Source organism: Budorcas taxicolor, chromosome 18 (genome assembly GCF_023091745.1).
Source record: "Budorcas taxicolor isolate Tak-1 chromosome 18, Takin1.1, whole genome shotgun sequence".
NCBI lineage: Eukaryota > Metazoa > Chordata > Mammalia > Artiodactyla > Bovidae > Budorcas > Budorcas taxicolor.
In genome coordinates, this window is record NC_068927.1 from 48670325 (window position 1) to 48925570 (window position 255246).

At 39.0% G+C, this 255246-nt stretch overlaps 1 protein-coding gene, 2 non-coding genes and 1 pseudogene across 3 annotated transcripts; 3 read left to right on the forward strand and 1 right to left on the reverse strand.

Annotated features, from left to right (window-relative positions):
* Positions 1–5552: 5552 nt before the first annotated feature.
* LOC128063941 (uncharacterized) lies at positions 5553–216803 on the reverse strand. Its single transcript, XM_052656771.1, is given in 15 exon segments — positions 5553–5775; positions 6028–7506; positions 13694–13789; positions 14097–14223; positions 26347–26404; positions 31066–31377; positions 39604–39782; positions 80042–81688; positions 127248–127252; positions 127821–129393; positions 153194–154321; positions 204206–205554; positions 212980–213078; positions 214794–214920; positions 216750–216803. Coding segments are annotated over 15 exon segments (8322 nt in total). The 3' UTR covers positions 5553–5686.
* Positions 25861–25932, forward strand: TRNAE-UUC (transfer RNA glutamic acid (anticodon UUC)). Its single transcript has one exon. It is a non-coding gene; the product is annotated as a tRNA-Glu (tRNA).
* Positions 33135–33207, forward strand: TRNAG-CCC (transfer RNA glycine (anticodon CCC)). The gene has a single exon. It is a non-coding gene; the product is annotated as a tRNA-Gly (tRNA).
* LOC128063476 (zinc finger protein 790-like) lies at positions 183659–190453 on the forward strand (annotated as a pseudogene).
* Positions 216804–255246: the final 38443 nt, after the last annotated feature.

A 255246-nucleotide genomic window follows, 5' to 3' on the forward strand; every position in this document is an offset into this window, starting at 1 on the left:
TCTCTTACCTTGGATGTGGGTTATCTCTTCACGGCTGCTCCAGCAAAGCACAGCTGCTGCTCCTTACCTTGGACGAGGGGTTTCTCCTCACCGCTGCCCCTCCTGACCTTGAACGTGGAATAGCTCCTCTAGGCCCTCCTGCGCCCATGCAGCCACCGCTCCTTGGACGTGGGGTAGCTCCTCTCAGCTGCTCCTGCGCCGTCGCAGCCTGGCACTCTCAGCCGCTGCCCTTGACCTCGGACGTGGGGTAACTCCTCTTGGCCACCGCCCCTCGAGCATGGGGTCTTCCCGGCTTCTGCCCCTGACCTCGGACTTGGGGTAGCTCCTCTCGGCCGCGCTATGTGTGCTGGTCGCAGCCGCCCTCACTATTCCCATGCTGGGCCCATCACTTCATGGCAAATAGATGGGGAAACAGTGACAGACTTTATTTTCTTGGGCTCCAAAATCACTGCAGATGGTGGCTGCAGCCATGAAATTTAAAGATGCTTGCTCCTTGGAAGAAAAGCTATGACCAACCTAGACAGCATATTAAAAAGCAGAAACATCACTTTGCCAACAAAGGTCCATATAGTCAAAGTTATGGTTTTCCCAGTAGTCATGTATGGATGTGAGAGTTGGACCATAGAGAAGGCTGAGTGCAGAAGAATCAATGCTTTTGAACTGTGGTGTTGGAGAAGACTCTTGAGAGTCCCTTGGACTGCAAGGAAATCAAACCAGTTAATCTTGAATATTCACTGGAAGGACTGATGCTGACGCTGAAGCTCCAATACTTTGGCCACCTGATGCAAAGAGCCAACTCTTTAGAAAAGACCCTGGTGCTGGGAAAGACTAAAGGCAGGAGGAGAAGGGGACAACAGGACGAGATGGTTGAATGGCATCACAGACTCAATGGACATGAGTTTGAGCAAGCTCCGGGAGATGGTGAAGTACAGGAAGCCTGGCATGCTGCAGTCCACGGGGTCACAATGAGTCAGACACAACTGAGCAACCGAATACCATACTTCCTCCTGACAAATATATCTCATAAAAGCAAGTATTTTTGCCTGTTGTCAATATTAGTAGACTAGTCAACCTGAATTGTGTATCACAGTGACTCTTTAATCCTAAGAGCTGCACCTCAGTATCCTCTATTTCATCAATTTGTCTAGTTATGGTGTTAGCTAAAAGAAGAACATGTGCCACCTTTTGAACTGCAGCATTTAAGTTACCCGACAAATTTAAAACAGCATAGAAATGTTTCAGTGAACAAATTGTGAACACACTTTAAAGAGATGGAAAAAAAGTAGGAAATCTTAGCAAAGAAAGGGAGAGTGTAAAGAACAAAATGAAATATTTTAACTGAAAAATACAGTAGCAGAAATAAAAGACTTAGTGGATATCCTCAAGAACACAGTGGAGAGGACAGAGGAAACCATCAGGGAACTTAAAGATGGAACAAGAGAAATTACCCAATATGAGCAAAAGAGAGGAGAAATATGCCAAGTCCTAAAAGGAAAAGAGAGAGTGTGAGTCTGAAGAGGAATACAAAGAAATAATGGCAGAAAACTCCTCAAATTTGGCAATAAATGTAAGCCTCCATATTCAAGAAACTGAGCAAATCCCAAATAGGATAAACCCAAAGAAATCTATAAGACACATGATAATCCAACTTCACAAAACTAAAAACAAAACAAAATTGAAAGCAGTGTTAGAAATGATCTATACCTATAGAGAAACAGTGACTTAAATAGCATATTTTTCATCAGAACACAGGACATCTAGAAGTAGCACATTTTTTAAGTGCTGAAGAAACTGTCAACCCAGAACTCTGTACTGGCAAAAAATATTCATGAATGAAGTGAAGGAAGACATGCTCAGACAATGGAAAACTGAGAATTTGTCAGGAGGTCTAAGAAGTTCTTCAATATCAGGAGTGAGGAAAGGACAGAAAGTATACATATGGGTACATATAATGTTGAGTTCCCAATTATGTTAGATGGTTTAATTAAAAAATGGCTACACTATCTTATGTAGTTCTTAAGGTATATAGAGGAAATATTTATGATAACTATACAACCAAAGGGGAGAAATAAGGTTTTGAATTGGTTCAGTGTTAATGAAAGTAGACTGTGATAAGTCATGTATGTATAAAGTAATACCTAGAAATTCTAAACTACTAAAAAGTTAATACAAAGAAATGTACTTAAGAACTCTGTAGATCAAAGTAGAACAAACTATTGTACTTGCAACAAGTGGAATTGATCTAAAAAGAATTATGTTGAGTGAAAAAAAGCCAACCTTAAAAGGTTACATAGTAATTAGGTAGGTAAATGTAAATATTAAAGGTAATACAGTGATTTCACTTATAGAACACTCCTGGTATAGTGAAATTAAGAATAGTGTTTGGCAGGGATTAGGAGTGGGGTTCAAGGGAAGGAAAGAAGGTATGATTACAAAGGGATAGAATAAGTGATACTTGCGGTGTTTCAAGTTCTATATTTTGATTGTAGTGGTCATTACAAAAATTTACACTAGATAAAATTGTAACAAGAGACACACAAATGCACGCAAAATCAGTGAAATCTGGCATGGCCTATAAATCTATCTAGTGTCAAATTTGATATGTAACTATAGTCATGTAAAATGTTAACATTAGGGGAATGCAGATATAGGGTACACAAACTAAACGTCCTCTAGAGCACTGGCCCCCAACCTTTTTGGCATCAGAGACTAGTTTCACAGAAGACAATTTTTCCATGGGCCAGAGGTGGGGTGGGTGGTGGGAAAAGATGGTTTGGGGATGATTCAAACACATTACACTTATCATGCACTTTATTCCTATTATTATTATTGTATTCTCTCCACCTCAGATCATCAGGTATTAGATCCCAAAGGTTGGGGACCCCTGCTTTAGGGTATTATATCTTCAACTTATAAAAATCTGTAATAATTTCTAAATAAAAGTATTTTTGGAAGTTCCAGTAGAAAAAGATAAAATATATGGACTATTCAGAGAAATTATTTTGGGCTCCAAAGTCACTGCAGGTGGTGACTGGAGTCATGAAATTAAAAGCCATGAAATTTCTTCTCTTTGGAAGAAAAGCTATAACCAACCTAGATGGCATATTAAAAAGCAGATACATTACTCTGACAACAAAGGCCCGTCTAGTCAAAGCTGTGGTTTTTCCAGTAGTCATGTATGAATGTGAGTTGGACTATAAAGAAAGCTGAGAACCGAAGAACTGATGCTTTTGAACTGTGGTGTTGGAGAAGATTCTTGAGAGCCCCTTGGACTGCAAGATCAAACCAGTCAATCCTAAAGGAAATCAGTCCTGAGTATTCATTCAAAGGACTGATGCTGAAGCTCCCAATACTTTGGCCACCTGATGCAAAGAACTGACTCATTGGAAAAGACCCTGATGCTGGGAAAGATTGAAGGCAGGAGAAGTTGGATGGCATCACAGACTCAATGGACATGAGTTTGAGCAAGCTCCGGGAGTTGGTGATGGACAGGGAAGCCTGGTGTGCTGCAGTCCATGGGGTCTCAAAGAGTTGGACATGACTGAGTGGACTGAACTGATTCAGAGGAAAGAAGTTTCAGTACTGTAAATATTTGAGTTCATTTGTGGCAGAAGCCAGCACAATGTTGTAAAGCAATTATCCTCCAATAAAAAAAAATAGAAAAAAAATTGAAAGGCATTAATATAAAACAGCTGTGGTATAGGAAGAAGTGAACTTTCACATTCACTGAGCTCTTACCTGACACATAAAAATAACCACTATCTGAATCCCCATTTAAAAATTCAGAAGCCAAAGAAAGATTTGTTGATATACTTTGAAACTTCTTCTGTCCCAATATGAGTAACTATCCTTGTCTTGATATGTTACAACATTAACATTTTACATTATGCATGAGTGGTCTTTTCCCCTTAGTTTGAAACAACCCAAAAGCAGGTGATATTTTTTTCCCAAATGTATCCCAATAACTGAATATTTGTTTCTTCACTGGTTTCAAATAGGGAGGAACTCATGTTTAAAATAAAAAATTAAAAAATTTAAAGCTCTCTTCAAACAGATGCTGTATACTTTTGATTTGTATATGGTAATTAACATGAGGTGGTAAGCAAAATATCTTAATTCAGGTTTGGTTTATGTATCATTATTAATAACTTTCTATAAATGTTATATCTGATCAAAAATAAGAATCCATATAGGTCCAGGTTTTCTCTATCCACTTATTTTAGAGAAACAGGGAAATACAGACAAGAAATAATTTTTAAAAACTACAACATAATTTTGACAACCAGATTCATTGCTACTGTCATACTTTGTCTTTTATTAAAGAAACATTACAGATAAATATAACTGCCTTCACTTCCTAAAAGGCAATGTCATATATGTATCCATGATCAACACACAGTACTGTTCTTTGCATTGTTTTATTAAATTTATAGAAATGTTTTATTTCATTGTACATTTTGCTTTTTCTGTCAATATTATATAGTCTATCCATGTAATTGTGTCATATTTGTATCTTTAAATATTATGTTCTATCATAGAAATAACCATATTGTATCACTCTATCCCTCCATTAATGGAAATATATATATTCTATTTAGAGGAATACAAACCATGATCCAGTTAATACAAAGATATATGTATCTCTGTGACATATGTGGGTGCCTCTGAAGCAATGCACCAAAATAGAACTGAATGTTCCACGTTTATGTATGTTAAAGAAATCTTGTTACTCTGAAGTAGTAAATATAGTCTATTTTATTTTCATCATATAGAATTTTGCTTTCTATGTTCTAGTCTTCAGTCTGTTTGGATTTTTTTGTACATGATAAAAAGTAGAGAGCTAACATTTTTTGTTAATATGAATCTTCCATTTATTGAATAGGTCATTTTCTCTCCAGTGATTTCAATAGCACTATAATACACAAAATTCCCATATTGCCTTCCTCCAATCTTCAATTTGTTTCCACTGATATACTCATTAAGAACATTGTGTAAAAAAAAATGATACCAGCTTTAAATAAATGTGATATCTAATGGTGTATCTTCTCTCTTGTATTTTTTACATATTTCACCAATTTGTGGCCCTTTACATTCCTATATAAAATTTCAATCAGTTTGTGAAATTTTTAAAAACTGGTTTTAAAAAAACAACTTTGAGTGGAAGTACTTTAGAGATTTGTGAGAAATTTTATATATATATATGTCTTTTTAGACAATGTTATTTTCCCCAAAATTTCAGGTGTTTTGTGACCTTCAAAATGTTTAACTACATACATATGTCTTGTAATTCATTATGTTTATTCATAAATATTTTATATCAACATATTTTCTAATTAGCTATTCTAGTATTAAAAGGTTATTTTAAGAGTATTTATTTTTTCTGCAATGGCTAGGAGCTCAAGTATCATGTTGATAAGCTGATAGCAAATATCTTGTTTCAGATTTTAGTGAGAATGCTGGATAAATATCATTAGGTAAGATGTCTACTGAAGGTTTTTGATGAACAGCTTTCTCATACATTTTGTCCCCTTGGTAAGAATTATGTTTCACAAATGTGTGGCTTCTTAAAAAGGCTTTCCCACATTCACAGTTTTCTGTTCTAGATCACATTATGTAATGTGCAAGGAAATGCAAATTCCTTTTGAAGTCTTTTTCCATATTCACAAGATTCAGAAAGTTTCTATTTCTAATAAGTATGAATTCTCTGGTGTCTAACAAGGTGTGACTTTTGGCTGAAGGCCTTACCACACTCATTACAATGATAAGGCTTCTCACCTGTATGTTTTCTCATATGAAGTGTAAGAGATGAGATCTGGGAAAAGGCTTTTCCACATTTACTACAGTCAAAGGGTTTCTCACCTGTATGACCTCGTATATGTATTGTAAGGGAGGAACTTTGGGAGAAGGCTTTTCCACATTTGTTACATTCATAAGGTTTCTCACCTGTATGACCTCTCATGTGTACAATAAGGGAAGTTCTTTGAGAGAAAGCTTTTCCACATTCATTACATACATAGGGTTTCTCACCTGTATGACTTCTCATATGTAAATTAAGCAGTGAGCACTGAGAGAAGGCTTTCCCACATTTATCACATTCATAAGGCTTTTCCCCTGTGTGACTTCTCAGATGAAGAGTAAGGGAAGCAATTTGAGAGAAGGCTTTACCACATTCATTACAATCATAAGGTTTCTCTCCAGTGTGAACTTTTTGATGTGTAATAAAGTTTTGCTTTTGGCTGAAGGCTTTCCCACATTCACTACATTCATAGGGTTTCTCTCCTGAATGAATTTTTTCATGAGCAATGAGATTTGATTTCTGGCTAAAGGCTTTGCCACATTCCTTACATATATAGGGTTTTTCTCCAGTGTGAATTCTCTGGTGTCTAACAAGATTTGACATCTGAATGAAAGCTTTCCCACATTCATTACATTCGTAAGGTTTCTCTCTAGTATGAATCTTTTGGTGTGTAATGAAGTTCTTCTTGTGGCTGAAGGCTTTTCTACATTCCTTACATTCGTAAGGTTTCTCACCAGTATGACTTCTCATATGTACAGTAAGGGCTGAGCTTTGAGAGAAAGATTTTCCACATTCATTACATTCATAGGGTTTCTCACCTGTATGAATTCTCACGTGTATAATAAGCATGGAAAACTGAGAGAAGGCTTTCCCACATTTATCACATTTATAAGGTTTCTCTCCTGTATGACTTCTCATATGAAGAGCAAGAGATGCTATTCGTGGGAAGGCTTTACCACATTCATTACATGCATAAGGTTTCTCCCCAGTATGAACTTTCTGATGTGCAATGAGACTTTGCTTTTGGCTGAATGCTTTTCCACACTCATGACATTCATAAGGTTTCTCTCCAGTATGAATTTTTTCATGATCAATTAGATTTGATTTCTGGCTGAAGGATTTCCCACACTCCTTACATGCATAGGGTTTCTCACCAGTATGGATTCGTTGATGTCTAATGAGATTTGACATTTTAATGAAAGCTTTCCCACATTCATTACATTCATAAGACTGCTCCCTACTGTGAATTTTATGATGTTTAATCAGTTTTTCCTTGTGACCAAAAGCTTTTCTACATTTTTTACATTCATAGGGTTTCTCTCCGGTATGAATTCTCAAGTGTCTGATGAGGTCCAAAGTTTGATCAAAACCTTTTCCACAATGATTACACTTAAAGGGGGTTACTACAAGATGGGATAAGCTATTGCCAAATGATTTCATAGGCTCCTTATATTCACAGTCTTCTCTTCCTATAAAGATTCTCTCATAATAGTTGAAATTATTATGTTCTAAACACTTTCCAAATAAGTCATATTCATAGACACTGTGACTAGAAGGAAAAAAGTCTGAGTTCAGAGGAAATGCATTTGCAAATTTCTTATGACATTCACTGACTTTTTCTTCAGTCAATGTTTTTGTGAATTTATCTTCAAGTTGTGTCAAAAGTCTGTCCTGAATTTTCAGCTGCTCATCCATCCCCCATATTTCTCCTAAAAGAAATTGCAAATAAATGTTACTTGTAAAATTTTCCAAAATTATACATAATTAAAACCAAAAAAATACATGTATGGGATTCTTAGCTTATAGCCTCATTTCCTATTAAGCAAATTCTAGGTTTATATATAGCTCCTATTTCCTATGGAAATAAACTTTCATAAATGGCTTGATAGAAATAATTTCTGGAAAATATAACTTACCTAAACTGACTCTATAAGATGTAGAAAAAAAGGACCAATTACCACAAATAAAATTATGAAAAGAAATCCCCCCAAACAAAATAAATAGACAAGGCCCATAGATATTTACATGGGAATTTAAACAACTATCTAAAGGACAGCTGTTAAGCATGTGCTATCCAAAATATTATGAAAGAAAAAGAATCCTTTTTCGTATATGAGACAAACATAATACCAATACCAGATAAAGATGACAACCCAAAAAGCAAACTATACATCAACTTCATTTTTGAATATCAGTGCAAAAACCCTATATTCAAAATGACCTAGAAGGAAAAGAAAGTGACTCAGAAGCATATTAAATATAAGACATACATATGTTGTTTTTGTCCATGAATAGAAGTATGTTTCAATATTAGAGAAATCTATAAGTAAATAGTAGTAATAGTAAATAGGTCAAAAGTGAAAAGTCAAGTAATCATTTCCAAAGATATTCCCATTTTTCCATAAAAATAACTTTATAAAATGGAAACATATTTAACTAGAGAAAAATCACAGTACAACTTAAACCTTGGTACCATTCCTAATGGGAAAAATCCCAAAGCAGTTACATTAAAGTCAGGAAAAAGAAAAAGATGAGTACTATAACAACTATTATTATAGTACAGGGTAGAGCATTAAATAAGAGAAAGAAATGAGATATATAAACTTGGAAAGGGTGACTTTCCTAGCAGTTCAGTGGTTGAGACTGCTCTCCCAATGAAGGGGTATGGGTTTGATCCCTGATTGGGGAACTAGGGACCCATGTGCTGCACAGCATGGGTCACCCTCCCACACACACACAAACAACATAGAAAGGAAAACTTCACATTATTTGTCAATATTAAAACTCTTTCTTTGCAAAATCAAGAGTTACCTGAAAAATTATAGAAAGTTCATTAAATTCACTATAGCAAATTAATACTCAGTTTTAGTAACCTTCATATATACAAATAGCTATTTAGAAAAGATAACAAAAGACTACATTTATAATAAAAATACAAAAAATTGGGGAATATATTTAATTAGAACGCTCCACAAATTATAAAACTTTACATGCACACACAGATTTGAACACATGAAACAGTGTTATGGGTTGAATTGTGTGTCCCACCTTTAAAATATGTTTAAGTCCTAATGCCCACTACCTCAGAACACAAAGTTATTTGAAAATAAGGTCATTGCAGATGTTATTAGTTAAGATGAGGTCACACTGGAGTAGGGTAAGCCCCTAATCTGACTGGTGTTCTTAAAAGAAGATTGCCACATGAAGAGGCAGAAACACAGGGAAACACTACGTGACGTTAAAGACACAGATTGGAGTTATGCTGTCACAAGCCAAGGAACATCTGGGGATAAAAGAAGCTGAAAGATGCAAGGAATCTTCTGTAGGTTTCAGTAGGAACATGAGCCCTACTTACACCCTGATTTTGTATTTCTAGCCTCTACTTTGTTACAGCAGCCCTAGGAAACTAAGACAAAAGGCATATCACATTCTTGGAAAAGAACATTCAACAGCAGAGATGATAGTTATTCACAAATTAACCTATCAACTTAAAGCGGTTTCAATAAAAATGCTTGAAAATACAAATAAGTAATAGCTCAAAGGAAAATGATACTACAGTTTGCCAGCATAGAGGAAGACATGGGTAAGAGAAGAAAAATTAGTTTTCAATATGTATCTTTTTGTACTTTAAAAATCTGTACTGTAAGCATGTACTACATATTTTTTAAAAATTCACCTGAACACTACAGTAATTAATAAAACGAGAGCAAACAACAAGGTAAAAACAACAAGGTAAAAATAGTATAAAAGAATCAGAATATAAAAGCAGAAAAGCCTACCTAGCATGACTGAAAAGGGAGTAAGTACTGAGCAAAAGGGGGCTTTCCCAGGTGGCTGAGTGGTAAAGAATCTGCCTGCCAGTGCAAGAGACACAGGTTAGATCCCTGGGTCACGAAGATCCCCTGGAGAAGGAAATGGCAACCCACTCCAGCATTCTTGCCTGGGAAATCCCATGGACAGAGTAGCCTGGCAGGCTATAGTACATGGGGTTGCAACAGAGTCAGACATGACTTAGCGACTAAACAACAACTGAGCAAAAGGGAAAACAAAGAATGAGAAATTAAATATGGCCCAATTGACATATGAATTTATCTCTGATCCTACCCAAAACCACATGAAAATGAGGCAAAGTATTAAAAAGGTATTAACTAATGAAGACAAAGACTACTCTTTCATCCTAGAGAATATGTGAGGTTACTCTCTTGAGAAAGATAAGCAGAATAGCTCTACAACAAGGACACCAGGCAGAGGAATTCAGAGATAAGGAACTGGCTCAAACAGAATAAATGAAAATCTACCTACCAAAGGGTAAGACTTCCAGTCCCCAGTGGCTGCTTAGCTCAAAAATAGGGAGGAAAAAATAATCTCCATTTTCCTCTCTGCCAGACTGAGAATAAAGGAAATGAAAGATTCTTGTGAAAGCTGGTAGTTAGAGACTTGGTAGAAACCAGTATACTGAGCTTAAGTTTTTGAGTCACCTCAGTTTAGGGAAACAGAAAAGCTCAATTAAACAAGAGGTTGAGGGAGAAGGCAAGATCAGGTCTTTAAGGTACTGTCCAAGTAGAAGTGACAAATTCCAGGAGCAAGATCAAAATACCAAATGTGACAGAAAAGACTCCATGTTTTAAGATGGTAGAATGAAAAACTATCTAATCTCTTTTTCTGTATACAAATAAGAATTGAAATGTCGATGCTTCAGTGATCCTAGGTGGTGGCTATAACCCCAATTATAATGAGTTAATGTTGACAAATACAGTAAAGGGTGACACAGGGGAAAAAGGATTCTAAGAGGAGACAATTGTTCATGCCGATTGTGGGCAGAGCAAACAGCTGACACTGTAAAAATGGACATCACACCTTGAAGGGAAGAATTAATTAACCCATGTTTACAACATGGAAATTTGGGAGTGTAGACTGACTACAGGAGACTTGACATCCCTAACTATGTCAAGGAAACCAGGACTGAGCAAGGAAACACTGTGAAATACTATCTTTTTAGGAAGACATCTTCGGGTGAGAGTATAAGATCAGAGTTATGAGACTTGTAGCCACAGTTCCTTTTTGGATGAGAAGAAATAAAGCCTAAACATACTTATATTCACACAACCATGAAGAATAAAAGGCTTTAGTATGAAGCACAGATGTATTCCTATACATCAAGAGTTGGCAAACTTTTTCTTAAATAAGGTCAGATTGCAAATATTTTAGGCTTCATGGGTCATATGGGCTTCCCTGGTGGCTCAGATGGTAAAGAGTTTGCCTGCAGTGTGGGAGACTGGGGTTTGATCCCTAGGTCAGGAAGATCCCCTGCAGAAGGAAATGGCAACCCACTTCAGTATTCTTGCCTGGAAAATCCCACAGATGGAGGAGCCTGGCAGCCTACAGTCCATGGGGTTGCAAAGAGTCAGACATGACTAAGTGACTTCACTTTCTTTCTTTCTTTCACTTTCATGGGTCATATATAGTCTTTGACATGACTATTCAACCTTGCCTCTGTAATAGTAACAGTCAAGATGTAAATGACTTGGTATGAATGTATTCCAATAAAACTTTATTTCCAAGAACAAGTGGCTGGCCAACAGGTTTGTGCTCTAAATCTGAGAACTTTCTTCCTCAGAAAAGAAAGTTTTGCAGTTTTGTTAGCAGTTTAGTTTGTAGATTTGTGCTCTAGATCTGAGAACTGTCTTTCCTTCCCTAACATTATACTTCTTTAAAAATCAGGTTAAGAGGGAACTATCCTCACTCAAAAATGAGAAGGTATTGAAATCATATCTCTTAAAAAATGTAAGAGAAAAGAAAAAAAGAAACATGATATAAAGAAAGCAGACAAAAATTCAAGCTAAAGCAAATTATGACATACAGAATGAAAATCTTGACTGAGTATTGCCATGAATGATAAAACTTAGTGAAAATACCAGGTATAAATCAAGAGCTAAAAATATAGAAAGATATTTATAGAAATACAAATGCATGAGGAAGAAACAATGAGAAAACAAAAAGGGCTAAAAAAAGATTAACCAGCAGAACCAAGAAAGAAATAAAGAGCAAAATAAAACCACCCAAAACAAAAAACACCATGCAAGTCAGGGGAATAAAAGAGACAGACTACATAAGGATTTTTAACATTGAAATTAAAATAGGGTAGCCTCATTTGCAAAATTAGACAGTGGATAAAGCTGAAATTTTGAAGCACTACTGGGCTTATAGGAAGTAGCCTAAATCTCCAAGAACACTGCAGTATTCTCCAACAACCTGAGCACTATACACACACAAAAAGTGAACAAAACAAAACAAAGTACTAGCCAAAACCATGACTAAGAGAGCAGAACTGAAAGCAGCCTGAATATGGATCTGACTTGAGTACCTATGCAAAGCGTTATTAAGTAAAATGTAAGGCTCTTGGGCTATCAATAAAGAAGAAAAGTTCAATTGAGGTTCCTACCAAAAGCCAGGACCTTCAAAGAACTGATCCTTACTTGGAAACACCTCTTGGTGCCCACCAGAAACACATGTAAATCATCTTCAGAAGAAAGCAACTCAATTTAGGACAAGAAGATTATCATAAATTAAGATTTTAAAAAACTCAAATTGGAATCAGCTATCATCGAGCACATGAAGAACCAAAACACACTGAGTCCTCAAAAACAGGACATTTAAACCTGAAGACAATACAAAAGAGTTATGTACAGTATTTTTAAAGAAGGAAAAAATTAAAACACAAATCTGAAGAAGCCACAGAAATTATTAGGAAGAATCAGAAAGATGTGAGAATTTTTGCAAAAACAAAAGGAATTTCTAAAAATACAAAATACTTATACTAAAAGTTTTTTCCAAAGGTGGATGAGTTAAGCTTCTCTGGTGGCTCAGTGGTAAAGAATCCACCTGCCAGTGTGGGAGACATGGGTTAAATCCCTGGCCCAGGAAGATCCCACATGCTGCAGAGCAAATAAAGCTGTGTGGCACAATACTAATAAGCCCAAGCTCTAGAGCCCCAGAGCCACAACTACTGAGTCCACATGCCTCAACGACTTAAACCTGTGCGCTTAGAATCTGTTCTCTGCAACAAGAGAAGCCACTGCAATAAGAAACCTGTGCACCACAACTAGAGTAGCCCCTGCTGCTGCTGCTGCTGCTGCTGCTGCTGCTAAGTGGCTTCAGTCGTGTCCGACTCTGTGCGATCCCACAGACTGAAGCCCCCCAGGCTCCCCTGTCCCTGGGATTCTCCAGGCAAGAACACTGGAGTGGGTTGCCCTGCTTGCTACAAATAGAGAAAGCCCATCATAGCAACAAAGAACCAGCAAAGCCAAAAATAAATAATTTTTTTAAAAAGGTAGATGAGTTAAAAATAAAATAAACACAATTGAAGAGAGAATTAGTAAACTGGAAGATATATTTAAAGTAATTACTGAGAAGGCAACAGAGAGCTACAAAGGAAGAAAACAGAAGATTTAAAAATATGGAGGAAAAAATAAAAAGGTGTAGGATCTATCTGAGTTTCAGTGGTAGAGTGTTAAGACAATGAATGAGAGCTAATATTTAATGATGCTGAGAATGCTGTAGAATTAATGGAAGACATAAATAACACAATGAGTAATTTTATACAGATTGTGAAGAATGTGAAGGAAAGTTTCTAAATCTTATGAAACCAGTGTATCACTGACTTCAAAGCTTGACAGAGTTAGGATATTTAAATTCACAACAAAAATGTGAATTTTCAAAAAAAAGTTTCAAAAATGACATCTTACATATATAAAAAATTCACACCAATTACCAGTACGGAATTCTATGGCCTTAAAAAAATATACCTTTGGAATATTTCAGAGGGATCAAGAACTTACATATTAGCTATTAAAGGGCCTTGGCCCTTCCTCACCTGTATGGTTCCCTCTCACTAACCTGGACAATGTTTCTTTAACACTTCTTCCTCCATGACCCATGGTTCTTCTTCTTGCTCCAACTTGAAAATCACATCAGGTTTGGTGAATGGACATCCTATGAAGGGGAAGGGATGTAAGATTTGGGCATAAATAGTAGGAAAAAAGAATCATTCAAGAATTGAGGCTAGCCCAAGGCCTTCTGAAGGATAAGAAAAGCATCGTTTCTAGGGATGCTGCCCCCTGAAACATAACCATAGATGACATTTTGCTTTGAAAGCTGCAGCATGGATGTGCATGTGAGCAAAGGCATCTAAAGACCAAACTCAGTCTAACATTTGAAGGTTGCACACATTTCAGAAACACTGGGGGAAAAAAGGGAACTTTACTCCCAGAATTTGAGTTATATAGGAAACTACCCTTACCCACTGTGATTAAGTTGTTATAGTTTTCTAGCATCACATTCCGGTACAGGTTCCTTTGAGCTGGATCCAACTGCTGCCACTCTTCCTGAGTGAAGTCAATAGCCACATCTTTGAATGTCACCGTGTCCTGTAACAACATACTCCCACTCAATCTGAAGTCATCCACCTTATATGTTGTGGACAAAACATATTGAGGCTTGTTCAGGTAATACACAAAGGTAAGAGATTATAAAATAAATTTTATGTTTTTGTTACTGTCTGAAAGAAAAATCATTTTAGCAATATCCTGTCAGTTTGTGTTCATTCATTGATTTAGCAAGCACATATCTTTAATAACTACTGTGGGTTAAAGCGGAGAAGGCAATGGCAACCCACTCCAGTACTCTTGCCTGGAAACTCCCATGGATGGAGGAGCCTGGTAGGCTGCAGTCCATGGGGTCGCGAAGAGTCAGACACGACTGAGAGACTTCACTTTCACTTTTCACTTTCCTGCATTGGAGAAGGAAATGGCAACCCACTCCAGCGATCTTGCCTGGAGAATCCCAAGAATGGAGGAGCCTGGTAGGCTGCTGTCTACAGGGTCGCACAGAGTCAGACACGACAAAGCGACTTAGCAGTAGCAGTAGCAGCAGTGGGTTAAAGAGATCTTGGGTACTGATTTATACTGACTGTAAAAACTGGGGAAATATAAAACTTCACTCAAAGTTAACTGGTTTGGGAACTCACTAGATCCCTGTGATTCACTAACACATGAAAATAGGAATTGGATAGAAGCATAAAAGGGGAGAGAATGGTATACAAACTTTGAAGCATAGTAGGACATCCAACTGGAGATATTCATTGATTTAGCAATTGCATATATTGTTCATTAGGTCAGAAGAAACCTAAATTGAAAATGAAGATTTATTGTTCATAAGCCTATAATATGTGTCTGCAGCCATGAAAACTGCAGAGTTCACATATACTGAAAAAAGAGTGCCACAAACAGAATCCTACAAATACCAAAAGATATAGAAAAAAAGATTTGTTAATGAAGTTTTTTAAAATGGATTTAAATTTTAGAATTTTAAAATTCTAAATCTGAATTACAACCAGAACTATGAGAAAATAGTACTAAGAAAGATTTAAAGTGTCAGAAATGAGGAATGGTGACAAATTTCTTCAAAACAGTGTGATTTAGACATAGAAATCAAATGCACGTTTCCTAGTTAAAAACCAAAATATCCCAAAAATATAAACATAAGAAAAACAGCACTAGAACAAAGGGAGCTGTCCATATTTCCTATACTTTCAGGAATTTCTGTGACAGATGGGGTAAGATAAAACGAAATCACCAGGAGCAAACTCACAAAAAAAATGTTTCTGATTATTTATTTCTAGGTCCTAAAAGGACCCTATGAACATGAACATTCACTAAGGTTCAGAGTATGCTGTGAGAATAATGGAAACTCCTTTTCTGCAGCCCTTCCTACTGAAGAGCAAGGACTTGTAAATAATCAGGCTTAAGAAACCAAAGGCAATCATGGCTAAATAAGACATCCCTCATTCAGTCCCCACTGCAAAAACAATAATTTGGCATCCATCCATGGACAAAAGTGCCCTTTTGGGAACTGTGGGATCCAGCACCATATGCAAGGGACTCAGAAGGAGTCTTGCCTACCCAAATGTTGCAAAATAAGCATAAAGACCTCAGTTCTTGCTGTAGACCCCTGAGAGGCATGTGAACGGACTCTAGCCTCTTTTGGCCACTGTTCAGGAGCCCCCAGAAAATGACTGTCTGAGACAAGCACCCAACAAAAGACAGATTTGTGAAAGTGCAAGTCTCCAGCAAAGAATTTCCAGTGCACCAATGGAGCAAAAAATACAAGTCTGGACTCATCAGAAAGGGTAAGAGGAACAGTTTGACTTTTACCTACATCACTCCTCAATCAAGGCAACATAGCTTAGGGCCAAGAGAAATCCTGGCCTGTGATTTCATTCGCAAAGGAAAGTAAAAATGTGTGAGTACCCTGTTTTCTCAGCTAAATGGGACAGTGCCAAAGAGGCTGATTTTTCTCTCATCATATCCAGCATACTGAATTTTGAGCTTCATGACTGAAAAGTCTGAGAGAGCAGCGGATAACACTCTCAGAGGACATTACAGAGAAGCAGGTCGTACTAACTGTGCTAAGGACACTGTCAAGAAAAAGAGGAGTCTAATAAATAAAATGAAAGAGGGGGCATGTGATATCTGAAATATACCACAGATACAATGACCATGAGAGACTATCATGAACAGTTATATGGTAACAAAGTGGATAACCTAGAACAAATGGATAAATTCCTAGAAACATACAACCTACCAAGATTGAACCATGGAATAGATCAGAACAGATATAATGAGTAAGGAGCTGAATCAGTAATTAAAATCTTCCAATAAAGAAAATCCTCCTCTCCCTCCAAAAGAGAAAAGCCAAAAACTAGATGGCTTCCCTGATGAGTTTTACCAATCATTTATAGATGAATAGATGCCAATCTTTCTCAAACTTTCACACAAAAAAAATAAGCTGAACTGAAGGGAACACTCTCAAGCTCATTTTACAAGACCAACATTACCCTGATACTAAAGGGAGATAGGACACTGCAAAGAAAACTACAGGCCAGTGTCTCTAATGAATATAGATGCAGAAATTTTCAATAAACTATAGGCAAACTAAATTCAACAGCATGTTAAAACACCATGATCAAGAAGGATTTAATCCTGGGATGCAAGAAGAGTTCAACACATGCAAATCTATACATGTGATGTATTAATAGAAAGACAGAAATTAAGTGATCATCTCAACAGAGGCAGAAAAAGCATTTGACAAAATACAATATCCTTTTGTGATAAAAACTCTCAACAAATTGAGTATAGAAGGAATGTAGCTCAACATAAATCAGGCAATATATGATAAGCTCATAACTAACATCATACACAATGGTAAAAGGTTGAAAACTTTTCCTTTAAGATCAGAACAAGACCAAGGTACTCTCATCAATCCTATTCAATATAGTGTGAGTAATCCTAACCAGAGCAGTCAGGCAAGGGAAAAAAAATCCAAATAGGAAAGAAAGGAGAAAAGTCTTTTTAAGATGATATGATCTTATATACAGAAAATCCTAAAATCACCACCAAAAAACTGTTAGAACAAATCAAAAGATTCAGTAAAGTTTCAGGATATAAAATCAATAGACAGAAATCAGCTCTGTTTGTATACACTAACAACAAAATATCTGAATAAGAAATAAAACAATCCAATTCACAATAGTGAACAGGAGACATAAGAGATGCGAGTTTGATCCCTGGGTCAGGAAGATCCCCTGGAGAAGGAAATGCCAACCCACTCCAGTATTCTTGTCTGGAGAATCCCATGGACAGAGGAGCCTGATAGGCTACAGTCCATGGGGTCGGAAAGAGTCAAACATGATTTGACACGCACATATGCACGCATTCACAAAAGCATCAGAAACAACAAAAATACTTAGCAATAAATTTAACCAAGGAGATGAAAGAAACTGAAGAGAATACAAATAAGTGAAAAGATATTCCATGTTCGTGGATCAAAAGAATTAATATTGTTGGGGCTCCCCTGGTGGCTCCGTCGTAAAGAATCTGCCTGCCAATACAGGAGACATGGGTTCTGTCCCTGATCCAGGAAGACCCCACATGCTGTGCCTCACAGTAACTAAACCCATGTGCCACAACTATTAAGCCTGTGCTCTAGAGCCCAGGAACTGCAACTATTAAGCCCATGTGCCACAACTAATGAAGCCTGCACACTCTAGAGCCTGTGTTCTGCAACAAGAGAAACCACCACAATGAGAAGCCCACACACTGCAACTAGAGAGTAGCCACCACTTGTCATAACTAGAGAAAAGTTCATGCAGCAATGCAGACCCAGCATAGCCAAAAATTAATTTCAGAAATTATTTAAAAAAAAAATAAAAGAACGAATACTGACCACCTTACCTGCCTCCTGTATGCAGGTCAAAATGCAAGAGTTAGAATCAGACATGGAACAATGAACTGGTTCAAAACTGGGGAAGGAGTATGTCAAGGCTGTATATTGTCACCCTGCTTATTTAACTTATATGAAGAGTACAACACGTGAAATGCTGGGGTGGATGAAGCTCAAGCTGGAATCAAGATTGCTGGAAGAAATATCAGTAACCTCAGATATGCAAATGACACCACCTTTATGGTAGAAAGTGAAGATAGTGACTGCAGCCATGAAATTAAAAGACGCTTACTCCTTGGAAGAAAAGTTATGACCAACCTAGATAGCATATTCAAAAGCAGAGACATTCATTACTTTGCCGACTAAGGTCCGTCTAGTCAAGGCTATGGTTTTTCCTGTGGTCATGTATGGATGTGAGAGTTGGACTGTGAAGCAGGCTGAGCGCTGAAGAATTGATGCTTTTGAACTGTGGTGTTGGAGAAGACTCTTGTGAGTCCCTTGGACTGCAAGGAGATCCAACCAGTCCATTCTGAAGATCAACCCTGGGATTTCTTTGGAAGGAATGATGCTAAAGCTGAAACTCCAGTACTTTGGCTACCTCATGCGAAGAGTTGACTCATTGGAAAAGACTCTGATGCTGGGAAGGATTGAGGGCAGGAGGAGAAGGGGACGATAGAGGATGAGATGGCTGGATGGCATCACGGACTCGATGAACGTGAGTCTGAGTGAACTCCGGGAGATGGTGATGAACAGGGAGGCCTGGCGTGCTGCAAGTCATGGGGTCGCAAAGAGTCGGACACGACTGAGCGACTGAACTGAACTGAACTGAAGAGGCACTAAAGAGCCTCTTGATGAAAGTGAAAGAGGAGAGTGAAAAAGCTGGCTTAAAACTCAACATTCATAAAACGAAGCTCATGGCATCTGATCCCATCACTACATGCCAAACAGATGGAAAAACAGTGGAAACAGTGACAGACTTTATTTTCTTGGGCTCCAAAATCATTGCAGACAGTAACTGCAGCCATGAAATTAAGACACTTGCTACTTGGAAGAAAAGCTATTGACCAGCCTAGAGAGTGTATTAAAATGCAGAGACCAAAAAGCAGATGAATGCATACAGAAGAGGTAATACATACATAAATAATGGAATATTACTCTGCCGTGAGAAAGATGGGATCCTGCAATTGGCAACCCCATGGAGAGGCATGTCAGGGCATGTCAGATGAAGAAAGAAAACACTATGATATCCCTTATATGTAGAATCTTAAAAAGTCAAAATTATAGAAATAGAGAATAGAATGGTGGTTGCCAGGGGCTGAGAGGTGGGGGTAATGGGAAGATGCTGGTCAACACATAGAAAATGAAATAGAGGAATCCTGGTTCCCTGTGCCTTAGAGATACAGGACAAGTGTTTTCGTCTTTTGTTTTGTTTAAGGTACCTAATTCCTACAAAGACAAAATTCTGTCCTGTTTAAGCAACTGTTATGTAAGATTTCTGTCACAGACAGTCAATAATACTAGGTAAATCTATTAAAACAGATAAATGCTCATGCCAGAAAGAGAACTTTTCAAAGTGCTATTTTTCTGGCAGCCATGAAAATACGCTCCTAGATCCCCTTCAGGAGAACCAGCTATGAGAAGCATCATCGATGAACTATCTCCAGCTTCTCTATCTTTAGTTCTACTACTGCATTCATGCTGAGACCATCCTATTTTCAAGCCACTACTGGCTATTTTTCTAGCTTAAGATTAAGTATGGTTAGGCTATTAGGGCCTGAACCATAATCATAAATTCTGCTTTCTTGATCCTAAGTTCCTTATGCTAGTTTTAAAATTTCCATGTGGAAATGTTTTCTTTCTGAAGTTTTATCATTAACTTCCTATGTAATTGCACTGTGGAATATATACAGTTTGTATTTTGAAATTTATTGAATTTGGGCCTAATATATGGTCAGTCTTTTAGTTTTTCCATATCTAAATAAGGGATATTAATTGTTTCCAGGCTATAAGCTTTGACAATCAATTAGCTCTATCAAATTATTATTGGTAGTTATGTTCATTTTGTTGTCTATGTGTCTATCATGAGCTAAGACTAAAAGTTTCCTACTAATATGTTTCTTATTTTTCACAGTATTCCTTATAATAAATTTTCCACAGTTTGATGCAGAAGTAGTCCTAACCATTTATCTTTATTATCTAATGCACTAATTGGCATTTTAAAGTAACATTCTTTTTGTTTGTTTAAAGCTTACTGTCTTGGATGAATGGGTAGAAGATATGGTACACAGTCAATGGAATACTACTCATCCATAAAAAAGAATAAAATAATGCCACTTGCATGCAACACCATGGATGCAACTAGAGATTATCATACTAAGTCAGAAAGAGAAAGGCAAATACTATATGATGTCACTTACACATGGAATCTAAAATATGGCACAAATGAACTTATCTACAAAACAAACAGACACACTGATAGAGAACAGACCTGTGGTTGTCAAGGGGTAGCAGAGGAGGAAGAGAGATGGACAAAGAGTTTGGGGATAGCAGATGCAAACTATTACACTTAGAATGGATAAACAGCAAGATCCTACTATATACAGCACAGGAAACTATATCCAATCTCCTGCGATAAACCATAATGGAAAAGAATATTTAAAAAATAATGTATATGAAGAAGGAAATGGCAACCCAATCCAGTATTCTTGCCTGGAAAATTCCGTGGACAGAGGAGTCCAGAGGGCTATAGTGTCCATGGAGTCGCAGAGTCAGACACAACTGAGCATGCACACACAGTGTCTCACATATGGAGTTTTCATCCAAAGAAAATGATGAGATTCTTTCACGAATACTGGATTTTATGACAGACTGTAAAAATAATCTTTCTAACAGAAAATTTTGCTTTTCTCATTATCATGTTTATTTACTACTTAGAATCCAGTTAGTAGTTTGCCATCAATAGTTCACTATTTCAGGTAACATATACCTATTCCGTTCAGCATTACTGGTTGGGGCATAGACTTGGATAACTGTGATATTGAATGGTTTGCCTTGGAGACGAACAGAGATCATTTTGTCGTTTTTGAGATTGCATCCAAGAAGAGAGGCGAAAAGCAAAGGAGAAAAGGAAAGATATAAGCATCTGAATGCAGACTTCCAAAGAATAGCAAGAAGAGATAAGAAAGCCTTCTTCAGCGATCAATGCAAAGAAATAGAGGAAAACAACAGAATGGGAAAGACTAGAGATCTCCTCAAGAAAATTAGAGATACCAAGGGAATATTTCATGCAAAGATGGGCTCGATAAAGGACAGAAATGGTATGGACCTAACAGAAGCAGAAGATATTAAGAAGAGGTGGCAAGAATACATGGAAGAACTGTACAAAAAAGATCTTCACGACCCAGATAATCATGATGATGTGATCACTAATCTAGAGCCAGACATCTTGGAATGTGAAGTCAAGTGGGCCTTAGAAAGCATCACTACGAACAAAGCTAATGGAGGTGATGGAATTCCAGTTGAGCTGTTTCAAATCCTGAAAGATGATGCTGTGAAAGTGCTGCATTCAATATGCCAGCAAATTTGGAACACTCAGCAGTGGCCACAGGACTGGAAAAGGTCAGTTTTCATTCCAATCCCAAAGAAAGGAAATGCAAAAGAATGCTCAAACTACCGCACCATTGCACTCATCTCACATGCTAGCAAAGTAATGCTCAAAATTCTCCAAGCCAGGCTTCAGCAATACATGAACCGTGAACGCCCTGATGTTCAACCTGGTTTTCAAAAAGGCAGAGGAACCACAGATCAAATTGCCAACATCCGCTGGATCATGGCAAAAGCAAGAGAGTTCCAGAAAAACATCTATTTCTGCTTTATTGACTATGCCAAAGCCTTTGACTGTGTGGATCACAATACACTGTGGAAAATTCTGAAAGAGATGGGAATACCAGACCACCTAACCTGCCTCTTGAGAAATCTGTATGCAGGTCAGGAAGCACAGTTAGAACTGGACATGGAACAACAGACTGGTTCCAAATAGGAAAAGGAATACGTCAAGGCTGTATATTGTCACTCTGCTTATTTAACTTATATGCAGAGTACATCATGAGAAACCCTGGACTGGAAGAAACACAAGCTGGAATCAAGATTGCCAGGAGAAATATCAATAACCTCAGATATGCAGATGATACCACCCTTATGGCAGAAAGTGAAGAGGAGCTAAAATGCCTCTTGATGAAAGTGAAAGAAGAGAGCGAAAAAGTTGGCTTAAAGCTCAACATTCAGAAAACGAAGATCATGGCATCTGGTCCCATCACTTCATGGGAAATAGATGGGGAAACAGTTGAAACAGTGTCAGACTTTATTTGGGGGGGCTCCAAAATCACTGCAGATGGTGACTGCAGCCATGAAATTAAAAGATGCTTACTCCTGGGAAGAAAAGTTATGACCAACCTAGATAGTATATTCAAAAGCAGAGACATTACTTTGCCGACTAAGGTCCGTCTAGTCAAGGCTATGGTTTTTCCTGTGGTCATGTATGGATGTGAGAGTTGGACTGTGAAGAAGGCTGAGCGCCAAAGAACTGATGCTTTTGAACTGTGGTGTTGGAGAAGACTCTTGTGAGTCCCTTGGACTGCGAGGAGATCCAACCAGTCCATTCTGAAGGAGATCAACCCTGGGATTTCTTTGGAAGGAATGATGCTAAAGCTGAAACTCTAGTACTTTGGCCACCTCATGCGAAGAGTTGACTCATTGGAAAAGACTCTGATGCTGGGAGGGACTGGGGGCAGGAGGAGAAGGGGACGACAGAGGATGAGATGGCTGGATGGCATCACGGACTCGATGGACGTGAGTCTGAGTGAACTCTGGGAGATGGTGATGAACAGGGAGGCCGGGCGTGCTGCGAGTCATGGGGTCGCAAAGAGTCGGACACGACTGAGTGACTGAACTGAACTGATACCTATTCTGTATTAGGTTTGTAAGAAGTAATATAATACTCAGCAGTTGTTGCCATTAACTTTCTTACCTTTCTTAATAACAACACTAACCCCCTTTTTCCAAAAATGGAACTGTAGCATATATTTTGATTCATAACTCTTCTACAACACCTAGGTACAATGTATCAATAAGTTCATTTGATTCAGTCTCTGTAATACCACTGAAATCTCAGCTCTTCTATTTCTTCTATATGTTAAAGTAGTAGAACCGGATAATTAAACAACTGAACCTTTTTTTTGTTTGTTTTTTGATAGCTCAGAGACTATTTGAGGGTCTCATAGTAGTTGAGGTTTTCATTATGAATATTAACTGCCACTAAAGAGAATGAGAAAATAATTCATATTTGAGCCCTAGAGATATAGTTTTTTATTCAGTAAGTTACTGAGTTACTAGATATGCCCAGCACTGGTTTAGAGTCCAAGGTTATAGCTGGAAGATAGACATAAGTTCTTGTCCTCCTGGAACTTACATACTAGTTGAGGGAAATAAATGAAAACATAAACAAATAGGAAAGAGAGACTCTTTATGAAGACTATATACGGTAATCTATGTAAAACTTTGATTAACAATAGATATTATTATTTACAGTTTTTACTGGGCATTTGTTCTGTTTTATTTTTTCAATTGTGGATTTTTTTTCATGTATTATATGCAGTTTTCTATTGGATTTTAATTAGTTTGTAAATATTTAAATACCAGATTTGGTCTGCCATATGTATTACTAAAATTGTTGTTAGGTTTTGCAAATTTACTTTATTTATGGTGATTGTATTAACAGGAGAATGTAATTTTTATGTACTCAAATTTAGTTGAGCTTCTGTTTTACTACCTATGAGTTTCATATTATACCAAAAAACAAGCTAGTAACCATAGAGAATACACTCAAGATGTTGTCTTGGAATAACTGAGAACTCTCATGTACTGTTAAGAGTATAATCTTGGACAACCACTTTGGAAAACTGTTTGGCAGTATCAATAAAAGGTAATCTTACACATAACTTATGACTCAGCAATTCTGCTTTGGTAGAAAGAGATATGCACATATATGCAACAAAAATCTAATAGAAAGTTCACAGGAACAATATTTTTATTATTCCCAAATAAAAATTACCTAAATGCCAATCAATAATAGAATGGATATATAAAATTATGGTTTATTCATATAATTGAATAATATATAATTATTCAATAATAAAGTTGAGTGAACTACAGCTTACATGCAGCAATTCAACATAGATCTGACAAAATATTAAACAAAAGAAGTCAGACACCAAGTACATAAAGTTACATAAAGTTTAAAAATATGCAGAAATAATCTATAGTGATATACACTGAACAGTGGTTACCCCTGGAGTAGGGGTAATAACTTGGAAAGGTGCAGAAGGAGTCCAGTGGGTGTTAGGGTAATATTCTATTTCTCGATCCAGTGCTTATGCTGGCTACACACGTGTGTTCACTTTGAAAATTAACTGAGGGAAAAACTAGACATACAGAGAAGCTATGAGATAGGGGCACTTGGTCAAAGAAAGGTATGTTTCAGTAAAGCAAATCTTTGAGCTGAGAGTGAAAAGGCAGTAAATTGAAATATGTTTAGTAGCTAAGAGTACAGGATAAAATCTGAAAGAGAAAGATTCCAAAGGAAGTTTGGAGAAAAAGGATGAAGTTCTGAGGAAATTTCCTTGAAGAGGAAACAGACATTACTTTAAGGGTAAAACGAAGAAATAAGGAACCATGGATTCATTACAACCACATTCACAAAAACCAGGTATACCAAGCATTGTTCTAGGGGCTGTAGATACAGCTGCTGCTGCTGCTAAGTCACTTCAGTCGTGTCTGACTCTGTGTGACCCCACAGACATCAACCCACCAGGCTCCCCCATCCTTGGGATTCTCCAGGCAAGAACACCGGAGTGGGGTGCCATGTCCTTCTCCAATGCGTGAAAGAGAAAAGTGAAAATGAAGTCACTCAGTCGTGTCCGACCCTCAGCGACCCCACAGACTGCAGCCTTCCAGGCTCCTTCGTCCATGGGATTTTCCAGGCAGGAGTACTGGAGTGGGGTGCCATTGCCTTCTCCGGTGGATAGAGCAGTAAACCAAATAAAACTGTTACTCTGTTCACATTCTAGTAGATTGAAAGTATAAGAATTCACCATAAATGATTAGATTGTGGCCAAAATGCAGCAAACATACATGGAAAAAGATAATTATATAGGGTCATTTGAAAGGCATATCCCATCTATTTCTTCAGATAGTCCGTTTTTTTATTTTTAAATGAGGTATGACATACATAGAATAATGTGGTAAAATGCACTAATCTTAAAAGTACAAACTGAGACATTTTTATACATTTACATATTTGTGTACCCATCACTCAGATCAAAATATAGAACATTTTCAGCATACTAAAAGATTCCCTCATATCCCGGCCCAGTAAATACCTGCTCAGTAACCACTATTCTCTAACACTGAGACTAGTTTTCTCAGTTTTCAAACTTCATATAAAAGGTACCACACAGAATGTACTCTTATCTGGCTTCTTTCATGTCACATGTTTGTGAGATTATCCGTATTGTAAGTTGCAGTACTCTGTTTTGGTGTGTGTGTGTGTGTACACTATCCCACTGCATGAAGAGAGAGAGAGAGAGAATGTGTGTGTGTGTGTGTGTATACTATCCCACTGCAAGAAATACTGTCTCTTTTTCTGTTGATGTTGATTTGTGTTATTTCCAATGCTGGGATATTTTAACATATAATCTTTGCTTTATCCCTGATCAAAACAGACCACCTCCCTGGTGGTCTAGTGTTTAGGATTCAGCACTTTCACTGCTGTGGCCTGGGTTCAAACCCTGGTCAGGGAACTGAGATCCTGCAAGCCATGCAGCACAGCCAAAAATTTTTTTTAATTATAAAGAAAACCCCAGACTATCAGAAAAGCTGTTTTACCAACTACAGAAAGTCTCCCTATATATATTATAATATATTCATTGACCTAGGTGCCAATGAAAAACTTACTTAAATATATAATGAATTTCTGCTCTTGTTTACCTATAGTAATGAAATTCAAAACTGAAGCCCAACTTTAATCTCTCTAAGTGAATACATTTCTGCATAGTCATATTTTAACTTTCCTGGTCTTAATCTTCCAACTCTGTTTCCTCTGAAAATATGTTTTATCTGTATAGGATTTTCCAGTTTAGTGTATGGATTACTACAATTCCCTTAAACTGCTCTTTAAAATCAGGCAGGGAACAAATATGCTATTTAAAATTTACCTGGAATTCATTCATTTCCTCTTCTTTCTGGGAATGGACTGGGCCTGAGAAGGCAGAGCTAAAAAAGAGAATAAAAACCTTAGACAAGGTTTGCTTTGTGGTTTGAGAAACCTGTACCCACAAGGCAGATTAAAGGTCACTCTGTAGCAAAATGATACTTGGAGCCATCAGAAAGGCCAAGAATATACATTCCCCAAAGATGCTGATAGCTATAAAGATGACCACTACATTATGGAGAGTTTAAGCACATTTGGTGAACAAGAATAGGAGTGCATACGTAGGAGATGCCCCATGAACTTATCAATAGCTCTGTATCAGAGAAGGGGCTTCCCAGGTGGCACTAGTGGTGAAGAACCTGCCTTCCAATCCAAGAGATGTAAGAGACTCAGGTTCGATCCCTGGATCAGGATAGTCCCCTGGAGGAGGGCATGGCAACGTACTCCAATGTTCTTGCCTGGAGAATCTCATGGACAGAGGAGGCTGGCGGCCTATGGGTCGCAAAGAGTTGGACATGACTGAAGCAACTTAGCAGGCATGCATGCATAGATACACAAGCATACTTTACATCAGCTACTACAATTATTGACTTAAATATTTACACAAAAAAACAACAAATTCTTATAAATGCAAACTGTATCTTAAAGTAATCAGAATTGATGACAGACATTTTTTCCTTAGGAAAATATTCCAGCTAGTAAATGAAAAAAGAATGATAGGATTTGAATATCACCATTTTGTAATCCCTACTGAAATATAGCTAACAATATTCCACATTTTCTAAAACAAATATGGTGATTAAAAGGGGGATTATCCTATTTTGAACATTTGGCAACTAAAGGGAAAAATATCCTTGTCTTTCCACCTTACTTCCTCTCGCATTTCAACTCAACCACTTTTCACCACCATCAGGAACTTCCATTTCTTCATTCTACAGTTTTTCATTTTCCCTCACCCTCTTCCCACCACTTTTCTACTTACCTGGCCTTGAACCCACGGTCAATTAGTATAATTAATTCTTGCTAACTTAGACTCCCTTGCCCCTTTCTCTCATATCATTCTTTCTTACTTCATGAAACCAACAACTCTGGTTAAATTTTACTCTCCCCTCCCCTATCTGTGGTGACAACCACACATATGAACAGTGCAGGAGGAAAAAAATCAACCACGTGGAATAGGCTCAATTTAAATTCATGAAAACTAACAGCAAGTGGGTCTTCAATGCTGTCTGGAGATCATATTATATTTCTCTATTCTTTGTCCCAGTCTCCTAAGTGATTACTTTATTCTTTTCCTTTATCCTCAGACCCTAACATTTGTTCTTCCATTTAAGGACATGTCTATAGCATTTCTCCCCTTTCCTCCTTTATCAAGTTTCTCTCTCTGTTGAACCATTTCACTCAGTATATGAACAGGGTTATTATTTACCTCTTAACTCCACCTACCACTCCATTTCACTCCTTCCATTAAGGGAAAAAACTTAAAGTGTGGTTTATACTTGTTATCACCGATTTTTCTTGTCCAGTTTTCTCTATAGGTCCTTATTCCACTGAAACTGCTTTGCAGGGTGACCAACAATTTTCATGTTGCTAAATTCAACATTACTTTCTCAGTCCTCTTTTGCTTGGGCTATCAGCAGCATCTGACACAATTTTCATTAAAACACATTCTTCCCTCAGTTTCCAGGATATCACAGAGTTCTCTCTCAATCATTCTAGCTGGTCCCTTTCAGTCTCTTTTGCTGATTCCTCATTTCCCAGACTTTGTCATGTTGAAGTGACCCAAAGATTAGTCCTTTACCTCTGTCATTTTCCATCTACCCTACAACGTGATCTCATCCAGTCTGGTTGTAAATATCACCTAAAAGGGGCTTCCCAGGTGGTGTAGTGCCTGGGAATCTGCCTGCCAATGCAGGAGCAGCAGGAGTTCAATCCCTGGGTCAGGAATAGCCCCAAAAGTAGGAAATTGCAACCCACTCCAGTATTCTTGCCTGGAAAATCCTATGGACAAAGGAGCCTGGTGGGTTATAGTCCATGGGGTCACAAAGATTTGGAGATGACTGAGCACACGTGCGTGCGTGCACACACGTGTGCATCATCTACATGCTAATAACTGCCAAGTGTATGTCTCCAATCTGAGACCTTTCTTTAGAACTGTACACTTGTATATCCCACTGCCAACTTAATATTTCCACCTAAATACCCAATGGGCACCTCATACTTCACATATAATATTCCAAACTGAAATCTCACTATTTCCCTATGCCCCAGGTTTTTCCTACCCTCTTTCCCTTCTCAGGTAATAACTCCAATCTTCAAATTGCTCAGATTAAAAAATACTGTGTCATCCTGTCATACACCACATCAGTTCTATCAGCAAATTGCCATACATGACTACTTCTCACCATTTTTACTACTCTCGTCTAGGTCACCAACATCTTTTCCCTAGATTAATGCAATAGTTTCCTAATTAGTCTCTCCACTTCTTCCCTTGTCCTTGTCTTCTTCCCCTAATCCTCTCATCAGACCAACCAAAGCAATCCTCTTAAATCATAAGCAGATAAAATCACATGTTCAAAACTCTCCCACAACTTCCCACCTCATTCTGAGTAAAAGTCAAGATCATTAACATGGCCCACAAGGACCAACCTGATCTGGCCTCTGGCCCTTCAATTACCTTTCTTCTCTCATCTCTCACTACTCTCCCTCTTATTTGCTCTATTTCAGCCACCCAAGCCTCTTGGTCAGAGAAGGCAATGGCACCCCACTCCAGTACTCTTGCATGGCAAATACCATGGACGGAGGAGCCTGGTAGGCTGCAGTCCATGGGGTCACTAGGAGTCAGACACGACTGAGCGACTTTCACTTTCATGCACTGGAGAAGGAAATGGCAACCCACTCTAGTGTTCTTGCCTGGAGAATCCCAGGGACGGGGGAGCTTAGTGGGCTGCCATCTCTGGGGTTGCACAGAGTCGGACACAACTGAAGCGACTTAGCAGCAGCAGCAGCCTCTTGGTAACAGGCATATTTCCACCTGGGCTCTTCTAACTGGTGTTCCCTCTTCCCTTAATTATATGCATGTGCTGTGCATAATTAGCTCCTAATTTCCTTCATATCTTTATTATTACATTTTCAGGATGCATTTCTAGCTACCCCACCTAAAAGTCCTATCCCTGATTCTATATATTCTCCTTCTTTACTTCTTAGAATTTTTCACTATGTAATGTATATTAAATTTACTTACCTCACTTATTATCTGACCCACAACAATTTAAGTACCATGATAGCAGAGTCTGTCTACTTTGTTCAATGCTATATCCCAAGCATCTTTTAACTCCTGTCACATGCAGCATTCAATACATGGTGAGTAGATGAATGAATAAATCCATAATACCTGAAGAACCTGGAAAAGAAATTTGAAAATAGAACACTGCTTTAGAAAAATAACTTAAAAAACACATAATTCACAAAAAATTATTTTTAAAATGGTTGACTGCAATAGTAATCAAATAACTGCAAATTAAAGGAATAATTTTACATCTATGAGGTTAACAAAGATTACTAATATTAATGATAACCATTGTTATCAAGGGTGTATAAATATAGGCAATCTAATACTGTGCCAATAATACTGTAGATTAGATGGAACTTTACCAGAGAATAATTGGATAGAATTAGGGAGTCTTTGCACTTCCCAGGTGTTGCTAGTGGTGAAGAATCCACCAGCCAATGCAGGTAGAGCTAAGAGACACAGGTTCGATCCCCAGGTTGGGAAGACCCACTGGAGGAGGGCATGGTAACCCACTCCAGTATTCTTGCCTGGAGAATCCATGGACAGAAGAGCCTGGCAGGCTGCAGTCCAAAGGATTGCACAGAGTCAGGAAATGACTGAAGCGACTTAGCACAAATGCAGGTAGTCTTTAATAAGCACATACACTTCAACTGTTCAGTTCCACTTCTAACAGCCTGCCCCCGAAAATTAATAAAGTGCATCATAACGTGCCAAACAGTTGCTAATAAACACGTTCTTTACAATGGCAAGAAGTTGAAAAGAACCAAATTACGCATCAACAAGAGTAAATGCATTAACATGTATACCATAAAAAACCTGTTAAATGATCACATTGATGTGTAATTGTTCAAATGTAAAAATATTAATTGCACATTGTTAAATACCATAGGTAGACTACACAATTGTATGTACAGTGTGTTTCCAACTTTCAAGCTACTGTGCATATATATATATAATATATTCACGGGGAATGAAAAGATGGGAAATAAAATTTGATAGTGGCTGGCAGAAGTATGAATGATTCTTGTTTTCTTGGAGCTTTTCTTTATTTTGAATTGGGGCTGGGAGTGGGGGGCAAGGAGCATGAAGTTACTAAGCACACAAAATATGGCGAATACACGACAATACAACTTGAAACAAATACTAAAACAACGTGTTGGGGCTACTGATGTCTAATAGAAAAACATATTTACTATGACCAGAACCAAAGAAACGAAGCACTGGTACAGTCTCACAAATCACACACAGGCTTTGTAGTTCGAAGCCACATTCATATGGAAATAGAAAAGGGAAAAAACACATCCACAAAACCCGCCTACACACACGACTCCACGGCCACATGAGTCACGGACAAATGTCTGAAAAATAAAGTCCTATCGAGTCACACACTCAGTTTTTCACCCTCCACTCCCTCGGCCTCAGGGAACCCGCCGCCCCTGCCCGGCGTCCTCCTCCAGCAACATAGGCACCCAGTGGGCCGCAGGCCCCTGCTCCACCCAGCACAAAGAGTCCCGGATTCTGAGCTCGAGGCTTCCCGAAGACTCACCGGCGAACCCGCAGACACAGGCCACAGTTCCACACCTCAACACCGCCCGAGTGGCACAGCCGGTGCGGCCCGAGTGAGGGGTGCCACTCAGGTCAGCGCCGACTGTGGCGGTAGGCAGCACCAGCCCAGGTCCGTTAGATGCAGCTAACTCTTCCCAGAGGCCCCCGCGGCTCGCCGAGGAGGGACTGGCCCTCCCGCTGTCAGGGTAACCGGAATGACCCACCGCGCCGTGGAGGGGCTCTCAGATCTGCCGAGGGACCTCAGCTGAGTTTTGCAGCAGCTGCCTCCCATGAGTCTAGCACTCGGAGCCTGGGAGTGCTACTTGGTGCTGAGGAGAATCTGAAAAGGTCCGCGGTTTTGCTGCCCAGAACTACATTTCCCAGAGGCCTCCTCGGTCCAAATCTATTTTCTGCAAAAAGTCGCTTGCTCCGCGCAGTTGGCTATATCTTCGGGTTCTCGGCATTATGGTATCTGGTCCGTGAAGGAAGCAGAGGCGGTTTAGTTCCGTTTGATTCCGGCCCCACCTGGGACTGGACTTCAGTGGGGTGAAGATGGGAAAAGATCTGGGCACCGTGACGAGGAAATGGGCCAGCCTGAGCCTCAAGCTCCGGGCAGCAGTCAGAGAAGGGAGGAGTGCCCTTGGGTGATCCAGTGTGAAAGATTTCTGCGGTGGGATTTGGGGTAGGGTGCCTAGCGGGTCGAGAGACTCTTGAGGTCCACTGATTCTGGAGTCGTGCGAATTTGATTCGTGTGACCATGGTCGCGTCGTCTGTTCTAGGGACCTCTTGATTCTGACCCTGCAGTTTTTGAGAGAAAGTGTGGTTGTGTTCATTGTGTTTCTGTTTTTCTGACGGGCACCTGGTAAAATATTGAAACTTACATGATTAAGTCAACACCCCACAGTCACCAAAATATTAAATGGAAAAAAAATCGTAGTTTTGTGAATGTGTATTGCTGGAAACACCCTTACTTCTTTTACACTGTGTTATTCCACATCCATGTGTGTTTTATGGACAAAGATAATACAGGTAATTTAGAAAGATGTTGTTGAAGAAGGCAAAGACCTTGAGCCATCAAATGAAAGGGTATGTCAATAATTCAAAGTAGCCTCGACATCAGGAGTGAAAAGTGTAGGTGGAAAAGCAGAGAAGTAACTAGGTGCAAAAACCTAAGAATCTAGCAAACCAGACTTTAATGTCACTCCTGCCATAAAGACCTGATTTTTTTCAACATTTCATTTGAGTTTCACTCTGATTTAAGAATTTAAAAAGTTTTCAATGAAAGTTGAAGACTCACTACAGTAATTTTGCAGTAGAGATTAAAATGGAGAAAATCTCTATGAAAACACGATGCTTTTATGTAATAGTATGTTGGCAAAGAGAACAGAATACTGCAGACTACAGCATGCTAAATATCAGGAACTTGAAGTTGTTGAAGGTATCAGAGAGGCTTCTTGCTCATAAGCTTACTGTAAAGCTATACAAAGCCACAAAACTAAAGAACTATGCTATCTCTAGGAAGCAGAAAAAAATAGTCTTCCTTTCACAGGCTTCCTTTCACTAGATGATAACCAGCACTGTTTCAGAATAGTGTGAATCTCTTTCTGAAAAGGGTAAAGAGACTCCTAAACACTGCATAGAGAGAACATGTCCTCTAAATAAGTCTTAATTATTTGTCTCATGTGTGTTTACCAGCAGTATATTTCTTCTGTCACCTGTAAGAGTTAGTTTTTGCTAATTATTTTGTTAAAAGATGAGAAGAGAACAGAGCTCGTTCTATGTCCATCTAGCTTCCTGATTTCATTTTTTATACTTGTAGATTTGTCTCTTTCTCCTTTTATTTCTGTAAAGCTTTGCTTTATCTATTTTAAAGCTCTCTTGTTGATGATACATATTTAGAGTTGTACTAGCTTCCTGTTAAATTGATCCAATAAGAAATTATGTAATTTGTGACTTCCCTGGTGGTCCAGTGGGTAGGACACTGTGCTCCCAATGCAGGGGACCTGGGTTCGATCCCTGGTCAGAGAAGTAGATCCTACATGCCGCAACAAAGATCCAGCACAGCCAAATAAATATAAATACTTTTTTTAAAGAAATTATGCAGTTTACCCTTTATTTATAATATTGGTTTTGTCTTAGTCTGTTTTGATATTACTATAGCTTCACCATGCTTCTTTTGGCTAGTGCATTATCTTTTTCTATACTTTTTCTTTTAACTGTTTTATTTTTGTAGTATGTCTCATTAAATAATATTTATTTTTAAAATAAATGAGTCTTACTTGTTGACATATTTAGTAAATTTACATTTATAAAGCAGTTGGGTTTTGTTCTACCACCTTAGAATTTGTTTTCTTTTGGCCAGCTTTCTTAAATTTTAACTTTTTGTTTGGAAGTAATTCTGGATTCTCGTGTGTGTGTGTGTGTGTGTGTGTGTGTGTGTGTGTGTGCACGCATGCTCAGTTGTATCCAACTCTTTTGTGACCCCATGGACTATAGCCCACCAGGCTCCTCTCTCCATAGGATTCTTCAGGCAAGAATATTTCCCAGGTGGTGCAGTGGTAAAGAAACCACCTGCCAATGCAAGAGATTGTTAGAATTAGATCCCTGGGTCAGGAAGATCCCCTGGAGGAGGAAATGGCAACTCACTCCAGTATTCTGGATTCTCATGTAGTTTTAAGAAATAATTCAGGGAGATCCCATATACCTTTTATCCAATTTCCCCCAGTGGTAACATCTTGCAATACTATACATAGAATCAGAACATTGACATTGATACTCTCAACATACTTCCATCATCATAAGAATCTTTCATGTTGTCCTTCTATAGCCACACCCACTTCTCTCTTTCCCGAAACCCTCTCCTTAAGACCTGGCAACCCTAATGTGTTCTCCATTTCTGTAATTTTACCTTTCAAGAATGTTACATAAGTGAAATTATAAAGTATGTAATTGGAGTACTGACTTTTTCACTCAGCATGATTCCCTGGAGATTCATACATGTTGTTATATGTGTAATTCATTCCTTTTTATTGCTGAGTAGAATTCCATGTGAACATACTACAGTTTGTTTAGCCATTCCCTCATGGAAGGACATATGGGCTTTTCCAACTTTTGTCTGTTACAACTAAAGCTGCTATATACATTCATATACAATTTTTTTTTTCATTTCAAACACCAAGAAGAGTTTTAGAAGGAATTTGTTCATTCACTAAAAAATCTATCCGGCATTTTCACTGAGATTATATTCAGTATATAGATAAATTGGGGCGAACTGACATCTTTATAATGGTGAATCTCATAACTATGCAACATAATATGAACATAATATATCTCTTCTTAAATTCCTCTCAGTAATGTTTTGTATTTTTAGTGTACAGGTAACAAAATCTTTTGTCAGGTCTACCCCTAAGTATTTCAGAGTTTTTGATGCATTTTAATTGGTATTTTTTAAAATTTCAATTTCCAACTGTATATAAGAAATACAATTGATTTTTGTAACTTGTAGCTTGATACCTTGCTAAACTCACTTAGTATTTCTACTAGAGTATTTAGAGGTTCCATTGCATTTTCTACAGAGATGATTATGTCACCTGTGAAAAAAGACATTGGTGTCTATTCCTATTAAAATCGGCAAATACATGATAGACCCCAACCCCAAATTTGGTTAGGATATTGAGATGGATGAGGCCGCACACACACACCAAGAAGAAATGAACATTTTCTCACTCACACAATGAAGCTTTCTAGGAAAAGCAAAGCAGGCATCCCAAGAAAGTCTGCAAATGGTTTGTGAAAGCAAGGAAAGGGAACTGGCTTGGAGTGTTTATGGCAGAGGCTTGTGTGGTTTAAATCTCCTGCTAGTGTCAAAGGAGAGAGCACCCGAGTTTGCCCAGCTTGGGGATATAAGAAAAAGAAGAAGGAGTGAAGCTCAAAGCTACGAGCAGCTTCTGCTGCTGCTCCTGTTGCCGCTTGTGTGTGTGTGTTTGGTGTGGATCCAGTGAAGCAGCAGCTGAGGAGACTAGTTCTCGCCATGGCTGACAAAAAGGCCAAGTGGGGAGTCAAGGTTGAGAACAATGATCATATTAATTTGAAGGTGGCAGGTGGTGCATTTTAAGAAGCATAGGGACTTCTCTGGTGGTCCAGTGGTTAAGAATCCGCCTTACAATGGAAAGGATGAAGGTTTGATCCCTGGTTAGGGAACTAAGATCCCACATACTGTGGAGCAACTAAGCCCACCAGCCACAACTAAAAAGTCCATTTGCCCACAACTAAATCTTGATGCAGCCAAATAAACAGATAAGTATTTTTAAAAAGGATTAAGAGGCATACAACAACTTAGTAAACTAATAAAAGTCTATAGTGAATGACTGAGTTTGTCAGTAAGGCAGATCAGAATACAATTTGATGGGCAGCCAATCAATGAGACATACTCACCTACACAGCTGGAAATGAAGGATGAAGATACAATTGGTATGTTCCAGCAACAGAGAGGTGTCTACTAAAACAGAATCCTGCTACTTTACTCCAAAATTCTGTTCCTACCTACCAAGAGGACATTCTCAATTAGAAAAATGCAATTTGGTTCTACTATATCCTAACTACTGCAGGACAGTTTTCTCTAGTCTTTCACTTTCCTCTTCCCCATTCCTTTATTGTGTATACAGTAACTGGTGTATACATAAATATATCACTTTTTTAAAAACTAAATCATGGCCAATGGTATGTCTTGATTGACACCAAATGGAAATTGCATGGGGGATATTACATTACTCCCCATAGAATACTGGAACCTTTACAATAGTTTATTTCTATTTACTTCTCTTCTCCTGGCCTTTGTGCTATTGTTGTCATACAATTTGCTTCTATATCTGTTAATTTATGTATTAAGAATATATAAAACCGTGACTACATTGTTTTATTATTTTTGTTTAAATAGTAATTTGTATTTTGGCAAGAATTAAATAATAAAATACTGGGACTTCTCTGGTAGTCCAGTGGCTAAGACTCTGATATCCCAATGCAGGGGCAAGGGTTCAATTCCCAGTCAGGGAACTAGATCCCACATGCCACAACAAAAACATGGGGCAGCCTGAATAAATAAATAAATATTAAAAAAAGACAATAGTATTATGTGTTAACCCTGTAGTTTCCATCTTTGGTGCTCTTCACCGTTTTGTGTTGATCCAGATATCTGTTTGTTATCCAAATACACATACAATAGGTCTCTTGAAATTGCCCTTCTACTCTGATTTTTGATTTTCCATTTTTAAAGCTAATTTTTTTCTAGGTCTACTGTGGCATGACAAACAGCAACAGCATCTGGCACACAGTAGGTGCTTTCTAATCACATACCACTAAGCAGAATTCCTTGCACAAACCCACATCCATTAGCCCAGTCCTCACCATTTCTCATGCACTATCATACCACACACTGCCTCCACTTTCCACCAGTCACTTTCTATTATAGCACATTCTCACAGCATCACAAATGTCACACACAATAACACAATCACACACATGGTCACAGAAATGCACCATGTTCACCCCCCCAACACACATAGTTTTGCATCTTTGTCAAAAAAGGTCTGTCTAGTCAAGGCTATGGTTTTTCCAGTAGTCATGTATAGATGTGAGAGTTGGACTATAAAGAAAGCTGAGCACCAAAGAATTGATGCTGTTGAACTGTGGTGTTGGAGAAGGCTCTTGAGAGTCCCTTGGACTCCAAGGAGATCCAACCAGTCCATCTTAAAGGAGATCAGTCCTGAGTGTTCTTTGGAAGGACTGATGTTGAAGCTGAAACTCCAATACTTTGGCCACCTGATGCGAAGAGCTGACTCATTTGAAAATACCCTGATGCTGGGAAAGATTGAGGGCAGGAGGAGAAGAAGACGACAAAGGATAAGATGGTTGGATGGCATTACCAACTCAATGGACCTGGGTTTGGGTAGACTCCGGCAGTTGGTGATGGACAGGGAGGCCTGGCATGCTGTGGTTCATGGGGTCGCAAAGAGTTGGACACGACTGAGCGACTGAACTGACTGACTCTCACTATAAAACACACAGTGACAGAATCAAAGGGTAGTGCACCCACAAAGTCACAGTCAGTTGACAGAAACTTAAACAAAAACTTAAAATATAGGGACTTCCCTGGTGGGCCAGTGGTAAAGAATCCACCTTCCAATGAAGGGGCCGCAGGTTAGGTCATCGAAAAAGCAAGAGAGTTCCAGAAAAATATCTACTTTTGCTTTATTGACTACGCCAAAGCCTTTGACTTTGTGGATCACAACAAAATGTGGAAAATTCTTAAAGAGATGGGAATACCAGACCACCTGACCTACCTCCTAAGAAATCTGTATGAAGGTCATCAGTTAGAACTGGACATGGAACAACAGACTGGTTCCAAATCAGGAAAGGGGTATGTCAAGGCTGTATATTCTCACCCTGCTTATTTAATTTATACGCAGAGTACATCATGCGAAATGCCAGGCTGGATGAAGCACCAGCTGGAATCAAGATTGCCGGGAGAAATATCAATAACCTCAGATACACAGATGACACCACCCTTATGGCAGAAAGCGAAGAACTAAAGAGCCTCTTGATGAAAGTGGAAGAGGAGAGTGAAAAAGTTGGCCTAAAACTCAACATTCAGAAAACTAAGATCATGGCATCCGGTCCCATCACTTCATGGCAATTAGATGGGGAAACAGTGGAAACAATGACAGACTTTATTTTGGGGGGCTCCAAAATCACTGCAGATGGTGACTGTAGCCATGAAATTAAAAGACGCTTGCTCCTTGGAAGAAACGCTTTGACCAACCTAGACAGCATATTAAAAAGCAGAGACATTACTTTACCAACAAAGGTCTGTCTAGTCAAAGCTATGGTTTTTCCAGTAGTCGTGTATGCACGTGAGAGTTGGACTATAAAGAAAGATGAGCACTGAAGAATTGATGCTTTTGAACTGTGCTGTTGGAAAAGACTCTTGGGAGTCCCTTGGATTGCAAGGAGATCCAACCAGTCCATCCTAAAGGAGATCAGTCCTGAATATTCATTGGAAGGACTGATGCTGAAGGTGAAACTCCAGTACTTTGGCCACCTGATGGGAAGAACCCACTCATTGGAAAAGACCCTGATGCTGGGAAAGATTGAAGGTGGGAGGAGAAGGGGACCACAGAAGATGAGATAGGTGGATGGCATCACCGACACAATAGACATGAGTTTGAGTAGGCTCTGGGAGTTGGTGATGGACAGGGAGGCCTGCCTTGCTGCAGTCTGTGGGGTCAAAAAGAGTAGGACACGACTGAGCAACTGAACTGAACTGAGGGGAACTGGGATCCCACATCCGTGGGGCAATGGGGCCCCTGCACTGCAGCTGCTGAGCCCTTGCCGCAGCAAAGACCTAGCAGGGCCAAAAAAAGTAAAAACCTTAAAATACAAACACTGTTGTTTTAAGCAGGTATAGAGGCAGATTAAGGAGCCCTGGTGGCTCTGACTGCAATTCTGTAAAGAGTCTGCCTGCAATGCAGGAGACCCAGGTTCAATCCCTGGGTTGGGAAGTTCCCCTGGAGAAGGGAATGGCAACCCACTCCAGTATTCTTGCCTCGAGAATTCCATGGATAGAGGAACTTGGCAGGCTACAGTCCATTGGGTCTCAAAGACTGGGACACGACTGAGCGACTGACACAACAACAACAACAACAACAACAAAGGAGCCATGAAGTGTCGGGGGGAGGAGTGTAATCAGGTTAAGTCCTCATGAGTTAACATTTGTATCTGAACGTAGGGAGTAAAGAAACTTTGAAGATACCCGACAGAGGAGCCGTTTTAGGAAGAGGGGACACATTCACATCCACCATCACTAAATCACAAACTCAGGAATCATATGCAAAAGATAACACTCTCTACCCTGACCTCTCCCCTCCTGTCTTCAGGGCAAACCATTCCCTGAGAAAGAACGCCCTGGGGAAGGAGCGACTGGATGAAGCACAACGTACCTGCGCATTCCATTTCCAACTGCCCCATACACACTTTCTTCAGGTCCCCCAGCTCAAACAGAGGAACTCACTTCTCCCTCATTTTGTGCAGACGCGCGTGCACTAGAGCGCGCCCACTTCGCTCCCTTCTTCTCCGCCCCGGCCCCTGAGGCTAACAAGCGGTTTGTAATTCTTCGACGCGTAGCCAAGGAAGGTGGATCGACCCCTTATGTCTGCGCCCTTCAATCTCGACCGTTTAGGGTGACGCTCGACGCAGTCTCTGTGGTGGACCCAACCTCAGAGCTGAGAGGCATCGATCGAGACGTGCAGGCTCCTCCCGCAAGTCCAGGGAGAGGTCCGCTTGGCAAAAGCTGGGGCAGAGGAGCTGGTGGTACAAACTCCCAGGGCAGTTGAACTCCAGAGCGCTGAGGCTTCTTCTGGTCAGGACTACATTTCCCAGTGGCCCCCGCGAGCACTGGGCCCGTTGCCCCTTTGTGTCCTCCGGAGGCCGAGTCGCCTCTTTCCGGGCTCGCGGGGGCTGGGTTCCATCAGATTCAGGCCAGGAGGTGGGCCCGAGGGGAGGTTACGCGAGCCTTCCGGGCTGGGACCTGGTCTTCCGGCAGTTCGGTTCTGCAGGTAGGAAGGAAGTGGGTCACCCGGACGTTGGCCCCCAGGCTTTCTGTGAGACTCTTCGTGTGAGACGGTGGTTGTTACCTTACGGTGTGTGAGCCTGTCACCCGCGGTGCCTGTACACATCATATCTATGTGACTCTGTGTGTGCGAGTGAGCGATGGTTGGTGCCACAGAGAGTGAGACTGAGTTGAGGCAGAAGGATAGTTTCTGCCTCTCTTGTTCCTCTGTCCTCGGCCTCTTTGTGACTGGAGTGTGTGAGTGAGACCATCACAGTATTTGCGACTAGGGGCTATGGGTGAGGGTGACGGTGAAACTGCCGGTACCCATGGCTGCTGTGATCTGTGCAAGATGGTGGTTGGCGCTGTAGTTTATCTGTGAGTGTGTGTGTGTGTGTGTGTGTGTGTGTGTGTGTGTGTGTGTGTGTGTGCTTAGGAGCAGGGGGACCGAATGAGACTCTTCTGCCACCAGTATCTATTAAAGCTGGCCAGGTGATGCCAGTGTGCCACCAGATTTTAGAACCCGCTGACCTAGGAATTCCCTGTCGGTCCTGTGGTTAGGACTAGGTGCTCTCACTGCCCTGGCCAGGGTTCAATCCCTGGTCAGGGAATTAAGATCTCCCAAACCGCGCAGTGGTGGGGAGACAGAATCACTTACCACTGGAGAGAAGAAAAGTAGAGTCAGAAAGACCTTTATTTGATCTTAATGCTGTTATTTATTAGCTGTGTCTTTATGCAAATGGTTGCATCACTTGGAGTTTTTAACTGTAAAATCTGAAACATTTCTTGTTTAAATAATGAATTAGGAAGTGATTTGGGCACAGGTTAAATTGTTTGCATGCAGATTCCTAGGTCTCCATTATGCTTTCTAGTGGAGGGAAGGGTGCAACAGAGGACTGAAAACCAGAAAAATTCTCAGCTGATGATTGTGGATGCCGCAAGGAAAGCCTAGTTTCTCATGTTCTCTTCCCCATCTCACTCATCTAAGGACATTGCCATTCCCCAGGAAAGAGTCAAGGGAAGTAAAGAATGGCTGTTGGACTTCTTAAAGCCATGTGCCAGGTGAGTTGGTGTTTTTCTTTTTTTTTTCCTGAAATATTTTCCTCCTTTTTGAAAACAGGCGGACATTAATTTTCCTTCTGCTGAAACTTCTGGGTGACCAATCATGTCACTTTTTAAAACTCTCCAGTGGATTCCCACCTCATTCTGGACAAATGATAAAGTCTTTGCCTTGACCTGCAAGGCCCTACATAATCTGGTCCCTGGCTATCCCTGTGACCTCATCTAATTTTTCTCACTCTGTATTTCACTCACTCAGTTGCAGCCACAGTAACTTCTTTGCAGTGCACTGAGTACATTCTGGACTCATGGCCTTGCACTTACTGTTCCCTCTGCCTAAAACGCTGTTCCCCTAGAAACAGAATAACTTCTTCATTCTAGTCTCCATCCAGATGTTCATTCATTCCACAAACTTTTTACTAAGTACCTGTTAACTAAGAGGGCTTAGTCCTTCTTTGCTGCTCTATCTACACTCACTCCTTTGTTGATTGCACCCTGTCTTATGGCTTTACATACCATCTATATGCCAACAACTACCAAACTGTATACAGCCCAGAACTCTCTCCAGAAATCCAGACTCATGTATCCAGCTATCCACTCAGCATCTTCATTTGATTGTGGAATGGATACCTCAAATTCAGATTTCTCAAACTGAGTGAAATGAGCCATTGGAAGTTCTGGAGCATAGGAATGGCATAATCTGATTCCCATTTAATAGGATCACTCTGGCTGCTATTGAAAAGAAACTGAATGGGACAAGGATAGAAACAGGAAAACCAATTAGAAACTTCTTACATACTTCCCATCTAAGATGTTCAAGCTAAAAGTCTTCCATCAGGAAGTTGTTTGTCCTACCTTCAAAATATATCTAGAACCTGACCTCTTTTTACTACCACCAGTTTCTATTCTGATGTAAACTATCATTCCTCACCTGGATTGTTGCTATGCTCTCTTAACTTGTCCCTCTACTTCCACTCTTACTGTCTTTAGTCTATTTTCAACAGAGCAGCCACAGTGTTCCTGTTACACATCACATTATGTCATTCCTCTTCAGGACGGGGAGAGAAATGATAAAAAGTAGAGACCACTCTTTCATATAGTTTAGCTGTAAGGAAAGAAGAGAAATAGGTGGTAGGAATATAGGAGGAAAAACTATAGTCAGAAAGGTTTTTTAAGGACAGGTATGTGTCTGTGGGCTGATTTAAAGATGCAGCAGAAAGGGAAATTGAAGATGAAGAGGAGAGAGGAGGGAATTGCTGGAAGACTGTGCTTGAGTAGCTGAGAGGATTTGAGGTCTAGGATCAAATGGAAGGGTTGACCTTTGCTAGGTAAGTGGGCTGTTCATTTACAGTAATAGGATCAAGTTAGAGTATATGGGCCAGGAACTTCCCTGGTGGTCCAGTGGTTAAGACTTTGCCTTCCAATGCAGGGGGTATGGATTCCATCCCTGATTGGGGAGCTAAGATCCCACATGCCTTGCAGCCAAAAAACCAACACATAAAACAGAAGTAGTAACAAATTCAATAAACATATTAGAGAGATTTAAAAACAGAGTGTATGGCCCACATGCAAGTAAATGTGTAGATGTTGTGGGAATTTGTGGAGATCCTCTTAAAATGGCTTTTTTTTTTTTTTTCTTCAGTGAAACAAAGCAAGATTTTTAGCTGAGAGTAAGGATGGAGGGATTGAAGATGTGAGGAGAGGGAAGAAAATATCAAATGGTCATTTGGGAGGGTAGGGGAAATGAACTAGAGAATTGTATCATGTAGGTAGATAGAAATGTATTATTGTGGTTCACTTGAAGTTAGTGATCATGAATTTTAAATGAGACCAATTAGAATTATTTCTCTAAAAAAAATTAAGGTGTGCAGGGTTCAGAAACCAAGTATGCTCAGTGATAGCTGTGGCCCAGATGAGTATAGTTAAGTGAAAAGGGGGCAGAGAAGTTGAGAGGATATGCCTGGGTGTGATTATAACAAATGGTTGTTCTCGGATGTGAGGGTATGTGGGAATGAAGAGCAGTGAAAATGTAAGATTAACGATTTGTAGGTTCTAGTGGGGTCAAAGGATGATCCTAATTAGGGTATGCATACTAAGTCACTTCAGTCCTGTCCTACTCTTTGCGACCCGATAGACTATAGCCCACCAGGCTCCTCTGTCCATGGGATTCTCCTGGCAAGAATACTGGAGTGGATTACCATGCCTTCCTCCAGGGAATCTTCCCAACCGAGGGCTTGAACCCATGTCTCTTCTGTCTCCTGCATTGGCAGGTGGGTTCTTTACCACTAGTGCCACTGGGAAGCCCATCCTAATTAGGGTACCGGGGGGGACAGTTGCAATATAGGAGGTAAAAGTGAGAGTAGGAGAATTGAGATTAGGGGGGGTTTGGTACTAACTGATAATGACAAGGTCTAGGGCATGATCATGAAAGTGACCGTAGAAGTGTGGAGGACAAGCTTATTGGAGAAGGTGGGGTGAGAGAACTGAGAGGCCAGGTTGTTGGAAGGGTTATTTATATGAATATTGAAGTGACCAAAGACTATGTATAATGGGAGCAGCATTGGAGAAAGTGACAGTGAGACAAGATACTAAAGTGTTCAAGGAATGACAGAGAATTCGTATCTACCAGAAACTGATAGATAATTAAAAGAAGGGATCGTACACAGCTACAGCCTGATTTCAGGAGCTGGAAAGCTAGGTATATTTTAGGGAAGAGGGTGGGACAGTGGTCTGAAAGCAAGTATAAGGAGCTAAGAGGTCACTTACCTCAGCTCCATGTGCTATAGTACAAGGGATGTGAGAAATAAGTCAGTCAGTACATGACAAGGCCTCAGGGGAAGTTGTCTTCTCTGCTGAGAGTGATGTGTCTGTAAGGCAAAAAGTCAAGGGAACTGTTTCTTCAGATGGGTTTGATTATAATTATGAATGGATTTTGAAACCAAGTATTTGGTTAGAGGTCAAATATTTTCAGAGGTTCTTTGTTAGAGGTCAGATATTTGAAGGTTAGAATTTAAGCTCCTTGTATTGACACTAATTATTTTCATTGACTGTATAAATGAAGGACTCAGTGAAGAATGTGTATATCATATATAAAAAATTTATGTGTTTATTATACATAACTATGTAAGCTAAGGAAAACATTTTTGGAAGCATGTATATGACCAAACCAAACAGGAACATTTCTGCAGTATATTAGGGATGTTATTGCAAAGAGTCAGACATGACTGAACTACTGAACTGAACTGAACTGAACTGATTGCTAGGTCAAAGAGGGAGAGATTCACAAACTACTTCATTAATTAAGAAAAAAAGTTACTGAGTGTTGAAAAACACTTTAAGAATACTTAATTTTCTTGCTCAGTCACTAAGTTGTGTCCAACTCTTTGTGACCCCATGGGCTGCAGCGCACCAGGCTTCTCTGTCCTTCACTACCTCCCAGAGTTTGCTCAAACTTTATTTTGCAGAGAGAATTTTTTAAACAATGACAAAATTGAATAAAATGTCCAATAAAATAATCTTTGGTTTGACAGATTCACCTCTTCTAATTTTGTAAAAAAAAAACAAAATAATTTACATGTGTGTATGTATCCCCACACACAAACACATTATGTTATATTAGTTTTCATTAGATGGTCACATTATGGAAACCTGGAATCCGGATGAATCATAGCATAACTCCAAGTTTTTAAGAGCTTTGCTTAGCCACTGTAGGCCAAAATACTATTATGAATGGAAGACTCATTTCTTCACACAAAATTTTAAGTATTCTGGATTAAAGTATTTGCATTTTAATGGAATTGATTTGTTTTGCTTGGTATAATACAATTCTGGGAGATACAGTAAGCACTTTATGGTCTCATTTTACATCCTCTTATAGCTTCCTGACTTTTGCAAAACATTCATTCATTAATTCAGTTTATTCAGCAAATATTTAAATAAGCCTCATGTATGTCAGATACTGTTCTGTAACTGGGATATAGCAGTGACCAAAACAAAAACATACTCTGCCCTCATGGACTTTATATTTTAGTGGAGGTGGGGAGCAGACAATAAATAACAGAATAATTAAGTACCATGGAGAAAAATAAGCAGGGTTAGGGGAATAGGGAACTAGGATAAGAACACTGCTGTTTTTATACAGAATGATCTGAGAAGTACAAAAGCCCTAGGGGGAACATTCTCTACATCTGAAGGTGTATCTGGGAGCCCCGTGTACCTGGGGCAGAATGAATGAGGTGAGTATGGGAAGAGAAAAGGTTATTTTATTTCATTTCAGGAGTTGGTGACCTTCAGAGATGTGGCTGTAGACTTCTCCCAAGAGGAGTGGGATTACCTAAATCCTTCTCAAAGGCATCTGTACAGTAATGTGATGCTGGAGAACTACAGGATCTTGGTATCACTGGGTAAGACTGTCTTCTTGTAAAACTGAGCTTCTACTCATAAGGGTATCATTGTGATTTTGGGGGTTAGCATCTGTAGTGTTTGGCTGAATGTCTGCTGCCTGTGCCAAAGTAACAGGTTAATATTTGTGAGTTGGCAGTGAATGGGTCTGTTATTAATCTGTGTTGGAAGTTTCAGTTTCTCTGTCCGTTGTATGCATGTCCTCATCACATTTTTCTCTGGCTTACTGTAAGCCCCCTCTTCCCCAATGATCAAATAATTGGATGTGAGTTCCCAGATATCTACAGCATGACCAAATTTGGTTTCTTTTCATATACGCAGGACTTTGCTTTTCTAAACCAAGTGTGATATTATTGTTGGAACAAGGGAAGGAGCCCTGGATGGCGAAGAGAGAGATGACAAAAGACTTGTGCTCAGGTGAGTGAAGAGGAAATAGGCACGCAAAAACCTTTGCAGGGTACAGCCCAGCTTGACTCAAAGGTAGCACCTCTTCACTCTGCTGTTGGCATGTTCCTCTCAAATGTTCTAGGTCTTAGTAGACACTTGAGTCCTTTGAGGTTGTTCTCTGAAAGCTGATATTCTGAACTGTCTCTCCTTGCCCACTTTACCCCATCTTCTCTGAGTGTACTTCCTTTTCTAGTTTCATAAGCATCTTTCAGCCTTTCTGTTCTGTTTTGTTTCAGTTTTGGCTGAGCTGGGTCTTTGTTGCAGCACACATGCTTTCTCTAGTTTCGGCTCAAGAGCTTCTCTTGTTGCAGTGCAAAGGCTTCTCATTGCGGTATACAGGTTTCTCTTGTTTCAGAGCATGGGCCCTAGAGCTTGGGGGCCCAGTAGCTGTGGTGCTTAGTTGCTCCTCAGCCTATGGGATCTTTGCATCCACTGAATTGGAATGCAGATTCTTAACCACTGGACCACAAGGGAAGTCCCTCTTCCAGTCTTTACCAAGCTCAGGTGCACAAGCCTCCCTCAGCCCTGTGTCTGGCCCTCCATCTTCTGTCTGCGTGAAATTTCAAAATAAAGCTTTCAACATCCAAAGGAAAAAAAAAAGAATCTTTTCCTAATCTGATGACCTTTTGAGCTCTATGCACAGCTGTAACACCAAAGTAAAGTTCAAACCCTGACACCTACATGAAGTGAAAATTTGAGCAACTGACTTAATCTCTCTGTGCCTTTGTTTTCTCATCTGTAAACTAGGATAATATTTTTAAAGTGCTTTCAACAGTTCCTATCTCATATTATGAGCTCAAAAGCTGTTAGCTACTAGTATTAAATATTGGTAATTTATCTCTGAATGTCTCATTTTTCTCTTAATGGTCAGTTCATTCATATTCTTTTAATCAAGGATTGAATTTGTACTTTTAACAGAGTACTTGCAAGATGCTAAGGTGTTATACAAAAATGTAAAAAATCAAATAACTGATAAGCTTGTAGAAGAAATACAATATAGCTGTAAACAGCATACATAAAAAGAAAGCTGACATAAAGGAAGCTCAGAGAGAGGTGAGAGAGGAATCTGGTTAATTGAGAAGATAGTCTTTAACAAAAACACAGGTTAGAAGCTAGAAAACATCTAAGAGAGAAGAGGTTAAGAGTTCAGCTTTGTGGTATGGGAATGATTTTCATACAGACATAGGATGCATTCAGGTAAAATGGAAGACTAAAATTCAGAAGAAAATTAGGGTCTCTGTAAATGTCTCTGTCAACACTACTCCCCATCTCATTCCACCCCCATCTCGACTACCTCTCCTCAAATTTTATGTTCTTGTTCAGATTTCTAAGAAAAAATTTTGATGTGGAACTGTAGTGTCAAAGAAGACATGGCTAAATTTTATCAATTATTATTATTAAATAAATTATACACATAAATATATATTGGCCTAAATATGTAGTTTAATAATATAACAAAAAAATGTACCTACTTCTTAACTTAAGAAATAGAAGATTATCAGTGCCATTTTAGGCCTCTGAGGGTCCCTTCTTAGTGATGTATCACTCCCTACTTTTAGCCCATCCCTACCCCTCATTAGAGTAACCATTATCCTACAACTTTGCTTATCATTTCTTGACTTTTCTTTGTAGTTTTGCGACATATATCCCTAAGCAAAATATTTATATTTGCATATTTTCAATTTTCTGATGAAAATGGAAATACATTGTGCTGGTAATTCTGACTTTTTCAACTCAAAATTATATTCCTCAGATTCACCTATATTGATTTTAGTCACTATTTTTCATTGAATTTTTTTTCCTGGTGAAATGTAATATATTCCACTGTGAAAATCTTAATTTATCCACTGAAGGGCATTTGAATTGTTTCAGTCTTCTGTTATTATAAATGTTACTGCTATGAACCTTATTACGTGTGACTGATGGTGCACATATGCTGGAGTTCATGTAGAGAATATAGCCAGGAATTTATTGCATAATGCTATTTTACTTTCCAGATTACTTGTACTAACTTACATTGGTAATAGCTGTGTGTGAGAGTATTCATTGCTCCAGACTGAGAATTAACAAATTTAAATTTTTTTGCAAATTTGACATATGTGAAATATTTACTTATACTTGTCATCTGAATTTCCTTGATTACTAAAAAATATTTGGGATCTTTTTATATTTATAAAAGGCTATTTTGACTTCCTCTTCTGTTAAGTGCCAGCTCAGTCCTTTGTTCAGTTTTAGAGATATATATTTTTTTATGAGGTATTGTTGATGTACATATATTTCAGGTATACAACATAGTGATTCAGTATTTTTATAGATTATACTTCATTTAAAGTTATTATAAAATATTGACTATCCTCCCTGTGCTATACAATACATCCTTGTTGCTTTTATTTATTTATTTGGCCACACTGTGCAACTAGTAGGATCTTAGTTCCCCAATCAGGGTTCAAACCTGGGCCTATGGCAGTGAAAGCACTAAGTCTTACATTCCCAGTATGTCATATCTTTAACCATTCATATGTTAGTGAACAGATAGGCTGTTGTAAACAATGCTGCTATGAACACTGAGGTGCTTGTATCTTTTTGAATTGATGTTTCCATTTTCTTTGGATATATACCCAGGAATGGAATTGCTAGATCATACGGTAGTTTTCTGATGATATTTAGTTTTCTGAGGAACCTCTGTACTGTTTTCCACAGTGGCTGTACCAATTTACATCCCTACCAACAGTGTAAGAGGGTTCCATTTTCTTCACATTCTCACCATCATTTGTTATTTCTGGTCTTGTTAATGATGACCATTCTGACAGGTATGAGATGATATCTCATTGTAGTTTTGATTTGTGTAGCCTATGATTGTTGATATTTTAAGAACCCTTTCTGCATTCTGAAGTCATACGGGTATTCTCAAACTGTCCTCTAAAGATTCTTGTTTACATTTAGTGCCATAGTCTAAAAATTGAGATTGAAGTATTTAATTTCTACTCCTTATGGAAAACCAAATGTCCTAGACATTTACTGAGGAAGTGAGCTTTCTTTGCTTATTGTCCTGAATGTTTACCTCTTAATATATCAGGTTATATTGGGTTGGCCAAAATCTTCGTTTGGATTTTTAGTAAGATGCCACAGAAAACCCAAATGAACTTTTTGGCCAACATAATAGTATATTTATGAATCTGATTTTGATATCTGTTCCATTCCATTGATTCTGTTTCCTTTCACCAGTACCACACTATCTTTTTTAAAATTTTATTTATTTTTAATTGGAGGATAGTTGCTTCATAGTATTGTGTTGGTTTCTGCCATATATCAGTGTGAATCAGCCATAGGTATACGTATGTCCCCTCTCTCTTAAAAGTACCACACTATCTTAAAAAAATATTTTAATGTAAAAACTGAACATTTGTTAGAGTAAGTGCCTATACCTTCTTTATATTCTTCAGAATTTGCCCTTTGGACATCTCACTGAAGTTTAGGTCAGCGTGTTAGTTTCCACCAGAAAACAACAAAAAGCTATTGGCTTTTGGTTTAAATTTTATTTATTCTACATACTGATTTTGGATTTTTTTTTTCTATTTGTAAACATAGTTTATCTTTCTGTTTACTAAGATTTTTTAATTCTTTCAATGTGTTTTATAATTTTCTCTATAAAGGCCACACACATCTTCTATTAGATTAATTTCTAGACATTTAAATTTTGTTCCTGTGTTAAATGTTCTCTGTGTTTTCAGTTTGTTGCTCATACACAGAAATAAAATTAACTTTTATACTTTAACCTTATATCTAGCAACATTGGAAAACTTGTATTACTATTAGTAATTTTTAGATTTCCTTTACTTTTTCTGTGGGTGGGTATGTCTGTAAATAATGGCAGTTTCTTCACTTTAAATTCTTAATCCTTAATTTCTTTTTTCTATTATCCTTAGATCGCCAATACAGTATGAATCAAAGTAGTGATGGCAGGTATTTTTATCAATTTCTGGTCTCAATTGAAGTGCTTTGTATATGCTTCAAAGCATATACACGGAAGTGTAAGTCACTTCAGTCATGTCTGACTCTTTTCAACCTTATGAACTGTAAGCCCACGAGGCTTCTCTGTCCATGGGGATTCTCCAGGCAAGAATACTGGAGTAGGTTGCCATGCCGTCCTCCAGGGGATCTTCCCAACCCAGGGATTGAACTCACGTCTGCTGCATTGGCAGGCGGGTTCTTTACCACTGTGCCACCTAGGCTGTAATATTTTGTTATTAATAATTCTGATGTTTAAAGGTTTCTGGTGGATACCCTTTCATTACCATTTGTTAAGAGTTTTGATTTTAGAAAGCTTTTGAATTTCAATAAATGTTTTTCTATATCTGTAGGTGATTAGATGATGTTTTCTTTTTTATGTAGTGAATTATATTTTTAATGTTGAACCAGTCTTGTATTCCTGAGACAGACCTATCTTTATCTTTTCCATTCATAGCTAGTTGCTATGTGCCAATATTTTCTTTAGGTTTTTTGCATCTGTGTTTGTCAGTGAGATTGCCCTTCAATTTTCCTTTTGTGTATTCCTCGTCAGATCTTAGAATCAAAGTTGTCCTAATCTCATAAAAATCTTTTTCTTCCTTAGAAGATTTTGGGTAAAATAAAAAATGTTTGTTTTTGGATGTCTGTTCATCTTGGCCTGGGATTTTTTATGTACGAAAAGAATTTAATAATTCAATTTCTGTTATAAGAAGCTATTTTTTATTTCTCCTATAGTTGTGGAGTTACAGTATTTTTCTAAAGATTTATACTTCTCATGTAAGTTTTCAAATTTATTAAAGTTATTATTTTCTCTTATCTAAAGTTGGTAGTATATGTAATCATCCGAGAAGACAATGGCACCCCACTCTAGTACTCTTGCCTGGAAAATCCCATGGACAGAGGAGCCTGGTAGGCTGCAGTCCGTGGGGTCGCTGAGCTGGACACGACTGAGTGACTTCACTTTCGCTTTTCACTTTCATGCGTTGGAGAAGGAAATGGCAACCCATTCCAGTGCTATCTATGGGGTTGCACAGAGTTGGACACGACTGAAGCGACTTAGTAGCAGCAGCAGCAGTATATGTAATCATGACCTATTTTTCCTTCTAAAAAGAGAGAAACAAATCTTTCAACTTATTAATGTTTTCAGGCATTTTTTACCTTACTGATTATCTCTAATTTATCTTTAAATTTTTGTCAGCTAGTTCTCCTCTATTTTATTCCTCCTACATTTTTATGCTATTTTCTCTCTTTTAAAATATTTATTAAAATTTTGTTTCTTTTGGTTGTGCTCGGCCTTTGTTGTTGCATGCAGCCTTTTTCTAATTGGGGTGAGTGGGGGCTACTCTTCATCTTTGTGCCTATAGGCTCCTTGTTGTGGTGGCTTCTCTTGTTGTGGAGCACAGGCTTTAGGCACACAGTAGTCGGAGTATGTGGGCTCAGTGTTCGGGCTTGTGGGCCTTAGAACGCACTGGCTTCAGTCGTGGTGTGTGGGCTCGGTAGTTGCAGCTCACAGTCTCTAGAGCACTGGCTCAGTAGTTGTGGCACACAGGCTTAGTTGCTCCGAGGCATGTGGAATCCTTCCAGACCAGGGATCAAACCCATGTCCTCTGTATTGGTAGGCAGATTCAAATCCACTATACTACCAGGGTTGTCTTTTTTTGCTTTTAAATTTAGATAATTCAGTGTTTTTGAGGCTTTCTCTTTTCTAAGCATTTAAGACTATGTTAGGAATATAGTCCACGTTTTGATATGTAGTCTTTTTGTTATCATGTATATCTTAGCATTTTCTAATTTCCACTGATTTTTTTTTTCTAGACCATGAATTATTTGGAAGCTTTAAGTTCCAAATTTAAGTTTTTGTTTTAACTACATTACAGGTGGAGGATACGGTCTGTTTAATATGCATGCTTTAAAGTACTTTGAAGCCTATTTTATGTCTGCTGCTACTGCTAAGTCACTTCAGTCGTGTCTGACTCTGTGTGACTCCATAGATGGCAGCCACCAGGCTCCCCCGTACCTGGGATTCTCCAGGCAAGAACAGGAGTGGGTTGCCATTTCCTTCTCCAAAGCATGAAAGTGAAAAGTGAAAGTGAAGTTGCTCAGTCGTGTCCGACTCTTAGCGACCCCATGGACTGCAGCCCACCAGGCTCCTCCATCCATGGGATTTTCCAGGCAAGAGTACTGGAGTGGGGTGCCACTGCCTTCTCTCTAGGGAGTAAATTTTGATAAACTGTGTGTTCTGGAAAATGTCTGCTGCTTGTGTAGTACAGCACTTGATATATGTTCATTGGATTAAGCTCATTAACTGTGCTGGGCAATTCTTCTGAGTCTACTGATTTTATAAAAAAATCTCCTTGAGCAGTATTATGAAAGTGTTTTATAATATGTTTTGGGGATTATCTTTCTGGTAATCCCAGAAAGATTATCTTTTGGTGAACTGTTCTATTATTACTCTTTAGTGATGATTCTTCCCTTAACTATTTAGCTTGATAGAACTTTATAAAGGCCTTCTTTTGTTACTATTTCTTTAGTGTAGTTTTCTTCACTCCTTTACTCACTTACTTTCTATGTGTTTCTTTTGTGAACAGTATATAGCTAAACATTTTTTTGTCCAGTCTCATAATCTAATTGTGTTATTGTTGAGTTTTAGCAGTTCTTTATGTATTCTGAATATTAACCTCTTTTCAGATACATAATTGGCAAATATTTTCTCCCACAGTGTCTGTGGGTTGCCTTTCACTCTGTTGATTGTGTCCTTTATGCACAGCAAGTCTTTAATATTCATGAAGTTCAATTTGTCTACTTTGTTCTTTTATTACCTATACTTTTGGTATCATAACCAATAAATCATTGCTAAATATAATGTCATGAAGATTTTTCCCTATGTTTCCTTCTAAGAGTATTTTAGTTTTAAGTTTTAGGTTAAGTCTTTTATCCATTTTGGGTTAATTTTTATGTGTGGTGTAACAACTTCTTTGTTTTGCATGTGGATATTTAATTTTTCTAGCATCATTTATTGAAAAGCCTGTCCTTTTCCCCATGGAAAGGTCTTGGCACACTCATCAAAAATCATTTGACAATATATATAAGGATTTATTTCTGAGCTATCTGCTACACACACACACACACACACACACACACACACACACACACACACATATATCTTTATGTCACATCACAATGTTTTGTGTACTGTAGCTTTGTAATATGTTTTAAAATCAGGAAGTGTGATACCTCCAACTACCTTCTTCCTTCTCAAGATTCTTTTGACTATTCAAGAGTCCTTGAAGATTACATATGAATTTTCGGATGATTTTTCTATTTCTGGAGAAATCACTGGGATTTTGATAGGTATTGCATTGAATCTGTAGATAGCTTTGGATAGTATGGACATCTTAACAGTATTAACTTCTAATGCATGAACACAGGATGTCTCCATTTATTTACAGTTATCTTTTCATTTCTTTCACCAATGTTTTATAGTTTTCATTGTATAAGTCTTTCACCTTGATTAATTCTGAAGTATTTTATTCTTTCTGTTGCTGTGGTAAATGGAGTTGTTTCCTTAAGTTTCTTATCAGATTGTTCATTGTTAATGTATAGAAATGTAATTGATTGGTATGTGTTGATTTTGTATTCTGACTCTGTGCTGAGTTTGTTGTAACAAGTGTTTGTTTTTCTTTTGTGGAGTGTTAAGAATGTCTGTGTGTAAGATCATGTTGTCTACAAACAGAAATAATTTTATTTCCTCTTTTCTAATTTCAGTGCTTTTTATTTGCTTTTCTTGCCTAATTGCTCTGACTGGAGTCATTTCTGACTTCAGTTGAATTTCTCTTTTTTATTAGTCAGTCTAAAGGTTCATCAGTTTTTGTTGATCTTACTGAAAAACAAACTCTTGGTTTAATTGATTCTTTCTATTGCTTTTTAACTTTTCTGTTTGGTTTATCTCTGCTTGAATCTTTATTATTTTTTCTTCTTTCTTCTACATTTGTTTAATTTGCTCTTTTTCTAGTTTGTTAATATTTATTTGATATTTTTCTTCTTTTGTGATGTAAACCTTCATAGCTATAACTATTTCTGATGCATCCTGTAAATTTTGGTATGTTGCACTTTTATTTTCATTTGTTGTAAGATATTTTTAAATTCCTCTTTGATTTCTTCTTTGACCCATTGATTGTGTAAATGTGTGCTGTTTAATTTCCATGTATTTATGGATTTTCCAGTTTTTATGTTGCTATTGATTTATAGTTTCAGTCCATTATGATTAAAAAAGATACTTGGTATGATTTCAATCTTTGAAAATTTAAAGTCACAATATTTTTGTTTTGGCCATACAGTTTGGCTCACAGGATCTTAGTTCCCCAACCAGGGATTGAACCTAGACCCATGGCAGTGAAAGTGTTGAGTGCTAACCTCTGGACCACCAGGGAATTTCCTCAAAAAAAGAAAAAAAATCTTGCAAAGAGTTTGCCAAACTGTAAAATCTGAGAGGACAGCATTCTACAAGGTTGTGCTTATTTCAGACACCAGCTGCAAGTTGGGGCATCCTTGGGGCCACCCTCATTTCTGACCAGCTGGCTGCACATTTGAGAATGCCTACAGTCACCCTCAGGTTTGATAATTGACTAGAATGACTCACAGAACTCAAGCATATTATTATGATTACACTTTTACTGTAGCAAAGACTGAAAATCAGAATTAGCCAAAAGGAGAGGCACCAAAGGTGGAAGGCTGGGAGAGTTGCAGATGTAAGGTTTCCATTGTCATAAGAGCCCATCGGGTATCTCAGTATTCGAAAGAATATTACCAGCCAGGGAAGCTCTCTTGAGCTTCAGTGTCCAGAGTTTTTTGTATTTTGGCGGGGAGGGGGGTGGGCAGGGCGGCAGGGGGAGGTTAGTTTTGTTTTGTTTCAGTATGTAGACATGACTGAGTGAATCATTACCCAATGTGACTCAATCTCCAAGCCTTTCTTCCTTTCCCAAAAGTCAGACTGATATGGTGGCTCAAAGCTCCAACCCTCTGATCATATGGTTGGTCTTTCCAACATGGTTTGCCTCCAGCCTGAGTCATCTCCTTAGCAAAAACTACCTAAGGAGTCATCATGCTGCTGCTGCTGCTGCTAAGTCGCTTCAGTCGTGTCCGACTCTGCGACTCCATACACGGCAGCCCACCAAGCTCCCCCGTCCCTGGGATTCACCAGGTAAGAACACTGGAGTGGGTTGCCATTTCCTTCTCTAGCGCATGAAAGTGAAAAGTGAAAGTGAAGTTGCTCAGTCGTGTCCGACTCTGTGCAGCCCCATGGACTGCAGCCCACCAGGCTCCTCTGTCCATGGGATTTTCCAGGCAAGAGTACTGGAGTGGGATGCCATTGCCTTCTCCAAGGAGTCATCATGAGTCACCTTATTAGTGTTAACTATCAGGTGTAGTCCAAGAGGCTCACCATGAATAACCAAAGACCTCCTTCCAGGAGTTCAGATGACTTAGAGGTTACCTCTTAGGAAACAGGGACAAAGGCCTGCCACATTCTTTATTGCATAGTTCTTTTAAGAAATCACAGTAGGCTCTGACTGTAATTGAATGAACATAATAGGTAAATTTGATGAGACTTTGTGGCTTTACCATGTTGGTTCCTCATATATAAAAAGCAAGGTGTGCATCTTCTCCATTTATTCAGTTTTTAGGGGGCAGTCCCTTATTAGAATTGTAAAGTTTTTTTCCTTATGCTTTTTTCTATTGCTTTTTAAAATTGATTCTAAAATTGCAAGATAATATTATTTGAAAAAAGAAGCATAAATAGTATAGTACTTTCCCACATAGCTTCTATGTTCTATTATGTGCCTTTTATTTATCTGTGTGGTGTTTTGCAAGTCCCAATGTATCAGTTCAGTTCAGTTCAGTCGCTTAGTCGTGTCCAACTCTTTGCGACCCTATGAATCACAGCATGCCAGGCCTCCCTGTCCATCACCAACTCCCGGAGTTTACTCAGACTCACGTCTGTCGAGTCACTGATGCCATCCAGCCATCCCATTCTCTGTCGTTCCCTTCTCCTCCTGCCCCCAATCCCTCCCAGCATCAGAGTCTTTTCCAATGAGTCAACTCTTCCCAATGTATACTTTATATATAAAGAAAGATAATTCTTATTAATGGTTACTGTTATTAGCTATTGTTTTATTAATTATTTTCATGACATTTCTTTCTTTTTATCTGCTGTATTTGGTTTCCAAGATTGTAGTTCCCTGACCAGGGATTGAACCCGACCCTCCACAGTGAAAGCATGGACTCCTAACCCCTGGACAGCTAGAGAATTCCCTTTGTGTCATTTCTTAATAATATATTCCAAACTGTGCATGTTATTTTAAAAGTGTATTTTATTCTTTTTTGGTATAAATCATTGAACAAGTTGATTTTTATTATAACCTTTAATATCATGTGGTATTAATGTTCTCACCTCTGTTTTTTTCTTGCTTACATTTGCCCTTCTTAATATCTTTTGGTTTTTCCTCTTATCCTGAATATCTTTATGTTGGAGTGCTCTGGGGTTTATTCCTTTGCTCCTTTCTCTTATATATATGCTCATTCTCTTGATAATATAGTCTTGTGAAATACCATCTATTTGCTGGCAACTCCCAATTTAAAAATCTCAAGTCTAGACTTCTTTTTATTTTGAGGTACAGTTGATTTAGTGTGGGCTTCCCTGGTGATTCCAGGATAAAGAACCTGCCTGCCAATGCAAGACATGGTTTTGATCCCTGGGTTGGGAAGATCCCCTGGAAGAGGAAATGGCAACCCACTCCAGTATTCTTGCCTGGGAAATCCCATGGACACAGGAGCCTAGCAGGCTATAGTTCATAGAGTTGCAAAAAGTTGGACACAACTTAGCAACTGAGCATGCACTCATAGTTGATGATTTAGTGTATTATGTTAGTTTAAGGTATACAACATAGTGATTCAAAAGTTTTATAAATTATACTCCATTTGTAGTAATTATAAAACACTGTCTATATTCTCTGCTCTGTACAATATATTCTTGTAGCTTATTTTATGCATAGCAGTTTGTACCTCTAAATCCTCTGCCCCTATCTTGCATCCCCCTGTGTCCCTCTCCTTACTAGTTTGTTCTCTGTCAACAGTGTGGGAGGGTTCACTGGCCAATGTTGATAACTGTTCCATCCTTCCATTGTTCAAACCATAAACTTGGAAGGCATGTTTATCTTATCTCTTTCTGTTACATTCTATATCCAATCTGTAAGGATATCTTTTTGGCCTTTCCAAGAGGAAAAATTAAATAGAATCTGACCACCTCTTTATATCTTCATTGATATCTCTCTGGTCTAAATAATTATTATTTCTCACATTGATTGCTACAGTAGTAGGTCCCTTTTCTTCCCTTCTTGCTCTCTACCTTCCAGTAATTTCATTAAACTGTAACTAGATGTCACTTCTGTACTCATACCACTACATTGGCTCATACCACTCATACTACTCATACCACTTCAGTGGCTCTCCATCTCACTCAGAGTAAAAGCCAAGTTCCTTAAGAAGCCTATAAAACTTAAATAATCTTAATTATCCTTTACCTCTGACTTCATCTCAGCCCTCTCTAGCCACATTGACTTTCTTGTTATTCCTAAGACAAACTAAACATGCCTTTGCTTTTAGGCTGTTTCTTCTGTCCAGAATGTTCTTTCTCTGAATATCTAAGTGACTAACTTTTTCACTTTCTTCAATTCTTTGCTTCAGTGTTAACTTATTAATGATTCCCTCCTTTGACTTCACCATCACTCCTGATCTCTCTTACCCTGTTTTTCTTTTTCATAGCACTTAGTACCTTCTAACATACAATAAAATTTACTTATTTAGCATTTATTTCTGGTCTCCCCAAGAGTGTAAGATCCATGAAGGTAAGGATCTTCATTTCTTTCTGAAATGAAACTGCAAGCATATAGAATAGTACCTGGCACAAGGTTCAGTGAATGTTCTTAAAAGAAGTAACTGTAAGAATGGGATTATTTCAGTTCCTGTATTATTCATACATGTATAAAATTATAACCAGGTCCAACCACCTACACAAATCCTTATTGACCTATGATTTACTGTATTGATTTCCTTATAATTCTAATCATTCCTCCTCGAGTTTGTCGTTGTGGTTCAGCCACTCGGTCGTGACACCATGGACAACAGCACGTCAGACCTCCCTGTCCATCATCATCTCCTGGAATTTGCTCAAACTCACGTCCATTGAGTCAGTGATGCCATCCAACCATCTCATCCTCTGTTGCCCCCTTCTCCTCATGCCCTCAATCTTTCCCAGTATCAGGGTCTTTTCCAGTGAGTCGGCTCTTACGTCAGATGGCCAAAGTGTTGGACCTTCTAGTATCAGTCTTTCCAATGAACATTCAGGGTTGATTTCCTTTAGGACTGACTGGTTTGACCACCTTGCAGTCGAAGGGACTTTCAAAAGTCTTTTCCACTCTTCTCCTCCAGTTACTCCATGACTTATTTTCAGTTATTGTTTTTGCACTCTTCAGAACTATAAAAACCAGTGTTCTTATGGGTCTTATTTGCTGTTAAATTCATATCCTTTATAGATGCACTTTTATAAATGTACCTTCTGGTACTTAATAGAGGAGAATTCTTTTATTATTATTTTTCAGACTGGGAATCTATGTGTGAGACTGAAGAATTAACCCCAAAGCAGGACATTTATGAACCACAATCATCTCAGAAGGTAATAGAAAAACTTACAAGCTATGGCCTTGAGTACTCCAGTTTGAAAGAAGAATGGAAATATGAGGGTCATCTTGAAGGGCAACCAATGAATCAGAAAGCATGTTTCAAGGAAGAGACAATCACTCATGAAGAAGCCCCTGTTGATGAAAGAGGACAAGAATATAACAAAACTTGGAGAAGTTTCCATCCCAACACACTACTTCATACACAACAGATAATCCCCAAAGAGGAGAAAGTATATAAACATAACACACATAAAAGCTTTAAAAAAAAATTAATTGCCATTAAGCCCAAGAGTATCTATACAGAGAAGAAACTTTTGAAATGTAATGACTGTGAAAAAGTCTTCAGCCAGAGCTCATCCCTTACTCTTCATCAAAGAATTCATACTGGAGAGAAACCCTATAAATGTGTAGAATGTGGGAAAGCATTCAGCCAGAGATCAAATCTTGTTCAACATCAGAGGATTCATACTGGAGAAAAACCTTATGAGTGTAAGGAATGTAGGAAAGCCTTCAGTCAGAATGCACACCTTGTTCAACACCTGAGAGTTCATACTGGAGAAAAACCTTATGAATGCAAGGTGTGTAGGAAAGCCTTCAGCCAATTTGCTTACCTTGCTCAACATCAGAGAGTCCATACTGGAGAGAAACCCTATGAATGTATTGAATGTGGGAAAGCATTTAGCAATAGATCATCTATTGCTCAACACCAGAGAGTTCATACTGGTGAGAAACCTTATGAATGTAATGTCTGCGGGAAAGCATTTAGCCTTCGTGCATACCTTACTGTACATCAGAGAATACATACTGGAGAGAGACCCTATGAATGTAAGGAATGTGGGAAGGCTTTCAGCCAGAACTCACACCTTGCTCAACATCAGAGAATTCATACTGGAGAAAAACCTTATAAATGTCAGCAATGTAGGAAAGCATTCAGCCAGATCGCCTACCTTGCTCAACATCAGAGAGTTCATACTGGAGAGAAACCCTATGAATGTATTAAATGTGGGAAGGCTTTTAGCAATGATTCATCCCTTACTCAACATCAGAGAGTTCATACTGGAGAGAAGCCTTATGAATGTAATGTTTGTGGAAAGGCTTTTAGTTACTGTGGATCCCTTGCCCAACACCAGAGAATTCATACTGGAGAGAGACCCTATGAATGTAAGGAATGCAAGAAAACTTTCAGGCAGCATGCACACCTTGCTCATCATCAGAGAATCCATCTTGGGGAGTCACTCTCACCACCCAATCCAGTCAATCACCAAGTCCTGTAGGCTATTTCATTAATACTTTTGGAATTTATACTCTTTTCTCTATGTCTAATATTGCCATCCCAGTTTAAGACTCATCTCACATGGATCACTCTATAGCTCTCTTTTTTTTTTTTTAATTTTTAAATTATCAAAGTATGATAACACATTTACAGGAGACTTGGAAAATACAAAACAAAGTTATATAGTTCCACTATATATTACAATTATTTTTTAAAATAGATAAATTAAGACTTTTAGTTGGAGTTTCAATATCAAACTCTCAAAAATTAATAGAGTGAATAGGCAGAAAAGTAGAAGGATATAGTAGAATAGAAAAGCACTATTTATGAACCAGTTCAACATAATTAAGATTTATATAATTTTCACACAACAGTAGGATATAAGTTCTATTGAAGTTCCCATAGACTATAAACCAAGAGACTCTGTAACATATCCAGGGATGTAAAATGAGGTGCAAATGTTTCATGGTCTAAAAGTAATGAAATCATACAGAGTCTGTTCTTTTTTATCACTGTGGAATTATGTTAGGAATCAATATGAAAAGATATTTGAAAATAACCTACACATTTTCAAGTGCAATGTGACATTTACCAAGAGAGATCTTTGACGTAGCCATCAAAAGCCTCAATGAAGTTAAAAGACTGGAAAAACACAGAGGGTGATTGCAGAGAAGAAAGCATGTAAATGAGAAATTAATATCAAAATTAGAAATTAATATCAAGGATACTTTAAAAAAAAACCATGTATTTGGAAATTAAACGTCCACTTTTAAATGATGGATGTATCTAAGAAACCATAACAATGAAAATTAGAAAATATTTGTAACAGAATAAAAATGAAAAGAGAATTTATCAGAATTTGTTTCATGCCCAATGCAACTAAATACAGTGTGGAATCTTGAGTAAGATGAAGATATAATGGACTCTAGCATAAAATTTTGTGAAATTTGAACCAAATCTATAGTTAGTGTATCACGTTAATTTCTTGTTTGTTTTTTTAACAACAGTATTTCTTTATATTCTCGGAATTGAAGTTTCAAGCATCAATCAAAAAAAAATTTTTTTAATCACTAAAATAATAAGCTTTCTAGACTTTTAGCAGTAATACTAGATGCCAGAATAAGTGGGACTATATCAAAGTTTTGAGTGAATACAAATTAGAAATCTAGTATTCTATTCATACTTAGTCAAACAAGTGGAGCCAAAATGTCATAAATTTTTTAGCTAAGCAAAAATTCATATTTTTAAAATATATATTATAATATTATATATGTATGTATGTATACAAAAGCTTTTCTACTACACTTGATAAAGGCTTGAGAAAGAACAACAAAAAATGAGACAGAGATTGGAAAACCAAGTAAATGAAATGGGAGAACTGAATATGAAATAGAAAAAGTGAAACTAGATAAAAGTAAAAGATCATCATATAGTCCAGTTGTTTTTAAACATGGCTGCTCATTAGAATCACATCTGGAGTTTTTTGGGGAAAAGTAATACCTGGGCATTTGTGTTTTTAAAAAATTTCCAAGATATTTCTAATGTGCATCTGGATTTTCAAGTGATTACTAAATGGTAGTTTCAGCTATAGAATTCTGTTAGTTTCTGTTGACCAATTATGAGGATCACTCTATAGCTTTCTAACAGATCTTCCTGTATCAACTTTTGGTCCCCTTAAATTCCTTTCCCACCATCCACCCAAAATGATCATTTTCAAGTATAATAATACATCACTGCCTTGCTGTTGTTCTTTAACATCTACAGTCTTTAAAACTGTCTATGAGGAACTTCATTATCTAGTTCTTATATACCTTTCAGCCTTATTTTATTTGTTTCTCTCTCAGATCTAGGCACTAGATCTAGGCACTTACAGGACTAAGAGCTTAGATTCCGGAAAATCATAGCTCTCCTACTATTCTGGCATTGTGTGAATTTGAGTAATTTGCTTGACTTAACTGAAACTCAGGGTTTTCTTTAATTCTTAAAATAGGGATAATAAAGGATACTGTAGTATAGAAATGTGAGTATTAAATGAAATAGTGTCTGTTGTAGATTGGTGCATATTAAGTAAGAAATTTGCATGCTAAGTACTTCACCTAGTGCATCAAATATAGCAGATCTTCAACTAAATAATAATAGCTAACATGTATTGAGTGCCTACTATGCACCAGGCACTATTCTACATACTCAACATATATTAACTCATTTAATCCTTACAGCCCAGACAAGATTCCTTAGTAGACAAAGGATATCCATGGAAAGCAGCAGGTCACAACTGGGACAACCTAAAAACTTTAAAATATATGTAGCAGTGTTTTTACTATAGGCAAGTAAGAGAAGTAGAACTATATAACACAGCTGATTTTAGGAGTTTTCTAGAGAGAAAGAATTAGATAAAGTAATTAAAGAAAATGAAGGTTCACTGAGAAAAATACAGAACTTCTATTTAGATCAAGCACAGAGAGTATTGCAGTTAACTCCAAAACCTCAAGAAATTCATACTGCAGCATAAAACGACATCAGTCCCAAGTAATAGTATGGGTTAATCTAGGTGATTTCATCTAAACTGTTTCATACTACAGAAAAAAAATACCAAGTTTATAAATTTTTATCAGGTGATTATAAAACTGAAATCAGAAGGGGATTGAGAGAAGAAAATTACAAACTACACACACACACACACACACACACACACATATATATACACAGTTTCATTCATTCAGTGAATATTGAGTAGCTGCTGTTTGCCACACCCCGATTTAGACATGAGGAGACAACATGTTTGATACAAAGACCAGATCCTCAAGGAGTTAAAACAATAGATTTTCTAGGTCCAGAAAACTTAAGAATAATAAAATAAATCAAAGGGTATTATGTAGCCTAGGCTGAAGAGACTCAAGATAATAAAGTTATCCATTATTTCTGATTAACAAATTCACTGCAATTCCAACAAAATTCCTCAATAGGCCTTTTTGCCCTTTAATTTCACATCAAATCTTAAAACTTAAAATTAATCTATGAAGTGTGAATTTTAAAGAACAGCAATAAAATTGTTGAATCAAATCTATTTGTAGAAAATTTGCATATGATAAAGATGGTTTAAATACCAGTAGAGAAAGAATGGATTTGGGAGTAGTAAAAGAATTGACAATATACATCATGGCAGTGAGGGAAACAAAATCACAATGAACTATTTCAAAAGCATCACAGTACTAATTACTGGAAAGATGTGGAGCAATAGAAATAATCATACAATGCAGTTGAAAATACAGTAAGTCTGCTACATACAAACCTTCAAGTTGCAAGCTTTCAAAGATGTGTATGTGCATTCACATGTTCAGTCATGTAAGTTAGTTTACATGTCTGGCGTACCTTGTGACATGCTTCCATCCTCTACAAGTAGCTGTGCTTTTGTGTACTTCACAGTACAGAGCACAGTAGTACAGTATCTTTATTTCAAGTCCAGAATGTCCAGAAGCAAGCGTAAAAGCAAGCAGTGATGTAGCTGATATCTTCTATTGCTGACAATCCTTCAGTTCTACCATATCCTACTTCCCTTCTTCAGTCAGTAATTCTTGCCTTTTCCCTTGATGTCAGCCCCTGTATGCCGGCTGTTTTACTGTGCTACTGTACTTTTCAAGGTACTGTACTGTAAGATTGAAAATGTGTTCCTTATTTTTTGCTTTTTATGTATTATTTGTGTGAAAAGTCCACAGAATTCTCGAGGCAAGAATACTGGAGTGGGTTGCCATTCATTCCCTTCTCTGACAGTAGAGTTCTATATAGCCAATTGTGTCACTTGGGTACCCAGGCAACAGTTAGACATGGAAAAATTGGACTTAAAAACATTCTCTTGGAACAGAACTCATTCCTGTGTAGGGGACTTACTGTAGTTTTTAAAAAAGAATTTGTCAATATCTAGTAAAGTTGAAGATATGGATACTCTTTGACCCAGAAATTCAACTTAAACCTCTACAGGGCCTCTCGGGTTCAGGGAGATGTACATGAAGACCCATTTCAGTGTTTGTAGAAATGAAAAGTTTTAGGCAATCAAAAAAATCATTGGGGTTTAAATGTTAGACTTGAAGTTGAAATGAAGGAACTAGAGATATTTCTATCAACATGGATACATCTGAGAAACAATACTGAAATTTAACTAGGGGGTATTTTGTATGATATGGTTCTACTTATTTATATAAAGTTTGAAAACATGCAAATCAAAATTACATATTTTTTCATGGCTGAATACCATATGAAAATAGTGTAATAACATTATGGAAATAATCATCAAATTGTGATGACCTCTGGAGAGGGAGAAAAATGAGAAATCATTTGTTGAAAAAAATAAGCAATCATGGCCAATTCTTCTAAAATAATAAAGCTGGTTGTGGGGTTTTATTCTCTGTATCTTTCTGTATATTTAAACTATTTCATAATAAAAAAACATTTAATGTTTGCTTTTGTCAGTTATTTCTTCACTGTACCTCAGACATGCCATATTTACCATTCATTCAACCCATAGTCACCATTTTCTTCAGAAAGAAATTTGTATACAGTCGACTTCCAAATGCAATCTCTGTTAATCTGGTGACTTTTCCTCTAGGGATCAGTGTTTTGAGCATGACTGTTTTTATGCTGAGAGTTTTATAGCCTACTTACCACACATTTTTTTCCCCATCATTCTTTTTTCCCCCAGCTTTACTGAGGTATGACTGACAAATTAAAATTATATATATTTAAAATGTACAATGTAATGTTTTGGTATATTTAGAAAGAAAAAGAAAAGAAACAGAAGTCGCTCAGTCATGTTGAATTCTTCGCGACCCCATGGACTGTAGCCTACCAGGCTTCTCCATCCATGGGATTTTCCAGGCAAGGGTACTGGAGTGGGTTGCTATTTCCTTCTCCAGGGGATCTTCCCGACCCAGGAATCGGCCCTGGGTCTCCCACATTGCAGGCAGACACTTTACCCTCTGAGCCACCAGAGAAGCCCACTTGATATATTTATACACTATGAAATGATTACCTCCCAAAGGCTGCACCTTCCAGTTGTGGGTTGGGATTTCAACATATGCATACTCAGTCCCTAACAATGGGGTTCTTTTTATTGTTGAACTATCAGAGTGTTCCATGTACTCTACATACAAATTCTGCTATGGTCTGAATATTTGTGTCCCCCCACCCCCACAAATAAAAATCCATGTGTCAAGCCCTAATGACAAATGTAAAGGTATTTGGAGGCGGGGCATTCAGAGGACAATTATGTCATAAAAGCAGAGCCCTCACAAATGGGAGCAGTGCCCTTATAAAAGAGCCCAAAGAGCTCACTTGCTCCTTTTGCCATGTTAGCACAGTGAAAAGATATCCAACTATGAAACAGAAAGTAGACCCTCACCAGACATGGAATATGCCAGCAACTTCATCTTGAACTTTCCAGCCTCAAGAACTGTGACACATTTCTGTTGTGGATAAGCCATTCAGCTATGGTATTCTTTACAGCAAAAGGACTCAGACAAGTCACTTATCAGATATGTTATTTATAAACATTATCCCATTTTTGTAGGTTCTCTCTTTACTTTCTTGGCAGTGCCCTTTGAAGCAAAACAGTTTTTAATTTTGATAAATTCCAATTTGCCTATTTCTTTCCTTTGGAATCATATCTAAGAAACCATTAATCCAAGGTCACAAAGATTTACACCTATATTTTGTCCTAAGAGTTTTATAGTTTTAATTCAGACTTATTTCTGCATCAGTTGATATTATTATTTAAATTTTTCCTCTTTATAAATGTAGCACATTACATTGGTTTCCTATTTTGAAACACCCTCACAGGACCTGGATAAATTCCACTTGGCCACAATGTTAATCCTTTCAGTAGCTCGCTGAATTCACTAGCATATTATTATTGCCAGTACTGTTTTGAGGATATTTGCATCCTATTCATTAGGGTTACTGGCTTTCAGGTTTTTGTTTTTTTTTTTCCCAGTAGATTTTTCGGGTTTGTTTTTTTGTTGTTTTGTTTTGGCTTTGAAATCAAGGTAATGTTGACCTCTTAGGATGAGTTTGTTAGTTTTCTGTTTAATTCAATTTGTGGGAAGAGTTTAAGTATTGGTGGTGGTCTAAAATTCACCAGTTAAGCCATCTTGTCCTGAGCTTTTCTTTGTTGGGAGGTTTGTGATTACTGATTTAATTGCTTTTTGTTGTTGTTGTTACAGGCCTATTTGTTGTTGTTTTTCAGTTGCTCAGTCATGTCCGACTTTTTGTGACCCTATGGATTGCAGCACACCAGGTTTCCCTGTTCTTCACTATCTCCTGGAGTTCACTCAAACTCATGTCCATTGAGTCAACAATGCCATCCAACCATCTTATCCTTGGAAGGGAGCCCTCAGGAGAAGGGCTCTCTTCTCCTGCCCTCAATCTTTCCCAGCATCAAGATCTATTTCTTCTTGAACTGTTTTTTGTAGTTCATGTGTTTCTAGAAGATTGCCTATTTCATCAAGATTATCAGTATGTTGGTCTACAACTGTTTATAGTATTCCTTTCACTTCTGATTTTAGTGATTTAAGTCTTCTATCTGTCTATATGTATAGTCATAGAGAAAGATTTGCTGATTTTGCAGTTATTTTCAAAAAAACAGCTTCTGGGTTTATTGATTATTTTTATATAGAATTCTCAGTTTCAGTTCAGTCACTCAGTCATGTCTGACTCTTTGCAACCCCATGGAGTACAGCACACCATGCTTCTCTGTCCATCACCAACTCCTGGAGCTTGCTCAAACTCATGTGCATCAAGTCGGTGATGCCATGCAACCACCTTATCCTCTGTCATCCCCTTCTCCTGCCTTCAATCTTTCCCAGCATCAGGGTCTTTTCCAATGAGTCAGTTCTTCACATCAGGTAGCCAAAGTATTGGAACTTCAGCTTCAGCATCAGTTCTTCCAGTGAATATTCAGAACTGATTTTTTTAGGATTGACTGGTTTGATCTTGCACTCCAAGGGACTCTCAAGAGTCTTCTCCAACACCACAGTTCAAAAGCATCCATGTTTCGGTCCTCAGCTTTCTTTATGGTCCAACTCTCACATCCATACATGACTACTGGAAAAACCATAGCTTTGATTAGGGGACCTCTGTTGGCAAAGTACTGTCTCAACTTTTTAATATGCTATGTAGGTTGGTCATAACTTTTCTTCCAAGGAGCATGCATCTTTTAATTTCATGGCTGCAGTCACCATCTGCAGTGATTTTGGAGCCCCGCCAAATATAGTCTACCACTGTTTCCCCATCTATTTGCCATGAAGTAATGGGACTGGATGCCATGATTTAGTTTTCTGAATGTTGAGCTTTAAGCCAGCTTTTTCACTCATTCACTTTCATCAAGAGGTTCTTTCATTCCTTTTCACTTTATGCCATAAGGGTGGTGTCATCTGCATATCTGAGGTTATGATTATTTCTCCCAGCAATCTTGATTCTACCTCCTGCTTCATCCAGCCAGGCATTTTGCATGATGTACTCTGCATATAAGTTAAATAAGCAAGGTGACAATATACGGCCTTGATGTACGCCTTTCCCAATTTGGAACCGGTCGATTGTTCCATGTCCAGTTCTACACATGGCTTCTTGACCTGCATACAGATTTCTCAAGAGGCAGGTCAGGTGGTCTGATATTCCCGTCGTTGGAAGAATTTCCCAGTTTGTTGTGATCCACACAGTCAAAGGGCTGTGGCATAGTCAATAAAGCAGATGTTTTTTTCTGGAACTCTCTTACTTTTTCTGTGATCCAACAGATGTTGGCAATTTGATCTCTGGTTCCTCTGCCTTTTCTAAATCCAGCTTGAACATCTGGAAGTTCATGGTTCACATACTGTTGAAGCCTCACTTGGAGAATTTTGAGCATTACTTTGCTAGCATGTGAAATGAATCCAATTGTGTGGTAGTTTGAACATTCTTTGGCATTGCCTTTCTTTGGGATTGGAATGAAAACTGACCTTTTCCAGTCCTGTGGCCACTGCTGAGTTTTCCAAATTTGCTAGCATATGGAGTGAGCACTTTAAAAGCATAATCTTTTAGGATTTCAAATAGCTCAGCTGGAATTCCATCACCTCCACTAGCTTTGTTCGTAATAATGCTTCCTAAGATGGCTGGATGGCATCACTGACTTGATGGATGTGAGTCTGAGTGAACTCCGGGAGTTGGTGATGGACAGGGAGGCCTGGCGTGCTGCGATTCATGAGGTCGCAAAGAGTCAGACACGACTGAGCGACTGAACTGAACTGAAGGCCCACTTGACTTCACACTCCAGGATGTCTAGCTCTAGGTGAGTCACCACACCATCGTGGTTATCTGGGTCATTAAGACCTTTTTTTTAAAACAGTTGTTCTATGTGTTCTTACCACCTCTTCTTAATATCTTCTGCTTCTGTTAGGTCCATACCATTTCTGTCCTTTATTGTGCTCATCTTTGCATGAAATGTTCCCTTGGTTATCTCTAATTTTCTTGAAGAGATCTCTAGCCTTTCCCATTCTATTGTTTTTCTCTATTTCTCTGCATTGATCACTTAAGAAGGCTTTCTTATCTCTCCTTGCTAATCTTTGGAACTCTGCATTCAGATGGGTATCTTTCCTTTTCTCCTTTGCCTGTAGCTTCTCTTCTTTTCTCAGCTATTTGTAAGGCCTCGTCAGCAACCATTTTGCCTTTTTGCATTTCTTTTTCTTGGGACTGGTCTTGATCACTGCCTCCTGTACAATGTCACGAACCTCTGTCCATAGTTCTTCAGGCACTCTGTCTTATCAAATCTAATCCCATGAATCTATTTGTTGGTTTATATCTGCTCTAATCTTTACTATTTCTATTCTGATAGCTTTGGGTTTAGCTTGTTCTTTTTTTAGTTCCACATGTTGTAAAGTTAGGTTATTGGTTTGAGCTCTTTTTTAATGTAAATGTTATAGCTATAAATTCCCCTCTGATTTGGATGCATCCCATAAGTCTTTGTGTCTTGTGTTTTTATTTCCATTTGTCTCAAGATATTTTCTAATTTCCCTTGTGATTTCTTATCTGATATATTGGTTAAGAGTACGTTCAATTTCCACATTTTTTGTGGATTTCCCTCTTTCCTACTGCTATTGTTATTTCTAATAGTTTCATTCCATTGTGATTGGCAACTCTACAGCCCAACCAAAGCCAACAAACTTCCTTCCTGATGTACATAATGTGAACTGTAGTCCTTGGGCTACAGCAGCTTTAGGTGCCCACACATGAGATGTCAGTCACTTATGCCCTGGCAATTTCCCATGTCCCTTTCAATGCAGACAGTTTTCTAAACCGTGTACCTGCACCTCAACTCTACCAGCTGCAATTCAATTGTGTCCCAAAGGTTTGTCTCCTGCTTGCTCAGTGACTATAGATCAGCTCTGGCCCTGGAAACCCACCAAAATTCTCCACCATCCAGTGGGGCTGAAACCACACCTTCTGTGAAATTTGAACTGAACCCCAGAGTTAAAAGATGGGACTCGCCTTCAAAATTTATCTTTCCTTTGATATTCTCCCTCGGCCTCTAGGTACTCCTCAGAGTTCTTTTGGGCTTCCCTTGCCTCAGTGGTAAAGTATCTGCCTGGTAATACAAGAGATGCTAGAGACATGGGTTCAATTCCTGGGTCAGGAAGATACCCTGGAGAAGGAAATGACATTCTAGTATTCTTGCCTGGGAAATCTCATGGACAGAGAAGCCTGGTGGGCTACAGTCCATGGGGTTGCAAAAGAGTTGGACACAACTTAGCAACTAAAACAACAGAGTGTTTTTATATCTTATAGTTACTTTTCTACCATAGTTTAACAATTCTTTATACTCCATCTTGGTCCAGAACCAGAATTAAAATGTATCCTTTAATAGCCACATTAAATATTTATCTTAACTGGAATTAATGATGCATTCAGATTTATTTCTATATTCATGGAAATTACTCTTTGAGCAAATGAGAGGGGAACTGTGTATCACTTCTGATGACATTTCACTTAGTCACAGGACCATAACTGGTAGGGGAGAATGGGAAATTTGGTACAGGGCTTGGTAGCCAGGTTCCCAGGAAGAAAATGAGAATTTTGGAATTCTGCCAAAGTGCATCAACAAAATAATAATATACAGCTATAATAATAATATATCACCATAAACACAAAGAAACTCTTCATAACTGAGAGAATCTCCTGGACAAAATATATTTTCCAAGAATGCTACTAAAATATATCCCATCTTATATGCTTTCTTAAAACATGACACCATCCCATTAAGACGTATCTGCCTGGTACAATCTCTGACACTGTTCTTAGCAATACTTTTTCTGATTTGTCTCCTCATGAAAGGGAAATAAAGGGCAAAATAAAACAGATGCTACTACATTCAACTCAAAAGCTTTTGCACAGTGAAAGTAAAAACTACCAACAAAACAAAAAAGCAGACTACTGATGTAAGAAAATATTTGCAAATGATATCTCCAATAAGGGGTAAAAATCCAAAATATACAGGGAACCCATACAACTCAACATCAAAAAAAAAAAATCAACCTAATTAAAAAATGGACAGAGGACCCAAAGAGACATTCTTCCAAAGAAGACATACAGATGGCCAACAGACATATGAAAAGATGCTCAACATCACTAATAAGGGAAATGCAAATTAATACTGCAGTTAGATATCACCTCACACCTGTCAGAATAGCTGTCATCAAAAAGATAAAAAATGGCAAGTTTTAGCAAAAATGTGGAGAAAAGGGGACACTTGCACATTGTTGAAGGGATTGTAAATTGATGCAGCTACTGTGGAAAATATTATGGAAGGTCCTCCAAACTTAAAAATAGAACTGCCATATGACCCAGAAATTTCACTTCTGGGTATTTACCCAAAGAAAAAACCACTAATTCAAAAAGATATATCCTCCCCAGTGTTCACTGCAGCATTATTTACAAGCCAAGATGTGGAACCAACCTAAGTGTCTAGTAATAGATGAATGGATAAAGAATATGTGGTATATATATATATATATATATATATATATATATATATATATATTCAATTCAGTATATATACTCAATGGAATTACTCATTTCATAAAAATGAAATCTTGCCATTTTAATAATGTATGCATCTAGAGGGTATTATGCTAAGTAAAATAAAGACAAATACCATATGATTTCACTTATATGTAGAGTCTAAAAAACAAACAAAATGAAAACACTCATAGAGAACAAATTGGTGGCTGCCAAAGGGAAGAATGGGTATTTGGGGCAGGGGATAGGTGAAGGGGATAAAGAGATACAAATCTCCAGTTATAAAATAAATAAGCCATGGGAATATAATACACATCATAAGGAATACTGTCAATAATACTGTAATAACATTGTATGGGGACAGATGTTACTAGATTTATCATGGTGATCATTTGCTGCTGCTGCTGCTGCTGCTAAGTCACTTCAGTCGTGTCTGACTCTGTGCGACCCCAGAGATGGCAGCCCACCAGGCTCCCCCATCCCTGGGATTCTCCAGGCAAGAACACTGGAGTGGGTTGTTTAGCAAATACAAAATCATTATGTAATATACCTGAAACTTAATAACAGTATATCAATTATATTTCAATAATAAAAAATGAGTGCTTCAGAAATTTTTTTGAGGGACTTCCCTTGGTGGTTCATTGGGTAAGATTCCAAGCTCCCAATGCAGGGGGCCTGGGTTTGATCCCCGGTCAGGGAACTAGATCCCACATACCGCAACTAAAGATCTCATGTGCCACAACTAAGACCTGGTGCAGGCAATTTTTTTTTAAGAAATTAAAAAAAAAAATAAAGATGCAACTGCTTAAAGCAATGGAGAATGGCAGAAGTGAGATTATGTGACTTCCAAAGTTACGAATAGAAGCATCTTTGCGGCATATTGTATTTTCCAAATATAGCACAATATATCTCATCCTACAAGCTCTTTTTACTTTATGATACTTCATTGAGTTAAAACTGCCTCAACCAAAGGAATATGATACAATGATGTTATGTGATTTCTGAGGCTAGATAATAATAATTGTATGCACTTCCACCTTCTTTGGGATACACTCTTGGAACTCAAGTCACAGGTTAGGCAGCCACATAGAGACATCACATGTAGGTACTGTGGCCAACGATTCTGCGGTCCAGATGACAGCCAGAATCAAATGCCAGGCATGTAAGTGAGTGAGTCTTTTGGTGATTCTAGCCTTTAGCCATCAGATGACTCCTAGCTTTCAAGTTACTCCACTTGAGATGTCACTGCTAAGTCTTGACAAATTTTTGTAGATGTGTGAGTTAAATAAATGATTGTTGTTTTCTAAGCCAAGTTTGGGGCAGTTGTTAATGCAGCAACAGAAAATTTGAACAATTGCCAAAATAAATGAAAAAGCAAAGCACATTTAAAAAAATATATGTAATAGTTTATATATTTTAAAAAGCAAATGAAGAAAGACCACATGAGGTATAGATGTATATATTTTTTTCTTACATAGTTTCCTATGGACAAATTTACATAAATGGATAATTTCCTGATGGGTTTGTATGATAGTCTGAGGACTGTTTGAGGGGTTTGAGTCAGACTGTGGCAGATGACTGGGTTTAATTAGCAGAACAATTTCCTCAAAAACAGTAAGCTTTCAAACTATTTGCTACTGTTTAATGGCAATTCCAAAGGTCTTGTGTTAACATAGTTTTAAGCTTTATGATTCTTTTTACTAGCCCCTTTGCCTTTTAGTGTTCCTAAGTATACAGTCCCCTGGAGAAGGAAATGGCAATCCACTCCAGCACTCTTGCCTGGAAAATTCCATGGACGGAAGAGCCTGATAAGCTACAGTCCATGGGGTCGCAAAGAGTCGGACACGACTGAGCGACTTCACATCAATTATACAGTACATTAAGTATCTCATTTTAGTGACTATTTCATATCTCTCTTCTTTTAAACCCCAAACTTATCTCTCATACTTCCAGCTAACCTTGCTTACCACTTCGTGAATGCACTGAAGAGAGCAGAAGAACACTTCTGAAGGCTTCTACATTTACTCACTTCCCAGCATCTGCACTCCATATTCTGCCATTTTATTGCCAGGAATTAGTCTCCCATGGTATCACCTAAATTAATCCTCTCATCCTCTAATCTTATTCCTTCTCACCTACACAAGGTCTTTGCTCCAGTAAGTCTTTCTTCTTTGTCTTAAATCATCCACCCTTGTCCCTTACTGGATTATTCCAATCAGCATACAGAATTGCTATTACTTCTCCCATCCTGAAAACAAAACACTCCGATTCCTACTGCTACACTAATTATTAACTAATTATTATTTGTTTTCTTTTGCAGCACAACACCTCCAAACAGTTATCTCTGTACTCACTGTCTGCAATTTCTATTCTCTTATCAGGCTTTCATTTCACTCCAAAACAGAGAAATCAGAAATAACCCTGCTCTTTTCAAGGTCAACAGTAACATCAATATTGCTAAATCAAATAGTCAATTCTCAAGCCTTACACAATTATGTAACTTGCCAAAGGTATCTGTATCTCTGATTATTCTTTCTTTGACTCACTTTCATTTGGCTTCTGTAATGTCAGTCTCGGTTTTCCTTCCATCTCACTGGTCTTCCTTAGCATCTTTTACTGGTCTGTGCTTTTACCCATGAACTCTTTAATGTTGGAACACACTGTGATCAGTCTTTGGTATTCTTTCATTTACATGTAGGTCCTTAATAATCTTAGCCTGCCTCCTTAATTTAAATAAACATAGGCAGTTCAGTCAGTTCAGTTCAGTCACTCAATTGTGTCCGACTCTTTGCGACCCCATGAATCACAGCACGCCAGGCCTCCCTGTCCATCACCATCTCCCGGAGTTCACTCAGACTCACGTCCATCGAGTCTGTGATGCCATCCAGCCATCTCATAGGCAATGACGACTAAATTAATATAATCTCTAGACTAGTACAAGCTAGAATATCCAAGTGGTTACTCAATAAAACTGATGGAACAGTAGCTTTCCGCATCACAGCAGATGGGATCATATCTTGCCAGTTGGCTTGGAACCAAAACTTTTGAGATAATGTCACCTTGGGCTTTTCTCTTCCTCTCACAACTGACATCCTTTCCCTAAACAGATTTTGCCTGCTCCATCATATTTAACATGTATCGATAATCCAATCACTTCTCACCATTGTTATCACCCTGGTCTGAGCCACCATCATTTATCTGAATTAATACCATAGTCTCGTACCTAGGTTTTGTTGTTTTGTTTTGTTTTTTAACACAAAAGCAGCATGTCAAATTAATTTGTCCATTCAAAACTCTCCAAGGACTGCCCATTTCCCTCAGAATAAAATCCAAAATGCTTACAATGACTTATAAGATATGGCCCTGTTACCTGACCTCCTCTATCAATCATCCCTTTACACACACCTCTACTATAGCTTCCCCCATATTCCTCAAATACACCAGCAGAGTTCCACTCTGAGGCCTTTGCTCTAACTTTTTCTGTCTAGTATGCTCTTCCCTTAGATAACCACAGACTTACTCCCTCACACCTTCAAATCTTGACTCAGATCTTTCCTTCTCCATGGTCTACTCTCGTCATTCTATTTCAGTTCAGTTCAGTCGCTCAGTCGTGTCTGACTCTGCAACCCCATGAATTGCAGCACGCCAGGCCTCCCTGTCCATCACCAACTCCCGGAGTTCACTCAGACTCACGTCCATCGAGTCCGTGATGCGATCCAGCCATCTCATCCTCTGTCGTCTCCTTCTCTTCCTGCCCCCAATCCCTCCCAGTATCAGAGTCTTTTCCAATGAGTCAACTCTTTGCATGAGGTGGCCAAAGTACTGGAGTTTCAGCTTTAGCATCATTCCTTCCAAAGAAATCCCAGGGTTGATCTCCTTCAGAATGGACTGGTTGGATCTCCTTGCAGTCCAAGGGACTCTCAAGAGTCTTCTCCAACACCACAGTTCAAAAGCATCAATTCTTCGGTGCTCAGCTTTCTTCAGTCCAACTCTCACATCCATACATGACTACTGGAAAAACCATAGCCTTGACTAGACGGACTTTGGTGGCAAAGTAATGTCTCTGCTTTTCAATATGCTATCTAGGTTGGTCATAACTTTTCTTCCAAGGAGTAACCATCTTTTAATTTCATGGCTGCAGTCACCATCTGCAGTGATTTTGGAGCCCCCCAAAATAAAGTCAGCCACTGTTTCCACTGTTTCCCCATCTATTTCCCATGAAGTGATGGGACCAGATGCCATGATCTTCGTTTTCTGAATGTTGAGCTTTAAGCCAACTTTTTCACTCTCCTCTTTCACTTTCATCAAGAGGCTTTTTAGTTCCTCTTCACTTTCTGCCATAAGGGTGGTGTCATCTGCATATCTGAGGTTATTGATATTTCTCCCGGCAATCTTGATTCCAGCTTGTGCTTCTTCCAGCCCAGCGTTTCTCATGATGTACTCTGCATATAAGTTAAATAAGGAGGATGACAATATACAGCCTTGACGTATTCCTTTTCCTATTTGGAACCAGTCTGTTGTTCCATGTCCAGTTCTAACTGTTGCTTCCTGACCTGCATATAGGTTTCTTAAGAGGCAGGTCAGGTAGTCTGGTATTCCCATCTCTTTCAGAATTGTCCACAGTGTGTGGTGATTCACGCAGTCAAAGGCTTTGGCATAGTCAATAAAGCAGAAATAGATGTTTTTCTGTAACTCTCTTGCTTTTTTGATGATCCAGAGGATGTTGGCAATTTGGTCTCTAGTTCCTCTGCCTTTTCTAAAACCAGCTTGAACATCTGGAACTTCACAGTTCATGTACTGCTGAAGCCTATCTTGGAGAATTTTGAGCATTATTTACTAGCGTGTGAGATGAGTACAATTGTGTGGTAGTTTGAGCATTCTTTTGCATTTCCTTTCTTTGGGATTGGAATGAAAACTGACCTTTTCCAGTCCTGTGGCCACTGCTCAGTTTTCCAAATTTGCTGGCATATTGAGTGCAGCACTTTCACAGCATCATCTTTGAAGATTTCAAATAGCTCAACTGGAATTCCATCACCTCCACTACCTTTGTTCATAGTGATGCTTTCTAAGGCCCACTTGACTTCACATTCCAAGATGTCTGGCTCTAGGTGAGTGATCATACCATCGTGATTATCTTGGTCGTGAAGATCTTTTCTGTACAATTCTTTTGTGTATTCTTGTCACCTCTTCTTAATATCTTCTGCTTCTGTTAGGTCCAGATAATTTCTGTCCTTTATCGAGCCCATCTTTGCATCAAATGTTCCCTTGGTATCTCTAATTTTCTTGAAGAGATCTCTAGTCTTTCCCATTCTGTTGTTTTCCTCTATTTCTTTGCACTGATCGCTGAGGAAGGCTTTCTTATCTCTTCTTGCTATTCTTGGGAACTCTGCATTCAGATGCTTGTATCTTTCCTTTTCTTCTTTGCTTTTCACTTCTCTTCTTTTCACAGCTATTTGTAAGGCCTCCTCAGACAGCCATTTTGCTTTTTTGCATTTCTTTTCCATGGGGATGGTCTTGATCCCTGTCTCCTGTACGTCACGAACCTCTGTCCATAGTTCATCAGGCACTCTACCTATCAGATCTAGGCCCTTAAATCTATTTCTCACTTCCACTGTATAATCATAAGGGATTTTATTTAGGTCATACCTGAATGGTCTAGTGATTTTCCCTACTTTCTTCAATTTCAGTCTAAATTTGGCAATAAGGAGTTCATGATCTGAGCCACAGTCAGCTCCTGGTCTTGTTTTTGTTGACTGTATAGAGCTTCTCCATCTTTGGCTGCAAAGAATATAATCAATCTGATTTCAGTGTTTACAATCTGGTGATGTCGACGTGTAGAGTCTTCTCTTGTGTTGTTGGAAGAGGGTGTTTGCTATGACCAGAGCATTTTCTTGGCGAAACTCTGTTAGTCTTTACCCTGCTTCATTCCGCATTCCAAGGCCAAACTTGCCTGTTACTCAAGGTGTTTCTTGACTTCCTACTTTTGCATTCCAGTCCCCTATAATGAAAAGGACATCCTTTTTGATTGTTAGTTCTAAAAGGTCTTGTAGGTCTTCATAGAACCGTTCAACTTCAGCTTCTTCAGCGTTACTGGTTGGGGCATAAACTTGGATTACTGTGATATTGAATGGAAACGAACAGAGATCATTTTGTCGTTTTTGAGATTGCATCCAAGTACTGCATTTCGGACTCTTGTTGACCATGATGGTTACCCCATTTCTTCTGAGGGATTCCTGCCCGCAGTAGATATAATGGTCATCTGAGTTAAATTCACCCATTCCAGTCCATTTTAGTTCACTGATTCCTAGAATATCGACGTTCACTCTTGCCATCTCCTGTTTGACCACTTCCCATTTGCCTTGATTCATGGACCTAACATGCCAGGTTCCTATGCAGTATTGCTCTTTACAGCATTGGACCTTTCTTTTACCACCAGTCACATCCACAACTGGGTATTGTTTTTGCTTTGGCTCCATCCCTTCATTCTTTCTGGAGTTATTTCTCCACTGATCTCCAGTAGCATATGGGCACCTACTGACCTGGGGAGTTCCTCTTTCAGTATCTTATCATTTTGCCTTTTCATACTGTTCATGGGATTCTCAAAGCAAGAATACTGAAGTGGTTTGCCATTCCCTTCTCCAGTGGACCACATTGTCAGACCTCTCCACCATGGGCATGGCTTAGTTTCATTGAATTAGACAAGGCTGTGGTCCTAGTGTGATTAGATTGACTAGCTTTCTGTGAGTATGGTTTCAGTGTGTCTGCCCTCTGATGCCCTCTTGCAACACCTACCGTCTTACTTGGGTTTCTCTTACCTTGGACATGTGGTATCTCTTCACAGCTACTCCAGCAAAGTGTAGCCACTGCTCCTTACCTTGGACAAGGGGTATCTCCTCACTGCCGCCCCTCCTGACCTTGAATGTGGAATAGCTCCTCTAGGCCCTCCTGCGCCCGCGCAGCCACTGCTCCTTGGACGTGGAGTTGCTCCTTTTGGCTGCTCCTGTGCTATTGCAGCCTGGCACTCTCGGCCACTGCTTCTGACCTCGGACGCAGGGTAGCTCCTCTCGGCTGCTGCCACTGACCTTGGATGTGGGGTAGCTCCTCCTGGCCGCCGCCTCTGACCTCGGTTGTGGGGTAGCTCCTCTCGGCCATTCCTGTGCCATCGCAGCCTGGCACTTTCGGCTGCTGCCCCAGACCTCGGACGTGGAGTAGCTCCTCTTGCCCGCGCTTTCACTTTCATTCTTTCATATAGCAACAAATATTATCATATTCCTCCCAACTCCTTTTGAATGACCCCATCCAATACCATTTATTCTAACATACTCTACAATTTATTATTCCATCTCCTTCTGCTAGAATTCTCATTAATATATCCTAAACAGCTATGGCAGTAGCTGGAATGTTATAAATATGACTAATTTTAAAATGACAGGCTTGAGTGGGGAAATATTTTAAAGTCTTTGAAGGAGACTCAGTGTGTTTCCATGGATGGGGCAATGGTTTCATTTTTTTGTTCAGACTGCTATTGAAGACCACTCTAAAGTGGCTTCAGTCAGGAGTAGAGAATCAATTTTGTTATTTTGAATCCCACAAGTTCCAAAATTAAGAAGTTACCATTAACCTGGATTGAGCACCTGCAGGCCTGAGACAGCATCTCTTAATAAAGCAATATTGCTTTCAATCTCTGCTAGCAGTCTCTCTCTAGCTAATTCTACACTAAGCTTATGTCTTTCACAGGATATTACTGAAAGAAAGCAGCAAAAAATATCCAACACACACACACTCTGAGTCACTTCTACCATTCATTTCCTCTAACATTAAAGCCTTAATTGGTACAAGACCTTTCTTGTAAGATGACTGGTCATTTCAGTTCTCTAGCAGAATTGAGCATATATCCTCATTCCCCATCACCTAAGTTAATGCCATATTTGAGATTTCTTTTACCCACAGTATTCCACTTTCAGGTACAAACTTTTATATCCATTATAATTTTTAGTGTCAATAACAAAATGACAACAGCATCAACAAACAAGTTTAATTTTATATAAAGAAATACAGAAGGCAGGCAGACCCAAAATGGTGTGGCTGTTCCATAAAATCAACGTAAGTGCAGACATGTTCTGTAATCCTGCTCCATCATCCTTAATACTCAATACCATTCTCAAAGTTCCTACAAAATTGCCAGAGCTGCAGATTTAAATATCCACATTGTAGGTAGTGAAACAAAAAAGTGCAAAAAAGGAAATTATTTCTTAAATGTCCTATTCAGACAAACACTTCTTCCAGCTTATAGATCTGCAAGGGAGGCTGAGAATGTTTTTCAGCCAAGAATTCTATTACTGAAGAAAAAAGAATGAATTTCAGATAGAGAAATAGTCTCTGATACAGATTCACATCATTTTTAATTGCAAAATAGCCTATAATATCAGTTTTTTTAGTTTAACTCAAAAGCTGTGCATTCAAATTTTTGAAAATTTCTTAGTAGAAAGGTTTATTTTGGCTATCCTTTTTTTTTTCCTTTCTAAGTAACACTCGTACTTAGTGGTCAGAGATGGCAGAAAATAAGAGCTTTTGGACTTTTGTTACAATTCCAATCTCTTCAACGATTCACTGATTAAATCTACAGGGTTCTTTTTTACATTATGAATTTCCTCTTACAGCATAGGGGACAAAATGTGAATGAAAGCATTCTCATATTCATTACAGCATACAGTGCCCTCCTCTCAAATTATCAAGGTTCAGTGCTAATGAAAGATTTCTCAATATTCATTATATTCATAAATGTCTTCTCGTGCAAATTCTCTAAAATAACACCAGTAATAATGATAGCTAATATCTGTAATATGCTGTGTTGAAGGCACTGGTCTAAGAACCTTGCATTTAATAACATATAATACTTCTGAGAATCTTATAAGGAAGGCATTCTTCTTAGGTCTATCTGATAATTGTGTAAACCAAAGCAGCAGTTAATTATCATGTTAAACATCACAAAGGAAAGCAACTGAAAGAGTCAAGATAATTTTGAAAAAGACATATGTCTATGGCTAAAAGTCTTCCTATATTTACATGAACAGAATTATTGTCTATTATAATTTGTTAAAGTTGAGGTTTCCAGTAATGACAGGTTTTTCTACATGGATTACATTAGCACTATCTTTCCCCCATACAAATTCACTGATTCTGAACTTTATGAAGCAAATGTGTTTACATGTTCACATTTTAAGAATTCTTTGATGATAATGAATGACCAGAGAAGGCTCTCTATATTAATTACAAGCATCAGGTAATTCATATATAAACTTGTGAGCCATGACTGAAGTCTATCCCACATTCCTTATATTCAAAAGATTTCTCACTGATATGAATTCTTTGATGTTGAGTTAGTTGTGAACCACGAGTAAAGGCCTTCCCACATTCCCGACACTGATACGGTTTCTCACCAGTATGAACCCTCTGATGTCGAGAAAGATGTGAGCTTTGAGTAAAGGCTTTTCTACACTCTTTGCATTCATAGGGTTTCTCACCAGTATGGATTCTCTGATGTAGAGTAAGTTGAGAACCGTGACTAAAGGCCTTCCCACATTCCTTGCATCCATAGGGTTTTTCTCCAGTGTGAATTCGCTGATGTTGAGTAAGTTGTGAACCACGAATGAAGGCCTTCCCACATTCCTTGCACTGATATGGTTTCTCACCTGTATGAATTCTCTGGTGCTGTATAAGTAGTAAGCCACGAGCAAAGGCCTTCCCACATTCATTACATACATAGGGTTTCTCACCAGTATGAAGTCTCTGATGCTGAGAAAGATGTGAACTCTGTGTAAAGGCCATTCTACATTCTTTACATTCATAGGGCTTCTCGCCAGTATGAATTCTCTGATGTTGCGTAAGCTGTGAGCCACGAATAAAAGACTTCCCACATTCCTTACACTCATAGGGTTTCTCACCAGTGTGAATTCTCTCATGCTGAGTAAGTTCTGAGCCACGACTAAAGGTCTTTCCACATTCCTTACACTCATAGGGTTTTTCACCAGTGTGAATCCTTTGATGTCGGGTAAGGAGGGAGCCACGATTAAAGGCCTTTCCACATTCCTTACACTGATAGGGTTTCTCACCAGTATGAATTCTCTGATGTTGAGTAAGTTGTGAGCCATGACTAAAGGTCTTTCCACATTCCTTACATTCATAGGGCTTCTCATTGGTATGAATTCTCTGGTGTTGAGTAAGTTGTGAGCCACGGATAAAGGCCTTCCCACATTCTTCACATTTATAGGGTTTTTCACCAGTATGAATCCTCTGATGTTGCATAAGTAATGAGCCACGAATAAAGGCCTTTCCACACTCCTGACATTCATATGGCTTTTCCCCATTATGTATTTTCTGATGTTGAGAAAGTTGTGAGCCACAAATAAAAGCTTTGCCACATTCCTTACATTCATAGGGTTTTTCACCAGTATGAATTCTCTTATGAAGAATAAGTTGTGAGAGTTGTGTAAAGACCTTCCTACATTCTTTACATTCATAGAGTTTCTCACCAGTATGAAGTCTCTGGTGCAGAGTAAGTTGTGAGTTCTGAGTAAAGGCCTTCCCACATTCTTTACATTCATAAGGTTTCTCCCCAGTATGGACTTTTTGATGTCGGGTGAGTTGTGAGCTTCGAATAAAGGCTTTCCCACATTCTTCACATTTATATGGTTTTTCACCAGTATGAATTCTATGATGTAAAATAAGTTGGGAGCTCTGAGTAAAGGCCTTTCCACATTCCTTGCATGCATAGGGTTTCTCACCAGTATGAAGTCTCTGATGAAGACTGAGCTGTGAATCACGACTAAAGGCCTTCCCACATTGCTTACATTCATAGGGTTTTTCACCAGTATGAATACTCTGATGTTGAGTTAGGTGTGAGGCTCGTCTAAAGGCCTTCCCACATTCCTTACATTTATAAGGTTTCTCAGTAGAATGACACCTGGGATGTTGAGATAAATAAGCATGCTGGTTGAAAATAGACATTTTATCATATATGATCATTCCTTGACTGAAATATTCCTGATTTTCTTGTTGCTTTTCCAATGTGCCTTTGACTTCCAAATAATCTCTGGAACTGGAGTTCTCAAGATCACAGTTTTCAAGTCCGGCACTCATTTCCCATTGGGATAATTCTGTTTCATAAATGTCTTTTTTTGGAGATAAGAGCTTGTTTGCCCCCCTCGAGGGCAAGTCTGAAAGGTAAGAGAAAATTTTCTGCTGTCATTTCAAAAGAACTTCCATAGTAGAAAAGACTGTATATGAAAAAATATATATGAAAATAATATCCATAGGAAATAACCTCAGTGTTTTTCAAATATTGTGTACTACTTACCTTTCCCATAAGAACCTGATATATATTTAGTTTCATAAAACAATGCCTATTCTGTTTTCTATTCTCTTCTACACTACACTATTTTAGTCATCTTTTTCCTCTCCACTCCACCTTCTCTCACACACAGAGTCAAAAACCACTAAACTGATTTCATGCCACAGTAACGTGTTGCTGGGGCTTCCCTAATGGCCCATCTGCCAATGCAGGAGATGTGGGTTCTATCCCTGGGTCAGGAAGATCCCCTGGAAGTTGAATTAATTACAAATGGCCAATGAGTTCATCAATCATGCCTATGTAATGAAGCCTTCATGAAAAACCCTAACAGAAGGGAAGGGATTCAGAGAGCTTCTGAGTCAGTGAATACACTGAAGTGCTAAAAGGGTGGTATACCTGGAGAGGGTATGGAAGCTCTGCAACTCTTCTCCATACCTTCCTATGGTATAAGCCTTACAGTTGGCATGTGTTTTGTTTTGTTTTTTCCTTTTCTGTAATGCAAGAGTATGAGTTAAACTTTGATTGTCAAGGCATTCATTTCAAGCATGTCTGGACCAATAAACATGCTGCCAGCCACACAACTAGGTAAAGAGGCAGGGTGAGTCAGGCTGCATCCCCACAGTAAGCTCCTTTGTTTTAGAGATCTTAGTTGATTTCAATAACTGACCATCTGGGCCACTTGTTTTTTTATCTTCCTACGCTTTACACTCCCAATTCCACCTTTTAAATTCACTAATGAGTGGGCCTATGAAACCTTTAATCCCAGTTAAAGCAGAACCCCAGGCTCACACACATGCCTGTGGACTGGCTCTCTTTTTCTCTCCTGCATTCTCTCTTCCCTAACAACCTCGCTGTATGGCCTCAGATGAGCTGTGTAATTTCCAGGTCCTGTAAGTAAATAAACTTCTTTTTTCTCAGTTTTCCTGATACATACTACTGAAACATACTTGCAATCATTGTAAGAACTACAAGGGCTAATCTGGCCACAGTATTGATTACTGATAGGCTGATTCCAGCATAAACAGTAAAAACTATGCATTTCTTTCATTTAGCTGCTACTGAGTTGTATCCTTTATAATAAGCTGCTAAGTGTCAATGTTTCTCTAAGATCTGTGAACCATTCTAGCAAATTATTGAACCTGAGATTTATAGCCACTGAGAAACCCTGATTTACAGCCAGTCAGTCAGAAGTACCTGTGACAACTTGGAACTTGGAATTGTCATCTGAAGTGGTGGTCAATCTCATTGGACTGAGCCCTTAACTTGTGGTGTCTGTACTACTCTGGGGAGTCAGTGTCAGAACTGAGTTAAACTGCAGAATACCCAGTTGGTATCCACCAAGAACTAGAGAATTGCTTGGTATGGGAAAATCCACACATCTAGGATCAAAAGTGTTGTGTAAGTAGAAGGGAACAGTATCTTTCCCCCTTTTAGGACCTAATATAAACAGACAAGAAATAAAGGCAGAGAAGACTGGAACATAAGATGGGTAGATGGGTAAAACTGATGACATGTTAACACATTACAATAAAATTAGAAATTACAAAAGCATGCAAAAAATATTTACTGTAACTAAGATACTTCCATATAATGATTATCATAAAAGGAAAATGAAAGAAAAGTAAAACCCACAATTTAAAACTACCAAGAGCAACCTTGTGTGAAATCCCATGAGATTCAGCTAATGTACCACAGAAAACTTATAGCCTTAAATCCATTTAATAGAAGATAAGAAATAGTTAAAAACAAGAGAATTAAAGTTCAACTCAAGGAGAGAGAGAAATAAAACAATTAGCTATCTAAAAATCAATAAACAAGTAAACTAGAATGCAGAAAGAATAGAAGTGGCTAGCAAAACTACAAGTTAATTATTTGCAAATACCAATACATGATATAGAACTTTGACATGTAGGAAAAAAATCAGATTGGGCACAAATCCAAAAAACTGGAAAAGAAAAGACCTTAAGTCCCCCAAATCCAAAGGAATTAAAAAGTGCTTATGACAAAAAAACTATATACAACTCAATAGTAAATTATAAAAATGATGAAATGGATGAAAATAATTTTTAAATGACTCATGAAGATAGAAAATATGAATATACATCAATAACCACATTAGAATTTAAAATTTGAGTTCAATGTCTATCCTCCTAAAAGGCAATAGATACTGATGACTGACAGTATTATTGACAAGATCACATATAACTGTTCTTGAACATATAAAAATATAGAAATCCACCCAAGTCATTTTACAAAGTTAAATGAACTCAGGTAAGAAAACTGGACAAAGAAAACTCAGGAAAACCAATCCAATTTCACAAATAAACATAGGTAAATTTTTTAAAGTAAACTATTAGCGGACAGATAATCTAGCTGTGTATTTAAGGACTAATACATCATTATCAAATAAAGTTTATCCTACAAACGCAGAAATAGTTCAACATCAGAAAATGTATTTTAAGACTGTATTTAAACCTCTAAGACCAAATGGCTCTTCCTTAACCTAATTAAGGGTATTTACCAGAAACCTACATAAACATATTTAATAGAAAATTTTTAAATTAAACATTAGAAGCACCCTCAATTAGTTTGAAAAACAAAAATAACTTTTAAAAATGTAATATACTCAAATACTCAGCTCCTTCTACTGATTAGTTTTCTTTTAATGATACATATAGAAAAGAAAAGGATCATACATTATAGGTGGAGAGCAAATTATCAACCTAGAAATCCAAAATGATCCACTGAAAAACTATTAGATATTTCTGTAAGGTTACTATCAATTTACAGACATGAATATTTCACTCTATCTATGTATGTGTATTTATATCTACGAATTTTTTCACAGAACAAAATATTTCTATTTATAATATGAACAAAATTTATGAAGTACTAAGGAAATTACTTATCAAGAAATGTGCAAGATCTTTTAAAAAGGCAATGAAACTTTACAGAGGACATAAAAAGAAAGTAGATATAGTATGTTCAAAGGTAGAAGGATTCAATACTGCAAGTATATGAACAGTGGTCAGATTTCCCCAAAACACCAAGAAATGCTAGGTAATATACCACAAAATATTACAAGTATTCCTTTTACAAGTATTCCACAGTTTAAAAAAAAGTAAAGTGAAAGTGAAGTCACTCAGTCATGTCCGACTCTTTGCGACCCCATGGACTGTAGCCTACCAGGCTCCTCTGTCCATGGGATTTTCCAAGCAGTAGTACTGGAGTAGATTGCCATTTCCTTCTCCAGGGGATCTTCCCGACCCAGGGATCGAACCTGGGTCTCCTGCATTATAGACAGAGGCTTTACTGTCTGAGCCACCAGGGAAGTCCTCAAAAAAAAAAAAAAAGGTAAAGCAGATCCAAAGGGGGCAAAATGAAGAGATCATCAGAAGCCAGAGGTTAGCATGCTCTGCAGTCACAGCTACCCTCGGGACATTTGCTGACTTCACTTGCCTAAATGTCTGTATCTTAACGGTACAGAAAAAACCCAAGAGACAAAAAGGTCAAGGATTGGCACTGCTTCTCTTCACAAAATCAAAACTGTCCAAGGCCTACAGAGAAAGGAAAGGAAAAAGATCCATCTGACCTCAAAGGAAAATGACAAGGAACATTTTTATCTTGCCCTAGAATCTCTAACAAATGAAGAAAAAATACTATGGATAATTCATTACACAAGAGCCCCCATGCTTGCAAGAAACTGAAGAATTAGACTGGTTTCCCAGGAACTGTAATTATTGAATGATACATGTAACATAAATGCTTGAAATATATAAAAATACAAAATCAAAATGAGAGGAAGAGAATATATAGAAGAAACAAAAACATCTAAAGGAGAGGGAAAATAACAAAGTTCTAGAAATAAAGAAAACAATATAATCAATTATATTAAGATCTTAAGAAAATATCTTAAAACAGAGAGAAAATACAGGTTACTTACAAAAGGAACAACAATGAGACAGATGGCAGACTTCTCAAGAGCAACAACAGAAGCCAGAAGACAGTGGAATAATATCTTCAGAGTGCTGAGAAAAAAATAATTGTCAGCATATAATTCTATACCCACTTAAATCATCAGGTAAAAATAAAGGTGAAGCAAAAAATATAAAATGAAGAGTATTTACTAATAATTGGTCTTGCCTAATGTATTTAATGATAAATAAAACAATCCCAGTAGGAAGGTATGATGGAAAAGGAACAGTGTGCAAATAAAAGAATAATCATGTAAATAAATCTACAACCAAATACTACCACTACAAAACAAAATTAATGCCCACTGTGGGGGGTTAAAGGAAACAATTAAAATGTTAGTCAACAATAACATATCAGATAGGAAAGATTAATCAAAATGAAAGTATTCTAACATTCTTTATATTGTCCTGGGAGAAGGAAGATATTGTCACTTTTCTTAAGGATGTATTCGTTAAGTGACACAAACAATAATGGTAATGACTAAATGACCAAAACAGACAGAAATACTCCCAAAATATTTAAACTCATGTCATTCAATTTTTTATCTACAAATTGACATGTATTTTTATGTAATGATTATCCAGTGTTCATCAAAGTGTAGAAAAAGAGTACAGTCACACACTGCTGGTACAATCCCAATAAGAATTTTGTGAAAATGAAATGTGTATTTGACATAAACATGTCAATTTCACCTTTTTATAAATCTCTACTCACTGCCACAGCAGCCACCAATTCATTTCAAGGTAAATAACAAACACCCTCTTCCAACAACACAAGAGAAGACTCTACACATGGACACCACCAGATGGTAAACACGGGAATCAGACTGATTATATTCTTTGCAGCCAAAGATGGAGAAGCTCTATACAGTCAGCAAAAACAAGACCAGGAGCTGACTGTGACTCAGATCATGAACTCCTTATTGCCAAACTCAGATTAAAATTGAAGAAAGTGGGGAAAACCACTAAACCATTCAGGTATGACCTAAATCAAATCCCTTATGATTATACAGTAGAAGTGAGAAATAGATTTAAGGAACTAGATCTGATAGAGAGTGCCTAATGAACTATGGACAGAGGTTCGTGACATTGTACAGGAGACAGGGATCAAGACCATCCCCATGGGAAAAAAATGCAAAAAAAAGCAAAATGGCTGTCTGAGGAGGCGTTACAAATAGCTGTGAAAAGAAGAGAAGTGAAAAGCAAAAGAGAAAAGGAAAGGTATACCCATTTGAATGCAGAGTTCCAAAGAATAGAAAGGAGAGATAAGAAAGCCTTTCTCAGCAATCAATGCAAAGAAATAGAGGAAAACAATAGAATGGGAAAGACTAGAGATCTCAAGAAAATTAGAGATACCAAGGGAACATTTCATGCAAAGATGGGCTCAATAAAGGACAGAAATGGTATGGACCTAACAGAAGCAGAAGATATAAGGAAGAGGTGGCAAGACTACACGGAAGAACTATACAAAAAAGATCTTCATGAGCGAAATAATCACGATGGTATGATCACTCACCTAGAGCCAGACATCCTGGGATGTGAAGTCAAGTGGGCCTTAGGAAGTATCACTACAAACAAAGCTAGTGGAGGAGATGGAATTCCAGCTGAGCTATTAAAAATCCTAAAAGATGATGCTTTTAAACTGCTGCACTCAATATGCCAGCAAATTTGGAAAACTGAGCAGTGGCCACGGGACTGGAAAAGGTCAGTTTTCATTCCAATCCCAAAGAAAGGGATTGCACTCATCTCACACGCTACTAAAGTAATACTCAAAATTCTCCAAGCCAGGCTTCAACAATACGTGAACCATGAACTTCCACATGTTCAAGCTGGTTTTAGAAAAGGCAGAGGAACCAGAGATCAAATTACCAACATTCACTGGATCATCGAAAAAGCAAGAGTTACAGAAGAACATCTATCTGCTTTATTGACTATGCCAAAGCCTTTGACTGTGTGAATCACCACAAACTGTGGACAATTCTGAAAGAGATGGGAATACCAGACCACCTGGCCTGCCTCTTGAGAAACCTATATGCAGGTCAGGAAGCAACAGTTAGAACTGGACATGGAACAACAGACTGGTTCCAAATAGGAAAAGGAGTACGTCAAGGCTGTATATTGTCACCCTCCTTATTTAACTTATATGCAGAGTACATCATGAGAAACGCTGGGCTAGCTGAAGCACAAGCTGGAATCAAGACTGCCGGGAGAAATATGAATAATCTCAGATATGCAGATGACACCATCCTTATGGCAGAAAGTGAAGAAGAACTAAAGAGCCTTTTGATAAACGTGAAAGAGGACAGTGAAAAAGTTGGCTTAAAGCTCAACATTCAGAAAATGAAGATCATGGCATCTGGTCACATCACTTCATGGCAATTAGATGGGGAAACAGTGGCTGACTTTATTTTGGGGGGCTCCAAAATCACTGCAGATGGTGACTGCAGTCATGAAATTAAAAGACGCTTATTTTTTGGAAGAAAAGTTATGACCATCCTAGACAGCATATTTAAAAGCAGAGACATTACTTTGTCAACAAAGGTCGGTCTAGTCAATGCTATGGTTTTTCCAGTAGTCATGTATGGATGTGAGAGTTGGACTGTAAAGAAAGCTGAGTACCGAAGAACTGATGCTTTTGAACTGAGGAAGACTCTTTGAAAGTCCCTTGGACTGCAAGGAGATCCAACCAGTCCGTTCTAAAGGAAATCAGTCCTGGGTGTTCACTGGAAGGACTGATGTTGAAGCTGAAACTCAATATTTTGGCCACCTGATGTGAAGAGCTGACTCATTTGAAAGAGCCTGATGCTGGGAAAGATTGAAGGTGTGAGGAGAAGGGGACAACAGAGGATGAGATGCTTGCATAGCATCACCGACTCGACGGACATGAGTTTTGGTAAACTCCAGGAATTGGTGATGGACAGGGAGGCCTGGCGTGCTGTGGTTCATGGGGTCACAAAGAGTCGGACACGACTGAGTGACTGAACTGAACTGAACAATCCTTTATATCTGTGGTTTTGGCCTCGGTATGAGAGTGAGGCATATAGTTTATCACAAGACCTCTGCAAAGCAGTATGCAAACCAAATATTGTATGTGGAAAGAATAACTATGTTTTATTATTAATTAAAAGTTAATATGTAGTAAAATATTTAACTTCCTTTAAAATGTAAAATTTTTCAAATATTACAATTACTGAAAACTACAAAACTGCATCTGCATTAAAATGAATAAAGTGCATGTGATAAAAAATTAAAGATAACCAGTAAGAGCATATAAATGGTATATGTCTTCCAAACTAAAGAAGGGAGGAAATGGACCTAAAAAAATAACTCTACCCATCCCAATTAAGGAAAGATTTTAAAAGGAATCAAAGAAGATCAAGAGATTAAGCCAAGGGAATTCCCTGCTAGTCCAGTGGTTAAAACTCTGTGCTCTCACTGTAGAGGGCACAGGTTTAATCCCTGCTGGAAACCTAAGACCTTGCATGCCACACACTCAAAAAAAAAAAAAAGTAAACCTAAAGCATTAAAACAGGAGAGAAATAAACCCAAACATATTCATATTGACAGTAACAGTTAAATTTAAAAGATAAATTCTCAGATAATATCATATTAATTACCAAACATGTCAGAACATTTACTTGAACAACCTAAGGAACCTTCAAAAAAATAATATCGGTGTCCTGTATTCATTGATTTAATTGGTCTGGGGTGTGGCTTTGGACCTGAAATTTTAAAAGGAACCCTGCTATTTCCAAAGTATATGTAAGTTTGGAAATAATTTCTATATAGTTTTCCAAAGTGGTTATGCCAACTGATACCAATGTCAGTAAGGTATAGAACTCTTAAAAGAAACAGATCTACTCATGTATAATTCATATACCTACAGTTCATTCATTTAGGATACATGCAACTCAACAGTTTTTACTATATTCAGAGTTGTGTGTGCAACAATCATCACAATCAAATTTTATAACATTTTTATCACTTCAATAAGAAACCCCATATCAATTAGCAGCCATTTTCAACTTCCCCATTTTCATTTTTCTATCCACCCTCACCTCCCAGCCCCCACCCCAGGGCTGGGCAACCACTAATACACTTTCTCTCTCTATGGATTTGTCTACTGTGGACATTTCATTTAACTGCAATCATATAAATAGTCTTTGTGTCTGGCTTCTTTCATTTAGCATATTTTCAAGGTTCATCCATGTTGTATGTATCACAACTTTATTCTTTTTTAATTGCTGACTAATACTCCATTATAAGGATATATCAGTTTTACTCATCCATTCAGCTGACAGACATTTGGGTCATTTCCATTTTTTTTTCCTATTGTGAATAATGAGGTATATAATACTTCTGCCTTAAATAGTTGTAAACACTTGATACTGTCATACTTCTTAATTTCTGCCAATCTAGTGTGTGTGAAACAATTATCTCACTGGTTTTAATCTGCATTTCTGGACTGCTAATGAGGTTAAAGTTTTTTATGATTATTGGCTATTTGCATTCCCTTTTCCTTGAACTGTCTATAAATGTCTTTTACCTTTTTCTTAACCATCTATACAAGATTTTTATATTCCACATACTAATTTAATTCTTCTGAATATGCATTGCAAGTATCTTCACCAAATTCAAGGCTTATCTTTTATGTCTTTTTATAACGAGAATAATTTCCATGCAAATTATCAATCTTAGAATGATTATATTTTTTAAAAGAACTAAACAGAACATTTAGAAATATTCAATTTGGTTCTCCTCCAAATCTGTTCCTTTATAAAAACCTTTTATTGCTTGTCATTTTTGTGATTCAGTTTATTTCTTCGAATATTTCACCACTAGTTTATACTTACATTTAAAAATTCCAATATGTGAAATCATTTGCCACATAATCTGTTGTTTCCTTAGATTATCTATCACTCACCTGTGACCTGTTTCCTTGTGAGTTTGATGATATTTGTGAGCTCATCTTTTGTTGATCTTAATTTGTGAGAATTTTAAAGCCCTCTTACTTTGCCTCAGAGACAATATGCATTTGCTTCGGCCAGGATTCAGAGGGCATCAACTTAGAGAATAAAATGTCAACTCTTTTTTTTCTATTCTTTAACTATATTTCTTATTACTCTGTCGTTCACTTTTCTTGAGATAAATGTTTTCCTATTCTTCCTACAAATTTAATGCCCACCCCAAGCCCTTTATACTTACTATTAATACTCCATCTACTTGGAATACTGTTCTCCCTGACTCACAGCCTTATTTAGGTAAAGTCTTTCTTCAAGTATTACTTTCTTAGAGAGGTTTTTCCAAAATCTACCTAAAATAATGCACCCCTCCAATTGCCATTTAGTTATTTGTCTATTCTACTTTACCTTTATTCATACTCTTTATTGGTACCTGCAATTGCTATATTAAATAAATATATGTACACATACATGCACACACATACACACATATTTTTATTTCCTTATTGTTTTGTATTTCTCCCACAAGAATGTATGTTTCAGCAGAATAGGTCCTTGTTTAGATCATTATTTCTCCAGTGCCTACTACAATCATTGGCAGAGAACAGACTTCCCAATAAATAAATATATTTTGAATAAACAAACATATTTTTTGAAATGGAGACAATAAATCTAAATACAGAAAAGTCTGGAAAGTAACTGACCCTCAAATTTATATAAAAGGGTTGTTATGGGGCGGGAGAAGGGGAGGGAAGAGGCAAGAGACAATTATATGCTAGTGACTTGAAGAGTCCAAGGACTAAAGTCATTATTTAGGTAGGAAAATCAGTTATCAAAGTTCTCATTGATATAGGCTCTGTTCCTTATTTTGCTATAGGAAAAAAAATCAACTTTCTTCGACAATCACAGGTTCTTCCTGAGCTAACTTCCAATAAAAGGCAGTTCTAGTATATTCATTCTTTGTAAAATACACAATTCTTAAAATATGATATTCAACTACAGAACACAAATAAGACAATTTTTTTGTAATGAACTGTGTTTACTTGAATAGTTAGTAAAATGCATTGATCCTCTGACTCACTATATTAATTATAAGCTCTTATATTGTCAGAAAAACCATACATTCCTGCACCTATTTAAAAAACATTTAGAGTTGCTTTGGTAGATCTAAATTGTAACAATGAATCATAGCTTGCTTTTTCAGGCAATACTGCAAGTGTCCCAGAATTCATTTCTCTCCCCTGATCATCAGGGAAGACAGGAAGGAAGACAGAAGGAAGATAAGCAATTATATTTAAGGATTGAGGAGATAAATGTGCCCAATTAAACTATGGATGGAGGTTCATGACACTGTACAGGAGACAGCAATCAAGACTATCCCCAAGAAAAAGAAATGCAAAAAAGCAAAATTGCTGTCTAAGGAGGCCTTACAAATAGCTGTGAAAAGAAAAGCAAAAAGCAAAGGAGAAAAGGAAAGATATACTCACTTGAATGCAGAGTTCCAACTCACCTGAATGCAGAGTTTCAAAGAATAACAAGGAGAGATAAGAAAGCCTTCCTCAGTAATCAGTGCAAAGAAATAGAGGAAAACAATACAATAGGAAAGACTAGAGATCTCTTCAAGAAAATTAGATACCAAAGGAACAATTCATGCAAAGATGGGCTCGATAAAGGACAGAAATGGTATGGACCTAACAGAAGCAGAAGATATTAAGAAGAGGTGGCAAGAATACACAGAAGAACTATACAAAAAAGATCTTCATGACCCAGATAATCATGATGGTGTGACTACTCACCTAGAGCCAGACATCCTGGAATGTGAAGTCAAGTGGGCCTTAGGAAGTATCACTACAAACAAAGCTAGTGGAGGTGATGGAATTCCAGTTGAGCTATTTAAAATCCTAAAAGATGATGCTGTGAAAGTGCTGCACTCAATATGTCAGCAAATTTGGAAAACTGAGCAGTGGCCACAGGACTGGAAAAGGTCAGTTTTCATTCCAATCCCAAAGAAAAGAAATGCCAAAGAATGCTCAAACTACTTACAATTGCACTCATCTCACACACTAGTAAAGTAATGCTCAAAATTCTCCAAGCCAGGCTTCAACAATACATGAACCATGAACTTCCACATGTTCAAGATGGATTTAGAAAAGGCAGAGGAACCAGAGATCAAATTGCCAACATCTGCTGGATCATGGAAAAAGCAAGAGAGTTCCAGAAAAACATCTATTTCTGCTTTACTGACTATGCCAAAACCTTTGACTGTGTGGATCACCACAAACGGTGGAAAATTCTAAAAGAGACAGGAATACCAGACCACCTGACCTTCCTCTTCAGAAACCTATATGCAGGTCAGGAAGCAACAGTTAGAACTGGACATGGAACAACAGACTGGTTCCAAATAGGAAAAGGAGTACATCAAGGATGTATATTGTCACCCTGCTTATTTAACTTATATGCAGAGTACATCACGAGAAATGCTGGGCTAGCTGAAGCACAAGCTGGAATCAATATTGCCGGGAGAAATATGAATAATCTCATATATGCAGATAACACCACCCTTATGGTAGAAAGTGAAGAAGAAGTAAAGAGCCTCTTGATGAATGTGAAAGAGGAGAGTGAAAAAGTTGGCTTAAAGCTCAACATTCAGAAAACGAAGATCATGGCATCTGGTCCCATCACTTCATGGCAATTAGATGGGGAAACAGTGGAAACAGTGGCTGACTTTATTTTGGGGGGCTCCAAAATCACTGCAGATGGTGACTGTAGCCATAAAATGAAAAGACCACAGTCCTTGGAAGAAAAGTTATGACCAACCTAGACAGCATATTAAAAAGAAGAGACATTACTTTGCCAACAAAGGTCAGTCTAGTCAAGGCAATGGTTTTTCCAGTAGTCATATATGGATGTGAGAGTTGGACGATAAAGAAAGCTGAGGGCCGAAGAATAGATGCTTTTGAACTGTGGTGTTGGAGAAGGCTCTTGAGAGACCCTTGGACTGCAAGGAGATCCAACCAGTCCATCCTAAAGGAAATCAGTCCTGAATATTCCTTGGAAAGACTGATGCTGAAGCTGAAACTCCAATACTTTGGCCACCTGATGTGGTGAGCTGACTCATTGGAAAAGACCCTGATGCTGGGAATGATTGAAGGTGGGAGGAGAAGGGGACGACAGAAGATGAGATGGTTGGATGGCATCACTAACATGATGGACATGAGTTTGAGTAAACTCCAGGAGTTGGTGATGAACAGAGAGGCCTGGCATGCTGCAGTCCATGGGGTCACAAAGAGTTGGACATGACTGAGCAACTGAACTGAACTGAATGAAACTATCCATTCTACTTCTAGCAATTTAAAACTATTCCTTTGAGAATAATACAAAATGCAGTTAATTACTTAAAAACAACCCTGAAATAATGGAAACGACAACAGCCATTCCAAAGATAGATCCTGAAATACTAGGAGTAGATGTTCTTACCTAGTGACACCAAGTTACTATAGTTCTCCAACATCACATCTCTATACAAATCCCTTTGAGCTGAGTCCAGGCAATCCCACTCTTCCTGAGAGAAGTCAATGGCAACATCTCTGAACATCACTGATCTCTGAAACAGAAACATAATAGTAGTTGTGAAAATAAAGAAAATACTTTTTCAATGGAAGGGGAGATGATGGAGAGAGCTCTCTACAAAGAAGGGAACAGAGCAATTTGGCTGGGCAGTCTTTTACATGGATGAGACACTAAACAAATTGGTGCTTCTCAAGTTTCTTTTTCCGCTTATTGCTATAGATAGATTATCCATCTATGTTGCTGCATATAGAATATCTCATTATGCACATAAATCTGGAAATTCATGAAGTAAATGCAACATCCCAATTAAAAGAAATAGCACACAAAGTCCCCTGTACAATATATATCTTATATACCATACATGCTCAATAAATTGCGAGTTTCTCTTTCTTCTCCATTTAAGAAGGAAAAAATTTGGTAAATTTTTCTGTAGAATCTTATAAAATCTCTATAAGATTTATAAAAAATGAAAGAATTTACTGAAACCTCAGGTTCATTATATTAATATCAGAACATTACATCAAAAAAAAGAACATTACATCATAGGCATTTTCCTATTACCAACAATTTAATAAATACTTAAAATAGGCTGTACAATAGCTCCATATAATGAATATATCTGACTTAGTAAGTGTCCATCATTAAACACTTTAGGTTATATAAAAACCTCATAAGCATTTCTTACTTTTGGGAGTTTATAATTCTCAACAGCATCATCATATGAATCATGATCTTTCTTGTTACTATTCATCACTTAAAAAACTCACCTTGTTCCTTATTCCAAGCAACAGAAAGGTGGTATGGATAATCTAAACTTACACATTTAAGATTAGCCCAACATGCTGAATCTCAAAATGATCCATGTTATTGGTACTGGTCAATCATGGATTCCCAGGGTAGATCCCTGATCCCTCTGTATTTAATCCCTAACTAATCATGCTGATAATCTTAAAAGCTCACAAAGCATGAGGTCTTGCTATGTATGGACACTAAGCCCAGTCAAGAGCAAATCCTACCTTGTCTAACGAGGAAACTAAGATCTAAAGAGAATTTCAAAGTTTTCTCCTGTGTGGTGTATAAACATCTCTGTGTCTCTGCTTTTGTTATATCAGTGCTCCCAGTCAAAGATGCTCACTGGATTTTTGCCTAAGCATGTGAGTATAAACTAGATTAGAAAGGCATACTTAGGGAAAACACTATCACTTATAACAATGGAACAAACCAGAAAGCACATTCCTGAGTGGGGTGAGTCAGGAAGGAAGTTTTCAGAATAAGCAATGCAAACATACACATACTCTATAAAAAAGTGATTATTTAAAGAAGGTACTGGTTTACCTGAGCCATGGTTTTTAGAGCTGTGAGACATGATTGATCATCTTCTAGATTCCTATTTTAGAGAAGCACAGTCTGGAAAACGTAGTGCTGGGGAGGAAAAAACAAAACCATGAGCCCATGCTTTGTACAAAGCTCCATATGGATAAATCAGAGTTATCTTTGTTGTTTTCCTCTTCCTGTCTCTTTCTACTATCCACAAAATACACACTAAGCAGGGGAGATACAGGTAGGTGATAGCTGTTACCCTGGTCAAACTCAATGCTCTCTCAATATACAAAAGAAAATATTTACAACTTCTCTGTTTATAAAATGAAACGTGTAGGCAATAAGACACATTTATATACAGTATAGGAAATGGCAACCCACTCCAGTACTCTTGCCTGGAAAATCCCATGGACAGAGGAGCCTGGTAGGTTACAGTCCATGGGGTCGCAAAGACTCGGACACGAGTGAGCGACTTCACTCACTCATACCAAAAATAAGAGAGAATGTCCACCTGTTACATTTTAATATGTTAATGATCATACACAACAACACAGAAGGTACAGTTAAATACTTATGCTTACAACCACAAAAAACATGTTGTTGACATCATTTAATTATAGTTGACATTTTAAAATAAAGGCCATATGTGTGTGTGTATGTGTGTCTGTGTCTGTAGAATCAAGGAAACGCATTAACTACAAATAGAGACTTCTACAAGTATGTGATAACTGGCAAGTCAAATATCACAAGCAGCGTTGCCACCAGTGCTGTAACTTTTTTAAATGGTTTTTAAAAACTTGGTAAATTTCTGAATAAAACAAAGTACAATCTTTTATCAAACTATGATAGCATTCCTGGAAGATTTAGCTAATAGCAAAACTATGCAATTAATAGTAAAAGAGAAAAGTTGAACAATTTGAAAAGTATGTAAGAGATTCTAGACCCAAATAATAAAAAACACATTTCACCCTGCCCCCAGCTGTGGTCCTCATTTTGTAGGCCACTGAACAACTTTTTCTGTTGTGCACTGCAGGACATCTAGATCAGGAGTTGGGCGAACTATTGCCCACCAACTATTTTTTAAAATAAAACTTAACTGAAATACATCTATACTCTATACTCATTCATTTATATACTGTCTTTGGTGACTTCCACACTATAATGGCAGAGTTGAGAGCTGCAAGAGACCATATGGCCCATAAAGACTAAAATATGTACCGTCTAGCCCTATACAGAAAAGCTGTCAAACCTATGATCTAGATTCATGGTTTGCTTCAGTCTTTCAAAAGCCAGAAGCCTTCACCCTCAGTTCAGTTATCTTAACATTGACAAGCACCCAGTTATATTTCTAAAACATCCCTGCAGAAAGTCACTGCCTCTACAGAAAATCACTGATACAGGTGCTCAACAAATAATTAGAAACTCCACTTCTTCCAGCTGCAATAGGTAACTATGCCCATCATAACAATAAAAGAGAATTCAGGTGAAATGAAAATCACAATTAAAAATTCACCACAGAGCTAAAGATACAAATTTAAGTGAACTAATTAAATTCCAAACAGTGCCAAGTTTTTCTTAAAAAAACGTATGTGGATGCTCCCATTCCTGGCAGGTTTAAACTAAATTTTACTTACCTTAAAGGTAAATAATCCAATTATTTCAATAAAAGGATAATATCAAAACAAGACAAAAAGCAAATTCCAACTATATGCTGTCTATAAGAAACACTTTAAATACAAACACAGATAAGTTAAAAGTTAAATGGAGAAATATATATCATACAAACGCTAAGTATAAGAAAGCTTGTGTACTCATATTAATATAAGGTAAAATAGACAAAGAGTAATATTGGAACTAAATGATAAATTTATCAAGAAAATATAGCCATCCTAAATGTATAGAGACTTAAGAAAAAAAAATCAAATACTGAAAGCAAAACTTGACAGAACTAAAAGAAGAAACAGACAAATCTACAATCAGATTTGGAAATTTTAACATCTTTCTTTCAATAACTGATACAACAAAGATTTTTAAAAATTAGTAACAATATAGAGGATTTATTCAAAACCATCAAGCACTGTGATATAATTGCTATCATACCCAAATGTCAAGAACATCACACTCAACTGTCAAAAGCTGAGATATGCTGAGCTGCCAGTTGTTAGAAAAGCTGATGAAGACAACAGCCAAAATAAAGTACCAGTCAAGCCCTTAATCTTTAATCACTTACTGATCAGCTAATATAAGCAAGAGGCTAGCCAAGAGAAAATGCTGACTCCCCTACTGTTCCATTTTCCCCCATGAAACAGCACCTAAAGAGGGTCAGAAGGATAAATACAGACGCATGGAATCATCTCACTGCCAAAGGAGTACTCAAAAAAGAGGCCCCTCCCATTTCATGGAGAGGGAGATGGGGGAAGGGCTAGGAGTATTAGAGTATTGAGTACCAAGTCACAATGGAGACAAAGTATCAAGGTTTGCCTCCCTATCCATGATAAGGAACTCTTGGCAGAGGTGTCTGATAAAGAGGTATTGAAGGACTTCCCTGGTGGTACAGTGGATAAAAATCTGCCTGCCCGTGCACAGGACAAAGGTTCAATCCCTGGTCTGGGAAGATTCCCACATGCCACAGAGCAACTAAGCACAGCGCCACAACTAAAGCTCTCTGCAACTAGAGAAAACCTGTGTACAGCAACAACCAAATAAGTAAATAACTTAAATGTATTCTTTAAAAAGAGAGATTATAATGGAGGCACTTGGGTTAGAAAGGCAGATGTGCGTTAAGAGCGTGACTGGCGAGGGGGCCTGAGTCCTGGACTGCAACTCCCTTAGGATAACCATGACCAAAGTACTAAAAATATTTTAAGTTTGAGTCATTCAGAGTATATTTTCTGGTCTTGGTTCACACACAATTAAATTAGAAATAAAAATAAGTTTTAGTAGAAACTCCAAATATCTGCAAATTAAACATATTTCTAAGTAACCCATAAGAAATCACAGGAGATTAGAAAATAGATTGAACTGAATGACTATGAAAACACAATTTATTGGAACTTCCCTGGAAGTCCAATGGTTAGGACTCCACGGTTCTCTTGCAGGGTGCATGGGTTCAATCTCAGGTCAGGGAATTAAGATTCCACAAGCTGCAACTGACCAAATTTTGTGGGCTGTAGCAAAACCAGTATTTAAAGGAAAATTTATAGCTTTAAATGATAGGTAAAAAGAGAGCTATACCATCAGTGATTTAGGTTCCCATGTTCAAGAGCTGGCCAAAGAACAAATGAAGCTCAAAATAAGAGGAAAAGAAATAAAGAAATAAACACAAAATCCACAATGGATTCAAAATGGATCCATTAAAATCCAAAATGGATTAACAGGGAATCAACAAAGTAAAAAATGTGTTCTTTCAAAAGATTAATACAATTGATAAGTTTCTAGCAAGTCTATGGAGAAAAAGAAATTACCAATAGGAGAATACACTACAGAGTTCATAGGCATTAAAAGGATGATGCAACTCTATGCCAATAAACTTGACAACATGAATGATATGGACAAATACCTTAAAAGACAAATTATTAAAAATCACAGAAGAAGAAACAAAAAATAAACTGCCCCACAGATATTTCAGAAATTGACTTTTCAGTAAAAAACAAAACACCTTGTCCACAGAGAGGACCCAGATGACTTCACCAGTAAATTCTACCAACATTTAAGGCTGATATAGTACTATTCTTCCATAAACTTTTTCAGAAAGTAGGAAAAAGAGTAAACATTCTTTTTTACATTTTGAGGCAAAAAACCCATAATACCAAACTTGACAAAAATATTACAAGAAAAAATTATAGTTCAATATCTCTCATTAACACAGACACACAAAAAATTGTAAGGTAATATCAAACAGACTCCATTTGACTTTGGAACTGTGTTTCATATAAGACAAAATTAAATCAAACTGGGAAAAAAAATCCCAAAGAACCATAAGCAAATTGAAACAAACTTATCTGTTCATAATTCTAGCAGGGTAAACACAGAAAGGAAGTGTTTATTTCAAGGAACTTTAAAATATATACATTAAAAAATAAATAAAATAAAATATATACATTTGACATTAGATTCCTAGTGCAATATAACCTACAGCCAAAATAACTATAAACTGTTTTTCAGCAGCTATACTGTTATTAATGATTTTGGCATTGTTATTCTAAAACATTCACATTCTAAAATATTTATATCAGGTACACATATATCAATGAAAATGAAGCAAATATGTAATATCTTAATGTTATTAAGAATAAAGATTTTCAGAGCACAAAAAGAGATACAAATGTAAAAATTAAGAAAAACTGTAACCTTTAAATTCATTGGAAATATCAGTATAAACTCAGGATCTATTTTTCTCCTTCTAAAAAATACATATGTAACCAGCTCTATAAAAACCTACAAGCAATAACAACCAGAAGCAATGAAAACTATCATCCTAATTGTGGCTTTTTAAAACAGTTTACCACTAAAAGGAACCACAGCTCCATATAGAAGTGGCTGATTTCATATTTAACACAGGAAAATGTATTAGATGGGCTTAGAACATCCTGTCACACCAGAAAGTTTGGAATCTACCAGACTCTAAAAGCCATCATAAGGAATTCAAAAGGAGCCAAATCAGAAGTAGTAAAGTAGTAAAGAGGATCCCACTGGTAAAAGATAATTTAAGTTTTAATAAGAATAACTGCTACAGACTGAACATACCAAACATATTTGAATCGACAAGTTCTTAATGGTAATTTAAAAGAAAAACATAGGATAAATTCTGAAAGATAATGAAAAATAATGAGATGTAAAAGCAAGCTTTCATCCTACTTTTTTTTTTTTTTTGGCCATATTTTAGTTCTCCCACCAGGGACTAACCCTGGGCCTGGGCAGTGAGATCACCAAGTGCTAACACCGGACCACCAGGGAATTCCCTATTCTACTTTTTTCGCATAAGCTATATTTCAGGGTAACTAAGACACTGATGAGAGGATGGTTCCCTTTGTAGAAGTATCCCAGCTAATAAATGCAGAAGAAATTATAGAATTAAGCAATATTCTGTAACTTCTGATGAAATAATGGATTCTAAAGGAAAGATTATCAATGGCTGCTAACATCATATAAAGGAAAACAACCAAATGTTATTCACTACTTCAGATACATACAAACACATACACTTACACATATATATCACTTGAAAGAAAAGTAGAAGAATAAAGGTAAGTACTGGGAGTTATCTACAGAGGGAAGAAACAAGGTGAAAGGGACAGGAATGGATGCTAGACTTCTCTAAATTCACCTTGTTCTATAGTTTTGATTTTAGAAATATGTAAATATTTTATGTGATTTTAAAACAAAATTAAATCAAAGTGGTGGGAAGACAATCCCTAAAACTAGAAAGCAAGGTGAAACAAAGGAGCCTGTGTCTCTCAAGTTGATGGTTTACCTATAAGAAAGGTTATTACAGGTGACTTTAAAAACACAGAATTTGATTACAGATCCTTTAGTGGGTTATGTCCTATTGAACTACATGAAGTCTGGGCTGTTTTCTATATTTATAAGATTGGTAAAAATGTTGGCCTTGTTACTTTGAAACTCTTCCTCTCAATCCAAAAGGAAGCAGAAAAAAAAATGGAAAAAGAAAGAACAGATAGAACAAATATAAATGGCAAGATGATAGATTTGACCCAACTATACCAATACCCACACTAAATACAAATAGTAAAAACACTCCAATTAAAAAATGGATATTGTTAAACTGGATAAAAACACAGGATCCAACGAACTGCTGCCTACAATAAATGTACTTTATCAGGACACAAATAGGTTAAAAGTATAGAAAAAGACTGGACCTTAAAGAAAGCTGAGGGCCAAAGAATTGATGCCGTTCTGGAGAAGACTCTTGAGAGTCCCTTGGACTGCAAGGAGATCAAACTAGTCAATCCTAAGGAAATCAACCATGAATGTTCACTGGAAGGACTGACACTGAAGCTCCAATACTTTGGCCACCTGATGTGAAGAGCCGACTCACTGGAAAAGACCCTAATGCTGGGAAAGACTGAAGGCAAAAGGAGAAGCGGGCGGCAGAGGACGAGATGGCTAGATAGCATCACCGATTCAATGGACATGAATCTGAGCAAACTCCAGGAGATAGTGAAGGACAGGGAGGCCTAGCATGCTGCAGTCCATGGGGTCTCAAAGACTGAGACACAACTTAGCACCTGAATAATAACAACATAGAAAAAGATATACCATGCTAACATTAATGAAAAAAAGCTGAAGTGGCTATATTAAATATCAGATAAATGTTCAGAGCAAAGAATATTACAAGAGGAAACCACTTCAGAATGATAAAGGGGTCAATTCAACATCTGAGTCTGAAATATTTATGTAACTAATAATACAGCTTCCAAATAAATGAAACAGAAACTGATAGAAATTACAGAGAAAGAGGTAAATCCAACTCACTCAGTAAGAGTACAGAAGATTTAAGGGGGCTTCCCTGGTGACTCTGGAGAGGGCAATGGCACCCCACTCCAGTACTCTTGCCTTGGAGACTCCCATGGACGGAGGAGCCTGGTGGGCTGCAGTCTGTGGGGTCGCACAGAGTCAGACACGACTGAGCGACTTAGCAGCAGCAGCAGCAGCAGCAGCCCTGATGGCTCAGGGGTAAAGAGTCTACCTGCAATGCAGGAGATGTGAGTTCAATCCCCGGGTTGGGAAGATCCCCTGGAGGAGGGCATGGCAACCCACTCCAGTATTCTTGCCTAGAGAATCCCATGGACAGAGAAGCCTGACAGGCCCCAGTCCATAGGGTTGCAAAGAGTTGGACACAACTGAAGCGACTGAGTACAGCACACGGAAGATTTAAATACTACCAATCTATCTGTCTTAGCAAGTATTCACAGAACATTCTGCCCAACAGTGGCAGAATACAGTCTTTTCAGTGCACACCAAACATTTATAGGAGAGCCCACATGTTCTGGGTCATAAAATAAATGTTCATAAATTTAAAACGATTCAAGTCATATGAAGTATATTCTCTGAACATAATGGAATGAAATTAGAAATCAGTGGCAGAAAAACATCTGGAAGATCCTTAAAATGTTTGAAAACTAAATAAAGTGTTGCTAAATAACCCCATACAACAAACAAGAAATCAAAAGGCAAATTAGGAGGGATTGTGAACTGAAGGCAGAATAACTGAAATACGATTACCAAGTGATAACTTTTAAGGTGGGCATGTGATAGTTCATTACACTTTTGTGTATCTCTGAAAAATAACAACAAAAAAGTTAAAACAGAATGCTGCTATGTCAGAAATAACACAACAGAGCTCTTCCTTTTTAAATTTATGGATCTCAAGGTCCTTCTTCCTCAATCTAACCACTACTAGGAAGCATCCTGGAGAAGGCAATGGCACCCCACTCCAGTACTCTTGCCTGGAAAATCCCATGGACGGAGGAGGCTGGTAGGCTGCAGTTCATGGGGTCGCTGAGAATTGGACACGACTCAGTGACTTCACTTTCACTTTTCACTTTCATGCATTGGAGAAGGAAATGGCAATCCACTCCAGTGTTCTTGCCTGGAGAATCCCAGGGACGGCGGAGCCTGGTGGGCTGCCGTCTATGGTGTCGCACAGAGTCGGACACGACTGAAGCGACTGAGCAGCAGCAGCAGCAGGAAGCATCCATCACAATTAACTGCACATATATTCCTTGCTCCCAGTCTACAGAAAATTGCCTGGCCCCTCCATCATTTGAGAAGGTTTAGGTGGGACATTTCAAAAAGAAAAGATTCTTACGTCCGGAAAAAACAAAATCATTTCATGAAACAAAGAGGAAACATATACACACCTTGAAGCTTGCTTCTGACTGTACGACAGTCCTTCTTCCTTCCTCTGGGTGCTACTCTCAGAGGGGAAAAAAAAAGAACCATGAAACACTGGCCCTTTCTGCGGGTATACTCTAAATTAGAACCCCCACCCCATTAATCTACCCCTCATTTAATATAGAAGAAAATCAGAAGGAGACTAGAACAGTTCTGCACTTTCTGTATTAGAAAGAAGGGCCAAGATCACAGCCATCTTGGGCTAGAATCTGTTTCTGAATTCAAAGCTGTCTGTTGGAGACAAACTGCAGTGGAGTATACAGTTTCCCAAGCCTCTGACTGACTCTTCTAGCACACTCTCTGGAAGTATTCCCACTCCTGGAATTCCATTACATTTCCCAGTGACCTGTCTTGAAGGTGCCATCAGTTCTAAAATTCTCATCTCAAGAATCTGTGCTTTAGAAATAACTAATATTCTTGAATCAGGAGTTCAAATTTCTGACATTCCTTCCTGTCACTTTTCTGCATTCAAAAACCCTGAAGGTTATAAGGTGAGAGGGCACCAGCAAGCAGTAGGGAAGTTACATCTTAAATCCCACAGCAAACTAAGGATAAATATGAAAAATGAAGCACCACAGCCAATGTGTGAAAAGAGGGGAAATGAATCACTGTGATCAAAAGAGAAAGAAGTCATCCTCAGAGGACCACATGGGATTCTTTTTTTTTTTTTAATATTTATTTATTTGGGTGTTCCAGGTCTTAGTTGTAGCAGGAAGGATCTTTAGTTGCAGCATGTGGGATCTAATTCCTGAACCAGGGATGGAACCCAGGCCCCCTGGATCCGAAGCAGGGCGTCTTAGCTACTGGATCACCGGGGAGGTACCCACATGGGATTCTTGATTCATAGGCAGACTCAGCCCCAGAATGAATCCAGAAATACCAATATGCAATTTTACCTCTGTATCCAGCTAAACTTCCGTAAGGTCACAGGCTATGAAACATACAAATGACTTACAGAGGCACACATAATCACATTTCCACAGTCTCACAGCCAGTCACAATCACCAAGTTAACACTACACTGTCTGACCATCTAGTCTGAAAATCCAATCCTATACCGAACATACACATCACTCAAGCACATACAAGCACCCTGCTGGGGACACACACAGCCCAAAATAACCTTTCACAACACTTTTACTCTTTTCACAGTCATTCAATCAGATAGTCAGAAAAACACAACCAAGTACCACTTCAAGGAAACAATCACAAACATCGTGTTACAGAAACATGATCATAACACCTCAAAGTAACAGGCAAACCCCAGTAACACACACACAACCTCAAAGTAACACAAGCACTTCCAAACAGCCTGTCACAACAACACTGTCGCACATCGCAGGCTTGAACAAACGGTCCACACACAATTATACTGTCACATAAGCACATTTCCACTCAGGGAAGCACGCGGTCAGGTACACAGTCAAAGCAGAACTACCACATCCTCAGAGTCAAAAACAACTCACACTCACACAAATGCTTACATACAAAACCACAGTAGTACACGCCCATTCGCCGATACGGTAACCAATACCAGGTTGCCTGACACACAGACACACACCCCGACGCTTCCTCGGAGCGTTTCCGCCCTGGCGTTCCGGACCTACCTCGACAGAGGGTGCATGCAGTTCAGGGCCCAGGATCTGGTGCCCGGAGTCCCTGCCGGGTTTCGGGTTCGCCCGCCCTGCGGGAGCCAGGCCAAACTCCACCAGGGACGCAGCCCTCTCCCCACGCGACGTCCCCAAATCACGCGAAAAAACGGAAATGGAGCCGCGTTCGGGACGCGGTGGCTCTGGGAAATGTAGTCCAACTCCGGGCAGGCTGTGGCTGGCCGGCCAGGACGCTAGGAGACCTAGTTCACTAACTCCCGGCGGGCTTCGTGGACCCCACTGCTGCTAGAACCCGTTAGCTCCAACTGCCGCGCCCCGCGGATTTCTGGGAGAGCCCGCCTGCTTTCATTGCGCAGGCGTGGGACGCGCTTGGCTCTAGCCTTTGGGGCAGACTGCGGCCGCTGTTGAGTGGTCTCGCGGGTCATGGCCGATCAGGAGAAAGTGGGACAGGCAGATAGGGAAGGTGCAGGGAATCAGCTTGAGCGTCAGATTGACACGAGACCCTGTGTGTCCCTTTGTAGCAGGTGAATATGTGCGAGACATTGCGAGATGTTTTCGGGTGGACTAGGAGTCCCTCAGTGACCGGGTATAGGACTGTGTTTCTGCCTGTGTGTGATTCTGTGTTTCTGCCTGTGTGTGATTCTATGTGCTGCTGGGTGTCAGGTGATTCGTAGGAGAAGCTGCATAGTAATAGCATTTTACAACTGTGTGGGATTGTCTGAGAGATTAAGGGAACTCTGCCTTTGTAGTTTGTTTTGTGTCCATAATTGAGAGTGGTTGTGTGACTGGTGATGATTTGTCTTATATAAATGTACTTTTATTATGCCTACATCTGAACATCTGTAGGAGTGTGACTAGCAAAAGAACATATGCGATTGTGAAAAAACGATGGATGGTCAAATTATTTCTTCCTTGAACACCAATTTGATAGTCTGGAAAAGGTCATCAGTTCATTTGGCAAATAATTTAGGCCTGATTTTTCTACTGGATCAAATACATGTAATTATGGGGAAGAATGCAAAATCAACTTAGTCAGCTGTTGTTTTTTTAAGAAACATATTTTCAAAGGCAACCTTAGGGTAACCGCTTTTTCCTTCACCACAGCCCTTCAAAGTAGGCATTCATTCTTTTCTACTATTAAAGGGACTTTGTTGGGTAAGGTTGAGAGGCCATCCAGTTAATAAAACAATAAAATAATTATACATAAGAAGAGTAAATTTCAGTAGAGTCCAGCATTAGTCAGATTTCCTGAATTCTAGGTCAAACCCTGTTCCCCTTTTCTATGAGCATGTGTGTGTTAGTTACTTAGTCATGTCCAGCTCTTTGCAACCCCATAGACCACAGCCCACCAGGCCCCTCAGTCCATGGGATTCTCTAGGCAAAAACACCGGAGTGGGTCACCATTTACTTCTCCAAAAGAAACTATAGAAAGAAAGAAAGTGAAGTCGTTTAGCTGTGTCCGACTCTTTGTGACCCCATGGACTGTAGCCTACTAGGCTCCTCCATCCATGGAATTTTTCAGGCAAGAGTACTGGAGTGGGTTGCCATTTCCTTCTCCATTCTATGAGCATACCTTGACTCAAAGAGAGAAAAGAACTTAATGTAGGTCTGTTGATAAGCCTCAGCTTGTCTTCACTTACCTCATGACCTCCTGTTCTTCAAAAAAAAATCACAAACTTGTGAACGTCCAGCCCAAAAGAGATGGAGCTGTCGTTTCATCACTCCTTGGGGCACGGAAGAGCAAGAACTAATAAAGCTTATCCGATTTTTAGGACCATTTACCAAATACTTTGATTTCTTCCCAATTTTGTGGAGTAGCAAGCTTGGTGACCAAGATTGTTGAGTGAATGAACCTGTGTGCTTGATCCAATATAGCTATGTGAAATAGAGATGGTCAAATCGCTCTGACTTAGAGTGGGTCAGAATGTCAGAGTGGACCAAAATTTTGTCAAGAGGATACATAGGAAATGTAGTTTTTTGGTTTTTTAAGAGGTGACACATTCTGGTTTCAAATTGGACAGACATGCATAGGTCTCAAGCCACATCTTGATTGTCTGTTGTTGTCTCTTTTGGCTTTTGAATAGTTGTGATGATTGCTTGCAAGAGAAAAGAAGTTACTGTTTAAAAAACAGGAATTAGTAACCTGAGATGAATAGATTCTATGTAGTTGGGTTTCTTATTGTATATTAAACTTATGACATTTTGTATGTGTATAAACGTGATTTTTCTTTTCCAGAGAAAGTAGAGGCACCTTTATCAGATTCACAGAGGTACTTTGACCCTCCCCCAGAACTAAAGACCTTTAGAAATAAAGGTCACAGGAGCTGAGGAGGACCTTTTTTCAGCATACTATATGATATATTTAATATTAAAAATAGTATATATTTTTGGAAGGATATGCCCCTCTGTCAGTAGTAATCTTTGAGGCAAGAAGCGAGGACTTATGGTAAAGGGAGAGAGTGTCAAAGAGGACTTTAGGTATTAATGATAATATCTCTTTTTTCCTTACAATGAAAACATATTACTCGTGTATGTAAATTTTAATCTTAAAAGTCAAAAGGAAATGGAGATGTTGAAGATTTTGGAGCAAGAAATGAGTCAAGGAACCTAAATTCTGTGGAAGAAGATAAAATCCAGAAAAACCATGGAGAAAACTGCAAAGGGGAAAGAATGCACAGGCAATAATTTTTCATAAGCCCCAGGTGCCCTGTTTATTAGCTGGCAGTTTTAGATTTACATTATGGCCCAGACCCTCAAGGATTAGTTATTGCTTGAGCCCAGCAACTAGAGCCCTGTGGTAGTGAATGTCCCATGAACATTCAGTTCAGTTCAGTTCACTCACTCAGTCATGTCCCATGAACATTACTGGTAAGTATATTCTTTTTCCTGGCATTGGGTCATTTTCTTTAAGACTCTTTATCAGTGCTGGCAATAGTTGAGGTTTATACATATGAGTACATATGAGTCATATGCCTGACTCAGTACATATGAGTCAGGCATTTATTCGGTGATCTCAGGTTCTCAAGTATTTTTATAATTATTTTTCATAAGTGCAATATTGTGAGTATTCAACACCATGAATATACATAAGAAATTTAACATTGATTCATAATATCATCTGATATATAACCTGCTTTTACATTGTTCCAGTTGTTCCCCGATACCCTATATGTGCATTTTAAAAACTGATACATACTCCAAGTCAAAATCTCACGTTGCAGTGGACCGGCTTTTATGTCTCACAGTTCTGGAGGCTGGGAAGTCCAAGATCAAGATACAGGCAGATTTTGTTCCTTCTGAGAGCCCTTCCTGGTTTACAGATGGCCACCATCTTGCTGTTTTCTCACATGGTGAAAAAAGCGCCTATCTTTTTAATGTAGAGCAGTATTCCCTTCCAGAGAAGGCAGTGGCAACCCACTCCAGTACTCTTGCCTGGAGAATCCCAGGGACGGCGGAGCCTGGTGGGCTGCCATCTATGGGGTCGCACAGAGTCAAACACGACTGAAGCAACTTAGAGCAGCAGCAGCAGCAGCATTCCCTTCACTTGTTTTGTGTTTTACAATGACATTTTAAAGAATTGAAGAGGCTAGAATGGTGAGCCTAACATTCTGAATTTCCTTGTTCTGTCATGATTAGGTTACATTTAAATATATTTGACAAGAATACTAGAGGCAGTGCTGTATGCATCCTATTATATCACATCAGTTCAATTCAGTTGCTCAGTTGTGTCCTACTCTGTGACCCCATGGACTGCAGCACATCAGGCTTCCCTGTCCATTGCCAATCCTGGAGTTTACTCAAACTCATGTTCATTGAGTTGGGGATGCCATCCAACCATCTCATCTTCTGTCGTCCCTTTCTTCTCTGGCCTTCAATCTTGCCCAGCATCAGAGTCTTTTCCAATGAGTCAGTTCTTTGCATCAGATGGACAAAGTATTGAGAGTTTCAGCTTCAGTGTCAGTCCTTCCAATGAATATTCAGGACTGATTTCCTTTAGGATTGACTGGTTTGATCTTCTTGCAGTTCAAGGGACTCTCAAGAGTCTTCTCCAACACCACAGTTCAAAAGCATCAATTCTTCAGCGCTCAGCTTTCTTTATAATCCAACTCTCACATCTCTACATGACTACTGGAAAAACCATAGCTTTGACTAAATGGACTTTTGTTGGCAAAGTAATGTCTCTGCTTTTTAATATGCTGTCTACGTTGGTCGTAGCTTTTCTTCCAAGAAGCAAGCATCTTTTAATTTCATGGCTGCAGTCATCATCTGCAGTGATTTTGGAGCCCAAAACAATAAAGTCTGTCACAGTTTCCACTGTTTCCCCATCTATTTGCCATGAAGTGATGGGACCAGATGCCGTGATCTTAGTTTTCTGAGTGTTGAGTTTTAAACCAACTTTTTCACTCTCCTCTTTCACTTTCATCAAGAGGCTCTTTAGTTCTTCTTCACATTCTGCCATAAGGGTGGTGTCATCTGCATATCTGAGGTTATTGATATTTCTCCTGGCAATCTTGATTCCATCCTGTGCTTCATCCAGCCCAGCATTGTGCATGATGTACTCTGCATATAAGTTAAATAAGCAGGGTGACAATATACATCCTTGACGTACTCCTTTCCTGATTTGGAAACAGTCTGTTGTTCCATGTCCAGTTCTAACTGTTGTTTCCTGACCTGCATACAGATTTCTCAAGAGGCAGGTCAGGTGGTCTGGTATTCCCATCTCTTTCAGAATTTTCCAGTTTGTTGTGATCCACACAGTCAAAGGCTTTGGCATAGTCAATAAAGCAGAAATAGATGTTTTTCTGGAACTCTTGCTTTTTCGATCATCCAGCAGATGTTGGCAATTTGATCTCTCTCTGGTTCCTCTGCCTTTTCTAAATCCAGCTTGAACATCTGGAAGTTCTCTGTTCACGTACTGTTGAATCCTAGCTTGGAGAACTTTGAGCATTACTTTAACTAGCATGTGAGATGAGTGCAATTGTGTGGTAGACTCCAACGCAAATTTGGCCTTGGGGTAAAGAATGAAGCAGGGCAAAGGCTAATAGCGTTTTGCCAAGAGAATGCACTGGTCATACCAAACACCCTCTTCCAACAACACAAGAAAAGACTCTACACATGGACATCACCAGATGGTCAATACCGAAATCAGATTGATTATATTCTTTGCAGCCAAAGATGGAGAAGTTCTATACAGTCAGCAAAAGCAAGACTGAGAGCTGACTGTGGCACAGATCATGAACTCCTTATTGCCAAATTCAGACTTAAATTGAAGAAAGTAGGGAAAACCACTAGACCATTCAGGTATGACCTAAATCAAATCCCTTACAATTATACAGTGGAAGTGACAAATAGATTCAAGGGATTAGATCTGATAGACAGAGTGCCTGAGAACTAAGGACGGAGCTTTGTGACATTGTACAGGAGGCAGGGATCAAGACCATCCCCAAGAAAAAGAAATGCAAAAAAGACAAAATGGTTGTCTGAGGAGGCCTTACAAATAGCTGAGAAAAGAAGAGAAGTGAAAAGCAAAGGAGAAAAGGAAAGATACACCCAGTTGAATGCAGAGTTCCAAAGAATAGCAAGGAGAGATAAGTAAGGCTACCTCAGTGATCAGTGCAAAGAAATAGAGGAAAACAATAGAATGGGAAAGACTAGAGATCTCTTTAAGAAAATTAGAGATACCAAGGGAACATTTCAGGCAAAGATGAGCACAAAAAAGGACAACTACTGAGCCCATGTGCAGCAGCTAATGAAACCTGTGCACCCTAGAGCCTGTGCTCCACAAGAGAAGCAACTTCATTAGAAGCCTGTGCACCACAGCTAGAGAGCAGCCGCTGCTCACCCCAACTAGAGAAAAGCCTGCACAGCAGTGAAGACCCAGCACATCCAAAAATAAATAAAAATTATATGTATAAAAATGAATGAGTGTAACTGTGTTCCAATAAAACTTTATTTACAGAAACAGGCAGTGGCAGGATTTAGCTGGGGAGGGGGGTGACTATTGTTTGCCAGCCTTTGTTCTAGGATGTATATTATGAATGTTGTATCACTGAACATAGGGTATTTGGAACATGCAAATATTGTCACCTTTACTAGACAATGCAGTATTTTTCAAAGGAGATTTTTCAACTTTTATTCCTTACTAACATTTGAAATTGTCAGAATTTTAAGTTTAGGTCAATCTGGTAGATGGATATGAGAGGAAATCTCATTTTGGTTTTACTTTGCATTTCTCTAATTAAGGTTAAGGTTTTATCTGGAAATATTTACTGGCCATTTGTCTAGTAGGAAATGCATATTAAAGTTATGTGCTCATTTTTTCCTTAAATTGTCTTATAGAATTTTATTTAAAATATTCTGGATGTTTATCTTGTGTTAGTCATATGTATTGAAAGCTTGTCTTTTCATTCTCTAGGGAACCTTTCAATAAGCAGAAGTTCTCTAATGTCAGATTTATTTTAAAAGTTTTAAAGACTTGTTCTTTTTTTGTGTTTTAAGAAATCATTATCTTATACCAAGCTCTTAGTCTCCTACATTATCTTCTTAAAGTTTATAGTTTTGCCTTCCACATTTTTGGTTGTTATAAAATCTTTTGGAATCAATCTGTTTCTGAAAGATAAAAGAGTATAATTTATGTGTGTGTACACCAATTGTTCCAGAACATGAAAAGGCCATCATTTCCCTTCTTATTGACAGTCATAAATTAGATTAACATATATGTATGGGACTGATGGGGGAGGGTCTTTATTCAATCTGTTGATTACTTTATTATTTCCTGTAATATGTACATGATCTTGATTGTTGTTGTTCAGTCACTCAGTCGTGTCCAGCTCTTTGTGACCCCATGGACTGCAATATGCCAGGCTTCCCTGTCCTTCAGCATCTCCTGGAGTTTGCTGAAATTCATGTCCATTGAGTCAGTGATGCCATCCAACCATCTCATCCTCTGTCATCCCCTTCTCCTGCCTTCAATCTTTCCTAGCATCAGGGTCTTTTCTAATGAGTCAGCTCTTTACATCAGGTGGCCAAAGTATTGGAGCTTCAGCTTCAGCATCAGTCCTTCTAATCAATATTTAGGATTGATTTCTTGATTAACATAGTTTTTGGTATATGATAACACAAAGACCTACTTGGGACCTTGTTAATCTTCTCCAGTATATAGGTTTATTTTTTATTCTTATCTTTTTATTCCCTTGTTTGTACTTTCTTTTGGTTTATTGCCATTTTCCCCCCACATTTTAAGTTGGATAATTAGGCAATTAATTTTTATGCTTTTTTAAAAAAGTTTTAAGTATACTTGATTTAAAATATTGTGTTGATTTCTGCTGTACAATAGTGATTCAGTTATATGTATCTTCTTTCTTTCTTGTTACTTGCTCAGTCATGCCCAACTCTGTGTGATCCCATGGACTATAGCCTGCTGCTGCTGCTAAATCACTTCAGTCGTGTCCGACTCTGTGTGACCCCATAGATGGCAGCCCACCAGGCCCCCCCATCCCTGGGATTCTCCAAGCAAGAACACCAGTGGGTTGCCATTTCCTTCTCCAACGTGTGAAAGTGAAAAGTGAAAGTGAAGCCACTCAGTCGTGTCCAACCCTCAGCGACCCCATGGACTGCAGCCTTCCAGGCTCCTCCGTCCATGGGATTTTCCAGGCAAGAGTACTGGAGTGGGGTGCCATTGCCTTCTCCAATAGCCTGCTAGGATCCTCTATCCATGGGATTTCCCAGACAAGAATACTGGAGTGAGTAGCCATTCCCTTCTCCAGAGGATACTCCTGACCCAGGGATCAAACCCGGGTCTCTTGCATCACAGGCATATTCTTTACCATCTGAACCACCAGGGAAACCCTAATTATATGTCTACATATATTTTCTCATATTCTTTTCCATTATGGCTTATTACTGGATATTGTTATTTTTTTGACTGCACCATGCAGCTTGCCATATATTAGTTCCACGACCAGGACTCAAACCTGTGCCCCTGCAGCAGAAGCATGGAATCCTAACCACTGGAGTGCCAGATAATTCCCTTTTACAGGATATTGACTATAGTTCTCTTTGCTATACAGAAGGACCATTTTGTTTATCCACTCTATATATAATAGTTTGCATATGCTAATCCCAAACTCCCACTCCATCCTCCTCTATCCCTCTGCCCCTTGGTAACCACAAATCTGTTCTCTCTGAGTCTGTTTGGTTTGTATATCATTTGTATCATATTTTAGATTCCACATATAAGAGATATCACATAGTATTTGTCTTTCTCTTTCTGACCTACTTACTATGATAATTTTGGGGTCCATCAATGTTGCTGCAAATGGCATTGTCATCCCTCTTTATGGCTGAGTTGTATTCCATTGTATACATGTACCACCTCTTCTTTATGTATTCATCTGTCAGTGAACATTTAGGTTGCTTCCATGTCTCGGTTATTGTAAACATTTTGGCTATGAACATTGAGGTGCATGTATTTTTTGAATTAGAGCTTTCTTGGGATATATGCCCAGGAATGGGATTGCTGGATCTTATGGTAGCTCTGTTTTTAGTTTTTTTTAAGAAACCACCATACTGTTCTCTCTAGTGGCTGCACCAATTTACATCCCACCAAAAGTATAGAAGGGTTCCCTTTTCCCACAATTTCTCCATCTAGTGATATATGTTAACTAGACTTATTTTGGTGATCATTTTGAAATATATGCAAGTATTGAATAAACATGTTATACACCTGAAACTAAAATAGCACTTATATCAATTATATCTAAAAAGAAAATAAAGAGTTCCTACCTCAAGGAAAAACCCCTCAAATTTCATGATGAAAAAAACTTTGAAATCATTTAACAAAATCTATCAAAAAAAGAAAAAATTTCTCAGATTTTTTTATACCAGAATTGTTTTTAATTGTGTGCATTTGTCTTAAGCCAAGTATTAAGCATTCAGTCAAATCTGGTTTTAATGAACTTCTCCAAGAAACAGTATTTTTTGAAATATTAATTAAAATTTTTTTTGTACTGCAAATAACATATAAAATGTATTTCTTTATTTGGGTCACCCTCAAAGAAGCTTGAAAAACTTGTCATAATCCAAAACCACACATTAAGGTAATGAAAATGACTTGAAGCTGTGTCAAGTCAATTTTCCATCATAAACATTTCTTGGAAAGATAATTCCTAAACTCTGGAATTAATCTAGAAAAGTTTAATCTTAAGATATTCTGGAAAGTGGTATTCCTTTGTATTCTTTTAATTGTATGTTAGATGTTATTTATATTTTAACCTAGAGTATTTATTATCATTTACAGCAAAAATCTATTATTATCTGCTCCTGTTTGACTTTGAAACTTGGGGTATGCTACCAGCCTCACAGAATGAACTTCAAAAATTTTATTAGGGGAGTGGTGTTGAAAATTTTCAAGTGTAGAACTAATTGTACTAAATTTCTCAGAACACACAAACTACTAAGGAAGAGGTCTACTGGCTAGCATTTGGTGCTTTCACTGCCATGGCCTAGATTCAATTGCTGGCTAGGAAACAGATCCTGCAAACCCCGTGGCAGGGAAAAAAATAAAACAAAAAAACCCAAAAACTCCCCAAAACAAAGACAAACGCCCACAGGCTACTAAATCTCAACTAAATTGAAAGTTATCCCAAATAACCATGTAAAAAATTGAATTTGTATTGTAAAGCTCCCCCAAAAGAAATCCTTGGGCCCAGGTGTCTCCACTGGAAGTTTTTCAAAAACATTTGAAGAATGAACACAAATTTTACACAACTTCTTCCAGAAAATATAAGGAACACTTCCCAACTCATTTTATGAGGCCATTATTACACTGATTCCCAAATGAGACAAAGACTAGGGGAAAAACTCATAATTTTTGACACAAAAACCATCAACAAAATGTTAGCAAATCAAATACAGCAAGGAAGTTATACAACATGACTGAGTGCGATTTATTATAGGTATACAAGACAGGTTTGGCATTTTAAAAAATAAATATAATCTACTATATTAACAGGTTGAAAAGGAAAATACTATGATTAACTGCCTCAGAAAAAGTTCAATTGCTGCAGAAAAAGCATTTGATAATATCCAACATCTCTCAGGAAGTTAGGAACAGAAGGGAATTCCTTCTATTTAAAAAAGAGCACTTACACAAAACCTGTAGCTAACATAATGGTGAAAGACAGTGTTTCCTCCTATGCTTGCACCACTTCTTACTCAACATAGCACGGGAAGTAATAGCCACCAAAAGAAGACAAGAAAAGAAAAAAGGCATATAGACTAGAAGAAAAAAAACTGTCCCCACTTCAGCCGACATGATTTGTCTATGTAGAAAATTCCAAGGAATGTACTAAAAAACCAAGCTTTTAAGAACTAATTAATGAGTTCTGCAGCAAGATCATAGATTACAAGATCAATATACAAATTATTTGTAGTCCATATACAAATTATATTAATATTATAATCTATGATTTTGCTGTAGAACTAATTATATTAATAATTTGTATATTGATTTGTATATATGTATATGTACACACACAATTTGTATGTACTAGCAATGAGTAGGTAAAAACAAAAACACCATTTATAACTTTTCCAAAGAAAATGAAACACTTATACACTGATAAATCATATATGAGATGTGTATGCCCAAAATTGCAAATCCTAATAAGAAAAATCAATGACTATGTTAGTTTTCTAGGGCTCCATAACAAATTACCACAAATTTAGTTTAAAACAACTGAACTTTATTTTTGCACAGTCTAAAATCAAGGTATTGCCGGGCCATGCTTTCTCTAAAAACCCTGGGGGATGATTCTTTCTTGCCCCTTCCAGCTTCTGATGGGTATTAGTAATCCAAGGTGTTCCTTGGCTAATTGATGCATCATTCCAACCTTGCCTTTCATTCCACTTGGCTTTCCCTATGTGTTTGTGGTCACACTGCCCTTTTATAAGAATACTGGTTATTAGAGTTGTGCCTACTCTAATCCAATACAATCACACCTTAATTTGATTGTATCTGCAAAGTCTCTATTTCCAAATAAGATTGCATTCACTGGTACTGAGAGTTAAGATTTGAATATTTGGGGGAACACAAACCCACAATAAAGACCTATAAATGGAGAGACATATTCATGATTATTAGACTCAGATAGTAATGACATCAATTATCCCCAAATTGAAATTCTATTAAAACTCAGCAAGCTTTTTTTTTTTTTTGATAGATATAGGTTAGTTTATTCTAGAATTTATATGAAAAGACCTAGAGTAGTTAAGTCACTTTTAAAAAGGTGAAGTGGGATGAGGATGAGTCACTCTACCCAATATTGACATCCTATAGAACAATAAATAAGACAGGTATTGGCAGAGGAATTGGCACATAGATCAAGAGAAAGGAATAGACAATCCAGAAGCAGACATAAAACAGATATAAAGGCACAGAATCAATTCAATAAAGATAGCCTTTATATAACAAATAGTACTAGAACAACTGTGTAGTCCTAATGGTCCTGGAGCAAGCGATGAGAATGAAGGCAGAACACGAAATCTGGTGCAATGGGTCAGGGGACCTGCAGCCTCTAATAGACTGAGGTGCAGAGTCCATTCTGAGTCCAGCTTTTATTCCTAATCACAGACTACAGATCTTACCTTTCTCAAGACACATGATGTGTTAATCACATACTCCTAAATGTCATGGACTACACTGACATAGTCCAGATCTCCTTGTGTTTTACCCCAGGCAGTTCCCTTCTGGGCTAGTCTTAGGAACAATTAGCAAGTCCATAGGCAGCGTTCATGCCTGGCCCCAAGCTGGTGTTCCAAGATCCATGCTTTCATGAACCCAGTCATACTCCCTTCTGGGTCTGGCCTTGGGGTTTATAGCAAGGTGATTATTCTTAAAGCATGAAAGATAATTATTAACACAGTTTCTAACACACTGTGTTTCCAGGTGCTGTTTCTGTGAAATTTATCAAGGTTGTGAAAGTACATTATTAGGAATTCCCACTACATCTTCCCCTTTTTGTTTCTGCAGAAGTAGATATGCCATCCAAGCAACTTCTTTCTTCATCAATTCTCGGATGGTTTCTCTCATGCATCTGAGGACTAGACACAAATCAGTTAAAAATATACAACCTGATATTATAGTACCAAGCAATCCTCCTCCTAAAGTTTTAATCCACATCATGGGGTTACGTTTATGTAAGCTTTCCTCAATTTCTTCAAGTAAGTCAGTTTCTGGGAGTAATTATAAGTGAGCGTTCTGCATATTAGAAATAGTAGCCTGTAACTGGGAAATATATAAGGTTAGATTATTACGAACGGGTCCTGTCAAATGTTTAGATAATTGATCCAAGTATATGCACTTTGATTATACTTATGAGGTGTGACACAAAATGAAGAGATATTCCAATCACACTTAAGGTAAATTTGTAATTTTAAATTTTGTACTTCATCCTCTAGTAGGAGAACTGCGTTTTCTAAATCAATCAATTGTTCATTAATTTCTTGGTCTATGTGGGTTTGATTTCCCCAGGCAGAACTTGCATTTTGGTGCCACTGCTGTACAAATGTAGTCGGTTGTATAGTTTCATCAGTGCCATCCCAGCTACTGCTGTGGTTGTGGCTATAGCAATAATTCCCACAACAGCTGCTATAAAGAGTTCAATAAACCTTTTGGAACATTGTAGTACTTTCTTTGTAACCTTTAAAAGAGCGTATGTTTCAGGGGAGTCTTCCCAAGGTCTGGTTTGATTTACTGGAAGCCATATTCCCAATCTCCTTCTTAATATAACAAATGCGTGATTAGAATTATAAAGTGAAGAATTTAAGCAAGTATATAATTTGCAATCCTGGCAAGAAAGTCCTTGTACACTTTCACTGATAGAAATTGTTTCTTTCAAGAGTACATAAGGATCTTTCATGCAAATCTGAATATAAAATGTCCAGTTTGTACTGATATTAAATGTCAATGAATAGTTTTATTGGAATAATACCCATCCCAAATTTGGAATTTTTAAGACTTAAAGCCAATTTCCAAATCTCTCCTTGCCTTCTTCCTTGATCCAATTGTGGGAAGGGAGGTGATGTTCCATTACCATGCCATATAATTGGATGATCTGAATCAGTGGTAATATTAGCATAGTCAAAGACTATGCACCTGCCAATGCAGCCTTTTGTGAAGATTGCAGAACTGATTTTGATGAGAGCAATTAGAGACTGCATACCTCTTAGGGGTATTAAAAAGCAGAGACATTATTTTGCCAACAAAGGTCTGTCTAGTCAAGGCTATGGTTTTTCCAGTGGTCATGTATGGATGTGAGAGTTGGACTATAAAGAAAGCTGAGCACTGAAGAATTGATGCTTCTAAACTGTGCTGTTGGAGAAGACTCTTGAGAGTCCCTTGGACTGCAAGGAGATCCAACCAGTCCATCCTAAAGATCAGTCCTGAGTGTTCATTGGAAGGACTGATGTTGAAGCTGAAACTCCAATACTTTGGCCACCTGATGTGAAGAACTGACTCATTTAAAAAGACCCTGATGCTGGGAAAGACTTAAGGCAGGAGGAGAAGGGGACGACAGAGGATGAGATGATTGGATGGCATCACTGACTCAACGGACATAAGTTTGGGTAAACTCTGGGATTGGTGATGGACAGGGAGGCCTGGCATCTGCGGTCTATGGGGTCACAAAGAGTCGAACACGACTGAGCGACTGAACCAACTGACTCACTGACTTCTTAGAGGACCAGTCCCATATAATTCCATAGGAACTCTTAATCAAAATTACTCCCTCAGTCCTGTGGCAATTATCCCACTTAATACAATCTTGTTTTTCAGTCCACAGCTTGTGATGCTTGCATAAAGGTCTGTCTGATTTGGTGTCATTACTGGGTTCTGAGTTGTTATAAGCAAAACTCAGACCAGAGAGAAGATGTAACTGAACCTTAGTATAGTTGCTATTTAAAGAATTAGTGGACAGCCAGGCTTGCATAGATAATTTACGACATCCTGTAGCTGGTCCTACACAAATTGGCCAGGATTCATACCTATAAGTAACACTGAAGGGAGTCCCTTCCTCTTGTTTAAAAAGAGGAAGGTGTGTATCTTCAGGTCCTGGTATCCAGGAAGAATCATTAATACAAATGGGGATCACAGAATCCCCCAAAACAGTGGGTTTTAGTAATGGGGGGTTAGGTGTGTATGCCCAATAAGTATAATTTTTAGATTCAGCTGTTGCTAAGGATATACTCACTGTGGTGGTGGTAAGAGGAAACATGGCAACAGCCAGACTGTTAGGAGTGACAGCTTTCCCTTTATTTTCTAAGATCTCCTCTGATTTCTGTGTTAATCTTTTAATTTGTCCCCAAGTGGGGATCTTGTTCCAATTTGTCAATGGGAGGGAAATTGTTATGTTTGTTTCAGACTCAGATCCTTGAAACTCATTACTGGGGGGCTCTACGTCCTATGCAAAGCATCTCTTCTGTGGGAGTTCACTCATGATATGGTTTCAGATGATATGAGGGAATCTAAACAGGTGTTTCTGAATCACCTGGTGAAACACAAGTGAAACCCCTTCCCCAGGTTATCAGATTCCCCTATGCCATGTGTGCCTTACTGGATCATACCACCAAACAGGTGGTTTGGGGCAAATTTCTTTTTGTTCCTTTGTAAAATGTCATTCTGCTGCAGTGAAATCATTATCTTGAAGCAAAAAATTTAGAGTGAATAATGCTTTATATGACTTTTGCTGTGGGGGAAGCGACATTCCATCTCCCCTTTTTGTTTTTGTAACATTTCTGTACAAGATATAGCTCATTCTACAATAGCTTGTCCTTGGGGATTATAAGGGATTCCTGTATATTTTATAGACCAAGCCTTTAAAAAATCCCTAAAAGCAGAACTAGTTTAAGCCAGGCCATTGTTTGTTTTTATATTTTGTGAGAGGCCCATAGTAGCAAAGTAGCTACACAAATGTGAAATAACGTCTTGTAGATTCTCCAGAGCAAGCAGTTCCCCAGATAAATTTCGAGTTAGTATCAACCATGATATACACATAAGCAAGCTTTCCAGAGGCTGGAATGTGAGTTACGTTCATCTGCTAGATCTGATGTGGCTTCAGGCCACAGGGATTAACCCCCCGGGCTTCTGTTGGAGAGGTGGTTATCCCAACCATCTGACACTTAGAACAAGTCTGCACAATGTTAAGCTTGAGCCAAAGTGATATGAAACTTGGTTTTTAAACATTTTGAATTACAATGTGTCAGGTCATAAAAGGCTGATGCCTCTGTAAAGACTGGAAGTAAAAGGGCATCAGCTTGAGCATTTCTTTCTGTTAAAGGCCCTGGTAAATTAGTACTAACCCAAATATGAGTAATGTAGAATGGAAACTGTCAAGTGTCTAATCACCTGTTGTAAATTTGTAAAAAGTGTATACAATGTGGATGGGATAGTATCCTTAATAGTTGCTGTTTCTATGTTTAGTGACATGTACAGAATATTGAGAATCAGATAAGATATTAACTGCTAGGAGAATATTTTGTAATGCATGCGTTAACAGTCAGAATTTCTGCTTGTTGTGCAGAATATTCAGGTGTTTCAATAACTAGCATAAATGCGCCTGTATATCCTGCTTTTCCTCGGCTAGTGCCATCTGCAAAAATGAAGAGTGGATGGAACAGGGTTGACACTAGTAATTCTAGGCAAAATCCATCGTTTGTTTTAAAAACTGCAAGATAGGCAAATCAGGATAGTGGTTGTCAATTTGTCCAACATAGTCAGCTAAAGCTAGTAGCCAAGATAATGAATTTTGAAGAGAATGTTTTAATTCTTTGGAGGTTAGTGTAGTGCAAATAAGGCAAGGATCCTGTCCAGTAAGCTGTTGAACACACTCTCTTCCTTTTAGAATTATAGTGGCTATCATATCTAAATAAGGGGTAAGATTTTGTTTGTGAATTAGCTAAGAATACCCATTCAAGTATTAAAGGAGTTTGCATAATCAACCCAGTAGGGGAATGAGGGGTAGGAAAGACAATCAACTGGAAAGGCTCTAAAAGGTCTATTCTATTTGGTAGTTTTGTACAGCTTGTTCTATAATTGTTAGCTCTTTCTCAGCCTCAGGAGTTAGCTGTCAGGAGCTATTAAGCTCTGGATTTCCTCTTAATAAAGAGAATAAATGGGATAAAAATAGGTTGGAATCCCTAAGTTAGGTCAAATCCAGTTAATATCTCCTAGTAATTTTTGTTAAGAGTCTCTGTATACTGTTAGGGACCAAACGACGGGCTCTAGGACCTGAGTCATGTTTACCAGAAAGAGACAGGATATGTGCTCATCCTGCCTGGCCAATCATGTAACGCCAGCTACTCCTGTAACTGAGACAAAAAACTGCCTGTATATAAGCCGCCATACTCCTTTGTTCGGGGCTCTTGTCGGATTCCCTTGTGTGGGATGAGACTTGGGCCCTAGCGCGCTAGAGATAAACTCCCTTCTTGCCCTTGCATTACCGTGGTGGACTTGCTGTCTCTCTCGGTCGGTTCGGAGATACGGGCTCGGAGCATAACATATACTTGCACATTCTGTGGTTTGATTATAGTGCAGGTGACTATATTTCCTAAGTACTGAAAAGGTTCAGTGTATTGAAATTTATCAGGAGCTATATACAAGCCAGCACATTCCAAGCATTCCTTTAGCTTTAAAAACAATTCCTGCAGGTTATCAATTTCAGGTAAGGCACATCGTATATCATCCATAAAATGAATGATATATGCATGAGGGAATTGCTGTGGCACTGGGTGTAAAGCCTTGGCTACAAAATTTTGACAAATAGTGGGACTGTTAAGCATACCTTGAGGTAATACACTCCATTGAAATCTTTTATGTGGCTCTTTTAAATTAATGGAAGGAACTAAAAAGGCAAATCTAGATTGATCATCAGGGTATAAAGCAATAGTGAAAAAACAATCTTTGAGGTCAATAACAAATAAATGCCAATACTAGGATTAGGTAAGCCAGGCTGTAAAGCACCCATTGGAACAGTAACAGCATTAACAGTGCTCAGATCAGTAAGTGTTCTCCATTTACCAGGTTTCTTTTGTATAATGAACACTGGAGAATTCCAAAGGATAGAGGATTCAATATGTCCCTTGTTAAGTTGTTCATTAACTAATTCATGTAAAGCCTCCAATTTTTCTTGTTTTAGGGGCCACTGCTCTATCCACACAGGTTGATCAGTTTTCCAATTAAGAGGTGTGGGTATAGGTGGAGGAAGACTAATATGACCAGTGGCCACTAGTGAAAAGGGGGCAGCTTAAAATCTTGAGCAGCCAAAGGGTAAATTCTTCCTTGTTGATTTTTGCCCAGTCCCAATCCTGGTATATAACCTTGATTGAACATAATTTGGCGGTTGACCTCGCTATATTGATTTGGAGGAATATATATCTCAGCATGCTATTGTTCCAAAAGATCACAACCCCATAGCGTGATAGGTATATTAGCAATATAAGGTTAGATAGTAGCTGGTGGTTTATCAGGCCCTGAACAAGACAATACCATAGCGCTTAGTCCTTGTGCCTGTCCCAGACCTACAATAGATATTGGAACAGGCCCAGTTGGCCATGCTTTAGCCCAATGTTGAGAGCAGATGATAGAAACATCATCTCCAGTATCTATTAAACCTTGAAAGTTTTTGTCACTTACATTGACTTGATAAGTGGGTCTGGATTCCAAAATATTTTCAGTGAGAAAAATAACAGCCTGGCCTGTGCTTCCAAATCCCCCAGAGCCCCGCTTTTTGTTTGAATGTCCTATACCCACATAAGGTAGAATTAAAAGCTGAGCAATCCTATCCCCTTTAGAAACCTTCCAAGGAAGAGTGATAGAGACCATAACCTTCAATTCTCCTTCATAATCATTGTCTATAACTCCGGTATGAATTTGAACTCCCTGGGAAGTCACTCCCGATCTTCCTAACAATAATCCAACTGTCCCCTGTGGAAGTGGTCCAAATATTCCTGTTGAAATAATAGTTGGTGTCTCTCTAGGAGTAACAATAAAATCCTGACTACTACTTATATCAAGGGCTGTTTCCTAGGGTTGCTGGGGATAATTCCATGACATGGCATGGTAATCCTGATTGTTGCTGGCGGGAGTAGTTGGGAGACATTTGAAGAGTCTGAACAGAATAGGCTCCCTTGTTTGTCAGGGCTGGGAGCTTGCCCCAGAAGCCATTTCCCAAAGGTGGGGAGCCATCCATATGAAATTTAGAATGCCATTGATTTGCCCAATGATTTCCTTTTTTACATTCTGGGAAAGGCCAGGGACATTCCCCTTTTGTGAATTGCCTTTTTGAACTTACATTCAACTCTTGTATGTCCAGGTTTCCCACAATTAAAACAAGTGCTGGGGGAATTTAGAGTCATAATCCAGTGATAGCCTGAACTAATAAATCAGCTTTAAAGGATTCAGTTCCCACTCCCTGGCAGAGCTTAACATAATCATTCAAACTAGCTATTCCTTTAAAAGGGTTCATTACTTTCTTGCAATCAGTGTTAGTATTATCATAAGCCATAATATGACATCTGCCACCTCGCATTTGTAACTTGCCATTGGACTGCCTCGTGTAATCAGGCAATAAATTCAGTATAGGGCTTCTTAGGCCCCTGGAGAATTTTTTGAAAGGAAACAGAAGTCTGGCTTTTTGATTCTATTTTTTCCAAGGCCCTCAAGCAACACCTTCACAATTGTTCTATGGCTTGATCATTCATAAGTATTTGATCTTGCACTCTCCCCTGTGAACCTATCCCCGTAAGCTGTTACAATGAAATAGGCATACTATGAGTCTGATTATGTGTAGCCAGAGTCTCAGCAGGATCCTGCCACCAAGTTCTAAATGGAAGAAATTCCCCTGGGGCTAAGTGTTTTTGCTAATGTAATGAGGCGATTGCCCTCTGCCACACCCTTAACTATTCCCACTGTGAATGGAGAATTCACACCATAATTTTGTAGTGCTTGTTAATTCCTTTAGGATTTTAAAAGGAAAAGGTTCATAAATAACCTCGTAGACTCCATTAGGGTTGTTAGGATCGACACCAGGAGCTCCCATGAATAGTCACGGGAAAGGCAGTACGAAAAGCCTTCAAATCTCCTTCCCGTTGTGCTGGCAAAATTCCTTTCTGTATGGATGAAAGATGAGGACAGGGCAGAGACTCTGGACTGAAGATGTTCCCTGCAAAAGCAGGTGGGTGGTGGAGGACAAGGGGAAGGAGGCAGAGGGAAAAAAAATCCCTCATCATCCTCCTCGGGAGCTGAGGGAGCAAGGTTTTGCAGATGACTTGCCATTTCCCTCAGACTCCACATATTCTGGACTTTGAGGTTTTTCAAGAGTCATCATCACCTTCATCAAAAGAATCAGAAGTCTGCAAAGGTTCCAGTACTGACTTAATTAACACCCACATACTCCAAATAGAAACAGGGAGCAGAGTTCTTTTTGCATGTTCTTTAACTTGACTCCAGCCTTTTCCCAGACTTTCAAATCTAAGGTCCTTATTGATGGGAACCAGCAGCAATATTTATCCACTTACAACTATTCTAACAATCACCCTTCACTAACAGAAGCTCCTCCTGCCTTCAAGAGCTGTCTTAATAAACAAGTATACGGGTGACAGTGTTCTGCACTCTCAACAGTTCCCATTTTAACCCTGATTAAATGCCTGAAGGACTTATCATCGGGAATTTTCAGAGGCCTCTCAACTGTCCCAGGTTCTGCATCACTGTAGTTTCTTTCTTTGGTAGCAGTCTTTCACTCCGCCCCGTGTAAGGGTGCCAATTGTTGTCCTAATGGTCTGGGAGTGAGTGATGAGAATGAAGACAGAACACGAAATCTGGTGCAATGGGTCAGGGGACCTGCAGCCTTTATTGGACTGAGGTGCAGAGTCCACTCTGAGTGCAGCTTTTATTCCTAATTGCAGACTACAAGACTTTCTCAGATCTTATCTTTCTCAAGACAAACACTGTGTTAATCAAATACCCCTAAATGTCATAGACTACACTGACATAGTCCAGATCTCCTTGTTTTTATCCCAGGCCATTCCCTTCTGGGCTAGTCTTGGGAACAACTGGCAAGTGCTTAGGCAGCAATCATGCCTGGTGCCAACCCAGTGTTCCAAGATCCATGCTTTCATGATCCCAGTCATACTCCCTTCTGGGTCTGACCTTGGGGTTTGTAACAAGGTGATTATTCTTAAGAAAAACATGAAAGATAATCATTAACACAGTTTCTTAATAAATGCTGTGTTTCCAGGTGCTGTTCCTGTGATTTCTCAAATTTCTCAAGGCTGTGAAAGTACATTATTAGGAACTCCCACTACACAACCGGACACCCATAAGCCAAAACAAACAAGAACATGAAGCTAAAGCTTATAATATATGCAAATATTAAGTCAAAATGGATCACTTAACTGCAAAACATAAAACCATGAAAACTTTAGGAAAACATAAAAGAAGATCTCTGAGATCTGGAGCTAGACAAGGAGTCCTTAGATTTGACACCAAAACCAAGATCCCTAAAAGTAAAAAGTAATAAGCCAGACCTTATCAAAATTAGAAACTTTTGCTCTTCAAAAGACCTTGCTAAAAGGATGAAAAGATAAGGTATGTACTGGGAAATTTTTTTGCAAACTACATATCTAACAAAGGACTAGTATCATCTAGAATAAAGAATGCACGCTCACAATCCCAACAGTTTTTTAAAAAAAATATTCAACTAAAAAATGAAGGCGTAAAAGACAAAGTCATATCACCACATTGGGTAGAGATGGCAAAAAAGCACATCATCATGAGCCACTAGGGAAATGGAAATTACAACCACAAAGAGATTATCACTATACACCAGCAGAATGACTAAGATAAAAAGTGAAAAAGTCAAATGCTGGGAGAGCTACTGAGAAAAACTGGGTCACTCATGTTCCTGATGGAAATATAAAATGGAAAAGCCACTTTGGAAAATGATTTGTCCATTTCTTGTAAGAGAAGCATTCATTTAAACCTACTCTCTTAAATGTTTATACCAGAGAAATGGAAATTTATGTTCATGCAAAAACTTGTAAAAAATGTTCAAAAGCAGCTTTATTTCTAAGAGCAAAATATTTTTCTCCCCTTAGGGTTCCCTTTTAGTAAGAATTTTGATTCAGAACAAAGTATAATTGCACATTAATTATACTAGAATGTTTTGTTCTAAAATGATTTATCTGACACTTAGTAAAAGTGATGAAAGATTTACCTTGTGTACTGTATTTGTCTCTGGTGGCCCTGATGGTAAAGAATCTGCCTGCAGTGTAGGAGATTTGGGTTTGATCCCTGGGTTGGGAAGATCCCCCAGAGAAGGGAATGGCAACCCACTCCAGTATTCATGCCTGGAGAATTCCATGGACTGAGGAGCCTGGAAAGCTATTGTCCATGGGGTTGCAAAGAGTCAGACACGACTGAATAACTAATACTTCACTCTCACTGTATTTGTAAAGTCTCCTTCTCTTTTGAATTCTGTAATATGATTAAAACACAAAATAAAAGTAATCTTTACAATAAAAGGTAACATTTACTAAGCATTAACTATGTAGTACACATTTCTATAAGGCTTTATATGTATTTACTCCTTTAAACTGCAGACAACAATGATGAAATTTGTGATATCAATGTATTAGTAAGGAAGAAACTAAAACAAACAGGGGTTAAGTAACTTTCCCAAAGAAACACCCAGACAGTAAATGGTGGACCTGAAATGATGCTGAACAAAAGAATGATGCTGAACGAGAGAACCTTACCTTTTAGGGTTGAGCTCTCATATGAATCACTGTTTAGCAAAGATTGAAATATGATGGAAAGTAATTCTGCACTTATATTAATCTAGTCTTTTTAAACTATAAATTCTCTGAAGGTAAGTTACTCATGAGTTTATATAAAAAAGGATACTCATATTCATAATTTGAATTTTCTGATATTTCAAAGTCAAATGTTATGGATAAACATGGAAAGGATTTACTAATTTTTCACACAGTCTTTCTCCATTATGAGGTTTCTGATGTTGAGTAAGGTGTGAATGACACCTAAAGTCCTTACCATATGCATTACATTTATAAGGCTTCCACCAGTATGAATTCTCTGATGTTAAGTTGTGATTGACAATTAAAGGCCTTCCCACATTAGTTACATTTGTATGTTTCTCACCAGTATGAACTCTCTGATAGTAAGTTAGCTGTGAGCTATAAATAAAAGTCTTACCACATTCCTTACATTCATATGGTTCCCAGTATGAAATATCTGATGTAGCTTAAGTTGTGAGGCACAAAATAAAGATCTTCCCACACAGCTTACATTCCTAGGGATTCTCACCTGTATGAATTTTCTGATGTCGAGACAGTTGTGAGCCATAAGCAAAGGCCTTTCCACATTCTTTACATTCACAGGGTTTTTCACCAGTATGAATTCTCTGATGCCGAGTAAGATATGAGCTACAAATAAAGGCTTTCCCACATTCCTTACATTCAAAGGGTTTTTCACCAGTATGAATTCTCCGATGCCGAGTAAGATATGAGCTACGAAAAAAGGCTTTCCCACATTCCTTACATTCAAAGGGTTTTTCACCAGTGTGAGTTCTTTGATGTTCAGCAAGGTGTGAACCACAAATAAATGATTTCCCACATTCTTCACATTCATACGGTCTCTCACCAGTATGAATTCTCTGATGTTCAGTAAGTTGAAAGCGACGAATAAAGGACTTTCCACATTCATTACATATGTAGGGTTTCTCACCAGTATGAAGTCTCTGATGTTGAAAAAGTTGTGAACTCTGTGTAAAGGCCATTCTACATTCTTTACATACATACGGCTTTTCACCAGTATGAATTCTCTGATGCTGAGTAAGATATGAACCACGAATAAAGGCTTTCCCACATTCCTTACATTCAAAGGGTTTTTCACCAGTGTGAATTCTTTGATGTTCAGTAAGGTGTGAACCAGAAACATATAATTTCCCACATTCTTCACATTCATATGGTTTCTCACCGGTATGAGTCCTCTGATGTCGAATAAGCTGTGAGCCATAGTTAAAGGCTTTTCCACACTGCTTACATTCATGTGGCTTCTTACCTGTATGGATCCTCTGATGTTCAGTAAGTTGTGAGCCAAGGATAAAGGATATCTCACAATCTTTACATTTATAAGGCTTTTCACCAGTATGAAATCTATAATGTGGAGAAAGCTGTGAACTATAACGAAAGGCTTTCCCACATTCATTACATACATAGGGTTTCTCACCAGTATGAATTCTCTGATGTCTGGTAAGGTGAAAGCCACGAATAAAGGACTTTCCACATTCATTACATATGTAGGGTTTCTCACCAGTGTGACGTCTCTGATGTTGCAAAAGATATGAACTCTGTGTAAAGGCCATTCTACATTCTTTACACACATATGGCTTTTCACCAGTATGATTTCTCTGATGGTGAGTAAGCTGTGAACCATGAATAAAGGACTTTCCACATTCCTTACACTCATAGGGTTTCTTACCAGTGTGAATTCTCTCATGCTGAGTAAGTTCTGAGTCACAAATAAAAGTCTTTCCACATTTTTTACATTCAAAGGGTTTTTCACTAATGTGAATCTTTTGATGTTGAGTAAGGAGGGAGCCACGATTAACGGCTTTTCCACATTTCTTACACTGATAGGGTTTCTCACCAGCATGAACTCTTTGATGGTAGGTAAGTTGCGAGCCACAAAAGAAGGCCTTCCCACATTCATTACATTCATAGGGTCTTTCACTAGTATGAATTCTTTGATGATAAATAAGTTGTGAGGCACAAATAAAGGCTTTTCCACACTCTTTACATTCATAAAGTTTCTCTCCAGTATGAATTCTTTGATGATAAATAAGTTGCAAAGCACAAATGAAGGCTTTTCCACATTCCTTATCACAGAGTTTCCTAGGAACATGAACTCTCTGATGGTAAGTAAGCTGTGAGTCCTTAATAAAGGCCATTCCACATTCTTTACATTCATAGAATTTTTCATCAGAATGATTTTTCTGATGCTCAGTTTGTTGAAAGCCAAGGATAAAATACTTTCTGCATGCTTTACATTCATCAAATTTTTCAGATGAATGAATTCTCTGTTGTAAAGTAAGGGATATAGTCTGACTAAAATTAGGCATTTCTTCATAGATTACTAGTTGTCTAGAAACCTCTTTATTTCCTAGTTGGCTTTCAAAATGGTCTCCGCATCCCCTATCATTTTGAAAACTTTTGTACTCATACTTATGGCTTGTAAGTTGTTCTATTATTTCCCACTGAGATGCTTCTAGTTCATAAATTTCTCTTGTTGATGGCATCTTCTTGGTTTCACACCTGGATTCCCAGTCTATAAGATAACAAGTAAACAAATGTTAATTTCAGATTCTTGGAAAAATGAAATTTCTATGGTTATAAACAGCCAACTCAAACTCAGTATCATAAAATGTCAATGGAACCAATGGAACAGAAAAGAAAAACCCAGAAATAGACACAATTATAAGTGTAAATTTAGCCCACAATAAAGGTAGCAGCCAAAATCAGTTGGGAAGAGATGGACTCTTTCTTAATAAATGAAAGCAATAAACATAAGGATAAACACAGGCGACACTGATCTGAGAAAGATCCCCAGGGTTCTCCTTGTGCATGCTCAATCATTTCTGACTATTTACAGCCCCACAGACTGTAGCCCACCAAGCTCCTCTGTCCATGGAATTTTCCAGGCAAGAACACTGGAGTGGGCTGCCATTTCCTACTCCAAAGAATCTTCCCAGCCCAGGCATTGAACCCTGTGTCTCTTGCACTGGCAGGCAGATTCCTGACCACTGTGCTACCTGGGAAGCCCAGGGTTCTTACTTGCTGCAAAGAATTAAACTTTCCTTTTCCCTTAAAATAAAAACAACAAAAAAAGCCCACCACACAGCATAAGGATAAACATTAAAAAATAAGAAAAAAAAAGTTGAAATTGCATCAGTACCTTAGACATTATGTAGGATATATTCCAAATGGAACAGATGTCCTTACAAAAATGAAAACATACAAATAACTAGAATAAAACTTAGGAGACTTTTCTATAACCAAGGAATGGGGAAATTTTTCCAAACCATAACTTGATTAAAAAAAAAACAAAAGAATCACATTAGAGTTAAAAAAAAAAGGCTAGCATATCAAAAATACATTAAGAAAGTAAAATGACAAGCTGGGAAAAAAACAGAAAACTAAAGATATCTATACTTATGTTAAATCTATCTCAAAATTGTACTAGCAGGACATCCTTGGCAGTCCAGTGATTATGACTGCACTTTCACTTCAGGGGGCACAGGTTCAAATGCTTGTGAGGTGACCAAGATCCTGCATGCTGCAGAGCAAGGTCAAAAAACAAAAAAATAATTAAAAAAAAAAATTCTTAATTGCACTAACAAAAGAACTCTAATGCATAAAGTCTTTATTGAAGCATAATGTGTTACAGAAAAAGAGTAAAATAGCCCAAATGTCCATCACTAGGTGGCTGGTTGGAAATAATTCATGGCATAGCCACATCATGGAATACTATGAAGCCTTTAAAAAGGAATATCTCTTCATATTAATATGGAGTGCCAATTGAAATACACTGTTAATTGTAAAAGAAATGTCAACAAAAGTATGTACAGTTATGCTTTGTTTTATTTTTTAGCTATGGTCTTTTTATCTTAGGAAGGAGAGAAAGTGGAAGAAGTATAAATGTAAAATACACATTTGCTTATTTTTAAAAAGGGGGGAGGAGTAAACCCCATAGTTACAGGGTGGGAAATGTGAAGAAGCCAGGGATAGAAGTCAGATTTCTTTGAATATAATCTGTTTTGGACATTTGACTTTGGTAGTACATAATTATATTGCATAATTGTAAAACAAAATTAAATTACAAGAAAGCATAGCTTAAAAATTCGAAACAGCAACAAAAAATAAAACCCATATTTACAATTGGTAGCATAACCATAGAAGGAAACTACTTCACATAACTTTAAAACATAGCAATTTGTGAGATATACCCTATGAAGGGAATTGAAAACAGGCAAAACAATTATCTCAAATTGTTTTGAGTAATCATATTATTACTGGTAGTGTAGATCTTATTTTAGAGGCTTCCTGTAATAATGTGGAATAGAGTAGGTAATCATATGATATTCTAATCCCACTATTCTTAGTGTCCATGATAACTGGGACTCTTGGCATGAAAGAAAATAGATGCAGCTGTTAAGTTTTTAAAAAGGGTTAAATAAAAAGCCTGTAATTTAGATTAGAATTGAATTGGTATGAACTCATGTTATAGTTTATCATTTGTTTTTAAATAAAGACTTTATTTCTTAGTTTTAGGCTTACAGAAAAACTGAACAAAGTCCGGAGAGTTCCCACATACCCCCTTTCTTTGTCCCTCCAGGTTCCCTTATTAGTTACAACTTAATATTTTGTATTGGTTCAGTACATTAGTTAAAACTGAAGAATCTATATTGATACATTACTTTATTTCTGTTCTTCCTAACTCACCTTAGCCACAAGATCCTCAAAAGCATCAAACTCATTCCTACCTCTGACTTCCTCTACTATTACTAGTCTCTCTGCCTTAAACAAGTCTTCTTGGGAATTTCATGGCAGTCCTTAGGACTCTGCACTTTCACTGCCAGGGGCCTGTGTTCAGACCCTGGGGAACCAAGATCCCACAAGTCTCAAGGTATGGCCAGAAAACAAACAAAACCCAGAAAACTGAACAAAATAAAAAACTGTTATTTTTATTTGCATGGCTTACTAGAATTTGCATGGCTTACTTTACTCATCAGTTCAGTTCAGTTCAGTCACTCAGTCATGTCCAACTCTTTGCAACCCCATGAATCGCAGCACGTCAGGCCTCCCTGTCCATCAACAACTCCCAGAGTTCACTGAGACTCAAGTCCATCGAGTCAGTGATGCCATCCAGCCATCTCATCCTAGGTCGTCCCCTTCTCCTCCTGCCCCCAATCCTTCCCAGCATCAGAGTCTTTTCCAATAAGTCAACTCTTTCCATGAGGTGGCCAAAGTACTGGAGTTTCAGCTTTAGCATCATTCCTTCCAAAGAAACCCCAGGGCTGATCTCCTTCAGAATGGACTGGTTAGATCTCCCTGCAGTCCAAGGGACTCTCAAGAGTCTTCTCCAACACCACAGTTCAAAAGCATCAATTCTTCGGAGCTCAGCTTTCTTCACAGTCCAACTCTCACATCCATACATGACCACAGGAAAAACCATAGCCTTGACTAGACAGACCTTTGTTGGCAAAGTAATGTCTCTGCTTTTCAATATGCTATCTAGGTTGGTCATAACTTTTCTTCCAAGGAGTAAGTGTCTTTTAATTACATGGCTGCAGTCACCATCTGTAGTGATTTTGGAGCCCCCGCAAAATAAAGTCTGACACTGTTTCCACTGTTTCCCCATCTATTTCCCATGAAGTGATGGGACCAGATGCCATGGTCTTCGTTTTCTGAATGTACTTTACTCATGTCTCCCCTCAAGTGTGAGCATCTCAGAGAGTCATCCTTAACCACTCTCTCTAAAAGAACACCCACCCCATTCTTTGTGATTTTCTCTGCCTTTTGTTTTGCTTCATTAAAATCATCATTGTTTGTATGTTTTTATTTGCTACTATATTTCTTCTGCTATATCAATGGGGATAGAGAATTTTTCTTGTTTACTGCTATATTCTCAATACTTAGAATACAGAGGGTATTTTAAAATGTTTGCTGGATAGACTCTCATACAGGTGTCACTGGATCAGAAATATAAAATAGTAAAATGAATACCATTGGAAAAGGAAGGCAATCTCCTGTTTGAAAATACAGGAGAAATGAAAGAAAATCAGGAAAGTGGTAAATGGAACAAAACTGGAAAGGGGGCATGTAGGAACTCTCTGGGCTTTATTCAGTTTTTCTGTAAGCCTAAAATTATCTTAGGGTATTCCTTAGGTAAACAGTTTTGTCCTCCAGGGCTCAGGATTTTTACTTCACAGGTCTAGGAGGAAAAGGCATTAGTTGGGTCTCTGAGAACTTCCAAGCTAATAACTCAAAGATGTGGCCAATTAAGCAACTGGCCAAAAAAAGTTAAAATTCAGCAATTTTAACAATGGCCTCCCTTTGCCTGATCATCAACTACTTACCTGGGCTCAGATCTCTTGTCACCTCCTGTACAACTTTCCAAGGTTCTTTCCCTTGCTCCAATAAGGAGAGCACATCTAGCTTAGAAATGGAAACTCCTGTTTATAAGTGGAAATGGATATGGTTACACTCTGTTTAAAATGGAGCACGTTGTTCAGCAAGTAACAAGGTCAATTGTGGAAAGATTAAGATGAAGGATCTATGAAGAATACAGAAGATACAGATGCCCAATGGAGCTGTCCATTTCTAAGTCTATAAAGCACAAAAAATTTATTTGGGACTAGAGGTCTGAAATTCAGCTAGACACTTGGAAACTTTTCTAAATTTCACAAAGACAGGTTGAATTATTAGGAGCAGACAAGCTTACCCACTGAGACCAGATTACTGTAGTTCTCCAGCATCACATCTCTGTACAGATCCTTCTGTTCCAAGTCCAGGTATGCCCATTCCTCCTGTGAGAAGTCTATGGCCACATCCTTGAACAATACTAACCTCTGAGATGACAAACCCAGTGTTAATGGTAAAACAAAAACAAAATATTTTCTAGAAGTAATGAGAGAAGAAGAATGTTACATAAAGTGGCCCAAAGAGAAAAAAGTTTGCAATAAGGTTAAGTAATGGAAAGGAAATTATGTGATAAATGTAGAGCACCTACTTAGTTTCTAAACATTCCTATTACTCTGTTATAGCTTCTCATGAACAGTTACAGGAATGAACAAAAGCCAGGTGAGTAGAGTTCTCTGATTAAACGAAATACTCTGTGCAAGCCCATGCATGAATGTCAGTCACTTCAGTCATATCTGATTCACTACAACCCTATGTACTATAGCCCACTGGGCTCCTCTGTCCATGGGATTCTCCAGGCAAGAATACTGGAGTGGGTTGCCATGCTCTCCTCCGGGGGTTTTCCCAACCCAGGGCTCAAACCCACATCTCTTACATCTCCTGCATTTGTGAGGCGGGTTCTTTACCACAAGCACTACCTGAAAAGCCTGTGTAAGCATATAACACATGCAAATTCCCAAATAAGTTGCAAGTTCTTTCCTCCCCTCTTCCCTTTAAAGAACTGAAAATAAGTAAGAGAAAGGATGGAAGGGAGGGAAGAAGGAGAGGATGGAAGAAAGAAGGAAGGGAGAAAAAAGAAAAACAAACCTGATGGCCCATCCAAATATCTTTTAAAATATTTATCTTAGAAAATAAGATTTTTATATAATTTAAGGGTTTATTTCCAACTTAAGTCTCAGAATACTTAGCAATAATTTTCTCCCTTGTCCTGGCAAATCCTTTCATAGTCATCATTTTTACAAAGTATATGATATAATATATCATATTATGATTGTAATCATTTTCTTTCCTTTTTAAAAAAACATTTTATTTATTTTTGGCTACACTGGACTTTTGTTGCTGCACTCGGGCTTTCTCTAGTTGTGGAGAATGGGAGCTACTCTCCCTTGTGGTATGTGGACTTCTCATTGTGGTGGCTTCTCCTGTTGCAGAGTACAGGCTCTAGTCAGGTGGGCTTCAGTAGTTCCCAAACACAGGCTCAGTAGCTGCGGCTCGCGGGTTTCAGAGCTCAGGCTCAGAAGTTGTGGTGCATGGGCTTAATTGCCCCGTGGTATGTGGGATCTTCCCAGACCAGGGCTTGAACCAGTGTTCCCTGTATTGCAAGGTGGCTTCCCAACCACTGGGCCACAGAAGCCCTGTAATCATTTTCTATTCCTTTCTTTCCCTCCTCCCATCCCATGCAATGTAAAGCTAATGGGATCTTAGTGCCCTACCAGAGACTGAACCCCAGCCCTCGGCAGTGAAGGTGCAGAGTTCTAACCACTGGACCACCAGGGAATTCCCTGCAATCATTTTCTTATTTTTTGGTATTTAGTTTGTATTCCTTCTCTAATGTCAGTTCTGTTTCTAAAATTCTCAAATACCTAATTCTCTGGCTCTGTTACCAGTCATCATTGCTCACTGTACACATCGCTTATTCTGAGCAACAGAAAGCCAATGAAAGATGACCTAAACTCACACAGACATGGTCCTTGACTTACACATGTTATTCAGATTCAAAATGGACGTTGTCACTGGTATTCACCTCTGAGATATTCACTGACATGATACTCTCTTTGTTCTCAGTCCTGCATTTGATCACATTTCAATCTTAAAAGCCTCACAGACCAAAGATCTCACCACATTCTGAGATAAACAGCAATTCCTATCCTAATCATCCAGAAAATAAAGTCAATGACAAAGACTGAATTTTGCATATGCAGTCCCATCTCATCAAACCACAATGACAGGAGAGGTTCTACTCTTTTCTTAATACGTTTCCTGATTTGCAGAATGGATCCCAAATATGGCTAGAGAAGAGAGAGCTGGGGCTTAGTAAGGCAGAAAATCTGGAGGTAAGAATATTGAGCATTCATATCCTAGAAAACAAGACTATTTGATGAAGGGAAGAAAAAACATCAACTCACATGGGGCATGGCTTAGAATGGCAAATTATTAGTCCTCCTCTGGCTTCTTCTTGTGAAAAAGTGCAGAGTCCTGAGAAGAGAGAGTCAGGAAGTAAAAGGAACCATGAGAACAGGCTTGCTTCTAAATCCCTTTTCATGGCACCTGGTCCCTTCCATGCCCCAATACACATACTGAGATTTGCAGAAATCTAAAAAATCAAATGCCTTCCTCAATATCAAAAAACACAGATACAGAATTAATTTTTGCTAAAGCAGTACCCAATTCCTACGATGTTTTTAGGGTTCTCTGACCTGAGTGGTTCACCTTTTCAGACTAGGGGACCCTGATCCAAAATGTACCCAAGTCATGCCTGCTTCAAGGATATTGATGGGGCCCTCAGGCCTAGAAGTACACTATATCCATGTAGGCCAAATCCTGGAACAAAGACTTCATACAACTAAGATCTGTGTTTTTTCCCCAGTTCCAACACACTACATAGTAGAGCGTGCCTCCCTGACTTGTTCTCATGTTCCAGGTGAAAGAAGTATTTTGAGTTCAAAGTTTCATTCAGGCCACATGAAGTCACACTAGACTCATCCACTAACCAAGGAACAAACCCAAAGCATCCTTTTCTGTTTGTTTGTTTTTTTTAATTGGAGGATAATTGCTTTACAGTGCTGTGTTGGTTTCTGCCGTATAACAATGTGAGTCAACCATAGTGTACATATATTCCCTCCATCTTGACCTTTATTTTTAATTGTATTTATTTATTTTGGTCATGCAGCTTGTAGGATCTTAGGTCCCCAACCAGGGACTGAAACCTGGGCCCTCGGGCGTGGAAGTGGGGAACATTCTTTAACAGAAAACTGCCTGGGGACTTCCCTAGTGATACAGTGGTTAAGACTTTGTGCTTCCACCATAGGAGGAACAGATTCAGTCCCTGGTAGGGGAGCCAAGATCAGGCATGCCGCATGACTCGGCCAAAGGAAGAAAAACTGGATATTTGTCTTTTTATTGTTGAGTTGTAATAATTCCTCACACACTCTAAAAAATCTAATTCCTTCTTGAACATGTAATTTTCAAATTTTGGATCCTGCTTTGTAGGCTATACACCTGGAGCTTCCCAGGTGACACTAATATTAAAGAACCTGCCTGCCAATGCAAGAGACATAAGAGACGTGGGTTGGATCCCTGGGTCAGGAAGATCTCCTGGAGAAGGGAATAGCAACCCACTCTAGTATTCTTGCATGGAAAATCCCACGAACAGAGCAGCCTGGCAGGGTTGCAAAGAGTTGGATACAACTGTAGTGACCTAGTGTACATGCATTGTGGGCTATATTTTCACTTTCTTTCTTTTGAAGCTGGTAAGTTTTTAATTTTGAGAAAGTCCAATTTATGTATTTTTTTTCCCCCTTTGGCTGCTTATACTCTTACATTTAGATTGATGGTGCATTTTTGTGTGTGGCATGAGGTACCATGAGCCTGTGATAAATATTTCACAAGTGCTATCTTGACTCAACACTGATGTTATGGCTAAAAACTCTCAATTCCTCTTCACAGGAAGTTGGTTAAACACCCTCCTTATATACTTCTCTTATCAAGGTCTAACACAATATAGCTTTGCTGGGCTACCCATGGATACCTCAGTAGCCTTGCCATTGTAATTTTCACTACATCTACCTTCTTCCACAAGCACAGGTATGACATTATATGGATGACCTCCTCCTCCATAAATGGAGATTCATTTAACATGCTCATTAAGGACGTAAAAATACTCACAAAAGAGCTTACAAAAAGAGTCATAGGCCATTGCCTCATGCGTAATGTAAAGCCCTTACACTGTGGTAAAATTCTTGGAAAGTATTGGTAAAACTGGACAGCTCTATCCCAGACACTGTCCATAAACTGCTGTGAAATCTCTCAGGGACCATAAAGTCAAGTCTTATTCAGGTCTGGAAGCAACATATCTCCTTACTGACAAATTTTAATCTCACTGATGCTGTTACTTACAAACCATCCCACTGTGAAAAGGAACTCATCCAACAAAAGGCTCCACAATCTCTTCAAATTAAAATCAGCAGTCACTTCCTGTTAGTGGCCTCAGAGACTACCTCTTTGTAGAGGCCACAGCAATCTCTCATGCCTCTGGACCAACTATGGCGTCCACCAACAGGCTAATGATGCAAGAAACTGCCCCCTTTGGCCCTATGCTGTACATCATTAGAGTGACAGCTGCTGGCTAGATGCTAAGGTCTCTTGGAAATAAAGGCTTTCAAAGACCCTAAGCCTGGGAATCTCTGAACCAAGATGCCTATTATGCCTTGGATCATGGAATCAGCACTCTCACAAGCTAAGCGCAAGTACTGAGGCCTCCTTGATACATCCTGTAGGTGTAGCCAAATTCTAGGCCTCTAGAATATTTCATTTACAGGAGGGACTGGTCTTCCCTATCCCTAGTCCCTTGCTGGATGTGATGGTGCTAGAGGTAGTCACCCCTCCCCCAGAGTCCTTGACTAGGAATCCGCCTGGGATTAACTGAGTAGACAACAATGGCAGTTCACAGACTTTCTGGACAGCACCACCACCATCATGAGTGATGGAAGTCAGTGGAATGTTGCTGCTTTCCATCCCTTAACTAGCATGTTCCCCATAAAGGACAGGACCCAAGGGGCAGAACAAGTGGTCAAACTTTAGGAAGTCATCTTTGCACAAATGTCCTGACCAACAAGTGGTTCTATCTGCATATTTTTACAAACTCTTGGGCCACTGCTTAAGAGTTTCCCCTTTAAGTGTAAAGAAATCTGGGAATCTCTTATCTTACAGATACTGAAACATAAATCAAAGTCACACATCTCTGCATATATAAGGCCCTTCCAGGACAATCCTGATTCCCTTCTCAGTTCGACATTACTGACAGTGACCAAGGCACACCTTTAACTTCTCATAATACACAATGCTGGGCCCCTGGGAAAGGCATTCAATAGAACTTTCATTTCCCAATAGGTCCCAGGTAGCGGGTTTACTTAAGAGACATAATGGTCTCTTTCAACAGCTCCCTTTTAAATGGCAGTGTATAAACGGACCCCCTACATGTGTCTCTCTCTTACCCCAAGCCTTAATCTCTCCTAATTTAAGGCCCATTGGGTGACTCACATCTCAAAGAAACTTTAGGGAACTTCCTTATCACTATTTTCTGTCTGGAGCCACGTTAGGCATTACTGACAAAATGGAGGCATGGCCCCAACCCCCTCTCCTCATCTCGCAGGCATGGCCCCGGGATGAAGGAGTTAGGCCTTGTGATTCTGACTTGTTCTTTCCTTTCTTCAGTTGAGTTGGCTGGAAAGAATGTTAAGGTGCTTGAGAGAAGCATGAGAAAGCACAAAGCCTTCTACAGTTGTGCCCAGAAAATAATCTATAAAATAACCATTGACATTTGTTCAAGGATCTTTACAAAGAATGTTCCAGGATGAGCACATAGGCCACAGCTTGAGGCCAGGGGAAGGATTATTATCTAAGACCTGTTTGTGAGGGGAATGTTTATGGCAAAAGAAGTTTGCCAGTTTAGGGTTTAGGAATAATTAAGAATAGCTAGAAGCCTTTTTAGGAGATAGTGATCTTAAGATGCTAGGGGCAAACAGGATTTAGAAAGATAAGAAATAAACTGAGGAATGTGACATGAGTTACAATGTAATCACAAGTTAAGTATAGGACACATAAGAGAAAGTAGATAATAGATAGTAAAGCCGATTCTGAATCACTGAAGCAGGAACTCTGTAGGACAACAACGATTTCTGGAGACAATAAATCTGGGTGGGGAAAACTAAAAATGTCAAACCTCTGACCTAATGCTTTTGTCAAAGTATAAAAGAAAACCTGAAGCTTGAAATAAACATGTAGTTCCATACTATAAGTCAGAGGCTACATCATCATCTGCCGACCCCACTCACCCCTTCAGGCGGATTCCCTGGCTGCTGGAGCTGAACTCTGGCAATTTTCTATATTTAGAAGGGAATATGTCTCACCCTCCACACACATGAAGACATCACATATGAACTCTTTTAATAATAAAGTCTCCCTCTATCTTTATGGATTTTTCAATACTGCTGTCATTTCATCAGGGCTGGAAGTCAGATAGAGGGCACATACTCTCTTCAGACGTGTTAACTGTCCCATGGGAGAAGCATCCGTCCACCTAGTATGTGATCCATTTGAGCCTAACTTTCCCTCCCCAGGAAACCTTGCCCAATATTTGGATTATAAAGGTTTGGAAATAAATCTGAGCTCTCTTTCTGATCCGTTCCAGCAAATTCAAATTAGTGCTCCTAGGTTAAGCCTCTTAATCTATAGGAAATACAGAAAAACATGTTAATGATACAGTGGGAAACTATATGGAACAAATCACCCAGTTTCTTACAAATACATTGCAAGTAGAGAGAGACAAAGGAGAATAAGAAATCATGGTTTCCAAAAAAGACTTTACTAGGACAGTTATAAATGAACCACAAAACATGGGTCTTATCTGAATCCAGATTCAAAGAAACCTCAAAAAATTTTAAAGTTATTTGCACCGTTCAGTTCAGTTCAGTTGCTCAGTCATGTCCGACTCTGCGACCCCACGGACTGCAGCATGCCAGGCCTCCTTGTCCATCACCAACTCCCAGAGTCCACCCAAACCCATGTCCATTTAGTTGGTGATGCCATCCAACCATCTCATCCTCTGTCGTCCCCTTCTCCTGCCCTTAATCTTTCCCAGCATCAGGGTCTTTGCAAATGAGTCAGCTCTTCACATAAGGTGGCCAAAGTATTGGAGTTTCAACTTCAACATCAGTCCCTCCAATGAATATTTGAGACTGATTTTCTTTAGGATGGACTGGTTGGATCTCCTTGCAGTCTAAGAGAATCTCAAGAGTCTTCTCCAACACCACAGTTCAAAAGCATCCATTCTTTGGCACTCAGCTTTCTATATAGTCCAACTCTCACATCCATACATGACTACTGGAAAAACCACAGCCTTGACTAGACAGACCTTTGTTGGCAAAGTAATGTCTCTACTTTTTTATACACTATCTAGGTTGGTCATAACTTTCCTCCCAAGAAGTAAGCGTCTTTTAATTTCATGGCTGCAGTCACCACCTGCAGTTATTTTGGAGCCCCCAAAAATAAAGTCTGACACTGTTTCCACTGTTTCCCCATCTATTTGCCATGAAGTGATGGGACCGGATGCCATGATCTTCGTTTTCTGAATGTTGAGCTTTAAACCAACTTTTTCACTCTCCTCTTTCACTTTCATCAAGAAGCTTTTTAGTTCCTCTTCACTTTCTGCCATAAGGCTGGTGTCATCTGCATATCTGAGGTTGTTGCTATTTCTCCTGGCAATCTTGATTCCAACCTGTGCTTCATCCAGCCCGACATTTTGCATGATGCACTCTGCATGTTAAATAAGCAGGGTGACAACATACAGCCTTGGTGTACTCCTTTTCCTATTTGGAACCAGTCTGTTGTTCCATGTCCATTTCTAACTGTTGCTTCCTGACCCGCATACAGATTTCTCATGGGACAGGTCAGAGGGTCTGGTATTCCCATCTTTTTCAGAATTCTCCACAGTTTATTGTGAGCTGCACAGGCAAAGGCTTTGGCATAGTTAATAAAGCAGAAATAGATGTTTTTCTGGAACTCTCTTGCTTTTTCAATGGTCCAGTGGATGTTGGCAATTTGGTCTCTGGTTCCTCTGCCTTTCCTAAAACCAGCTTGAATATCTGGAAGTTCACGGTTCATGTATTGTTGAAGCCTGGCTGGGAGAATTTTGAGCGTTACTTTATTAGCATGTGAGATGAGTGCAATAGTGTGGAAGTTTGAGCATTCTTCGGCATTTCCTTTCTTTGGGATCGGAATGAAAACTGACCTTTTCCAGTCCTGTGGCCACTGCTCAGTTTTCCAAATTTGCTGGCATATTGAGTGCAGCACTTTCATGTTTGCCCTGAGAGGAAGTCTAAGTACTGAGAGGGTAACAGGCAGGAAGGCCAGGGGTCTCCAACTGGAGGAAATAGCCTGCAAGTGTCAGACATTTTTCTCTCTCTTAAGCAGCAGGAGGAAACAAACTAGCGATATTTTTTCCTTCTCTATACAAATTTAAAAGGTTTCTCTTAAAATTCTGTGTTGCCATAGTGACACCTGGTTTCACCAGAAGTTAACCAATGCCTTTTTCTTATGGAAATGTTTGTCTTAAGCTATGCTAATGTACTATACATTTACCCCAAACTCTGTCTTCAATTTGGTTCCGCCTTTTGGCTCAGAACCTACTTGACAAACCAGTATGTTATACTCAGATATTGTTCCTCTAATCTATGTAAATGAAACTATTTGTATGGTGATCTGCCCTTCTTCAAGATTCAAGTTAATCATTTTATGGCCCAAGATAAACCACTTGGTGCCAAGATTATCCCAAAATGCATCTTATGGGTGAGGGGCCTGGTGCCATTCTGAGTTTTGAGACATTCCTTTCTTTCATTAACAGACTGCTGGTGACTATATAACATCCAGCTGAAGACTAGCAGGGGGGTACTCTTTCTGCCCCCTTCTGATGCCTATGTCAGAAGCTTTCTCTATCTCCTTTATACTTTAATAAAACTTTATTACACAAAAGCTCTGAGCGATCAAGCCTCATCTCTGGCCCCGGATTGAATTCTTCTCCTCCGGGGGCCAAGAATCCCCGCGTCATGATTCAACAACAACCTTTCAGTACTAAGTGGACATCTGATTATTAAACAAGTATTGTTTACTTTAAGGGAAATTAATGGTATTGTGATTAAATTTTTAAAAAGACTCATCATTCTCATATACACTGAAATGTTTATGCCTGAAATCATACATATTTGAAAAATGAAGGCATCTGCTTCAGAATAACAGTGGGGTGGGTAGCCTGTGTGCATGCTAAGTTGCTTTAGTCGGGTCCAACTCTTTGTGACCCTATGGACTGTAGCCCACCAGGCTCCCCATCCAAGGGATTCTCCAGGCCAGAATGCTGGAGTGGGTCCCTCCTCCAGGGATCTTTCTGACCCAGAAATCGAACCCTTGTCTCTGCCATCTTCTGCACTGGCAGGTAGGTTCTTTACCATGAGCACCACCTGGGATGCCCCTGGGGTGGGCAGAGGTATAAATTAAACAAGACTGGCTATGAGTCAATCATTACTGGAGATGAGCAAAGGATGGTACATAGAGGTTCATTAATATTTTGTCTATTTTTGTATAGTTTTAATTTTTCAAAATAAAAAGTTAAATAAAATGCTGATCATGGATCAGTGAATTGATTTTGCCACACACACACAAATAAGGAAACAACCCCATGGTTTGAAAAGCTCTACAATAGCATATTAATTACTTTCTTAAGTTTTCTAACAACCAGAAAAGTACCTTGAAGAAAACATAAAATCAGAAAAAATTAATTAGTAAAGTGATGACACAGCCTCTCTGAGGGAAAATATAGCAAGAACTTTTAAAATTTAAAGTTCACACATAAGTAGGCCCAGAAAGTGGCATTCATCCTACCAACAAACTTCTCAAATGAGCATTTACACAAGGATATTTATCCCATCACTGTTTACAATAGCAAAAGACTGACAAACACTTAAAAGTTAATAAGGGTCAGTTTTTTAAATTATATAAGTATGAAATACAGTTCAGCTATAAAAAGAGAGTAACCCTTCATATACTAATGTAGGTAGAGGATCCCCCTGAAAGTAAGCAAGAAACTGGTCACACTGTTTGCCTTTGAAGTGGGAAATCTACATGACAAAAGGCACAGCTGGGAGAGAGAATTCGCTGAACACTCTTTTGAACATTTTAAATACTTATAGTATCATCTCTTAACAAACCTGAGAAGAAAATACTAAAAGAAAGGCTTCAAGTTTCACTCTGTGGGATTTATTGTATTTCTTCAAAATTCATAGAAAAGGACTAAGCATACAGGTGGTATTAAAATATTTGGCACATCAATATGGGTACCTCAGGTTAAAAGGAGAGATATGGAGTTGGAACAGCTTCTTTGGGTCCATTCCTCTACCCTTCCCCCAACCCTGATTACTCTTTGGAATAGCAAGGCCCAAGAACCAGATCACTGAAAGGATCCTTGCTGTGGATTTTCAAGATATAGAAAAATAAATCCTGAAAATCCAGAAAGCAATACAGATACAAAAAAGACAAAAACAACTTACCTTAGCTAAAATGCTTGATTGTCCAACAGCTGCTCTTCCCTTGGTCTCTGGTCACCTGTGTAAGAAAAGTTGGTAAGAATTAAAAAATCTTCAGACACCAAGCCTTTCTTTCAGGCAAGACTGATTTGTTAGAAACAACATCTTCTATTCCCCTTGCCCCACCCCCATGCTCCTGTTTTGCTCAAAGTTTTAATTTCCATTTCAGGGTCCAAGGATTTGTTAACAAAAGAAACCACTCAAACAATTTCAATATTTAATAGAGAATTATCTAACTTACTTTCAATACACAATCCTTAAAAGAAAAAAAAAACGGAAACAGTAAAACTGTAACAGCATATACATCATCTACTTGGAGTCCACTAGCATCCAGAACCAAACAGCACAGGGAAATCCCCTCTAACAGCAATCTGGAGTCACAGTTTCGAAACGGTCCCCGGCGGTGTGTTCAACCCACGGGTGAGAATTCAAAATTGCAGTTCCTGCTTATAATTTCCGCGGAAAACTGACACCATCATCAGTTTGCTAGCAAGTTGCAGCTCTGAAACTCAATCTTTTTTACAATGCTGTTTATTTATCTAGCGAGTCAAAGGATTTCGTTAACCCGGGGTTAACGAATCTCAGATCTCCAAGGGCTCAAAAATCCCAAGACCCGCTCCCTATCTTATCTATGTGCCCCTCGGCGTCTTTGGAACAACCGGTGCACTGTGGAACAGGCATGTAGTAAGGGCAGTGTGCTGGCAGGTCAGAAGCACTGCTTTCTTGTCTCTGAGGTCTGAACAAGACTACTTCCATTTAATTTCCCTAACAGCACCCTCATTCCTCAATTTAAAAAGACACTCAGCAGAAAGTTGGTGAGTGACTTCAGCATAGACGCCCTTCCTTTCCGGGAACAAGGGTGGAAGTGGAGAATCCCCACAGGTTCACCCGGTGGATTACTGAGGGGCGAGACTGAAATCTTACTACCTCCGTTTCTGGCTCTAAAATTCTTATTCTGCGATCAGGTCTCTGACTTGAAGACAAGTTCTTTACCTGGTTATTCGCGCAACGTCACACAACCGTACTGAAGACACAATTACCACTCTCGCCAAGTGTTCACACACAAAATCATGCAATCTCATAGGCACATCACGTTACACACACACACACACGCACGCACACAGGCGCGCTAACGCCTGAGACTCTAGACACGGCCGGTCTCTGTACCGCGGCTCAGACAGCGCCTCCCTCACCTTCAGCTTCCCCGGCGTCCTGCAGGGTCCCAGCGAACTAGGTAGTTTCACACTCCGCCCTCCCCACGCCGCAGGGCCGCTCAACTGGTTTAAATACAGCAGCGCTGAAAACTTGGTAAGAAGTGGCGTAACACCCGCAGGTTTCTGGGAAATGTAGTCCAACACCGAAAGACCCGAGAGAGCCTGCAATCCAGAGCCCTCTTCGAGCCCTCCTCGAGCCCTCCTCGGTACCTTAATCCTGCAAGGGTATCAGGCACGACCTGTGGGTCCTCCGCTGACTCCCGGGGGCAGGGAAGGGTGGGGGAGAATCACTCCGTTCGGCTGTAGTTCAGACTGTGAGGAGGACCCTCCACGGGCATTCTGGAGGGAAGCTTATTTCCGCCATGGGGACTTCTGGGACTTGTAGTGTGTTTAAGAGCCCCAGCTCCAGGAGTTCGTGATGGACAGGGAAGCCTGGCGTGCTGCAGTCCATGGGGTCGCAAAGAGTTGGACTTGACTGTGAGACTGACCCCTAGAACTAAGAGTCCCAGAGGGCAGAGTGGCATCGTCCTGTTCTCAGTCCCAGCTTGGGCGGGGCTGCGATGGGTGCCGCCAAAGAGTACTAGAGTCCGAAGGTCCTGGCAGGTGGAGGGGAAGATAGAGCAGATTCTGAGGAAACGGGAGAGGAAGCCCCAGGCACTAAGCGCAGCCTGGCCTGTTGTAGGAGGGCATGAGAAGAGTGACCCTTCAGTGCTGGTGTGAGTACATTTGCTTCAGTTTGTGACCTTGGGTGGAGTGGGGTTGGTGGTTGTGTAGCTGTTCCTGAGATATTTTTTTTAAATTTATTTTTAATTGGAGGATAATTGCTTTATAATATTGTGTTGGTTTCTTCCATACATCAACACAAATCAGCCCTAAGTATATATATGTCCCCTTCTTCTTAACTTTCCCAACCCACCCCTTCCCCATCCCACCTGTTTGGGTTGTCACAGAGTACCAGGTTGAGCTCCCTGCCATCCTAAGCAAATTTCACTGGTTATCTAATTTTACATATGGGTAATGTGTATGTTTCAATGCTACTCTCTCAATTTGTCCCACCTTCTCCTTCCCCTGCCTGAGAAAGTTTTTATGATTTTTTAAAAGTATTTAAATACTCTGAACATAACATGCAAAAAAAAAAAAAAAAAAAAAGTGCCTAAATCATTAGAGTAGAGCTGGGTGAATTTTCTTGCATTTCTTTTCCTTTTTTGATGGTTTTGTTCACTGCCTCCTGCAGAGTATTATGAACCTCTGTCCATAGTTTTCAGGCACTCTAACTACCAGATCTAATCCCTTGAATCTATTTGTCACCTCCACTGTATAATCATAAGGGATTTGATTTAGGTCATGGCTGAATGGCCTAGTGATTTTCCCCTCTTAGTTAGACTGAATTTTGCTATAAGAAACTGATGATCTGAGCCACAGCCAGCTCCAGGTCTTGTTTTTGCTTAAATCAAATCCCTTATGATTATACAGTGGAAGTGACAAATAGATTCAAAGGATTAGATCTGATACAGTGCCTGAATAACTATGGATGGAGGTTCATGACAGTGTACAGGAGGCAGTGATCAAGACCATCCCCAAGAAAAAGAAATGCAAAAAGGCAAAATGGTTGTCTGACAAGGCCTTAAAAATAGTTGAGAAAAGAAGAGAAGCTAAAGGCAAAGGAGAAAAGGAAAGATATACCCACTTGAATGCAGAATTCCAAAGACTAGCAAGGAGAGATAAGAAAGCCTTCCTCAGAGATCAATGCAAAGAAATAGCGGAAGACAACAGAATGGGAAAGACTAGAGATCTCTTCAAGATAATTAGAGATACCAAGGGAACATTTCACACAAAGATGAGCACAATAAAGTACAGAAATTCTATGGACCTAACAGAGGCAGAAGATATTAAGAAGAGGTGGCAAGAATACATGGAACGATGATACAAAAAAGATCTTCATGACCCAGATAACTACAATGCTCTAGGTGATCACTCACCTAGAGCCAAACATCCTGGAAAGCAAAGTCAAGTGGTCATTAGGAAGCATCACTATGAACAAAGCTAGTGGAGGTGATGGAATTCCAGTTGAGCTATTTCAAATCCTAAAAGATGATGCTGTGAAAGTGCTGCACTCAATATGCCAGCAAATCTGGAAAACTCAGCAGTGGCCCCAGGATTGGAAAAGGTCAGTTTTCATTCCAGTCCCAAAGAAAGGCAGTGCCAAATGTTCAAACATTTGGCAGTAGAATGTTCAAACTATGGCATGATCGCACTCAACTCACATGCTAGCAAAGTAATGCTCAAAATTCTCTAAGCCAGGCTTCAACAGTACGTGAACTGTGAACTTCCAGATGTTCAAGCTGGTTTTGGAAAGGGCAGAGGAACCAGAGATCAAATTGCCAACATCTGCTGGACCATTGAAAAAGCAAGAGAGTTCCAGAAAAACATCTACTTCTTCTTTATTGACAACACCAAAGCCTTTGACTGTGTGGATCACAATAAACTGTGGATAATTCTGAAAGAGATGGGAATACCAGACCACCTGACCTGCCTCTTGAGAAACCTTGCAGGTCAGGAAGCCACAGTTAGAACTGGACATGGAACAAGAGACTGGTTCCAAATCAGGAAAGGAGTATGTCAAGGCTGTATATTGTCACCCTGTTTATTTAACTTACATGCAGAGTACATCATGCAAAATGCTGGGCTGGATGAAGCATAAGCTGGAATCAAGATTGTCAGAAGAAATAGCAACAACCTCAGATATGCAGATGACACCACCCCTATGGCAGAAAGTGAAGAAGAACTAAAGAGCCTCTTGATGAAAGGGAAAGAGGAGAGTGAAAAAGTTGGCTTAAAGCTCAACATTCAGAAAACTAAGATCATGGCATCCGGTCCCATCACTTCATGGCAAATAGATGGGGAAACAGTGGAAACAGTGTCAGACTTTATTTTTGGGGGCTCCAAAATCACTGCAGATGGTGATTGCAGCCATGAAATTAAAAGACGCTTACTTCTTGGAAGGAAAGTTATGACCAACCTAGATAGTATATAAAAAAGCAGAGACATTACTTTTCCAACAAAGGTCTGTCTAGTCAAGGCTGTGGTTTTTCCAGTAGTCATGTATGGATGTGAGAGTTGGACTATAAAGAAAGCTGAGTGCAGAAGAATTGATGCTTTTGAACTGTGGTGTTGGAGAAAGCTCTTGAGAGTCCCTTGGACTGCAAGGAGATCCAACTAGTCCATCCTAAAGAGATCAGTCCTGGGTGCTCATTGGAGGGACCGATGTTGAAGCTGAAACTCCAATACTTTGGCCACCTTATGTGAAGAGCTGACTCATTTGCAAAGACCCTGATGCTGGGAAAGATTGAAGGCAGGAGGAGAAGGGGATGACAGACGGTGAGATGGCTGGATGGCATCACTGACTCAATGGACATGAGTTTGCAAAAACTCCGGGATTTGGTGATGGACAGGGAGGCCTGGTGTGCTGCAGTCCATGGGGTTGCAAAGAGTCAGACATGACTGAGCAACTGAACTGAACTGATATGATAGAGCCTCTCCATTTTCAGTTGCAAAGAATGTAATCAATCAGATTTCAGTATTGACCATTTGGTGACGTGAATGTGTAGGGTTATCTCTTGTATTGTTAGAAAAGGGTGTTTGCACTGGTTTGTATGACTAATGTGTTCTCTTGGCAAAACTCTGTTAGCCTTTGCCCTGCTTCATTTTTTACTCCAAGGTCAAACTTGCCTGTTACTCTAGGTATCTTTGGACACCCTACTTGGACAACTTCCCAAGATGAAAGGTTGTTGCTGAGCTGTGAAAGACACCGAGATTCTTGGCCTCTGGAGGAGAGGAATTCAATCTGGGGCCAGTCATGAGGCTTGATGGCTCAGAGCTTTTGAGTGACAAAGTTTTATTAAAGTATAAAGGCAATAGAGAAAGCTTCTGATGTAGACATCATAAGGGGGCAGAAAGATTGCCCCCCTGCTAGTCTTTGGCAGGAAGTTATATAGCCAGTAGCAGGCTGCTAATTAGAGAAAGGAAATGTCTCAAACTCAGAGAGTGGCACCAGGTCCCTCACCCACAACATACATTTTGAGATAACATTGGCACAAGGTGAGTCCTCCTGGGCCATAAAATGATTGACGTGAATCTTGAAGAAAGGCAGATTTCCAAGCAAATATATAGTCTCATTAACATAGCTTAAGAGAACATTTCCATGAGTAAAACATACTGGTTTGTCAAGCACGTTCTGAGACTTAGGAGAACGGACTTGAAGAAAGATAGCATCTAGGATAAATACATAGTTCATTAACAAAGCTTAAGAAAAATATTTCCATAAGAAAAACACATTGGTTAGGGCAAGGTTTGAGAAAAGTTAAGTTCAGGTGGAACCAGGTGTCATCATGGCAACAAAGAATTTTAAAAGAAACCTCCTTTTAAATTTGTATAGAGAAGGGAAAAAATTCTGACACATGTAGTTTGTTTCCTCCTGCTGCTTAAGAGAGAGATAAAAAATGTCTGACACTTGCAGCCTATTTCCTCCATTTGGAGACCCCCTACCCTTCCTGCCTGTTACTCTCTCATGGTGTTAGGGAGTGTTCTCATTTCATTCTTTTACATGTAGCTGTAGTTTTCCCAGCACCACTTATAGACTGTCTGATGCTGGGAAGGATTGAAGGCAAAAGCAGAAGGGGGTGTAGTATAGTCTGAAGCCAAGGAGCCTGATTCCTCCAGCTCTGTTATTCTTAAGACTGCTTTCGCTATTTGGGGTCTTTTTTTTCCATGTAAAATGTTAATTTTTAAAAAATTCTGTGAAGAATGCCCTTGGTAATTTGTTGGGGATTGCATTGAGTCTGTAGATTGCTTTGGATAGCAGAGTCATTTTCATAATAGTCATTCTTTCAATCCAAGAACATGGTATATCTCTCCATCTATTCTTGTCATCTTTGACTTCTTTCGTCAATATCTTAGTTTTCTGAGTATAGGTCTTTGCCTCCTTAGGTAGGTTTCCTCCTACATTATTTTATTCTTTTCCATGTGACGGTAAATAGGACTGTTCCTGAATCTCTCTGATCTTTTGTTGTTAGTGTATAGGAATGAATCTCTTGCTTTTTCAATTGAAATCAGTCCCTCTGACTTTTCATTTTGCTTAACTTTCTCTGCCTCTATAAATTTAGAAGAAAGTTACCTATTGCAGCCTTGAAGGGATGTTCTTATGTGAGAATATCCCAGGAGACTCTGCAGGTACTCAATGCCTTTGTTTGGAGAGCTGGATTTTTCATGGGGGCACAAGTAATATCTTTCTTTAGGGTGTGCTGACAGCTATAACTCTTGTAGGAGGTGGGGTTGGAGATGGAGGGGCTAGAGCTTGGGTCGGGAGTAAGGTGTCCTCGGCTCAAGAGTTGTCACTGCCCTACTCGGAGCAGAATTTGATCCCAGGTTGTTGGAGCAGAAGTCCTGAGGGTCAGACCCAAGCTAGTTCTGTTTTATGAACCATGCCCCTCACTTCAGGCTGGGGGCCCTGGAGCAAGAGGGCCCTGCAAGGGGGCCCATGTCAGCTACAGAGGTCTGAGCTGTCTCCAATGTGCTGCCCATGCACCCACCAGCAATTGCTTCCCTCACTCTGTTTAGATAAAACCTTGAGTGCTGGCAAAGTTCATCTTAGTCTTTCCAAAGCAGTCAATTTTTCCCCTTCCCTATTTCTTCAACAGAGTGCTGGAATCTCTCCTCAGGAAATCTGAACATCTACAAAGTGTCTCTCACCTGTGGGTGTCTGCTGAAGTCAGCACTCTCCAGGTTTACCTTAAGTGCAGCCAAGAAGGACTGGGGCCAGTTTATAGACTCCTGCTGGTTCAACAACCCATATACCAAGAACTATCTGCCTATTACATGATATACACAGGTGGGCGAGACTCCTCTCAAGTCCACTGGGCTATAGTGCTGGATTGCACAACAACCTCAGAGGCAATTTGTTTGTGGATATATGCCAAGTTTACTTGTGGGCATCTTATGCCACTATGAGGCTAATATTATTTTTCAGTGTTCAGATTTTTATGAAAGAGCTATCCTATTTTTAAAAGTTTTATGATTTACTTTTGCCTTCTTAAATTTACATTCTTTATTCATTAAGATGAATCATTCTTGTTCAATAAGGGATACATGTTGCCCAAACTTTGCCTATGTTCACTTACATAAATGTCTTTTCCTCATAATGTCTTTGATGTTGAATAAGGTAGAGATCACCGTTCAAACTTTTTCCATAAATAACAAAGACTGCCAAGATAACAATGATGATGGCTAAATTAACCAAGTATTTATTATGTGATAGGCACAACTGTAGAATCCCCATAATTTGCTTCAGAACCACACTAATTATGCCCACAGTACCATAAACACATCACATATGCACATAAAAGGATCTGGAAGAATGAGCAAGTTAGTTAATGCTGGGGAAGTAACTAAGTTCAGGGATGTTAGCCAAAGGGAAGTAAGATTTTATGGATGATGTATAAATCATGTAAAGCAGAAGAGATCCACACATTATCTTTAAAATGAACAACAAATAAAGCAGACACATTCAAAAGGGGCCAACAAAGTAACTCTTTATGATGAAAAATTTTTTCTGTATTTGACAAAAATAAGGGTTTGATACAAACAGGTAAATACTTTAATGCCAGTGGAATTGTAACAATATATTTACAGAGGAAGAATATTTAAAGATGGTTATAGCATGATCATACTTCTTTCAAAAGCAATGCCAGATATAATCTTAAAGGATTTGCTCCAAAAATTTGACAGTGATTATCTATGACTGGTAAGATTACAGATAACTATATATATTTTTAACTCATATTTACATTTTTATGTAGGAAAATTGTTTTGCAAAAAGAACAGTATAAAGTTTATAAAAGAAAAATAAAACAACCTTCCAAAACAAAAAGTACATATCCATAAGACATTAAAGGATATGTAAAAGTAACCATAACTTAACACAAACAGCGTGAAAAACAGATACAAATGCAGATATGCAAATATGAAAACAAATAAGTGATATTTAAGCTTTATATGTATAAAAATATACTATCAAACAATAAAAATATAAAAATAGATATGGTTATTGAATAAATGATATTAGTATGAGAAATGGGGGAGAGAGAAAAAGGGTAAATTTAGACCCTCAATAATAATTTAAAATAATTTTGAAATGGATCAGCAATTCTGTATAATACCCAAAAAAATAAGAACATTAAAAACAAAATAGCAAGGTTAGCCCCAGAATAAATTTCAATGTTTAAAATAAAGGCAATATACAATAAAAGATTTTTCAATTTTTAATATTGACAAGTATGAATTTTCTGAAAATAGTGAAGGAATGAATTTAGATAAAAATCTTCTAATATTTTATTCAGATTGGTTTAAATAATTTTTTTATATATGAATTTTCTCAGACTGACTGGTAAAGTATAAGTAAGGTATATGTACTTACATTTGTGGGCATTCTCACTAGTATGAATTTTCTTATTGTATGCTTCCTTAACTATATAATTCCAACTTTATGGAGTTTCTAATTCACAGAGCTTCTCACCAGCATGATTTTTCTTATGTTGCTGAATTTCTGAACCCCTCCCCAAAGCTTTCCCACATGCCTTACATTCATAGAGCTTCTCAGCAGTATGGATTCTCTGATGCTGAGTAAAGGTTGAGCCAGTACCAAAAGTCTCCCCACATTCCTTACATTTATAGGGTTTCTGACCAGTGTGTATTCTCTGGTGCCGATTAAGAGCTGAGCCACTACTAAAGGACTTTCTACATTCTCTACATTCATAGGGTTTTTCACCAGTGTGAATTAGCTGGTGTTGGATAAGTTTTGAGCCACTACTGAAAGCCTTCCCACATTCCTTACATTCATAAGGTTTCTCACCAGTATGAATTCTCTGATGTTGAGTGAGGTCTGAACCACTACTAAAGGCCTTCCCACATTCCTTACACTCATAGGGTTTCTCACCAGTGTGCATTCTTTGATGCTGAATAAGTTTTGAACCACTTCTAAAGGCTTTCTCACATTCCTTACACTCATAAGGTTTCTCACCAGTGTGAATTCTCTGATGTTGAGTGAGATCTGAGCCACTATTGAAAGCCTTCCCACATTCCTTACACACATAAGGTTTCTCACCAGTGTGAATTCTTTGATGTCGAGTAAGGGCGGATCCAAAACTAAATGCTTTCCCACATTCATTACATATATATGGTTTCTCACCGGTATGAATTCTCTGATGCCGAGTAAGGGCTGAACCACTACTAAAGGCCATTCCACATCCTTTACATTCATAAGGTTTCTCACCAGTGTGAACTCTTCGATGCTGAGTAAGGTTGGAACCACTGCCAAAGGCTTTTCCACAATCCTTACATTCATAAGGTTTCTCACCTGTGTGGATTCTGTGATGCCGAGTAAGGGCTGATTCAAAACTAAACGACTTCCCACATACCTTACACTCATAAGGCTTTTCACCACTGTGAATTATCTGATGTCGAATAAGGCCTGATCCAAAACTAAAGGCTTTCCCACATTCCTTACATTCATATGGTTTCTCACCAGTGTGAATTCGCTGATGGTGAGTAAGGTTTGAGCCACTACCAAAGGCCTTCCCACATTCATTACATTCATAAGGTTTTTCACCAGTATGAATTCTTTGATGGTAAGCAAGATTTGCACCACTACCAAAGGCCTTGCCACATTCTTTACATTCATAAGGTTTCTCACCAGTATGAATTCGCTGATGTCGAATAAGGACTGATACAAAACTAAAATCCTTCCCACATTCCTTACATTCAAGGAGTTTCTCATCAGGATGAATTCTCTGATGCTGGGTATTGAAAGTGGGCATGTCTTCAGGAGTAAATATCATTTGACTGAAATGTCCTTCCTGAGATTCCTGTTTTCTCTCAAACTGGCTTTTACATTCCCAATCACCTCTGAAACGTGAGTATGCAATGCTGTTTTTTATAAGTCTTTCCATTATCTCCCACCAGGATGATTTTATTCCATAAATATCCTTTTTCAGAAATTATTCTTGGTCTCAACTTTGATTCAGAGTCTGAAAGAAAATATAAAAACATTCACTTTTTTGTGTGTGTGTTCTGGGAGAATTAAGCTTTTATAATAGATATGAAAAGACTTAAACTCATTTTCATAAACAGTAAGTGGCTTATACAGTTCTCATTTATGATTGAACACTTTGACAAACAGATAAGGAAACGGAATGAGAAGAAACACTAGAAGGTGAAAGACTTATTTAGGAAAACAGTTTAAGTCAATCATTCCTGATTAGTGATTTAGATAAAAACACCCTAAAGAAGTAGGGATCTAAATAATTATAAATATGTCCAGGCCCCACCCCAATTTTATTAGAGGATAATCCTAATAAATTTAAAAATGAGCATAATTGTCATTTAACTCATTTCTTAGGGTTGTTTAGAGCTTTAAGTAACTATACTAGGAAGGAAACTTCTAGGATAGATGGTCATAAATTGCATCCCTGAAGGAGACAGAAGAGAAAGTTACTCTAGATATAGTAGCATCTTGATGAAAGATTAACGAACTGAATAAGTCTGGAATTAGCAATAAAGGAGGAAGATTCTTTTGTAGTTAGAATATAGTGTGTTTATGCCATTTGATAAAATCCATGTTTACTTAGAAAGTCTATGAGGTTAATCTTGGGAGAACAAAAAAGGGGACTTGCAAAGGCCACAGCAGAGTAATTGAGAGTTTAGTTCTAAAGTCACAGAAAAGGAATGATAAGATAGGAGGTAATATGATGCTTGTGGAAAATTACAAGAAGGATGCAGATAGATGAGTTCTCTGAACATCAGTGGTTATTGAAATGATTCTGAAATCACATATAATGTTTTTACACAGTTGTATAAAATAATGCCACCGTGTTTGGTAGCTATCATTTTGGAAGACCTAAAAGTGACTGGAAAAGGATTCAGAGACATCAATTAAGACCTTGAACAAATAAACAACTCAAGTCCCCAGAGGTAAAAATATTTCAGCTCCAGTCTTTTTCTGCATTACTCAAACAACAAGCTTGTTTACACTAGGTCTAAATATGTCTTGGGGCTTCAGTGGTAAACAACCAGGCTGCCAATGCAGGAGATGTAAGAGACATGGGTTCAATTCCTAGGTTGGGAAGATCCCCTAGAGGAGGGCATGGCAACGTATTCCAGCATTCTTGCCTGGAAAATCCCATGTACAGAGGAGCCTGGTGGGCTACAGTCCATAGCGTTGCAAAGGGTCAGACACGACTGAAGTGACTTAGCATATACGCATGCAGTCCTCACTGGGGAGTTAGAGCTTCAACATATGAATTAGAGAAGAGAGGACACAATTGAGCACATAATATTCACTACAGCAAGGGTCATAGGAGCAGAGTGATACTGCTCTAACTGGAACCATGTTCATATAATCAACAAGAATGGATTAAAATTAATTTAAAAAATCAAACAAATTATAAACAGGAACAAATGAACCTAAAAGTATTTCAAATGAATAACACAGCCACACTGAAGGACAGGATTAAGAAATGAATTCAAATAAACTTGAAGACAGTATTTTAACTATGTACCCTTATTCTGAAGACGAAGAGAACTATAAACAAATACTGAGCTCCATTTAGTAGGTTTGATAGTTACTGTAGTATAGGTTAGGAAATCGAAAACTATGTTATATTATAGAATTGAACAAATTAGTAAATATAATGAGGATAATGAGAGTCAGGTTTTTAACTACTGGAGAAGGGAGATACAAATCTGGAACAGGATTAAGACCAGACTGAATACTGTAGTCCCATCACTCAGATCTTGGTTTCTAAATATTCTTTACAGCAAGAAACCAGGCTATTTAGAAAAATTACTTACTTCAGGCTGGAGCCAGGAGAGTAAATAGAAATAAGCCTGTAACATCTTGGGCCAGAAAGAGAAGACATGCTCAAAGAATCATGAGGAAAATCAAAAGTACAAAGAAGCCAGCCTGAATAGACTCCCATTGACCAAATCTGGGACAATTTGAGTATCAAAATAAATGGTAACACATTACATAACACACTGAATAAATGAAAATCTACAAATATATACTGATATAACAAATGAACACATAAGTGAGTGATAAGGGAATGCTCTCCTTCACAGTCGAATACCAACTAATTAGTACAGACAAAATCAACTTCACTGTGTTGTTTCCTAGGGACAAGAGTATTCTCTTACATAACCACAATATAGTCACTAAAGTAAGAGATTTTAACAACAGTGCATTATAGTCAATATACAATTTTTTGTGTGTGTGTTTGGTCATGTGTGGATGTGAAGCAATGGCAACCTACTCCAGTACTCTTGCCTGGCAAATCCCATGGACGGAGGAGCCTGGTAGGCTGCAGTCCATGGGGTCGCTAGGAGTCAGACACGATTGAGTGACTTCACTTTTCACTTTCATGCACTGGAGAAGGAAATGGCAACCCACTCCAGTGTCCTTGCCTGGAGAATCCCAGGGATGGGGGAGCCTGGCGGGCTGCCGTCTCCGGGGTCGCACAGAGTTGGACACGACTGAAGTGACTTAGCAGCAGCAGCAGCATGGATGTGAAAATTGGACTGTGAAAAAGGCTGAGCGCCGAAGAATTGATGCTTTTGAACTGTGGTGTTGGAGAAAACTCTTGAGAGTCCCTCGGACTGCAAGGAGATCCAACCAGTCCATTCTGAAGGAGATCAGCCCTGGGATTTCTTTGGAAGGAATGATGCTAAAGCTGAAACTCCAGTACTTTGGCCACCTCATGCAAACAGTTGACTGATTGGAAAAAACTCTGATGCTGGGAGGGATTGGGGGCAGGAGGAGAAGGGGACGACAGAGGATGAGATGGCTGGATGGCATCACTGACTCTATGGACATGAGTCTGAGTGAACTCCGGGAGTTGGTGATGGACAGCGAGGCCTGGCGTGCTGCGATTCATGGGGTTGCAAAGGGTCGGACACGACTGAGCGACTGAACTGATGCTTGCATATATAGAGACACAGAACAACTGCAAATTCACACAGGAATGATAATACACATGGAATAAAATGTAAACTGCTGGTGATTCTAAGCAAAGAGTACCCAAGAATATTTTGTATTATTCTTGTAACTTTTCTGCAATTTGAATAAAAATTTAAATTAATCAAAATTTAAAAGTTACTGAAAACAAAGTAAGACACAGTCCTAAGTAATTCTCATGTTAAATGTGAGCCTAAATAGAAATATAAAATACTTAGAAATAAAGTGAAAAGGAGAGTAATACATAGAAAAAACCTGGACACAGGAAAACTATCCCCCTCAAAAGAAAATTTAATAACATTAAACTCTTAAAAAAAAAAACTGATTTGATTTCAACACTGCAAGAAACTCAAAACACGGCAGGAAAAAATTAATGAAGATAAAAACAATATAAAAATGTTAAAATACGTAAGATTCAGAAAACTCAAACCTTGCTTTTGAAAAGAATTTGAAGACTGCTGATTAAACATATATGTATGCTATTTCCTTTAGGTATTGTCCCAAAACACCATTAAAACGACCAAACGATGATAGTTTCATAATGTTAACTGCTGGCAAGAGTACAGGTATGACGGATATTACTGATTGCCTCCTTCAACATCATCCCTCTCCTACTTTGCTACAAGAATTTTTTTCCATAGCTCCAGAAAATGAATCATGCTTTATCTAAGCCAGTGGTTATGAATTCTGATTGCTATTAGAATCAATTGGATAGCTTTAAAAAAAAATCAAGACTTGAACCCCACTCCAGACCAATTAAATCTTAATGTTTGTCTAGTCATCTTGTATGAGCTTAAGTCATTGTCAACTGTGACAGCACACTAGAATTATCAGATGATCTTGTATTTAATTTTTTTTTAATTTATTTTTTGGCTGTACTGGGTCTTTGTTGCTGTGTGCCAGCTTTCTGTAATTGCGCTGAGCAAGGGCTACTCTCTAGTTGCAATGCCTAGGCTTCTCACTGCAGTGGCTTCCCTTGTTGTGCAGCAGAGGCTCTAGTCAAGTGGGCTTCAGTAGTTGCGGCACAACAGCTCAGTAGCTGCAGCTTGTGGGTCCTAGAGTGCAGGCTCGGTAGTTGTGGGCACAGGCTTAGTTGCTCCATGCCATACAGGATCTTCCCAGACCAGGGATCGAACCTGTCTCCTGCACTGGAAGGCAGATTCTTAACCACTGGACCACCATGGAAGTCCCTGGTGATCTTTATTTTTTTATTGGATAATTGGAGGATAATTGCTTTACAGTGTGTGGGTTTGCTGGTTTCTGATGTGGTGGTGGTTTAGTCTCTAAGTCGTGTCTGACTCTTGCAACTCCATGGACCATAGCCTGCCAGGCTCCTCTGTCCATGGGGATTCTCCAGGCAAGAATACTGGAGTGAGTTGCTATTTCCTTCTCCACCCGGTGATCTTTTAAAATTGATGATTTCCAAGCTCTATCCCAAACCAGTTAAATCAGAATTGCTAGAGGTGGGACCCAGACAGGAGTAACAAAAGTTAAGAATAACCAGCTTAAATGAAATAATTAACCCTCTATTCTATTTGTTGCAATTGTGTCTTTCTGCCTTATGGAGCCCAAAGTAACCTAAATGGCAGTAGAAAAACAGGGCTGACAAAGAGAGTGGGTATACTGTGAAGTGAATAAGCCACTGTGAAGTTTAACTTGGAAATATTTACTGAAGTCTAAAGTGTGTTCCCTGGGCTAAAGTATGGGCTTCCCTGGTGGTTCAGTTGGTAAAGGATCTGCCTGCAATGTGGGAGACCTGGGTTAGATCCCTGGGTTGGGAAGATCCCCTGGAGGAGGGCATGGCAACCCACTCCAGTATTCTTGTGTGGAGAATCCCCATGGACAGAGGAACCTGGAGGGCTGCAGTCCATGGGGTTGCAAAGAGTCAGACACAACTGAGCACACAGAGCACACACAATGTATGTGTACTTTTTATCTCCATAATTTCACTATTAATATATACCTTAGAGAAGACATGTACATAGATGTTCACTGGAGCAATGTTTGCCACAGTGATTTAACTATATAAAATCTAAATCCCTAAAAACCATAAAATCACTAAACATACCACAGTATTATAAAATATGGCCTTACATGAAGTAATTAAAGTGAGCTCTATACTTAAATGAACAATTCTCCACAAATAATAAAAAAGTAAGCTTCAGAACAGTAACAATAACTGTTGTTGTTTAGTTGCTAAGTTTTGTCCGACTTTTTGTGATCCCATGGACTGTAGCAATCCAGGCTCCTCTGTCCTCCACTATCTCCTGGAGTTTGCTCAGATTCATGTCCATTGAGTTGATGATGCTATCTAGCCATCTCATCCTCTGCTGCCCGCTTCTCCTGTTGCCTTCACTCTTTTCCAACATCAGGGTCTTTACCAATGAGTCAGCTCTTCACATCAGGTGGCCAGAGTATTGGAGTTTCAGCTTTAGCATCTGTACTTTCAATGAATATTCAGGGTTGATGTCCTTAAGGATTGACTGGTTTGATCTATTTGCAGTCCAATCCAAGGAACTCTCATGAGTCTTCTTTAGCACCACAGTTTGAAAGCATCAGTTCTTTGGCACTCAGCCTACTTTATGGTCCGGAGAAGGCAATGGTGCCCCACTCCAGTAACCTTGCCTGGAAAATCCCATGGGTGGAGGAGCCTGGTGGGCTGCAGTCCATGGGGTCGCTAAGAGTCGGACACGACTGAGCGATGTCACTTTCACTTTTCACTTTCATGCATTGGAGAAGGAAATGGCAACCCACTCCAGTTTTCTTGTCTGGAGAATCCCAGGGACGGGGGAGCCTGGTGGGCTGCCGTCTATGGGGTCACACAGAGTCAGACACGACTGAAGTGACTTAGCAGCTACTTTATGGTCCAACTCTCATATCCGTACATGATTACTGGAAAAACCATAGCTTTGACTTTATGGACCTTTGTTGGCCAAGTGATGTCTCTTTTTAATATGCTGTCTAGGTTTGTCATAGGTTTCTTAACTACTAAATGACACTAAGTGGTTAGGCCCTGTTTTAAGGGCTTTACATGAACCAACTCAATCCTTGGACCAATCTTATAATGCAGTTACTTTCCACATTTTGCAGGATGTACTTATAATTCTTTTTATACAGAAATATTTTTCAATGAAAAACAGTACCACATACACATTTATATGTGTACGCATTTTGGGAAGGGACATGCCTTGAGGCATGTGGGATCTTAGTTCCTCAACCAGGGATCAACCTAGATGCCCTGCAGTGGTTAGAAAGTTTAGAGTCCTAATGACTGGACCACAAAGGAATTACTCATGTATATACATTTTTTAATAGGATAAATAATTAATTGATAACAGCAGCTACCTTTGGGTACTTTGGGTAGATAGCTCAGTTAAGTCTCTCAGTCGTGTCTGACTCTTCATGACCCCATGGGCTGTAGCATGCCAAGCTTCCCTGTCCTTCACCAACTCCCAGAGTTTACTCAAACTCATGGCCATCGAGTCTGTGATGCCATCCAACCATCTCATCCTCTGTCGTCCCCTTCTCCTCCTGACTTCAGTCTTTCCCAACATCAGGGTCTTTTCCAATGAGTCAGTTCTTCGCATCAAGTGGCCAAAGTATTGGGAGTTTCAGCTTCAGCATCAGTCCTTCCAATGAATATTCAGGACTGATTTCCTTTAAGATTGACTGGTTGGATCTCCTTGCAGTCCAAGGGACTCACAAGAGTCTTCTCCAACACCACAGTTCAAAAGCACGATTCTTTGGCGCTCAGCTTTCTTTATAGTCCAACTCTCACATCCATACATGACTACTGAAAAAAACATAGCTTTGATTAGACAGACTTTTGTTGGCTAATGTCTCTGCTTTTTAATACGTTGTATAGGTTGGTCATAGCCTTCTTCCAAGGAGCAAGCATCTTTTAATTTCATGGCTGCAGTCACCATTTGCAGTGATGAGCCTGGGTAGGTTCCTAGGATTGGGGATTGTAGTTACATGGATATGAGGCCCTTCATAACACAAAATTTTTTGTAACAAAATTATTAGTTATAATTATCATTTAACTAAAAATAAAATTTAAAAAGGAAAACACTAGCATTCAACCTAAGAGCTGCTCATTGTTTATAATGGCAATAATTTATAAGCAAACCATGTTTAAAAAAGGGAGCTGGGTAAAATGGTAACATGATGCAGCCATTACAACTCATGGTAAAGATAAATGTATAACAACATGGACAGTTGTTCACACTGTATTTTGGCATGATAAAGATGGGTTATAAGTCAGTAGCCAGAATATGATCACATTTAGAAAACAATTCTAAGTGTTGACAGCAGTTGTCTTTAATTGACAGGATTACAGATAACTTCTGTTACTTGTTTGTGCTTCTCCATAGTTTTCAAATTTGTTGTAATAAATATTTTTTTGTAATGAAAGGAATAGCAAATACAGCTATCTTCAGAATAGTGATATATTTGAGCAGGTATTCAAAGATTTAAAAGAAAAGAAATGATCAAAACATGGTACAAGTAAAGCACAGAGACATAAATTAAAAAAATTCAAATATACAGGGACTTCCCTGGTGGTCCAGTGGTTAAGATTCCACCTTGTAGTGCAGGGGACTTGGATTCAATCCCTGGTCAGGGAACTAAGATCTCACATGCTGTGCAGCAATTAAGTCCACATGCCGCAACTACCAAATGCTCTGGAGCCCTTACGCCACAACTAAAGAGCCCATGTGCTGCAACTGCTGGACTACTGAGCCCACACACCACAACTGGACACCACAAGCAGTAACTGGAATGTCTGTGTGCTGCAAGGAAAGATCCTGCATGATGCAACGAAGATCCTGCATGCTGCAACTAAGACCCAACGTAACCAGATAAATACATTAAAAAAATTCAAATTGATAATGCAAACTATGTAAATAGTTTAACAAGTAGGCAATGTAGAACGTAATGTACCACTATTATGCTAAGTGAAGTAAGGAGGACAGAGAAAGAAAAATACTGTATGAGCTCACTTATATGTAGAATTTAAACAAATAAAAACCAAGTGCATAGATATAGAGAACACACTGTTGGTTGCCAGAAATGGGGTCGGGAGTGAGTGGAATGGGTAAAGGAAGTCAAAAGGTACAAACTTCCAGTTATGAAATTAGTCTTGGTGATACAATGTATAGTATGGCATATAGTTAATACTGTATTGCATATTTGAAAATTGCTGAGAGAAAATCTTAAAAGTCATAAGGAAACACAATTTTTATACTATGTATACTGATGGATATTAGACTCCCTGTGGTGATCAGTTTATAATACAGTTGACCCTTGAATAGCATGGGTCTGAACTGACTAGTTCCATTTATATGTGGTGTCTTTTTCAGTAGTAAATACTACAATGCTACAGGATCAGAGTCCCTTGGACTGCAAGGAGATCCAACTAGTCCATCCTAAAGGAAATAAGTGCTGAATATTCATTGGAAGGACTGATGCTGAAGCTGAAACTCCAATACTCTGGCCACCTGATGCAAAGAACTGACTCACTGGAAAAGACCTTGATGCTGGGAAAGCTTGAAGGCAGGAGGAGAAGGAGACGACAGAGGATGAGATGGTTGGATGGCATCACCAACTCGATGGACATGAGTTTGAGTAAACTCTGGGAGTTGGTGAAGGACAGGGAGGCCTGGCGTGCTGCAGTCCATGGTGTTGCAAAGAGTCAGACATGACTGAGCAACTGAACTGAACAGAACAGGATCTGTGGTGGATTAAATCTGAGAATGCAGATACAAAGGAACCATGGATATGGAGGACCAACTATAAGTTATATGAAGATTTTTTAATGCAGAGTCAGTGCTCCTAACCCCCACATTAAGGGACAACTGTATATACAAATATTGAATCATTATGTTGTACACCTGAAACAAATATAATGTTATATGTTGATTAAACCTCAACAACAACAAAAAAATCCTTCAAGACCTACCCAAAGACTTTTGGGCAACCACTTTATACCATAATTGATTTAGAGATCCCAAGAATGGGAAATGAAGGAAAGGGAAGCTAATATTTACTGAATTTCTGATGTGTACCAAGTGTACCATTGGCATCACTGACTCAATGGACACAAGTTTGAGCAAACTCTGGGAGATGGTGAAGACAGGGAAGCTGGGCATGCTGCAGTCCATGGGGTAGCAAAAAGTCAGATACAACTTAGCAACTGAACAACAACCAAGTATTTTACACATCTTTCATTCTCAACATTGAGAATGAGAACCTCTCATTCACAGGTTAAGCAGCTCACAGGTGGTGTAGCTGAGATCAGAGACCACATTTGACACTGCTGCTGCTAAGTCACTTCAGTCGCGTCCGACTCCGTGCGACCCCATAGATGGCAGCCCACCAGGCTTCGCCATCCCTGGGATTCTCCAGGCAAGAACACTGGAGTGGGTTGCCATTTCCTTCTCCAATGCATGAAAGTGAAAAGTGAAAGTGAAGTCACCGAGTCGTGTCCAACTCTCAGCAACCCCATGGACTGCAGCCTACCAGGCTCCTCTGTCCATGGGATTTTCCAGGCAAGAGTACTGGAGTGGGGTGCCATTGCCTTCTTCGACATTTGACACTAGAGCCCATAATTTTTACACCATGTTACAGAGACTAGTGTAAATAAAAAAAAAACCCTGAGGGATGGTTTGTTTCTTTTTTTCTGATGGAGTCTATATTTAAACTAAAGTGATATTGAGAATAGATGGCAAAGAGGGAGGATAGTTGTGGAAGGGGGGAGGTTTTGAGGAGATTGGGAAAGAGAAGTGGAAAGGGTATTTAAAAAAGAAATATAATATAGGGAGAACAGTAAAAGGACCCATGCACAACAGACTTGATTGGACCTGATGTTAGGGACCAAACGACAGGCTCTAGGACCTGAGTCATGTTTACCAGAAAGAGACAGGATATGCGCTCATCCTGCCTGGCCAATCATGTAACGCCAGCTACTCCTGTAACTGAGACAAAGAACTGCCTGTATATAAGCCGCCATACTCCTTTGTTCGGGGCTCTTGTCGGATTCCCTTGTGTGGGATGAGACTTGGGCCCTAGCGCGCTAGAGATAAACTCCCTTCTTGCCCTTGCATTACCATGGTGGACTTACTCTCTCTCTCGGTTGGTTCGGAGATATGGGCTCGGAGCATAACACCTGAATGTTATTTTAATAAAAATATTAAACAATACATATATGATTCTAAGTTTATATCTCCTTTTTATATCCCTCACTTCAAAAATGTATTTGAGGAGGCTAAGAATAAAAGAAAAAAAATAAATCATACACAAAGGTCATATATCATAGGTACTCAATATCAGATCTCAGGCTAAGATATGCTATAATTGAGCACGTGTGAAGTGCTCAAATTCCTGGCAGTCAATGCAGAAGGTAAATACTATATACAATGGATTAAATTCTTCCTATTTGCCAAGTACTATTTTAGGAGATAAGCAAGACCTTGCTGAAAAACATGTAGAAGATGTAATATCAATTGATAGGTTAATATTATTATCAGAAGACTTCTCAAATTTATACTCACATGATTATAGATACAATGCAATCCAATCAAATCCCAAAAGATGTTTGAGTGGAACCAAGCTGTTTCAAAAATTTATATGGATATGAAAAGAACACAAACAGCCAAGATATTCTTAAGGAACAAGAAGGTAAGAGGATTTGCTCCAAATATTCCAAAGTCACAGTGAATACTTAACAGCTATCTTAATAGCATAGTAATGTTGTGAGGGGAGACAAACAGAGCAATAGAACAAAATATAAAGTCCAGAAACAAGACGTAGCCATAATGTGTGCTAAGTCACTTCAGTCATGTCCTTCTCTTAGCAACCCTATGGACTGTAGCCCACCAGGCTCCTTTGTCCATGGGATTTTCCAGGCAAAGAGTGCTGGAGTGAGTTCCCATACCCTCTACCAGAAGATCTTCCCAACCCAAGGATAGAACCCACATCTCTTATGTCTCCTGCATTGGCAGGCAGGTTCTTTACCACTAGCACCACCTTTGTAACTATAATGGCACTGCAGCTCAGTGTAAAAAAAGATGAACTTTTCAATAAATGATACTGGAGCAACTGGATACCCACTTAGGGGATAAAATGAAATTGAATCCCTACCCTACACTAATCAATTCCACGAAGTGTAAAGACAGAAATGTTAAGGCAAAAACCTAGGGAGCTTTTAGAAGCAAACACAAGAAAATCTTCATTACCTCAAGGTAGCAGAAAATTTCTTTAAAAAGCACTAACTACTGAAAAAGATTTCATCACACTGAAATCCAAAACCTCTACTCACCAGAAGGCATCAGAGTGAAAAACCAAGCCAGAGCAGAAGATAATTTTTGTCACATATGCAACTGCCAGTAAATTAAAATATGCACACACGGTTGTGCGCCCAGTGACTTGAGTCAAGTCCAACTCTTTTGTAGCCTCATGGACTGCAGCCTGCCAGGCTCCTCTGTCCATGGGATTATCTCAGAAAAAATATTGGAGTGGGCTGCCATTTCCTCCTTCAGGAGATCTTCCCGACTCAGAGATCGAACCCACATCTCCTGCATCTCCTGCATTGGAAGGTGAATTCTTTACCACTGAGCCACAAGGGAAGCCCAAACTAAATACAGATGATACATAATATATGTATTATGTATATAGATTACACACACACACATATATATATATTCAATTGCTATAAATCAGTCAGAGAAAAACAACCCAATTAAAAACTGGCAAAATATCTGAACAAATATTTTGCAAAAGGGGATATCTCCTGTAGCTCATACAATAAAGAATCTGCCTGCAGTGCAGGAGACCTGTGTTAGATCCCTGGGTCAGGAAGATCCTTTAGAGAAGGGAATGGCATCCTACTCCAGTATTCTTGCCTGGAGAATCCCATGGACAGAGGAGCCCGGTGGGCTACAGTCCGTGGGTTTGCAAAGAATTGGACATGACTGAGTGACTAAGCACACAGGTGGGCAAGAACTGATGTTCAGTTTCACTGATAATATAGGCATATCAGTGAAATGCGGTAATACTAGATATTTAATTGGCAAAAGTTTTAAAGTGTGACAATGCCAAGAGCTGGCATGACTATAAACAAAAGGAATCTTTGTTACTGCTGATACAAGTAAAAAACTTGCACAGTATTTTTAGAGACGAGTTTGGCATTGTCCAGTAAAACTGAAGATGTACAAACCCTAGCCCTCAACAAGTGAATTACAATTTTATTACATATTAAAGAAATATAAGCACACATGTACCAAAATATCTGCACAAAATATTCACAGTCACATTGCTTATAACACTCAAATACTGTAAGCAAGTCAATTGTCCATGAAGAATAGAACAGAGTAGTAAATTGATACTATTATACAGTGAGACAGTATGTATAGAGCAATTGAAAAAATGAACTATAGTTATGGGAAATATGAATGAAGTTCACAAATATTTTTAATGAAAAAAAGACATAAAAGAATGTCTGTTCATACAAAGATAGAAAATGGACAAAAACTAACTTACGTGATTTTCGAATTCATATCAAAGCTCTAAGTGAAAGACTAAGAAATGATCACACTGGTTATCACCAGAAGAGCATAATTGTTTATGACTGTGGAGGAGTATATCAGAGGCTGCTTTACAGATGGCTGTATTCTTTTTCTTGATTCCTAACATGGGTGTTTATAATTATTTGCACAACTGGGTGTCAAATGCCATTTCTATATATAATTTGAAAAAATGAAGACATAGGCATTCAAATAAATATGCATCTCTAAAAATGTTTCAAATATTAAATTATGTGGGAAGATACTGAGAGGGTTGCCAGGAGCCAGCGTGAGGAACTCCGCCCATGGCAAAGGTCATGAGGAAGGAGGCTTCAGCATACGCAAAGGCAGGATCGAGCCTCAGGAAACCCCCTGTTCCCGAGCATCTACCCCCAAAACCAGAGTCTGTTTTATGCTCTCACCTACACCTCTGACTTTACAGGGGGCTCTTCCCCACCACCACCTCTCTTGGAGAAGGAGTTAACTTGCAGTTTCAGTTAATAAAAATTCCTGGGCGTGACAAGAGTGTTTCAACTTACAAACTCCTCTGAAGGTTCTCTAGCCTGCCTGAGCGGGTTCGTCCGGCCACATGTGATTGTTTACAGCCTCCCAACCATGAGAGGCATGAGATGCTTTAAACTTTCTATATACAGACTCTTTTGAGAAGTTAGAAAATTATTAGTATAGTATAGTAGATTGATTAGAAATTATATTGGTGAAGGGTTTTCATTTGTTGAGCCAATATTTGCTGCTAAATCTCCATATTCCTTGCCCTTATAATGAATATAACTAGCATATAGGAAAAATAAGTATTAACATTTAAGATTAATCATATTAAACCTTAGGCTAAGTAAATTCCTTTCTTGATTGTAACCCACTACACCCTCACCCTAAAGGAATGCAACTTTATTTGGAGGGTGGCGCTTGGTTTAAGAAAAAATCACCCCTGGAAAAAATAAGTTTTCTGGTTGACTGACCGTTATCAGAAAGGGCCATAAAATGTCAGCAGGCCTCATGGCCAGAAGATGATGTAAAACCCATAAGACCTTTGTATAATTTTATATGAAGCACCTGATTTTGACAAGGGTCAGGTCTGCTGACCCCCGCGTGACTCTGTATTCATCCCTATGTATAACAAAAAGTATATAAGCAAACCTGAAAAATAAAGAAATCAGATCAGTTTCTGGAAAGACTGATTCCCGTGCTGTTTCTTTCTTGCTTCCCATTTTTCTGGCTGAATTCCCATCTGGAGCGTGGGTGCTCGCCACGTCTACTTACTTGCCCTGGCTTCTAAGATCCGTGAGAGAGGGAGCCCAAGGCGGCGCACCCTCCAATATTCAAACGGGCGCCGGTGGCCCAACGTAGATGGTGCAAACTCCTTGTCTTGGAGTTTTATTGGTATCCTACGTAAACCAAATTATTCAGCCTCTTTTTCTCCACTAATATTTCCTACTACACTATCCATTTCTAATCTCTCTATATATCTGTAATTAAATAAGTTTTTTCCTAGGACGCCGATTCCGTCTCCCCTTCGAATTACCCTGGATCCACCGGGGCTGGACCCTGGCAGAGGGTAACAGGCAGGAAGGCTAGGGACCCCCAAGTGGAGGATATAGACTGCAAGTGTCAGATTTTTTTTTTCCTTCTTTGTACAAAATTAAAAGGAGGTTTCTTTTAAAATTCTGTGTTGCCATGACGACACCTGGTTCCACCTGAACTTAACTTTTCTCAAACCTTGAGCTAACTGATGTGTTTTTATTATGGAAATGTTTTTCTTAAGCTATGTTTAATGAATTATGTGTTTACATTAGACTCTATCTTTTTTCAAGTCAACCAGTATGTTTTATTCATGGAAATGTTCTCTTAAGCTATGTTAATGAGACTATGTATTTGCTTGGAAACCTGTCTTTTTTCAAGATTCATGTCAAATGTTTGACATCTTGGGGGCTCATCCGTGATTCTTCAGGACAAGATAAGGATGCTTGGAGCTCTAGTTCTTTGTTCTCCTAGCAAACACGTTTTCTGCCGTACTTTACTAGTTCTACGGTATGCCTGTGTGTGTGACTGATTGAAAGAGACACACGTGTGAACCAAGAGCTGTGTTCCAATCTGCAGTTCCACAGTGACCTCACACGGCTTATGGCAGAAACCCTGTTGGGGGATTATACCGACCTGCTAATGTCAAGAGGCACCCAATGTCTCCTCCAGGGGAGCAGCCAGAGATGGATGAAGCATGTAGACCAAACTCTCCTTTCTCAGTCAAACTTTCTAGTCTCTCTGACCATTTCATAAATTCCTGAGAATTAGAACTACTAACCTAATCTGTTGGATCATAGACTTTCAAGAGATTTGTGATCTATGCTGTTACTGTGTACTGTTCCATATGTCCCAAACTTGAAGAGCCCCAAAGATGAAAGGCTCGTGTTGCTATGAGCCGTGAATGATGCCGGGATTCTTGGCCTCCTCCGGAGGATAGGAATTCGATCTGGGGCCAGTGACAAGGCTTGATAGCTCAGAGCTTTTGTGTAATAAAGTTTTATTAAAGTATAAAACAGATAGAGAAAGCTTTTGACATAGACATCAGAGGTGGGCAGAGAGAGTGCCCCCTAATATACCTGTTAGCAAGCTGTTAATTAGAGAAAGGAAATGTCTAAAAACTCTGAGAGTGGCACCAGGCCATTCACCCACAACATGAATTTTTGAGATAGCACTGGCATAGGGTGAGTCATCCTGGGCCATAAAATGACTGACATGAATCTTGAAGAAAGGCAGGGTTCCAAGCAAATACATAGTCTCATTAACATAGTTTAAGAGAACATTTCCTTGAGTAAAACATACTGGTTTGTTGAGCCATTATAGGTTCTGAGTCTTAGGTGGAAACGACTTGAAAAAAGACAGAGTCTAATGTAAATACATAGTTCATTAAACATAGCTTAAGAAAAATATTTCCATAATAAAAACATTGGTTAGCTCAAGGTTTGAGAAAAGTTAAGTTCAGGTGGAAACAGGTGTCATGGCAACACAGAATTTTAAAAGAAACCTCCTTTTAATTTTGTACAGAGAAGGAAAAAAAAGGTCTGACATTTGCAGTCTATTTCCTCTGCTTGGGGGACCCTAGCCTTCCTGCCTGTTACCCTCTCAATACTTAAATATAATTTTATGTTAAAATGTATACTACAAATGGTAAATACTAAATAAATTCAATTTTAAAAACCACATTTTATATGTGTACATAAAACATACTACCAAAAGGTAGCACTGGTTTTAACTGGAAATTTAATTTTCTTCATTGAGGATAGCTGTATGTTTGTAATTAAAGATAATTTCACTTTTATAATAAAAAAGATTTTTTAAGACAGCTTAAAGAAAAATTAAATCATTTGACAAATTAGGAAGAGAAAAGTCATGTGTGTAGATTGGGGTTTAGAGCAAATCACATTTCTCAAAGGAAAAAAATTCCATGGATCAAGTCACCTGACAGGCAAGAAATTTTCAAGAGAAGGAAGGCAAGTCATATCTTGACAAAGAAAAGAGGATTTCGGGAAACAAGGGGAAATAATAAGCTACCTTGCAGGTGCCTTGTGGATGGTCAACAGGCATTCTTTACTCCACTCTGGAAGACTGTGCAAGTAGAGCAGAGCTGGGGAGGGAGAAAGGAGTCAGGAAAAATCAGGTTCTTCTGGGAGTCCAAGTCAATCTACCACCTACAGATATTAGCCCAGAAAAGGCTTGTGCATCCTGCTCAATACCAGCATAATAGAAGCACAGGGTCATTTGCAGTTCTGGGCAGACTCTGCCCCTGGGCTCCAACTCCTGGGAACAGAGCGCTGGAGTCACAAAGACACAGACAAAGATGGCCCACACCTACTGTGCTATATGGATACATAATCAGAAACTCACTCATACCACGGGGCACTCAGGCACCCCAGAGGACCACTCAATCATATACACTCTGGGGACAGTCAGTCACGATCGCAGTCAAAGGCACCCCCAGGTACTCACATTCCCATTGACAACCCATCATGGGGACACAATGACAACAAATTCAGACGCACCCTACCCACCAACAATATCACAAACACACCCTCAAGGGGAAATAGTTGGAAATCTCACAGTTAAGCCACCCCACGCCCACCGCTCAGCAAATGTTCATAAATACACACACAAAGTGGATACACAGCTTTGCAACCGCAGTCAAAGAACTTCACACTCACAAACAGTGCCACACCCGGTCACAAAGTTAAACTCCATCACACATGCACCATTACAACTGCAAATCAAGCCCGGCTCCCCGCCTTTACAGTTTGGTACAGGGTCACACAGACACAGAGACACAATCACAATCAGACACACACTCCTCACAATCTCCCCTTCCCAGCTGGCTGGCTCCCGTAGAGGCCGGAGGTTCCAGACACGCCCAGCTCCAACCCATCTCACCTATGATTCCTCAGGTCTGTCTGGTCAGCACCGCTCCACTGTACTTGAAACAAATAGAGCCCAGCAGCTCCCACGGCACCCAGAGGCTATTTGCCCCTACCCGCCAGAAAAACCCGCCCACTCCTCAGGAGAAGGTCTGCTTCTCGCGGGAGGAAGCACCAGGCCTAGAGGCCTCTGGGAGATGTAGTCCAGAGAGAGAGCGACAGAGCGAGAGCGAGAAAGAGGCTGCTAAGAGCTATCTCCAATTTAGAGAGAGGCTCTAAAAGCTATCCTGAGTTCCCCGTGGCGAGGAACCTGGACCTGGCAGCGCACCTGAGGCTTCCGCGAGTCTCAACTGACAAGAATTCCATGAGCAAACTTTAGTCAAGCCGACTCCACTGACTCCATCACCCTGTCCGCTGGCTATAAACCCCGAGCGACTGTTATATACCAAGTTGAGGTAAATCTCTCTTCCCTATTGCAATAGTCTTTAATAACGCTTTCCTTATGTGTATAACTTGTTTGGTGCAACTTTTCTTTGACACAGCCCAGCCTCAAGTTTCTGTTGAGGCTCTCGCTGGTTTTGGCGCTCACTCCGCAACATAGTGAGCCCCACGGCGTCCCGGGAAATGTAGTCCAGGACTTCGCCAACGGCAGGACGGACTCGGCCAAGGTAAACTGCGTTCCCTAGGCTCGGAGGCGGGGCCTGGCCTCAGCGAAATGCACAGGAGGCTGCTCAGGGTTACGCTTTGATCTGGGAGCGCGCAGATGCCCTTGAGACAAGCTGCTGAGGAACGTGTTTGGGAACCAGAAGAGAGAACCCGAATGTGGAACATGAGTGTCTGGGACCAAAGCAGCCTCGGGAGTTTAAAGGGGAGAAATTCACAAGTCCAGACACATGAGAGAGTGGGTAAAGGAGGGTCCCAGTATGAGACCATGATGAGATTGCGAGTGTGACTACATTTAGGGGTTAGTTGAATGAAAGAGAGACTGCATGCGGTGAGGGAGAGGTAGCATCAAGATTGAGTGGTTTTGTGAGGATAGAGGGTCATATTGTGGGCTTGTGTGGTTGGGAGTATGTGTGTGTGTGTGTGAGAGAGAGAGAGAGAGATGCATGATTGTGGGTCACTGTATGGGTGGCTGAGATGGTGGAAAAATCTGAATCCTCTCAGCCGCATTTCCTCTTCAAATGCAGATATTTGATCAAAAACAGAAGTAGTGACATTTGAAGGTATTTGGATAAAGAGCACCAAGCAGAGAAAACAACTAAACATAAATGCTGTGGGTTAGACATAAGCCTCTCAATGGACACAAATTTGAGCAAACTTCAGGAGATAGTGAAGGACAGGGAAGCCTGACAGGCTGCTTGTTCATGGGGTTGCAAAGAGTCGGAGACGACTGAGTGATGAACAATAACAGCAAGCCATAAGCCTGGTATATTCAGTGAGCAGCAACTAGGACAGTGGGACAAAGTGGAGAGTAGTAAATGAGGTAAAACAGCTAATGAGAAGACTGATTATGGAAAATATTTTATGAAGTTTGGTTAGTCTTAGTGAGATGTAAAAGCAATAGTGGGTTTTGAACAGAAGAGTGACATGATCTTGTATTTAAGAGAAATCATTTGGAGTGCTGAGTGGAGAGTAGGGTGTAGGGGGACACTAGCCAATGGGCTGGTGGAATAATCCAGATAAGAGATAATGGTGACTCAGTCGAGGGGGATGGCAGTGGTAGTTATGAGAACTAGTTGGATTCTAGATGCATTTTGAAGATGGAGCTAAATGGATTGGGTAATAGATTTGATGAGGGAAATGAGAGAAAAAGAGGAGCCTAGGCCAACCCACATATTTTTAGATCAAGAAACCAGAATTGTCATTTACTGAGATAAAACTAGAATGAACAAGTTTTAGTGGGCAGGTCATTTGTCTTTGCTCTGCTGAACCTCTGAGATCAGTAAGGCAAGATGAGAATTCTATGGAAATCTATTAAGATAAAACTAAATATAGTAGCAGGTTGTTTGGGATTAAGTGGTGGCATCCTAGAGATATGTCCACATCCTAACTCCCAAGACCTGTGAACGTGACCTTATTTGGGGAAATAAAAAAGTGGGGGTGGTTCTTTACAGATGTAATTAAGATAAGGATATCTAGGTGAGATTATCCTGGATTATCTGGATGTGACGTAAATCCACTTAAAATAAACAGAAGATGAGAAGACATAGAAGAAGGCCACATGAGGAAAGAGGCAGAGACTGAAGTTAAGCAGCAACAACCTAAGAACATCTGAAGTAGTCCTGATTTTTGCCTTGTGTTTTGGGAATGCCTTGATTTTTCTTGGCTTTTTACAAACTTTGTAATTTTTTTGATGTTGTTGAAAGCCATTTGTTTAGGACAGTAGTATGCAGGAAAAGGTTAACATAGCAGAGTTGAGAAAACTTATCCTTTAAAGGCCTGCTTGAAGTTTGGCTCTTGATTTACAACTAGAATTTAAGATTTTGAGAAGATTGCCATTATCCTAATTGATAAGAATGGCTCACTATGTCTACAATGTTTGTTCAAACAATGTAATTTATGCTAAATACTTGCTTTCCTTCTGAGAGTCTGAAATTCTGGTATGTGCCAGGCAGAGCCTGCCTATGCGCCAGGCAGAGCCTGCCTATGCAGCCAAGCCCCAATGAAAATACTAGATACTGAGTTTCTAACGAGCTCCCCTGGTTGTTACCATTTCACATGCACTGTCAAAACTTGTTCCTGGGGAATTAATGGCCTTTGTGACTCCACTGGGAAAGGATCCTCGGAAACATGGGGCTGGTTTTTCCTGAAGTTTGCCCAGTGTACCTTTTCTTTTTGCTGATTTTGCTTTGTATTGTTTTCCTGGAATTCTCCCAGTGAATCCTTGAAGCTTGGAGGGAGGGTTGATCTTGGAGTCTGGCAACACCACAGAAACTGAGGAAACTAATTTTTATACCTGAATTGGCATATATTTCCTTTTGTAAAGCCTTTAGTGTGGAGTTTTGAGTTAATCTAGTTAGGAGTTTTAACAGCTAAGTAAATTCATTCAGTTTCATTGTATTTATGTAAATTTCAAAGATAGCTAAGTGACAAATCAAGATATTATACTAATAAGACAATGGTCAGTTGGTATCTTGGGGTCAGAAATGATCACAGGGGGTGGGCATTTCTTCTTGAGGTACCAACAAGGTACCAACATACCAAGATTCTCCGCTTGTATGACGTTACCCTGAACTTACACATTCTATGTCCTTTTCTTCAAGTATTTTTGATTTCACAATTAAAATATTTAAAGATTACCTGATAATTTTGAAAATATTGAAAGAACTACTCCTCCATCAGAAAGTTTAGACATACATCTAAATGATAAGCACAGTTCAAGAGTGAGGGGACACATGCATACTTACGGCTGATTCATGCTGTACAGCACAAACCAACAACATTGTGAAGGAATTATCCTCCAATTAAAAATAAAAAAATAAATGATAATCTCATAAAAAAGAAACAAAGTAAAAAACAGCTGGCAAGTGTTATTTTCAGCAAAAATAATAGCTCAGACATGAATAACATTTACAAAATACTAATGTAACCATGAAAATTAATTTAAACCAATTTAAGTGTAATTGGAACAAGGTAAGTGTTTGCTGTTGTGAAGGATACTGGAGGAGGTGCTCCCATGGCTTCTCAGACAGGGGACCCTCCACCCCCCTCGCCCCAGTTCAGTTCAGTTCAGTCACTCAGTCGTGTCTGACTGTTTGCGACCCCATGAATCGCAGCATGCCAGGCCTCCCTGTCCATCACCAACTCCCGGAGTTCACACAAACTCATGTGCATCGAGTTGGTGATGCCATTCAGCCATCTCATCCTCTGTCGTCCCCTTCTCCTCCTGCCCCCAATCCCTCCCAGCATCAGGGTTTTTTCCAGGGAGTCAACTCTTCTCACTGAGGTGGCCAAAGTATTGGAGTTTCAGCCTCAGCATCAGTCCTTCCAATGAACAGCCAGGACTGGTCTCCTTTAGGATGGACTGGTTGGCTCTCCTTGCAGTCCCAGGGACTCTCAAGAGTCTTCTCCAACACTACAGTTCAAAAGCATCAATTTGGTGCTCAGCTTTCTTCACAGTCCAACTCTCACATCCATACATGACCACTGGAAAAACCATACCCTTGACTAGACAGACTTTTGTTGGCCAAGTAATATCTCTGCTTTTTAATATGCTATCTAGGTTGGTCATAACTTTCCTTCTTTTAATTTCATGGCTACAATCACCATCTGCAGTGATTTTGGAGTTCCCCAAAATAAAGTCTGACACTGTTTCTACTGTTTCCCCATCTCTTTGCCATGAAGTGATGGGACCAGATGCCATGATCTTAGTTTTCTGAATGTTGAGCTTTAAGCCAACTTTTTCACTCTCCTCTTTCACTTTCATCAAGAGGCTTTATAGTTCACCTTGACTTTCTGCCTTAAGGGTGGCGTCATCTGCATATCTGAGGTTATTGATATTTCTCCTGGCAATCTCGATTCGCTTGGGTTTCTTGTCCCAGTTCCCACAGAGGGTCACCAGTTTGTAGAGGAAGAGCTGGGCGGAGTCCTAAGTTGAAACTTGTGTTCTAGACACGGCCTGGAACTGGTTGACGCTTTGCCACAGATGTGAGGCTATGTGAGGCCGATGGTCTCTGATGAGCGAAGGGATAAGGTCCAAGACCAAGGTCTGTGAATTGAGACCTCTGGGCTTTTAAAAGGTTGTCCAGGCTCCGGACTACATTTCCCAGTGTCCAGCGTACCCGAGGCAACATTCTGTCCGCACACTCTTCGGTTCAGGACCATAGGAGGGATCGGCCGCGAGTCCCTGAGGAATATCCACAGCTTGAGGGAACCTCAAAGTCGAGTGAGTCTAAGACCCGGGAGCGGAGTGAACCCTGAGAGGCCCAGGCCGCGGGGCAGGGCAGTGAGAGGCTAAAGTTTTCAGAGTTTGAGGCTTTACCAAGCAATGGGATGTGGGAGGGACGATGGTGGGAAGTTGCATGTGTGTATCCACGTGCGCGAGGGATCCTAGCAGCGAACCTTGGGTGCTTGTGTGAAATTGGTGCAGGAGCAAGGTATGGGAACCGTGGAGGGATATGTGTGCATAGTGCGATGGGGACGAGAGCTGTATGTGTTTGTAATGGACCTTTTAGATGTGACTGTGCACGTGTATGATTGTGACTGTGTCACCAAGTCGTGAACGTGTGTGTAAAGGTGGTAAATGTGGCAGCAGCTGTGGGGCCAGAGACAAGGAATTCAGCGTTGCGTTTAGTAACCTTCACAGTCTTTCGTGAAGCTGTGGGGAGTAGTTTCTGTGGGGGCTGCTTGGATTGGGGTAGGATAATGTAAAATGAGGCGAGAGGAATGGGAAACTATAGACCACATATTCGAAGAGTTTTTCTGTAAATTGAGTGAAGAAATAGAACAGCAGCTGGGGAGGGAGAGAGAACAACCTATCAGTATGGTAGCGGGAATGAGCCATGAGAGAAGGAAAAGTGGTTGTACCAGTAGGGAGTAAGCCAGGCTTATCTGTAGGTGTCCTGAAATTGCTAGAATAAAAGAAGGGTAGTAGCCTATGGGCTCCTCTGGGTAGCTCAGTGGTAAACAATCCTCTTGCCAATGCAAGAGACACGAGTTTGATCCCTGGGTTGGGAAGATCCCCTGGAGAAGAAAATGGTAACCCACTTCAGTATTCTAGCCCGAAAAATCCCGTGGACAGAAGAGCCTGGTGGGCTGCAGGCCCTGGGGTGGCAAAAGAGTCCACTGAACAACAAATCGCAACTTAGCAACTGAACAAATAGCATTGTACAGAGTAAGCCACGAGCTCAAGTTTTGCGAAAAAAAAGGGAAAGAAATACCCTGTACTTGGTAGATGTCAGCAACAGTGTGGCTGTTATGGGAGTTATATGTGGTCTCTTGGCATGAAATTCAAAGGTAGAGCATTTGTGGAGGAGGAAGGGAGAAAGTCTGAAAGTAATAAGAGCAAGGAGGACACCTGCCCCACTTAGAGACCCAGTGGCAAGAGGCTGTTGGGGGCGGAAAACATTGAGAGGGCTTCAGGAGTCCTCTGGAGAAAGCCAAGTTTCTGTTAGACCCAGAAAGGAGAAAGGATTGTTCAGGGAAGTGGTTGAAGATAAAAGAGGGTTTTGTTATTCTGAATTCCAGAGGATATACTGGAAAGTCTCAGGAATTGAGGGATGAGAAAATGGGACGTCCAACTGATGAGGAATATAGTATCTGTAAAGAGAGATCACCAAGGAGCCTAGGGCTTATTACAATATGATGGGCATAAATATGGGTACAGGGGATACTGATGCTTATTCTGATTGGATTCACAGCTGTGTTGGAGAGGTAGTATTAGGGTAGAATGAGGTGGACTTTTGAGTATTCCCTTAAAAAGAGGAAAGTCGAGGATAGAACATTTAAGAATGGTTGGAGTAGGCAGAATAATGTCCCTGTCCAGAACCTGGGCACCTATGAATATGTTAATTACAAGGCAAAAGGAACTTTGCAAGTGGGATTAAATTAAGGGTTTTGAAGTGGGGAGATTATCCTAGACTCTCCCTTTGGGCCCAAACTATTCACTTGGATCCTTAAAGTCAGTGGACTTTTTCCAGCTGAATTTAGAGTTGCAGGGAGATGTGATCACAGAAGAATGGTTAGAGAGATACAAAGTTGCTGGTTAGATCAAGGAAGTAGTTAGCCTCAAGCCCAGGAGTGTTGGTGGCCTCTAGGAACTGGAAAACCTAAGGAAATTAATTCTCCCCTAGAGCCTGCAGAAAGGAACACAGGCTTGCCAACACCTTGCTCTTACTTAGCCGAGTGAGAACCATGGCAGACCTCTATCTAACTGTAAGGTGATTAAGTTTTATTGTTTTAAACCACTGCATTTGTGATTGTTTGTTACTCAGTAGTAGAAAACTAATACAGTGGTATAGTTTCTTAGACTCAGCATCATGGAAGAGTTTGAGCCATGTGTCATGAAGGGAACTCAACGCTTATTGATAAAATGTAGGACTTTCGGTAAAGCACATAGGCCCCCTCTTGTAATGTACTGTTTCGCTGCATTATGATATTGAAATTTAATGAATATGTCTTTGTGATCTAATATATAGTCAGTCTATAGGTATTTGTTTTGCAGTTGATTTATCTTAAATTGAGAAAAATATATTAAAATTCATTTTAATATGAATTATCAATGAAATTAATTATCAGTGCAATTTTATCTTGTATCAGCCTGTAACTTCTGCTTTATGAAAGTTCCACTGTTAGTTGATATATAGATATTCATAATTATTATATGTTTATTGTGAATTGTAAACTTTAGTATTTTAGCATCCTCAAGATCATAGCCCTTGGTTATTTTGTTTCCATTTGCCTTGTATATATTTCTTCATAATTTATAAAATAAATCTTTTATTGAAGTTTATCATATATATAGACAAGTGTATACACAGTGATGCAAACAACCAATAAGACCAAAATGGTACACCTTGAATCACCACAAAGGGAACACCCATGTAATAAGCACCCAGATCAAGAAATAAATCATTGCCTGCATTCCAGAAGCCCCTGCTGTGCTCCTGTTCAGTCAGTAGATTCCCCAGAGTAACCACCAAACATCAGTTTTGTCTGTTTTTGAACATATGTGTGTGTGGAGTCATACAGTATAGAGCGTTTTGTGTTGACTTCTTTGTTCAACATTATGTTTGTGAGATTCATCCATATTGTTTTATGTAAATTTAGCTTACTGTTTGCCTTGCTGAATGCACTGGTATTCCAGTGCATGAATATACCAACTATATTTGTCCATTCAACAGTTCTTATACAGTTGGTTGACATTTGGCCTGTTTCCAGATTTGGACTTTCACGAATAATGATGCTAGGAGCATTCTTCCACTTGTCATCTTCTGTTCATATGTATTTGTTTCTTAGGTCTATTTCTAGAGAAACTTGCTGGATCATAGGGTATGTGAATCTGCTTAAGCAGATACAGTCCGTTTTCCAAAATGCACAAAATCAGTCCTCCAATCAACAGTTTATGCAAGTTTCAGTTTCTTCACTTTCTCATTAACATGTGGTATTATTTTTGCCACTGTAAAATTTTTGCCAATATGGTGGATATATATGCAGTGGTATTGCGTTGTGGTTTTCTTAACTTATGACTAATGAAGTTGAGTGCTTTTGTTTTAATGTCTCTTGACCATATCCTTCCCAAAGGTAGGCAAATACCTGTTTAAGTCCTTTGGCCTTCCTTTGTGGAGTGTCTGTTCAAGTTTTGGGGAGCTTGTCTCCCTTTTTACTGTTGATTCTTAGGAGTTCTTTATTTGGAGTTCTGTAGTTTGGATATGAATCCTCATCAGCTATGTGTATTGCAAATAATATCTCCCAGTCCATTTTCACTCCTTTTCTGAGAAATTACTTTTTAAAATATAGTCTGAAAAAAATATATAATCTGAATTATTTTTCCCTCTGTGGTTTGTGCTCTCTGTACCCTGTTAAGAAATCTCAATTCTCTCCTTTGATTTGTATTCCATCTCTAGAGGCTCTGCTTAGTTGCAAGTTGGATCACTTCTCTTTTTTTAAATTAATTTGATTAAAGTGTAGATGATTTCCAGTGTTGTGTTAATTTCTGCTGTGCAGGAAAGTAACTCAGTTATACATATATTCTTTTTCACATTCTTTCCCAGCATGGTTTATCATCGGATATTGAATATAGTTCCCTCTGCTATCCAGTAGGTCCTTGTTCATCCATCCTATATATATAATAGTTTACATCTGCTAATCCCAAACTCCCAATTCTCTCCTACCCTCCCCTACACCCTCCTTGGCAACCACAAGTCTATTCTTTATGTGAGTCTGTTTCTGTTTTGTTAGATACATTCTTTTGTGTCATATTTTAGATTCCACATATAAGTGATACCATATAGTATTTGTCTTTCTGTTTCTGACTTAACTTCACTTAGTATGATAATGTCTAGGTCCATCCATGTCTTTGCAAATAGCTTTTTTTCATTTTTGAAATGGCTGGGTAGTATTCCATTGTATATATATGTACCACTTCTTCTTTATCTATTCATCTGTTGATGGACACTTGCATTTTTTTTTCCATGTCTTGGTAATTGTAAATAGTGCAGCTACGAACAGGAGGCAGGGATATGTATCTTTTCAAATTATAATTCTGTTTGGGTATATGCCCTGGTTGGGATTGAAGAATCATATGGCAACTCTGTTTTTAGTTCTTTGGGGAATTTCCATTCTGTTTTCCATAGTGGCTGCACCAATTTACATTCCCACCAAGAGTGTAAAAGGGATTTTCTTTCTCCACACCCTTTCCAGGATTTATTATTTGTAGATTTTAATGATGGCTATTCCAACTGGGGGGCTTCCCAGGTGGCTCAGTGGTAAAGAATCTGCCTGCCAATGCAGGAGACACTGGAGACGTGAGTTCAATCCCAGCATCAGGAAGATCCCCTGAAGAAGGAAATGGCAACCCATTCTTGCTTGGAAAATCCCAAGGACAGGGAAGCCTGGTGGGGTCCATGGGGTCGCAAAGAGTCCAAAATGACTGAGCATGCACACATGCATCCTGGCAGATGTGAGGTGATACCTCATTATAGTTTTGACTTCCATCTCTATTTAATTAGTGATGATGAGCATCTTTTCATGTGCTTGTGTCGTCTTTGAAGAAATATCATTTAGATCTTCTGCCCATTTTTCAATTGGATTGATTTTCTTTGTTGTTATTGAATTGTATGAGCTGTTTGTATATTTTGGAAATTAAGCCTTTGTTGGTTGCACCATTTGCAAATACTTTCTCCCAGTCTGTAGGTTGTCTTTTTGTTTTGTTTATGGTTTTCTTGCTGTGCAGAAGCATATACGTTTGATTAGGTCTCATTTGTTTATTTTTGCTTTTGTTTCTATTGTCTTAGGAGACTGACCTAAGAAAACATTGGTATGCTTTATGTCAGAGCATGTTTTGCCTATGTTCTCTTCTAGGAGTTTTATGTTGTCTTGTCTTATATTTAAGTCTTTAAGCTATTTTCGATTTATTTTGTGTGTGGTGTGGGGGTGTGTTCTAACTGCGTTGATTTACATGTGGCTCTGCAAGTTGAACCACTCTGACTTTCATTTTTTTCTTCCTGTAGTTGTCATCTGTTTGTTTCATTTTGTTCCATTTGCTAATGTTTATATCTCTTGTTCCATGTTGCACTTTCTGTAGGATTTGTCATACCTTTTGCTCTTTGTAGTTTATTTTTCAAGTCTGAAGTGGTTTTGCCTAATATTCTCCTTCATTCTTGAATTCTACTAGCTTTCATATGGGGTCTGCCTATCACTTCCTCCTCTTTCCTGAAATCATTGTACCATTTGGCCATGTAGTCTTGCTTCTGAGCTGTGATTGTACCATAAATTCTTAAAATTCATATTGAAATTTTGGGTGATAATTTTAATCTTCTCTGAAATTTTTAGTGAGTTTTCTTTATACATGGGGAATTGGGGCACTCTTCAAACTTTTATCTAACTATATTTTTGGACACGGTGTTTCTAATTTTGTTTTGGGATGTGTTTTTTTTTTTTTTTTTTTGGTCTATGTGTCACTGGCACTTCCCTTCAAAAAGGCAAATGGGGCAGAGGTTCTGCTCAAGAGTTACTTCCTCTGTTTCTGCAGTAAGAGATAGTTTCTTTAAAAGCTAGCCCCTCTGAATAGTCAGGCCTTCTTTGCTGTTTACGACCTAACCTGGTTCAGGAAGATTCCTACTATCAGCTCTGATAGTGTTTTCTTTGCTGAAATTAAAAAATATCATCAAGCTCCCAGTTCAATGAAGCTAGCATTACCCTGATTCCAAAACCAAGCAAAGCCTATCTCATATAAATATGATACAAAAATCCTCAATGAAATACTAATAAACCAAATTCAGCAATGTATAAAATGAATTATACAGCATGATTGGGTAGAATATATCCCACATATGCAAGGTTATCTAAACATCCAAAATAAATTAATGTAACAGCTGAAGGACACAGGATTTCTTTTTGAGGTGATGAAAATATACTGAAATTGACTTGCGGTGGTTGCATATATGTTAATTTGCTAAAAAAAAAAAAACCACTGAACTTACTTTAAATGCATTGATTGTAGGGTATATGGATTTTATATCAGTTAAGCTGCTTAAAAAATAAAAGAATACAGCCTATGTATTTTGAATTTTTCCACCTTGAATCCCTCTGTCATCTCCATGCCTCTTTTTACTACCTGCACCATCAATCACCTCCTTTTCATAGGATTTCTGCTCACAGAAAGTCTCATTCAGCATGGTCTACTCCTCATAAGAATGAATATTTCTTAAGTCTTCTTTGAGAAAATGTCTCTTTAGATCCTCTACCCATTTTTTGACTTGGTTTTTGTTTTTTGATATTGAGCTGTTTATATATTTTGGAGATCAATCCCATGTTGATTGCATTGTTTGCAAATATTTTTTTCCCATTCTGTAGGTTGTCTTTTCATTTTGTTTATCATTGCCCTTAGTTTTGTCATGAGAGTGCTTTAGATGAAAATGAGTCAGTAAGTTTTATATACTTTGGTTGGACATGGGGGAGATGAAAGGCCACTGTCATACAGGGATACACAGGAAGGCCCTGGGCAAATTCACGGGGCTCCCAGATTGGAAAATTCCCCCTGGGGGATATCTAACTTGGGGTCCTTTTTGTTAAAGGGGCCATTCAGAGCAAGTCAGAATGGCCTTATCTCATATCTGAATATTCTGATCCATGTCATGATTTATCATAACTGGTTGGACTGAAACTTCATCCTGCTGTAGTTTAGTCTCTTGGGTTTTGGATAGGGCCAGAATTTATGCAGATTGCCTCTGACCTTCCTTCAGGGAATAAAATGGTATTCTTAGTCCATTTGAAAGCTCTGAGGAAAGCCTGACCTCTTAGGATTCCTTCCCTCTAGCTCCACTTTCTCAAAACTGCTTCAACTACATGAGAAATCCAGAAGACTAGTGACTCTTGGAATTTTAAGTTATGGCCCATGTGAGTTGGAATTGCTTCTCTCCAAAAATATAACTATTTATAATAATAATATAGAGCTTCTATGCTGGCTCAGATGGTAAAGAATCTGCCTGCAATGCAGGAGACCCAGGTTCGATCCCTGGGTCAGGAAGATCCCTGGAGATGGGAATGGCTACCCACTCCAGTATCCTTGCCTGGAGACTTCCATAGACAGAGGAGCCTGGCAAACTAAAGTCCATTGGGTTGGACACAACTGAAGTGACTTAGCACGCACGCATAATTATAATAAGATAACCATTTATATTACATCATGTGAATATTTTTATTCCTTATCCTTAAACTGCTTACCTGACTCACTGTTCAACATGGTAAGTGATATTTGTGAAACAGTTTAGTACCTTCTCTGTATGTCCCTCGTCTCTCCCAACATGGCATTCAATACCTCTTGTATCCTAATATTTTGATGGAGCACTGAAGGAGGAGAAATATATTCCCTTAAAGGAAATAGTAGAGACTTTTAAAGATCAAACTGTGGCTCCTGAGTCATTCTGTTATGTACCTGAAACTATCAAAACATTGTTAATTGACTGTACTCCAATGTAAAATAAAATGTTAAAAGACATCAACTGTGGTTCATCAAAGTGGAATTGAGTGACTAAAAAGGACACACTATATGAAAGCTTTTATTTACCCTGTATGATGGGGTGTTTCATTTAGGAAAGATGAGAGTCAGTGTTAGTTGGTATTTATTTTAGTAGTGGCACTTTGTCATGCTTTTAGATAGAGGATATAAGAAGAGGTTGAGTTCAGAGAGATGTGGGATCTTGCCAAGAAACCAATGAGAGATTAATATCATTAAGAAGAAGTGTAGATGGTCAGCTACTTAGCTGATAGCCTAGAGATTTTGTACATCTCCACAAAAAATGGAATTCAGCTAGGGAGTATATCTCTTAAGAATCCTTTCAAATTCAACTAATAGAAAATTCAAATAAAAGAAGGTGAAAGAAAAAAAAAACCACTTTTCTCATACAATAAATCTGAAGTTAATTATTCCAGGCTGGTGTAGCCTCTTGGTGGTATCAACAAAGAACTCATATGATACCTGTTTTTCTGGGCTACCATCCAGTTGTCTTGGTGTTTGTTACAGGAAGGTCATAACATTGTTGTGACTGACAACAGGAGATTTTAAGAGCATATAGGCACTTGGTTTAAGGGACACTAATTTCCCTGTTGTTTCCTCCCCTACCCTAGAGGCAGCCAACTCCAGTTTTTGCTGAATGTGTATACCTCTTCCTGCAGTGCCCTTTTCCATCTTTTCCCTGCCTATCTAAAAGGTTTACTTCACCATTAATGTTTGGGTTTGTCATTTCAGCAGCTGATGATATTCAGGGATGTAGCTGTAGACTTCTCTCAAGAGGAATGGGAGTGCCTAGACTTAGAACAGAGACATCAGTACAGAGATGTGATGCTGGAGAACTACAGCAACCTGGTCTCACTGGGTAAGCTTCAGAATTTCACCCCAGAAATCCCTGATTTCTACATTGTGAATTTTTGGATTGTCTTTCAAGTGTCTCGGGATTTCTGACCTATATCTGGGAAAATGGTGTGTGCTTTGTACATTTGGCAATAAGTTATCATCTTTGGGAACCTCCATCTTCCCCATCTTTTATGCCTTTTTCTTGCCCTTTCTAGTAGCTAAGGGACTTAGGAAACCCTTACCAGGTGGTAATTTCCTATTTCTTATTTTTTGACCAGGACTTTGCATTTATCAGCCGGAAGTATTCTCTTTACTGGAGAAGGGAAGAGAACCCTGGATGGCTTTGAAGGATGAGACTTGCCCAGGTGAGTGAGGGCTGAACAAGGAAGCCATCACTGCAGATAATAGCCCAGATGTTTAGTGAGACAGCAGCATCTCTGTAATATTGGTCTAGAGTTTCCTCCTCAGAGGCCAAAAGCCTGTGGATAAAGGCCTAAAACCTAGAAATAAAAGTAACCTTTTCCATGTGAGTGAGTGAGTGAGTGAAGTCACTCAGTCGTGTCTGACTCTTTGCGACCCCACGGACTGTAAGAGCCTATCAGGCTCCTCCATCCACGGGATTTTCCAAGCAAGAGTACTGGAGTGGGTTGCCATTTCCTTCTCCAGAGGATCTTCCTGACCCAGGGATTGAACCTGGGTCTCCCACATTGTAGGCAGACGCTTTACCGTCTGAGCCACCAGGGAAGTCCATGTGAAGTTCCAAATAAATCTCTTCACCTCAAAATACCACTCCATTTCAGTGCTCTCATTTTTCCTTCATGTTACAGAAAGGTAGGTGCCATTGTTTTTCTCCAGTGGTCAATGGTTTAGGGTCAGTTTCTTCCCATTTCTCTTTTTTTTTTCCCCCGTTTAGATATTTGTAAATTTCTTCTCTCACTAAAAAAAAAAATTTTGACTCTATTTTTCATTTTACCTGTTACCTCTTGAATTTCTCTTATTTTGCATAGTTTTTGCTTACTGCTACATTTCCTTCATTAATTAATTCTTTCTTTTAAGCAATGTTTATTAATTTTCCTAATTTCATTTTAGGTTAAAAAGGGTTAACAAAGAATCTGTAATCAATTAAGGAATGTGGTATTCTTTTCTGTGACTGGAACAATTTCATTAACTTCTGCAAAGCAGTCTCTATGTTAAGAGAAGGCCTTATAGGCTGCTTTGTTATGGTTTCTGGTTACAGTGAAGAGGAAATGGCAAGAGAGGTTAGGGCTAATGAAAGACAATAAGCAGAGAATACAGTGTCATAAAAAGCCAGTCCTGCCTGTCAAAAGGAAGCAAGGGGTATATTTGGCAAGAGGATGGTAATTGGTGAATTTCCTATTATAGGCAAGCATCAAATTGAAATAATTTACTCTTGAAGCTTCTTTTTTATTTGAAATATCAAGGAAGGAAATTTAATTCCTTATTGGAGTCATGTCGTAGCTCAGTTGGTTAACAATCTGCCTGCAATGCAGAAGACCCAGGTTCAATCTGTGGGTCGGGAAGGTCCCCTGGAGAAGGGAATAGCAACCCACTCCAGTATTCTTGCCTGGAGAATTCCATGGACAGAGGAGCTGGTGAGCTATAGTCCATGAGGTCACAAAAAGTCGGACATGCCCGAGTGACTAACACTTCTAAATTTCTGAACCCATATTGATGTGTTTCTTTAAATTAAATTTATTGATTGATTGATTTTTGGCTGTGCTGAATCTTCATTGCTGCATGATCTTTTCACTAGTTGCAGTGAGCAGGGTCTACTCTTCGTTGTGGTGCACAGGCTCCTCATTGTGGTGGCTTCTCTTATTGCGGGTCACAGGCTCTAGGGTGCAGGCTTCAGTAGTTGTGGCATGTGGGCTAATAGTTGTGATTCCCAGGCTCTACAGAACAGGCTCAATAGTTGTGGTACATGGACTTAGTTGCTCTGTGGCATGTGGGATCTTCCTGGATCAGGGATTGAACCTGTGCTGCCTGCATTGGCAGGCTTTTAACTGCTAGATCACCAAGGAAGCTCAAACATAATTATTTTTAAACTCTGTCTCATAGCTCCAATATTTAGAATCCCTATAGATCCGTTTCGGTTCTCTGCTGTTTCTATAGTTTCTGCATTCGTGTTGTATGGTTATTTTAATTTTGTGCAACACTTATCTGCAAAATGTGAAACTAATGACTCGGTTATCTTCTTTTATAGAGAACTTTGTATGCTACCAAGTTCTGAAACATTTTTGTTGTTATCTCAATTCATTGCCCTCCTTGGTCACTGGGATGATTTGAAACTGATCTGTAGTTCCTGTGTAGGTCTGCCTCTCTTTTACCCACATTCCTAGGTTATGGTCCTTGAGTTACAAGTCAACGTGAGAAATGTTTAGGACGCCCCCTGTAGACCAACCCTAGATACCAATCTCTATTACTTTAGCCTTGAGAGATGTTGTATGTTCTATCAGTCTCTAAGTCAAATGACCCTGATGCTGGCAGAGATTGAAGGCAAAAGAAGAAGAGGGCAGCAGAGAATGAGATGGTCGGATAGCATCATCAACTTAATGGACATAAATTTGAGCAAACTCCAGGAGATAGTGGAGGACAGAGGAGCCTGGATTGTTACAGTCCATGGGGTCTCAGGGAGTCAGACACGACTGAGCAACTAAGACATGGAATTGCAAAGAGTCCGATATGACTGTGATACTGAACAACAACAAAGTCAAATGCTAATACCAGTATAATTTCAATAATAAAAATTGGATAAGCCCTTCAGTATATTCACATAGTAGTAGTTGTAGTATTTTCTTGCTTTGTTCTTCTAAAATATTTTACCAGTAAGTTTGATATCCCATGGAGGTTTGGTAAAGGTCATCTGGGAAAGAACTTAAAGCATAAAATCAAATGGAAGAGCAATGCTATAAACTCAAGAAATAAACAAAAACACCTTGGTTGGGATCATCTGACAAAATATGACTTGGCTAAGCCCAGTGGAGAAAATGAGCAAGGCAAAGTATTTAAATGTGCAAAGACAAATGAGTAAGTAGGTATGATTTTCCATTTCTCTGAACATAGATATGCTTTTGTTTGCTCTTACCTGTACAGAAAGTGATATAGAATTATGTGTACTCATTTCAGTAGAGATGAAAGGGATTAGATAATGAGGTGTATCATTAGTACGTTGTTATCACATTGTCCCAGTTGTGCTTCCTGGTTCCTGATTTTTTTGCTATTATCCTTTACTCCATCCTTTGGCTCCCTTTGCCCTTCTTTGATCTGTAGTATATTTTTTTTAACAGAATTATTTTTTTAATGCCTAACGTGCTGAATGTTGATTATACCATACTGGGTAAAATAGTCTTAAGTCTTTAAATTGATATCCCATGATTGGTATAGTACCAGAACAATCTTTTTTTATTTACCCCTCAGATGAATTTGACCTTCACAAAACTTTGTATATCTAATCACCTGCCTTGGCTTCTTTAGTTCTTTTAAATTTCTATTTATTTCTTTCCCTTTTTTCAAATTGTCCAAAATTTATGGATTTGTTAAGCCACTAATATTTCATATGCTCTATTTACTGTAGGATTTATTCCTATATCTACATTGAAAACCTTAATTCTTTCTGAACAGAAAAACAGTACGAATTTATCTTCTTATCTTTCAGACATGCAATCCAGGTATCAGACCAAGAAGTTATCACCAAAAAATGGCATTTTTGACAGAGAAATATCTCAATGGGAAATAATGGAAATTTGTAAAAGACATAGCCCTGAATGTTTATGTTTTAGAGGTGATTGGCAAAGCAAAGGTCAGTTTGAAAGACAACAGGAAAATCAGGAAGAATGTTTGAAGCAAGTTATACTCAATTGTAAAAATAAGTCCCATTTTTAATCTTCATCAGAGATTTAACACAGTAAAGAAACTGAATGAATTTAAAGAGTGTAGGAAAGCCTTTTGTTCTGACTCAACTGTATTCAACATCAGTTAATTCACACTGGTGAAAAATTTTGTGAAGATAAGAAATGTGAGAACTTTTATCTTGATTCAGAACTTATTCAGTATCAGACAGTTTATATTGCTAAGAAAACATGACTGTAAAGAATATGGGAAGGCTTTCAGTTTGTGTTCAAGTCTTACCGGTCATAGGAGAATTCATACTGGTGAAAAACCTTTTAAATGTAAAGAATGTGGGAAGACCTTTAGATTTCATTCACAATTTAGTGTCCATAAGTGTATTCATACTGGTGAGAAATATTATGAATGTAAGAAATGTGGAAGGCCTTTAGTTGTGGCTCAGACCTTACTAGACATCAGAGAATTCATACTGGTGAAAAACGCTATGAATGTAATGAATGTGGAAAGGCCTTTAGTCAGCAATCATATCTTACTAAACATCAGAGAATTCACACTGGTGAAAAACCTTATGAATGTGAAGAGTGTGGGAAAGCTTTTGCCCGTGGCTCACACTTAATTCAACATCAGAGAATTCATACTGGTAAGAAATCTCATGAATGTAAAGAATGTGAAAAGGCTTTTATTCGTGGTTCAAATCTTGCTCAACATCAGAATGTTCATGTTGGTAGCAAACCCTTTGAATGTGAGAAATGTGGGAAAGCCTATATCTGGAGTTCACACCTGACTCGACATCAGTGAATTCATACTGGTAGGAAGCCTCATGAATGTAAGCAATGTGGGAAGACTTTTATATGGGCCTCATACCTTGCTCAAAATGAGAAAATTCATAATGCAAGGAAACCCTGTGAATGTAGGGAATGTGGAAATACCTTTCTTCATGGTTCAGAATTTAATTGGCATCAGAAAATTCATACCAGTGAGAGAAACTATGAATGTAAGGAATGTGGAAAGACTTTTTTTCGTGGTTCAGAACTTAATCGACATCAGAAAATCTGTACTGGAAAGAGATCATATGAATGTGAAGAGTGTGGAAAAGCCTATTGAGTTCACAACTTACACAACATCAGAGAATACATACTGCTGAGGAACCTTATGTATGTAAAGTCTGTGGGAAATCTTTTATCTGGGGTTCACAGCTAACATGACATAGCAAAATTCATAATGATGCAGAACCCTATAAATGTAAGGAAAGTGGCCAGATCTTTAGTCGCCGTTTGTTTTTTGCTGAACAGAAAATTCACAATGATGGGAATCTCTATCAATGGAAAGATTATGGGAACACCAGTAGTCATGACTGTGACTTTGCTCAACACCAGAGTATTTACACTTTTGAGAAATCCTGTGAGCATAAAGATTTTGAGATGGTATTTTCTCCAGGCTCTCACTTTATTTCACTCTTGTGAAATCTTGTGATATAAAAATGTAGGAAAAATCTTTATTCATGTTGTTAATTGACTTCAGTTAATTCCTTTTTTTTTGAGAATGCCTGTAATGTAAATAATATGGGAAGACCTTTTGACAGAGCACACAACACACTCAACAAAAGGAATTAGAAAAAATTCCTAATGCAGTGTATATTAATAGAGGAAAGCATTTTCTGAGTAGTCATCAATTATAAGCTATCAGGGTAAAGCCATAAAAACGAGATGATAGCGTGAATCCTTTTGAATGATTCTTAAAAGATTCTCCACATCATTTTATGCTACATAGCTTAAAGCTCAAATCATGTAGGGAAACTTTGCATTACTACTTAAATCTTGTTGCACTTCCCCAAAATCATACCAAAGGCAAATTTGTCCTGCAATTAATCTGGAAAAGCCTTGAGCTATGCCATACAACTTATTTGCCATGTCTTAGTTCTGGTGTCTTTTACCTCCTAATTTTTTTGGCAGTAACTTATTTCTGTGTCTGTTTGCTTACTTATGAGATTGTAAAGGTTAAATGAGTTTGAGGATTTAAATGACTTAATGATCATCTTTAAGACTAGTATTAGACTATTCCTATGAGAAGAAAACCTTAAGAGTATAATAATTACAGCAAATATGCCGTCTGTATGTATGTCTTATTGAAGAGCAGAATTTTAATTCTGAAGATAAACCAGTAAAATCTAATGAAGCAAAACAAGCTTTGATTCAGTAATAATTTCATTTGCTACATAAACTTATGCTATAAAGAAAGCCTTATGGTTTAGTGAAAGTGGGGTTGTTGAGTGCTCAGTATTTTTTTAAGGCATTTGGAAATGATTTGTTTCTAACAAATTTCTAAAGCCAAGTGTCATTATCCATTTTATCACCACAGTTAAATTTTGCAAATTAGAAAATAGTGGAATGAATTTTGACCTCTTGGAAATTGAGGTCTACAATTGAGGTCTACTACATATATAAACAGGGCTTCCCTGGTGGAAACAATTCTCAGATTAATAAGTAAATCAAAAGTGAAATTACAGCTATTTGGATGTGAATGATAATGAAACTCCTGTAAATAAAAATCTTATGACTGTAACCATAGACTTCTCAATGGAAATTGTTTTATGTATAAAACCAAGAAGATTGAGGGCAGTTTATTTCTTGTCACCACTATATCTCTAGCTCTTAGAATAATTCGTGTCATATTGTTGGGTCCAAATATTTGTCAGGTTAAATGATGATTACTCAAGCTAAAATAAGCAAATGCCCCCGAGTAAATTGATGAAAATGTTTAATGAAAATAAAGCCAAAATCATGGAATAAAGAACAAAAGTTTTTTTATTTTAAAAGTGAAGGTTATGTATTTTATTAAAAATATATATTTATTTAATTTTTTAATTTGGCTGCACTTGGTCTTGTTGTGGCATGTGGGATCTAGTTCCCTGACCAGGGATGGAACCCAGGGCCCCCGTATTGGGAACATGGAGTCTTAGCCACTGGACCACCAGAGAAGTCCCTAAAACAGAAGGTTTTGTATTTTAAATCAAAATGTTTCTTTGAAGAAAACTCCTTTACTAGACTTTTAGAGTGCCTCCACATTATAGGAAAGGAGAACTGTGATATAACTATATGTTTAGAGGAATTTTTAAAGGTCATGTAAATATATGTAAACTACTAGACACAATTTTTTTTAATTTAGAAAGTTAAGTTTATTTTCTAAATGAATCATTTTCTTAAATGATTAAAATTTGAGAGTAAATGAAAAGCGCTAATTGGAAAAAAAAATTTTTTTAAGTCACGTCAGACCAGATAATTATACAGGCTGCCCCCTGAAAGAACAGAAAATCCTATGAAAAAGTTGTTCACTCATGCTAAAAGACTACCATAATTCTGATAATAAAATTAGATGTAAAGTAGCCCTTGAACAAAAAATTCCAGGATAATGCCACTTATACATGAAAAAATAATATGATAGTCAAATGATATTTACTCAAAATGTTTAACTTCTGATCTGGATAGGTGGTAATTCTACAGTTTAAACAACAGCAAGATATGATGAAAACGTACCTTCTCAATTTAGTACTTGATCTATTCTACTTGCACTTTCTCAGTACCTTTTAGTATTACATGAGTTAGGAATGCTGAATATGTGTATTTATATTTAGTGCATTTATAATTCAGTTATTTAGCAGTAGTTAAACAATATTAGGGAAGAGTCATTCCCTCCTGAATCACTGTCTTTTATGGAATTTCACAACTCATGGAGAAAATGAAAATTTTTATTACATGGCTTTATTATTAATAAACCATTCACGCTGACTGAATTATTTTTAAGGTAACAAGTACACCAAGAAAAATAACATTAAGAGCTCTCTGGACATCCGTATACATTTAAGTAGGAGGCGTTCCTTTTTTCTTTGACCTAGACTGCCTTGTTGAGTGTATTATCTTGCTATCTCATTGAATTACTGAGGTACATGCTTCTTGAACTCTGTTGATATGTTTGCGGATATTGATAATGTCTTCTCTAGTCTGTCTTATAGGTGACAGAATGGCCCTTAGTTTTTTCCTAACCACCATTCTTTGCAGGAGCCATTAAACTAGGACCATTTTGGGAAAGAACTTATTAATAATTAGTCTTAATACAACTGGATAAAATGTGGGGGGGGGGATTAGATTCATGCTAGGCAGTATAAAATAGGATAAATTCCCAACAAAAGGTCTAAATATTTTTAAAGGAGGGGAAAAAAATGAAACTTTATTACAGGAAAACATGAGTGAATTCCTTTACAACTTTGGAACTGAGATATCAATAACTGTGATTCAAAAATCCAGTAGAAATGAGGAAGAAGTCAATTTTTTATAGAACTAAAGCAGTATCAACAAAGATAAAGGAAAATTGCAAATTAGAGATATTTGCAACTATACCACAAACTCATATTCTTAAAGAGCCTAGAAGTTGAGATGAGAATATAAGACCACTACACTGAAATAACACTTTATACCAATCAGATGGACAGAAATCCAACAACTTATTAAAATATTCTATTGGCAAGACTGGAAAAACAAGGACTCTCACATTGATGAAAATGTAAAATAATAGAACTAATATAGGAGAGAACTGAGCCATGTCCATGTGTTTTATATATATATACCTCAAGACTGAGACCCTTGCTTCTAAAGATACACTGGTGAAGTTACAAAATGTGGTATTCACAATTTTTAAAAAAAATGCTGTATGTGAGTGAAGCAGGCTATAAATAAGATGTACAACATAAGCTAGCTGAATTAACTTCATATTTATCTAACAGTGGGATATCATGTAGCTGTATTCTAATAGGGAATTATCCTCAGGATACATTAAAGAACATAGGTATGTGGAGAATAATATGTATATTATTCTAATATTTGTGAAAGGAAGAGAGGAATGCTATATATGCCTATACTTTCAAAAATAATCAAAATGAAACAACAGTAGGGAGAGGGCTCTGTCCCTGCCTCACAGCATGAGAATACAGTCACTAAAGGGCTCAGCAGCCAAGGATGTTAGAAGGCGGCAGGTGCGCCTGTCACACCCCCACAAAAGCGCACGTGCACACAATCCGGCGCTGTGGAAGGTAAAGGGTATTAATAACCTATTTCACTTTACTCAAGTGGCTCCTCAGAGGTTCTATAAAACCTCAGAGGTTACCAGAGCTTGAGTCTTGCAGTGATGCCTTCAGAGAAATAGAAGTCCAGGACTGAAAAAGCTACAGAAGTCTAACAAGTAGTGTCTAGATTTCTCAGACAGAGCTCTGGCTCAGATGCGGTGACGGTGAATACCGGGTTGCTGCTCAAAGGGATTCAAGGATGTGATGCTTGCTTTATGGTCGTGGTGGGTATGTGTGTCCGTGTGTGTGCATGGGCGCACATACAAGTATCCTCTACTGGGGATGGGAAGACTGTGTTTGAGTCTGAGAAATGCTAGTGGATAATCATATAATCTATCTGGGATTGTTTAAGTGTCTGGGGATGGTGTGACTATAGCTTTAAGGGTGAGGTCTGTGATTAATCAGTCTATGACTATTTTATAACTTGTTAATAAAATGATTTTTCTTTATTTGCATGGTTCTGTACTTAGATTCCTATGAAATTATAGAAGTGTTAAGTGAAAGATACATGGGGAGTTCATTTGTAGCAGTGAATGTGCACATAGTATTATAAGAATGGGTATGATTGTGTCATCATGCAGCTCTGTGTAATAGTGATGTCTTTAAGCTTCAGTGTCCTCGCCTGTAAAACAAAGCTAACATTCATACAGTGTTGTCCAATAGAAATTTCTGAAGAACTGAATCACATATTCAATGTCTGTGCTATCCAGTACTGTAGCCACTGGCCACATTTGTCCACTGAGCACCTGAGATGAGACTAATTTGACTGAGGGATGAAATTTTAAATTTTGTTTAATTTTAATATATTTAAATAGCTATTGTGTTGAAAACCGTGAAAGTGTTAGTTGCTCAGTCGTGTCTGTTTCTTTCAGCCCCATAGGCTAGATTGCCAGGCTCCTCTGTCCATGGACTTCTCCAGGCAAGAATACTGGCATATAGCCATGCTCTTCTCCAGGGGAACTCCCCAACCCAGGGATTGAACGCGAGTCTCCTGCATTGCAAGCAGATTCTTTATGGACAGTCCATGGGGTCGCCAAGAGTCATGACTGAGCGACTTCACTTTCACTTTTCACTTCCATGCACTGGAGAAGGAAATGGCAACCCACTCCAGTGTTCTTCCCTGGTGAATCCCAGGGACGGGGGAGCCTGGTGGGCTGCCATCTACGGGGTCGCACAGAGTCGGACACGACTGAAGCGACTTAGCAGCAGTAGCAGTAGCAGCAGTGCATTGTAAGAATGAGTCTGGAGACAGTGGTAGAGACATCAAGGGTTTATTGAACAGGGAATCTTTCAAGTCTGAAGCAAAGTTCCCAGGGTGATACCCCGCTGTGTATGGCAGACAGCAGGCAGGACTTACGCAGCAGTGTTCACTCTGGGGGAAGGAGGAAGTTACCTATTAGAGGAGGAATGGATGTTGGTGGGCTTACCAGTTTCCAGGGAAACCAGTAGAGGAGCACTTCGCTCGCTGAGCTATGATTAACAACCGTCGACAGCATGGTGATCAACTAGCATAGTGGCGCCACTGTGTTCTTGATCTCTGAGAGAGCTGTGCGCCATGACTTGAAGCAACATCTTAGTTTCCTGTCCAGGAATTGGATCTGCATAGCCTGGATGAAAACCAGGAGTTCTAGCCATTAGACCACCATGGGCTAGAGGCTAGAAGCAAAATTGGTCTGGCTCTTGCCCGGGTTGAAAAATGAATTTCTCAAGGAGGCAAAAACTGTAAAAACAGGTACAAAGTTTATATTATTAGAGACATGGCACAATTAGTGGGCAGGAGGCCTAACTTAGCTGTCCAGCCCCTTGGTGGTGCTCTGTGCAGGGCTTTTACCGTGCTTTTACTCCCAGAACCTCAGAAATGGCAGTTGGTTTCGTATCCTGTTGTTCATAATTGCCCCAACTGTGCACATGTGCAATTATTTTTAGTCCCTTATAGTTTGTTATTATGTTGCTCAAGGAGATGTTTGTCCTGGTGCAAGCACTCTGGTAGAGGGATCCAGGTCCCAGCCTACCTTCTGGAGAAACTGAGGCAAGGGACAGCCTCAGTGGTGACCAGCGGCAGTGTCAGAACTACTGCGTATTCAGAGCTGTGAACCCAGACATCTCGTACTCTACTTTCTTTGTATGCCTGTGAAAGTTGAAAGACCAGCATGGTAGTGGAGACTGGATTTTGACCCATCTTCAAAAACACCAGATGTCTCATGCACCTCTTTCCCTGGCGACTGCCATTCCCCACAGAAGGCACGTGAAAAGGAGAGAATTGCTGCTGTACATGAAAAAATCAAATTGAAGAATTTGTACTTCCTCTTTGTTCCATGAAATGCATTTCATTTTTCGGTATATGGAAACAGCTGGTGTCCCCTTGAAACAGTTTCACTGATTTACCCCTAAGTCTTCCTTCCACAGGGAAAGTCAGAGGTTCTAGGCACAGATCCCATTCCCCAATGCACCCTAATAATTAATCCTTCTGATTAATTATTTACATTATGTAAATAATTCTTCCTGTTGGCTTTTTGTTAAACATTCTTTGGGTGTAGAAAAGCAAATCTGGAGGATTACAGACCATTATTTCAGACAATCTCTTATTAAAGAAGAGAATATACCTGCTTGGAATCACACACTGGATATTCTTAATCTTCTACAAAGGCTTGTGATCAAAAGCAAATAGGGTAGGAGATGGTTTGACTCATTTCGATCAGTGACACGGACTTTGCTTTGTGAAACTGTTAAGAGTAGGAATGCAGTCAGTGGTTTGAGAGGTCTGTTTCAACTAGGGTGGGTACACCACCACACCTCTAGATCAGAACACCTAACACTGGAGTTTTGTAGTACTGACCAGGTCTAATTTCTGGTTTGTCTGCATAACTTTGTTTCAGACTTCCTTTTTGTGTGGTGTGTGAGCAGGATGGTATAAGGGGTAAGAGCATAGATCTAATACCTGGGTTAAAATTCTAGCACTAACACTTGCTAGGTGTGTGAGCTGCTTCAGTAGTTTATTCAGCCTCTCCTTGTCATAGTTTTTCTCTCTCTTCTTTTCAAAATATTTTTAAAGACTATTTTTAAGAGAAGTTTTAGGTTTACAATAAAACTGAGAAGATACTGAGATTTCCCACATAGTGCCCACCCCAGTACATACACAGCTTCCCTCATTATTAAAAACCTCCACCAGAGTCCTACAATTTTTTTAAACCAAGGATTCACCCAAAGGCCATAATTTACCTTGTTGTACATTCTGTGGTTTGGGACAAATGTATAGTGACATATATCCACCATTCCAACCTCATAGAGTTTTTTTTTTTCCCAAAAATTTAATTATTTTTTGGCCACACCATACTGCATGCAGGATCTTCATTCCCCAACCAAGGAGTGGCAGTGTGGAGTCCCAACCACTGGACTGCCAGGGAAGTCCCCACAGAGTACTTTCATTACCCGAAGAATTCTCTATGCTCTGCCTATTCATCTCCACACACCCCTAACAACCACTGATCTTTCTGCTGTCTATAGATTTGCTTTTTTGCAGAATGTCCTATAGTTGTAGTCAGACACTATGTAATCTTTAAAGATTGACTTCTTCCACTTGGTATTATGCATTTAAGTCTCCTTCATGTCTTATCATGGCTTGATAGCTTATTTCTTTTTAGCACTGAATAAAAGCTCAAAATTCAGAAAACTAAGATCATGGCATCCGGTCCCATCACTTCATGGCAAATAGATGGAGAAACAGTGGAAACAGTGACTGACTTTATTTTGGGGGGCTCCAAAATCACTGCAGATAGTGATTGCAGCCATGAAATTAAAGATGCTTGCTCCTTGGAAGGAAAGTTATGAACAACCTAAACAGCATATTAAAAAGCAGAGACATTACTTTGCCAACAAAGGTCTGTCTAGTCAAGGCTATGGTATTTCCAGTAGTCATGTACAGATGTGAGAGTTGGACTGTAAAGAAAGCTGAGTGCTGAAAAATTGATGCTTTGAACTGTGGTGTTGGAGAAAACTCTTGAGAGTCCCTTGGACTGCAAGGAGTTCCAACCAGTCCATCCTAAAGGAGATCAGTCCTGAGTGTTCATTGGAAGGACTGATGTTGAAGCTGAAACTCCCAATACTTTGGCCACCTGATGCGGAGAGCTGACTCATTTGAAAAGACCCTGATGCTGGGAAAGATTGAGGGCATGAGAAGGGGACGAAAGATCATGAGATGGTTGGATGGCATCACCAACTCAATGGATATGAGTTTGGGTAAACTCTGGGAGTTGGTGATGGACAGGGAGGCCTGGCATGCTGCAGTCCATGGGGTCACAAAGTTGGACATGACTGAGCAACTGAACTGAAGTGAACAGTCCGTTGTCTGGAGGTATCACACTTTATCCATTCACCTACTGAAAGTCATCTTGGTTGCTTCTAAGTTTTGACAGTTATGAATAAAGCTGCTGTATCTGTGTACAGGTTTTTGTGTAAACCTAAATTTTCATCTACTTAAGGATCTTAATTGCTGGGTTGTATGATAAAGAAAGAGTATGTTGGACTTCCCTGGCCATCCAGTGGTTATGACTCCATGCTTCCACTGCAGGGGTCTGGGTTTGGTCCCTGGTCAGGGAACTAAGATCCTGCATGCTGCACAGCGTAGTCCAAAAAAAAAAAAAAAAGTCTGTTTACTTTTATAAAACCACCACCAAATTGTCTTTCAAGGTGGCTGTGCCAGTTTCCTAACCGGAAGATACCTACTTCATAGCATTGTTATGAGGGTTAGATGAGTTAATAGTGTAAAGTCCTTAGAATAGCCCCTGGCACATATTGAAAGCTCAGAAAACATTGCCTGTTATGTGGTAATTCTGGGTCATTCCCACTCAGTTTTCTGTAGATCAGAAACAATGACAGTGTAAACTTAAATACTTGTAGGTAAGAAAGTGAAGCAAATGCTAAAGTCATGTAGAATGTTCCTTGAAGACAGTTACCTTTGTTTATGGGTTTTCATAGTTTCAAGAGGAACTAAAGAACCTCTTGATGAGGGTGAAAGAGGAGAGTGAAAAAGCTGGCTTAAAACTCAACATTCAAAAAACTAAGCTCACGCATCCAGTCCCATCAGTTCATGGCAAATAGATGGGCGAAAAGTGGAAAGAGTGACAGATTTTATTTTCTTGAGCTCTAAAATTACTGCAGACGGTGACTGCAGCCATGAAATTAAGACGCTCACTCCTTGGAAGGAAAGCTACGAACAACCTAGACAGTGTATTAAAAAGCAGAGAAATCACTTTGCCAGCAAAGTTCCATATAGTCCAAGCTATGGTTTTTATAGTAGTCATGTATAAGATGTGATGAGATGGACCATAAAGGCGTCTGAGTGTTAAAAAGAATGGATGCTTTTGAATTGTGGTGTGGGAGAAGACTCTTGAGAGTCGCTTAGACAGCAAGATCAGACCAGTTTCAATATTCATTGGAATGACTGATGCTGAAGCTCTAATACTTTGGCCACCTGATGCTGGCAAAGATTGAGGGCAAGGGGAGAAGGGGGTGACAGAGGATGAGATGGTTGGATGGCATCATCGACTCAATGGACAATGGACATGAGTTTGAGCAAACCCCAGGAGATAGCGAAGGACAGGGAAGCCTAGTGTGCTGCATTTCATGGGGTCACAAAGAGTCGGACACAATTTAGTGACTGAACAACAATAGGGAATGCTGCTATGTTAGGGATTCAGTGTTTTTCTCTGCAGCGAGAATGAGCACCCAGCAGTGGCCACAGTCAGGTGACCCTAGTGAATGGAAGTCCATGTTGCTGAGCCCATGCATAATGTCCATCCCCTGCCACCACTATGTTCATAAACCCATTGGATGATAATGGGCAGGGGGTGACTGGGAAAAGAAACAGTTACCCACAGAACAGACCATCCTATCCACTTGATTATTAAATCCTCTGCTGAGGTCACCCTTCAATGAGCAATTACACAGGACACAAATAACTTCAAATGTTTTGCCCAGAGAAGCCTATCCACACTTCTCTTCCCCACATTTCACTGTCACCAGATTTCCAATCATCTTCCTTCCACCATTATTCCACGTCTTAATATCCATTCCCATACTTGTTCCCTGGATTTCTGTGTGTACAAATTAGAAAACTCAAGTAGTTCTTTTCAAGTGTAGCACACCTCCTCTCAGGTCACACTTTGAACTTCACCTTTAGGAGTCTGCTGGGACTTGAGTCTATTAGTGATGGGCCCAGAAATAAACTGTCCCTGGCAGGGACAGTTTCTGAAGAGTCATGTGGCCTCTACCTCAGGGTTATTATGCTTTCCAGGCAGTGCAGTGCCTATCCCATCAAATGGAGGTGGAAATGTTGCCTCTGGGTGGGGATGCCACTTCCACTGGTAAAGCAGACTCTAAACTTAGGAGTTCAATGTCCCCAGCATCATCAGGGTCTTCCCAATGTCTCCAAACCAACTTACAAGATGCTATTCTTTCCCAATCTATGCCCTCATTTTCACAGTATTTTAACACTATTTATTCAGCTGAGCATTTTCCAAATCTTTAGGTTCTGCTTCAGAAATTCCATCTTTTAAAGTCATTTCTTTTCTTGCACTTCATTATCATCAGCCAGAAGGAGCAAAACCACATCTTCAATTTCATTGCTTAGAAGTTCTACTTTCCGCAAAACATTAGAACACAAACACAATTTAGCCAAGTTCTTTGCCACTTTATAAAAAGAATGATCCTTCCTCCCATTTCCAATAATATGTTCTTCATTTCCACCTCAGAATGAACCAGAATGGTCTTTACTATTCATATTTCTACCAACATTTTGTTCCTAAATTATTTTCCAAGAAGACAGGTTTTCATTTCAGCTCTCCTCTTTTCTCACGTTCACCAGAATTACCCTTATCATTCATTATTCTTTGCATACATATCAAAATGTATGCTTTTCAGCTCTTCAGCTTTTATCCACTCACTATTCAGTTCCAAAACAGCTTCCATGTTTTTAGATATTTTTTAGATTAGCATCCATTTTGGGTACAAATTTGTCCTATTTAGCTTGGGCTCCTATAACACAGAATCACTGACTGGGTAGCTTATAAACATTTATTTCTCACAAGCGTGGAGGCCGAAGTCGGTGATTAGGGTGCTAGCATAGTTTTGGTGACTGTCTTCTCGTGACTTTTCTTTGTGTGTGTGTGACTTTGTTTTAATGAACATTTCCAGATTGAAAACTGTCATTTTCTTGTCCTGTCATCCTCACATGACAGGACAGGGTGAGAGAACTCACTGGAGCCCCCTTTTTAAGAGCACTAATCTCATTTAGGAGGGCTCTATACTCATGACCTAATTATCTTGAGAGGCCCCATCTCAATCCCATCACAGTGGGGCTTAGGATATCAACACATTTTGAGGAGACACATTCAGTCCATTGCAAGGCCCAAATGGTTTTACTGGAAAATTATACCATTCAAAGATTAATTAACACCAGTTCTACACTATCTCTTCCAGAAATTAAAAGGAGGCAATACTTCCAAACTCCTTATGTGAGGCCACCATCAACCTGATACCAAACGAAACAAAAAATAGAACAAAATTATAGACCAGTATCTTTCATGTAGACACAAAAATTCTCAAGAAAATGTTAGTAAATCATAGCAATCATAGCAAATCCAGCTATATATGTGTGTGTGTGTATGTATATATATATATATATTTGAAGTATACACTACAGACAAATGAAGTTTACTACAGTGATATAAGGTTTAATCAATATTTGAAAATCTATCATATTAACAGAGTAAAAAAAACATTATATTCATTGTATCAATTGGTGCATATTTCAAGTAGAATTTCAAGGAAGTATAGAGGATTCATGACAGTGTTTACAGGTAGCAAAGGGTTCTCAAAATTACAATGGGCTTGACAGGGGAGGAACAATCAAGTATGTGGTGCTGTCATAAAAATATGACTCCAGGGTAAAGATAAAGCCAACTTTCATTCTTTCTGTGAAAGAGCAGGGCTTCTAAGAATTTTAAAGTCTTTTTCCCACAGAAGCCTCACAGGAAACCCAATACAGAGAAGAACCTGTTGATCTTTTGTCTAACTGAATGAACCCTAATAAAAATCACAGAAAATACAATCTTAAAGAGAATTGTACTCAATGCACTGCAAGCTTGAGCTTAATAGGAAACAGTATAAAATTTTAAAAAGGCCTTTGGTTGCCAAAACATCTACAGGCCAAAAGCAGTCTGAGAAAATGACTCAGTAAACATAAGCTACATTTTATGAAGAGGAAAAAAAAAGCCCAGCATGACTCAGGGTAGAACCAAGACCTCAGGATACAAACATGCTACTTGACAGCAGAGACACACTTAAATTTGGGTTCTGTATTATGTAGTAATGCAATCCACTGAATTTCACAGCTTCCCAACTACAGCAGAGAAATGCTGTGAGGAATTGAGACGTTAATTCTTTTTTTGAATGAAGTATTCAAAACCTCATGTGTATTTTGCACTTAAGACCATTTTAATTTGTATTAACTATCATTCCAGTTCTCAGTAGCTCAGTTTTAAGTGCTCAACATGCTGCTAGCATCTACTTTATTAAATAACACCGTTCTATTCCACTGATTTTAAGAATAGCTGCAACTGCTCTTTTTACTCACTCCTGAAATATATGAAGTACTATGGGAACAGGTACTACAAGAGATGTAGCATTGGGTGAACTAGAGAAAATCTGGATCCTCAATCTTAATTTCCCAAATACCTTATAGCACATTTAATATCCCTATGTGTAGAACTTTAGCTACATCCGGAAGTTCTAATAAGTAGCCATTTACAAATACTATTCACTTAAAGCTGGCTATAATTTCATAGATATTTTATGATTTTAAAATGATGGAAATTTTCAAATACATGAAAATAGAGAAAATAGCAAAAACAAAATAAGCAAAAACCATGCACCTGGTTTATCTTACCATGACTTAAACAAGTTATCTATCCTTACTTTTCTTTTGCATGAGCATTTTAACAGTAATTCTACACATACCGTTTTATGTGTATAAACTTGCTAATTTATCTCTAAGACACTTTTACATAAACACAATGCTATCAGCACATCTAACAAGAACATAATTTCTTAATATTATCTAGTACTGTCAATAGTCCCATTTCCCCAACTGTCATAAAAATGTCTTTTGCTTGTTCAACTTGTGATCTAAATGAAAAACACTCATTCATTGTATTTGATTGATACATCTCTTAAGACTTCGTTAACATCTAAGAGTTCCACCTCCCTTTTTCCAATCCATTTCATTGAGTGAGAAGCTTGAGTCATTACTCTCATAGAATTACCCACATTTTATTGGTCTGCTTCCTGTTATATCATGTAATTTGTTCTTCTGTTCCTCGAATTTTCTTTAAACTGGGAGTTAGGTCTTGATGCTTAATTAGATTCACGTTAATATTTCTGGCAATGGTATGTCTTATTGTATCATACAAGGAGGCATAAAATGTTTTGTCCTATTTTTGATGAGATTAAAGTTGATCAGTGGGTCAGATGTTGTCAACCTGATCTATTCACTGGGAAGTTCATAGAGACCTTTCACCTAAAGGTCTTAACACTTCTACTGAGAACCGTGCTTAGATCCATTATTTCATTATGTCCTGAAAATTCTCTAATAAAGAACTTTACCTCATCAACCTCTAGTTGCCTTGAGCTATAGTTTATACAGGAAATGCAGGCTAAATCACTCCTCCTTCCTTCTGTTTATCAATGTCCAGAATGAGTTGGTACCCTGGCAACCTCCAAAGGTTGGTATGTACAGATGAAAGAACAGAGGTGGTAATAAGTAAGATCAAAATCTTTTTCACATTCACTCCTTTAAGAGAGTTTCTTTCTATGAATTTCTATCAGTTTCCTAAAGTTTAACATGGTTTGAGTGGTGATAAAACACTGCTGTGTATTCATTAATTTAACCTACTCTTCTAAAACCTCTTGTTTTAACTTTGAGCATGAAGCAAAAGGGATTCCTACATTCAAACACTTCTCTTCCAGATTTATTTTCTAATGCTCCTTAACACAAAATTCACAATGGGTGGCTTTCTTATAACTATTTAGTGACATTATGAACTCGCTGATGGTAAGTAAGATGTGAATGCTGCCTAAATGCCTTCTTACATTCCTTACATTTGTATGGTTTCTCACCAGAATGAATTCTCTGATGTTGGATAAGAGATGAATGAAGTCTGAAGGCCTTTCCACATTCCTTACAGTCATAGGGTTTCTCACCAGTATGAATACTCTGATGTTGAGTAAGTTGGGAGAGCAATCTAAAATTCTTCTCACATTCCTTACACTTATAAGGTTTCTCACCAAAATGAATACTCTGATGTTGAGTAAGTTGTGAGAACAGTCTGAAGGCCTTCCCACATTCCTTACAATCATAAGGTTTCTCTCCAATATGAATACCCTGATGTGAAATAAGTTCTGAGTAACGACGAAAGAACTTCTGACATTCCTTACATTCATAAGGTTTCTCACCAGTATGAATTCTCTGATGGAGAGTTAGATGATAGGCACGACTAAAGGTCTTCCCACATTCCTTACAATCATAGGGTTTCTCGCCAGTATGAATTCTCTGATGAAGAGTAAGTTGTTGCCGCACTCTAAAGGCCTTCCCACATTCCTTACAGTCATAGGGTTTCTCACCAGTATGAAGTTTGTGATGTACTCGAAGGCCTGTACTGCACAGAAAAGCTTGCCCACATTCCTTGCATTCATAGCATTTCTCAGCAATATTAAGTCTTTGATGTCGAGTAAGGTGTGCATATTGTCTAAAGGTCTTCCCACACTCCTTACATTCATAGGGTTTCTCACCAGTATGAATCCTTTGATGGAGATTAAGTTGTCCTCGCACCCTAAAGGCCTTCCCACATTCCTTACAGTCATAGGGCTTCTCACCAACATGAATTCTCTGATGTACACGAAGATCTGCACCACATGTAAAGATCTTTCCACATCTTTTACATTCAAGGAGTTTGTCAGAAGCATGAATTCTCTGATGTCGACTAAGGTGGGCACACTGTCTAAAAGCTTTTCCACATTCTTTACATTCATAGGGTTTCTCGCCTGTATGAATTCTCTGATGGAAAGTAAGTTGCTGGCGTACTCTAAAAGCCTTCCCGCAGTCCCCACATTCATAGGGCTTCTCTCTACTGTGAATTCTTGGATACAGAGTAAGAGATGTGCGTTTTCTGTTCTTGGGCATTTTTTCAGAGGTGGGTTTTTTCACTTGCCTGAAATATGCCTCATGAGGACCCTCTTGTCCCTCAAACTTTTTATATTCACAATCTTTCCTGAAAAAAGAGTCTTCAAGGCCACAGCTTCTAATTCTTTCCATTATCTTCCACTGAGAGAAACTCATTTCACAAATATCCTTTACTTGAAATAACTTTTTAGTGTCATATCTGGATTCCAAATCTGAAAGAAAAGAAGATAAAACACATGCTATTTTCTTCTAGAAAAAGTAAACAAAGAAGCAAATAAAAACTTTATAATAGGAAAAAAGAAAATAAAGTCCAGTTGAAATAAATGTGCTTAAAAGGACTTTAAAAATTAACATAACTTGAGAAAAGCTAAGACAAATAAAGAAAATGACGAGTTAAGACCAAATAATTCCGAAGTAAATAAAAGTCTGAGATCTCTACCTAAACTTGTTAATGATTTCTTTTTCAGTAAGAATAAAGTACAAATACTTTATTATGAATAACACAGCATTTGTTTACCAAAAGATGCCATTTCAAGCTGTAGACCCCTTTACTCCCTATGTCTGTCACACTTGCCTCCTTTCAGACACTAAAATATGTCACAATCTTTCCATTTTTTAGAGCTTTTTACTGGCTATTAAATCTCCCAAGAATGCTGATGGGTTCTCCACATGGTTGGGTTCTTTTCATCCTTTAGATATCATGATAAAAATCAGAAAAGCTATCTGTGCTGACTTCATCTAATTTATATCCATCATTTTCTATCCCAATAATTTACTCCCTGCTTCTTAGCACTTTTTCAATTCTGTTGTGATATATTCATTAATTTTCCAAGTTTTTATCCTGTGTTCTCAACAATTTCCCGAGAAGAAAAAATCTTTCACTTATCACTGAATAAAAAATCCATAGCACAGAGAAACTATTTATTATTAAGTTTTCATAATTAGTTAATAGTAAAAATATATATGTTGCCTTGCCTCCAATCTTACACCTTTTTTTAGCACTTTCTATAGAGATGGGAGACAAAGCACACCAATGCTATCTCAATCAAATACATAAATGGAAAAATTTCTTTACATCTGCTCATCCCTCCAGTGGCCTCTTCACTTTCATGTGCAGATATCTCCACTTCAGCTCACTGTCTACACAGCTGTAAGTGAACCTCACTTTTGCAACCAAGGTAATGAAAGGTTCTACTTATTTATCTTCAAGTTTATTAACTATACACATGTATATTACAAATATGCAGCCCATTTTGTTTCTTCATACCCTTTCCTATATTCTTCCTAAAGGCATCATAGCCAGTGCCATTTAGTTACTGCCTAGAAAGTATATTAGAGATTTTTCAGTCATAGCAACAGGTTTATAAAATAGTAACATGCTAGTAAAATTCTGAGCAAAAAATGTATTTAAAAACAAAATCTACAACATTATTTTTCATATGCATGAACTAGAAAGAATCCAAGTATTCATTAACAGAAGAATGACTGAGAAAAGTTATATAGATATGGATACAACACAATAGGAATAAACTGTAACAGCAATAAGAATGAATAATCTACAAGTACACACAACAATATGGATCATTCTCATTAACATAAGGGTGACCAAACAAAGCCAGGCATAAAATAATATATACTATATTATTTCATTTTTATAAAGCTCATAAACACTAAAACTAATCTATGGGCTTATTAAAAGTCAGGCTAGTAGTTAATTTTGATAGGGAGGAATGACTGGAGAAAACTAGAGAGGAGCTTCTGCTGCTGCTGCCTCTGCTGCTATCGCTTCAGTCGTGTCCGACTCTGTGCGACCCCACAGACGGCAGCCCACCAGGCTCCGCCGTCTCTGGCATTCTCCAGGCAAGAACACTGGAGTGGGTTGCCATTTCCTTCTCCAATGCACGAAAGTGAAAAGTGAAAGTGAAGTCACTCAGTCGTGTCCGACTCTTCGCGACTCCATGGAGTGCAGCCTACCAGGCTCCTCCGTCCATGGGATTTTCCAGGCAAGATACTGGAGTGGGTTGCCATTGCCTTCTCCGAGAGAGGAGCTTTTGATATCCTACTAAAACTATTTCTGAATCAGTATACTGATAAACTGGGCATAATTACTTTGTGAAAATTCAATGAGCAGCATATTATGATTTCTGTTTTTTGGATCTATTTCAAAAAGTTTACTTTAAAAGGATATAATAAAAAGATGTTAAAAGGCAACAATGATTTAAATACTGTAGATAATTTGTAAGCAGAGACAAATTAGTGAATGTCACAGAAGATACTCTGATGAAATCTGAGTATCTTTCTGCCTCATTCCGTCTCCCATCCCTCTGTTCCTTCCTCCTTCCCTTCCTCTTTCTCTTTCTTTTCTCTCTCTCTCCCCTACATCTTCCCTTCCTTCCCTTACTCTTTCCTTTTCTTTCTCTCTCTCCCTCCCTGTCTATCTTCCCTATTCAAGAAAGCAATGTAAAACTAATGTAATTTTGTAAAAATTACTGGGAAAAAAATTTAACACTTCATTAAGGTAAATACGTTATAAATGATATATAAAATGAACAGTAATTAGCTAGTCATAACAGTAGTAAATAACTAGGTAACTACAAAGGCATGACAGCTGTTATTAAGATGGTGATTTCAAACAATTTACTTGCAAATTAAAAGTCAATGATTTAAAGGAAAATAATAGTCAAAATAAACACTGAAGGCCCAAACACTGGTAAGAAAAATGAGAAAGTGTATACAGCACAAAAGCCCATACAAACTGGTATAAGAAACATTAAACAATGGAAAAAGTAAGAGAATAAAGGAAGTGAGCAGACAATGCACAAAATAAAAAATACAAACACTGAGGGCAAAATGTCCATATTCACTCAATTAAAAGAAAAAAAAGTAGAAGTTACAATACTTACCCTAGAGAATTTGAAAGTTTTAAAGAACAAACAAAACATTCCCAGTGTGGATATAGTGAACCTGAGACTTTTTTTTAATTAATTAATTTTTAAATTGAAGGATAATTGCTTTACAGAATTTTGTTGTTTTCTACCAAACATCAACATGAATCAGCCATAGGTGTACATACGTCCTCTCCCTCTTGAACTTCCCTCTCACCTCCCTCCCCATCCCACCCCTCTAGGTTGTACAGAGCCCCTGTCTGAGTTCCCTGAGACACACAGCGAATTCCCATTGGCTATCTATTTTACATATGGTAATGTAAATTTCCATGTTACTCTCTCCATACATCTCACCCTCTCCTCCCCTCTCCCCGTGTCCATAAGTCTGTTCTCTATGTCTGTTTCTCTATTGCTGTCTTGCAAATAAATTCATCAGTACCATCTTTCTAGATTCTATATATATGTGTTAGTATACGATATTTATTTTTCTCTTTCTGACTTACCTCACCCTGTATAATAGACTCTAGGCTCAGCCACCTCATTAGAACTGACTCAAATATGTTCCTTTTTATAGCTGAGTGTAATATTCCATTGTGTATATATACCACAAATTCTTTATCCAATCATCTGTCAGTGGACATCTAGGTTGCTTCCATGTTCTAGCTATTGTAAACAGTGCTGCAGTGAACATTGGGGTGCATGTGTCTTTTTCAGTTTGGGTTTCCTCAGGGTATATGCCTAGGAGTGGGATTGCTGGGTTATAACTGAGACTTTTATGTGGCTTCCCTGCCTGACATGACACATTAAGACTTTGGCATGCTGAATATTCACAACTAGGAGACTATATTACAGTTGACCCTTGAACTGGAGTAACAGGGGCCAATACCACCCCTCCACTGAAAATCTGTGTATAACGTTACAGTTGGCCCTCCATACCTGCAGTTCCACACCCACAGATTCAACCAACCTCAGATCATATAGTACTGTGCATGTGTGCTAAGTCACTTCAGTCGTGTCCAACTCTTTGTGTCCCTATGGACTGTAGCCTGCCAGGCTTTTCTGTCTATTGGATTCTCCAGGCAAGAATACTAGAGTAGTTTAGTTTGCCATGCCCTCCTCCAGGGGATCCTTCTGACCCAGGGATCGAACCCACATCTCTTACACCTACACTGGTAGGTGGGTTCTTTACAACTAGCACCACCTGGGAAGCCCACAGTACTGTAGTACACATTTTTTTTTTTAACCCATGTATAAATGGACCCATGCAGTTTAAACTCATGGTGTTCAAGGGTCAACTGTATAAACAACTGAACTGTAATCTTACAATTTCTGTAAAAAGTCAGCCATGATTTTTCCCAAATTCGTTTATGCCTGTTCTTTGCCCTTCAAGAAACTAAAAGATAGCCATTTCAGTCAATCAAAACTAGGTTCAGTGCTTTGCTAGTTCTGACATAGATACACACTGCATTGTTTCAGAGTAGACAGTGAGAAAATAGTAAAGATTGATGGAAAACATAAAAATTCATGAAGGACTCTGCACACAGATTGCTTTACAAGTATCTTTAGATTCTTGTTCTACTTTAAATAAACTGAAACTGGAAATTATAGCCTATGCACTATACATGAGATTTAATCAAGAAAAAATTGGCTGGCCCAACACTGAAACAAAGGACAAACTAAACATCAAAAGACATATACAAAATATTTAACTTCTCAAAATAAACCAAATACTAGTTTGTAGTCTATTGAATCAAAGGGCTTTATTCTAGTAAATGATACTAATGCAAAAGCAAAATATTAGCCTACCTTAGAGCAATATAAAAGGAGAAATGTTATTTCCATTGGCAAAATACCAACTTTAATTAAAAAGAAAATAAGGAGCTAATTACCTGGTCATAAAGTTAATTTGTTTCCTGAGATGATGTCTTCAATAACTTTGCTGATACAAGACGATATGAATGTAGAATATTTATGACAGAAGCAGTTTTAGTCACATTAACACCAGGGTTAATGTATCCAGAGATCTGTAAATGTTAAAACCTTATAACCAAAGAACTGTACTTCTGAAAGTCAAAACTGATTAAATAGTAAATAATCCATACTGAATTCCAAATAATTTTCACATTCTGCTAATTTTATTGCTAATTTCATCAAAGAATAAGAAGCAATGGAAAGAAAAATGATATTCTCCCCTTTACCATGTTATCCAACCACTTAAGTGCATATTCTTATCATATGCATTGGTTTTCCTTCATAAATTGGCTCCTACTTCTACTCATTTACTGAAAGTCACTGCTTACAGAAATCACCCTCTCTCTTGATACCATCAGTTTTCCTCTTTGAAATCATTCTCTTCAGCCTATACACAGTCCTAATACCTCACATCTTAAGATACTTTCCCTGTACCCCATGTGTCTGCTTTTATGGAAAAATTCCTCTTAAGTGTTACATACATTTATTTTCACCACTATCTCACTTTCTTTTCCTTTTATCTCCCACTAACTTTAAAAGAAACCAAAATTTTATTACAGAGTATTTCTAACATACACAAAAGTAGAAGAGTAATATTAAATGTACAAGTTATCTATGGACCAGACTCAACAACATCAACCAAGCCCAATACTGACCTATGCAGACCCTCATCCACTCTCCGCACATTGTCTGAAGCAAGTCCCAAAATATATTTTGTAATCACTTCAGGATTTATCTCTAAAAGGATTTAAAAAATAATTAGAATACCATTACCCAAACCTGAAAAAATGAACAGTAACTCTTTGCTGTTGTTGTTCAGTTGCTAAACTGTGTCCAACTCTTTGTGACCCCATGAACTATAGCACACCAGGCTTCCCTGTCCTTCACCATCTCCCGGAGTTTGCTCAAACTCATGTCAACCATCCTCATACTTTTCTGCCTCTTTCTCCTTCTGCCTTCAGTCTTTCCCAGCATCAGGGTCTTTTCCAATGAGTTGGTTCTTTGCCTCAGGTGGTCAAAGTACTGGAGTTTCAGCATCAGCCCTTCCAATGAATATTCAGGGTTGATTTCCTTTAGGATTGACTGGTTGGATCTCCCTGCTGTCCAAGGGACTCTCAAGAGTCTTCCCCAGCACCACAGTTCAAAAGCATCAATTCTTTAGCCCCAGCTTTCTTTATAGTCCAACTCTCACATCCATTCATGACTACTGGAAAAACCACAGCCTTGGCTAGACAGACCTTTGTTGGTAAAGTAATGTCTCTATTTTCTAATATGCTGTCTAGGTTGGTCATAGCTTTCCTTCCAAGGAGCAAGCATCTTTTAATTTCATGGCTACAATTACAATCAGCAGTGGTTTTGGAGCTCAAGAAAATAAAAGTCTGTCACTGTTTCCATTGTTTCCCCATCTATTTGCCATGACGTGATGGGATTGAATCTTAGTTTTCTTGAATGTTGAGTTTTAAGCCAGTTTTTTCACTCTCCTCTTTTACCTTCATCAAGAGGCTCTTCAGTTCCTCTTCACTTTGACCCTATAGCATTTCTCATATTCTGACTGTATTCCCAAGATGTAGTAGAACATGTTCCTCTATCTTTCTCCAATAAATTAGTGGTTGGCTAACTCAGAAGCTCCATCAGACTTAGGCCCACTTCATAGGTGATACTGTATTATTTCATTTGAAGAAATACAATCTGACTGTCTCTATTTCTGTGATGTTATCAGCATTGATGTTCAGTGTCTAGATCCAACAGCTTACTAGAGGTTCCAAACTGGTAATATTCTAAGTCTACAATCCTTCATTTATTCACTGAATACTTTAAGAAAAACATGAGCTTCCCCAGTGGCTCAGCTGGGTAAAGAATCTGCCTGCCCATGCAGGAGACATGAGTTTGATCCCTGGTTTCAGAAGATCCCACACACCACAGAGCAACTAAGCCTGTGCGCCAAAATCACTGAGCCTGTGCTCTAGAGCCCATAAGCCACAACTACTAAGCCCACACGCCACAACTAAAGCCCGCTTGCTTAGAGTCCGTGCTCTGCAACAAGAGAAGCCAGGTCAGTGAGAAGCCCATGCACTGCTATGAAGAGTAGTTCCCACTCACTGCAACTAAAGAAAACCCGCATGCAGCAATGAAGACCCAGCACAGCCAATAAATAAATAAATAGATCTTGGGGGGAAAAAGAATTTACAGAATCAAGTATATTTTATGTGGTTGTAATACATTTCAGTTATGTATATAGATGCTTAAATGATTCCATCGTTTTTTACAGGCTGAAGAGCCTCTGCCAACTGGTTCCTCTTCCTTGACTACCCTATCTAAATTACCCAACTAACCCATCATAATTCCCCATATTCTTACTTCCTCACCCTTCTTAACAATATTTAATCACCTCACGATACTAATCCATTTGTTTACTATATGATTTCCCTACTACAATGTAAACATCATGAAAAGAAGGCAATGAAGAAATATATACCTAAGAGGCAAAACACAAAAGATGATCTAAGTAGAAATTAGATGCAAAATACAAGTAAAATGGTGGTCACTGGGGAAGAAAGCTTTCCCCCACTGAAATGAGAAGGAAACAGGACAGTGAAGAAAGAAGAGATAAATGGAAGTAGAGATGAAATTTCTTTGGTTGTCCATGCTGAGATCTAAGTTTTCTTCTCAGGTGTCAGGTCTCTCCTTCATAATCAACAACTAAGGACTGTGTTTCTTCCCAACCTGCAGGGATATGCTGTGCCACAGCAGCTTACCCTCCCCTGATAAGCACTTACTCACCTAGTCTCCATCTTCTTTTCTCATCCCTCACAACCATCCAGGGTTCTTTCCCTTGCTCTAACAGAGTAATTACATCCGGCTTAGAAATGGAACATCCTCCTTGAAAAAAAAAGAAAATAATAAAAAAGTATAAAATTGACCAAGGCTTTAGAGCAAAGAAGAGTAATTGGACTGAAAAACATTCATATTAGAGTTACTTGAGGATCACAAGAACAGAGAGGTAGGAATATTGTCTTATTATAATTGCCAATTGATACAGGCTTTGTCTCTAGAAGTAATCATTGAGAGCACTGGCTTCAAATCCTCCCTCTGTCACCTGAGTCACTTATAGGCTCAGTTTTTTCAGTTGGAAAAATAATAATATATACTCATAAGTAAATAATAATATAGCAAATAATATATTAAAATATATAAAATAATAATGTATACCCTGGAGAAGGAAATGGCAACCCACTCCAGTATTGCCTAGAGAATCCTGTGGACAGAGCAGCCTGGTGGACTGCTGTCCATTGGGTCGCACAGAGTCGGACACGACTGAAGCAACTTAGCATGCATGCATACGACTGAAGCGACTTAGCATGCATGCATGCATGCATTGGAGAAGGAAATGGCAACCCACTCCAGTATTCTTGCCTGGAGAATCCCATGGACAGAGGAGCCTGGTAGGCTGCAGTCCATGGGGTTGCTACGAGTCGGACACAACTGAAGTGACTTAGCAGCAGCAGCAATGTATACCCATTAGATTTTTGTGAGGTGTCACTTAAGTTTCTGGATGAGTACCTAGTACATACTAAGCACTATACATGTTCATTAGGTACTATTTTTGCTTTTATTTAAATATTTGCTAGGAGGAAAATAATTTGTTTCTCACCAATATATTCACCCAATGTCAAATGCAAAGTTCATATATATTAAACTTTATATCATAAAAGTTAATGTTTAAATCAATTAAAAAGATAACATGTTTGTTGTAGTAAGTTGAATGTGTCCACTTGAATTTTAACAAACTATTGATTTAACCCAGTATCATAGACACTGTATCAACTTTTTCAATAGGTTATGTACAGCCAGACACCTCTGTCTTCCTACTCACACTGCAGGTAAGTTAATAGATAATAGACCATCTACAACAATATGAAAACAGACTTCTTTGAAAATGGTTTTGCTCTGAGTGTCTTAAGAATTTATATCCAACTGTCATTAAAGAGAAGCAATTATATAATAGAAAAGGCAAAGGAAAATGTAAAGGCCAATGATTTACGGGCGAAGCTGCTGCTGCTGCTAAGTCACTTCAGTCGTGTCCGACTCTGTGCGACCCCATAGATGGCAGCCCACCAGGCTACCCCATCCCTGAGATTCTCCAGGCAAGAGTACTGGAGTGGGTTGCCATTTCCTTCTCCAATGCATGAAAGTGAAAAGTGAAAGTGAAGTCGCTCAGTCATGTCTGACCCTCAGCGACCCATGGACTGCAGCCTTCCAGGCTCCTCCGTCCAAGGGTTTTCCAGGCTAGAGTACTGGAGTGGGGTGCCACTGCCTTCTCCAATGGGGGAAGCTAACGGTGCTATTTAATAGTTTAGCAGCTGAAGACACCTATTCTGAAACTACAAAGCAGGTAGTCAACTAGTTTTCAGACAGCCAGCCCTGAAATTCAGTCATGTGAATTTCTACATTATTTGACACAGAGGGCTGGATGGCATCACCGACTCAACTCTGGGAGTTGGTGATGGACAGGGAGGCCTGGCGTGCTGCGATTCATGGGGTCACAAAGAGTCGGACACAACTGAGCGACTGAACTGAACTGAACTGAAACTTACCCAGTGACACCAAGTTGCTATAATTCTCTAATATCACATCTCTGTATAAATTCCTCTGATTTGAGTTCAGGCATTCCCACTCTTCCTGAGAAAAGTCCACAGTCACATCTCTGAACATCACCAAATCCTGAAATGACAAACCCATGCTTTATTTGTAAAATTACTTATTTCTGTATAGGGCCATATGCCACATATTGTCTCTATTTGCGTATCCTTCCCTTTCCCTTCTTTTTTAAAGTAATTCTTTCAGAAAGTAATTAACTCATAGCTTGTGCTAAAACAGGACATGGGTTGACTCTGGCTCACAAGCTGCACTTTGCCTACTACTCCTATAGACAAAGCTTCCTATATACTGTGGTATACCTAGTTTACTCCCAGATATGCACAGGTAGTTAATCAAAGTTTCACTAAATCATAGCAATATTTTCTTAGATCAGTCTCCCACAGCAAAAGAAATAAAATCAAAAATAAACAAATGGGACCTAATCAAACTTGAAAGCTTTTGCATAGTAAAGGAAACCATCAATCTTCTATTGATGGGCACAAAAGAAAACAAAATGAAAAGACAGCCTACTGAATGGGAGAAAATATTTGCAAATGATGTGACCAACAAGGGGTCAATATGCTAAAATACCAAGAACTCATACAACTCAATACCAGGAAAAAAAAAAATCAAAAAAATGGGCAGAAGACCTAAAAAGACACTTTTCCAAAGAAAACATTCACATGGCCAGAAGACACATGAAAAAATGCTCAACATCACTGATTATAAGAGAAATGCAAATCAAAATCACAAGGTATTGCTTCACACCAGTGACAATGGTTATCACCCAAAGTCTACAAGTAATAAATGTGGAGAGGGTGTGGAGAAAAGGGAATCTTCCTACACTGTTGGTGGAAATGTAAATTGGTGCAGCCACTATGGAGAACAGTATAGAAGTTCCTTAAAAAACTAAAAATAGAGCTACCATATGATCCAGTAATCCTACTTCTGGGTATATAACGAGAAAATAAAATTTGGTCTGGAAAAAATTCTTTAATTTTATGCAAACTCTACTTTTTAAAACAGAGATCCAATTTCATCACTATATGTATCATTAGCATTTTCCCTTATTATAACAAACCCTTTATTGAATATTTTAAACTTACTACAAAATAGTCCATTTTATAGATATGTTGGCCTTAATGATTACATTTAGATATTTCTATACTTTTAAATATGCTAAGTTATATTTACAATTTAAGTTATACAAAATTTCTAAAGCTGCGATGTCTAACATGCTATCTTAGACAAATGTGGTTACTGAGCATTTGAACTGTAGCTAGTACAAATTTAGATGGGCTATAAAATACACACCAGATAGTGACTTTACAAAAAAAAAAAAAAAGAATGCAATATATCTCAATAGTTCTTATTTTGGTTACACTTTGAAATGATAATATTTTGCTATATTGGATTAAATAAAACACTAAAATTACCTGTGCATTTCATTTTTACTTTTTAAAATGTGACACTAAAATGTTTAAGATTATGTGCCTTGCATATTATTCTACACTTTTTGTGAGACTGACATGAGACCTACTGTGCTAAGAATGCGCTAATTTTATATTTTTAATATTGGACACTGCAGCTCTAAAGTGTTCTCCCGTCCTGAGTTTCTCATATCAGTTGTCTCCCTCAAGGGACTACATTTCTGCTTTATCGCTGCTCCAGACAAAGACTGAACACATAGGAGACTGAATAATTTGGTCAACTCACACATGGACATGGATGGACAAGAGAGGGGCACACAGGAAGGGCCAGGCTGTCTGGCTCCATCCTTCACTAGAATGGGAACATCTAGGAAGAAGCTGTTGGATGGGGATCTGTTTGGAAGTTTCAGGACAACTAATGAGAATATTCACATAACCTGAAAAAATTTACAGCATTCCAAATAGAGAAAAAAACCAACTTACATGAGCCATGATTTCAGAGTTGCAAGAAAATGATTAGTTTTTCTCAAGGGTCATTTACTGAAGAAGCAGAGTCCACAGACAGAAGCCAAAAACTGGAGGAAAAGTATGAAGCCATAAGAACAAAATCCCAGAGCCCCCAAATTTAAAAAACTCACATGACTTCTCCATTCCTACATGCAACACCCCTCCACCACCCCTCCCAACACAGAGACAAGTTATGAAAGGTAAAAGCTAATTAATTTAGACAAATACATGCCCTCCCCAAAACAACAGGAAAATCACTGCACAAGGATAGACATGGAGAAGACTCTCCAGAAGAGAAGAACATTTCCAGCTGTTTTGGCAGGAGAGATTCCAGGCAGTCCTCCACCTCATTGAGGCTGATCTGGACTCAAGGTTAGGCTACCCAGACCTGTCCTGAGCAGAGATCCATCTCCCCTCATTCCCAGTTTTCCCAGCTAAGAAGTGGCTACACCATCTAAACCAGAATATCCTTCTCAGACTCAGGAATCTGGCTTGCCTACCCAACCCTGAAGACAGAAAAAATTATAGAGAAGAATTTTCCAAACTATGCCACACATTGGAATCACCAGCAAATTTTTTTTTAAGAGAACTTAGTGTATTTTTTTTTTAACATTTTATTTATTTGACTGCACCAGGTCTTAGCTGTAGCATCTGGGATCTTTGATCTTCATTGCAAGCACGCAGGATTCTTTAGTTACAGCATGCAAACTCTTAGTTGCGGCATGTGGGATCTTCTATTATAGTTCCCTGATCAGGGATTGAACCCCAGGGCCCCTACATTGGGGCCACAGTCTTAGCAGACCTTTAAAATATACTGATGCCTGACTCCCATGCCCCAAACATTCTGATTCAATTAGCAGAGAGAGCTGTGACTCGGGAATCAAAATTTTTAAACTTTCCCCAGGTGATCATAATGGGCAGGTTTAGTAATCAAACTTTGTATGGATCAGAATCATCTGAAAGGCTTATTAAAATACAGTTTGCAGGGCCCCGTTCCTCAAGTTTGGCATTTACTGGAGCTAGGGTTGGGCCGAGAAATTGCATTTTGAAAACATTTCCATTGATACTGATGCTGCTGGTCCAAATGCCACAATTTGAGAACCACTTGCACAGACCATGCCTAGCAGTCTTTATAATGGCAAAACTGTACTTGCATACTGGGATCTCTTCCTCAAGGCTAAACTATCTTTCCCAGAATCCTCAGAGCTCACTGTTCACCATCTTCCTATTAGGAATCATCAATACTGTCTACATGATCTTATTTACCAATCCTATTCTCTTGGTACCCAGGCTGGGGAAAAGTGAATTTGTAAAACCTGAGTATGGATAATGAAATAACCCACTAGTTAAAACTCAATAGTAACTAAGGAGTTGCATTTAAAGGAACTGGATTAGCAGATTTTAAAAACTGATAATACTTATCACTAAGACTGGAGAAATGGACACTTGTGGTATGGTGTAAAAAGAATGAAATGATACATGGAAAATGATTATAATGAGACCAAAAAAGTCAAAATGGACTTGGAATAAGATTTTATTGTGTTACCTCTGCTGGACAGTATCCCACGTGATCTTTATTTTGTTCTTCCCAGGAGTCTCTCAATTTTTTAATCAAGAAATTTTTAATCTGTTAAAAAAAAAAGAAAAGAAAACTTTAATTGTGTCACTTGTACCTGGACATAAATTTAAAACAGCTCTACAAGGGATATCACAAAAAGCCCCAACAGTTCCATCCCTGCTACCCTTTCCCCTATCTTCCAAATCTAGGGGCAACAATTTTCACCTCTTTTAGCTATTTCTTTTGTTATATAAATACCATATATTCAAATCACATGCTAATATTACTACTTCAGCTATCTTTTATCTACCCACCTCCCACTTCATGTGTGCATAATTGCATCTCCCTATCCTTCCAATATGTTCTTTTTTCCCCCAGTGCGGTTTTGTTCTATTAAAGGGTACACAGATGTTCAGTTTCCATGACTATGACCATTTAAATACCATTACCAACTGAACTATATAGTATAATCAGATTATTTTGCCTTTCTTCTCTGAGTTTAAAATGATTTTGTTTTTTGTCAGATTCATTTTCTAGGTAATTATCATTAATTTATTTCTCAAATTCTCATTCAAATGAAGGATCAGGAGGATGAAGCTTCTGGCATAAAATAACAGAACTGTCCACTTCATACTCTTAACAATCCTTCAGAAATAAAGCCAAACACTTCAGAGTTATCACTTGTATCCCTCGTTGGCAGAAGTCAATGCTATATTCCTCAACATTCCTACCTCTGAAATCCCATATGATTTTGAAGTGAAAGCTGGTTAAGTAATAGGACCTAGAAAGCCTGCTGAAGGAATTGTTCAGGCAGTTTTGAACATCACTCCCCAATAACTTATTTCTTAAATACTTGATAAAACATCCACAAACAGAATAATAATCATTAAATGCTGAGTTTTTGAAAACTTAAGGAATGGAAAATATCCAAGACACACTGAAAGAAAAAAAAAATCAGTTTTAAAAATATATAAAATCCATTAAAATGTTACAAAATCCAGGAGAATACTGAATTCCTCTTTTTTATTAATTTTTTCCTCATTAAAAAAATGAGTTTCTTTTTTTCTAATTTTATTTATTTATTTTTGGCTGTGCTGGGTCATCACTGCTATGAGCAGAGGCTACTCTCTTGTCACAGAGCACAGGCTCTAGCGCACACGGGCTTCAGTAGTTGTGGCTCCCCGGCTCTAGAGCACAGGCTTAATAGTTGTATATGGGGTAAGTTGCTCCACAGCATGTGAGATCTTCCTGGATCAGGGATCGAACCAGTCTCCTGCACTGGCAGGCAGACTCCTTACCACTGAGCCCCCAGGGAAGACTCCTGAATTCCTATTTTAAACGAAGAATTAGAGGTCTTGCTTTCCTTTAAATTTTCAATTAATGTTATCCTATTCAGAAATAAAACTGAATAAGCATATACAAACATGTATATAAATATACAAAACCACAAATGCTTGTAAAAAATATTTTTGGGAACATATGCTCTAAATAGGACTTCCCTGGTGGCTCAGAGGTTAAAGTATCTGCCTGGAATGCAGGAGACCAGGGTTCAATCCCTGGGTTGGGAAGATCCCCTGGAGAAGGAAATGGCAACCCACTCCAGTACTCTTGCCTGGAGAATCCCATGGAGGGAAGAGCCTGGTAGGCTACAGTTCATGGGGTCGCAAAGAGTCGGACACGACTGAGCAACTTCACTTTCACTTATGCTCTAAATATGAACAGTAATTATTTCTGGATGTTGGGAGTATGTGTGTGTATGCTTAGTCAAGTCCAACTCTTTGTGACCCTATTGACTATAGTGTACCAGGCTCCTCTGTCCATGGGATTTTTCCAGGCAAAAATACAGGAGTGGGTTGCCATTTCCTCTTCCAGGGGATCTTCCCAACCCAGGGATGGAACCTGCGTCTCCTGCAAGTCTCCTGAATTGCAGGTGGATTCTTTACCACTGGGAAGCCCTGCTGAGGACTGTAATTTTTATTTTCTTCTTTAAGGTTCCTTGGTTACTAAATATTTCACAAATTTGCATTAAGTACATTATCTGAAATTTTAAAAAAGCTACTCCCATTAAAAATAATTTTTTAATGATTTGGGTAGACAGGTATAGTTATTAAGAAAACTGTGATTACATAGGCCTGCATAAGTGGTAACAACAGGGAAATCAATGTCACTGAAAAAATAATTCTTACCAGTTCTTGAATACTGTATTTCATTAACACCCAGAAACCCTTCTGTGAAGGATCACAACGCTGATTTATGACATTTCCAAAGATCAAGAGATAGTATGCACAGCAGACAGAAAAAAATGCTTATTTCATAGCAAATGCTCAATCATTTGAGTTGACTCCTCCTGAATAACCAATTACTAAATCCTTGCAAAAGATCTTATTATTCCTTACCTTAGTGTTCAAGATACATAGGTAACAACAATTTCTTAAAAATTTTTATTCAGAACAATAAATACTTCCCAATATTACATTATATGGTTTTTTCTTATGACTTTATAATCTTTATTATCCCATAACATTCCATCATATGGATGAAGTGTGAATTACTTAACATTTCCATATTGTTAGACACTAGTTTTTTAAGATTATCCTCAAAATTATTCCTATTTATTCCAGACTTTGATTCTAGACCAATGAAAATCAATCTTGTTGGGTCTTATACAACTCTGATATCATGAAATTATAAGTAAGTAGATTCCCCTCCCAAATTAACCACTGAAAAATATTTACAATATTTCTATATATATATTTGATTTTTTTCCTTGTCCTGAAAACCCATAAACAGAAACCAAAGACTTCATGTTAAGAATCCCTATTCTGTCCGTTTGCTGTTGAACTTTCTGCTTGCATTCATCATAAGTAACTTCACATTTTCATTATTCTTGGGAATAAAGAAAGTTGATACAGAATGATTAAGAATCATCACTAACTGCTAATATAATTAAGCAGTATTCTACTATGCTAGGTAATGTTTTAAGAGCTTCAACAGATATTAATTCAGGTAACCTTCAAAACAACTCTGTGAGGCATATACTATTATAATTCCAATTTTACATACGAAGAAACTGCAACACAGTTTTCTTTCGACTGCCCAAACTCACTTAGATTTAAGTGATGGTCAGGATTAAAATCCTCTTAATCTAGGTTCAAAATTCTTAACCACTGCATACACCTTTCCTCCTCTATCCCAAAAAAGTGAAAGTGTTAGTCGCTCAGTCCTGTCTGATTTTTTTCCATCCACGGACTGTATTCTGCCAGGTTCCTCTGTCCATGGAATTCTCCAGGCAAGAATACTGGAGTAGGTAGCCATTCCTTTCCCCAGGGGATCTCCCCAAGACACTCCTAATAATAAGCTCTGAAGACCTAATGTACAACATGGTTACTATAGCTAATAATAGTGTATTACATACTGGAAGTTTGCCAAGAGTATATCTTAAGTACTCTTGTCACATACACAAAATAGTTAACCTTGAGAGGTAATGGTTAATTAGTCGGTGTGGTATTCTGTTCCATAATGTTTACATATATCAAAACATTATGCTGTACACATTAAACACTTTTTCATTTGTCCAAAATAAATAAAACTCATGCTAACAAACTCTAACCACATCAGGCTGGTACCAAAAAGTTCCACTCATGGATTCCCTTTGGGAAAAAAATCCCCACTCCTACTGTGGAATAATTAGAGCTGTCTAAACCCAACACAATCCAATAGCCATGAAATTAAAAGACACTCCTTGGAAGAGGAGTTATGTCCAACCTAGACAGCATATTAAAAAGCAGAGACATTACTTTGCCAACAAAGGTCTGTCTAGTCAAGGCTATGGTATTTCCAGTGATCATGTATGGATACGAGAGTTGGACTACTAAAGAAAGCTGAGCGCCTAAGAATTGATGCTTTTGAACTGTGGCGTTGGAGAAGACTCTTGAGAGTCCCTTGGACTGCAAAGAGATCCAACCAGTCCATCCTGAAGGAGATCAGTCCTGAATATTCATTGGAAGGACTGATGTTGAAGCTGAATACTTTGGCCACCTGATGTGAAGAGCTGACTCGTTTGAAAAGACCCTGATGCTGGGAAAGATTGAGGGCAGGAGAAGGGGATGACAGAGGATGAGATGGTTGGATGGCATCACCGACTGGATGGACATGGATCTGGGTGAACTCTGGGAGTTGGTGATGGACAGGGAGGCCTGGCAGTGCTGTGGTTCATGGCGTCGCAAAGAGTCAAACACAACTGAGAGACTGAACTGAACTGATGCGAAGAGCTGACTCATTTGAAAAGACCCTGATGCTGAGAAAGACTGAAGGCAGGAGGAGAACGGGGATGACAGAGGCTGAGATGGTTGGATGGCATCACTGATTCAATGGACATGAGTTTGAGCAAACTCCAGGAGTTGGTGATGGACAGGGAGGCCTGGCATGCTGCAGTCCATGGGGTCGCAGAGTCGGACAGGACTGAACGACTGAACTGAACTGAAACCCAACACTACTTAACAAATCACAGTTGAAAAGAAAACATAAAGGGTAACTTCCAAAGGCCTACTTCCATCATTAGAAACTGCTCACAGAGCAACTGGATTTATAGCACACGGTTAACTAAGGTGGCTCAGTGGTAAATAATCTGCCTGCTAAGGCAAGCGACACAAGTTCGATCCCTGGGTCGGGAAGATCCCCCGGCATAGGAAATGGCAACCCACTCCACTATTCTTGCCTGGAAAATTCCAAGGACAGAGGAGCTTGTCAGGCTGCAGTCCTTTAGGTCCTGAAGAGTCTGAGTATAACTAACTGAAGAACTGCATTAAGCGGGCAACAGAAAGGGGAATGTATAAACCGGGTTCCCTGCCAGGACGTAGGTAAATCCTAAAGTCCAAATCAGTAAGTAGATTATTCTTACTCAGGACATTTCAAGAGAAGGAAATTTTAACAATCTCGTGACACAAAAATCAAGTGCATTTCACGCAAACAAAGAAGCAGCAGAAACTCACAAAGAACGTGGTTTTTAGAGACGCAGCAGCGATTCGCTTCACTTCATAGGCCTCTGGAGACTGACAGGGCTCGGGAAGCAAACCCGGTTGATTACATCGCAGGCGTTTCTGGACGCGGTCAACACCCACCGTCCACGCCCCCTTGACCGTCGCTACCCACCACCTGCAAACACAATGGAAAGATAAAGACGGGAGAAGGTCCGCGGCTCTGGGTCGGCTGTAATTCAGACACCACAGCCACCCACGCTCGGGCAGCCACAGCGCCCTGCAGGGGACTTTCATTCAGAGGTTCCACCTCCCGTTTCCCTCTCAGGCCTTTCCTCTACGGCCAGGCCCCAGTGGTCGAGGCGAGGAAGGCGACGGGCAGCACCGCCGGGAACAGGCCGGGGCGGCGCCCAATTACCGCCGCACGAGCTTAACCCCGCGCCGCCCAGCCTCAGACTGCAAAGCCCTCACTCCGGCCTAAGGCCCCCAAATCCAACCTCGATCTGGTCCGCAGAACCTGGCCGGTCTCGCGCTTGTTTCCTTCAGAAGAGCAGCGGCTACCACCGAGCCTGCCTTACCGCCCTAGGGCTGCGCCAGACTCGGGGGACCGCCCAGCGCTCAAGACCGCGGCGCCGGAATTCCGGAGAGTGCCTTCTCGGTCCCGAGTGCGCAGGCGCGAAGGGGGTTGGGTGGGTGTTGGGGCCCCGTCCCCCAGCTCCTCCTGAAGCGCTCGGAAAGACAGCTGGGGCACGATGCCCGTGGGTTTGGAAGAAGAGCGGGGTTCCCTCGTAGGCCGACTCCTCACCTGTAAAGGTGACCTTGTGAGTGACTCGTGCCCTCGAGCAGAATCCACCCCTGCTCCCCTGTTGGAATTGTAGTCCAAAATCTGGGAAACTGTATATTCCAGGTTTTCTTACTCGGTTCTCGGCTCCGCAAAGGGCTCAGACCCGGAGCTCCGCCCCTGGCGCGAGAGCCCAGCGCCCAAGCTCTTGGAAGGTTTTGTCTCTGTCCCTCGTGGAGGTGGAGGTGTTCCAACCGGGGATTCTTAATGCAGCCGAGGAGGCTCTTAGGGCCACGCACGTTGAGGGCTGGGGGAGGAGGGGTACGAAGAGATTAGAGCCAGGATTCCCAGTTGGTCCAGGGTGTCCAGATCTTTAGATTTTTAAGGGTGACCCTGATTGCTATATCCAGTGCCCCAAGCGTGGTCTCTGTGACATTTGCCAAAGGACTGACAGTGGTGTGGTGCCCTCTGTGCCTGCCTTGTGATCGTGGATGGAGTTGTGTTTTCATGCATTAAGTTTCATGTGATGTGTGCCACTCCGTGGATACTGGAGTGAAATGCACTCAGGGAGAAAGGAAACCAGGCAGGACCCCCTGCGGCGCTCCTTGCTACAAAAGCTGTTTGGTTTTAGCCTCCTGCATCTTCTCAGAGTTCCAAAGGGCAGATTCAAACAGTTGCTAATCAAAAAAGTGGGGAAATGTAGAAACAGAAGAGACGGGATCAAGCAACAGTGATCAGTACAAACAGTGCATCAGTGAAAGTTCTAGTTTTTCCTCGAGGAATATACATAGCAATATATCTGAGTTCTGCTGGAACTAAGGCCCACAGCCCGGTGGAGGATGGCAACTTGAGGCTGAGCACAAAAGTCCGGGAGCCCTACCCTGTAATCTCACCACTAACCAATCAGAAGAAGGTCACACAGTCCACTGCCTTCACCCCAAATTTTGCCTTTAAAAACTTCTCCTGAAAAACCATTAGTGAGTTTGGGGCTTTGGAGGACGAGCCACTTGTTCTATTTGCTTGAAAAGTGAAAGTCACTCAGTCATGTCCAACTCTGCAACCCCATGGAGACTATACATTCCATGGAATTCTCTAGGCCAGAATACTGGAGTGGGTAGTCTTTCCCTTCTCCAGGGGATCTTCCTGACCCAGGGATCCAACCAGAGTCTCCTGCATTGCAGGCAGATTCTTTACCAGCTGAGCTACCAGGGAAACTGCTACTTGCTTGACCCTGCAGTAAGCCATTCTCTGTTCCAATCTCTTGATTTGTCTGGCTTCACTATGGGTTGGGCACGAACTTGCATTTGGCAACAGGTAGCATGCTATTATGCTGCACTGTGAAACCAGGTTTAGGAGTGTCTGGTAGTGTTGAAGAGGAGGGAATTTTCCTCTTAAGCTTCCAAGTTCTTCTGTCTGGTCTTGTTACTTGAAAACTGGGTTTGCCTCTTTTGGTGTTGAACCAAAAGACACAACTAGGCCAAAGATTGGGAGAAGGAGAGATTATTACCTGCAGCATTTAAGGAGAACACTGGGATCTTTCCCAAAGCAGTGTCTCCCCAAATAGAGAAATTGGGGAAGTTTTAAGTTAAGGATATATGCATATTCATGAAGGGGCTTGAGCAGAGGAAAATTCAACATTGAACCGGGATAATTCTAGAATCCTAGCTTTAGTTGTCTAAAGTCTGAAAAAGTCAACATCATCTTTCTGTCCTCCACCTCAGGTGGTGGGGCCTTAGTTTCTGTAGAACTCAGAGATATGTTACTCTGTATATCCCTTGAAGAGGAAATAGGACTTTGTTTTATCACTCCACTATTGTTTGATTTAGCAGCATTGTTTGACTGCCTTTTCTCTGTTCCTATGTTCCTTTGTTCCCTTAAGATCATTTGTTACTGAATCTGTTTAACGGCAAGGAGATCACAAAATGGCTTAGGCCGGGACTTCCCTGGTGATCCAGTGGTTGAGAATCCACCTTTCAATGCAGGGGACATAAGTTCCATCCCTGGTCAGGGAACTTATGTCCCATATGCCACAGAGCATCTAAACCCATGTGCAGCAACTACTGAGCCCGCACACTCTGGAGCCCCCATACCACAACTAGAGAGAAGCATGCCCCAACAAAAATCCCAGGTGTCACGACTAAGCCCCGACACAGTCAAAAAAAGAGGCTGGGCCAAAATGGCTTCTCTGCATTCTTTTCTGGAGAATCCCAAGGACAGAGGGGGCTGGTAGGCTACAGTCTATATAGGGTCAAAAAGAGTTGGACACAACCGAAGCAATTTAGTACATATACACATATATGTCAGAAAAAGCATTCCTGTTTCTCTTTCTCCAGTGACCCACTACCCTGTCTGCTTACAATCTAAGAATTAAGTTGACATGACATAAGTTAGCAGAATAAAATCAGACAAAACTTTAATAACATGCATACTTGGGAGAGATCCAGGAAAACGGAGTTACTTGCCAAAATAGCTAAAGACAAAAGAGGATGTTGGGAGTTGTGGTTTGGGAATTCAAAGAGGAGGAAGGCAATTCAGCCAGAGATGGAAAAGCAAACGTTTGGTAAGCAAATGTTTGCTGAGCTACTCAGAGACAATGGAACAGGTAGTGGACTCATCTCTAGGCCCTGCCAAGAGTTTTCCCACCTCACTTAACTCATGTTCTTTGCAGATCTCTGGACTGCTCTATTCTGAAAACAGCCCTTTATCTAAACTTGTGTGTGCATACTCAGTGGCATCCAACTCTGCAACTCCATGAACTGTAGCCTGCCAGGCTCCTCTGTTCATGGAATTTTTCAGGCAAGAGTACTAGAATGGGTTGCTATTTCCTACTCCAGGGGATCTTCCAGACCCAGGGATCAAACCTGCATCTTCTGTACCTTCTGCAGGGAGATGTAAAAAGGAAAATTTCCTGAGTCTTCTTTTTCTTAAATATAATCAATCTAAATTAACCCTCATGCCAAAGAGACATATTTGGGGTGGCAAAATTTGCTCCCGTACAGCTACTTCCTTGTGAAGTGCCTGAGATTATGTGTATCTGTCAAGACAGTGCCTTGAAGGTAAACCATAGTATGTCACTCCAACGTATGCCTTTTTGACAAAAAGCAGTTTTGATTTGAGGGCAATTTAGAACCATCAAATGCAGGAAAAACTCTCTCCACCCTCACCCATTTCTGCCTAAAGGCAGGATATAAATTCTCCTTTACAGGACACAACTCTAGACTCTTAGCCCATAGACAACACCAGAGGAATGTGCAAAAAAATTTTACTCCATTAGTTTCCTCCCACAGTTTGCCACCCTTGGAAGTTCAAGACTACTTTTCTTTATCCTGTCATTTCTCAATAAATGTATGTTCTTTGTTGAAGATACCACATAATATGGAGTTCTAAGCCACACTTTGAATTGCTCTTGTTAAGGTTTTCCCATATGACAGGTACACACAAGTTAATAAATTGGTTTTGTCCTGTTAATCTTTTTCGTGAAAGAGACCTGTGTGGAAACCTAAGATGGCTAGAGGTAAGATTTTTCTTCTCTTGTAGCCCTATCATATTTTGGGGATGGTTTTGATAAGCCCACACTTCTGGCTCTTGCTTTCTATGAGCAGTGTGTTGTGGGTCTTTGTGTTACTAGATGTTAGGTTTTTGATGATCAGTGTCTAAAGTGTGTGCCTTCAGGAATGTGGAGCTATACTAGTTGGATGAATAATTATAGGCACAAGCAACACTGGAAAGGGAGAGGCAAGGTTACTGAAAGAGATTTTCATATATTGAGGTATGGGGAAGTCATTCTGGCTTGTACATTATTTAACTCAAATTCTATGCTAACTAAAACAGGTTGTCTGTGGCCTATCAAATGTACACTGCACATCTGCTTCAGTTATTAAGGGAAAAGGTTCAAAGACCAGAAGTAAAGAATGTCCATTTTAAAGATAAAGATTAAATGCCTCTCTTCCTGAGACGCCAGTGTACCACCTCCTTCGATAAGACTCCCTTCCTTGGTGCCAAGGCCTTACTCACGTGCTGTGAACATGCTCATCTGTTTTGTTTTGTTGAACCTTGAAGGAATGTATCCCTGACTTGTTTGGTGTTCTTTGTGCTGGCAAGATACAAGACTGTGCTGAAAACCATGCTTCTCTAGAGCAGTTCCTCCAAGTTATCTGTGAAGCTGTCTTCCAAGATATTGTTTTCAATGTGGCTCACACAAAATTCTTTTTGATTTCTATTACAGATTGTTTATTCATTATTTTTGTGGCAGTGTAATTAGAAAGTTGAAATTAATAGGACTTCATAAAACAAAAGAGAGAGGAACTTTATTTTCTCCCATAATTGCACTTATAGTATCCCTCTGTGGATGAGGGTCTTTTCCCCTGCTCCTAGATGAAATCTTGGATAAACTCAATGTCTTCATTGGGTAATAAAAGTTTCTTTGAACATTTTTAAAAGATCAGTCTCATTTTAGTAGTTAAAAATATCTTTTAGTTTCAACTAAAAAAAATAAAGTGAACTGAACTGAAAGTTGCTCAGTCGTATGTGCCTCTTTGCAACTCCATGGAATTCTCCTGGCCAGAATACTGGAGTGGGTAGCCTTTCGCTTCTCCTGGGGATCTTCCTAACCCAAGGATTGAACCCAGTTCTCCTGCATTGCAGGCAGATTCTCTACCAGCTGAGCCACAAGGGAAGCCCAAGAATACTGGAGTGGGTGCCCTATCCCTTCTCCAGTGATCTTCCTGACCCAGGAATTGAACCAGGGTCTCCTGCACTGCAAGCGGATTCTTTATCAACAGAGCTATCAGGGAAGCCCCTCCCCCCCAAAAAATGTACAACCAAAATGTTGAGAATTTTATTATTGAGGAATATAGCCTAAGATGGGGCTTCTCTGGTGGCTCAGTGGTAAAGAATCCACCTGTCAATACAGAACACACTACAGACTCAAGTTCAATCCCTGGGTCAGGAAGATCCCCTAGAGAAGGAAATGGCAACCCACTCCAGTATTCTTATCTGGGAAATGCCATGGAGAGAGGAGCCTAGCGGGCTATAGTCCATGGGGTCACAAAGAGTCAGACAGGACTGAACGATTAAACAACAGTGATAGCCTAGGATACAGCCTCTCAGATAGCTTTGAGGAATTGTCCCAGAGAGGTAAGGGAGGAGCCAGGATGTATAAGATTTTTTGCTGGTGGGGGGGTGGGGTGGAACATGTAGTCAAACATCAAATATTTCTGCAAATCACAAAAACCAGACATCTCAAGTTAATGATTTTAGTGCTTTTCTATGTATAGAAAGATGCAAGAGTCTGGGTGCATTGAAATTATTCCCTTGATATGCATTTTAACTGCTAGGGCCAGTATTCTATTTTTCTCCATCCTGAATTCTCCTAAGGGCTCACTTTCAGGGGTGACTGCAATGGCAGATGGTTTGATGATGGATTTTTTGTTTACTGAAATGGCAAGCAATATTTCTTATCCACATTAGCAATAAAAATGTGCAGTGTAATAATACTTCATTTAAAGAAAAAAAAACTTCTTGTTTCTTTTTGACCATCTTCAAATATGGTTAACTCTCAGTTATTGGTTATATCAACATAATTATGTAAATTTTTTAAAATTAAAAACCAAGTGTTGTTTTAGATACATTTTTGTCTATTAAGGACTTAATTAGGGACTTCCCTGGTGGCCCAGTGGCTAAAGACTCCATGCTTCCAATGCAGGGGGCCTGGGTTTGATCCCTGCTCAAGGAACTACTTCCCACATGTTGAAACTAAGACCCAGTGTGGCCAAATAAATATTTTTTCTTTTTAAAAGGACTTAATTAGCTTTCTATGTATCTGTTGCTAGTTTTTAGAGATGTTCCAATGCATGCATTAAGTGTCCATTGGTTTCTTTTTTTACGTTGTTCAAATATCCAGTTGGTATCTCTCAGGTTTCCATTCTGTGGCTCTAAGTAGACTGTACACTTACTGTGAAACTTACTTTCATTGTCTTCCTGAATTGGATTCCTGTTTCCTAGAATTAAATTGATTTTTGCTAATTTTTCATTTTTGCTCAAGTTCCTTTTCCAATGGCTTCCTTAAGATACATGTGTTAGAAAGTGAAAGTGAAGTCGCTCCTCAGTCGTGTAGCAACCCTGTGGACTGCAGCCTACCAGGCTCCTCCGTCCATGGGATTCTCCAGGCAAGGATACTGGAGTGGGTTGCCATTTCCTTCTCCAGGGGATCTTCCCCACCCAGGGATCGAACCCAGATCTCCCACATTGCAGGCAGATGCTTTAACCTCTGAGCCACCAGGGAAGAAGGAATTCCCTCATGCTGCAGTGGTTAAGACTGCTTCTGAGGGCTCAGGTTTCAATCCCTGGTTGCCATGTGGCCAAAAGGAGAAGAAAAGAAAAAATATGCATGTTTTAGAGATGAATATTTGAGTCTTTCATGTTTGAAAATGGCTTTATTCTACACACTTTGCCAGTATTCAGAATTTGGAAACATCACCTCAAAGTTTCCTGGTCGCTCCTGTTGTCAAGTCTAATGCCAATTATTTTCTGTTCCTTTGTATATTATCTTATGCCTCCTTCCTGCTCATCTGCTAATACTTACTGCTTTTTATATTTCCAATGTATTAACTTTCAGTTTGTAGGATTTAGTTCTGCAGATGTTTCTTATATGTTTGTTATTTGATAGTCTTCTCTAGGCTTTTTTGTTCTCTTCCTGGAATTTGTATTTGTATTTGAAATCTTTTTCATGAGTTGTATCTAACTTCTCCTTCTTCACTGCTTTCTATTCTTACTTACAGATACAACATAATCTCTGATCTCTCAGAGATTAGATTTGTTTGAAGTTTTCTTGTCCATTTTTCTCTATGTCCAAATCACACTTAAAAAATTTTTTTTAATTGTTCTCTCCCTTTTGTACTGAATACTCTCCTGAAATGTGTAGCGATCCTGGCCTCCAGTTGTGAGGTAAAACTTCTCAACTGGTAGACTTTAGAGCCAACCTTTTCCCCAGGAGACTGCCAGAGCTCTGTTCTCTGCTTTTTAGTTTGGAGCAGAGGACAGCTCCAGTCTCTTGCGTTACTGGTGTCTGGGGCCAGGATGGGGAAGATCCTGAGAGGCCCAAAGTCCTGGGTATGGTTTTTCACTCCATCTGTCTGTGCCTCAGGCTTATCTTTCTTTGTGCAGGTATACATCCTCTCCAGGTCAATTTATCCAGAGATCAAACCTCCCATTAGTGTATTATATTTGGTTAGAGAAAAAAGTAAAGGGAGAGAGCAATTAATTGTGCACAAATTTTAAACCAGTTTCCTGTTTCCAGTTCTGTATCTCTCCAGTGTCATCAAATTTCATACCTGAATGTCCAGAGGTCTTATACAGTTAATTGTCTCACTCTGTAGGCCCTTGGAAACCAGAGTTCTCCAACAGTTCTCATTTGTTGTCATTTTCATTTTCTTTCATTCTCACATGTTAATATTTTTTGTCTTTCTCCACTAAATATACTCACTTTAGTCTCTCTTTTTTTTTTTGTAGAGGAAAAATGGAAAATAAATGCATCCACTGGCTCTGTTTATGGGAAAGCCTCTCTTACTCTTTCTAAATCATAAGATTTTGCTTTCGTACTGGAAGTTTTTCTCTTATGTCCATTTTTCTCTTTTCGCTACCAATTTTCTTATTTCATTAATTTCCACTTTTTTCTCTATTGATTTCTTCTGACCGCTTTCACTATTTTTTGTCAATGAAAACTTAATTAAAAGTCTAAGAAACAAATAGAGAATTGTACTTGAGCCAACCTGAGGATTATAACCCAAGAGACAATCTTTCAGAAAACTCTGAGGATTATTTTCCCCGTTAGAGATTAAAGCGGATTTATGTGTGTTTTCAATGCAAAGGATTAACAGGATCATTGCATGGAGCTGGGACTCAGGGATCTTTCATAGCGACCTGCCTTACCACGTTTCCACTCTGTCCCTCTCTCCCATTAGATGTAATTTCCACATAACCCGAACCAGGAACCAGGTTTGGTGGCACAGATACAGTATAATTGATGTAAAATGTTATACATTACAGGTGTACAATACAGTGATTCATGAATTTTTAAGGTTATAATTCACTTATTATAAAATATTGGCTATATTCCCTGTGCTGTATTAATACAATATAGCTTTCTAGCTTTTTTTTTTTAAGTTGTTGTTTGTTTTTTTTTTTTTAATGTGGACTGTTTTTTTTTTAAGTTGACTGTGTTGGGTCTTAGTTTCCTCATGCAGGAGCCTGTGGTGTGCAGGCTCAACAGTTGCAGCGTGCAGGCTTTTCCTCTACAGGCTCACAAGGCAGGAACTTTAAAGACAGGAATCATGAAGGGAGGAAGAGTATCTATCTGCATCTTGCCACCAGGGCCCGCCCCACTGCAAACAAGCAGCAGAGATCTAGAAATCCGGGCTGTCAGAAACCAAAGGAAAGAAAGACTGGTTCACCCTTCCTGCTGTTCTCCAGGTGGTTGCCCCAGAACCATACCCCTGCCCTTCCCCAGTGGAAGCCAACTGTGCAGGCTTCAGTGGCAGAACCAAACCTCAAAAGGAGAGAACCAGACAAAACAATGAATATCAGAGTGGAATGGTTTAAATCATCCTCTTGGCCTCTAGTGAATCCGAGCCTCATTCTGTGCTCATTGGACTCTATTTGCCTAATGGGAAACACCTGACCATATGGAAGGAATTAAAAAAACAAAAACAAAACAAGATGGGACCACAGTTCCAGGAAGAACCCTGCTTTTTCCAAGAAAATCCAAACCTCTTTCTCCCCTCATGATCCCTATTTTTTAAAGTTCCTGCCTTGTGAGCCACTAGAGGAGAAGCCTGGGTGCTGCAACTACTGAGCCTGCACATGGAAACTAAGACCCAACACAGTCAACTTAAAAAAAAAATCTTAAAAGAATAAAACAAGCTACAAGGATACATTGTATTAATACAACATAGGGAATATAGCCAATATTTTATAAGTGGGTTATAACCTTAAAAATTCATGAACCACTGTATTGTACTCCAGTAACACACAATATTTTACATCAGTTGTACTGCAATAAATTTTTTAAAAACAAGTTTCTTCAGTGAAAAACACAAATATACAGTAGAGTATCTACAAGTGTTTTCTTTCCCACTTCTGGCACTGGAAGGAAAAAAATGGATACCTTTGGGGATCTGTCAGAGCCGTAAGTGCAATTAAGAGGTTGTTCAAAGGTATAAACTAATAAAATCTCTTTGCTTTCTTCAATAACTTCGGTTTTTTAACAGATGGATTTGTTCTTGTCTCAGTTCAGTTCAGTTCATTTCAGTCGCTCAGTCGTGTCCGACTCTGTGACCCCATGAACCGCAGCATGCCAGGCCTCCCTGTCCATCACCAACTCCCAGAGTCCACCCAAACCCATGTCCATTGAGTCGGTGATGCCATCCAACCATCTCATCCTCTGTCATCCCCTTCTCCTCCTGCCCTCATTCTTGCCCAGCATCAGGGTCTTTTCAAATGAGTCAGCTCTTCGCATCAGGTGGCCAAATTATTGGAGTTGCAGCTTCAAAATCAGTCCTACCAATGAACACCCAGGACTGATCTCCTTTAGGATGGACTGGTTGGATCTCCTTGCAGTCCAAGGGACTCTCAAGAGTCTTCTCCAACACCACAGTTCAAAAGCCCATTTCTTCCATGCTCAGCTTTCTTCATAGTCCAACTCTCACATCCATACACGACCACTGGAAAAACCACAACCTTGACTAGATGGACCTTTGTTGACAAAGTAATGTCTCTGCTTTTCAATATGCTATCTAGGTTGGTCATAACTTTCCTTCCAAGGAGCAAGCGTCTTTTAATTTCATGGCTGCAATCACCATCTGCCATGATTCTAGAGCCCAGAAAAATAGAGTCAGCCACTGTTTCCACTGTTTCCTCATCTATTGCCATGAAGTGATGGGACCAGATGCCATGATCTTCGTTTTCTGAATGTTGAGCTTTAAGTCAACTTTTTCACTCTCCTCTTTCACTTTCATCAAGAGGCTCTTTAGTTCTTCTTCACTTTCTGCCATAAGGGTGGTGTCATCTGCATATCTGAGGTTATTGATATTTCTCCCGGCAATCTTGATTCCAGCTTGTGCTTCATCCAGCCCAGCGTTTCTCACGATGTACTCTGCATATAAGTTAAATAACCAGGGTGACAATATACAGCCACGACGCATAGTCTTTTTCCTATTTGGAACCAGTCTGTTGTTCCATGTCCAGTTCTAACTGTTGCTTCCTGACCTGCATACAGATTTCTCAAGAGGCAGGTCAGGTGGTCTGGTATTCCCATCTCTTGAAGAATTTTCCACAGTTTATTCTGATCCACACAGTCAAAAGCTTTGGCATAGTCAATAAAACAGAAATAGAAGTTTTTCTGGAACTCTCTTGCTTGTCAATGATCCAACAAATGTTGGCAATTTGATCTCTGGCTCTTCTGCCTTTTCTAAAACCAGCTTGAACATCTGGAAGTTCACGGTTCACGTATTGCTGAAGCCTGGCTTGGAGAATTTTGAGCATTACTTTACTAGCATGTGAGATGAGTGCAATTGTGTGCTAGTTTGAGCATTCTTTGGCATTGCCTTTCTTTGGGATTGAAATGAAAACTGACCTTTTCCAGTCCTGTGGCCACTGCTCAGTTTTCCAAATTTGCTGGCATATTGAGAGCGGCACTTTCACAGCATCATCTTTTAGGATTTTTAATAGCTCAACTGGAATTCCATCACCTCCACTAGCTTTGTTTATAGTGATGCTTCCTAAGCCTTGCTTGACTTCACATTCCAGGATGTCTGGCTCTAGGTGAGTGTGAATGATCATACCATGGTGATTATCTGGGTCATGAGGATCTTTTTTGTACAGTTCTTCTGTGTATTCTTGCCACCTCTTCTTAATATCTTCTGCTTCTGTTAGGTCCATACCATTTCTGTCCTTTATTGAGTCCATCTTTGCATGAAATGGTTCCTTGGTATCTCTAATTTTCTCTAAGAGATCTCTAGTCTTTCCCATTCTATTGTTTTCCTCTATTTCATTGCACTGATCACTGAGGAAGGCTTTCTTATCTCTCCTTGCTGTTCTTTGGAACTGCACTCAAATGGGTATATTATTCCTTTTCTCCTTTGCTTTTCACTTCTCTTCTTTTCACAGTTATTTGTAAGGCCTCCTCAGACAGCCATTTTGTGTTTTTGCATTTCTTTTCCATGGGGATGGTCTTGATCCCTGTCTCCCGTACAATGTCATGAACCTCCGTCCATAGTTCATCAGGCACTCTGTCTATCAGATCTAGTCCCTTAAATCTATTTCTCACTTCCACTGTATAGTCATAAGGGATTTGATTTAGGTCATATTTGAATGGTCTAGTGGTTTTCTCACTTTCTTCAATTTACATCTGAATTTGGCAATAAGGAGTTCATGATCTGAGCCACATGGCAAACCACTTCAATATTCTTGCCTTGAGAACCCGATGAACAGTATGAAAAGGCCAAAAGATAGGACAGTGAAAGATGAACTCCCCAGGTTGGTAGGTGCCCAATATGTTACTGGAGATCAGTGGAGAAATAACTCCACAAAGAATGAAGAGATGGAGCCAAAGCAAAAACAACACCCAGTTGTGGATGTGACTGGTGATGGAAACAAGGTCTGATGCTGTAAAGAGCAATATTGCATAGGAATCTGGAATGTCAAGTCCATGAATCAAGGCAAATTGGAAGTGGTCAAACAGGAGATGGCAAGAGTGAAGGTAGACATTTTAGGAATCAGCAGACTAAAATGGACTGGAATGGGTGAATTTAACTCAGATGACAATTATATCTACTACTGTGAGCAAGAATCCCTTAGAAGAAATGGAGCAGCCATCATAGTCAACAAAAGAGTCTGAAATGCAGTACTTGGATACAATCTCAAAAACAACAGAATGATCTCTGTTCATTTCCAAGGCAAACCATTCATATCACTGTAATCCAAGTTTATGCCCTGACCAGTACTGCTGAAGAAGCTGAAGTTGAACGGTTCTATGTAGACCTACAAGACCTTCTAGAACTAACACCCCAAAAAAGATGTCCTTTTCATTATAGGGGACTGGCATGCAAAAGTAGGAAGTCAAGAAACACCTGGAGTAACAGGCAAATTTGGCCTTGGAGTACAGAATGAAGCAGGGCAAAGGCTAATACAGTTTTGCAAAGAGAACGCACTGGTCATAGCAAACACCCTCTTCCAACAACACAAGAAAAGACTACACATGGACATCACCACATGGTCAACACCAAAATCAGATTAATTATATTCTTTGCAGTCAAAAACAGAGAAGCTGTACACAATCAGCAAAAACAAGACTGGGAGCTCACTGTGGGTCAGATCATGAACTTCTTATTGCCAAATTCAGACTTAAATTGAAGTAGGGAAAACCACTAGACCATTCAGTTATGACCTAAATCAAATCCCTTATGATTATACAGTAGAAATGAGAAATAGATTTAAGGGACTAGATCTGATAGACAGAGTGCCTGATGAACTATGGACGGAGGTTCATGACATTGTACAGGAGACAGGGATCTAGACCATCCCTTAGAAAAAGAAATGCAAAAAAGCAAAATGGCTGTCTGAGGAGGCCTTACAAATAACTGTGAAAAGAAGAGAAGTGAAAAGCACAGGAGAAAAAGAAAGATGTACCCATTTGAATGCAGTTCCAAAGAACAGCAAGGAGAGATAAGAAAGCCTTCCTCAGTGATCAGTGCAAAGAAATAGAGGAAAACAATAGAATGGGAAAGACTAGTGATCTCTTCAAGAAAATTAGAGATTCCAAGGCGACATTTCATGCAAAGATGGACTCAATAAAGGACAGAAATGGTATGGACCTAACAGAAGCAGATTAAGAAGAGGTGGCAAGAATACACAGAAGAATTATATTTAAAAGATCTTCATGACCCAGATAATCAAAATGGTGTGATCACTCACCTAGAGCCAGACATCCTGGAATGTGAAGTCAAGTGAGGCTTAGGAAGCATCACTATAAACAAAGCTAGTGGAGGTGATGGAATTCCAGTTGAGCTCTTTCAAATCCTAATAGATGATGCTGTGAAAGTACTGCACTCAATATGCCAGCAAATTTGGAAAACTGAGCAGTGGCCACAGGACTGGAAAAGGTCAGTTTTCATTCCAATCTCAAAGAAAGCAATGCCAAAGAATGCTCACACTAGCACACAATTGCATTCATCTCACACACTAGTAAAGTAATGCTCAAAATTCTCCAAGCCAGGCTTCAACAGTACATGAATTGTGAACTTCCAGATGTTCAAGCTGGTTTTAGAAAAGGCAGAGGAACCAGAGTCAAATTGCCAACATCTGTTGGATCATTGACAAAGCAAAAGAGTTCCAGAAATACATCTATTTATGCTTTATTGACTATGCCAAGGCCTTTGACTGTGTGGATCACAATAAACTGTGGAAAATTCTTCAAGAGATGGGAATACCAGACCACCTGACCTGCCTCTTGAGAAATCTGTATGCAGGTCAGGAAGCAACAGTTAGAACTGGACATGGAACAACGGACTGGTTCCAAATAGGAAAAGGAGTACATCAAGGCTGTATATTGTCACCCTGCTTGTTTAACTTATATGCAGAGTACATCGTGAGAAATGCTGGGCTGGATGAAGCGCAAGCTGGAATCAAGATTGCCGGGAGGAATATCAATAACCTCAGATATGCAGATGACACCACCCTTATGGCAAAAAGCGAAGAAAAACTAAAAAGCCTCTTGATGAAAGTGAAAGTGGAGAGTGAAAAAGTTGGCTTAAAGCTCAACATTCAGAAAACGAAGATCACGGCATCTGGTCCCATCACTTCATGGCAAATAGAAGGCGAAACAGTAAGAACAGTGACAAACTTTATTTTTGGGGGCTCCAAAATCACTGCAGATGGTGACTGCAGTCATGAAATTAAAAGATACTTACTCCTTGGAAGAAGAGTTATTACCACCCTAGACAGCATATTAAAAAGCAGAGACATCACTTTGCCAACAATTTCCATCTGGTCAAGGCTGTGGTTTTTCCAGTAGTCATCTATGGATGTGACACTTGGACTATAAAGAAAGCTGGGCGTGGAAAAATGGATGCTTTTTAACTGTGGTGTTGGAGAAGACTCTTGAGAGTCCCTTGGACTGTGAGGAGATCCAATCAGTCCATCCTAAAGGAAATTAGTCCTGAATATTCATTGGAAGGAGTGATGCTGAAGCTGCAACTCCAATACTTTGGCCACCTGATGCAAAGAACTGACCTTGGAAAAGACCCTGATCCTGCGAACGATTGAAGGTGGGAGGAGAATGGGACGACAGAGGATGAGATGGTTGGACGGGATCACCGAATCAATGGACATAGTTTGGGTAAACTCTGGGAGTTGCTGATGGACAGGGAGGCCTGGCGTGCTGCATTCCATGGGGTCGCAAAGAGTTGGACGTGACTGAATAACTGAACCGAAGTGAAACAAAAGCAAGAACGTTAATCCCTGGGAGACAACAGGATCAGAATTCAGACTCGCTACAACATATATAAAATGTCCAGGTACCAACAACAAAAAAATGAGAACTACAAAGAAATGGAAAATGTGACTCATAAATAGGAAAAAAGTTAATAGAAACCATCTCTGAGGGGGCAAAGATGTTGGACTCAGCAGAAAAAAACTTAAAATCAGCTATTATAAATATGCTCAATGATCTAAATGGAACCATAGTTAAAGAACTAAAAGACATGATGACAGTCATCAAATAAAGAATGTCAATACAGAGATAAAAATTATTTTTTAAAAAGAACTTAATAGAATTTCTAGCTTGGAAGAGTTTAATATCTGAAATGAAAAGTTCCCAAGAGAAGCTCAAGAACAGACTCAGCTGGCAGAATGATGAATCTGTGAACCTGATGATAGATCACTGGAGATTATCTGTCTGAAAAAAAGAAACATTAAAAAAAAAAAAAACAATGTCAGAAACTTGGACAATAATCAAGCATATCAAGAATACACAGTACCCAAAGTCTAACAGCTACTTTGCAGGAGAGCGGAGAAAGGCACAGAAAAATTCTTTGAACAAAAAATGGCCCAATGTTTCCTGAATATGATAGGGAAAAAATCTACAAATCAAAGGAGCTCAACAAACTCCAAGCAAGATAAACAAAAATCAATTAACATTTAAAGTCACACAATCAAGCTACTGAAAGCCAAAGACAAGTAGGAAATCTTGAAAAGAGAACAGTTCATTATGTACAAGGGAACCACAATTGGATTAATAGCTGATTTCCCTTCAGAACAATGGAGGACAGATTGCAGTTGGATGACTTTGAAAATTTGTTGTTTTTTTCTCTTAACTGACTCAAAAAATAATTTCACAAGACAACTATAAAACTGTACTGTTGAACTTACAAAAAGATGTGATGTATATGATAATTGCACAACAGGAAGGGAAGGAATGGAGCTATATTAAAGCACAGTTTCTATATTTTGGATGTAAATTGATATTAATCTAAATCATTCTACATTAAGGTGAATACTGTCTTCTCTAGAGCAACCACTGAAAAAATAATTCAACATATTAAGAAATCTATAAAAGTAAAATGTTACACAAGAAAAAAAGCTGTAAAGAAGATACAATAAGACACAACAAACAAATGGGTAATGTAAATTCAACAATATAAAAATTTACATTAATTTGAAATGTATTAAAAACTCTGATCAAAAGAAGAGACTGTCATTCTCTAAATAAAACAATATTCAGGTGTACACTATTTACAAGAGACACACTTTAGATTTAGGTAGATGGATGGTTTGAAGTAAAATGACAGGGAAGCATACCATGCAAATAATAGCGTGATAGCTAGAGTTTCTAACCATGTCAGGCAGAATAGTCTGTGATACGAAACAAAAAAAGTCACAAGAGACAAAAGGGAACATTTTACAATGATGAAAGTGTTAAAGTATATAAATATATAACAATTGTAAACATTGACAATGAGCAACAAAATAAATGAAGACTAGTAGAATTGAAAGAAGTAGACAGAAACAGCTGGATTCTTCAATTTGCCATTATCCCCTGGTGCAGGAAATGGCAAATTGAGTCCAATCAGGAGGGAGACACCACACAACAACTTGATCAGGAAATGTTTAAGTAAGTATTAACAATTACAGGGGATTACAATAGTGAGCAAGTAAATAAAGCAAACTTTAGCAGATATTTAAGAGCATTAAATCTCACAAACCGAGAGTTGAGATTGAGAACCCAAGGAAGATCCACCTTCCACAACAGAGACCCAGATGTTGTTGGAGAGGACATGGCCATTAGCTCACTGAAAAGACATTGCTACTATGCCAGGCTGATGAAACTTACTGGAAATCTGCCCTCTGGGGTGCTTGGGAAAGCTATTGTCTCACCAGAGATATTAACTACAAAACTGCTCAAGGAAGGCTACTAGGGCAATCGGCTGTTACTGGCTGCTGCTAGAGCCAGGCACTGGAGAAGCTGTGAATGATTCAGGAGCTGAGGTACTCTGCCACAAAAGTATGTGAGGATGGGCATAAGATTTAGAGGGCAAAGATGTATCTTCATAGAATAGTCTGACTACAAATGAATTTATACCTAAGAGCAATAAAATTTTAAGTGTCACACATCACTGTCAATAATGGAGCTAATAGGGACTTCCCTGGTGGTTCAGTAGTTAAGGCTCCACTTCCAACATGGGGGTGAGGGTTTGACCCCTGGTCAGGGAACTAAGATCCTACATGCTGATCTGACCTAAGTGACATGCATAGACTATATACGTACCTTTCAAGCCTCTTTCTTTCTCTGAGTCTCTTATGTGGACTATTTATTTTGGAACAATGCTAGATACAATATGAAGGATACACAAACAGCAGAGAGGTTAATGTGGAGAAAATGAACATACCAGTATCAACTTATTAAGCATATAAAGAGGACCATCCAGCTCCAGTTGAGACTTGAGAAAACTGCATCCTCATGGGAATTGCCCAGAATCACCCAGCCACCTATTCCCAAGGGCTTCCCAGGTGGCTCAGTGGTGAAGAATCTGCCTGCCAATGCCAGAGATACAGGAGACGTGGGTTTGCTCCCTGGGTCGGAAAGATCCCCTGGTGTAGGAAATGGCAAACTACACCAGTATTCTTGCCTGGAAAAATCTCATAGACAGAGGAGCCTGACGGGATACAGGCTGGCAGTCACAAAGAATTGGACACTACTGGTGACTGAGCACACGCCCATGCATGCACACCTATTTCCAAAATTCTTACCTTTAAAAATGACAAAAGATAGTAAATGTTAGTGGTGTTGCTCAGGAGTAGATATTAAAGAAGGTTGTTTGTTAAAATATCCAACAAGTCTCATGGTGTGAATGTTGCAGGCACAGACAAATAAGAATCCTCATCTTTTGTGTATTTGCCCGTATTTTAAATAGTCTGATTCTCGATTACAATACATAAGTTTATCTCCAATAGTGTCCAACAGTTTCAGGCTAAACTGTTGTTACTACAAGGGTGAATGCTGGTTTCCCTGGTTTCAGGCACAGAATACCTCGATTTAGATCAGGTAGAGAAAGGCTTCTACTCTACTAGGCAGGATTATGCCCACTCCCAGCAGGAAGTAACAGAACTAACAAGCTACCACCAAGCAGAATTATTCAGGAAAGATCAAAAGGAGAGAGGAGCCGCCAGTCCATACGTCCTACCAACCTTCCAGAATCCTTCTGGCTGGAATCCATTTGGCTGAGCAATGCCTGTGCCATTAGGAAAGACCGAGTCAGAATGACTAGCCAGAGACAACCCGGAAACTAACCACATTACCATAAAACCCAAGACAGTGAGCTAGCTACATGGCAGAGCAGTCCTCTTGGATTCTCTTACTCTCCAGCTCATTGGAAGGATTGATGCTGAAGCTGAAGCTCCAATACTTTGGTTACCTGATGCCAAGAGCTGACTCATTGGAAAAGACACTGATGCTCAGAAAGATTGACGGTAGGAGGAGAAGGGAATGACAGAGGATAAGATGGTTGGATGGCATCACCGACTCAATGGACATGAGTTTGAGCAAACTCTGGCAGATGGTGAAGGACAGGGACACCTGGCGTGCGGCAGTCTACAGGGGTCTCAAAGCTCAGACAGAACTTAGCAACTGAACACCACCACCACTCCAGCTCTATGCCTGGGGCCCCTCTTCCCAATATAGTCTCTTGCTTTGCAGCCCACGTATCACCTAGGACAATTCATTTCTGAGTGTTACACAAGAGCCTACTCTTGGGTCCTGGAAGGGCTCTCCCTTCCAGCAACAATACTATATGTTCACTTGCACACTCATAACACACACACACAATTTGACTGGATCATGAACCCACCTTCAGGAGCTTGCACTCGATGACGCTTGGTGTCACATTACTGATTGAACAAGGCAGACTCCTCACATGAAGTCCTGAAAGTTAAAGTGAACGTCGCTCAGTCGTGTCCGACTCTTTGCGACCCCGCGGACTATACAGTCCTTGGAAATCTCTAGGCCAGAATACTGGAGTGGGTGGCCTATCCCTTCTCCAGCGGATCTTCCCGACCCAGAATCCAACCCAGGTCTCCTGCACTGCAGGCAGATTATTTACCAACTGAGCTATTGGAGAAGCCTGAGAACTCGGAAAACAGCCCCGCGGTCGCCTTATCCTAATTTACTACTGCAATCAGTGCGATCACAATCGCACTCACCCCCTCCGGGCAGACCTTGAGAGCGTCGACCCCATCCCTTGCCTCAGGTGTGGCCTCGAGCCATTCCGGATATTAGGCTGCGCACGCGCAGTCCGGGAGTCACTCCCAGAAGTGTCGGGCTGGGTTGGGCGGCCGCTTTGAACTGGTAACTATATAGGGCACCTCCAGCGATGAAGCAGGTGACTTCCACCTCGGGTTCTTTGCTTGCCTCTTGAAGCATTGAAGGCTTGTGAATGGCATCCATCTAAGCAGGAAACCAGTAGGTCGCCACGGAAACGACTGTGCAAAGGGAGCCCGAACCGACGAGGGACAGTGCGTGGCGGTGAGGGTGGGGTCGGGGGAGGCGTTCAAAGTGTGGACGCCGAGCGCCGCTGCGCAGTCCGCCTCTCTCCTCCGGGCTGTGGGCGCTTGAGCTGCGGGGAGGGTGGTTGCAGCCCTGAAAGAAAGTCGGAAAGGGTGAGTGGTTGTGAGAGGCCATGCTTGGTGCAAAGGGCAGCGTTGGGGGACCGGGGGTTGTTGACGGCGGTAGACGATTTTTTGAGACCGGAAGAGGTGCGCGGATATCCTTGCGTGTTGGGGACATAAGGTGCACATTTTCTATGTTAGCGTGGGTTGCTATGGTTCTGTCTTGAGTGTTTGCGTGACCGGTGGCTCTAGGTTCACTGTGGCTTCTTTCGCCCTGCTCACAGCCACGTGCGGCTGCCACGGAGAAGTGGTTACAAGACAGAGGTCGGATTCTGAGCCCTGGATGAAGGTTTCCAGGAAGAGAGTCACTGTTAGGGTAGGAAGTTAGATCAGTAATTGGCCCAGAGATGAGCGCGATAGACTCTAACAAGGGGATTCCTTCCTGAAAGAGTGCCCCAGGGAGTTCTCTAGGGGTTCGTGGAAGTGTTTAAGAAATTTAACATTCTTGAGCTCTGACCTCTAGAATCTGCAGTGAGCAAAAGAGGTTCCAGCCACCGTAAATCATTCTGATTTTATGTAAGAGACCACGGAGCGGGTAACCTTGGAATGGGAAGCGTAAGCTCTCCATATATGACGATTCAGGGTCATTCCTCTTTAGGATTCTGTAGACCCAAAGGAACAGAAATATGAACTCAGTTGTGATGTGTGCTTGCAAATTAAGGTGAGCCAGAATTCAAGTGTTCCAAGGCAGGAGTTGTTAACTAGCAGCTTTTTTTCGTCTGTTTTTTATAGGATTAAAGTGCAACACAAACCTTTTGAAATTGTATAGCGCACGGCAGTATGTATTTGGTAAATTTGCCTTTCTCTCAGGTTCCTCCTGCGTGCTTAATGGCTCAGTCGTGTCCAACTCTTTGGGACCCTTTGGACTGTAGCCCCCCAGGCTCCTCTGTCTTGCGGGAGATTTTTCAGGCAAGAATGCTGGAGTCGGTTGCCATTTCTTCCTCCAGGTGATCTTCCAGACCCAGGAATTGAATCTGCATATCTTGTTCTTGCAGGCAGATCCTTTATCCACAGAGGTAGCAGGGAAGCCGCCATGGGTGTACATAACCCAAATTATTTAACGTGGACTTTGGATCTGAAATGAAAAATTGTTGTACCTCGTAATGGTTTTGCAGAAAATTAGTGGCCAAGATTATGTGAATGGTTAAGAATATCATGAGACATCTAGGATTAAGTATTAGGCAGATAATAAAATTTACCTTTGTAAAGAATTAGTCAATATAAGGAAAAATGGTGTTATCTAATAATGTTAAACCGTGTCCATACTTATGGATAATAGTTCTCCAGAAAATTTTCAATTATATAGCCATCCCATTTGAAAAGATAGAATTTGGTAGAACTGTTGCAGGAAGGCGGACCCCTTCCAGGGCCTGAAACTGGGCTCTTGTCTAACACTTGGAAATGAATTGTCCGAGGAGACACATGTGCTGACGAAGCAAGAGATTTTATTGGGAAAGGGCACCCCGGTGGAGAGCAGGAGGGTAAGGGAACCCAGGAGAACTGCTCTGACACGTGGCTCACAGTCTTGGGTTTTGTGGTGATGGGATTAGTTTCTGGGAGGTCTTTGGCTAATCATTTGGCTAATTCAGAGTCTTTCCTGGTGGCGCACGCATCGCTCAGCCAAGATGGATGCTAGCAAGAGGGATTCCAGGAAGTGGATGGACATGCGGTGTCTCGTTTGGACCTTTCCTGAACTCTTCTGGTTGGTGGTGGCTTATTAGTTCCGTATTCCTTATCAGGATCTTCTGTCATAAAACAACTCATGCAAATGGTTTCTATGGTGCCTGGCCAGGGTGGGTGGTTTCAATCAGTGTGCTTCCCCTAACAGAACCTTTTGCAAGGATTATATCCCGAGAGATAATTTAATTGATTATTCATGGAAAGATCAAAGGCGTGTGCCCCATCTTCTGAATATCTGTCTTCATTAAATCTGCAAAGAAATTTCCCTTTCTGTTAACAGTTGCATAGTGAAATGTGTCTAATTATACAGATGCTGCACAACTAAAAAATGTTCACAAACAGTAAGTGCTTTAATCACACTGAGTTTTCATGCCATGGTTATATTTACAGAATTTTTTCTAATGAAGAAAATGCATCCTTTTCCAGTGATGACACTTTTGAATATTTTGATATTTTGAAATATTTTTATGTTCTTGTTATGACAATAGAATTAAGGCAGGATTGTTTCCAAAATTTTCATTATCTAAGGAACTTATGGAGAACAGAGTTGGCATAATGCAGTACCCCACTGCCCAGAAATACAGACTATCAGTGCTTGCAAGTAGTAGAGGGAAGGGCTTTCTTTTTTTAAAAAAAAATTATTTATTTATTTATTTATTTATTTATTGGCTTGGCACAGTTGTGGTGAGCACCCTTCTGTTCGTTGCATGGGCAGGGTTCACCTTGTTGCGGCTTCTCTTGTTGCTGGGGCTTCCCAGGTGATACAGTGGTAAGGAACCTGCCTGCCAATGCAGGAGATTCAACCCCTGGGTTATGTGTAGCCAGCCATAATGAAACTGAGAGTGTACCCTGTGGGGCGCTCCAAGCAGTACCTGTGAGGTCCAAATTGTTTCTGTGTCCCGTTTTCTTATTTGTAGGAAATAGACTTCATTCAGGATCCTTGACCTTCCCAGAGTTCCGAAGAGTAGATTCAAACAGTGGGTAATCAGTGAAGGGAGAGAATGCATATACAAGAGAAAAGCAGTGAAGAAAAAATAGTGCAGCCTTGGGGCAGCATGCCGTTCCTCTAGGAGTATACAGAACAATACATCTGCAAAGAACTAAAGTGTGTGTTAGTTGGTTGGTCATGGACTCTTTGTGATCCCATGGACTGTAGCCTGCCAGGCTGCTCTGTCTATGAAATTCTTCAGCCAAGAATACTGGAGTGGGTTGCCATTTCCTTTTCCAGGGGATCTTCCGGACCCAGGGAATGAGCCACCAGGGAAGCCTGAACTAGCAAAAAACTAAGGCCCCATCCAGCTGGAGGATGAGATGATGATGTTTACCCCTAGTGACTTCAACTAAAACTTGAACTCTGTAGACCTTTGTCTGAATCCTATGCTGAATTCTCTGCTCAAGCTGGCTCGTGAATATGCATAAACCCTGAGCTTAAAACATCCCCACTTTTGCTGTTTGGGGGAGCTTTTGGGAAAGATCCAATGGACTTCCCCGGTGCCTCAGACTGTAAAGCGTTTGCCTACAATGCGGGAAACCTGGGTTAAATCCCTGGGTTGGGAAGTTCTCCTGGAGAAGAAAATGGCAACCCACTCCAGTATTCTTGCCTGGAAAATCCCATGGACAGAGGAGACTGGTAGGCTACAGTCCATGGGGTCGCAAAGAGTCGGACATGACTGAGTGACTTCACTTCACTTGGGAAAGATCCTCAGTGTTCTCCTTACTTGCTGCAAGTAATAAATCCTTCTCCTGGGGTTTGGCTTAGTTGTGTCTATTGGTTTGACACCTACCAAGAAGTGAACCCAGTTTTCGAGTAACAATAACATGTTGAACCTTGTCTACATGTGAGATATTTTATATTTTTAGTTTAAGTTGTCTGGAAATCATTCTTTTTTTTGAGGGGCTTCCTAAAGTTTTTCTTAAAAGCTTCCATTTTTTTCTTTTGCCACGCCATGAGGTAGGCAGGATCTTAGTTTTATGACTACCTCTCTGCTAGTCTTTCCATGTATTATTAATATATTCATGTATTTTATAGAAAAGAAATATTGGCCAACCAGGTTTTCTATTGACATTATATCGAATATTTTCCATGTCCTTAAATATTCTTCACAAGGTAATATTAATGACTACTTTGTTTTCTAGTATAATAATGGTGTGTCATATATTTAGTCAGTGAGCTTTGCTACATTCAAAATGTGGAACATTCTTGTCCATTTCCAATATCTTGACAAACTAACCAATTTCTAAGCCACTTAAGAGGTTCTATTTGGGATGATATGACCTCTATTTAGTCTTAAAGTTAAAATGTTAAAAATGGAAGAAGGAATATCTTCTCACAACAGATGAGTTGCTCAATCTCAGGTGCATATTCACCTGAACAAAATGATACATTGGCCAGAAAACTTCATGCTGAAGTGTCTGGGTCTGGCTTCAATACCTCTGGTCTATGCCCTTGTGCAGCTGCAGACTCTGGGAATTGGGGGATGAAATGGATTTATCCAGAATCCTAACTTCCCTAAATAACTATGATGGTTAGCAGTTTGGAACTTGGAATGAAGGACATAATGATAATAATAGCTTAAATCCAGTGGGGAAACACAGCACTAAAGCACGGCTGGTCTCAAGGTCTTTCTCTTTCCCCAGGTGTGGTTTTCTGGACTCTATTTTTCTGCTAAAGGAACCCTGAGGACCAATCAGCTCTAGCAGGTCCAAAACCATGGCCTGGGTAAGTTAATGTTCTGTCACAGTTGAAATTTGTGTGTGTTTTTCACATCATGTAAGTACTGTCCTTAATTTTTGTGAAGTTTCCTACCCAAGGAGGAAACTTCATTAGCCTACATCTTAGTTCTTTTCTTCCCATAAAGTGTGCGCCACATTACCCAGCTTCTTCCCTACATGGCCCACTCTGAGCTAATTACTGTTCAGTATCATTATTGGCCAGATTACTCAACATCTCCCATGTGCCTATTCTTTTGTTAAAGACACCAAAGGATGGGAAAGCAGACAAGTTACTTGAAGTCAAGGTTTATGCATTTCATGTCTGTTGTGTCCTCTGGTGAGACAGAGACAATTGTTCTATTTGTCCATCCATGAGATGTGGTCACTGTAGGGCTTAAATGGAGTGGATCTGCTTCCAAGCTTACTTGGATGGTTGTTGATAGGATCTAATTCCCTTTAGGCTGTTGATCTGGGAGCCTTCCTTTCTCAAGAGTCTTTGGCTGGAGACTGCTCTAGGTTTATTGTCAAGTGGGCTTCTCCTTAGAGTACCTCACCACAGAGCAAGTGGGAAATCACGAGAGGGAGAACAGTCTGGAAAGTACAGTCTTTTATATTCTGATATTGGAAGTGTCATTCATTCACTTTTGCTAATTCTGTTTGTTAGAAGTAAGTATGTCAGTAGGTTCATGCCATCTTCAAAGATAGGGGATTATGCAGGGCATAAATGCCAGGATGGTGAAATCACTGATTACCATCTTTGAGGTTATCTTCCACACTCAGAATATGAAAAATGTTTGATGAGACATGGTAGATGGCAGTGAAAAAGAATATTGTAAGGAGTAGGTAAACACAGAATCCTAGTATTGGGGAAGGCCTTACAAATATTGTGTAAACGAACATATAAATGTTTATGCCTGATAGAATCTATATTATAAGATCTATAATATAAATGCATAAAATATGTCTTATGATAAAATCTATTTGCTTATTCAAAGCACACGATAATGTTTATGGTAAGATTTGACATCCACATTTCTCACCAAATTACTTTATTGTTGTAATGCATGGTTTCATTTTATCTACTTCTGTTCTCCAAATATTTTTCTGGATTTTCCTGAGTAATCCATAGGTTTGCCATTCCAGGGACCAGTAACATTCAGGGGTGTGGTCATAGAGTTGTTTCCGCATGAGTGGGAATTTCTCGACTCGCTTCAGAAGAAATTGTATTGCGATGTGATGATGGAGAACTATAGTAACTTGGTCTCACTGGGTATGTTTATTAGCCTCGGTTAGAATCTACTCTGTAGGCTATATGTTTTTTCCATTGTGATTTTTATGACTGCCTTTCAAGAAACTTGATTAAATTTGTTTTCCCTCTCCCCACTCCCCAAAAGTGATTTGACCTTTTTCACACTGGAAATGGCAACTCTGTCAAAACACTTTCATCTTCTCTATCCATCAGTGACTTTCACAACTCCCTTTGGTTCTCCTTTTAGTTTCCTCTCTTCCTTAAGGACCAAGGGGCTACTTTAGACTTCTCTTCCTTTGATTATGTAACCATTGTGAAAGGATCCAGGTTTCTTACTCATTTCTGCTCAGAATTGCTGTGGTCCTCAGTTATGTTATATGATTCAGTTATTGGGACATTAGCTTGATAAAGGACTCTGAACTGCTCTCACGTAAAGAGCTTCTGTAATGAGAAACACTCAGCTGCAATGACTTGTGCAAGGTCATATATGGTTGGGAAGTGTCACACACAGGAATTGATGCCAGGCTCTAGATTCTGTGTCTTCCACTATATTATGCTTACTCTCAAAAGTTATGAGGACAAAAGAGTTTAAATTTTTAATAAATAACAAAACAAATACTTTTACCCTCCCTAACTGATCTCTTATTCTTTAATTCTCTGACTCTTCTCAAAAACCATATTCAATATGATTTCTGCCTTTTGTTTATTACAATTTTAATTTTAATTTTGACTTTTAAAGTTTGTGCCTATATTCTGTCACATTTCTTTTCTTTGTAAGCAGGCCATTCCATTTCTAAGCCAGACATAATTGTGTTATTGGAAGAAGGAAGAAACCCCTGGATGGTTGTGAGAAAAGAAACAAGAAGCTGGAATACAGGTAAGTATGATGAGCAAGCCAGGCAAGGGAAACCACCCATATAAGGGATTGCCCAGGTGGTCAACACTCAATGAACACATCACTGAAACATCATTTGGAAAAGCCCACTTCTTAGTGGAGAAAAAGCTTGTGATGTAGAGAGGATATCTTGGCAAGAAATATCTAGTGAGCTTTATGTTCACCTCATTAACCACTTGCCATTTTATACTCCTAGTTTTGTCCCTAATTTAGTGAGAGTTACCATCCTTCCACAGATGGTACCTTTTTTACCTCGATTTTGGATTCATTTACTTTGCAGATCCTCTTTCACATGTAGAGTTATATATGTGGCCCTGTTGCCTAAAAGTACATCATTCTATATCTAGCAGGTATTTGAGTACCCTGAGCCTGGCACTATGCTTAGCACAGTTAACTCAGTAATACTGAATCAACAGATAATGTTCCTCTAATCATGGACATTGTAATATAGAAAGGATGATGTAAAAATACACATGAAAACAAAGTAATAGAAGCAGGTAGAATATACCTGAATTAGTGAGGCGTGACTAACAAGATACTACTAGGTCAGTGTGTTAAGAAGAATCAGGTCTTATGAAATTTTGAGTTTCATTTTGAAGAAATTAGGATTGTTTTCTACAAGCGATTAGGGGTCATGTTCTCACATAAGTTTTTATATCATTACCTTTTAAAAAAGATTTCAACCTTTGTATTAATGTTGAGACTTACATAGAAATCCAGGTTAAATAAATAGAATGTGATGAGCTATTCACTTTCATATCTCTTACTTTTATTTCCTTTTGTTTTAATGTTGTCTCAACACTTAACAGGTTGAGTTTATCCTCTTTCTTTCTATTTTGGTATTCTAAAATCATTTTCTCTTTAATTTCTACTTTATTCTTGAGCTCTGTTGTTTGTGAGCTTTGCTATTTCTCTTCATGTTGTTTTCTATTTCTAAGTACTTCCTCTCTTGTACCTCATTATCAAATAGCATAGTGTTAGTCTGGTTTGATGGCACTCGTTTGAGTTGTATTTCTCTTGTCTATGTGATGGTCATTTAGTCTGTTTTCTCTTCTGCATTCTTGTGTGGGATTTGACCTTAGGCCTTTTTGTCATTCATTTGTTTTTCTCAAGCATGAGGAAAGAGTCATGGTTTAGGACCATGACTTTCATTTCAGTTTCCAGATTTGTGGTTTTAAAGCTGTCTCTTCTTTTATTTAAGTGTTTTAGTCATCTTGGCTCTGGAGAAGGAATGGAGGTATATGGAAATGCAGCATTTGTATACTATTGTAATTCAGTTATAATAAACCTGATTTAAATTATTAATAATTAATTATAATCACAAGGGGAAACATAAGAAAATAACTGAAATTTTAAAACTGGGGAAGGAAAAAGTATGAGAATTTAACTGGTATCTGGAAAATATCTATGAAAGAGAAAAGAAACCAATAATGGATAAACAGGGGAAATAAAAAGACATAAGATATGTAGAAAAGAATCAGGAGCAAATCAGATGTATATTCTATCAGTAATTTAACTAAATGAAAATGGAATGAACATTCCGATTAAACACAAAACGTGGCAGAATGGATTTTAAAGAGAAAACTTCTTAGTATATGCTGTTCACCACAAAAATATTTTATAGTCAAAGGCACAAATAAGTAAAATTAAATGATGCAAGCAATCAGAATATTCAAATAGTACAAAGAACGCAGAAGTGATTCTACTAATTTCAGACAAGATAAACTTTAAAATGAAAGGGTCAGATTATATATATTACACAAACACTGAAGAAAATAGAGTTTAAGGCAAAACGTGGTAGTAGGGAGAAAGAAGAAGGACATTTTATCATAAAAGGGCCAACCCACCGAGAGAATGTAACTGTTATAAATGTATGTTACCTGAGAAACAAGTCCCACAAGGTATGAAGGAAAAAAGTGATGGAATCAAAGAGTAAAAGTATAGAAAAGTGAACTATAATTGATGGCAACAACAGTAACCTGGTTTTAATAATGAATGAAGGGACTTCTGGTGGTCCAGTGGTTAAGAATCTACCTGCCAATGCAGGGGATGCAGGTTTGATCCCTGGGTTAGGGCAATAAGATTCCCACATGCTGTGGGGCAACTAAGCCTGAGCCACAACTAGAGAGAAGCACACGTGCTGCATGAAGTTTCCGTGTGCCGCAATTAATCCGACACAGCCAAAAATCAAATAAACAGCATTAAAAAAGAATGAATGGAACAACTGGATAGAAAATCACTATGGAGAAAGAATATTTGAACAGTATTATGAACCGAGTAGGTGGAAATCTGTGGAATACTTCTCTCCAAAATATCAGAATGCACATTCTGCACACAGGGAACATTCTCTTTGATAGTAGAACATGTTTTTTGACCACAGTTGGGTCAAATGAAAAATTCATAACCTTTGGAAAGATCTTTGGGAAATTTAACTGTATGTGGAAGTTAAACCCTTAAATAAGCAATGGATCAGAGAAGAAATGAAAAGAAAATTAGTTCTTTGTGAGAGAAGATAATGAACATGCAACATACCAAAATTTATGGGATGCACCAGACTGCAGTAATGTTACGAGAGAATTTGAAGCTATAAATGCCTATATGAAAGAAGAAGGAAATCTCTAATATTTCTTAACCTACCTAAAGAAACAAGGAAAAGAAGGGTAAAATAAACATGAAGTATGTCGGAGAAAAGAAATAATGATAAGAAGGGAGATAAATGAAACACAGAAAAAATACATTAAAAATATAGAAACTTAGTCTGAAAGTTTATTCTTTGAGAGATAAAGAAATTGACAAACCTTTGGATTGAGTGGCCAGTAAAAAGAAAAGATAGACATTACTAATATCTGGAATGAAAGGGTACAGTTCTTCCCACTCTAGGAAAGAAAAAGGAATTATCAGGGAAAGTTATGAATGCTGCCGCTGCTGCTAAGTCGCTTCAGTCGTGTCCGACTCTGTGCAACTCCACCAGGCTCCACCACCCCTGGGATTCTCCAGGCAAGAACACTGGAGTAGGTTGCCATTTCCTTCTCGAGTGCATGAAAGTGAAAAGTGAAAGTGAAGTTGCTCAGCCGTGTGCGACTCTTCCCGACTCTTAGCGACCACATGGACTGCAGCCTACCAGGCTCCTCCATCCATGGGGTTTTCCAGGCAAGAGTACTGGAGTGGGTTTCCATTGCCTTCTCTGAAAGTTATGAATAACTGCCAACAAATTAGACTGAAAGATATGTTTCTTTATTTTCTTTTCAGTATCTTAAGTGATCATTTCCCATAATTTGATATTTGTATAGCCATTCCATCTTCTACATCATGTTCTTGTGTAGAGAAATATCTTATACCTCTTTTTAACTTTTATATGTTAACATCTTTATAATTTAAATAGCACTAATCCAGTCTTTGGTTTTTGGTGGTGGTTTTTTTTTTTTTTTGGTTGTTAGTTGGTTTTGTTGGTTTTAACAATCTGGATCTTTTTATTGGAGTATTTAGCACATTTATATCCAGTGGTGTAGATGTAGTTGAGTTGAGATTTACATCTTGCTATTGTTCCTTACTTCCTCCACTTGTTTTGGCTCATTTTAATATTTTTTTATAGTTAACATTTTTTTTTAACATTTAAAATTTTTTAAAATATTTTGTCTTTAGAATATTAAAAATATTCTAATATTTCTTAATATATTCTAATATATATCTAATAAATATATTCTAATATTCTAAATATATTTTAATATTTCGTTTTACCGCCACTGTTTATTTATTGAAAATGTGCCTTTGGGTAATGTTTGTTCTAGTCCTTACAATAGGCATCCTTAACCTATCACAGACTACCTTCAGACAGTATTACATAGTATATGTAAGGCCCTTATAATAGAAGCTTCCCTGGTAGCTCAGATGGTAAAGCATCTGGCCACAATGCGGGAGACCCAGGTTCAATACCTGGGTCAGGAAGATCCCCTGGAGAAAGAAATGGCAACCCATTCCAGTACTCTTGCCTGGAAAATCCCATGGATGGAGGAGCCTGGTAGGCTGCAGTCCATGGGGTCGTAAAGAGTCGGACGTGACTGAGCGACTTCACTTTCACTTACAATAGTCCAGTCCAGTTCCATTCTCTTACATAACTTTTATGCTATAGTTGCCATAGTTGTTGGTTAATTCCTGAACAGACAGTGTTGCTTTTGCTCTTCCAACCTCTGTAAACCTTGGGGAGTTGCCTTTACATTGTAACAAGGTACTTCTGGCTGCTCTCTTGGTAGGGTTTTCTCACGTTAACATAACCAACATGAAATATTTCTCTGTATTCCTTTTTCTGTAGAATTCTGAGTTAAGCCAGACCACTAGAGATTGGCAAGATAAAAATGAAGCAGAAACCATATTCTTATGCTTGAAATGAATGCAGGCCAGAACATTGTCTTATAGTCATACATTTTTTCACTCAACAACTGGCCAACTACGTTGGCTTGAGTTGAAAGCTGACCCTGTCTTTGCTAGGCCTCCTCTTACAGCTACTATACATCTTGGGACTCATCAAGTCTCTAGCTCTATGAAGAAAGCTGCCAGCTTCTGCAGAATTCCCCCATTGTCAAAGCTGGAGTCTTGGAGAACATGAGATGTCAGTGCAAGTTCTAGTTTATCTTCATGGCTTCCAACTGATTTTCTAAAATTCTACTCTAAAGGTCCTTGCTCCCCTCACTTCACATCCAAGCTTCTTGCCCAGCTGTGCACCACACTAAATAACAGTCTCACAGAGAGTGTTTAACCAGCTCCCACTATAATTTACTTAACTAGTTGCCTGAGTAAATCCCTTAGTATTTATCTTTAATTTGTGTTTCTATCTTCAAACCCTGACTTCAAACTCTAAATGTTTTAATGGTACTATTTTCATAGTTTTGTCCAGTCACATCACTATAAACCTTTGAATGCTTCCCTCTTTTTTGACTTAAGATTTCTAGGCTTGCTCTTCCAGTGCCCTTCTTGAATTGTGCCTTTGTCCAACTATCCTATATTCATACGTTGGAACTGTATATTCAGTCATTACAACATAGGCAGGAAATCTGTTTAGCTTTCTCTTCTATGATCAAACGTGATGAATATGTCTATTCATTAGCATTCAGTTATACCATTATATAGTACTCTTGTAATTTATTTTATTTGTTTGCTTTCTTTGGGGGGTTTTTTGTTTGTTTTGTTTTTTGGCAGCACTGTGTGACTTGTGGGGAGTTTTAGTTCCCCGATCAGGGATTGAACCCAAGCCCTCAGCAGTGAAAGCACCAAGTCCTAAGCACTGAATTGCCAGGAAATTCTTCTTGAAATTTAAATAAATTTCTTTATATTTTTCATTTTCCTCTTTTAGTTTTCATTATTTCTTTTTATAATTTTTGATTGGTTTGGCCTTCAGAGAGTAAAGAATCTA